This window comes from Epinephelus fuscoguttatus, linkage group LG14, assembly GCF_011397635.1.
Source record: "Epinephelus fuscoguttatus linkage group LG14, E.fuscoguttatus.final_Chr_v1".
NCBI classification, from domain to species: domain Eukaryota; kingdom Metazoa; phylum Chordata; class Actinopteri; order Perciformes; family Serranidae; genus Epinephelus; species Epinephelus fuscoguttatus.
The window spans coordinates 7,985,022-8,273,379 of record NC_064765.1 but is presented as its reverse complement, the minus strand read 5'-3'; the positions used below and the strand labels follow the sequence as shown (position 1 = coordinate 8,273,379).

The 288,358-nt window shown below is 41.4% G+C and overlaps 8 protein-coding genes and 1 gene segment (V, D, J or C); 4 read left to right on the top strand and 5 right to left on the bottom strand.

Moving 5' to 3' along the window:
• Positions 1-29,241, top strand: part of LOC125901233 (M1-specific T cell receptor beta chain-like) — a 115,401-nt gene extending 86,160 nt beyond the window's left edge. Inside the window, exons 3-7 of the mRNA XM_049596796.1 lie at positions 19,967-20,011; positions 27,478-27,825; positions 27,925-27,948; positions 28,059-28,165; positions 28,272-29,241. Coding sequence (XP_049452753.1) covers positions 19,967-20,011; positions 27,478-27,825; positions 27,925-27,948; positions 28,059-28,165; positions 28,272-28,298 — 551 coding nt within the window. The 3' untranslated portion in view covers positions 28,299-29,241. The remainder of the gene's footprint in view (positions 1-19,966; positions 20,012-27,477; positions 27,826-27,924; positions 27,949-28,058; positions 28,166-28,271) is intronic.
• LOC125901238 (T cell receptor beta variable 29-1-like) lies at positions 10,453-11,347 on the top strand. The segment is given in 2 exon segments: positions 10,453-10,605; positions 10,779-11,347. Coding segments are annotated over 2 exon segments (363 nt in total).
• Positions 29,242-33,616: 4,375 nt separating the features above from the next.
• paplna (papilin a, proteoglycan-like sulfated glycoprotein) lies at positions 33,617-65,583 on the bottom strand. The gene is given in 30 exon segments (XM_049596456.1): positions 33,617-36,079; positions 36,500-36,675; positions 37,715-37,823; positions 38,038-38,165; positions 38,559-38,705; positions 38,866-38,920; positions 40,026-40,153; positions 40,250-40,408; positions 41,854-42,328; positions 43,720-43,846; positions 43,963-44,047; positions 44,288-44,483; positions 45,223-45,303; positions 45,931-46,081; positions 46,232-46,408; positions 47,148-47,352; positions 50,544-50,670; positions 50,771-50,894; positions 51,188-51,360; positions 51,458-51,538; positions 51,697-51,820; positions 53,331-53,461; positions 53,603-53,705; positions 53,952-54,012; positions 58,022-58,125; positions 59,824-59,886; positions 65,272-65,407; positions 65,409-65,501; positions 65,503-65,537; positions 65,539-65,583. Coding segments are annotated over 30 exon segments (3,954 nt in total). The 5' UTR covers positions 65,578-65,583; the 3' UTR covers positions 33,617-35,918.
• An 11,341-nt stretch (positions 65,584-76,924) lies between these two features.
• Positions 76,925-94,295, bottom strand: psen1 (presenilin 1). 2 transcript variants are annotated; one of them, XM_049596205.1, is made up of 11 exons: positions 94,163-94,295; positions 92,524-92,609; positions 89,164-89,522; positions 88,669-88,810; positions 85,994-86,061; positions 85,653-85,873; positions 83,329-83,427; positions 82,037-82,129; positions 81,749-81,922; positions 79,782-79,894; positions 76,925-79,571 (listed from the first exon to the last, which is right to left on the bottom strand). In XM_049596205.1, exons 2-11 carry the CDS (start codon positions 92,557-92,559, stop codon positions 79,416-79,418), a joined length of 1,461 nt encoding a protein of 486 aa, XP_049452162.1. In that variant the 5' UTR covers positions 92,560-92,609; positions 94,163-94,295; the 3' UTR covers positions 76,925-79,415. The 2 variants fall into 2 exon arrangements, with proteins under 2 accessions (XP_049452162.1, XP_049452161.1); XM_049596204.1 differs by having other exon boundaries at positions 94,159-94,280.
• A 1,541-nt stretch (positions 94,296-95,836) lies between these two features.
• LOC125901421 (enhancer of rudimentary homolog) lies at positions 95,837-100,834 on the top strand. The gene is made up of 4 exons (XM_049597130.1): positions 95,837-95,942; positions 96,731-96,818; positions 98,382-98,502; positions 100,520-100,834. The coding sequence occupies exons 1-4, from the start codon at positions 95,940-95,942 to the stop codon at positions 100,620-100,622; spliced, it is 315 nt and encodes a 104-aa protein (XP_049453087.1). The 5' UTR covers positions 95,837-95,939; the 3' UTR covers positions 100,623-100,834.
• A 2,876-nt stretch (positions 100,835-103,710) lies between these two features.
• Positions 103,711-122,882, top strand: si:ch211-168d23.3 (BRD4-interacting chromatin-remodeling complex-associated protein). Of its 3 annotated transcripts, none has more exons than XM_049597142.1 (14): positions 103,711-103,790; positions 104,773-104,973; positions 107,384-107,429; positions 107,632-107,674; positions 107,890-107,955; positions 108,158-109,708; positions 111,948-112,181; positions 112,359-112,986; positions 113,113-113,261; positions 116,586-116,647; positions 116,880-117,028; positions 118,116-118,210; positions 118,434-118,536; positions 120,532-122,882. In XM_049597142.1, exons 3-14 carry the CDS (start codon positions 107,389-107,391, stop codon positions 121,251-121,253), a joined length of 3,843 nt encoding a protein of 1,280 aa, XP_049453099.1. In that variant the 5' UTR covers positions 103,711-103,790; positions 104,773-104,973; positions 107,384-107,388; the 3' UTR covers positions 121,254-122,882. The 3 variants fall into 3 exon arrangements, with proteins under 3 accessions (XP_049453099.1, XP_049453101.1, XP_049453102.1); XM_049597144.1 differs by lacking the exon at positions 103,711-103,790 and adding an exon at positions 104,136-104,333; XM_049597145.1 differs by lacking the exon at positions 103,711-103,790 and having other exon boundaries at positions 104,342-104,973.
• A 3,326-nt stretch (positions 122,883-126,208) lies between these two features.
• Positions 126,209-137,412, bottom strand: exd2 (exonuclease 3'-5' domain containing 2). Of its 2 annotated transcripts, none has more exons than XM_049596780.1 (10): positions 137,330-137,412; positions 133,976-134,046; positions 133,437-133,888; positions 131,734-131,990; positions 131,492-131,618; positions 130,784-131,091; positions 130,461-130,567; positions 130,181-130,316; positions 129,209-129,577; positions 126,209-127,649 (listed from the first exon to the last, which is right to left on the bottom strand). In XM_049596780.1, the coding sequence occupies exons 3-10, from the start codon at positions 133,845-133,847 to the stop codon at positions 127,433-127,435; spliced, it is 1,932 nt and encodes a 643-aa protein (XP_049452737.1). In that variant the 5' UTR covers positions 133,848-133,888; positions 133,976-134,046; positions 137,330-137,412; the 3' UTR covers positions 126,209-127,432. The 2 variants fall into 2 exon arrangements, with proteins under 2 accessions (XP_049452737.1, XP_049452738.1); XM_049596781.1 differs by having other exon boundaries at positions 133,452-133,888.
• An 834-nt stretch (positions 137,413-138,246) lies between these two features.
• On the bottom strand, positions 138,247-198,729 carry numb (NUMB endocytic adaptor protein). Of its 4 annotated transcripts, XM_049596696.1 has the most exons (11): positions 198,564-198,729; positions 164,783-164,919; positions 155,620-155,694; positions 146,829-146,861; positions 146,033-146,107; positions 143,663-143,803; positions 143,225-143,429; positions 142,778-143,077; positions 141,891-142,034; positions 141,083-141,232; positions 138,247-140,533 (listed from the first exon to the last, which is right to left on the bottom strand). In XM_049596696.1, the coding sequence occupies exons 2-11, from the start codon at positions 164,906-164,908 to the stop codon at positions 139,776-139,778; spliced, it is 2,007 nt and encodes a 668-aa protein (XP_049452653.1). In that variant the 5' UTR covers positions 164,909-164,919; positions 198,564-198,729; the 3' UTR covers positions 138,247-139,775. The 4 variants fall into 4 exon arrangements, with proteins under 4 accessions (XP_049452653.1, XP_049452654.1, XP_049452655.1 ...); XM_049596697.1 differs by lacking the exon at positions 146,829-146,861; XM_049596698.1 differs by lacking the exon at positions 141,083-141,232 and having other exon boundaries at positions 198,564-198,728.
• Positions 198,730-204,574: 5,845 nt separating this feature from the next.
• galnt16 (UDP-N-acetyl-alpha-D-galactosamine:polypeptide N-acetylgalactosaminyltransferase 16) lies at positions 204,575-269,278 on the bottom strand. The gene is made up of 15 exons (XM_049596713.1): positions 268,890-269,278; positions 253,299-253,480; positions 250,372-250,470; positions 250,213-250,280; positions 243,694-243,759; positions 234,847-234,968; positions 224,453-224,540; positions 224,046-224,130; positions 223,397-223,500; positions 219,720-219,846; positions 217,558-217,650; positions 216,679-216,762; positions 214,562-214,688; positions 210,673-210,789; positions 204,575-205,459 (listed from the first exon to the last, which is right to left on the bottom strand). Exons 1-15 carry the CDS (start codon positions 269,088-269,090, stop codon positions 205,316-205,318), a joined length of 1,707 nt encoding a protein of 568 aa, XP_049452670.1. The 5' UTR covers positions 269,091-269,278; the 3' UTR covers positions 204,575-205,315.
• Between the last annotated feature and the right edge of the window lie 19,080 nt (positions 269,279-288,358).

Below are 288,358 nucleotides of genomic sequence, written 5' to 3'. Positions count from 1 at the left end.
ATCAGCTGTGAGCAGAGGAAGAAGGTGGGGAAGAAGAGATGACGTAGAAGGGAAGACAGTCCTCTTTCAGTTCATCTGTAATAAGCTTGTCAGATCGGAGAAACATGTGAATGCACCACCTCTGATACCAGATTTCAGTGAATGCTAACTGTTCATTTGATATGGAAATAATTCTAAATTATTTTTGTTACTTCTCATCATTGCACATTTGTTGATTTAAGTTTCCAGGATGCCTCCAGTTTTATACACATTTGGATTTTTACTGCTCGTCCTTACAAGTAAGCCTGACACAATGTTAAATGATTTTTTTTTCTTTAACATGTGTACCACTGTGTGTTTATGATACAAATTTTTGTTTTAAGTTTCTGAGATTTCAAGATAAATTCCGAAAACTTGTATTGCTTGAATTCAAATTTTACCTCAACAATGACATGAACTGACTTTCTTCAGGAAAAGTGCAAAGTGTTACATTCCAACAGTCCTCTCCTCAAGTTGTAAAGGACGGGACTGTGGAGCTCACGATAAACTGCAGTCATGATGGCAGCAACCTCAACTACATGCTGTGGTACCAACACAAACAGAGCAGTCGCTCTATGAGCCTCATCGGGTACGTATACCCCCCGAGTGATCCAGTCTACGAGGACCAGTTTAAAGACTCCAGATTCAAGATAAAAGGAGAAGACACAGAGAAAGGATCTCTGATCATTCAAACAGTGACTTCACCAGACTCAGCTGTGTATTTCTGCGCTGCCAGCACACAGTGATGTGGTTTAATGTCACCCCCTCACTAAAAACCCTGCTCTGTTTTTTCTCTCTTGTTTTCATGCTCAAGATCCTGAGAGGAAGGCTGGTAGAATCAGCCTCAACACAGCTTCATTATTGTTCTGACATCAACACTGGCTGTGATTTGAAACAGATTAAACATAATGAGCTTCTTCACAGTCACACAGTCTCAAAAAATAATGTATATATGAAAGCATTCAAGTCATGTTGCTTGTACGCAAAACACACATTGGAATGGGGTGGTATTTATGGCTGCAATGTGAGGGCAACAACTGAATGTTCATCAAATAAATTTCAGATTTCCAAAATGTGTACAAATAAAGCGCTGCCATTTACAGGAAAGCTGACAGACCAATACATAAGTCTGCAAAAAAAGTAAACTATGATTTTTTTGAGTGTAATTACAAACATAAAATGTACATTCAGTTAGTCACAAAGACCAGACCTATGATGTAGGGTTGCAGTGATATGCCTGTTTTGAGGTATACCGTGATATTAGACTTTTTACACATACTTTCATGAACAAAATGGTTTCAGGTTTGTATTATAATGATAAACATTTATACAACCAAAAATGACCCTTCCATTTTCATTTCTTTAAGGGTCATTCTGACTGATAATAATATAAATTATGTGATACCGTGAAGCTGCAATATTTTCTGCGATGGTTATTGTACTGTAAGAGTCTCATACTGTTGCAACTCTACTATGATGTCAAGGAATATACTTTAACCGCCACTCCCCACAAGCAAAAGCCATGCTCGGCACACAAACGATATTTCACCAAATCAACAGCATGAAAGGGTCATATGAGTGCCAAAAGACCAAAAGAAAAAGCTCAGCCACTCAAAAAACTGATTCACAATCCCAACACTTTGCATAGGAAGATGATTAAAGTGTAACAGCAAAAAACAGCAGCAAAGAAGATCCAGCCCACAGCAAAACTATTGTTCAGTCATTAAACACAAGACAGCAGGAGAGCAGAAACGTTACAGCCAACTGTAGCTTAACCAAGCAGGCAAACAGTGACTAACAAAGTCAAAACTGGTGATATAACTGTAATGTTAGCTGTATCCTAGTACAAGCAATAACATGCTAACCTTAGTGTGATGAAGCTGTAACTGTAATTCCCAGAGTCAAGAAAAATAAAACCTTTCAAAGAGTCCCAAGGAGCCAAAAGCAGAACAGGGAAGTTTCAGATGACCGTTGATGGATGGAGTCATAATAACCCAAACAGTGACATTAGCTTACTTAGATAACAGTACATTATTAGCTAGACACCTAGGCTGCTGTCATTTATCCCTACTTCTGTGAGCAAAAACATTAAGCCAGCATCAAGATATCAAACACAAGACAGGAGAAGAGCAAAGGCAGCCAGCCTGGCAGAGTCTTCACTGTTAGCTATCCAAATACTTGCCCCAGTGTTACCAACTTCTCATCATAACCGTTAGCTAGCTTAGCCAAATGTAGCTAGCTTAGCTAAAACATCAACTTATGATGTAACGTCACATGTCAGAACAGGCAGCTAATTCTTACCTTGCTGAGGTGAAGCTATGATTCCTGGTGATTCCTACAAGAATGAAATTCCCAAGCAGAGTCCAAAGCAGCCAAAAGGTGGGCAGGAAAACTCCGGTTCAGACATGAAGTGTGCGTTAGCAACAGCCACTGGGCGGGGCATTGTAGGTTTAAAAAGACTGCTTAATTGTATGGTGACCAATCAGGTTCCATCGAGGTCCAATTTGTCAGCAGGTTTTCATCCAATCACATCAGCTGGTGAGAACATACTTATAGCAGCCCAAAATATATTGATTTGTCATCAGGAAAAAAGCGCAGCAAAGAAGCAGGCAGGAGAGAAAGTCTTTGTGACAGGATCAGCTGTGAGCAGAGGAAGAAGGTGGGGAAGAGGAGGTGACGTAGAAGGGAAGACAGTCCTCTTTCAGTTCATCTGTAATAAGCTTGTCAGATCAGAGAAACATGTGAATGCACCACCTCTGATACCAGATTTCAGTGAATGCTCACTGTTAATTTGATATGGAAATAATTCTAAATTATTTCTCACCGTTGCACATTTGTTGATTTAAGTTTCCAGGATGCCTCCAGTTTTATACACATTTGGATTTTTACTGCTCGTCCTTACAAGTAAGCCTGACACAGTGTTATATGATTTTTTTTCTTTAACATGTAAACCACTGTGTGTTTATGGTTCAAATCTGTTTAGATTTCTCTAAGATTTCAAGATACATTCTTAAAACTTTTATTGCAAAAATTCAAATTTTACCTCAACAATGACATGAACTGACTTTCTTCACAGGAAAAGTGCAAAGTGTTACATTCCAACAGTCCTCTCCTCAAGTTGTAAAGGAAGGGACTGTGGAGCTCACGATAAACTGCAATCACGATGACAGCAGCCTCAGCACTATGTTATGGTACCAACACAAACAGAGCAGTCGCTCTATGAGCCTCATCGGGTACGTATACCCCCCGAATGATCCAGACTACGAGGACCAGTTTAAAGACTCCAGATTCAAGATAAAAGGAGAAGACACAGGGAAAGGATCTCTGATCATTCAAACAGTGACTTCAACAGACTCAGCTGTGTATTTCTGCGCTGCCAGCACACAGTGATGTGGTTTAATGTCACCCCCTCACTAAAAACCCTGCTCTCTTTTTTCTCTCTTGTTTTCATGCTCAAGATCCTGAGAGGAAGGCTGGTAGAATCAGCCTCAACACAGCTTCATTATTGTTCTGACATTAACACTGGCTGTGATTTGAAACAGATTAAACATAATGAGCTTCTTCACAGTCACAAAGTCTCAAAAAATAATGTATATATGAAAGCATTCAAGTAATTTTGTGTATACGCAAAACATACATTGGAATGGGGTGGTATTTATGGCTGCAATGTGAGGGCAACAACTGAATGTAACTACACACTCATTTTACACGTGATACCGTGAAACTGCAATATTTTCTGGGGCGATTTTTGTCCCATGAACATTTCATACCTTGCCATTGCCACTATATGCGCTTGCCCATACTGAAATAGAGAGTATGTTTTTCTCGCCACTCCCCACAAGCAAAAGCCATGCTTGGCACAGAAAGATAAGTCATGACAAGAATATGACAAGGCAAAACAGCAACAACCAACAACCTAGGGGGAAGCAATTATCAATATAACCATGAGTATTCATATTTCACCGAATAAACAGCCTGAAAGGATCAGACCAGTTAACAACCAAAAGAAAAAGCTCAGCCACTTAAAGAAATGATTCACAATTAATCTCCATACTGTGCATGGGTAGATGATTAAAGTATAACAGCAGAAAAACAGCAGCAAAGAAGATCCAGCCCACAGCACAACTACTGTTCAGTCATTAAACACAAGACAGCAGGAGAGCAGAAACGTTACAGCCAACTGTAGCTTAACCAAGCAGCCAAACAGTGACTGAAAAAGTCAAAACATTAACTGGTAATATAACTATAATGTTAGCTGTATGCTAGTACAAGCAATAAAATGCTTACTTAGTGAAATGAAGATGTAAATATAATTCACAGATTAAAAAACGACCGCTGATGACTCATAATAACCCAAACAGTGACATTAGCTTACTTAGATAACAGTACATTATTAGCTAGACACCTAGGCTGCTGTCATCTATCCCTACTTCTGAGAGCAAAATAATTAAGCCAGCATCAAGATATCAAACACAAGACAGGAGAAGAGCAAAGGCAGCCAGCCTGGCAGAGTCTTCACTGTTAGCTACCCAAACATTAGCCTCAGTGTTACCAACTGCTCATCATGACCGTTAGCTAGCTTAGCCAAACGTAGCTAGCTTAGCCAAAACATCAATTTATGATGTAACCGTGAGATGTCAGAACAGGCAGCTAATTCTTACCTTGCTGAGGTGAAGCTATGATTCCTGGAGATTCCTCAAAGAGGAAATTTCCCAAGCAGAGTCCAAAGCAGCCAAAAGGTGGGCAGGAAAACTCCGGTTCAGACATGAACATACACTAACTAAATTAGTTCTTGGGTCCCATGGGGAAGTTTCAGCGCAAGTTTTGTTACTTTCCAAAGGGTGTAATGAGTGGACAGGGCCTTATAAGTTTAAAGAGACCACCCACTAATATGGTGACCAATCAGGTTCCACCGAGGTCCAATTTGTCTGCAGGTTTTCATCCAATCACATCAGCTGGTGAGAACATACTTACAGTAGACCTACAAGTAATCAGACTGTGAACAATAAATAATAAAAAATCATATTGTCAACATTTAAGTAATATAAAGAAATCAGAAATCATAAAATAATAATAAATGATAATAATAATTCCATACACCTTTGTTTTTAGTTTCCCACATTCTTTAAAAGTCTCCCAGAATCACTCTCGCATTAGAGACATTTCTGGTGTCTTTAAGACTTGAAACCACCACACCAAAAAAAGTCCATCACAAAATATATGTACTTCCCAAGCCGAGTCCAAAGCAGCCGAAAGCTGGTCAGGAAAACTCCGGTTCAGACATGAAGTGTGCGTTAGCAACAGCCGTTGGTGTGAGGAACAATCACCGATGGACTCTATCGGCATATTGGAGCACTGAGAAAACATTCCTTGTAACTGCAGTCCTGAGGAAACACTGTTACAGTTTTTCTCAATTGTTTACACGCAATTTTGAAAACAGGGCTCCTTTTTTCAAAATATTCACACAGTTATCCAAACGCCACACTCAATTTGCATAACTCCTAGATTGTTTGCAAAATGACACACTTCAGTCAAAACATACACACATATTTATAAAAATGCTGTTTTGTTTTCATCTCACTAACAGAGTCTTCAAATGATCAGACACTATTGCAGTCAGTTACACACTACAGTGATCAATACAAAATACATTTGCAAAAACCCCTATTTTAGGAAATAGCTGGTCTAGTGCTAGACTTTTTTGCCAGACATTTTTATGTAAGGGATAATTTAGATGACAAAAGGATATTGTCAAACCCACAACATTCTTCATGATTACTCTGAGGTATGCAGAGAAAGTACACAAATACAACAAACAAACACAACACTGATTGCAGACTGAAAATATTTATTTCTTACCATACTCAGTTACAGTAACAGATCAACAATGAAAATCAGAACAAAATAGTAGTTTTTCTTACTATAAGACTGCAAATTCAGGGTGCTCATGGAACCAACTGTGGACCAGAGCAGATTGATGGAAAGATACATTGTCCCAAACGACAATGTACTGCATGTGGTCCACTTGGTTGACAGTAAGCACCTGTGTGCTTCCACACCAGGTGGATGTGATTATACAATTCGTTCATTAGTGTGGTCGTTGGCAAGCAGGGGCTTTGTAATGAGAAGGAAGTAACCTCACAATCCTTATCTGTGTCTAAGGTGTGATAATGCGTGTAGAGTTTTGCAAATCACTGTGTGTAATGTTTTGCAAAAAGTGTGAAGCTGAGTCTGTGCTTATTGTTGTGCAACTATGGACAGGTGTTTTGCTTCTTGAGTGTAAAGAGCTGTTAACTGTGTGAAAATTTTCATTTTAGTGCGTAAACAACTGGAAAAAACTAAACTGTTGGTACTAAACTTGCTCTTTAAATGGACAGTTATTCTCTAGTTTGACTGACTAAATTAATTCTTGTGTCCGAGTGGGAGTTTCAGTGTCAGTTACGTTACTTTCCAAACGATTTAACGAGTGGGCGGAGCACTGTAGGTTTATAAAGACCGCCCAATTATGTGATAACCTATCAGGTTCCATCGAGGTCCAATTTGTCAGCAGGTTTTATCCAATCACATCAGCTGGTGAGAACATACTTACAGTAGCCTTACAAGTGATCAGACAACTGAACTACACATAACAGTTAAATTATTTCCATAAATCTTTGTTTTTAGTTTCCCACATTCTTTAAAAGTCTCCCAAAATCACTCTTACAGCATTACAGACATTTCTGGTGTCTTTGATTTAAAACCACCACACCAAGAAAATCCATCACAAAATATTTGCATTAATTTGTCATCAGGAATAAAAGTGCAGCAAATGGGGCGTCGGTGGCTTAGTGGTAGAGCAGGTGTCCAATGTACAAGGCTGTTGCCGCAGTGGCCCGGGTTCAAATCCAGCTTGTGGCCTTTTGCTGCATGTCTCTCTCCCCCTCTCTCTCCCCCTCTCTCTCCCCCTTTCACACTTACCTGTCCTGTCCATTAAAGGCAAAATGGCCAAAAAAATATCTTTAAAAAAAAACTGCAGCAAAGAAGCAGGCAGGAGAGAAAGTCTTTGTGACAGGATCAGCTGTGAGCAGAGGAAGAAGGTGGGGAAGAGGAGGTGACGTAGAAGGGAAGACAGTCCTCTTTCAGTTCATCTGTAATAAGCTTGTCAGATCAGACAAACATGTGAATGCACCACCTCTGATACCACATTGCAGTGTATGCTAATTGTTCATTTGATATGGAAATAATTCTAAATTATTTTTGTTACTTCTCATCGTTGCACATTTGTTGATTTAAGTTTCCAGGATGCCTCCAGTTTCATACACATTTGGATTTTTACTGCTCGTCCTTACAAGTAAGCCTGACACAGTGTCATATGATTTTTTTTCTTTAACATGTGTACCACTGTGTGTTTATGGTACAAATTTCAAATTTCACCTCAACAATGACATGAACTGACTTTCTTCACAGGAAAAGTGCAAAGTGTTACATTCCAACAGTCCTCTCCTCAAGTTGTAAAGGAAGGGACTGTGGAGCTCACGATAAACTGCAATCATGATGGCAGCAACCTCGACACTATGCTGTGGTACCAACAGAAACAGAGCAGTCGCTCTATGAGCCTCATCGGGTACGCGGTCCTCCAGAATGATCCAGTCTACGAGGACCAGTTTAAAGACTCCAGATTCAAGATAAAAGGAGAAGACACAGGGAAAGGATCTCTGATCATTCAAACAGTGACTCCATCAGACTCAGCTGTGTATTTCTGCGCTGCCAGCACACAGTGATGTGGTTTAATGTCACCCCCTCACTAAAAACCCTGCTCTCTTTTTTTGTCTTGTTTTCATGCTCAAGATCCTGAGAGGAAGGCTGGTAGAACCAGCCTCAACACAGCTTGACTGTCATGACATCTCAGCTTCATTAAAAGTATAGCTGCAAATTAAAAGCAACAATAGATGTAAAACCACACAGACAATACATCTGTGATCAGCCCCCTAATTTAATTTTAACAATTTTTTCAATCTTCTCCAATTTCTCGTTTTATTTTATGGAAGTGATCAATGTAAGTGCACTTGTCCTAGAGCCGCCATGACGGTTTTTATAATGCAAATTACTCTGTTTAGATAAAACCTACAAGCTTCTCTTCCTATGACTTTTACTAAAAATGTGTCTTGTATGTTTTCTGAAGCCTTTAAGTTACAAAAATGAAACACACTACACTGAGCATTTATACCTCCGACCGCGGCAGAGCGCTGCTGAAAGTTATACATTTTGATACATACAGGTAGGCTATAAACATATTGCAAAATTCTGTAACACCAAAGCATCTATCCCTACTTCTGTGAGCAAAAAAAATAGAAGCTAGCACCAAGATATCAAACACAAGACAGGAGAAGAGCAAAGGCAGCCAGCCTGGCAGCCTCTTCACTGTTAGCTATCCAAATGTTAGCCTCAAGCTGCGTTCACACCAAACGTGAATTCGCAAATTCGCGCTTCAAGATTACATACAAAGTCAATGCAAAGACACGATTAGACGTGAATTCGCACCGGGCGACGCGATGGATGCATCTAGCGCGATACGATGGACACGATAGAGGTGTTCAGCGCGGCGCGATAGACGTGAAATTCGCGTCCAACGCCTCATCGCTCGAGTTGAAAATATTGAACTTTTGAGGCGAATTCGCGTGACTCTGTGCCCCGAAAGCCAATCAGCGTTGAGATTCTCCCGACGTCACTGGCGTGTGTCAACAACAATAAACTGCTACTCACCGGAGACAGATAGACAGATGCTCCGCAGCTGAAATGGAGCAGCTGTAGTTGGTGTCCTGCCAGGAGATCCTGGCGCCAACCCTCGCCAACAGGTCCTCAAACTGGGCCCCAGTCAGCCTGAAGTACTGCTGAAAGCGGCTATCATCCAGACGGAGTTCCTGGAGGAGGTGGTGAAACTCGCCGAGCTGGATGCGCTTCTGCAGGATAGGGTGAACCCAAAAACGACAGCGTTTGGCCCTCCGACGCATCTGGGACTTCCAAAGGAGGTAAACAACAAAGCAGCGATGGTGGTTATCTTGCCATGGTCGTCAGTGACGTCTTGACGCCCCGACGTCCAGTTGTTGATGCTGAGATGAAGGAGAAACTTATCATTGCGGTGTGCGGCTACCCGGAGCTATATGATACTACGTGTCTACTCTGCAGAGACCGCAACAAAAAGGAGCAGGTTTGGGTGAAAGTTGCCGAGGAGACTGGTCTACTTGGTAAGTTCTGTAAATATTTGTGTTTAATTAGTTTGCAGAATGGTTGTACTATGAACGTTAGCCCTAGTTTAGCTCCGGTTAGCACAGCCGGCTTCCCCGCTACTCGTGCAAATGACGCGATGACGCAAATGGACAAAATGGTCAGGCGTCCAAACTCGGGCGTTATGGTCGGCGCATTACTTGCGTCACGCGCGTGCAATTCACTTCACTCGCGTCTGGTGTGAACACTCAGTGTTACCAACTGTGTGTCATAACCGTTAGCTAGCTTAGCCAAACGTAGCGAGCTTAGCCAAAACATCAACTTATGATGTAACGTCACATGTCAGAACAGGCAGCTAATTCTTACCTTGCTAAGGTGAAGCTATGATTCCTGGTGATTCCTGAAAGAATGAAATTCCCAAGCAGAGTCCAAAGCAGCCAAAAGCTGGTCAGGAAAACTCCGGTTCAGACATGAAGCGTGCGTTAGCAACAGCCGTTGGTGTGAGGAACAATCACAGATGAACTCTATCAGCATATTGGAGCACTGAGAAAACATTCATTGTAACTGAGGTCCTGAGGAAACACTGTTAAACTGTCGGTACTAAACTTGCTCTTTAAATGGACAGTTATTCTCTAGTTTTATTGACTAAATGAGTTCTTGTGTCCGAGTGGGAGTTTCAGCGCGAGTTACAGTACTTTCCAAACGGTTTAACGAGTGGGCGGAGCACTGTAGGTTTAAAAAGACCGCCCAATTATGTGGTGACCAATCAGGTTCCATCGAGGTCCAATTTGTCAGCAGATTTTCATCCAATCACATCAGCTGGTGAGAACATATTTACAGTAGACCTACGAGTGATCAAACAGTAAACTATTAAACACTATAATTACACATAACAGTTCATTTAATTCCATAAACCTTTGTTTTTCGTTTCCCACATTTAAAAGTCTCCCAGAATCACTCTCACAGCATTACAGACATCTCTGGTGTCTTTAAGACTTAAAACCACCACACCAAGAAAATCCATCACAAAACATATGTATTAATTTGTCATCAGGAATAAAAGTGCAGCAAAGAAGCAGGCAGGAGAGAAAGTCTTTGTGACAGGATCAGCTGTGAGCAGAGGAAGAAGGTGGGGAAGAGGAGGTGACGTAGAAGGGAAGACAGTCCTCTTTCAGTTCATCTGTAATAAGCTTGTCAGATCAGACAAACATGTGAATGCACCACCTCTGATACCAGATTGCAGTGTATGCTAATTGTTCATTTGATATGGAAATAATTCTAAATTATTTTTGTTATTTCTCATCGATGCACATTTGTTGATTTAAGTTTCCAGGATGCCTCCAGTTTTATACACATTTGGATTTTTACTACTCGGTCTTACAAGTAAGCCTGACACAATGTTAGATGATTTTTTTTTCTTTAACATGTGGACCACTGTGTGTTTATGGTACAAATTTGTTTAGATTTCTCTAAGATTTCAAGATAAATTCTTAAAACTTTTATTGCTTGAATTCAAATTTTACCTCAACAATGACATGAACTGACTTTCTTCACAGGAAAAGTGCAAAGTGTTACATTCCAACAGTCCTCTCCTCAAGTTGTAAAGGAAGGGACTGTGGAGCTCACGATAAACTGCAATCATGATGGCAGCAGCCTCAACACTATGCTGTGGTACCAACACAAACAGAGCAGTCGCTCTATGAGCCTCATCGGGTACGTAGTCCGCCAGGGTGATCCAGTCTACGAGGACCAGTTTAAAGACTCCAGATTCAAGATGAAAGGAGAAGACACAGGGAAAGGATCTCTGATCATTCAAACAGTGACTCCATCAGACTCAGCTGTGTATTTCTGCGCTGCCAGCACACAGTGATGTGGTTTAATGTCACCCCCTCACTAAAAACCCTGCTGCGTCTTTTAACAGCTGCTGTTCAGGAGTTCAGTTATTTGAGAACTGAAGATATGATGCTGTTTTATTCTATTTTCATTATATGATGATGTAACTGAACAGGTTCTGCTAATGTAAATGTATTCAGTGCAAACAATACACATATTGATTATGTTTATATTATAATCAGTAATCAAAATGTAATCATGTAGGCCTATGAGCAGTGTTGGACTCAGCACATTCGGTGCCCTCTAGGCAAGCTTCCCCTGCAGCCACCCTCACTTCCCCCACCCCAAAAAATATAATATTATCTTTTAAGTTTTTGTTTTAATTCCATACAAGAATAAGAGCCAATGGGAAGTCAACACAAATAAACACTTCACTAACAACCAGTATAAAAATACTGTGCGTACAAACGTGCAGATTTCCTCCTTTTTTGCCTTTTAATTTTCTCTTACACCAATGCTCTCCACATATGCTCCAGCCATCCATACCTATTAATGCTCCTGCATGTTCTGACTGTGTTGATCACTTACTGATAAACACATTAAGGTGAACTGCATGGCCAGGAATAGAGGCGGTACCCCTACTAGAGACTCACTGTTAGCACGGGAGCTTTGGATTTTCTAATTTTTTAACATAAGTTCCACAACAACCCTGTTTTAATGTGTAATGTATTTGTACATGTTAGATGATCCAGTATTTTTAAAATAGGTTGGTTGTCATTTGCTTAAAAAGACAAATATAGAGCTTTAATTTGACGGAGTGCATTGACTGTAAGGAACAAAATTATCTGTGGGAACAAGTCTTCTAGGGTCATATTCACAAAGCTTCACAGTTCTGAGAGTCGCTTCCAGTGACGAAATTCTAAGGAAAGTCTTAGAATTGTGACATTTTCCTAGAATTCCCCTTAAAGTTAAGACTAGGTCCTTGTAAAGATAAGTTATTCACAGAGCATCTTAGACCTTAAAAGAACTCCTAAAGTGAAAGACTGTCAGGAGCAGAGAGGAGGACTTTAAGAGGCTTAAGAGTTTCTTAATCAGAGGAGAAAATGATGGAAACACAAAGAGGTCGGAGAAATACTCTCCAAATGCTGGATGACAGTGAGGAAATTAAATACTACAGATTAGATCGTGCAGGGATAATATGTGTGGTTGATCTCACCAGGGATATACGCACACATTTCCCACCTAGTGTTATGACGCCAGAAATAAAATGATCACAACACTATGATATTTGGAAAACTGGAAACATGCAGCAGTGGTGAGTTGAGTCTGTCTCAACCTTCCATCAGCAGAGTGATCACACTAACAATGACAACACTTTTACAGTCAGCAGTTCATTTCATTTCCACTGGGTGTCCACACCTTGCATGCTCACACAAGGGCGTGTCTGTGACAACCAATCACATCTGTTAAAAGAAAGCATCACACCTAACAACAGGGTCAACCACACCTCCTCAGTAAAGTAAAGTTTTTGTCCCTTCCTCATTCAGAGTTGCTCTGAGAACTTTCCCAAATCACTCCTAAGCTGGGACTCCTTACTAAAAGTTTTTATACTACGTTAGGAGCTCTCTGAGAGTGTTCTCAGAATGTGCCTGAGGACAGAGTTGTTTTTACTCTGAACTGTTTCTGAACGTCAAAATGAAGCTGCTCTTGGTTGCTGTTCTCATCTTCAGCAGTAAGAACATTTTAATTCAGTAGAAAAGCGTTTTCTTCATCGTCCTCCTTGAAATTGTTATTTTAATAGTTGTCTTTTTCTGATTCTCCAGGTTCCTCCTTCTGTGTAAAAATCACCCAGCCTCCATTTATATTTAGCCGTGAAGGAGACTCGGCTGTGACTCTGCAGTGTGAACATGATGACAGTACCCATTTCTACATGTACTGGTACATACAGAGTGGCAGTGCTAACATGCAGCTGGTAGCATATTCAACTGGTAAAGATACTGCGAGCACTGAAGCTCCTTTCAACAAGTCAAGGTACACCATGTTACGGCCTGAAGTGCTTCAGTCGTCTCTGCAGATCAAGTCTGTGGAGGCTGGAGACTCAACTGTGTATTACTGCGCCTCCAGTAGAGCACAGTGATTCAGAAAGCCTCAGCAGCTTAACAACAACATCAGGACACCAAGGAGAGATGACAGAGAGGAGGGATGAGTGAGGAGGGTTAATGTGTTGAGCTCTGAGGGGCCCTGAGCAGGATTTTGCTGACATGACAACAGGCTGACATCAATATCACATGAAAATATATAAAATAAAACTTGTTTAAAAATCTGTTCATTCATTAAAAAGTGCGAGACTGCTGCTCTAATGATGTTCCTGCACCAACACCACAAAGCTGATGAGCTCAGATAAGTGAGCAGGTGTTAACGTGGGAGAGATTACATGACACATTCAATATTACTGTCCTACGCAGTTTCTCTAATATGTGCCACTCTGTGTTTTAGTCTCTTATTTTATTTCACTTTAATTCTGTGTGCAGCCTGACAAGATAAGAATATATCAAATTTAAGAGGCTGTCATACACTGCCCTCTGCAGGGTTCATGTGGGATTACACTGAAAAAATAAATAAATAAAAAAAAATCCCTGAGTGCACAGTTGGATTAATTACTGGGCCTACCAGGCACTGGCTTTCACTGCAAGCGTCATACATTAACAAGTACTGACGACAGAGAGACTCACAGTACAGCTACAAAGAGACACAAAATGACCAAAAAAGATGCAAAATGACTTAAGAGAGACACAAAATAACTACTTAAAGAGGCAAAACATCTGCAAAGTGACACAAAAAGACTAAAAAGACACAAAATTACCCCCAAAGAGACACAAAATGACATCATAGAGACACAAAATAACTACATGAAGAGGCCACGAAGTGACACAAAACGAGTAAAAAAAAAAAAAGACAAAATTATCTAACAGATACACAATATAACTATGTAAAGAGGCAGAACAGCTACAAAGAGATACAAAATGACCAAACAAGATGCAAAACTACTTAAGGCCACACAAAACAACTGTCTAAAAAGGCAGAACAGTGACAAAGCCACACAAAACGCCCAAAAAAGACACAAATAACCCCAAAGAGACACAACATGACCAACAAGAGACACAAAATAACCCCAAAGAGACACAAAATGACCCCCCCCCCAAAAAAGACACAGAATTACCTCATAGAGACACAAAACAACGACCTAAAAAGGCAGTACAGCTACAAAGCCACACAAAATGACCCAAAAAAGACACAAAATAACCCCAAAGAGACACAACATGACCAACAAGAGACACAAAATAACCCCAAAGAGACACAATTAAGTAGATATAAAATTAACTTGAAAAAATATTTTTAATATGAGCTCACAACCAATCATTTGGTTAAATACTAATTTTAATAAAAGAAAATTGAATTGTACAGTGTTCAGAATTCAACGTGTTTAACTTAACATGTTTATCTATAGGAGCATATGTATATAAGCATTGAATATTAATTGAATACACTAATATCATCAAAAGACAACATTTATAGCTGAAGATAATTTGCAGCGCTGCAATGCAACTAAGTACATTTATTCATACTTAAATTCATACTTCTACTCAGATTTTAAATGGAAATATTGTACTTTTTCTCCATTATTTATTAATTTTGCATCTTTACTTTGCAGATTTAATTCAATTCAATAGAACTTTATTTATCCTGAAGTATTAAATATCTGGAAAAAAATATACAGATATGCAAGAATATAGGCTAATCTACAAATAAAACAAAATAAAAATGTCTATCATAGACTGATCTTTTAAAGTAGTTAGCTCCACATTTACCAGCTGCAACATTAAAGTGATACCTACATGTTGATGCATCATTAAATTATGGTCGAATAATAACATATATATCATTCTGAAATGGGCCAAAAGTATGCATGTGTATGTTTGGTACTTTATTTTATAGCCATTTTGAATGCAGGACTTCTATTTCTAACTTTGGCACTTAAAAACTATGTCTTATAAATATAATGGAATTTATTATTTTTATGCAATTTTTGAATGATTTAGTATGGATATTTAATGTATTGTCTGTTTTAAAGACTTACGTTGAAGTAAAACATTATTTATTACATTTATTATTATCATTTATGGTAATTATTATCTATTAAAATGTTCAGTAAAAAAATAACAATTTAAGGATCGCCATCATCTGATGAATATTTTATGTTTCATTGATATTTCATACTTGTAGATGAATTATTGGTCATATGTGAAAATATAATTTGTATCCTACAATGGTAATTTTTTTGCAAGTTCAATCCATGTCTACTAAATTTATATTATTCACATTTTCATATTCTTCATTTCTGGATTAAATTATTATTATTATTATTATTATTATTATTATTATAAGGTTAAAATCACATTGATGAAAAACAAGTTTGTATGAATGTGTAGCTCAGCATCTCAGTACAGGCTTGATTCATACATGCAGATTAATTTGTCTGCATATGAGGTTGTGTCTCGTCAGTGCTGCACCCTGTTTTGACTCATTTAAAAACAGTGATCTGTCAGTGTCACTCAGTAAACATGTCTCCTCCTCAGCTGGCTGATAACTGGGAGGATGAAGAGGTGTGACCAGCAGAGATGTCCCTCCCTCTGAACTTCTACAAACACAAACAAAGACCAGTTTCCTTTTCCTCCCCTCTGTTCTCACTTCTTTTCTTAGCTGTCACAGAAATAGCAGCAGTCAGGTCTGAGCTCGTTCATCCGTCAGTCAGCCCGACCTGCACAGCTGCTCTCTCACACACACACAGAGATGGAGGCTGAGATATGGAGGAGCTGGGTGGGGGAGGGAGAGAGGAGAGAAGCGAAGAGACGGCAGGTTTTTGTGTGATGCTTTTTCACCGTGGGGACAGGGGGCCACGGTGATACAACCCCATAGAGCCGCCGTACAAAAACCTCCTTCCATTAACACCCATTGTGTAGACGGCTACAAGCTGCCTGACACACTGAGGAGAGCAGAAATATCAATAATATGAAGGTGTAGATGACAGCAGCACACTCTGGTGTCAAACTGTTCATTTATATGTAGAAAATCTGCAGGAAAAATAGTTTTTAAAATGACTTTCAAATCATATGTGAAGCATCAGGATGCTTCTTTGACTCATCTTGACATAAAGGATATATTTGGACATTATAAAGCTCGTCCTGCGTGTTTGAACCTTCTTCATCCTCTGGATCATCACACTGTGTCTCTACATGCTGATTATGGAAAGTTTAGAGACTTTTTGGTGGAGGAGACACTCAGTGTGACACTGGAGCTGAAGCTCACTTTGGAAAGGGGACAAAACTCACTGTTTTGGGTAAGTAGGATCTGTCACTGCTTCAGTTCACTGAGACAAACTCAGAACAGTCAAAAATGTTGGTTTGACAGTGAAGGAAAAAGAGTTTGTTATGAAAAAGCTGAAATATTGAGCTGAAGTGAGAACACTGTGACCTACAACGACCCTGCTTACTTTGGCCAAGGAACCAAACTGACTGTTTTAGGTAAATATTCCAGTTTAATACTGTGTTTCTATAAATGTCATGTTGCTTTAGAGTCTCAGTATTAACAGATGTATCAGTAAAAAGTTTCTAAAGTTAAATCTGGTGGAGAAAAACTCAAGAGTTTCATGCTCAGTATTTCTGCACTGTGACAATGCAAACGAAGTTTACTTTGGAAAAGGAACCAAACTGACTGTTTTAGGTAAGTCAAGAATGATTCACATTTAACTAACTGTAACTGGAACATTCATATAAGAAACATAACTGGTCTTTATAGTTGAAACTCAGCTTTGAGCTTTTTAGTGTTACGCTTAAGCGCTGTGCCAATTACGAAGCCTATTTCGGCCAGGGAACTAAACTGACTGTTCTCGGTAAGTAAGACACCAAACCGTCTGATTAATTCACCTGTAACAGAAGTAAAACATACAAGCAGGATGGTTGTTGAAAGAAACAGTTTCTGTTACATTAAACTTGTAAAAAACAGACGGCAGTGCAGCATATGTTATCTTGGAATTTAAAGGAAAGTGACATTTAATACATTAAAAACAACCAAAATGTAAAGATTCAAAGTAAAAGCAGCATCTTGGGCTGTTTTGAGCACTGATCACATTCACTGTGACACTGGTGCTAATGAAGCTTACTTTGGTGGAGGAACAAAGTTAACTGTTTTAGGTAAGAAATCAAAACTAATGAAAAAACGTTGTTATTGTGACTTTAAGAAACTAACTGTACTCACGTCCAGTTTAACTTCTGCTCAGGAGGTTTTTATTTTTAAGCTTAAACGTTCCGTCCGTTTGAAACCTGTTTGAGCCAGGAAACAAAACTGACTGAAGTTAACATGAAGTCTAACAAAGTGATAGTAACTGTACACGTTTTTGGAGAAAACACGCTGTAGCTGTTGGTTTTAAAGGGAATGTGATATTTATAACAAAACTAAAATGTAAAGATTCAAAGTAAAAGCAGCATCTTGGGCTGTTTTAGCACTGATTAAGTTCACTGTGACCCAGGGCACAGAAGTTTTCTTCGGTGGAGGAACAAAGTTAACTGTTTTAGGTAAGAAATCAAAACTAATGGCAATAAAAGCATTGTAACTGGCATGTTTCTTTAAGAAACTCATGGCAGAACTTAGAAAAACTTAAGCTCTGCTAAGAGGTTTTTGTCGTTAAGCTTAAACGCTGTGTCAGTTTGAAGCTCATTTCGGCCAGGGGACAAAACTGACTGTTCTTGGTAAGTTGAAACAAAGTCTAACAGGGAGTAAATTGGGAGTTTTTTATTGCACACAGGTTTTAATAAAACAGGAAAGCTGCATTCATTCGTAAACTAAAATGTAAAGAAACAAAATAAAAGCAGCATCTTGGGCTGTTTTAGCACTGATTAAGTTCACTGTGACCCAGAGCTCAGAAGCTTTCTTTGGTGGAGGAACAAAGTTAACTGTTTTAGGTAAGAAATCAAAACTAATGGCGAAAAAAGCATTGTAATTGGCGTGTTTCTTTAAGAAACTTACGGCAGAACTTACAGAAACGTAAGTTCTGCTAAGAGGTTTTTGTCGTTAAGCTTAAACGCTGTGTCAGTACGAAGCTTATTTCGGCCAGGGGACAAAACTGACTGTTCTTGGTAAGTTGAAATAAAGCCTAACCTCAGTTTATTGAGAGGTCTGTATTGCATACAACTGTAAAAAACAGGAAAGCTGCATTTATTCGTAAACTAAAATGTAAAGAAAGCAAAGTAAAAGCAGCGTCCTGGGCTGTTTTGAGCACTGATCCAGTGCACTGTGAACCAGGGATATGAAGCTTTCTTCGGTGGAGGAACAAAGTTAACTGTTTTAGGTGAGAAATCAAAACTAATAATGAAAAAAAAAGTATTGTTATTGGCGTGTTTCTTCAAGAAACTTACGGCAGGACTTACAAAAACTTACGCTCTGCGAAGAGGTTTTTGTTGTTAAGCTCAGTCGCTGTGTCAGAACGAAGCTTATTTCGGCCAGGGAACAAAACTGACTGTTCTTGGTGAGTTGAAACAAAGCCTAACATGTTGTTTATTGAGAGGTTTGTATTGCATACAACTGTAAAAAGCAGGAAAGTTGTGTTTATTCTTAAACTTAAATGTAAAGATTCAAAGTAAAAGCAGCATGCTGGGCTGTTTTGAGCACTGATCACATTCACTGTGACTCTGGTAACGAAGTTTTCTTCGGTGGAGGAACAAAGTTAACTGTTTTAGGTAAGAAATCAAAACTAATGGCATGAAAAGCAGTGTAACTGGCGTGTCTCTTTAAGAAACTTACAGCAGGACTTACAAAAACTCACAAAAACTAAAAGCAGCATCCTGGGCTGTTTGAGCACTGATCACATTCACTGTGACTCTGGTGGTACTTATGAAGCTTTCTTCGGTGGAGGAACAAAGTTAACTGTTTTAGGTAAGAAACCAAAACAAAGAAAGAAATTGTGTTGTAATAAGTTTCTCTTACTTAAACTAGACCTGGGTGCAGTAAGTTTAAGTTCTGCTCAAAGCTTTCTGTTCTTAGGCTTGAATCCTGGGTCAGTACGAAGACTCAAAGTAGGGCCTGGGCTGTTTTGAGCACTGATCACATTCACTGTGACCAACAATGTAGAAGCTTTCTTCGGTGGAGGAACAAAGTTAACTGTTTTAGGTAAGAAATCAAAACTAATGGCGTAAAAAGCATTGTAATTGGTGTGTTTCTTTAAGTAACTTACAGCACATAAGTTCAGAGCTTTTTGTTGTTAAGCTTAAATGTTGCGGCAGTTTGAAGCTTATATCAGCCAGGGAACGAAACTGACTGTTCTTGGTAAGTTCACATAAAGTCTAAAAAGGGAGTAAATTGTGAGGTTTGTGTTGCATACGACTTTTAAAGAACAGGAAAGTTGCATTTATTTGTAAACTCAAATGTAAAGCACCAAAGTAAAAGCAGCATCCTGGGCTGTTTTGAGCTCTGATCACATTCACTGTGACTCTGGTGGTTATGAAGCTTTCTTTGGTGGAGGAACAAAGTTAACTGTTTTAGGTAAGAAAATAGCATTGTAATGATTTTCTCTTAGTTAAAACGTACTGCACCCAAGTCTAGTTTAAGTTCTGCTCAAAGCTTTTTGTTGTTAAGATTAAATGTGTGTCAGTATGAAGCTTATTTCAGCCAGGGGACAAAACCTACTGTTCTTGGTAAGTTAAAACAAAGTCTAACAGGGTGTTGATTGAGCAATTTGAGTTGCATATAACTTTTAAAAAATCAGGAAACTTGCGTTTATTACAAAACTAGAATCTAAAGCAAAGTAAAAGCAGCATCTTGGGCTGTTTGAGCACCGATCACATTCACTGTGACTCAGACCGCGAGGCTTACTTCGGTGGAGGAACAAAGTTAACTGTTTTAGGTAAGAAATCAAAAAATAGCGCTGTAATTGACCTGAATTTTTCTTCTCAGACTGCACTCAGGTCTAGTTGAAATGTAGCTGACTGCTTTTGTTTCTAAAGCTTAAAGAATTCGCTGTTCAAAGCCTACTTTGGCCAAGGAGGAAAAACTGACTGTTCTTGGTTCGTTAAGATAAAGTCTAACAGGGTGGTGATAAAACCACGAGGAAAGGAAAAAGGACATTTTGCAGTAATACGACACTAAAAAGCAAAGATTCAAAGTAAAAGCAGCATCTTGAGCTGTTTTGAGCACTGATCACATTCACTGTGACTCTGGTGCTGGTGCTGCAGGAGCTTTCTTTGGTGGAGGAACAAAGTTAACTGTTTTAGGTAAGAAATCAAAACTAATCTTAAAAAGCATTGTAATGATTACTTGCAGAAACTTACAACACTTAAGTCTAGTTTAAAGTTTAAAGTCTGCTCAAAGCTTTTTGTTGTTAAGCTAAAATGTGTTCGCTCTAAGCTTATTTCAGTCAGGGGACAAAACCTACTGTTCTTGGTAAGTTAACATGAAGTCTAACATGGTGGTGACTGAGAGGTTTGAGTTGCACTCAACTTTTAAAACACAGGAAAGTTCCATTTACCCCAAAACTAGAACCTAGAAAAGCAAAGTAAAAGCAGCATCTCTGCCAGTTTTGAGCACTGATCCAGAGCACTGTGACTCAAACCAAGAAGCTTACTTCGGTGGAGGAACAAAGTTAACTGTTTTAGGTAAGAAATCAAAACTAATCTTAAAAGCACTGTCATGGTTATGTTAAGAAACTTACAGCACTCAAGTCTGGTTTAAATTCTGCTCAGAGCTTTTTATTGTTAAGCTTATACGTGTCAGTACGACGTCTTTTTCAGCCAGGGAACAAAACCTACTGTTGCTGGTGAGTTAATATAAAATCTAACAGGGAGTTTACTGAGAGGGTTGTGTTGTGAAAAAAACAGGGAAGCTACATTTATTCGTAAACTTAAATGTAAAGATTCAAAGTAAAAGCAGCATCTTGGGCTGGTTTGAGCACTGATCCAGTGCACTGTGAACAACGCTGCTGAAGCTTTCTTCGGTGGAGGAACAAAGTTAACTGTGTTAGGTAAGAAATCAAAACTAATTAAAAAAATATGTTATTGTGTCTTTAGGAAACTTACTGTACTCAAGTCTAGTTTAATTTCTGCACAGAGTTTGTGTCCTAAGGCTTTAAACTGAGACAGTGTTTGAGCTTATTTCAACAAAGGGAACAAAACCTACTGTTCTTGGTTTGTTAAGATAAAGTCTAACAGGGTGGTGATTGAAAGCATTGTCTTCCATAAAACTAGTAAAAACAGGAGGGAAGGAAAAAGGAAATCTGCTTTGATACACAGCTACAGAGTGCTGTTTGAGCACTGATCATGTTCACTGTGACTCTGGTGGTAGAGAAGCTTTCTTTGGTGGAGGAACAAAGTTAACTGTTTTAGGTAAGAAATCAAAACTAATTTAAAATAATCTTATTGTGCCTCATGTCTAGTTCAAGTTCTGCTTAGAGTTTGTGCTCTTAGGCTTCAAACTGAGACAGCGTGGAAGCTTATTTCAGCCAGGGAACAAAACTGACTGTTCATAGTTGTTAAAATAAAGTTTAACTGAGAGGGTTGTAAAATATTCTTGTAGAAAACAGACTGTAGTTGTTGGTTTTAAAGAAAAGTTATATTTATTACATAACTAAAATGTAAAGAAGCAAAGTAAAAGCAAGATGTTGGGCTGTTTGAGCACTGATCACATTCACTGTGACTCCGGTGGTGCTGGTGCAGAGGCTCACTTTGGAGGAGGAACAAAGTTAACTGTGTTAGGTAAGAAATCAAAAACTAATTGTAAAATCTTTAAGAAACTTAGTGTTCTCATGTCTAGTTTAAGTTCTGCTCAGAGTGTGTCCTTAGGCTTTAAACTGAGACAGAGTTTCAGCTTATTTCAGCCAGGGAACAAAAACTACTGGTTTTGGTTTGTAAAATGAAGTCTAACAGGGTGATTGAAAACATTGTCTTGCGAACAACTAGTAAAAACAGGAGGAAAGGAAAAGGGAAATCTGCTTTGATGCACAACTACAGAGCAATAATTCTAAGTAAAAGCTATCTATAGCTGGTTTGAGCACTGATCAGGTGCACTGTGACTCTGGTGGTGGTGGTGAAGTTTTCTTTGGTGGAGGAACAAAGTTAACTGTTTTAGGTAAGAAATCAAAGCTAATTTTCTTTTTAAAATGCCCATGTCTTTAAGCAACTCACTGTATTTAAGTCTAGTTCAAGTTCTGCTTAGAGTTTGTGTTCTTAGGCTTCAAACTGAGACAGTGTGGAAGCTTATTTCAGCCAGGGAACAATACTGACTGTTCATAGTTGTTAAAATAAACTCTAACAGGGTGGTGACTGAGAGGGTTGTAAAATATTCTTGTAGAAAACAGGCTGTACTTATTGGTTTAAAGAAAAGTTATATTTATTACATAACTCAAATGTAAAGATTCAAAGTAAAAGCAGCATCTTGGGCTGTTTGAGCACTGATCACATTCACTGTGACTCTGGTACTGGTGAAGCTTTCTTTGGTGGAGGAACAAAGTTAACTGTTTTAGGTAAGAAATCAAAACTAATGAAAATCACATTGTTATGTCTTCAATAAGATAATGTACTCTAAGTCTGGTTTAAATTCTCCTCAGAGCTTTTGTTCTTCATCTTAAATGTTAGTATGAAGCCTCCTTGTAAGTCAACATAAAGTCTAAGAGGATAGTAACAGAGAGTTTTAAAAGATTTTTGTAAAAACAGGCTGTAGATATTGGTTGTAAAGGGAAGTTATATTTATAAAGACTAAGGAAGCAAAGTAAAAGCTGCATCGTGGCTGGTTTGAGCACTGATCACATTCACTGTGAACCAGAATGCAGAGGCTTACTTTGGTGGAGGAACAAAGTTAACTGTTCTAGGTAAGAAATCAAAACTAATTGAAAAAGTGTTCTCGTGTCTCTCGAAAACTCACTGTACTAAAATCAAGTGTAAGTTCTGCAGAGAGTTTGTGTCCTTAGGCTTCAAACTGAGACAGAGTTTAAGTTTATTTCAGGGAACAAAACTGTTCTTGGTAAGTTAACATAAAGTCTAACAGGGTGGTAACTGAGAGTACTGTCTTTCATGCAAGTTGTAAAAACAGGAGGAAAGGAAAAAGGAAATTTGCAGTTATAGAAAACTCAAATGTAAAGAAGCAAAGTAAAAGCAGCATCTTGGGATGTTTTGAGCACTGATCCAGTGCACTGTGAACTTCAATACAGAGGCTTTCTTTGGTGGAGGAACAAAGTTAACTGTTCTAGGTAAGAAATCAAAACAAATTCAAAAATTGTCCCTCTGTCTGTAAGAAACTCACTGCACTCATGTCTAGTTTAAGTTCATGTTTTAAGGCTTTAAACTCAGACAGTGTTTGAGCCTATTTGATTCAGGGAACAAAACCTACTGTTCTTTGTTTGTTAAAATAAAGTCTAACAGGGTGGTGACTGAGAGGGTTTTAAAAGCTTCTTGTACAAAACAGTCTTAAGTCGTTTGTTGTGTAGGGAAGTTATGTTTATTACGAGTAAAGAAGCAAAGTAAAGGCAGCATCCTGGCTGTTTAAAGCACTGATCAAGTTCACTGTGACTCTGATGCTGATGGGGCTTTCTTTGGTGGAGGAACAAAGTTAACTGTTTTAGGTAAGAAATCAAAACTAATTTAAAATAAAAAATATTCTCATTCAAGTCCTGTTTAGAGTTTGTGTTCTTAGGCTTCAAACTCAGACAGCTTATTTCAGCCAGGCAACAAAACTGACTGTTTAGTTTGTTAAAATAAACTCTAACAGGATGGCAACTGAGAGGGTTGTAAAATATTATTGTAAAAACAGGCTGTAGTTGTTGGTTTAAAGAAAAGTTAAGATTCAAAGTAAAAGCAGCATCCTGGGCTGTTTTGAGCACTGATCACATTCACTGTGACTGACGCTAAGGAAGCTTACTTCGGTGGAGGAACAAAGTTAACTGTTTTAGGTAAGAAATCAAATCAAATTATGTCTTCAAGAAAGATAATGTACTCAAGTCTAGTTTAAGTTCTGCCCAGATATTTTTGTTCCTAATCCTAAATGTTGTGTCAGTATGAAGTCTGTTTCATTCAGGGAACAAAACTGAGTGTTCTTGGTAAGTTAACATAAAGTTGAACAGGGTGGTGATTGAGAGGGTTGTTAAAGACTCTTGTGTTAAGTTGTTCGTTGTAAAGGGAAGTTATATTTAATACGACTAAGGAAGCAAAGTAAAAGCTGCATCCTGGGATGTTTTGAGCACTGATCACATTCACTGTGACCACCACTGAAGAGGCTTACTTTGGTGGAGGAACAAAGTTAACTGTTCTAGGTAAGAAATCAAAACTAATTCAGAAAGTGTTCCTGTGTCTCTCGAAAACTCACTGTACTAAAATCAAGTGTAAGTTCTGCAGAGAGTTTGTGTCCTTAGGCTTCAAACTGAGACAGAGTTTAAGTTTATTTCAGGGAACAAAACTGTTCTTGGTAAGTTAACATAAAGTCTAACAGGGTGGCAGCTGAGAGGGCTGTCTTGCAAAAAAACTAGTAAAAACAGGAGGAAAGGAAAATGGAAATTTGCAGTTATAGAAAACTCAAATGTAAAGAAGCAAAGTAAAAGCAGCATCTTGGGATGTTTTGAGCACTGATCCAGTGCACTGTGAACACCAATACAGAGGCTTTCTTTGGTGGAGGAACAAAGTTAACTGTTCTAGGTAAGAAATCAAAACAAATTCAAAAATTGTCCCTCTGTCTGTAAGAAACTCACTGCACTCGTGTCTAGTTTAAGTTCTGCTTAGAGTTTTTGTTTTAAGGTTTTAAACTCAGACAGTGTTTGAGCCTATTTCAGCAAAGAAAACAAAACCTACTGTTCTTGGTTTGTTAAAATAAAGTCTAACAGGGTGGTGACTGAGAGGTTTGTAAAAGCGTCTTGTACAAAACAGTCTTAAGTCGTTTGTTGTAAAGTGAAGTTATATTTATTACGAGTAAAGAAGCAAAGTAAAGGCAGCATCCTGGCTGTTTAAAGCACTGATCACATTCACTGTGACTCTGGTACTGGTGCAGAAGCTTTCTTTGGTGGAGGAACAAAGTTAACTGTTTTAGGTAAGAAATCAAACTAATTTAAAATAAAAAATATTCTCATTCAAGTCCTGTTTAGAGTTCATGTTTTAAGGCTTCAAACTGAGACAGTGTTGAAGCTTATTTCAGCCAGGCAACAAAACTGACTGTTCTTGATAGGTTAAAATAAAGCCTAAAAGGGTGGTGACTGAGAGGGTTGTAAAATATTATTGTAAAAACAGGCTGTAGTTGTTGGTTTAAAGAAAAGTTAAGATTCAAAGTAAAAGCAGCATCCTGGGATGTTTTTAGCACTGATCACATTCACTGTGACTGACACTAGGGAAGCTTACTTCGGTGGAGGAACAAAGTTAACTGTTTTAGGTAAGAAATCAAATCAAATTATGTCTTCAAGAAAGATAATGTACTCAAGTCTAGTTTAAGTTCTGCCCAGATATTTTTGTTCCTAATCCTAAATGTTGTCTCAAGTCTATTTCGGCCAGGGAACAAAACTGACTGTTCTTGGTAAGTGAACATAAAGTCTAACAGGGAGGCAACAGAGGTTTGGAAAAACTTCTTGCAAAAAACAGTCTTAAGTTGTTCATTGTAAAGGGAAGTTATATTTAATACGACTAAGGAAGCAAAGTAAAAGCTGCATCCTGGGCTGTTTTGAGCACTGATCACATTCACTGTGACCACCACTGCAGAGGCTTACTTTGGTGGAGGAACAAAGTTAACTGTTTTAGGTAAGAAATCAAAATCTCGTACAAACAGGCTGTAGTTGTTGGTTTTAAAGGAAAGTCACATTCATTACAAAACTAGAAACTAAAGCACTTAAGTAAAAGCAGCATCTTGAGCTGTTTTGAGCACTGATCACATTCACTGTGACTCTGGTGGTGCTGTAGAGGCTTTCTTTGGCAAAGGAACAAAGTTAACAGTTTTGGGTAAGAACACATTTTAACTGTTCAGGTAGGATTTTGTGAAGATATTTCTGACACTGTTAAGATACTCAAAGGCTCGAAAGACTGCTGATTCGTAGTGAATAAGCTGTACTTAGAGTCCTTACATGTCAACGAGCGACAAAGCTGTGATAATCTCAAAGAGGCAGAGATAAAGAGAGGCAGCAGGAAGAGTTTTTGTAACTGTCAAAAGTCTCTGTGTTCCTACACCGAGGCTTACTTTGGAGCTGGGACTAAACTCACTGTTTTAGGTAAGAAAACCTGCGACAGAAACATCTCACAGAGCATGACTCACAGGTTAATACTAAGGATATGTTTAATAGACAGTTAATTTGATGGTAGTGAACAAAGTGGACTGATGATTGAGCTTCTGCAGGAGTTAGTTTGTGTCAGTGAAAACAAGCCTCGTCTGTGTTCTCCTGTAAAAGTGCTGCAGCGATAAAACATTTGGCTCTGAGCCCAGATTATTAATGTCACAGCGAGTTCTTATCAGCTCTGTGAAACACTGTGAGCTCACAGTCAGAGGCTTACTTTGGAGCTGGAACTAAACTCACCGTCTTAGGTAAGGCAATCACAAAACTTAAATCATAATGTTCCATGAGACTAGTTGGTAACTACCAGATTAGAGCTGAGGGCTGTTTTTAATCTCCTGCTCTTAAATGCACCTTAAATCAGAATTAATGCTGTTAGCAGCTGGTTTAATTTGAGGTTGTTTCTACAAATGTTTAAGTTATCTAAAAAGACGAGCACAGAGACAGTCGACAGCTTCGGGGCTGAGAGCTCACATAGTTTTTCTGTAGCCTTGTATCAGTGTGACCAACTACGAGCCTGCTTACTTTGGCAGTGGCACCAGACTGACAGTGTTGGGTAAGAAAATTAGAAAAATCATACACAGAAATGTTTGTTTTGTGACTCTCTCTTGACTCCAATCTGAGGATTATTGTTGAGTAAAATTGTTTTAATGTCTTGTTAGGTGACTTGCTTCAGCAGCAGTGTGTTGCTTCCTTTCAAAACTGTAAAAGAAAACGTAAAATTGGCGATAACTGCGTTAAATCTCTCTGTTCAATGGCAAATATGCTGTGTTTGGTCTCGGCACCAGACTTAAAGCATTATATGTTCAAGCTGTAAATATCAGCATTCACAGGATGTCATCGTAAACCTTTTCTCAGTTGCTATCAGATGGTAAAACTGAATGAAAAATGTGTATTTAAATCACATTAATGAGGCTATAAATGGGATCCATTACATATAGAGATACTTCATATGAGCTGTTGGTGAAAAAGTCTTTCAATACCCTGACGTTCATGTCTAAACTGGTATTAAGATGTCACATGTACATTAGCCGTTGATCTATAGGCAGCTTTAATTTAGTGATTTCTGTGCTTTGTCCTTGCAGAAAAAGACAGCACGATCACCCCACCGAAAGTGGAAGTGCTTCGTCCTTCAGAAAAAGAGTGTAAAAACAAGAGAGGCAATGCGGAGAAGACCATTGTATGTTTGGCCACTGGATTCTACCCAGACCATGTCAGTGTGTCCTGGCGGGTCGGTGGAGACGACGTCACCACTGGTGTGGCGACTGACAACGCTGCCCTGCAGGGGGAGGACAAGTATTACACCATCACCAGCAGGCTGAGGGTCTCTGCCAAAGAGTGGTACAACCCCAACACTGAATTCAATTGCACTGTCAGCTTCTACGATGGGACAGATACAAAATCTTACTCATATTCAATTTTTGGAGACAAAGGTATGTTTCATTTGGACCTCAGAAATTACTAAACGTGACTGACAATACATGTGAACAGCCATCTGCCCTCGTCTAATCCTCTTCTTCTTTTTCTGTCAGCTAAAGAAGGTGTCCTGACAAGAGGTAAATATATTGTGGTTCACCCCTGCTACTGTTTAGTGTCCTTGGTGTCAGTAAAGTGCACTGGATGATTCCTCTTTGGCTCATGTTCCCTCATCTGTATGTTTGTGCAGAGAAATATCTGAAGATCGCACAGACTGCCAAACTCTCCTACGGTGTTTTCATCGTCAAGAGCATGGTCTACGGAGTCTTTGTGGCATTCCTGGTGTGGAAGCTTCAGGTTTGTCCCCACACATAATCTCTGTCCTTCACCTAAAAACTGGCTCTGTACATTTTTATGTGTGAATGAACGAGTGAGAAAATTGTGTCCTTTCTGTGTGTTGCAGAATTCGAGTGGAAAGCGAAACCACTGAGAGCTGAGCTGAGCGGATGCATTCTGGGAAGTTGAAAATGTTTCTGTAAATAAGCGCTGAACTTTGTATGTTATAGTGTATTTGCATTCTGCTAAAATAGATGAACAGTCATGTGCTTATTCTTGTTAAAGGGTATTTTTTTGACAGGCTCAGATTATGATTAGAAGTGTCTGACAACATTATAGAAAGGATCCCTGCAGAGATAGACCTTTTTGTTAGAGAGTAAGATCATTTTTATCTAACTAAAAACAGCCTCAAAATCGCTATCGTCAAAACCAGCCAGACTCCATTCAAATAAATAGTAATTTTAGCATGTACACAGGCAGCATATATTCATATATAACTCTGTGAATTGAAGGTTGGTTTCTACCAAACTAGAGTTGGTGATTGCAGAACAGTGGAAAGACGAACCACAATAAATTTTCTGAGTTTGATTTGATTTCTGTTGGCTTTGAATAAAGTCCGTTGTAGTTTATTTAAATGGAGTCTGGTGGGTGTGACGATGGCGGTGTTTCTGTTTAAACAAAAGGGATTTTACTCTAATCTCTGTAGGGAACCTTTCCATAAGTTGTCAGACACCTATACTACCAATCTGAGCCTGTCAGTGGCAAAAACAAGCACTTTAAATAGACTCAAATTGCTGGTGCACAATTGCCCAATACTGTTACATTGCAGCCTGTTTCGTCGCTGCTGGTTGCGCACTCTTGCTCAATATTAAACCAATTTCAAGAATTGTTGTTCCCATCAGTCACTTAGACTCAAAAGCATGGATATATAAAGTCCAGGTTGGAAAATACTGAATTTGCCTTTAAGTTATAACTGACATGTAGATATGTTGACATCACATTTTCATAAATACTTCTGATAATAATTTGTGGTTTGTGGTTGCAAATTGCTTGTTTGCTTAATTTGCTTCTCAATAAAAGTGTTTCAGAGGATCTAATCAATTGTGTACTGTAATTTTAATATTTAAAAGAAAGGTTTTTATGATTCTCATGACACCTCCAGGCAGAAATACTAGTAGCAAATAGTCTCTCGAAACAGGCATGGGTTAATGTTTATATTAGAGACTCCTCATATTTTAATGGTTGATTGAAATGAAAGATTAAGCCATTTTGTCCTACACTGAGCATCACCTTTTCCACAGAGAGTGTGAGGTATTTTTGGCTGCTCTCTTATCTGCATCTTTTCTACGAAATTACTTATTCCTCACCTACATGATGTTGAAACATCAGCTTAGGGAAACTTCACGAGTAGGTTTATTTAGGTCTTAATAAGTTTTTCCAGCGAGCAAACTGAGAGGTGACTAAATCTGATTTGATTATTTTCCACTGACTGTTCTGTATCATAAAGAAATCATTGATTAAGGTGGATTTATTTAAGTCAGAACTAGTTTTTCCATTTTACACAAGTGAGAGAAGTGTATGACGGTTAACATTCTCTACATGAATAAAGATGCGACTCCTTTAGTTCACACACTGTCAGTAGGAAAGTAAGTGTAGGAGTGTGAGTCTGCCACATAACAACAGGAAATCAACACTCATCTGAAGAAGGTCGGAGCTGTTGCTGGTTGAAACCCTGCAGAGGAGCAGAGAGCGGCAGCAGAAGAGAGGATGTGGTCACAGAGCAGCCTGCACATCGCTCTCTGTGCTGAGAAATGACGAAGGCGAAACCCTCCACTTCACCACAACCTCCGGCTCTCAGAGTGCACCTGCACCTCTGCACCGACACCCCCGCACTGCTCTGCAGGTCTCTGAGCAAACAGCTGGAAAACTTCCATTTCTGTGTCAACTGAAGCTCCAGAGTGAACATACATGTGTGTTATATGTCACACACCAGCTGTTTTCTGTCATCTGGTGCACAGACATGCACTGGAATGTTTTTTTAGGTTGAGCATGAGAGTGGTAAATATAGCTGCAGTCAGAGAGATGAAACGTTATCAGGTAGACTCAAGATCCCCATCAGCAGTTCATATTAAGAGTTTGTATGAGTGTTGCATTTAACTGGAGCTTCATCATTTTCATACCAAAAATTCATTCAAGGCTTCAGGTCTCATTTTAATATTTTAAGGGGGGGGACATATTAAATAGGAGCCTACGGGACCACGTTTTGAGATATTATAATTTTTTTATTTATTTTTTTATTTTATATACTTTATTAATCCCCGAGGGGAAACTCAATTTTACACTATGTTGTCAATTACACACAGGTCCGGACACACACATGCACAAACTGGACCTATACATGCACTAAATGGAGAGATGTCAGAGTGGGGGGTTCAGTGCCTTGCTCAGGGACACCTCGGCAGTGCCCAGGAGGTGAACTGGCACCTCTCCAGCTACCAGTCCACGCTCCACATTTTTGGTCCGGACGGGACCGGTTGGTTTCCAACCCAAGTCCCTATGGACTGAGCTACTGCCGCCCCCAAATATACAGACTGTATTACATACGACTTGGTCATTTACTAGATGTGTCTGTTTTCAGTACCTCATAAACAGTAGTGGAGGAAGTACTCAGAGTGTTCACTTAGTAAAAGACGCACTATATCAGTGTACTACAGCGCATTCAAATTTAAAGCACAGTATTAGTGTCAGAATATACTTAAAGAACCAAAAGTGAGAGCACACTATATGCAGAATAGACCATTTCAGAGACATACATATTTATTATATTATTGGATTACTGATGCATTGATGTATACATTGCCTTAATGTTGCAGCTGATAAAGGTGGAGCTATTTTTTTTTAAACTTAATTGCCCTTAACAGCAATGAACAGGCAAATATCATTGCAGAACAAAATTGCCTTGAGAGTGAGAGAATTAGTCTCAAAATAACAGCTGAAGCTAATTTTAATTACTTTAAATACTGCAAGCATGTGAATTGCTCACAAATCTTATTCTAATCTATCATAAAAAGTCATTAATTTGTTGATCATATGTTGTATTGTTCATGTGAACCTGCAAAGTCACTGAAGTTATTAAATAAATGCAGTGCAGTAAAAACTTAGATATATGCCTCTGAGGTGTGGAGTAGAGGTATAAAGTAGCAAATAATGTAAGGTACAAAGTACAAAAATGTAATTTAGTACAGTAGTTGAGTTACTTTGCACCACTTCTAATCAAACTAAAAATGTGTTTTTTGATCCGGGATTCAGACTACTTCAACACAAACGTACCTACAAACACCACAACTATTTTCTCCATTTGTTTCATGTAAAGACATGTTTTCACTCGCTGGAGTCACAAACAGGAAACAGCGTGTGTGAGACCGCAACAGAAACATGGTGTGTGACACATCTGTGAGCTAGATATAGTTATATCTCCTCCTGTGAACCCTGATCTTTACGTTAATTTACAAGCTGCTTATTTTATCTCTGTTTGTTGGGAAACAGGAAACACAATTTATTACTGTCTGAAATTTGATGACTAAAGCTCATGTGGTTTAAAACTGCCAGACGAAGCAGCATCTGTGCCGAGCAATACTGAAACTTAAAACTGTTTGATGACTTCTCTATCACATTATCAGTTTATACTAACGAGAGTATGTGCAGTACAAAAAGTGTGCATTATTTTCCACAAACATTATTACAGGATGTAGAGCCAGTGTACGATATGCAAGTTCAGACACAGTAAATCCCCCCTAATAAATCTTATATTTTTATTTGGGAGTTTTATATTGGAGCAGGGCTAAAACTGACTGTAGTTCTGTACTTGTTGGGACAATATTAACTCCACTGAGCTGAAACATTAAATGACTCTGAATGTTCAGTCACAGCCAAACGACAACAAACCTCATGTTTCCAGCACAGATCAGCCCTGTCATGGAAAACTGTCTCTTCTCACTGATATTCAACAACAAAACAAGACAAGTAAAGTGTCTCCAAACTCAGCGGCCTCTCAGGGATCATCAGGTGCAACTGTCTGTTCTGCTTTTACTATTTTACATCCTCCTGAGACCTCAACTTTTGTTTGGTATGCATTTTAAATTTCTCCTAGCTAACTGGAATCAATAGGACCTGATAAGTTAAAATAAAAAACTAAACATTATCGATGATTATGAAGTCTTGATGTCCTCAAATCACACGGTAATAACGTCCTAACATCTTCAAACGAGTGCTTCCTAATTAATGTCTTATCTTTTTACTGTCACTAAAATTGGTTAAATTTGTTGTCATATCAAACTACAAACGCTATCAATCATAAATAAACAGGTTCTTTCTATCTATTCTCAAATTAAGGAAACACATTACAAGCAATTTATTTAATTAAATGTAACTATGTTTGGTGTTGAGTAAATTATCCATTTTATATGAGTTGATACTAATGGAAAAGAAAATGGGATTAATTGAAACCTTAACAAAAATATTGAGTTAAAATAAGAAAACCAAAATTTGTAAAAATAAGCATTTTGCTGAAGTACACACGTCTCTAATGTAAACTTTTTGGGATATGTTTATGATCGTCACTAGGGAGTTTTTAATTTTACCTTCTTGATTCCTTTATCTTTTTAAGTTAGACAGTGTGTGGGAGTTTTTTCTACAGGTTGCGTTCTGCTCGTCCCCCTCCTACGCACCTGTTTGGAAACAGATCTGCAAACTATTGCTTCCTTTGTGTGTTATAAAATTACAAACTGGGTGTAAAGCAGAAAACGTGCATTAAGTTTGGCACACTTGGTAAATGCACTAGCTGTGTTAATGGTTTCAGAAATGGTGCTTCAACAAACACTGTTAGTGTGTAAGCATTCAGAAAATGGTTACTTATCTGTTTCCTACCTGTCTTCCTTTGTTCCTTGTGCTGTTGTAACATGGATCTGGCCTCCAGGCATCAGTGAAGTTGTAATAAAATATATAATATTTGACTATAATCTTCCTGAGGAGGTATTTTCCATCAACATATCTGAAATAAGGGCCTAAAACCTTTAAAAGAAATGAAGTTGTTCATATAATCATGAGTGTTACAAAGTACCTGCAACACCTGCGGCCTAATGAGAGGTCATCTGACACACCTGGTTTTAATTAAACAACCACAGAGTGAAATAAAATATCAGCCAAGTGTTGCTATAATAAGATAGGAAACAGTAACTTTAGGAATATTATGTAATCTAAGAGATATTGCTGATTAATTTGCAGTTAACAGACTTCATACAAAGAAAAAGAATCAAGCCTCTGGATGAGATGTTTAATTTGTCATGTCGGGCGCCCCCATGTGGCAGAAAGTGGAACATCAAGTCACACAGAAGAAGCTCAAACCACCAGCTTTTATCAAAATATTATTTTTATTATCAAATAATTACATAAAAATAAACATTATGAGGAGAAAATACAACCCTTTATCAGTGAGATGCCAAAAAATATTGATTTAAAAAAAGAGCAGTGGTCAAAACAGCACAGCAGAGACGGGACCGTTTCACTGGATTTACATGTTAAATCCTTTTCATGACCTGACAGTAAGATAATCCTCTAGAAAACAGAGAACATGTACAGGAGGTCCAGAGAGTAAATAACTTATATTAAAGATGTGGCAGAGGGAAAACAACAAAGAAACTTTTGCTTCATCACATTTAAAGGACTTTACAGGTTTACATGTATAATTTTAAGGTCTGTTTTAAAGGTTCTGTATGTAACGTTCCCTAAATCCTTGTTTTTCGTGACACTGCTCTCTGAGGCTGTTAAGCGAACTGTGTCAGCAACCTGTTGCCTGAGCATTGACCAAAACAATGACATCACAAACAAGAGACTGAACCTGATTGAGATCATCATGTTGACAGAGGGCTGGAAAATAAACATTTAGGGTTTGTTCGTAAATCTAATTTGACGCTCTACATTAAAATGAGAGCCCTGTTGGTTGAAGAAACAGAGCATTCTATTTCTACATAAATAAATGAACGGTTAAGTTAATCACACATTGACTTTGCTTGGCGCTCTGAGAGTGTGGTGCTCTGAATAACCAAACAGTACATTCCAACAGTGCTCCGAATTTCAAGCGGTCCGGCTTTCGCCTGAGTACGCTACGGTGTTTGGAGTGAGCATTTCCAAATGTGGACCAAATCAGGACCACTGACTCCCTGATACTAAGTAGCTTCAACCCCAACGTCAGTGTTTCCTCTAGGATATTTATTGTTTGTTAATGTTAGGGGACATCGTTTCTGAGCTAACGTTAATTGGACACTATTGGTGCTGTAGGGGAGCTGAAGAAAAGTAAGGCACTCAGGAGCGCACGTAAAGGTCACATCGTTTGGATTTTCACGGAAAAATTCTCCAGAATTCTTGCTTTGTAGGCTACAAATTACTTTATCAGCTGACGTTAGGATGCCTCCTGTTAGAGGTGTTCTGGGCACGTCCCACTGCAGGAGGCCCCGGGGCAGACCCAGAACACGCTGGAGGGATTACATATCTCATATGGCCTGGGAACACCCTGGGGTCCCCCAGGAGGAGCTGGAAAGTGTCACTCAGGAGAGGGTCATGTGGGTTGCTTTGCTTGGCCTGCTGCCCAAGCGACCCAGCCCCGGATATGTGGATGGATGGAAATGGATGGAAATGGATGGATGGATGGATGGAAATAGATGGATGGATGGAAATGGATGGAGCTGACATTTTGAGGCAACCAATGGCTTATCCTTGCCTCCCTGCTCATTTACGGCTAGCCGGCTAACCTTAGCTTTGGTTATGGTTAGCTCGTTCGACAGCCCAGCTAGCTGCAACTTAGCTGCACTGGATCTGCCATTGGTTGCTTCATAACATTGGCTAATAAAGTAATTTGAAAACCAGCCCTGGGAGTTTGGATGAATAAGCTGAGTTTATCTACTCAGTACAGCACTGTGCTACGTTAGCTAGCTCGCAAATCGCCTTCCTTAGCGAGCAAGGTAATGTTAGCTAACATTAGCTAGCTAAAACCACAATATCACAATATATTTCACGTCAGTGTTTCCTCGAGGATTTATGGTGTTTGTCGACACCAATTTTAATCTAACATTAGCTACTGCTGCACACTGTTAGAGCTGTAGAGACAAGACACTTTGGAGCGCACACAATGCTGCGTTCACAGCCTGCGTCCTGCCATTTCGACAGACTGTTTGTTTTTCCCATGCCATCCAAAAGCTGTTCAGTCTTCCGTCTGCCTGACTGGTGTGAACGCAGCATAAACGTCACATCTTTTGGATTTTCCAGGAAAATTCTTCTTAAGACTTTTACATAGAAATCAGTCCACAGGTGGTCAGAGGCAACCAAGAAAGTTGGGGAAGGTCTCAGTTTCTAAGTTCTAAGTTAATGTTAACGTTCATTATCCAATGAGCAATAAAATGTGATTAATACGTGTCACAAGTTACATACAGAACCTTTAAAGTATTCATATATTCAGTGTTTAATGCAGCAGTGTTCAAACAGACTCCCTGAACTCAGATTTACCTACATCTACTGTAATCGACCCCTTATTTCAGTCTTGAATTGTGATTCTGCACAACCTGGTCAGATTTAAGTGTTTCGAGTCCTTTTGGCAAAAGTTCAGTGTTGGAAGGTTTTCAAAATGCAGTCCTCCGAAAACAGCTTCAATGTTTCAATCACTATCCCTCCCTCCTGTATCCCTCTCCCTCCCGTCCCACAGTTTTTAAAACCCTCTGCGGCCTCAGCCTAGCCGACCAAACCTGTCGTTCCTCTGTGAATGCCTGGTACAGCTGGCACAGCAGAAGCTGGAGTAGTACGAGTTGGAGCAAAGTCGGGCGTAAACGATTAGCTCGCAGTTGGCAAGCTCGGGCTGGTCCACACATTCTGGAGGAACATCAACACCTGCAGCAGAGTTGAAAGACATTGTGTTTCCTTTTCTGTGCCTCATAAAATCAGTTCAATACACAGAACATCGTGCAGTGTTCGGTTTTTGGTTTTTGTTCCAACATCATAGAAAATGTTGGCCTTATTGGTCTGGTTCCAGATCTCTAAATAGTCGCCTACATCGCCAAATTTTTTCAGTGATTCAAATAGTAGAAGTTAGAATAATGAAGTGAAATGAAATGGCTGTTCAGTCAGGTTTTTTCTCTTTTCTGGACAACCAGAAAACTGATTCTCATCTAGATCTGAAAACTCAAAAACACAGTCAAAGAGAAACTGGTGGATCTTATTCAAACAATTATTTTTTCACATGTATGTCGTTGTACAAATGGGTACATAAACACCTCAGATGTCTGTGTTAGGTCACATTATTATCCTCACCTTGATGCGTGTCTTTAGTGATTTTAACTTCAGCCGTTGCGCTCACAGAGTAGATGCCTGTGTAAGCGTTACAGGTATATGTTCCCTCGTCTGAAGGCTTTACGTTATTCAGGATCAGGCTGCCGTCAGAGGACAATAGGATGTCACGACCGTCTGGACGCACTGGTACACCATTCCTGGAGTAAAAGAGGATAAAAGCCCATGAGCGACTTCCTCCTTATTTGCTCATTTTCCCAAGTCGCTTATCCTGTTGGGGGTCACAGGGGGCTGGAGTACGAAAGTAAGTGCAGTTCCTTCTTGTGCTGATTATTCCTGGGCCCAAAATTAAAGGAATAGTTCAGATTTTTTTCAAGTGGGGTTGTATGAATTACTTACTGATAGACAGTATATTACAAACAGTAGATGTCAGTCGGCATGCCCCCAGTTTGGAGAAGCAGGCTGGAGTCTGACATGGAAGCTAAGCAATCTACTGCTGTGGATGGGTCAGCAACAAAATATATTTTAGCCACCCGAAAAAGTCCCACTTGAAAAAAATCTATATCAGTTTAAGTGTATGCTATCTGGAGAGTATTTTCACTGCTTTACCTTAATGACACACAGTGATTTCCAGTTGTAAAATGAAGCCGTTATATTGCTCTCTTCAAAGCCAGACTCCATTGAGAAAAACAGTGATTTAACATTACTGAACACAGGAGCTGCTGGTCTACTGCTGCCTTGATCTGTTCGTTGGTTTGTGTTATTGTGTGACTTTGACATTTAAAAGGTTTAGTTCGGATTCACCAAAGTCACACAATAACACAAACTGACTCACTGATCGAAGCAGCGGTCAACCAGCAGCTTTTGTGTTTAGTGAGTTAAAATTACAGTTTTTCTCAATGGAGTCTGGTGGGTTTGACATAGAAGGGGAACTGAAGATGTTAACGGCTTCTCTGTCAAAACAGGCTGTCTGACAAAAAGGTAAAGTGGTGAAAATACTCTCAATATAGCGTACCCTTGAACTGATACTGATTTTTTAGATGGGATTTAAGATAGGAAGTTGGCTAAAATAGGTCTTGTTGCTGACTCCTGTCAACAGCAGCTTCTGTGTTGGACTCCAGCCTGCCTTTTCCAAACTGGGGGCATGCTGAATGACATCAAAAATTCCTTGCTATCCCTTTAAGCATCAACCTGTCATCAGGTCTAAAAAGATAGATAAATAGTTGCTTAGATGATTACCTGGACCAGCGTATGTTGACGTTGTCTCCTGACACCACACAGGGGAGCAGAGCTGTGCTGCCTTCAGCCACCTGGATGTTATTAGGAGCTGTGGTGATCTTCAGGTCGGCTGGATGATAAAACCAGAAGCAAAGATCAGACAAAAAGCTGATTTTATCAACCCAAAAATGATCTTGATATCCACTTTATCACTGTCAACTTTAGTGACACTCAGACATACTGACCTCTGCTGGTGCTTAAGTAAAACTACAACATCTACAAACTTCCGAACAGCACTGATGATCATCTTATATGTTAAGCTTGATGGCTAATGATAACCTCACCTTGGACTCTGAGCTGCAGCTGCCTCTGCTCCAGCTGTTGCTGACTGGAGGCTGTGCACGTGTAAACACCAGAGTCGGCAGACGTCAGGGAGCCGATGGTCAGCGCGCCATCTGAGTTCTGGGTAAACCTACAACACAGCAACACCTGTTCACACTGCTGACCAGAACGTGAAGGGTAAAATGTTTTATTGAAAAATAGATGATGTTCTTACGTCCTCCATTTCCACACAAAAAAATTATAATAAAAATATGATTAAAAAATATAATAAAATAATGTAAAAATAAAAAATATAATAAAATAATAAAAAATAATTATAATAAATAATTTAAAAGAGAGGGAAAGGAAAAAGACAAATGCATGTACAAATAACTGTAAATGTACTTCTTCATCATCATCATCATCATCATCATCATCAAAAAGATCCACTTTTTCTTTTATTTAGACTTTGACAATAACAGTCATATATACTCTCCATAAATGAATAAAGCAGCATGATGATGATGATGATGATGATGATTACCTGGGGTCACTGAGGATCTGTCCGTCTTTAGTCCACTGAATGCTGACAGACTGAAGAGCTGATGGAGGGACGATCGTGCAGGACAGTCTGGCAGTTTGTCCGGCTCGCATTTCCAGCAAAGAGGAGCTCGACCGCTCGATACTGAACCTGAGAGGAACAGAAACACAAAGTCAGTGACTGCGTCATCATTTACAGCTTCACAGAATTCACAGATTTTGGTGTTTCGTTTCTATAATCTTCAATTTCTCTTCGTTACATTTCATGGAAGAAACTTTTCTCGTACAGAGAAAAGAGAGATTGTTCTTACCGAGGGAAAGGACCATCTCTGGGCAGTGAGGTAGGAACCGGCTGAGATGATCCCTCTATGACACACACACACACACACACACACACACACACACGCTCTGGGTCAGTGCTCCTGTCATAATTCACTTACATAATGTCACATTAACACATCATGCATAAAGACCGGCTAACTTTTCAAGGTCAGCGTGTTCTGACACAACCTCTGACATCATCTATGACATCAGAGCTTCACCCCAATCTTCGGGATTTTCGTGTGACGGACTAATTAGGGGTAAAGTCGGTCAAATTAAGGTTTTGACCGAATCTGGCCCCAATTAGCTGATTGCACACTGGATGGAAGGTTTTCATAGAGTGCTCCAGGGATGACATTTTCTGTAGGCTGACACAGAAGTTCGCATTGCACTGGTTCCCTTGTCAAAAAGCCTGTCGGATTTTTCCATTGGATTGTGGATTACTGCAGAAAATAAGCTCCGATGCGAAATGAATTTGGGCCCAAAGAGACCTTTCCAAAGGCTTACTTTTTTAGAGAGACGTCTGGAAATCAGTCGATACATTACAACCGCCGCAAAATGGCTGTTTCACTACCTGGATTTGATCCATTCAGCCCAATATTTCGAAAGTCTAGAAAAGCTACTCGATTAAATCATTTTATCCCCATGCAAGTCAACGGAGCATTAAAAAGGAAGTAGCTGGCTCGGCTGGCGGAAGTCTGTTGTGCTCTTGCTCTATGGGCCCAGTGATGCAAAAGATCAGGGTTATTTCATACAGCAGAAATCACGTTTTTTTTTGGCTTTATGCCCCACTGAGCAACTTTGATAGGAATGAACGGTACCCAGTGTCCAATGCTGCATCGTCTTTATACATGCATGGAATGTCTGAACATAATTTCATGATGATCCATCTTTGCAAGATATTGAACCAAGGTTCAACCAACAGACAAAACGACTATTCCTAAAAATTCCAACATTAATTTCACAGGAAAAAGTCTTAAAATCACCAAAATTAAACAAAATTAGTAAAGCAGTGAGGGCTCTTTTAGAAAATGTCTTCCATTCTGCAGGTCCAAACAGCTTATTTTTGCTCACACTGTCGATGAATTCTTGCACAATGAATCAACTGTGGTTCTATTGCACATGTGAAATTATTTTGTCTCTGCATTACCTGTGACAGACAGGTAAATGTAGCGGTGATCTCTCTCCTGTTCCCGAGTCGCCACGCACAAGAACCACCCAGAATCCAGCTTAGTGAGAGGACCGACCAACAGAGAACCGTTGGGCTGCTGGTGATGCCTAAATAAAACGTATAAATAAAGAAGTAGAGAATGACTGCAAACATTGGCAGAAAGCAAAGTTAAATAAAATAAATGTGTGATTGTTTCTGCCGACCTGTGAGTAGACAAAGGGATGCCATCTCTTCTCCACTCCACGATGACAGTGGAGGACGGCGGCGGGCTGACTCTGCAGGGCAGCACAACTGTCTGGCCCACTAAAGCCTCCACCATGGACGGGTCGGTCTTATCAATGGTCACTCCTCCTAAGGTCAGACTGAGGAAACAGGAGGAGGATACAAGGGCAGAAGGAAGAACAGAAAGGATGGAAAGGAAGGACGAAGGATCAGGAGGAAGTTTGAAGATTGAAAGGGAGGAAGAGAACGAAAGAATCACTTTATGCTCCACTGTTGGTACTTTTATTAGTCACCACCAAAGCAAGCATAAAGATCGCCCGCAACCTGGCTTCAGAGGATCATCAGAGAGAGAAGACAGAGAGGAGCTTTGGCACACAGATGGCCCATGCAACATGAAGAGTGACGAGACATAACAAGGCAACCTTCACCCACAAACAACAAAGTCTGTGCACTACAAGACAAAGACAAAAGATAATTTCCTTCCACCAGAGTAAAACCAAAGCAATTTTCCCACAACATGTTGACTTGCAACAGCCTCCCAACCCAACTACACAAATAAAAGGTGAGACAAGACAGAGCTTAGTGACCACACACAAACAACGACGGATAAAGCATCACAGCAGAACCTTTATTAGTTTGATCTAATGACATCAAGGTGACAACACAAAGCACAAAGGTGGTGGACACGGTGAGGTAGCAGCAGGTACAGATAAGCACAGGACGACTAACATGAACTCCAGACAGACAGAGAAAAGTCCCAGAAACACTAAACGAAGAAAGCTGTCCATTTTAGGGTCGCTGTGAGGTTTGTCGGCTTCTCCAGACATTTTGTCGAGGTTAGAGGAAGAAACAAGCGTGGGCAAGAGTCTGTGGAGCTAGCGGTACAGTGGCGTAGCTGTGGTTGTGTTTTACAAAGCAAGGGTGTGGATTATATTTGCATCGCAAGATTTATGTGCGTTGCGTAGTGAGAAAGAGCAAGTTGCATAAAATAAAGCACATATATAAACATGATATAAAATCGTTAAAGAGTAACTTAACACCAGGCTGGTGTTAACACCCGTCAGTGATGTCATGATGTACTGATACACCCTGAAGTACACTTCTACATCACCGCAGCAAAAACAAAGACTTTTAAGAGGTGTTAAGTTGCTCTTTAAGTTTGCTGATTTAGTCTTGAAAGCTTAAAAAAGAATGCATGATTGACCTTTATTTTAGTTTTGCTTGCATTTACAGTTAAGATGCTTCATTAGTAATTAAATAATGTTACAGAAGACATTCAAAAATGAAATTGTCTTCATTATGCAGACTGTTAGCCTTCATTTTTTGACTTTTTGTTGCATTGTTGAAAATGCTAGAGCTTAATTCTGAATTTAGTTTATATAAATTTGTTGTGCATACACACGAGGGATGTCTGTGGATGGTGTTTCCTTTAGCTCACTCTTTGGCCTGACACACACTTAAAGCACGGCTGAGTGGATTGGGGCTCTTTCAGCAGGGGTAAGAAGGCTGTTACCAGCATTATGAGAACAGTGGGGGCATGGCCGGGGCAGGTAGTGAGCTTTCCGCCAGGTCTTCAGGGTCTTACCTCGCTGCTGGGCCTGTGTGCTGTGCAGCAGTACCAGAGGCAGGCCGGCGTGTGTGGAGGTACACTCTAGCTCTGTGTGCGTGTGTGGCGGCGCTTGTGGCCTGTCTGCCTGTGCCGCTGTTCGAGCCTCCCTGGACTGTGAAAATCCTCCCCATGTTGCGTGACCCTCCACCTGTCGACCCTCCAGAGGTGGATCCACCTGCTCTGGATCCTCCTCCAGATGAGGTCCGTCTGGAGGTGGGTTCTCTTCTAGGAGTTGGCTGTGCGGCAGGAGCGACGGGTGCAGGGCCCTGCTGGCTCCCCTGCCTGCACGCCCTCTGGCACTCAGCCCGGTTCATGAAGTTGTTGCTGTTGCCGTGGCAACTTCCGTACCAGAAGTGCACGCACTTGGAGGTGATGACATCGTAGTGGTAGCGTGATATCCAGATGCTGCAGGAGCCGGCGGCACGAGGCAGGGAGCAGATGGAGCGCTCAACTACAGCACAGAAACAGAAGAGGTGAAGTTACAAACATAAAGTCTACAGGATATGAAGCCCTAGCTTCTCCTGCACTTTCAACTGTATCACATGGTCTTCATCAATAGTTGGAGTCTGCTTACTTCACATCAGCGTCTAATGAAGGTCATGTGATACAATTTAAAACTCCTGAAAAAGCTAGAAAGAGGACCTTGACTTTGGATTGTTTTTTCATTTCTCTCATCAAGCTTTTAAAGGAATACATTTCAGGTGAATACATTCACACCGTGTTCCATTGAATTCATAAACAAAACTTTGTTTTTCTCGATTGCCGCTACGATCAACGAAGAATCCAAAAACAGAAAATTCTTGATGAATTAAAGTAAAAGAAGTTCGCTTTGAACAAAGTTGTGACTTTGGTGAATCTGAACTAACCCTTTAAAACACCCAAATCACACCATAACACAAACAAACTTATGGATGGTTATGGAGTTTGGCTTTGAAGACAGCATCAACAATTTCCCTTTTCATTTGTTACCCTGTCAGAAAGGGCCATCTGATGGGAAGTACTGAGCATACGACTGGATAAATGAGACTTGGATTAACACACAACAAGGTAAGGCTTTATGTCAACACATATTTTGATACAGTTTTGCTGTTGTTAAACGAGGTACCCTATGATTTCAAGTATTTTCTCCATTTTTGGATTCTTCGTTCATTGTGGAGGCATGTGAGAAAAGCAAAGATTTCTTCAAAAATTCAATGTAATAGGGTTGTGTAATTTACAGCACTTTGATGTAATCAGTTTTTTGGTACGATTGGTAAGACTATAACGCCAAAGACTACATTGATCACAACCAAAATGTGCATCTCTGGGTCAGCACGGGATATTCAGTCAGGACAATTAAAAAATGTATATTTTCCCCAGTTTATTAATATTACTTAGTTCTTATTTCCTCACTGGTAGTAGAGCTCCTCAGTGACCAAAAGACAAAAGGGTGTAGCTGGACTGGATGATACATGCATGTGAATTAATGTTAACTGATGACCAAGAAGTAAAAAAACCTTCTCTTCACACATGAGTTTAAAGATTTAAAAAAAAAAAGTCTGTAGACTCATACAGAAGTAATTCCTCTCAATCTTAACTTATGACGCACTCCCAGTATGTGGTGAGGTATTTTTCTGCAAAGACGCTGCCTATATCTTCTTATTTCCTGTGTCTGTGTTGGGGACTTTTACGGTCTTGTACCCCGACAGCGCTCAGGTGATGTTCGGACTTCAGAAAAAAGGTAGCGACCAATTGCTAGACTGTTAGCAGCGTCTTTACAAACAGTAACCAACAATCCTGCATAGTATACCTTTAAGAACGGGATAAAGCAAAACAAAACAGAGATTAATGTGTGTCTCTTACTGTTGTTGGGTGGGTCAGGGCAGCCCTCCCCATTGGGTCCATCTGCAGGTGTGGTGCGGTCATAACAGCACCCGTAGGTGGTGAGTTTGCACTGTGCTGCATTCTCAGTGGGAAGAGAAGAAGCAGCCTGAGGACATGAGACATGATGGAGGAGTAGAGGAAAGGTTTAATGGTCTGTCTGATCATCACTGTAGTGAAGAGGTGGTGAAATGAACTGGAAGAATTTCATGTATGTTTGCTCACAGTGGGTGCAGGGGCCACATACTCCACGCAGCCCTCCCTGTTGGGGCCCTGAGCAGCCGTCACTCCGTCTCGGCAGCAGCCATAACTGTCACACAGAACAAGAAGGTACAAGTAGTAAAACACTATGTACTGAACATTTGTGCCAAATATAACACATATGTGACATTTCTATGAAAACCTCAGCCTTCGGTCACTTAGTGGTTACTGCTGAAGTCACACGTAACGCCACACAGTCTCTGCCATGAAAGTGACACCCCCACAAAGGCTCTAACAGACTCCATATGTAACCTCAACCGCAGTGTAATGACAGCTTGGAGCTGGATACCTGGTCTGGACGCATTGTGGCCGGACAGGAGTGGGAGCTGGGGCATATGGGCAGCCCAGACCCTGGGGGCCCCCGGCTGAAGTGCGTCCATCTGGGCAGCAGCCATAATAGGACTGGCTGCAGTGGAGGGCAGGGGCGGAGCCGTGAGGGTCGTAGACTGTGTTCGTCTGGGTCAGATCCGTCTCAGGCCTGCGGGCTGCGATGAAACCAAGTGAGGGGGGAGAATTAGCACATTACACATGCAGCCTAGACCCACAGTTCACGGTGTTTTATATAGACAAGACGTACAATAGAGTCTACGCTATTGTGCTTGAGGCCACACAGGAAGTGAAACACAAAATAATGCAAAACGAAGAAGAACGGCAACAAAACGGCTACAATTAACTAAAAAACATTTGTTTATGGAAGGATAGAACAGGGAACAGTGGAGAATGAATTGGAACAAGGAGTTCCAGCAATGAGAATAAACAATCTCACAGGAAATGAACCCCAAACTTAAAATTCCTGACCACTGGGACAGTGCTGCAGAATGCCAGAACATGCCAAAAACACCACAGCCAGCACTTGCACACTTCAGTGCTTCTGAAATATTTTAATCAGGCCAACAATGCCCATGGACCCCTGAAAACATGTCAATCAGGCGGCCGGGATAATTAGTGCTGGGACAGGGAGGGGGGGTGCTGATGGGGACAAAGTGACAGGAGTTATATCAGCAGAGAGGAGGGCGGGGGTGCAGGGAAACTGAGGGGTAGCAATTATTAGGGTGCAATCACACCTACAGTTTGTTGGGTATAAACCATAAATGCTTTATAAATGATCAATTAGCCAATAAAATGTTGAAATCTCGTTTCGTCTCCAGAGAGTGAGTGGTGTCACTGTCATCGGAGGGGTTTTACTGATGAATTAAAGGGAAACTGATGAAATTTGAGTCAAACCTGTTGAGTGGTCCGGCACGTAGGGCTGGAAAACAGTATGTGTGTTGTCGTATCCTCGTGTGTCCTGGACGCTGGGAACCGCTGCACAAAGAGGAACACAAAACAATGGGAGCTCATTATACAATGTAAGTGAGTGTTTAAATTATCTTATGACGTTGACAGAAGTTATGATACTGTAATGTGTGCTGACTAATTCGTATTGATTCAGTCATTTACAAACAGAAAACTTGAATGTCTGTGTTTCCGTTAATAAATGACATGTTGCATTAAATCTGCTTATGATTTGTCCTGAGGGCAACAAATATAAGGAGAATATCAGAGGCCCCAGAAGTGAGCTCTGTGGGACACCGCAGGACAGTGGAGAGGAATCAGACACAAAAGCCCCGTTTCCACCAAACAGTTTCAGTATGGTACATTTTGAATCAAAAATAACCCTTCAGACATGGTACCTAGACCCTAGCTTAGCACTTCCACCGCTAACACCTGTCTGTCATGTGGGCGGTGTTGTTGTCAGTGCTCAATCCAGCACTCACTGCATTTCCTCCGTTATCAGTCTGCACCTTGTTTATTGTCCACAGAACAAGGTTGCACGCCGACATACTCAGAACAAATCACAACAGGCTGCAAGGACTACTCATTACTAAAAGTCTGTGTCATCCAAGAGAGACAATAAAAACTAATTTAGGAGCTCATGTTGCCTGTGCTCACATTGTGGGCTGTAGCAGGACTGGGTGTTGCAGCGCTCCGTGGTGGAGGGTTTAGGATTGACATTACACTCTCTCGCAGGGTACAGGTTCCTGTCTTGGTCTGAGCAGATCACCTGCCGCTCTCGTGTGCCGGAGCCACAGCTCTTAGTGCACTGGAGGAAAAACAGACAGAGATTATAGCCAGTTCAAAACAGTTGCACTGAGAGACAGAAACGATGACATGATACTTCACATTCAGCCACAATAACTGCACATTAAGTGTCCCGGCATTGTTCGTGTTTGCTGTTCCGTGTCCCGCTCACCAGTCCCCAGTCTCCAACGTGCCAGCTGATCTGTCTCAGGCAGGCTGCCATCTCACAGGAGCGGGTGGCAGTGGGGCGGACCAGATTGCTGCAGGAAGTTTCCTCCAGCCTCATTCCTCCTGTACCGACACAGGTGACGTCCCTGGTCTGCTGGCCTGTACCGCAGGTCACTGAGCACTGCAGACACATTAGCACAGATTCTATAACACAGATCTCTTTGATGTTGCCTTAATGTTATACTGTTTGATAATAAAATTCAGCATAATAAAACCCTGAAAAGTGTAGGGTTAGCTAGCTAGCTACTGAAGATATAGCCTACTGAATGTATGCACATGCTGCTTTTGCTTTTTAATTATTATAACAGCGAAACAAAGACCGACCCTGCTGTACAGGAACCAGTGAAGGGAAGCAGGGAAACTTTGCTGATATTCAACCAGCTCTGTGTCATCGCATTGTGCACAGATTAACAGTGTTTGACTTCCCCTGGAGATCCCTGCTCGTCCGGCGGTGGAGGTCAGGGTGCTGGCAGCAGCACGGGGGCGAAGCCAAACGCTGTTCATCTGCACACACTGCGATGCCACACAGCTGGTTCAATATCAGCAGAGTTTCCCTTTATATTCATTGTCTTGTGTGGCGATCAGCAGTGATGTGGTGATTCACTTTTACACTGTGATCTGTAGCCTATAGTTCGGCTTTAGCTTCTAACTATCTTTGTCTTTTTAACCTGTTGTTGCTGCTGAGTCAGTTTGACATCCTGGATATATCCTTCAAACACAGACTGTAGACCCCTAAGTGTGGGCTCCATGCTTAACCCAGCAGCTTGTCGAACCATCACAAAGGGGCGGGGCATCGTGAAAAGTCAACTGTTTGTTTACTTTCATTTGATTCAGTTTCACCTTCAGTCTGGATCACTCACCGCGCTCCACCTAGACACTTGATACTCTGCACACATTTGCATGTTGCAGGTCTGCAGTGAGGGTGGTGCTTCTGTGTAGGCAGCACACATGGCATCCTCCACCACGCGGGGGCCAGCAGCATCGTGGGAGATGCACTGCACGCTGCGCACCTGAGAGCCTCCACCACAGGTCACCGAGCAGGTGTTCCACTCTCCGGTTTTCCAGCTGGGAAATCCACCGGGAGGAGAAGGGAGACAGGAAACAGCAGTCAGAGAGATGAAAGAGACTTCATCGTTATCCGTCTATATACATTGCAACACACAGAGAAATTAGTATTTTCCGAGTCCCAGTGCAAAACTAAAAATGAATGAATGAACATAAGATGCAAACAACAAAATACAGGTACAGAACAAGATACAAGACAAGATACAAGGATATATTATAATATATGTATAATATTAGAAACATACAAATACAAGTAGTGAAATGTAAATACAGGTAGTGTGAATAAACGTAAAGCTGCAACATAGTGCAGAGAAAATGAAGAGTTTCATTCCAAACTAATTTTAAAAAGCCTGTCTGAAATTATGTGGGCTTTTTAAAATATCAGAAATCCATCCAAAATAGTAGAGAAGGTTTTCTGATAAAGCCTGACTTCATATTTTTGGCCAGAGACGTGGGAACTTTGACATTAAAATTCTTGGCAAAGTGCAGCGTTAAGGAACAACTTCACAGCTGCTGGAAATCTTGTTTTGACTGACATCCAGTGGTTTAACTCTCAATCTGCTGCAGTGAGGTGGAAGTGTTCTCCAGGATCGCATAACATGTCTGTCTGGAGTGCTAACAGAGACACAACCAACCACACCCAGCAGTAATGCTCAATTTTTAATCAGAGAGGGCAGTGACACAGTGTTCTGCCCTGGATATATGCAAGTCATTTCTATTAGTTGATCTATGCAACAGCAAATAATAGCGAAAAATGCCTGTCACAATTTTCAGAACTGACAGATTACTTATTCATTTTGTCTGACCAACAATCAAGAACCTAAAGACATTTCATTCACAATAACATAAAACAAAGAAAAGCAGCAGCTCCTGAAATTTGATAATGTTTGGCATACTTGCTTTATAAACAACTTTAAATCATAAATTGATCACCAAAGTGTGTCGGCTTATTTTCCATCCATCAGAAAATCAAGTAATTGACTGATGTTTTCAGCAGCAATTGAATATTAGCCTTCGATAATCATTCTTTAGTTCAGATACATTTCAGTGTTTTGGAATGAAACCCTTCAAATGAAATGCAAGTGTACAAAAGGATGCATCACTTTAACAAAGCCACTAAAATACTACAAAATTACTAAATATGATGATGTTAAAAACAACACATCCTTTTGGCGATTGCAGTGTTAAAGGGCAAGTTTGGTATTTTTGAACCTGGACCCTATTTTCCCATGTTTATGTCTCTAAGAGACTGATAGCAGCAACAATTCTTTAAAGCGGTCCAGAGTTGTGTGAGAGCGCTGCAGCTGGCAGCAGCAAAACAGGCTGCAATGTAACCACTCAAGGCACATTTGCATCGTTAATTTACGTCAAGGTAAAGTGTTTCTTTTTGTCACTGACAGGCTCAGATTGTTATTATAAGTGTCCGACAACAAGGATCCCTACAGAGACAGACCTTGTTGTTGAAGAGTAAGATTTTTTTGTTTAATGAGGAACAGCTCTGAAATGGCTATAGCCAAACCCACCAGACTCTCATTTAAAAAAACAGTAATTTTAGCGCGTAGAGAGGCAACATATTTTCACATCTAACTGGTTGAATTAATGGTTTATTTCAACCAAACCAAACCAAACCAAAGTTAGTAATGGTTGGAACAGTAGAAAGATGACCCAAGATGGCTTTTGTGAGTTTTATTTTGTTTTTGTCAACTCTGAATAAAGTGTGTTTAATGATGATAAAATTACTGTTTTTTTTAAAATGGAGTTTGGTGGGTTTGGTGTTAGCGAATTTGGGGCTGTTTCTAGTGAAATATAAAGGTTCTTACTCTTCAGCAAAAAGGTCTATCTCTGTAGGGATCCTTTCTATAAACTGTCAGACACTTGAAATAATAATCTGAGCCTGTCAGTAGCAAAACAGACACTTTAAGTGGATGTAGATTGATGGTGTACACACACCCCAGTGGGTTAAATTGCAGCCTGTCTTGCTTAAAATACTAGACCAATTTCAAAAATTGTTGTTAGCATTTGTCACTTAGACACAAAAACAGAGGAAGATAGGGTCCAGGCTGCAAAATACCAAACTTATCCTTTAAAGAAAATCCAGAAACCTGCCACCAGTCAGTCACAGCTGAAGGACAGGAAGTATTTTTCATGTCCTGGTTAGTTTGGACACTGATTACAAGAAGCATTAATGCAGAAAGACTGGACACAAAATTACGACCAGCAAGCTCACACTTGATCTCTGCCCAACTTCAGCACACATACATGAACATCGACTGTTTCTGGTCCATATCTTTCAATTTGAGGATAATGAGGCGCAGGCAACGTCACCCGAGCTTCATAAACATCTCAGGTTTCTGAGCAGCAGCAGCATCAAAGAAAAGAAGCAGGAAATACCAGAGAGTCACTCACTGAAGCCCCAGCTGTTTACTACCACTCGCTGCTGCTGTGTCCCATTCAGACGTACACAATCCCCACAACACCGCTGCATGACCACCTTTAACCTTAAACAAACACCTCACAACACACCGGCTACGCTAATGCACAGCGACAGAGAGTTTAACAGTTTGCTGAAACAGTCAGGCAGCAGCCCGGCTCAGGGATCAGGTACAGGGGCCACAGGTTGGGAGGTTAAAAAGGAGGAGGAGGTGTCTGATGGAAATGTGGCGTCAAATCAGGGTTTGGCCTCCCTGGAGAGAAGCGTTAAGTGCATCCGAGACAAATGAGGATCATTAGAGGTTGAAAGGAGATCTCTGAGCTGGACAGTTGCCTTCGTTCTCACCCCAAACGGAGGAACAAGTGAGTGCACTAAACACAGATACTAAAGTCAAACACATCTAAAGGGTATTCCAGGAGTCACTGTGAAGGATTACTAACGATTAAGATCTCCCCCTGTGTTTGCAGTCATCTAAAACTCTACCACTACGATTACAGACCCTGAGTTACCTGAACACATAGGCTCTGGGTCTTTTTGAGGATCTCCACAACTGTGGTGGATACAGGTACGCCATCCTTTCAGACAGTCATAATAACACCAACAACAGTCAAGAAGCTGCTCTGAAAGTTACTGTTTGGACTACTATGAGCACAAACACACTCGCAATGGAATAAAAATGAACTCTAGATTTTGTTGGCTTTAGAAAATTCTGCTTAAATCTACTGAATAATCACATTTGTGCCAGAGGACTGTAATTTACCTGCGGGTCTGTGGGCATGCCTGGGGGTTGCATGTACGGTTGGTCTGTGGTCTCGCCAGAGATGCACACAGATAGTCGGGGTAAGCCTCGTTATCAATGGTGCAGAAGACCAGACGAGACTGGTAGCCTAACAAAGGAGCAGAATAAGAAGGGAGTTGTTTCATTTTCTGTTAAACCAGCACTCGTCTGCACTCAGGTTTAAATTATTGTGTTGTTCTGAGACTGACCTGATCCACACTCTCTGCTGCAGACAGACCAGGATCCAGAACTCCAGAAGTAGCCCTGTCTGGAGCGTCCATTGGGAAGATAGAATTCGTAGTCCACACCTTGGTTTGGCTCCTGGCTGATCAGCTGAGAGAGGGTTGGATGTAACAATTAAAGTCCATTTATATTCACTAAAATGTTTGTCAGTCTGTCCAAGACTTTGGTCCAAAGCAACTAAAAGCCGGATTCCTGCTCATTGAAGGATGAAATCTGACTCCTCAACCTTTCCTCTAACACCATCAAAGCTGTAAAAATTCTCCCTGACTTATTGTGAGACTCAGTTTTCCCTGAAGTGTGCTGTCCTTTTATTCATGGTCGAATTCTATTGGTTTGGGAGTTAAATATTTGAAATACAAATAAATAAAAGTATGAAATCTTACCTCAACAACGAGGGGTTCAGTGGTGGGGCCTCTGCCGATGATGGTTTCAGGGACGTTGTCGCCCTCAGCTCCTCTCTGGTAGTACAGCATCGTTCCAGCGATGGGTGTCGCCCTGGAAAACTCAATTACCCAGTGGCCATTGAGGTAGTATTCCCCACGCAGGTTCTTGATAGCTGTACAGAGAGGTTACAGTCATCACATGTTCACAATACAATCAAACATACTACAGACACAAGCACAACTATTTCTCCTCATTCAAAAAGTTCGTACCCAGGTAGTTGCGTGTGGCCACTGTTTCTCTGATGCTGATAGTTGTGGCTCCAACGGGGATGATGAACATCTGGTTGTAGCCTGAGATGAAAATGAAACAGAACTCCTTTCACACATACAAACTACAAACCAAAGAAGTCTACATCTGACGTTACCCTCAGCGACAGGCAATTAACGTGCACATGTGATGAATGTGATGACAGAAAACATCTGTTGGTTAAAAACGTGCAGCAGCGTACCAGTTGGCAGATCGCGGAGAGAGAAGCTGTTCTTGACCTGGTAGCACGACTGTCCGTTCCCCCCACACTGCAGGCAGGGGTCCTCCTGCTGAGGGGACTCCAGCATGTTGTCACAGCCCAGACGCTGGAGAAGAAGAGGAAACAGCAGAATATTTCATATGTGGAAAGTTGATTGGTGCCAGAATTTTGTAGAGATATGGGGCTGATATCGGCCTTTCTGAGAGTGTCATTTTTGTTGTCTGCTGCAGATACACCAAACTTTCTAAACAGCTTGTGTCTCCTAAGAGTTTAAGTAGTCTTTTGTTCCACTTTAGAGCCAAAGACAACAGAGTTTTATTGTGATTTTAGTGTGCAGTGATGACCTAAAGGCTGTCTGCAGTCACATCAATGCAAATATTTTAAGAAATTCAGACTAGATGTGCTGTCTTTGAAACCCAACAGCTGTGGCCTTATATGCATGGTAATGATAGTATACACATAATGTTTTTTAAAGTCAAAGGTGGCTGAGCAAAAAATATAAACACAAAAATAAAATTTGCACGTAAAAAATGTGCTGCGTCAACTTCACTACATAAACCCTGAAAAAGTCCAGTCACAGAATTGCTGCTTCAGCATCCAAACCAAACCAAAACGAGACCTGATTTAACAAGGTGTGAGAGCAGAGAACATCTGTGGGAACACAATTATTCTGTGAAAGCAGGAATCTAGGAACCAATCTGCTGGAAGTGGAGGTTATATAAGTGAAGGTTTAGAAAGTTAAGGCCCAAAAATAAGAACTAAGAAGAGAGTGGAGGTTTGGATGGCCGCTCCCCATAGACGAGGCGATAAAGACATGATGTCAGAGGTTAAATAGAGGAGGTGTTTCATGAGGAAAAGGTCGCTGCGATAATTACATGAGAACAGAATGAGAGCAGAACAAGTGTTTGATATTACCACATAGTGAAACTAATCTTTCCTCCTGCTGCTCACTGTGTCCACTCTGATTAACGGAGTGATGCTGTAAAACAAATGAACCTCGGAGGTGTTTTATTCCTCTGGCTTTGATTTATTTACAGAAAAAAGGTGGGAGGACATAGTAATTATGTCATGAGATCAAATCTGCACCTACGATTAGAAAACTGGTTGTATTTCTTTTTTTTTTCCTCAAACAAAGCTCTACTGTCACGTCATAATTTAACATGCTTTACTTCATCTCAGCATTTGATAAATGTTGCAGTACAAACAGTTTTATCTGAGCAGCTACCTGCAGGGCAGAGGGCAGCATCAGACACAGAGCAGAGCATTATACATGTAATCAAAGTTATGTACATTATAGGCCTAATATTCAATAATTTTAAGAAAAAAAAGAAAAACTTGCAAATTTGCTGATTTGCTGATTTAATAATTATATCACTGATCATGGGTCATGCAAAAGAAACCCCCAATGGCAATGCGTGCTGCGCAATGGTGGAGGAAGTAAAGTAGGAAAGATATTTTTTCCCAGATTGAGTAGATTTGATTTTGGAAAGCACACATGTAAAAACTTCCTCTCTGCTTCGCTGACTTTTATCACCTCTCTTAATGTATAATTTCATCTGAACTTGTGTGTGTATTTATGTGTGTGTGTGAGTGTGTTCATTTCCTGTGCAGCCCACCTTGCAGACTCCCTCCACACAAACGTCCCTGCGTCCTGGGTGACAGGGCGTACCATCGACCACAGAGCTGCGGTGACGATAGAAAAAGTTTTCTCCTCTTGGAATGCAGTTCAGCTCACAGGGGTTCTCAGCTGTCAGAGACATAAAAGTCATTTTACGATAAAGGTGATTTGACCTTAGAACTTTAGTATGTTTATATGTATTTCAGCAGGTTTAATGACAATTAAATGTTCCTGCAAATCCTAAACCAGTGCTTTAACTTTGCTCCTGACCTCCATAATAAGGGAGCCACTTGTAGAGTTTTCCCTGGAAGTCAGTCCCATCAAACGCGGAGCACTGCTCCTCACGGAAATCCTTGGATCCCTCGGGACAGTCCTGAGTGGAACAACGGGACACAGTGGAAACTTATAAATATTCACAAAGTGAAACATCCTATTAACAAATACAGTCTAAATATTGCAAACTTCAATTTGATGGTAGTTGACATTCATCCCTGTTACAGCTAGTTTAGAGATTTATCAAAGGCATAAATGTGTTTTTGTACATTGTACATTTTAAAATGTTGAAGACAAAGAGCTTAAAGTTTTGAAAACTGAAGTTGATTCAGGTCTGTTTGTTCACCTGGATGTTGCAGGTGCGGTAAGACTTCTCTGGTCCAACACAGTTGTGTCCTCCGTCAGCCCTATATAGAGAAGATGAAGCATCAATATGAGACAACTATTTTCTTTCAGAAGGAAGTGTGCATCTACTCATGGACAAGAGGCTCATGCTCATGACAGTGCAAGATGTAAACATTGATGGCGTCCTTCTTGGCTGAGCTGTAATGTTAGCTAGCTCAGTGGTGCTAGGTGAGCTAGCAGCAGATGCACGTCTTCACCTGCGTGGTGATTCAGTTGACGGGTGTCGTTTGGTAGAAAGGAAATAGTTTCTACACGAAACTGCTCACAACAAGGTCTGTGGATTATGTTACGAAAGCTGGGTGCCATCTAGTTCTGTTACATTGGAGAGAAGACAGACATCTCTACAGCTGATATCTCCAACACTCTGCAACTCACACCAAAACAATCTAGACTGATAAATAGCACTACAGGTAAGCGGGAAAATATGTGTTTTTTATTTGGGAGTGAACTGTCCCTTTAAATCACAGGGATGAAGTTGTTTATTTCAAGGCTGAACAGGGGCAACATGTGATGTATCTGCTTTATCTTCATGAAGCTACAGGAGCTGACTCTCTGCATCAAATACGTTTTATATGATGTATTAATCCACTCAGTTTTACAGGGGGACTCCAGTGATGTCATATTGCACTTAAATAAAGTTCATTTTTAGGCCCAGACACACCAAACAGGTATCAAAGAACAAGTGGCAACACAGACTGACTGTTGCATCGCCTCATGTCGCCTGTGTCTCGGCCTTAAGTGCGCTTAAACACAACACAAGACTACAGCCGACAGCCAACTATTGGTGGCATCTTTGACACTGTTTCAAAATGCTGAATCTGCCAAAAATCAGGCAACAAGGGCCATCAAGGGCTAACAGTGTGGGATACCTTACAAAACCTAAGGCAACAGATGCCGACCAATGGCCCACTGTCAGCTTGGTGTGTCAAAGCCCTGAGGGATTTTCTTTAAAAGGATGGTCAAAAGTTAAGAAGAATTATTGGGACTTCTATTCTCTACTATGGGAAAAGCTCTAAAAATGCTGGACCCTACATTTCCCATATGCATAAGCACATGCAGTGAACAGCAGCAGCGACCCACCGTCCAACACCGGCACACTGTGAGGACAGAAACAGAGGGCTCAACGGGGATGGAGCACCTGCAAGCGAACATGCCGTCTGCAGTCATTATGACTTGACCAGAAGACTTCACCACAAGCTGACTGGCTGTATAAACAGGTGGCGAGCTTTATGTTCTAAAACCAGCCGCCGGCGATTTGACCATCTGAGTTGCAGGTGACACCATCAGCCAGCTTTCGTCAAGCTCAGACGGTCAGTTCACACCGCTGCAACTTTTCTCTGCAACGCTCTAAAACAGTTTTGTCTTGCTGCGAATCTTTGGTCTGAACTGGGCTCTATATATGCAACAGGATAGTAGCTTTCATTTTAGAGCATCTGCCTCCTAAACCTCAACACCTTATAACTCAAACTTTCTATGTTGTTGTTGCTTTAAATGTCTTTAATTCTAAGTCCAAACTGAGACAACCTTGGTGACATGAGCAGGGTTATTTTTTTTAAGACTTCAAGACGAGTGAACTTAACGTCATGTGTAAAATCTGGGGAGTGCCCCTTTAAGTTAAATATATGTTCTTTTCTTTAGATTTATCGGTGCTGTAAAAAATCCCCTTTTGCATGTTTTCTGACTGAAGTTCCATTAAAACTTTAACAGTCATCATTGTGACACAGAAACAGTTAATGACTAGGTAAAGCTGCGGCACACGTATGCAAATACAGTTCAGACTGTCTTAATAATAAGTTCCAGCTCTGACATTAAGCAGCATTCCTCTTTAATCTGCGCCTGTAATAAAAAAACGAGGTCTCAGCAGCTGGAGCAGCCTTGACATCGTCGCTGCTCAGCCCAAATCTCAAAAACATCCGTCGGTGAACCGTGAGACAGCAGAACGTTTCGCCACCCTCCCTCCCTTCCAGCCATGCTGATAACTCATGATTAAGTCACCTCCAAAAGTACCTGCCCTTAAGCTTCAAAAACAAGACACGCTCCTGTCAGCACGCCAAAACTGAAACTAAAACATGTCCGAACACTCAGTCACAACATCCAGCCTTCAACTTTTCACCTGGGAGTGGAAAATAAATATTTGGATCATCAAACACTGCTTTTGACTTATATATTATTGATCGCAGAAAGGTAAAATAGATTATAGCCCATGAGGTCAGGTAATTTCATACTGAAATAAATGATGGGCAAACGGGGAGTTCCTGCAAAGCACCCAATGAGTCAACAGCACTCTAATCATAGTATTTAAAGGTGTGATTCTGGCAGACAAGATATGACAGAGTTCATCCAACGCGGCAGCAGTGGGCAGGACGTCTTCCCTGTTATTCATTACTCAGCTGAGGAGGGGAAACAGACTCATTTACAGACAATCTGACTCACTGACTGACTGCACGGACATGTTGGAAACAGCATCTCAGACGGATCAATGGGAAAATGCCAAATATCACAAATCAGGACAAAACTAACCTTTCCTGAAGTTCACCTTCCCGTGAATGTAACAAAATATCAAACGAGGTGAATCAGAAAACTGTTCGGACATGTTAACGTTAACGCTCATCACTGACATGTTCTGCCTGGTGGGCATTAAAAATCGAACTCGTCCTTTTTATCAAGTTATTGCTCAATAACTGAGACACACCTTCACTCCGCAGTAACTGTAAACACAGCTCATGAATGACAGATTAATTGTTTTGAATATTGCAGATCACATGCTGCGGTATATTGAGTTAGACTGAAAGTTCAGGAGGAAATTACAGCAGCAGTGAAATTTGATGGGAGGTTGCGTTCTGCACTTGTACTTGGAGGTAGAAAAACAGCTCAGACGTATTATCAACTTTAAACTCCTATTATTTCATAAGGAAATATTATCCTCTTTACCATTACATTTACCTGATATATATAGTTAGTGCTGACTTTACAGAGTCAGATTAAACCTTTAAAACACAACACATTTTTAAAGAATAAACCATAAGCTCCAAACCTTTTTGGCTTGTGACCTCTACCTAAGAGATAAGGGTCTTGTTTGAGTCTCCTGTCACATGTCAGGTGTTTATTAGTTGTAAGCAGCTCCATAAAATGGAGACTCACCCTTTAATCTTCTCTAATTGTTTCATATGAAGAGGTTAAAATGTGCAACAAAAGCACAAAAAAAAAATTAAAGAAAAATCCCAAAAACGAACTTTTTTTTCTAAATCTTTTCAGTCCAATCAATCAACTTTGATCCCTCAGATTTAATTTCAATCCGTCCCATCTGACACAGTTTTTTTCTGCAGAATAAGTCCTTATACTTCTGATACTTTAAGTAGATTTGTCTCCTTATACTTTCATCCTTTTAGTTAAGCAGGATTTTGAACGACACGACTTCGCACCTGATGAATGGAGTTCACTTTATGAGTTACATGAGGCAACATGCCGGCTGGATTCCAGCAATACGAAGTCATTTACAGTGAAAGCTGGCACCAACACTCTGTCATGTTTAGTCAGATGCTCAGTGAGAGAAGCAGCTTTACAAACCAGACTAAAAATGGACAGAAAACCATAAAGACATGTGCAGCAGAGTGAACTGATGTTGTTTTTTTAAACCACCTCTGAAGTCTTTTTAGCCAAAAAAGGGCAGCTAGAAATATTCGTTTTCATCCGCTCCTCTTCAGCAGCCAACACCCAGGAAAGAGAAGTCCTTTTAATGTTAACGGACCCCTCCCTGCAGTCTGTTTGGATGTAAGACAAGCCCACGTCCTCGTGACTTCAAGGCATTCTTTTACAATCAAGATATAGTCTGTGCCCATGAACCTCACAATTAGCTTTATTCATACAGGAGGGAGAAAAAAAGACCTGTGTGTGTATTCAGGGCCTCACAATGAGCTGAGCGTGACAAAGACACGCTGACTGTGACTTCATGTGTTTATACAGGCTTGTTTAAGCATTAAAGATAGATACATATGCAGACAGGTGACGTACCTGTGTGTGATACAGCGTCTGGTTCTCATGGTCACACCGCCACCACAGCTCCGGCTGCATTCTCCGTAAGGACCCCACGTGTCCCAGCGATCCACACTGGGCACCTGAACACAACACAGCAGTTTGTACATGTAATGCAGTGTGATAAAACAACAACATTCACCTTTGTTAGAATGGTTTTTCTTTGCTTTCAGACCAAATCTCATTAAATTTCAAAGTTAATTCTTGGCCAGTGTTTGTTGTCACGTTCAAGAATGAAGTTTGAAACTAGCCAACATGGATGAAAAATCATTAAAGTGGTCAGAAGTCTAAACATCTACTGGGCAAACTCAATTTGTTGAAAGTCTTGAGGTGAAACAGTTTTGCCGACCAAATCTAACAAATTATATTATTATACATATGTTCTGTGACTGTTGCGCAGAAAGATTAAAAGGAATCCTTGTTTTTTTCAACCCAAATCTATTTTTCCATGTTTTTGTGTCTAAGCGACAAATGAAGACCATAATCTTTTAAATTAGTCCAGTACTGACAACGCAGTCTCACTCTTTAGTCGTCCAAATCTGGCACTTGGGCAGTGACTTCGCCGTGTCAGACACCAACGATAAAATGCAGCGGGTTGCAGTTATACTTTAACAGCCCCTGGTGCCATTAGAGGGAAACGCAGGGGACAAGAACAATAGTTAAGGCAGCAAACTCCAAGTGGGGCAGAGGGGAGGGGTGGTGGATGGGTCCAACAAATACCGACTTTCACCCGAGAGAGCGGTATTCCTGTCCTTTAGCATCGACATGATACGTGGCTGGCTGCCGTTATAGGTTAATGGCACTCTGTGTGTCAGAAGGAAATGCAGTGGGACAAGGACGAAAGTTAAGGCGGCGAAAGTTCAGAGTTTAAGACTCTAAAGCCAAACCCTGTTCTTTTGTCCTGAACTTAACCACGTGTTTTTGTTGTTGAAGGAAAAAAAACTGCAATTTGTAGTGCTTTTATTTTGAAAAAACTGTATGTAAACGTTAAATTTCCTGTGAAAACAGAAGTGTATTTTGAAAGAAGAAATTGCATGTTGCAGGCAGAACTTGACAAGGCGTGCCAGAATGTCAACAACCAACGAACACACAAATGTATCTGTATGTGAGAAAGTCCATGACCGAATGTCGATATGTGACGAGGTCGGAGTGACAGTGTGTTGGTATGGAGAGAGTGCTGCAGCCAGGAGTGGCGGAACGGTCTGCGATGTAACTAAGTGTTTGTTTTTGCCACTGACATATTATGAGTATCTGACAACATTATGGAGAGGATCCCTACAGAGAAACAAAACGTTTTTCTTTACCTTTTACTGATCCGGTCAGTTCGTTGAATGTGTATTTGTGAATTTGTAACCAAGTCTCGCTCAAGGAGAAGTCTCATTCTGAAATCTCGCGGACTTTTCAACATTGTTGAATCAAATAAATTCTTTGAAATCTACTGATTAATGCTGCTAAAATCAATCAAAATCAAGATATTGCTGGAAAACAATGTGTTGTTTCATTCACACACAAAAAAATATTCAGTTTACAATAATATTCATCAGTATACGTCTTCATTTTTGGCATTTCTGCTTGAACAAAAGATTTAATCAGTTATCAAAATAGTTAATCATATTTTGATCAACTATCGATTATTTCACTAATTGTTGCAGCTCTACATAACACCAAAAACAGTGTATAAACTGCACCGCTTTATGTTTCCAAAAACAGTTGGGTGTCTTAGGTTTTGGCTGTCGATGTTAGTGCATTTTCGTTTTCAGTTTGATCCAGTGGGAGTTTACCATGAGCGCTGGAGCCAAGAGCAGCTGAAGGATTACCAGAGGCAGGAGCATCTTCATTGTTCCCTGGAAGAGGAAAAAAAAGAGGAGAGTTAGTCACTGTGACTAATGGAGATCATTACACATTGAGCAACTTTTTCGGAAACAAGCCAGGGCAGCGAGAGTGCAGGCTGTGACTGATGTGTGAAACATGCCAACCACACATTTGCACACACACACACACACACACACACACACACACACACACGCTCAACAGGATGCATGAGGGCAGAAAGGCACTTCGTCTTATCAGATCCAACAACAGTAAATACAAAATAATAAAAGACAAAGATCAGCTTCAGTTTTTGGCCGCCAGTCTGCACAGATCCCTTCTGTTGCCCCGCAGTGCTTCCTGAAATATTTCCAAGTAAATAAATCAGCTATAAATCAGTGTGTGGTAATGATTTTGTTTAAGCAGATCATCACACTGAACCTACACGCTGATAAATGATGCGGCAGCGTGTTCTGTGGTTTGGTTTGCAGCCGCCAACCACAGCTGATTATCGGCATCTGCATCTGTGGGTCTGGTTTATGTCTGACGAAAAACCTCGAAGTTTTGGGAGGGGGAATGTACATTTGGCTGTTTCTCTTTTCAATCAACAGTGGAGAAAGTAATTTAGAGGTGACATAATCAGTCAAATAAGCAATTAGATGATCAACATATATTCATCAGGAGCTATTTTGAACATTTATTCACAATTTTTCCTCTTCTTAGTAATGCTTTTGAACAAAAACGCCAAACAATGACCAGCCTCAGTGTCTTAAACTTTAATGTATGTTGGTTTTCTCAGTCTTCTGTCACCATGCACTTAAAGAGAAGGTAATTTTTAATAATTTAGCATCACATTTTCAGTATTTTCTGGCATTTTGTCAACTAAATGATTAATCGATAATGAAAAGTAATTAGTTAGTTAGCTGCAGCCTTAAAAGTCACTAAAATTGAAGATATGTGGATTTCATCTTCCTTCGAAGATAACACAGCATGTATGATAAGGCCTAATGACAGGGTGGAGCAGGGCTACAGCCTGAATATTTTCTCAACAGCCCCAAATCTTTTAGGTTTTTAAAATACCTTCAACATTCAGATAATCTCAGTCCCTCCACAATTTTGCGGCTGTTTTGGGGATTACTGCATCCTGAAATACCTGATTTCATGCAGGTTTTTTTAAAAATAGCGATGCATGTTACAATGCTTTAAGGTTTTGCTGACGATCAGCTGTTGATGCTGTTCAATACAGCGCTGAAGGACCATTTCCGTGTGCCGCTTTCCTTCTGCTATCTCTGCCCGCTTAGCGCAAGCTAACACAGCACGACGTGATCTCATCGCTACTTGTCGGGTAGCCCCTGCGTTCGAGGATAACCTCTGACACCTAGTAGTTAATCTCACACCAACACTGAAAAAGCTTGACTCTGTTATTAATCCTGTTAATAACCATTCTGTAACGTTAGCTGTGTGATGCTAACAGTTAGCTCTGTCACTGTGTGTTTGCGACTGTGTGTGGAGCTCACACTTCTGCAGCAGTGGTCTCACGATAAACAGAGAGAGAGAGAGCGGGGCAAAGAGGCTCTGAGCAAATCAATACACTGCACACAGACCTACAATGAAATGAGATTTAAATGGTCAAATGTGGAGTAAAGCTGCGGTGATTGGAAAATTACAAGGTCATGCAGGGATCGGTGTTAATTGTTGTGATCACAACATCCTGGAGGGGCTGTAGGAGCCATAATGTGTATTTAACCCTTGCTGTTTATTATTTGTGAGGCTGCAAACATTCTTTTGGTCACTTTCATTTCCAGTTGTAATTGGCACAGGTGTGGTTACACATTATTTTACCCGTTCATTCACAGCCATGGTGGTTTTAAGACAAAGAGGGTGAGTTTTGGCTCTGATACTTTCTATTGACCGTTATCACATAACGTTACTGCAGTCACATAATCACATCAGTGATAGTTCATCTCATTTTGCCTTAGTGGTTCAATTGTCATGAAACACATTGTTGGACTTAAGCATGGACTTCTTTCAACGAGTCACACTCAGACTCTTGGTGGCTTTTTTCATTGATAGTAGTCACTACAGGGCACTGACATATGACCATGATGTTTATCCTACTGTGTTACTCCCCAAAGAAATCTCATATAATCAAGCAAATATTCATCTTTTGGCCTGATGTTCAAATCAGAGTGTTGAAGGCCACATTGACTCTGCATTGTCGGGGATCCTTGATTTACAGTGTCACAAAAACAGGTTTTAACATTAGTAATGCTGCTTACTTCAAACTCCCACGCTACCTGTGTTATGTAACTTAAAAACAGTAACATCAGACAGTTTCTGACTTGAAAATAAGTCATCCTCAATATTTCTAATGTTCCAGTTTCAGAGTGATGAAGACAGTTGGACAATGATTAGATAGAAAATAGGATGTGGGCGCTACAGGATGATTTTCTTCCTTGGCAACTATCATGTTTTCCTTGATTGATGCACAGATAAGTAGGTGTTCTATAATCTCAAATGCCTTGAAATATAGCGCACATAGCTGGCATAAATGAGAAAAAAAAAATCTTCCTGTGGGAGCATGCCCCCTCGGTTTGGGCTGAGCTTCGAATGTTTACAGTGTCTGACTCCTCCTCTGCTTCTATGGTGCTGACAGGTATCTTCATCAGTACTTTTTAAAGCCTCAAGCTGTGAGACCTCTAGCACTTTAAACAGCAGCCTTATCATTTCCCGCTGCTGTCTCATCACTTAATTGCTTAACTGAGCTAAAAATGTCTCCTTTGTTGCTTGTGGAGGGGCTGTTTGTTTGTTTTTTCCAGGGCAAACGGAGGGTTTCTTGCCCCCCTGAGAGAGAGGGAGAGAGAAGGGGGGGGGGGGGGTGTTGGCTGGAGCTGCCAAGCCACCTCTGACCCCGTCTGCCATGACGACCAAGTGCCCCGGCAGTGAGGGCATCCTCCATGAACGCCCCACAGGCGACAAGTCAGAGGGATGGTTATGTCAGAGCGCAGAGGAGACAGGCAGTCAGCATGTCTGATGTGTCTCAAACACAAAATCTCACTGAAACAAACACCCGAAATTGAGCAACAATGGTGTCATCGGCCCTGGGCAGTGGTGGTGGTAATCTACTGTCTGGGCCAACAGCATTCATTTACATCTCATTAACACTGCACAGTAAACCCACATCTAATGACCAGAGCTGCCTCAAACATTAATTCCATTACTAATGAATCTGCTGGCTGGTTTTTAACATTATAAATGAATCCTTAAGTCTATAAAATATTGGAAAATTGGGATAAATGTCTTAACAGGTTTCCAGAACTCTCTTCAAACTGCTTTTTTTGTGTGAACAAAATGAAAAGATATTAAATACACAATTATATAGAACAGCAAATCCTTAAGTTTGAGAAACTGGAATCATTTTCAGAAACATTTTTGCTTGATAAAGGACTTTAAATAATAAACTGAATGCACAAATTGTTTATTTAATGTCCATCAACAAATCCATTAATTGTCTGATCTATCAGCAGCACTGTAGCCTTATTGAATTACCTTAAAGCAGTAGTGAGTAAGATTTCTGAGGGATTTAGTGGCATCTAGTGGTGAGGACTGCAGTTTGCAACTAGCTGAAACTTCTCCCAGTTAGAATTTCTACAGTGCTGAGAGGTTTTTCCCTGGAGAATTATTCGTAGAGGTCTCTTCCTCTCCAAAATAATTGCACCAGGTGATTTAAAACAGTAAAAACACTGAATAAAGCAGTTTCACATTACAAATCAGTGTTTCTCCAATGTTTTAGCCCATCACCTGCAAATGTTTGTTCACCTTTTCTCTCTGATAATTTAAGAATCAGACGTTCAGGAGGCTTTTACCAGGAGACAAATTATTCTTAGAGTACCCTTCCTCTCCAAAAGAAATTGATTCAGTAATTCAAACCAGTAAAAATACTGAATAAAGCAGTTTCACATTACAACTCAATGTTTCTCTAACTTTGTTCTAGCATAACACGTGCAAATGTGCGCTCACCTTTTTCCTCCGATAACTTAAGATCCAGATGTTCGGGAGGTTTTTAGTGGGAACTGATTTATCTGCAAAGGTCTCTTCTTACCCAAAACAAAAAAACAGTGATTTAAACTGTAAAAAATACTGAATAAAACAGTTTCATGTTGAAAAAAAAACAAACCGTTTTTCTGATGCTCTCATCACGGAGGGGCTGCTAGCTACAGTGTCCGATGTAAAAAAGCAAAAATGCAAAAAGGCAAATGGCCCTATCCAGAGCCAGTGTTTGGTTTGTCTGTTCTGGGCCACTGTAGAAACATGGCAGTGCAACATGGCGATCCCTATAGACAAGGACCTGCTCCCTATGTAGGTATAAACTGCTCATTCTAAGGTAATGAAAACACAGCGATTCTTATTTTTTGGTGATTCTACACTAAAGAAAACATTGTTATCATATCATATTCCATTTCTGCCAATATATCCCTCTAAATCGCACTGGATCTTTAAATGTAATGAATAATAAAATGGAGGTGACGATTCTTTAGTTGAGATAAAAATCAATGAAAGTCTTCAACTAAAGTGATGTTAAAAAGACACTAAAAATCGACTGAGCTCATACTGCAGTCATGTTAAAGTCAGCGTATACCCAGAATACTTCAAGGAAACATTTTCAAAGCATCACCCTGAGCAATAAACCCCAATCAAAGCCACCAGCACATCATATCTGAAACCAACAAATGTTTGCCTTATTTTGCCAGATAAATGACTTAAATTAATAACCACCTTTAACAATGAATCCATCCTTTCAGTTCACATGATACTCTTCATCCTGAGTACAATCAACCATTAAAAACGTTCTTTGTGAGACTCCTGCATTAGTCACTTTTTATTGTACCAACTCATAAAGCCTTTAGCCTCAGGCTGTAAACTTTAATCCAGCCAAATTAACAATTATTATTAGGCTGTCAGAGAGGGCAAGCAGTGTCTTGTGTTCTGTACACTGGCACCTGGTCAGTCCAGGAAATCGTCATTTAAAAATATATTAAATTTATACAAAGATTCAGTAATAAATCGACTGTATTGTCTGATTTATTGTCTCTATGGGCTCCACATTTTGGTTTATTGTGACTTCATTAAACTTGGAGACCTTCGTTGGCATCACTGTTTGCGTTGTATCCCTTTATTTACACTATTACTTTTGTTATTTCTTGTAAAATAAATTAAAATCTGAACTATAAGGCAGTAAATCTATTTAAAAATCTTTCTTTTTGACCCTTCTCCCTGATTGAAACTTATTTTTCATCCCCTCTGATGAATATTTCTGTCCTCCAACGTGCCAAAACATATGACTCTTCCTTCCAAAAATCTGTCAATTAAAGTAAATCTGACATGAGGGTAATCCGTGATGAAACCATAAGGCTACTCACCCTGATCAGTGGCTTTAAACGCGGTTTCTTTGGGTCCCAAACCGCCGGTGGATCCTCTCGGAGGACCGTGCAGGGCGCAGCGGGACTGACAGCTGTTTTCTCTCCGCGAGCTTTGACTTGAAGTTGCGTCTGAAAAGAGCTGCGGTGTCCTGGATATATGAGGAGGGCTATCTGGCTGGAGCCCTTTGTCTGTCTCTCTCCCTGTCTGTCTCACTCTCTCTGTCTGTCTGTCCAACAGGAGACCGAGTAGAAGAAGGAGAAGAAGAAGAGAAAGTCCTGTCTGTTGAACCTCCTCCGCGGCGTCATCAGCGCGCTTTTTAACCCGCAGCTCCTCCACCTCCTCCTCCACCTCCTCCTCCTGACACAGATGAGGATCCTTTTTGCTCAGTCTGTAATTTCATCCTGTAAAAATAACAGTTAATCAACGTGTTCGTTTGTTGTATAGGTCCCTATAAGCAGAGCTATATCCTCCATGGGGTTTTCTTCCCACTTTGCTACATGTCATTATCATGCGCAATACCATATATGTAATACCAGGGTACTCATCCAAGTCATCTCCCTAAATGTTTGGGGTTCAATGTGAAAGGAAGGGTTATAATTTTTTTGCTGAAAATGGCCCCCAAATGTTACCTTTGTTAAAAGAGAACTTGACCGGATTGTATGTTGGGTGGGACTCAATATGATGATTTGACCTCTGAGCTTTTGTTGACACAGGGCTTTTTGTCCTTGTTGTTTCCTGGTTGTTCTGGTGGTGAAGAAAGTTGTTCGTTCGTTTGGCCGTAAACCAAAGTATTGGACAAAATGAAATCTTTACCTAATGATGGTGCTTCACGAAATGTTGGAGTAGCAACGTTTTTACAGTTCATCATGAGGGGACCATGAACATCTGTATCAAATTACACACCAAACCACCCACTAATTGTTGAGATATTTCATGAAAACCCAACACATTCTCACTCCGACTTCGTCACATATTGACGTTTGGTCATGGACCTTCCACATCCAGATACAATGTGCAAGGTACCCTGGGTGTGTTGGATGCTGACGTTCTGGGACACCGTGTCAAGTTCTGCCTGTTACATGCATTGTCTTTCAAAATACACTTCTGTTTTCATAGTAAATTTAATGTTTACATACAGTCTCTTTCAAAATAAAAGCACTACGTTGGTACAACACTGTAAATTGACGTTTTTCTTCCTTTAACATCAAAAACACATGGTTACATTTAGGGAAAAAGAACAAGGTTTGGCTTTATAATCTTATGGGACACAAACACCGCTCTCTCAGGTGAAAGTCGATATTTGTTGGACCCTTCCACCACAAGTCGGATCTCACCACCTTAACTTTCATCCTTGTCCCGCTGTATTTCCTCCTGATGCCACCGAGTGCCATTAAACTATAATGGCAACCGGCTATGTATCATGCCGACAATAAATGGCTCCGTTTTTTTGTTGGTTTCTGACGCCGCAAATCACTGCCAAAGCACTGGATTTCATCAAATACGGAGTGACACTGGGCTTGAAAACCAGAGATGTCAGCCTCATGGTTGGAGTCAGATGATCATCAAAGTCAGTAGGAGTCATCCTTTGGGGGCCATTAATGTTTGTACCAAATTTTATGACAATCAGTCCAATAGTTGTTGAGATATTTCAGTCTGAACCACAGTGGTGGACCAACAGTCAGGCACTGCAATCCCTGGAGCTATGCTGCTAACATAGCTAAAAATAATAATAACTTGGATTATCTTGAGTAACCAGGTTATGATTTCTGTAAAAAGGCATTGCTGTTGAATTTTGGGTGGTTTTTTTTTTTTGAGATTTTGGGGTGAACTGTCTCTTTATGTTAAGGCATCCACGTTTTTACAATTCATCATGAGGAGACCATGAACATGTGTACCAAATTTTATAGTAATCAATCCACTAGTTGCTGAAATATTTCATTGAAAACCAAAGATGTCAACTTCATGGTGGGATAACAGAAAAAGTTGGAAAGTCTGCAGGATTCATCCTCTGTGGACCATTAATATTTGTCCCAAAGTTTCATGCCAAAGTATCCACTAGTTCTTGAGATAATTCAGTCTGAAACAAAGTGGTCCACCAACATTCAGACGTTGCCATCCCTAGCGCCATGCTGTTAGCATGGCTACACATAACAATAACCTGGATCATCAAAGTTTCATCATGAAAGCATCAAAGTTTGTACAATTCATCATGAGGGGACCATGAATGTATGTACCAAATTTCACAGCAATCTATCTACTCGTGAGATATTTTGATCCCTAAAGGGAGAGTTGGCGGATCATCAACATCTATGGGATTCATCCTCTTCAGTTAAAAGCCCGGGCTTTTATTTGCTTAAATCACTGAAATCAACAGGCCTGTATTTGGGACAGGCATTTAATTTCTTTCACACAGAAGTGTTTTTCAGCAAAGACCAGGCAATACAATCAAAATGTTTATTTAAGTCGTATGAATATTACTTGTGTAACATATTACTAATGAATCATTCATTTGATCTAGCTCCAACAGACTGCAGCACTCGAGGATTACAACACTAGGCATACCGACACAACAAGACTTTATCCTGTTAAAACAATACTCACAACTTGGATTAATTTTCATGAAAAACTCTTTTGTCTTATTCGACCTGAGGACCCTTACGGACCAAAAAAATAGAATTATCTTAGAGAGTAATCAAATAATTGACACATAATTTGAGGTAGCCAGTAACTCGCTTTTACACATCTGAAGAACTTCTATAAAAAAAGAAGTGCTTGGGAACCAGACCAGGCATCTAATTAAGACAGGTGTTGATTTGTCAAAATGCGCAGCCACACTGGGCTTGTAAAAGGGACTGGGTGTTTAATTAGGACTAGGCTTTTAATTGAAGTTTTATGATGCCTAAATCAGATTCTGAATCTTTTTTTTTATCCTGAATTACAGCTATACTCTGAATATTGCACACAGTTTCTTTAAATGAATCCTTGAAGTTGATCTTTGATTTTGTGTTCTCAATATTTCAAAGACTAATCTCAAATACACAATGACTCTTTGATGACTCTGACAATTTGATTGCTATAGAATCCTAAATATGTGACAATTGCATGAGAACATCACAGAGAAGTGATTATATTTTAGGCTTTAAAGAGGAAACCACCATGGCCACTGCCAGAGCTGTGTTTAAACATCTGTCAGGACATGTTTACCCCTCCTCTCTCCTCTCTTTTGGGGGTGAGGTTTTTCTTAACAACCCAACTAGATTCTAAAAACAAAACTCCCAAAACTACTGAGATTGTGCAGCATTATGTAATTGTGGGTTCATATTTAAAACAGCACATCTTGGGTGTAATGTGTATTTGTCTTGAGCCAGCTCTCTACTGTTTCAGTCATTCATTCAGAAGAGGGCATGTGAAGCAGCTGGAGAGTCATGGTGGCTCCAAGATTTTTTTTTTCTTCACGTGAATAAACCAAAGAAAAACAGTTTTAATGCCAAATATGCCATCAAGTCCCACTCAAGCCACATGTTTGTTTATCTGGTTACACTGCAGGATCGTTCGTCATGTTTAGGCTAGACTGAATGACTCAGTCAGTGTACAGTAAATGTTTAAAGTCACATCACAGGTAACCAAAACCTTTCTACAGGGACGGAAAGTCCAAACTAGAATGCAGACTGGGAATCCACTCAGGCTTATATGAGTCTGAACACCACTTAAGTTCAATGGACCATCAAACACAAACTGATCTACCTCAAGCGGTACCATCTTAACCTTCCTATAGAAGGAATCAACTATTCATAGCTCCCAAAAACCAAAATGTCCATCCAGTGTATCTAAACAGCCTGTGCAGCATGATCCAAGTGGTTTGCAACACGTGCAGTTTATACCATTCTATATTTTCTGTGCAGTACACAGCGTTGCCTTTATTTAGCTGAGTTGTGAGAATAAAATGTTGGCAATTTACGATTATGCAAACCCTGCATATTACATTTCTACATTTCATATGTACTATGACGTAGCAAAGTTCTCATCAGGATGCAGACGGGTGGTGGATGGAGTGACTTGTTGAGACGGTGAAGAAGTGTGTTCCAGCTGTGTTTGTAGTGACTAAAGTGTCTATTTTTTTCATTTAGAGTTAGTGACATTTCTAGCTGTTTTTGTAGCGATAAAAGTGGATATTTTTAACTAAGAGTTTGGGACATTTCCAGCCATGTTTCTGGTGGTAAAAGCGGGTATTTTTTATTGAAAGTTTGGGACATTTCCAGCCATGTTTGTAGCACCAAAAGCAGCTTTTTTAACTACAGTTTGGGACATTTCCAACTGCGTTTGCAGGTATTTTTTAGTAACTTCTCAGGAATAATCTAATATGAATTTGGGACATTTCCAGCTGTGTGTGTCGCAACAAAAGCAGGTACTTTTTTAATAAGAGTTTGGGACATTTCCAGCTATGTTTGTAGCGATAAAAGGGGGTATTTTTTTAGCGAGAGTTTGGGACATTTCCAGCCATGTTTGTAGCAACAAAATTAGCTTTTTTAACTACAGTTTGGGACATTTCCAACTGTGTTTGCAGGTATTTTGTAGCAACTGCTCAGGACATATCCAGTCATGTTCATATTAACAAAAGCAGGTATTTTTTAAAAACAATTTGGGACATTTCCAGCTGTGTTTGAAGCGATAAAAGGGGATATTTTTTTAGTGAGAGTCTGGGACATTTCCAGCTGTGTGTGTAGTGACAATAGCAGGTATTTTTAGTGACAGTTTGGGACAATTCTAGCTGTGTTTGTGACAATAAAAACGGGTATTTTTTTATTGAAAGTTTGGGACATTTCCAGCCATGTTTGTAGCAACAAAGGTAGCTTTTTTAACTACAGTTTGGGACATTTCCAACTGTGTTTGCAGGTATTTTTTAGCAGCTGCTCAGGACATATCCAGTCATGTTCATATTAACAAAAGCAGGTATTTTTTAACAACAGTTTGGGACATTTCCAGCTGTGTTTGTAGGGACAAAAGCAGGTATAATTTAATATGAATTTGGGACATTTCCAGCTGTGTGTGTAGCAACAAAAGTGGGTACTTTTTTAATAAGAGTTTGAGACATTTCCAGCTGTGTTTGTAGCGATAAAAGCGAATATTTTTTAGTGAGAGTTTGGGACATTTCCAGCTGTTTGTGTAGTGCCAAAAGCAGGTAATTCAAGTCAAAGCATGATCTTTTTGTAAAACAACTGAGTAGTTCATGTTCCTAAACCTTACCATATGTTAACCACAGTGCTGTCACAACATAAAATTGAAAATCAAAAGGTAAAGTTTCAACACATCGGCTATGACACTTCCAGACGTACCATGGCTGTGTTTTGCAGAAATGTAGAGTGCCAATATTTATTCTTACAACTCAATTCACTACCATTGTGAGGCAGTGTAAGGGGAAGTACTCCAATCCTTTACTTTAGTAAAAGTAGCAATACCACACTGTAAAATTATACTTAAACAATCACAGTCTGACATTGAAAATGTTGTTAAATCACAGTATGTCAGCAAAAAAAAAAAAAAAAACGTATCAAAAGTACTTATGTGGATGCATTTTAATGTTGTAGCTGGTCAAAATGAGATACTTTTTTTTAAAAGATATTTTTATGGGAATTTTTGCCTTTATAGATAGGACAGTTAAGTGTGAAGGGGGTAGAGAGAGAGGGGTCTGGACATGCAGCAAAGGGCCACAGGCTGGAGTCGAACCCGGGCCACTGCAACAACAGCCTTGTAAATGGGGCGCCTGCTCTATCCACTAAGCCACCGACGCCCCAAAATGAGATACTTTTTAAATATTTTATATACTGTTTGGTAGTTGAATCTGAAACAAGGCATCATATTTTATTACGTTTTGTGTATAAAATCTTAACTTGTAAAGCAGATAAATGTAGTGCAGTAAAAAGTACCATATTCATATATAACCTCTAGGGAAGTAAAGTGGCTATAAAATGTAAACATTCAATTAAAGTATTCTTCTTGGACCTTAAAAAAAAACTTGACTTGCCTGGCTGACTGTAGCTGTGTGTGTGTGTTTGATGGTACAACAAACTTCCTCTTCACTTCATTTTCTGGCTCCTGTTGGTGAGTCGACAGCTGACAGCTGAACTTGAGAGGAGATTTGATTTGTGAAGTGCTGTTTCCAAGGTCAAAAATAAACTTTGGACCTTGAACTTTAAAGTCAAAACGGACACAAAAATAAAAAACGAAATAAATGACTGAAAGATCAGGAGCAGCTACTAAATGGACTTTGAGGTGTGTTTTTTTCAGTTATTTATAACATGTGTTTATAAAGTAGAGCAACGTATATTTGAAAAGGCATTCAAGGGGACTCAGTTTCACTCAGCACATTTAATAATGGGTTCAGCTTCAATAAACATCAAACTGCACAACCGCAGCCTCAGTCGTCTTCACGTCGTACATGATGTAAAAAGCCTTCAACACAAGAGTTTGCCAGCTCCAGAAATCTGCGGAGGATTTGCAGGGTTTAACTTTATTGGAGTACATGAATAACACAGTATGAACTGTGACCAAGAGTGGAGGGAGGCACCTTGAAGTCTCACAAGGTTGAGGTTTGCAGGGGATAATCAGGTATTTTTAGCACTTTGACTCTACAAACACCAAAAATAGGTGACCACCCACTTCTCCTAGGGGCCGGACACCTAAATATAATATCGTCAAATAAAATCTTTACAGGGGCAGTGCAGCCTGGCTTTAAGGCGTGCTGTTGTTTTAATTATAGAAACCTAATGAGCACAATGCCTTACGCACAATCATCGCCCACTTTTGAAAAACCCCTCTTTTCAACCAGAGTCCACAGTTTCCACATCCACATTTCTGAGGGACCTCTAGTTTTGATTCCTGGTCATTAAGTCTAGCCATAGCTTTAAAAGGAGCCCTAAGCCACAGGATATAAGTTAACATTCAAATTACTAAGCTTTACATCCATTCCCTCGGGACCTAAAATGTACACATATGCAGACAGAAAAAAAACACACTTTCTCTATGTTAAAGAAAACAGCTGTGCCCAGTTTAGCCTCCATGCCCACCCAGTATTTAGACATCTTCTGCATCAAGCTGTTCTTTCCATCTGCCTTGTCCAGTGTTGTTTTCCTCCAGTTCACCCAGGACGCATCCACATACAGTACAGTCACGTTTCCATCGTCCTGGAGGGGCCTTCAGAGCTGCCGGCTGAGTTTCTGCGCCTGTCTCTCCTTCGCATTGAAGGCGTATTTAGTGTCCTGTAGCTGTTCTATGATCTCCTTGGCCTCCTTCATCTCCACAGCCAGCTGGTTGTACTTCTCCACCAGCTCCTGGTTCTCTCTCCGGAGCTCCACCACCAGCTGGCTCAGCTCCTCGCTCTGCTTCCCGCAGTGCATCTTCAACTGCTCCATCTCAGAGAGCGTCTCCTCCATGCGCTTCACCAGGCTCTCCAGCTTGTCCTTAGACATTTCTCAGAAGTTTTTATTCACCTTTACAGGGGTTTTTTGCTCTTCGTGTTCAAGCTGTAGCTCCTTTCTCCTGTGCTGTTGAGTGTGTTTGCTTGTTGCCAGCGATTATTGAAGCCTAATCCTCAATTCCTTACCTGTCTCACATGGAGCAGACATCCCTCCCTGCGCTGTAATCCCCTTAGCAGAGCTATCCTGGGAAACCTCTAACGCACATAGGTGTGACACACAGCCACATCGTCTCCTGCTTAAGTCCACTCCATGCAGAGGATGACAGTGATTGACAGGCTACCTTGGTTTACTCTGTAGTCTCATGCACTTGTCAACAAACCAGCTTAAAGGCCTTCAAAGAAATATGATGTCTAATTTAATATCTGCAGGGAAACACAAACAGAAGATTCAAATGTCTCTCACTGGGGATTCCTCCCCATTGAGAAAGTCCTGAAAAAGGGTTAATCTGTTCTGGGAAAGACGCCCAAATGGCTTCAAGTGCATGGTGTAACCTAATCTGAGCAGAACAGGTGCCTGGAGTCGATGCAGGAGAAGTCTTATGGAATTAACTCTGTAGTCGTTCACCAGCCGAGCCGCAGCGCTCACATGCCAGAATGAGGCCTTCGCTGAGGGCTTGTTAGGTAAGTCACAGTATGAGGCTAAACATTCTGGGTAAACTGCCATACTGTGCCACTGTCCCGGCCAGCGAGGCCAAACGGTCCCCATGGTGACAGCTAATGCGTCCAGCCAGCGCTCTAGGCAGCGTGCCAACAGCGCCCATCGGCCAGTTGGCATCGGGGGACGGCGAGCGCGGGATACCAGTGCATCAGCACGCCGAGGAATTTCCACAATGTTCCCACCGTCTGCAGAAGATTCTTTGCGTCAATTCATGAGGGGGGTTTGGAGCGCATGATGCAGGAGGGACGACAGTAACAGTTTTGTGACTGTGTTCGAGTAAAAAGCAGCAGCCAGGCATGTCGGCCTTGACCTTTGACCTCTGTGTGGAGGGGGGGGTGAGGAGAGAGATCAGAAATCTCACCTCATAAAGCTTCATGTTGTTTGGTTTGTTTATCAGCTCTGCAGTGGTGGAATGCAACTAAATGCAAATACTCAGGTACTGTACGTAAGCACAGACAAGTTACCTACAATTTTGAGGTAGTTCAGTTCAGTATTTCCATTTTTTCTGCTTTATACTTCTACTCAACCACAATTCAGAGAGAGATATTGTACTTTTTACTCAGCAAAAATTATCTGCCAGCTACTTACTTTGCAGATTTGAATTCAAAACATGTGATCAGATCATAAAACACTATCAATTATTATATATTAAACGAATTTAACATGAGCCCACCTCTAAAACCATCATGCTGTTCATGAGTTTCTGCATCAGTGATAATATAACACAATAATCCCACTCTAGCAGGCCCCACTCAGCAGCACAATGAGACTTTTACTTTTGATACCAACCTAATTTACAACTAATATTTATGTCCATACTCCAGAACTCTGAAGCAGGCAGGGAGGATTGTGGCCGACCCCTCCGACCCTGGGCACATGAGCTTTGAAACACTCCCCTCTAGTAGGAGGCTGCGGTCTGTCACGACCAAAGCCGCAAACACAAAAACACTTCCTTCCCAACTGCAGTGGCCCCCCAAGTTTTGCATTTCTGTTCCAAGGGCTTAGTCATTCATGTCAATAACAAACTCCCTCCCTGATAAAAAGCCTTTTAAAAATTGATGGGCTAGCCTAAACATTTACTTTTAAGATGTCACAAGAAAGAAACCATCTTGATACATATTAAGTGAGTGTTTCCATCCCCTTAGTTTATCTATGGGACTTTAGATGGGATGAGCCTTTCAACTCAAGTACATGATGTATCTGCCTGCCTTCCATGCATCTGATCCCAGAGGCCCACTGTGTCATAACCTACCTATACTTAAAAGGATCTAAATACTTCTTCTACCACCACTGAATGAGAAATAGTTAGGATGGACATGTATGTACTACCTCTGCATTTTCTGCGTCTTGATCAGCATCTTGTCAAGGTTTACAGCATTTAGTTGACCACATAGTTTGTGAAAACTCTCTTGCAGCGTCCTCCTCCATGCTCTCTAAACGCCACTTTAGATGCCCTGTGGATGCAGACATAACAAGTGTTATCTTTCATGTTTTTTGGCTTGCTTTACTCACGGTTGCGGTGACATGCTTGGCTCTTCAAGCTGGCTTCAGGTCCAGTGACACATGCAGTTAATCAAAATAAATGAATGTTGCACGAACACATGTTCAACAAAGGAAAAAATGATTTAACAACAATCCAAAAGAGGCAAACTCAAATAAAATGATACACAAAGTTAAATTATCTGGAGGTTTAACAGCTGAGAACTGTCTTTTGTCCGTGTCTTCCAGCTTCAAACTGCACACACCTGTCTCTATTGATTGGCTGAAGCAGTTGGGGGGAGGGAGTTGTAGTCCTGTAGTTTTCTGTGGCCTACAGAGGCCATCACTGAGTGGCAGTATTCCTTTACTATTGACACAAAACAAAACAAAACAGGCTTTAACACGGTTGTGTAGGATTTAGGTGGATCTATTGGGAAAAACGGAATATAACATTCACAACTATGTTTTTATCAGTTTTTGATCACCTGCAAAAGTGCCTTCGTTTCCATTCATTTACATTTATATCCACAGGTTTCAGTTCAATCTGCTGGATGCCACTAAATCCTACACACTAAAACAGGGATACTCAACTTGCTTTGCTCGGGGGCCACTTCTGCAAAATGACAGGAGGCTAGGGGCCAGTCACATCAGTCCAACACAGGTCAGATGAACACAGGGGCGTTTCTAAGAATTGAGGACATTCAGGGCATGGTACAGACCTGTAGGAGGCTCAGGGGATCCTCTCTTGGCACTTTTTGATAAACAAGCTCAGTGTGCATCAATTTATTTGCATTGTGAATTAAAAAATAGTTGGGGGGCCTCCCAGCTGCCGTAAGATGAGTATCACTGCACAAGCTGGTTACAGTTAAACGATATTTCATTTGTGTGTGTAATAACAGCGAGCTGCTGAGAGTTAGACTGTGTGGACACTTGCCAAAGAAACCATCAGCGTGTCGCAGTCAGCCATGTTTTTTTGTTTCTGTTTGGCATCGTGCAGCTGCAACGCTTTGAAGTCATAAGTTGGAAACTTCTAAAGGGAAATTCCAAAGTCCAGCTTTGCATGAAACGAAGCATAGAACCACCTCAGATAACCTTGAATGCATCACAATACATCCTCAGGGTTATTTTTCAGACTTCAGAAAACTCCCTTGGGAACTGCAAAGATGTTATACAACTGATTTACTTTGAAGCCTAAAAATCAGTGGAGTGCTTCTTTAGATTTGTTCATGTAGAAGATTCTTTGTCTTTTAGCCGTTTGTGTTCTGTTGATTCGTCTAAAACAAATCAGATAAACTGGAAATTTATTAATGTGCAGCCTGTACACTGAATAAAAAAAATGTTTGAACATTTCATCAGCTGTGAACGTCTTATGTCCACAGCCTGGCACCTTTTCCTGAAATTTGTTGAATCTCAATAGCGATGGCTAAACTCAGTGAGGCTAGCTATTGATTACAAATCCAAAAAAGAAAGCGTCAGAATTTTACAGTGAGTGGACAGTATTATTTTGCTTTCAACATTAGAGCTGCAATGTTTAAGCTTCAAATAACCATAAAGAGCTGCACTGTAGAGTAGCTACTTTGTTCTAAAAACAAATTAACGCAGACTTTCCCGACTGGTGGGTCACACTCCAAAACAGGGCCGTGGGTCCACTCTGAATGGGCCGCAAGTGACTTACAAACGTGTCAAGTTTGTAAAAAACACACTTTATTTTTAAGCACAGTAAGTTTGCAACACAGAGCTTTTATTTTGAAGTACTGTGTCCTGCTATAAAGTGAGTTACTAACGGACAGCAGAGACAGCAAACTACCCTGACGACATGGCCAAACACAAGTATGACACTGAATGTATTACACTGTGTGGACCTCAAACTAATGATGTAGGTGAAATTTGGACCCTGTGGCTGCACCAGTTGGGAACCACTGTTTTACTGACTGCTCATTTGGACTGGTTATAGGCTAATTTAGATTAAACAGGCTGTGTTGCCATCACTATAAAGGCACAAATATGTATTGCAGCTCCAGGCAGATTTTTTTTAAAAAAAAATTTTGGGCCACAAATGGCTCTTTTGATAGCATTAATTGCCAACCCCTGGTATATACAGTATAGGTGAGGACTGTTTTTAAACATTTTGACGCAAAGATTGAAACATTTATTGAAAACAATTTGTTGGGGCGCACTGGTAGCTCACCTGGTGAAGTGTGCACCCTATGAACTAAAGGCTGAGTCCGTCCTTGGCAGCGGCTCCGGTACGATTGCTCCCCATGACCCTTCGCTGTATGTTGTTCCCTCTTTCTCCCCTCTCTTTACTGTCTGTCTTGCAATAAAACATCCCAAAAATATTCTTAAAAAAATAAAAAATAAAACAAATTTGTGGATTAGTGTCAGTGGGCGAGCGTTACCGTGACTTCCTGTAGCCTTGAACCTACATGTGATGTACACACAGTATGTACAAGCTGTGCTCTCCTTGTGCTGGGCACACCCATAGCAGCTGACAGTTTAAAGAGTGAAGAGAGCAAAAACAAAAACACCAGCACAGTCACCACTTGGCATCGAAGAAAAAGCCAAAAAATAAACCCTGACTATGACTTCACAGATTACCACTTTAAATGCTGTAAATACGTCCACACGTGCTAAGAGAAATAAAAATTAGAGACTAGAGAAGCTGTGCGTAACAAACACGAGTATTTTTAGTTTCATTATTTATTAAAAAACAAAATCTGAATTCAATAACCTTGCATAACACACATATGCATGTGAAGGACAGAAAAAAGAGCCAGTCACCCAACATATTCCCTAAAACCAAAAAAGAAAAAAAAAAAAAATAGGAAAAGTTTCAGAACAAATATCACTGTATTGTTCCCTCTTGGTTTCTTCTCTGCAAGCATGAAACTCAAGTGCAACAAACAAAGAGCAATCAGTGCAGCTCGTCCTCCTCCGTCAATCTGAGAAGCAACAGAGTTTGGGTTCATACACATCTCAATATATCATACAAGACCTCATTTTCATTATGTTTTAGCTCGATTTTAACTTTTTGGTTTGTTTTTAATTTGATTAAAACAGTCATTTAAGCATATGACGCTAGACAACTGGAGATTATGTTTTCCAAAAATGTTCACAAAGGTTTTTTTTTATTTTTACCTCAAAATACGCACAGAATTTCTGTCATTCCTGATCTGTGTAGGAACCCCGTTAACGTTTACCGTCATGTTTCAAAAAGTACAAAGTTTCTCTTCTGCATATCTTGAAAAACAAAAACACAAATGTATCTGTGTATAGTCGAAATTAATCATAGTGTCTGATGTAGCATAGTTCCAGACAGCACCAGGCGAGCGTCGTGAGGGCAGCTATAGCCTAAAGGTTCAGAGTTTGTGACCAGATGATCACAGGTTACAATCCCTGGACAGGTTGGAAAAAAAAACAAAAAAAAACAAAAAGGAAATTAAATCTCAGTCAGGGTAGAGAATGAAACGCACATTTCTGTCCCACAATAACAACAACGACTACTACTGAAATGCCCTTGAGCAAGGCACTGAACCTCCGATTGCTCCGGCAGAGCCGCTCAGTGACCGACAGTACAAGACTGACATGGCAGGCAAGTCTCAGGTGTGAGTGTGTCAGTGTGTGCGAGCTTTCCTCTGTCTGTGGGCCGTGACTTCAAATGTGATTCTAAAATTTAGGGCAGGAAACACGAGTGAGTGCCACAATTATATGCTTATATCTTAATTCCAGAGACGAGGAATTCTTCCACTTTTTCCCATCAGAAAGATTCACATGCTCAAACTGGGTAAATCTTTCAGGGGGTGAGCTTTGATTTTTTTTGTGTCTCGAGTGGGGAAACAAAATCATTCTTGATAGCGGTGAGGAAAGCACGTCTGGTGACTGACGGCTCGTACACAATCAAACTACACATTTACCAATCTATTATCAATATCATCAGAGTGTCTGTTACTTGGATGAAGGCTTTTTAATCTTGGGTTCAGTCTGCGGGGGGGCGGTGGTGGCTCAGAAGTCGTAAAAATGAAGACGTTTGAGAAAAGTCTTTGAAGGGAGATTTAATGAAACCAACTCCCTTGGCTCAACAGCTACCGGCGAGGTGTCCCTGAGCAAGGCACCTACTGTGGAGGACTGTACTGGGGAAGCTCCCAGGTATGAATGTGTGTGGATGTGAAGCAGGGGCGCTGCTGAGAAGCTTCCCTGGATAAATTAAAATATTCCCACTAACTTCTCTTAGTTTGGATTGAGCCTGAGACCAGTGAGCGGCGATTTGAAGATGAGGTCCCAAGTCGAGTGAGAAATGTCACTTGGTTTGAAACTAAAATATTTAAAGAAGAGTGGGGAATACCCTCCCTTGGCGCCGGAAAGAAAGGCAGAACAAAAACAACTTGTGTCCCGTCATCATGAGTTCTTATGAGGGGACGTGGGGGCGGGAGGGGCCCCTGCATCGCCCTTTTGTTCCCGTGGCTGTGAGGGGACCGCTCTCGTGTTGTTGGCCAGAGGGCTATGTGGGTGAGGGTTATCAGGGCAGCGTCCTGCTAAATGTAGAATTGGTGTAGCGCCAGCCTGTCCATGAAGGGCTGCACCAAGTTGTCCGTGGCGAAGTAGAAGACCAGGCCGAAAAAAATGGAGATGGGCAGAGCCGGGAGGGCTTTCTTGAAGATGGCGAGGAGGAGCAGGGTCAGACACAGGCCCTACGGGGGCAAAGAGAAAATAAAACACGGAGGAAACAGCACATGGAGACACTGTGTACCAAACAAAATCAGCTCTGAGAGGAAGAGAAACTGCCTCTTATACAATCAAGTGGTTCAAGTAAAGTGGGGTTAGATATTGTGCTGAGAGAAACAGATGAGGTTTGCGGCGACTCAGGCTTGACACCAAAATAAGCAGTTGTGGTCACTCACAATGAGGATGGCTACGAAGCAGGCGAGCGTGGTGTTCCAGTCGCCGCTGGCCGAGGCCTTTCCCACCAGCATGCTGTAGAATATGAAGTCTCCAAGTCCCAGCTTGACGCCCCCTGAGAACACAGGAGGACAGTGCGTTCAGGGTGGAGTCAATTCAAACATGAGATTCGCCTCAGCCCCACGCCCTCCAACCCCCATAGAAATTATTTCTCAACTGTAATTACCGTACAAGCAAGAGCACCGACCCCATATTTACCCAACGCTTTAACTTTACAGAGCGGGGCCCCTGAATGGTGCGGACATGAAACCTAGCAATTGACATGAATAATCGCTTCCTAATCTGCTCCGACTGAAAACAGTCTGCAGCCAAACATCTAAGTCACTTTCACATACGCACTAATTTCACAGAAAAGGGAACACATAAAAACATTCCCAAAATGTTTTATGTGCTCGGAGAAGAGGGAACTGAAAGATGATGATTACACACTCAGAGAATTCATGAGTTTGGATTACAGAGCTCAGCTTCGTATTAGGCCTGGGAGGTAAATCTAAAATGATGATACTGTAGTGTTACCCTTGTGTTTGATGGTGAAACAATACATGACACTGGAGACAATGCAGGATTTCTATTGTATAAACACACATATGGAAGGGTTGTATAGGAAAGAAACACATTAGCTTTTATTTAGATGAGTAAAAATTGATGAGTTCATTGACTGAAAATTAATTTTGAATATTTTTATCATCAAATAATTGTTTGAAATTTTTTTAAGAATAAAAAGCCAAGAAAGGAAAGCAGAGGAGATCAGCACACCAATGCAACTGGGCTGGACAGCCACAAAAAAGTTTTATAGGCTGAGATTAATGCACAAAAAATGTCAATTTATTTAGGATACCCATGCACAAGAAAAAAAAGTAAATAAAAAATAAATGTTAGAATGGTATCAATTGAATTGTAACTCGGGAACCAAAAAGAACGTGACTGTGTTGTGGCCGGCAGCTATTTTATTTTATTTTTGTTTATTTTGTTGTTGTTTTAATTTAAGTGCTTTGTAAATTGATTTTTTTGGGATAAAGGGGCAGATTAAATAAGATTATTCTTCTTTCTGCTCCCTTTCATTCAGATTTGGGAATGTTGTGTTTATATTGTATTATTTTTTTTCTTTTTTTCAATGAATGAAATAAAAATAAATAAAAAAACTGGAAAGGAAACTGCAAAGGAAAACTGCTCAAATGCAAAAAGTAATAAAAAGAGTGAATAAAAACAGCAGCAAAAGTTTCAGCCCTTGACTTTCATCAGTGCTTTTTTAAATTATTTTTTGTACTTTTTCATTGCTTTTTAAAAAAAATATTTTTTGCACTTTTTTAGTGATTTTTATTATATATATTTTTATATTATTTCTTGCACTTTGAGCACCTTTCTTTCTGTGCATGGATAAATACATTTGATTTTATTTAAATTAACTGAAATCGTTGATGTCCTAAATGGGGCCCACAAGCAAGTCAAATTAAATTAATTTCCCTTTTTTATGCAATAAAATCTTTAAGCATGTTTTTGTTCATCTACTTTAGATAACACTTTATCAATATGTGAAACAAAATGGTTATATTACTGAGTAAAAATCAAAATCCTTCATGCAGTGAGAGGCCTTGTTCTGTGCCAAGCTATACAAGTCATAAAATGGACAGTATGTAGTACTGAAATAAAGCTTTCATTATCCATTACTCAGTCGAAGTGTTGTAAGAGAGACATGATGTCTTTTAAAGAGCTGACTGAACTCCAGCTTAATGGAAGGCCTGATCATTAAATTATTAAATAAATCAAAGACATCAGATGCCTCTTCATCTGTCAAACTTTAAAATATCAAAGCAGTTTGGTTTCTGCAGACACTGAAGCTTCACTAAAAACAATAACCTCTTGAAAATTACAAAAAATAAAGTTTAAATATTTGTCTCTCGGCACTCACTCTCCTCATCGTCGTCGTCAACAGGAGGACGAGCGGAGGGCATCTGCTGGATCTCCCGTCTGGTCTGGTCGGTGGACTGGAGCGGCCCCAGCTGGTGCTCCTGCTGGCTGACCCAGGAGGAGGTGAAGCCTCCGTCATCCTGTGACGGACTGGACGGAGCCGGGGATGTCACGGCTGCAAACAAGTGAAACCAGTAAACAAAACAACACTGTCTGAAAGGTAACCAATCCAGCACCAGATTAAACATCCCTCCATCAGTCTGACCGAACACTTTGACATCCGGCTCACCTTCTGGAGCCTCTTGTTGAGGTGACGCCGCTTCTGTTGAGTTCCTTTTTGGCCCATCAGTGTCGGCCATGTTGACGAGCCACACCATTGTAGCTGTGGAAGAAGCCAGAGAAGAAGTCAGAAAGTCAAAATACTGAATGTGTTGATGTTTGTGTGACAGGCAGAATCCAAACTAACTAAAAAAAAGGCAATTATCAGAAAAAAAAGTGTGCCTGCTTCCACTGATATTTAACTGACACTTCAGCTTCTTTCAGTGCTTCTGTTTCAACCGCCACTTCAACCCATCCTAGTTCTTCAACTTCATTTTTCCAAGTTCAAACATTTGAAGCAGCTTAAATGTCTTAAAATGAAGCTTCTGATGTGTACTTTTGTGCAGTCATCTTTTAGTTGAAACACTGAAAGCAGCTGAAGTGGCAGTTTAATGTAAGCAACAAAAGTGAAGGGGAGAGAGATGAAGTGAAAGTGCTGAAAAAAGTTTACATTTCAGGTGATGTGTGAGCACTGAAAGGAGAGGAATGTCATTACACGTGAATGTGCTGAAAGAAGATGAAGTGGCAGTTGAAGAGTAGGTGCTGAAAGAGGTTGAAGAGTCACTAAGTGGCAATGGTTCAAGCAGCTGAAGTGAAAGCTCTGAGAGCATTTGAGGTGTCTGAAAGAGGTCGAAGGGTCAGTTAAGGTCTCCCCACTGAAAGCAGTTTAAGCGATAGTTGTGTCAGCTGAAGTGAATGTGCTAAAGAGTCAGTTAATGTGAAACTGCTGAAATAAGTTGAAGTCAAATAACTAACAAGTGATGAAGTGTCATTTTAAATGAAAACACAGATTTCTGAAAGGATTTGTAGCGTTATTTGATGTCTAACCACTTTTGAGTTGAAGTGTAAGCACTTTTTAGCACTCAGAGAAGTTGAAGTGGCAGTTTAATGGAAAGCTCTGAATACTTAAGTGACTGTTAAAGTGGAATTGCTGACGGGAGTTGAGACTGTGTTCGATCTGCCAAGCACTGAATGAGGCTGAAGTGTCATTTGAAGTCAAAATTGCTAACAGGCAATTAAGTCACTTGAACTGAAAAGGCTGAAAGAAGTAGAAGTGTCAGCTGAAGGGAAAGCACAAAAAGCGATGGTTTAGGAAAGGAGTTAAAGCATCAGTTGTGAGAATGTAAGGACTTTTTAGTGCTGACAGAAGTTGAAGTGGCAGTTCTAGTTTCTGTATGTCTTCTTTCTTTGGTGTTTCATTGCCCTTCCTCTGTTCATCACAACAAAATGTTAATGTGTCTATAATCGGTGTCAGTGTCTTACAGGAATAGATGAGAGCAGGAAAGATGGGCTCGTTCCTCTCCTGAGCCGTCTCCACCAGGATCCTCAGAGGCCCTTTGGGACAGAGCACCGCTAACAGATCTGTGAGAGAAGAAAGAGGCCAGACAAGTGATGTTAGTCACCAAACAGAGCGCTCCGTGAGAGCAGAACAAAAACAGTACCCTGAAATGACATCTGCAGCAACAAGAGGCACAGACTTTACACGAGAAAGAGAGCAGGTTCACAGGTTTGATCACTCCAAAGAGAATATTAACAACCATAAACTTTGTCTTTCTTCTGTGAAGAGTTTACTTTCACATACGATGAAAAAAGGGAACTCAATTTCCAAGTTTTCAGGAATCACTCTGTGAGTCACTATGACCTCATGTCTATTTCCACTCCAGTTGCCAATTCAATATGTCTTCTTGGAAAAGAAACAAAAACATGTCAGTGCCTCTCTGACTAGAAACACTTGGTAATCAAACACTGTTTGAATATATTGGAAAACCTTTTTCCCTGATGACCTGTGTGCACTTTTCTTTTGAATGAAACAAGCTGCTGATTGTGCTGCATTCACACACCATGGAAGCATCAAAACCTCTGCAAACCAGACATTTTTATTGTTATTTTTTGGTAAGTATATTATTTATCTACTACTCATTGGCAGGTAAGGACAAACATAAACAAGCCTTTGTAATTAATACCTAATCTATACTATCTGAACCCATTTGTAATGTGTCAGGGGAAAAATCAAAGTATTCTGACAGGTTGAGCAACCACCTCTCGGACAGTGGTTCCCAACTGATGGGTCGCAGTCCAAAAGTGGGTCTTGGGTCCGTTCTGAATGGACAGCAAGTGACTTTCACACATGTCAAGTTTTTAAAGTACGGTGGCTTTACGGTACAAGCTTTTATTTTGAAGTGTTGTGTACTGCTGTAGAGTGAGTGACTAACAACGAGCTACTTGACAGAGACAGAAAACTAACTTGATGACATGGCCAAAGTCTAGTATGACACTAAATATATGTGACTCTGTGGAACATGAACTAACGACTAAGGAGAATCTGGACCCTGTGGCTGGATCAGTTGGGAACCACTGATCTAGAGGTATTCACAGTTCAAAAATGCCAAATCTGAACTCTACTGGACCCAGAAAATTAGTTCTGAGATCTGATCAGATCTGACCCGACATGTTTCTGCCAAGTATCTCATAGACCCCTGCCCCTGTGACCTGACTTTGGATAACTGGTTGAAAATGGATGGAAGGGTGATGGATAGATGTCTGTTTTTATTTTATTTTATTCTCTTGTCACTTCTTGTTGTTGTGATGTGAGCTGCTGTAACACCATAATTTCCCCGGGTCACTGTCCATCTTTCGTCCCCTGGCGCTGCTGCTCAATATTTTTTTCCATTTTTCTTTCACTCATGTAATCTGATCCTAAATCAGCCTAATCATCGCACAGGTTCCACACAGAACACTTATGCATTTCCCTCATGATCAGCGCTGATTATGGGTCTTTCTGGGTCCACTTGGCTATTACACATAATGACAAACAGACCCAGGACCAGCGGTAATAGAACTGGACCCAACTGACCATAATAAAACATAGAACCAACAACTCTCGGTACTTCTGTTCTGATTTCCAGCTTTTCAGGTTAATTTTGTGGCTGAATATAATTTGTAGCTTCTTAAAATATGAATGAGGATATTTTGAAACAGGTGACAAGCTTTACGTTTTAACACCAGCCACCAGCAATTTGACCAGCTGAGTTGCAGGTGACACCATCAGCCAGCCTGAGTCAGCCAGCCAGTTCACACTGCTGCAACTTCTCTCTGCAACGTTCTAAAGCTTTTTGTTTCGTCTCGTCGCAAATCAGTGGTCTGAACTGGGCTTTAGGGTTGAGGTAGACTGGTGAAGAACTGTAACCATCAACCATCAATTTCAGTTTTTTTCTCTCCCAGACTTCCTCTTCTCATAGATTTATCTTTCAACCCACATTTCCTCAAAGTATTTGCATTTTAGGTCTTGAGACACATCCTTCCTTTTCTCACCAGTGATGGCACTTGTTTCATACATAAAGCTGGAAAGAAAAAGAAGTCCTCTTAACAAATAAGACTGAGTATTTGTGTTAAAAGCTTCAGCCTGTTGTTCCACATGTTTTTAAGTTTGGCTTTGGTTCCAAATCCATTCCTTCCCCAGAGTTAGATTACACATTTTTAATTTTTCTTCAAGCACTGACTGAAACCAGATGACTGAACACTGGTGCACAAATACTTGCTTTTTCTTCCTTAGAAGCATACAGAGCAGGAGAGAGGGGAGGATTTACCGTAGACAGATATAACTGCTAATATGAGCCAGGCGGTCCACTCTGGCAGGTACTTGATGAAAACCAGGGCCATGAGGGCGCTGATCATGATGAGGTAGGCCTGCTGGAGCCGCAGCGGTCCCTTCCAGTGAATACACATCATGCCCACCACTCCGAAGTTCCAGATTATTATCGCCAGGGTGAAGTAGTCCATGGCCACGTTGTAGGTCTTGAAAACCTCTCTGTTAGACAGAGCGGAGACATGACAGAACTCCATTCATCATCGTAAAGACTTCGACTACCTGACATTTATGAGAATGTGTGGGAACTTTGGAAAATGAGATAAAATGCGGAGGGCTTACTTGAGGTAGATATAGGAGAAGAAGAACAGCAGGAGGAGGGAGGAGAGGAAGAGCCAGCCTTGGATCACCTGTGAATGGTATTTAATATTTCCACAGAGCAGTGCTTGCAGGTGCGTGTTACTTGTGCTTGTTTTAAAGTACCTGGACAACCAGCCTGGGTGTGGTGATAACAGAGGGCAAATACAAGGAGCACCAGAGAGTTTGGACAAAGTGAAATGCCATTATGTGCTCAGCCCCACCTGTCTGGAGTTCAACCAGTCTGAGATTAACATCATTGAATAGTCAGAGCCAAACTGTCTTTAGTTAAATATATAGGTAATTATGGCTGATTTCACTTATTATCCCTGATTAACCATTTTATATTCTGTGCAAGACAATCCACAGACCTTGATGTTAGCAGTTTCATGTAGGAACTATTTTCTTTCAACCGAACTACACCCACCAACCACATCACCGTGCAGAAGGACACGTGCATCTACTGCTAGCTCACGTAGCACAACTGAGCTAGCTAATGTTAGCTTAGCCAAGGAGGAGGATGCCACTGTTCACATCTGGTGCTGTCACGAGTACAAGACACTCGCTCATGAGTAGATGCACACTTGCTTCTGGGTGGTAAATACACACATGAGCCAAAACATTAAAACCACTGCAGTTGAAGTGAATAACATTAATCATTTTGTTACAGTGCAATGTCCTTCTGAGGGACCTTGGGCCCTGGCATTCATGTCGATGCCACCTGACACACACCACCCACTCAAACATATTAGAGACCAAATACACCCCTCTATTGGCAACTGCACTCTCTGATGGAAATGCGCCCCAGGCAGGACAGTACACCATGCCACACCACAAAAACTGCTCAGGGATGTGACAAAGAGCTCAAGGTGTCAACCTGGCATCCAAAATCCCCAGATCCTAATCCAACTGAACATCGATTGGGCATGCCGGTACTTTTCCTCACAACCCACAGTACTAAAAGGATTCGTCAACAATGCCTTGGTGCAAGACAACACAGGACACCCCCAGAGGTCCTGTTTCCATGCCTCGACAGGACAGATGCCCCAACATAGATCGGGCTTGGCTCTGACCTATCGGCACTGGTTTGTTCCACAGATGCTGGGGGGGCATCCACATGAATGCCAGGACCAATGGTTTCCCTGCAGAACATTGCATTGTAATGAAATGATCGATGTTATTCACTTTACCTGTCAGTGGTTTTAATGTTTTGGCTTATCGGTGTAGCTCATACATTGAACTGCCCACAACAAGGCCTGTGGATTATCTTAAAGACAGACATCTCTACAGCCATTATCTCCAACATTCGGCAACTCACACCAAAATAATTTTGATTGATAAATAGCACTACAGGTCTACACTAATCTGTTAGTTAGTTGCACCTATTACACCTATCTATATATTCTTACAGACTCTTCTTAATGCCGATTTTTTTGTTACGTAAGAGGAAAAGCACAGAAGGCAGTAACAACATCAGTAATGGATCTGTTACAGCTAAGTGTCAGAGTAAGCCATGACAGAGTGCCAACGTGCAGACAGAACAGGAGAGAACAGGGGTGTTGGAACTGGCACACCTAGCTGGAATGAAGCAATTTTAATAGTAGGTACAGGTACGGGTAGGACTAGGTACGGTGAGTCAGAACATCATCAACTGGGAAAACAGTCTATTAGTACATGGAGACCTCCATCAGTCTAATGATTGTGAGGGAAACACCCTGGGTGTGTCTGAAATGACTTGTAATTTACTAGATAGTGCAATATAGTTTAGCTAAGTAGCTCTTAGCTTACAAGGGCACTTAAATACATTGCAGCCGTCTTCCCTGATATTAATAACGCAGGGCTGGGCCATAAAATAATCTTGATAGGGGATTGAGATAAAATCTAAGTTGATAACGCTGATAAGCTCTAGACATTATCACTTCATATGAATAGATCTAACAGCCTGTCACACATCAGAAATAAACACAACAACAGCCAGTCAGGCTGCTGCCTCTCCTCTCTGCCTCTGCTGTGTGTCACTGCCTGTTTACAGGAAAACGTCTGAGCTCCACACACAGCGGAGGCAATAACTCAGACTTTAGGACATAGTTTACTTAAGTCCGCTACGACAATGCTTATTATCCATAAGTATAAGTACAACAAAAGGGAGACAGTATAATCAGTTTATCAGCCCAACGCTGAACAAGCAGAACAAACTTAAACAAATGTGGCATCTTCGGTCCAGACACTGCCTGCAGAAACTTGCTGCCTCCTCTCAATCTGCAGCCATTTGTTTGACAGCAACAGAGCTCGTTATATTATGGTATAGTCAGCTTAACTGTACATCTAAGAATAAACTTTGTAGGATTGTTACATTGGCAAGCAAAATAGCTGCCAAGCCACAAGAGCCCTTGACCCAACTTTTTACAGACAGGACGAGGAAGAAAGTGAGGAGTGTCTTGGCAGATAGCTGCCATCCTCTCTTCAGACAGTTTGAGCTCTTGAGCTCCGGGAGACGCTATAGAGTCCCTCTGGCAACTAAAAATGTATTCAAGAAGCCCTTCATCCCAAGTGCCATCAATATTATATATAACTATATAAACATAATTATTATATTATTCATTACCAGATTTGCAGTGAACTTGACCACAGCATGTGTGATGTGAGGTTTAAGTGTTTACCTTGTAGCAGCGGTACTTGTATAACAGCACCAGCACCAAAGTCATGACGACGATCACAGTGATCATGATGGTGGCGTTCAGGATGGAGTGGAGAGCTCTCTGTCCTACTGTGTCTGTGTCTTCAGGGAACGGTGTGTAGATCCTGGAGGTGACATTAGGAAGGCACATCTCAGTCACAGAGGATAAAGAACAGAATATACAATAAAGAAAATACTGTGGTTTTTTATTACAGCTTTCTGCTATTTCCAGAGGTTTAAACTGGATATAAGATAAAGTTATTAAATGTTATGTTTAAGTGCCTTGAGTCAGATACAGAAAGCTGTAATGATCTAATGCAATTACAGTGCTGAATTGATATTCAAACTATGTAGGTATAATATATGTTGCATTAACTCCACCTAGTGGCACGGTGGTCATATTGCATTTAATTCAAACACCACACCAAATGAGCTTTGGATCTACCACAGTCTGTCAGATAAGAGTCAGAACACTCACAATCTCTGCCCGTCATTCTGCGTGTAGAAGCTGACAGATTTTATGGTCGCCACAACGACCACCATGCAGAGGGTCACGGGAACGAACAGCATCATGACGTGCTTGGCCCCATATTTCAAGGTCAACTCTTCGTCCTCGTCCTCCTCTGTTTCCACCACACGTGGAGGCCGAGCAGCGGGAGGCTGCCCGTTTTGCTCTGGTCCACTGCCACCTCCTCCTCCACCATGGCCACCACCTCCTCCACCATCGCCACCACCTCCTCCAACATCGCCGCCACCTCCTCTGGATCGTGCTCTGGTCACCGCAGCCTCCTGTGGCTGCTGGGGGGGTTCAGAGGCCACATTGGTCTCCTGTTGGTCCTGAATGAGAGAAGAATCATTTTACATTTCTAAATATATTATGGGTTTTTAAGTAGGTCAACTTTAATTCTATAATAACCCCAACACTGTATATGTGCACACAGGCGTGAATACGATCAAAAGAACAACTCAAAACATGCTGACAGTAGACTGAGTGCAGCACACACAACTCAGAGTCAACAAGAACATGACTGTTGATCAAATATTACATCTAGGCATGGTCCAATACAGCCACATTAAGGGATAAAACATTTTGGGATGTCCTAATGGGCCAATGGTTAAAAACATATCGTAAAATACAGAGTACAAAGTAACTATGATGCTCAGTGCTTCAGCCTTTGTCACTTATTACGCCTCACTTCCTCCCAATGTTTCCTGTCACACCCTAATGTCAACCATCTCATAAAAAGAACATCAGATAGGGCTGTATTGAATAATTTGAAGGTTCGTTAGTAATGTTGACATTTGAATTCTAAGTCAACTTGTGAACGCTGTGCAGGCTTTTTTGCATGGCTGTTCATTCTATTTAAACCCAGTGGTTCTGCACAGCTGCAGATAGAGATCAGGCTGCACTCGTGTAACTAGTATTTCATAATTTGTAGAATTAGATTTCAGTGGATTGGAGGATTGTTTCCGACTCATTCAATTCAAATATTTCCGAAACCTCAAGAGAGTTGTTACATCCAAAAATCAAAGTGTACTGGACAAAGATAGACGTGATCTTTTCCAACACTCACAACATGTTTTTAATCGAACAAAATATTCTGCTTCAATCCATATTTGTTGGCGTTTGGCTTTTCAAAAACAACATTTCACTGGGGTCAAAAAACAGTTTGCTCCCCCGTTTGCTGCACACAAAGTGAGGCATGCACCTGTATTAATAGAATGGACTAGCAGCAATCAAACAGCACCATTAATTACACTCAATTATTGAGGAAAGTTGGTTTAGTAAGAATAATACAAACTCACTTAATCCGATTAATCACTTAATTTAAACTGCTGATGTCATAATATATGATAAATGGTAATTGGACTGCACCTGTATTGCGCTTTTCTGGTCTTAAGACCACTCAAAGCACTTTTACACTACATGTCACATTCACAGGCTGATGGCCAAGGCTACTGTACATGGCACCACCTGCTACTCATTAACCATTTACACACACTCACACACTGATGGAGCAGCTACCGGGAGCAATTTGGGGTTTAGTATCTTGCCCACGGATACTTCAACATGCTGACTTGACTAATCTTTTGATTAGTGGACGACCTGCTCTATGATGAAAGATGTTTGAAGCTTCATTCGAAAAACCTCAATAGAAGCTTCAAATGTTAAAAATAAATTTGACATTTGGTACAGCCTTAAAATGCCAGAAAAATAATCAATACTTTTTTGGGTGGGTGCCATTTAATGCTTTCCTTTGAGAGTCAACAATAAGGACATAACAGGAAATTGTAGGTGAGAGATCAGGAATGACGTTCAACAAAAGGTCCCCAGCCACCAAAATTGCACACTGTGACTTGCAAAACAAGATCACTTCTTGTTTCTCTCTTACACAAGTTTCACAATTCAAAACAAAAACCACACTTAATTTAGCAATCAACCTTTGTGAGGCGTGATGCTGCCGAAATTTATGCTCTGCATGTAAGCAGTACTTGGAGTGCTTGCTTTTATGACACATGCCCCAGAATCAAAACAGAGACACAGTGGTTCATGGTTGGTCCCTTAAACCCTTAACTCAATCTTGTCGATAAATTCTATCTTTAGACCATGTGAGCTTGAGAAAATCTGACCTCAGATAAATAGTCCAAATTTAACTCTCCGTACAAGTTATGAATCAACATACAGTGCATGTCAACAAGAAATCCTATTATCAGATCAGATACGCTTAACTCAAGCGTTTAATTTGTTTTTATAGGGAAAATTGCCTAGAAACTGCTCAAACACTACAGCAAAGTGTTATCAGGCCGTACATGTTTGCTGTTCAGATCTTAACTGGAACATTAACACCCACTAGACCAGTTTCTCCAAGGATAACAACGCTGCGCTCGTTCTCACTCCCCCAGCGGATCTGTCCCGTCAGGACAAAATAAAAAGACAAATCAAGGAAACTGTGTGAACTAAAACTGCCGGGCTGAGAGGCGAGTCAAGACATGTGGCGACCCAGACGTGAGGCAATCTCACCAGGTACACAGAAATGAAGACAGGAGGCATCTCTAGAGACTGTGCTGAGCAGTGAAAGCTGCCTCAGCTCTTTAACTGTACAAAATGACCTCACTGAGAGGTACACCACATTGTTTCTCAGTCCTGGGAATAAGGCCAACGCTGGTCCCAAGGACACAAGAGATTCGGACTTCTCTACTGTACCAGTTACTTTGCAGGGTTGTAATACTGTGCCAGTAAATGAAAATGTTTGTTAAAAACTTCCACTAGCCATTCTGGCCTGACTGAGCTGTCTGACCTCATTGATTACATGGCTGACATCACTCTGACTATGATATGCCGTTTAAGACATAAATTAAATGTTTTGTCGTCGAGCCAAAAACAGAGAAATGCTGTTGTAATGTAAATGAACAGCTGTTATGGGCTAAACAAGGCTTATGGTTGCTTGGTTGACTGTGAAAGTAGAGGGGACTTTGACTTCTTACCTGGGCCAGAGAGGCCACACCTTTATTTACTGTAATGCAGTCAGCAAAGTGCCACACTGGCATTTATGTTCCTAATTCAGAGGCTAACATTTTTCCTTATCAAGACATAATCATCCATGATCACCATTTACTGTATGAAAGGCCGGATGAAACCAGGGTAATAAGACTCCTCCACACTGTGTGGCATCACAACCTGACTGGGAAACTGACAACTCTTTCCTCACTGACTCACCAGGGAAACACTACGTTGCACTCAGCTAACACTGTGAGGTAATCATTACCCAATACATTAACACGGACAGAGATCCAGATTGAGTGTTAGAGCTACTGTGACACATTCTTTTATACTGACCATATTGTTTTCAATATCCTCTGCATTGTTCGCCATGGTTGGCTCGGCAGAGGCTTGTCCTCACATGCAAACCAAATTCTTTTGCCCTGGTGACAGAGAACAGGAGACAATATTCAGTTTGTATCACACGAAATAAATGCAATAAAAGGTTAATCAGTGACAACACAAGGGTGTCGTAAGGTGTACAGAGTGTTGATCCCCGGGAGGCAAATTTGAGGTTTGAAAATGACTTGCAAGTGATTTTAAAAAAACCCACAAAACACAGAGAGGGCATCTAATTCTGGAGCTTATCATTGTAAAAGTGGTGTTGTTGTCACAAGAATTTACACTGATGTTAGATACAAAAAAGAGCAGAGGTCTAATTATAATAATCCACCATAACCTGTCAATCACACTGTCATCAATCTGTCTTCAGCAGTCACATAAAAGACAGGTTCACACACCTTAATTCCCTGATATGCTCTTATATTTTAAACATACAAGATTTAAGATCCCCCAAAAAGTACCCGTATGTACATTCAAAGAGTTGTGATCATTCCTCATGTCCATACTGCCTGCAAGGTGATTCATTTCAAGTGTGACAATCCACAGTCCTCATTCTGTGCAGATATGCATTTTAAAGACCCCCCTCTCAGCTGACATTATCAGGTTCCAACAGGGTATTTCCAAAAGTTATTTTCTGATATGAAATTTCCTCTTTGTGTTTTCGCCACACAGCGTTTCCTTGCTGAGCTGCAGCGGACGGACGGGAACACGAGGTGGGAATTTTGTCCTAAAAAGACAATTGCTGCTGGAGACTAACATTAGCTTTGGCTGAACTTTAAAATACATGTTTGCACAGAACAAGAACTGTGGGTCTTGTCTCCCACCTCTAGGAGGAGACCAATTCACAACCAGTATGAACAGGAGCTCTTTCAGTGTACATGTACACTTGTAAGCAGTGGTGTAGTGGAGAGTATACACAGGTATATGGGGTATATCCACCTCTTTTTCTGGCTGTTCACAGAATACCCACCTACTAGCCAAAAAGCCACTGGAATACATAGAAGAGTACACACCCTTCCTCGTCTGTAACCCACCCATCTACCTAGTAGCACCCACCGCATCAACTACCACTATACCACTGGTTCGAAGTAATAGCCTATATCTAAAATACTGACTTAAATATATCGAAATCTGCCCTTTAATAAATATGCAAGCACCTATGGTGATGATATGGTGCATAAAAAGACCCTTATGCATCATCCTGTTAACATTAAAATGACACGCTCTGATCTAAAGTAAGATTTTTCACCATCACCTCCAGTAGGGATGTAACGTTCACGGTACTGATTAAATGCCGGGAAATAATTAATTATTACGTTACCCATTGAACTGCTGACAGCTAAATAAGACTTCTTGCTAACGTTACTTGGTAATTACTTCAAAGCTAACAGGTCATAACGTTAATTATCTGACTGTCTCCACTACTCATAGAGTTATTTCATCATTAGCGGCTAAAACGGCTAGTTAGCCAATAATGCCAAAACGGCAAAGCAGGCAGCGGCCGCGCTGGGAGGCTCAAACGCTCCATAACTTATACAGCTCAAACAAAATATATTTCATGAAAAGCGGGTTTTAAATAATTAAACTCACCTACTGTGAACGACAGCTAATTTCCTTGGTTTTGTGTTCTGGTGTGTTCTCGAGTAGGTTTAAAACCCGGGCGCTTTCTCGTCTTTGTTGTTCCTGTCTCCACACTGAACATCCGGCCGCTGCTGTAAACTACTTCCTGTTCCCAACCTTTTTCTTTTTTTTCTTTTTCTTTTTAAATTCTCATTTTATTAATTATTTAACAAAATCCAAGACCAGCGTCAAATGAGAAAATAATAATAATAATAATAATAATAATAATAATAATAAAATTAAAAAGTAAAAAAATGGTATTTAAAAAAAACGATAACAATGTTTCATGAAAAAATCAATTAATGAAAATAATAACGTTTAAAATCAAAATTAAATTTAGAAATAAAAATAAAATAATAAAATAATTAAATAAAAGAGTGTAATACAGATTCACTATACAGAGGATAATATTGAACAAATACAAAAGAGCTCGGGGTATAATCACACTTGTCAAAAATATTATTAAACATATAGATACAAAGTGCCTTGATTGCTGTTTTTTGTTAGTTGAACTATAGTTTATTTAAACTATAAAATTATTTAATTAAGCAGTGTCACATTTTGCTCAACATCCTTCAAGAATACTACACAAGATACATGTTTTAAATCGCTAAACTCACATTTATCTATTTTTACTTTTTTGGCAAAATCGTTGTCATTTTTTTTTTAAAACAAAAACATGCCTTCATTTTTTGGGGCGTTTTAAGAAACCAGACTTCACATTCCCCTATAATAATTTAAGGTCTTTGAAGATATGATCAATGACAAATCCGCAAGGTTCTTGGCAGAATTTCTTGAGGTGAGAACAACGTAAAAATATGCATAAAATGGTTTCAGTCATCACAGAAAGAGCAGTTTATGTTCATGTTTCTTTTTATATACATGTATTTCTGCATGACCAGCAGGGTAATGTTTGTGAATAATGTTGAATAACACTTACCTTACTTTATTCGTAATTAGTATTTATGAGGAAGCATCGCAGACTGTATAAATCCAATCATCAAATATGGATATAGGCTAACATTTATTATAATTTTGGGATATAGTGAAAAACACTTTATTCGGTCTTGTTGGCAAATATCACATCAATAAGGCCAGAGTGCTTCAGATTACACCAAATGTCCCTCTTTTTGTGTTTAACTACAATATCTCTTTGACGAACAAGGACGCTATTAAGACTTTCTACATAATTGACAAAATTAAACAATTATTTATACAATAATAAGTATTTTAATTATACAAAATACAATTTCATGTTGTTTATAGTAATTTTTGTTGCATGTTCCTTTATTTTGTAATGTTTGATTTTGAAATTATAATTTTCAAATTTCATAAAATGGAGTATAGATCTGTTTGTACAATTAACTGTTATATTTGAAATAAGATTAAAAAATGAAAAAAATAAATGAATAAAACATTAACCGGAAGAAGACTCCTGCTACTGCTCACTGGGGGAGCGTTCAAGATCACAACGTTGTATTTTAATTTGTTTATTTTTCTGTTATGCTGAATAACATTTGTGATTTAAATAAATCTAACTCGTACGCGTTTGATCTTTTCGACTCGAAATTAGTTTTCATATCGACAGCGGACTAAAATTAGCGACAACAAACAGAATAATTAAAAACTCAAACAGCCGATGCTTTGGTTTCAGTAAGCTAGTTGTACTTCCGGTGTCACAGGTCAACTCGTCCGAGAGCAAGCTAGGAGCCAAGAAAACCCACGGACACCTCCAAAAAACTGTTAAAATCATGGTCAGTATGTCGTTATACAATATTCATAGCATATATGTTTGTGTATCTATGAAGAATATTAGTTTTCACAGCAGAGTGTCTGTTTTATTTCAGCAGATCAGATGTTAAATGAGGCTACAAGCTCTGTGCTAACGTTAGCATGAGTGTGGGGGAAGTTTGGCACCTGAGCAGCTGCACTAACACTGAGACGAATAAAGCACAGATTTACTGCTAACCAGCCCCCAATCGTTTGTTAGTTATTTGACTAATTAACTAACTAACTAACTAACTAACTAACTAACTAACTACTTACTTTATTACCACTTAAAGTCAGTGTTGGATAACACATACAATTATTTAAAGATGTAACGATGGGCTCAGGTGTGCGTCTGTTTGCGTAGTCCTTGATTTTTTAAATACATCTATGAATCTTGCAGAAAAAAAACAGTCTTTTGTTGTGTTTTATTTTATGACTACATACTATTGACTTACAGATACTAATATACCGTAGCTACACATTAACAGACCGACAAATCACTACAGAATAAGACTAGTGGTGACCATTGAAGTGCTACTATTAGTTAAACATCATGGCAATCACCTATCATGATTTAGCTAACCACCAGAGCTCAAGCAATGTCTTAAAAAACATATTCAGATTATATTGGTGTAATATGTATGGAACAGAACAAGCAACGCTGCACATGTGAATATGTGTATCATTATTTGATTGCATTATAAATTGGCTGTCACACCTGGAAGTGAGATGAAATTAAACACAGTCTAACAACATGTGTCTGGTTTTTCAGTCCCACACCATCCTGCTGGTGCAGCCCACCAAGAGGCCAGAGGGAAGGACGTACGCTGATTATGAATCTGTCAACGAGTGTATGGAAGGTGAGCTGATGGTGTTTTGGTGCCTTTATACTTAAGCTGCATGTCCCTCCATCGCAGCACAAACAAATAGTCTCTTATAGACATGCACTTTATGTAAATGTAAAAAACGGCGCTGGCAGTCTTACTGGGTTGAGCCTAGTAAATACTCAATAAAACTTTGAATTTAGCTTGAGTTTGTAGCAGTAAATAGTTGAGTTGTATCTATTATCTTCACTGTTAATGTGTATGTATGCAGCTTTTGTATACTCTCGAGGGACTTACGGTGGTCTGGGTGAGAACAGTAACATTTATTTCTCACAATTATTACAAACCTAGTAGTAGTTAAAAGATCTTGGTGTGCAGCTGTAAAATAATCTGTAACGCACATGTAACGTGAAAGATGGACGTAAACAAAAATTCAGTGTCTTATCAAAATTAAGAGACATTGATATGAAACATCCGGGAGATGTCATCATTTATTATACCCAATGTGATGATGTCACTAATATTCTAGATCGTACATTGTTAAGTTGAGTGCCCATTAGTTTACCTTGGTTTGATTTGACCTAGACACAGAATTTAAAGTATGCACTTTTGTGCCCTCTTACACAGCATATCTGTAAGAAATATGGACACGACTCTACTGAACTGAGCTCACTCTTAGTGGACACTGATAAAAGAAGTCATGTCACATGCGTGTGTTGCAGTACTTTAGCACCAGCAGGCCTCTACTGAATGATGGGACTCTGTGTTGTTAGTTGTTTTATCTTTTAATGTTTTTACTAATGGGTTTATCTAATATGTATTTTTTTGTATATTGTTTGGACCCAAATATTTTATTTGTTTGTATCAATAGAATAACTAACTAGGTATAACTGCATTTGTTAGATAGTTAGCTGACAATATACAGTGCAAATGTTTTAACAAATTCCTTCATCAGCAGCAGGGTCTAAAACAGTGTCCAGTCAATAGACAGAATCACAGTCTTTGTTAACAACAACAACTTCATCAGTTAGTACTTAGCAACCTAAAAAGGAACCACTGAAAGAAATATCCATATCACTTTAAGTGCACGGTATATTTAGAATATTTTACTGCTTTAACTTGCCGTCAGACAGCCTTATCCAACAGGGAACTGAAGCCGTTATCTGAAAGCCACCAGACTCTATTGACAAAAAGTACACAGGAGGAACACAGGAGTTAATGGTCTACAGCTGCCTCTGTCAGTTAGTGCCTGGTAAAATGGATAAATTTTTACAAATATAGCATACACTTAAAATGATGTTGCTTTTTTAGGTGGCTGAAATATGTTTTGCTGCGGCGCCGTCCACAGCAGTACATTGCTAAGCTTTAATGCAGGTGGATCAAAGACACTAGCGAAGCAGCGCAATACATTAAATAACTACATCAGAAACCTCAGATAGGCCCGACCACAGTGTTTAACCATATGTCTTTAAACATTACAGTTACAGCTGAAAATGACAATGTAAATAAACAACTTTGCTGATTTCGCGTATCTCTGCAATAGAAATCCATTGCCAGTATTTTTATTTTCTTAACATGTATCTCCTGTCTCCTGCACAGGTGTGTGTAAGATGTACGAGGAGCATTTAAAGAGAATGAACCCCAACAGTCCGTCAATAACATACGACATCAGCCAGCTGTTTGACTTCATCGATGACCTGGCTGACCTCAGCTGTTTGGTGTAAGTTTGACAAACTGACCCTATTACTGCTTAAAATATTGAGTGTCGACAGGCAACTCTCCATGTAATGTGACTGTATAGCATGCACAAACAGATATTAAACACAAAACATTAACTCTTGCAAGTATGGGAACAAAAACACTTACTGTATAGAAGCGTAGTGTTTAGCTGAATTTCATCTTGTCATGTAATTCATCCATGCAGACAACACAGCAATAAGCTCTGAAGAATGATGTCTTACAGATGGTTTGATGTCTCTGCCTTCGTTCGCACTTCCATTTCTGCCTTGAAACATTGGTTAAAAACATTCTGCTTCATCATATTGTTCAAATTTAAGATGTATGAGGCTAAACGTTTGAGTGAGAATGTTTAGCTTTGCATTACAGATGTAGAACAAGTCATGATTCAAACCCACACTGCTGCAGACATCCTGTAAGAGCAGATGAAACCTCTCTGTGCCTGAGGCCCCGTTAATTTAGGACGTTCATTTTTAAATAATTTGTTAATTTGGGTGATTCACCTGGGAGGTTCAAACCCCTGTGTATACAAGCAGCTACTCGGCTAAAGTGCCCTTGAGCACAGCTACGGTGCTTTTCTCTCTCCCAGTAGTTGAACTTGACTTAAAGGAAAACTTCACCCCTCAAATGACCATTTTTATATCAGTTACCCACCGTGTGTTGCGTTGAATTTGTGAAGAAAACTGTCTTTCTCGCATGACTCCATGGTGAACGAAGAATCTAAAACAGAGAAAATCAATTCATAGTTTTCTGCATTTAAGAAGAGCAAAGCTGTATCTGAACATTTGTTTACGGACTCTCACACAACCTGTACAGTATAATCCAAGTTTGATTGAACTCAGTACTTCCTAAACCAACACATTCTCACTCCAACCTCGTCACATATTTACATTTGGTCATGGACTCTCCGTGTCCAAGTACGACGTGCAAGGTACCCTGGGTGTGTGGGATGTTGACATTCTGGGAAACCGTATCATGTTCTGTCTGTTACATGCATTGTCGTCTTTCAAGATACACTTCTGTTTTCACAGGAAATGTAACTTTTACATACAGTCTCCTTCAAAATATACACACTACGTCGGTACAACACTGAGAATTGACTTTTTTTTTTTTACCTTCCACAAGAAACGCATGTGGTTGGGTTAAGGAAAAAAGAACAGGGTTTGTCTTTAGAATCTTATGGGACACGAACACCGCCGAGCGCCATTAAACTATAACGGCAACGGGTTGCGTACCATGCCAACATCAAAAGAGGGCTTTTTCATCAGAGTCTGACGCTGCAAGTCACTGCCCAAGCACCAGATTTTGACGACTTTGGAGTGAGACCGGGTTGCCTAAACAGGCAACCTTTTCCAACGAGGACTTGAACTACAAATGTTCTCTTTTCAAAACCAGACTCCATTGACATGAACAATCATTTAACCCAGTGTTTAGGGTTAGTTCGCATTCACCAAAGTCATAGATACACAAACTAACTGATCAATGCAGTGGAAGACCAGCAGCTCCTGTGTTCAGGGAGGTAAAATTACTGTTTTTGTCAGTGGAGTCTGGCTTTGAAGAGAGCACAAATGAGTGTCTACTTCAGTTCCGTCCCGTGTTTAAAAGGACTGTCTGTCTGTTTGGGAAGTACTGAGCATAAGACTGGATAAATGAGACTTGGATTGTTCTGCATGAGTTGTGCGAGAGTTTATAAACGGATGTTTTGATATAGTTTTGTTGTTGTGAAACGCAGACTACAATGACTTCAGTTCATCAAGGATTTTCTCTGTTTTTGGATTCTCCATTCACCATGGAGGCATGCGAGAAACCAAATGTTTCTCTACAAATTCAACATGAACAAACTGATGTACACATGGTCATTCAGGAGGTGAAGTGTTCGACATGTAAAGTGTCTCATTCAATTGTTTTTTGTCAAATTGTGCATTAGAGAGACTGAGCATCCAGGGCATCCAAGCTTTAAAGCAATCTGAACCTAAATCTGATTTCTCGTGCTGTCTCAGGTATCGTGCCGACACACAGACGTACCAGCCGTACAACAAGGACTGGATCAAAGAGAAGATCTACGTGCTGCTGCGCCGTCAGGCCCAGCAGGCACAGAAGTGAAGCCTCTGACAGGGTGGAGGCTCGCGGGGGGGTGAGGGGGGGCATTGTTATTTTTTCTTTCTGTAACTTGTGTTGAAATGATTTGAGTAACCTGTTTTGAGCAGATTTTGACAGTTTTTACAGAACCTTTTTTTCTCATGAAGGGGAGGTGCATTTTGTATTTTAATGTTTGCTTTATTAATAAAGATTTCATTTAAATAAACTTTTCTGAATTGAGTCTTTCTTATTATGTCTCATTATATCCTTTTTTCTACTTTATCCTTTCTGTGTTTGTCCTTGCCCAGTTTTGTTTTTCCCCATCTTTTTCCAACTGTCATCTGCTATTGACTAAAAAACCATTGTGTTACCAAGGATGAGAGTTTGCTTTGCAGTCTTGCTCAAGGTAATTCCCCCAGTTTTTGCAAAAACATCTCAAAATATATTTTGATTTTACTCCCGCGGGCAAATATTTACAAGTCCCTTGACTTTTCAGGATATAAAAATTAATTAAGGTTTTCTCCTTTCTGTGTTGTCCTTTCTTCTTTTGCTGTCTGTCATTTTTGTCATTCATTTACTGTCTTTAAGTTCTTAATTCTTCGTCCTTTCTTTAAAACTTTTTCCTCGGGGCGCTGGTGGCTTGGTGGCGGAGTGGACGCCCCATGTGCAGGGCTGTTGCCGCGGTGGCCCGGGTTCGACTCCGGCCTGTGGCCCTTTGCTGCATGTCACTCCCTCTCTCTCTTCCCCCTTCACGCTTGTCTGTCCTATACATTAAAGGCTAAAAAGCCCCAAAAAATATCTTTTAAAAAAAAAAACCCTTTTTCCTCCTCACTGTCTTTCTCCCTCTTGGACCGTGTGCCATTGACTGAGGTGCCACAGAGGATGTAAATTTGTTTTGCTGTCGTGCACATTTCCCCATTTTTCACTCAATACAGCAGCAAACAAGCTTGTCTTGAAATATTGATTTTTTTTTTCTTTTAACTGTGCCTTGGAAGAATATCCACAATTTCCTGGACCTTCAAAACACACTGCCTGTGTGGGAAGATTAAAAATGAAATGTTTCCTCTACCTCTGGTTCCTCGCCTTTCTCTTTTTCCTTTTTTTCTGTCAAATTCATGTTTGTGTTACTTTTCTCATTCCTTTTGTGTCTTTGTACGTCTGTTTCTCCCTCTTGAACAGTTAAGTGTTGACTGTGGGAAAGTGACACTAAGGATGTCAGTTTGCTTTGCAGATTTTTAAAAAATTAAGCTTTTCTGTCACTGGTCTAATTTCTTTCTGTCCTGCTTTTTCTCTATTTTATTTTTCTGTCTTTTTCTCCCTCTTGAACGGTTTAGTTTTGACTGTAGGATGTCAATGTGCTCTGCATTTTCTTTTATCTTTGCAAATGTCATTGGTTTCATTTTAGTCCTGTCTTTTCTTCTTTTTGGATTTTTTGTCTTTTACCATTTTATCCCTATTTTCTGTCTTTCCCAATCTATTTCCTTCTCTCTCCCACCTTAACAGTATATAGACAAGTGTTAGTAAGGATGACAATGTGCTTTGCAGTTTTTTTTAATCTTTGTAAATGTCATTGGTTTCATTTTTTTCTGTCCTGTCTTTTCTCTTTTACATTTTTCTGTTTTTTTCTTCATGTTTTCGTGACTTTCCTTATTTTGCATTTCTTTTTCTTTTTTAAGATATTTTTTGGGGCTTTTTAGCCTTCAATGGACACGACAGACAAGTGCGAAAGGGGGGGGGAGAGAGAGGGAGTGACATGCAGCAAAGGGCCACAGGCTGGAGTCGAACCTGGGCCGCCGCAGCAACAGCCTTATACATGGGGCGCCTGCTCTACCACTAAGCCACCGGCGCCCCTTTATTTTGCATTTCTTTATCTTTATTTTTTCTGTCTTTTTCTCCCTCTTGAACAGTTTGGGTTTGACTGTAGGATGTTAATGTGCTCTGCATCTTTTTTTTTCTTTGCAAATTTCATTGGTTTCATTTCAGTACTGTCTTTTATTCTTTTTGGATTTTTCGTCTTTCACTGTTTTATCCCTAATTTTTGTCTTTTCCCAATTTCTTTCCTTCTTTCTCCCACCTTAGTATCTAGACAAGTGTTAGCAAGGATTATAATGTGCTTTGCAGTTTTTTTTAACTCTGTAAATGTCATTGGTTTCAGTTCTTTCTGTCCTGTCTTTACTCTTTTTTTCATTTTCCCCATTTTTTCCCCTTCATGTTTGTGACTTTCCTTATTTCTTTATCTTTATTTTGTCTGTCTTTTCTCCCTCTTGAACAGTTTGGATTTTGACAATAGAGAGGTGACACTAAGGATGTCAATGTGGTTTGCAGTTGTTGTTTTTTATCTTTGCAAATTTAATTGATTTCATTTCTTTTTGTCCTATCTTACTCTTTCCTTTTTTCTTTCAAATGCATGTTCCTAATCATTTTATTGTTATTTTTATTTTTTTCTTCCCTCCCCTCTTGAACTGTTTGGTTATGACTGTAGGATGTCTATGTGCTCTGCGTTTTCTTTTTATCTTTGCAGATTTCATTGGTTGTATGTCTGTCCTCTTTTCTTCTTTTTGGATTTGTCGTCTTTCACTGTTTTATTCCCAATTTCTGTCTCTTTCTAATCTCTTTCCTTCTGTCTCCAACCTTAACAGTACATAGACAAGTGTAGGGATGATTATGTGCTTTGCAGTGCTGCACATAGTGATTTCCTCCTTTAGGCACAGTACAGTGGCACATTAGCGCGTCTCCAAATATTGATTTTTAACCACTCTGCCTGAGAAAGTATTTACAGTTCTCCGGACTCGGGGGAATTAAAGGAAGAAAAATCAATAAAATGTACGAGAAACATCTGTATCGGGGATGAGGGAGCTCCGCGGTGAGGTGCGGGGACATGTGAAGTGTGTGCCGGTGGCTGACGGAGCGCAGGAGGCGGTCAGCTGAAGCTGGATCCTCGCCTCCTCTGTTTTTTCCTCTCCACCTTTGTGTTGTGATCGGCTCTCCCAGTCTGTTTCTCACACCCACCCCGGTACCCCCCTCCACACCCCTCTCCTCCTCCTCCTCCTCCTCCTTCATCCCACCCTACCCTACCCCATCCACCACCCCCTCCACCACCCCCTCTCCTCCTTTTAGCATCTGAAAAGACCACTGAGTGAGAATCGATGGCGCAGAGGCCCGCTTGACAGGACAATAAACCACAAAGAAGGGGTGAGTTTTTTTTACCTCCTCTTGCTTGTGTTTTTCTGAATTGCGGAATTACTCTAATGGCACAACGATAAGGGAATCGCTCGGGGCTGGCAGTGTGGAAATGATATTTAACACAAGGCATCTTTTGTTACCGCGATATGATTTACAGCAGGCGTCAGCTGCCGTGGTCCCACTCAGGAGGAGAAAATCATTTAAAAAAAAAAAAAAAAAAAAAGGAGCAGACAAATACCAGCAGGAGCAAACAGCGGCTCCGCATCCTGCATCGTTTGGGACATTAATTTCACATGAACACACATTCACCTTACGTAACCTACAAATGCATCACTGGATCCTGGTCCTGTTATTGCCAGAGAATAGCATGCACTTGCCGCTGCAGGTTTAGATGAGGGGTCGTTTGCCTGGATTTCATTGGGCGATGCGGTACCTCGAGGGTGTTAATGCGGTTGTCGTGTTGTAAACAAAAATATGTCAGCATCGGCATCGGAGAGGGAGGTTTGTCTTGTTTTATTTAAGGGACCTCCCCTGGAAACTGAGCGCGAGGCAGTGAGTAATGTTATAATTGGCTTGAACTGTGCCGAGCTTTTCCCACATTGCTTTTTTTTCCCTTGCAGCCATGAGGAGAGGACAAGTCACATCCAAGACGCAGGGGGAGCCGTCTATTTACAGCTGAGGCGCTCAGATCTCATGTCTGTCATAGCCACAACAATAGCTTCCATTTTCCTCATCAGCGTCAAGCATGATCGATACACTATGACGCGATTATTGGGAAAGATTTGGTCCGGTCCCTTCAGGTGTCTGATCACACCAAGTGTGCCCACAGCTGAGGAGAAACTGATGAATCATGTATTGATCTTATGTCTCACCGCTGAGATGAGAATGTGTTTTGGCTGGTGGTAACCTCAAGTGACCTGACAGCATGTGGTGGTGTGTGTTTGTGAATCCCTCCTCCTCCTCCCCCTCTCCTCCTCCTCCTCACCTCCAGCCTCCCACCGGCTTCCCGCACCGTGAAGACGCAGCGATGCCCCAGCAGCAGAGGGAGGACCCGTCTCCGTCTCCGTCTCCGTCCCGCCGTCTCGGCCTGGCATCCCTCCGCCTCCAGACACTGAAGCCCGGCCACGACTTCCCATGAGGCCACCACCAGAACTCAGCTCGACCGCTCTGTATGGGGCCTCTCACATATGAAGTAGGTCCATGTTGTGGTCTGTCTCCTTCTGGGAAGTGGACACATGAATCAGACTCATTAGGAGAGAGTGTAACTGGGTGGGATGGTTATCTGTCCAGTGATTCCCATCCTGTGGTGTTGGGACTCTCACATTTAAGGGACTGCAGGAGTCAGTAACACAACATGATCTAGATTTTTCTGATTTTGTTCTTGTGAAATGACTCAAATAAAACAACATGAGGGAGAAAATCACTCTTTGACAGTTCATGTCCACACTGAGGCCAGCAGCTGTGATAAGGAGTCACACAGTTTATTTTAAAGGGTCACAAGTCAAAAGGTTGGAGAACACCAGCCAAGCTGCCTGAATAAAATGTTGGCGTTGTACATTTCTGCAAACCAAGGATACACTAACTGATGGCATGATATGTAGGCAAGACCGCTGCCCAAGACCAACATACAACAAACCTGGTCGGTAGTTTTCCAGTCGTGTTTGCATCGATAAAAGCAGGTATTGTTTTAGTGTATCAGGACATGGTTGTAGAGACAAAGCCGGGCATATTTTAATGAGAGTTTGGGACACACTTAGCCATGCTTGTAGCGACAAAAGCAGGTGTTTATTAAACAACAGTTAGGACATTCCCAGCTGTGTCTGTGGCAACAAAACCAAACATTTTTTAACAAGAGTTTGGGACATTCACAGCCATGTTTGTAGCGATAAAAGCTGGTGTTTTTTAAACCACATGTCGGGACATTACCAGCTGTTTTTAGAGTGACAAAAGCAAACATTTTTAATGAGATTTTGGGACATTTTCAGCCATGCTTGTAGCAACATAGCTGTGATTTTTTTTAACGAGAGTTCAGGTATGTCTTAGGTCTCAGGTATGCTTTTTTTTTTTTTTGACACAGTTTGGGACATTTCCAGCCATGGTGATAGCAACAAAAGCTTGCATTTCTTAACAACATGAGAAGGCATTTTAAGCCATATTTGTAGCAACAAGAGCAGCTGTTTTTAATAACATGTCAGGATATGTCCAGCCATGCTTGTAGCATCAAAACCAGGTATTTTTTAATGACAGTTCGGGACATTTCCAGCCATGCTTGTGCAAGTTCAGGTTTTTCCAGCCATGTTTACAGCACCAAAAGTGGGCATTTTTGACTGAAAGATTTGGACATTTTCAGTCGTGTTTGTAGCAACAAAAGCAAGTATTTTTTAACAATACATTAGGACGTTTCCATACGTGTTTGAAGCATCAAAACCGAGCATTTTTTAACAAAAATTAGGGACATTTCCAGACATGTTAGCAACAAAAGCGGATATTCTTTAATGAGAGTTTGGGACAATTTCTGCCATGCTTGTAGCAACAAAAACAAGTATATTCTGACAAGAGTTTGGGACCTTTCTAGCCATCTTTGTAGCGACAAAAGCTGGTGTGTTTTCATGAGACTTTGGGACATTTCCAGCTGTGCTCGTAACGACTGAAGCCAAGTGTTTTTTGTGTCTAAACCTAGCCACATTAACCACAGCCTTGTCACAACATGAAATTCAAAATTGAATTGTAAAGTTTCAACTTATCTGCTACATAAGAAAAGTACAAGTGTGACATACATGTGGTTTGCGGAAACATACAATGCCGACATCTGTTCTGGTGACTGGGTTGGAGACAATGGTCTGGACAACAGTTAATTCTGAAGCGACTGGTTTGGTTTGGTTTTGAACAGTTATCCAAGTAATTTATCAAGCAAAAATGCCAATTAGTCACTTCTTCAAGCCTCTCAAATGTGAGGATTTTCCACTTTTCTCTGTTTTACATCACTGTAAGTTGCATTTCTTTGGATTTTGGACAGTTGATCCAACACGAAAACAATTTAAACTTGGTGTTTTGTGCTCCATGAACTAGCGATTTTTCACAAATTTCACAAATTTCTGGCTTTTTATAAATTAAACAATTAATCCATTCACAAGAAGTTCACACACAAGTTCACACAAAAGCAGTTGGAGGTGCCTTACTGGATAATAGAACAATAGAGAGAGAATAAGTACAAAGTGCATACACCCATGCACGTACATTAATAAGGCACACGTAGATTTGCATTACGAGACCAGTGAATTTCTAAATCTATAAATGCTGTAAAAAATGATGAAGGCTGATTACTTGTGACCTGAGATTTGCTGGATATTAACTGAGAGCATGTCTGATGTGCACTGTGGAGGAAGGCCATTATGAGCTCATATACCAAGATGAGAATCTTAAATTTAGGAAGCAATGTCATTGAGATTGTAAAAATTAAAATCACCATCTAGAATAACCTCTAATTTAATCGATAATGAAAGCAAAAATGTGTGTGATGCAGTGGTTTCTAGTCAGTGATTTATACTTCCTTCCAATAAATGTTGTTCATGTGATTTTATTTTTCCTCCTCTTCCTTTTAGTTGACATGGAGGATGAAGATGGGACTTGTCTACTTGATGTTTTGTGGTGAGTCTGTCTGATTCATACTTTCATCCAACGGAATAAAAATGATCCTGTAGATGATCGAAAGTAAACTGGGCAGGGTTTTGTTATACCGGTATATGATTTAACGTTAAAACTGGTAGTTTGTTCGAATGTGCAGAATCCTTGACTTGCACCAGATATTCAATAAGACTGAACTGACTGTGATTCCTCTCCGTCTTTGCAGTGACCCCCAAGCCCTGAACGACTTCCTTCATGGGACCAATGAGGTAACAAAGGAGTGTTAAATAGAGAGGGACTCAAATAAAAAAATCAATAGTGCAAATGATAAATTTGAGATGGGAATATTTCTTGGCTCACGGTCGTGCGAGATGTGTGGAGGAGGGCTGACAGTGTGAAAGAGAGTCGTAATGTAATACTGCGTGCATTTCTCACCACGACTTTGCGAGCCCTGCCTAAAAATCGACTCATTTCATCCCACCAGCTGCAGACTGAAGACCTGCTCATTAACTCCTCCTCTGGGGAGCCCTCCCTCTTCACAGATGCCCCGGTGAGTGTCTGGATCCACAGCCAGCAGCGTCACAACAACCAGCATTTTCCCCAGGAGAACGATTTTTTTTCTCTCCTTCTGTGCCTGAAAGTGCTTCCTCTTAACTCCTGCTAACCACACTATTCTCCCCTCCTTTTCACTCTCTCTCTTCTATCCTGTTGTGTGCACCTCTCTTTCTGTCTCCCACTGTTTCCTCCCCCAGAGTCCAGTCTCTCTGCTGGGAGATGGCAGGGATTCCCCAGACACACCTCCACCTGGGTGTGTGGATCTGTCCTTCCTGGAGGAGGCCCTCCTGTCATCGCCGGAGGGCGGAGAAGACCCACAGGTGGTGCAGGGTGGGACACCTGTGGAGGCTGGATTTGAGGCAAAGAAGGGAGAGGTGGAGGAAGCGGAGGAGGCAGAGGTGGCGTGTGATATCCTCCAGCAGAGCCTGCAGGAGGCTGAGATCACAGAGCAGACCATGGCTCTGGAGGCAGGTCTGGCCCAACCTGGGGACAGCCTGTCGCTGTACTCACCTGCCCCTCTCCTCTCTACACCCACCGTACCATTCATACCCAAGTCTGTGACCTTGCCCATCACCCAGGCATTGCCCAGGGACACCCAAGCAGCAGTGGAGCCCCCGCAGCCCTCCCTCCTGGCTGTCGGGCCAGGCTGCCCTTCTCTAAAACCTGCTGCCCCTCCTCAGCTGATGGGGCTCCTGCCTGGAAACGTGTTCCCTGCTGCTTCTCCAGAGACCTCCTTCTCTCTGAGTCCTGCCCAGGCGTCCAGTATGATCATCCACAAGGCTGTTCCCAGTATGACCAGTCGCCCTCTTATCACCCCAACCCTGAGAGCAACAGCAGCAGCAGCAGCAGCACCGGGCATCGTCCTGCAGCGTGCCCCTCTTCCCATTCAACCCAAACTGCCTATCAGCATTCAGCCCAGACTTGTTCAAATTAGCCCCAAGCCTTCTGGGCCAAAACACACTCCAGGTCTTACATTTGTCCCTGGGACTGCCTCACCAAATATTTTACTCTCCCAACCTCCGGGCCAAAAGCCCGCAGCTCCTCCGCAGCAGCCCACCCAGCAGCTCCCCAAACCAGTCAGCCTGCAGCTGGTCAACCAGGGCGGCTCCTTTGTGCTGCAGCCTCAGGGACTCTTCCAAGGCCAAAACCAGTTCCTTCTTCCAGGCCAGTCCCCTGTTACGATCTCCCAGTCTGCCAGTGCAGCTCGACCGCTGCTGACCCCCAGCCACCATGGCCCGTCTCTCCACAGTGTGAATCCCTCCACTGGGCAGCTGGTAGAAGGCTCTCAGATCCTAACTGTGCCCCAAAGACAGCTGAACTTCAGCCCCGTCTTCACCACGCCTTCAGGGCAGCTAGCGCTCCGCCAGGCCACTGTGCTTTCAGGACCTCTGCAGCTACAGTCAGCGCCACCTACTGTCTTCCAGATGCCAGCGCAGCTGGCTGGAACCTACACTCCAGGAGGGCAGGGGCAGCGTACCACCCTGGTCCACAGTCCTGCTCTTGGAAACCACATTACCTTGATCAACAGTTCAGGGGTGCTTCCCCCGGATCTCACTTCCATCTCGATTGTCAACGGCCCCTCAGTAGTTCAGGGGCTGCCTTTTGCTGCACAGGCCCCTGCTCCTCAGACAGGAGGAGTGACAGAAGGACAGCTGAGCCTCCAGCAGGCCTCCGTGGTACTGCTGCCAGAAAGAGCCATTCAAGAGGAGAGGAGCAGCTCAGAGGAGACGTTCCACCAGCTACCGCAGGTGAACCGCCATTTCTGTCTCAGAGGTTGGCAATTAATGCTGCTGTGTTTTAGTCATTTGAATTTATTTCAGCTTAATGTTGCTGTTGTACCTTGGTTCAGTAAGCAGACGCTCAACACTTGCTTGGATGATGTAATCCATCACAGTGAAAATGAAGTCTGAATCAATTTTTGTCAGTGTGATATTATCTTAGTATGATGATCAGTTTACTCATCCCAAGGAGTCCTACTCAGCCTGTGAAACAGTTGTATAGTGTCAACTGTGGCTCTAGAGGGAGCAATCCAAAATCGAATAAAATATAAATAACCTGCCTTGGCTTAGGCTTGAAGGAAAACACTTAACAGAAAGCTTGTGTTACAAACTGAGAACGTGGAGTTAAAATACGTGGGCATCTACCAGTGAGAAAGGGTTTAACAAAAAGATGTTACATTTTGGGAAATGTGTTTTTAAAGCTTGACCCATACAAGGAGCTGAAAGCCAAGATATCTCTGCCTGTGCAGCTTTGATTTTGACGATACAAGTCTTAATCCGCTGCTTGCAACTTTGTGAAACTGTGTCACTAAATAGCTGGAGTTCTCCTGTGAAATCCGTCTGCACCTGAACTGCATTCCCACGTAATGATAATTGTAACATTAACAAATAAATCATGCAGACTTGATGTTCACTATGATGGATTACACAAGTTTCAACAAAGTGATTTTCATACATAAGACAAAAAAGTACTGCTATACAAGTTTTAAGATATTTGGGATCGTTCAGGTTGAGTTTGGAGAAGCAGGCAGGAGTACCGCCACATAAACTAAGCAATGTACTGCTGTGAACAGGGACAGCAGCAAAATGTACATTAGCCACCTAAAAAAATATGATCAGTTTAAGTCTACGCTATATTTACAGTATTTTCTCCACTTCACCTTGCTGTCAGACAGCAGTTGTCGACAAGGAATGGAAGCTGTTATATCACTTCTTTTAATGCCAGCCTCCATTGACAAAAACAGTAATTTTACCTCGCCGAACACAAGAGTTGCTGGTCTACTGCTGCCTCTTTCACTTAGTTTGTTTATATTATTATGGGACTTAAGGGTTTTAAAGGGTTAGTTCAGATTCACCAAAGTCACAAAATAACACAAAGTAACTGACTGTGGCAGTGGAAGACCAGAACTCCTGTGTTCTGCGAGGTAAAATCACTGTTTTTGTCAATTGAGTGTGGCTTTGAAGAGAGCATAGATTGCTATGATAGCTTTAGGTCCCTGTCTGAAAGAGCTATGTGACGGAAAGGCAAAGTGGTTAAAATATTCTAAATATAGAGTAACCCATAAACCCGTGGGTCAAAGCAAGTGCCAACCTCGTGCGCTAAGGGTCCAATCAACCCACAAAAAGAAGAGTGTGAATCCCCCCATGTAATCTATCTGTCCAAATCTAACTCACACGAAACTCATCCCTAGTCTTCATGCAGTGCCAATGATGGGTGCTTATGCACTGAATACCAGTATTGTGGAAAAGGTGACCAAACATTTGGCAACCCCCCAGTACTATGGTGTGCTTCTGAGCAATAATTGCTCCACCCTTGTTCACTGCAACACTATAAGGAAAAGAAACTAACCCGATGAACCAAAGGGGTACCAACGCTTTACCTGTCATGGATTGTGCTCTTAAACAAACACTTCATCACACCCCACAAGCTCATTCATTCATTAAGCCAAGTCAGTGACTTACCTCTTGCGCACTGGCCTGGGCGAGCCCCTAATTAGTCATGACCTGGCTCATAGGCCATGACAAAAATGGGAGACACACACGGTATCAACTAAAAAGTGCACCAATTTTTTATTTACAGAACATAATTGTAAAAAACGTAGTTAAGTTATGAGGTGTGTAAATGAGCGTGGTGCCAGATGAGGGGAAGAGAGCCAACTGATTGCACAGCCAGGCTCAAGTAAGCTGCCACTGGGAGACTGGCCAGGTGCTCCCTGTTGCCACTTAGCTCCGCCCACCAGGACCTGCAAGACACAGCGAACAGACAGACAGACCAGGGGAAACACACACAAAGCTGGCCCTGATGAAACAGGGGGCTGACACAATGTGAACTGTCCACAGCAGTACATTGCTTAGCTTCTGTGGCAGTAGTCCAGTCTGCTTCTCCAAACTGGAGACACAGCCCACACTGTAATGTTAAAATAGGTATTTTGCAGTTAAATTCAGCTTTAATAACCAGCTCTGATGTCTTTATTTTCTCCTGCTGCAGCCCTACGGACATGTCCTCCAGCACGTCTCGGTGCAGCCCACCTCTGCAGGGCTGCAGTCCTCCTCTCCTCCTGTAGTCACAGTCCTGCAGCCTCCCCCTGAACCTCCTCTGGCCCCCGATCCAGCTGTGGAGATCCCTAAACTTTTGATGCCCCCAGCAGACATGACCCAAGTAATGGAGGAGGTGACGCAGTCGATGAGTCAGAACGAGGCCTTTATGCAACATCTGCAACAGGTCAGAGCTGCAACAGATTCCTCCTGACTCAGTGATGAATGTCTTGTGCTGGTTTACGTTTATATGTTGGTTACAGTGCTCAGTGATGAGGTTTCATGCGCCATGGAACTATGAGCTTCAAATTCAATCTAAAAAGATTTATCTAACTGCAGGTTTTCCATCTTATTTCTACCACAGCAAGCACTTAGTTCTCCTATCACATCTGAACTGTTGGTTGGAGCGCTGCCGGTAGTGCCGATGGAGTCGCTGGCGTCCCCGGTGGCCAATGAAAGAGAGACCCAGCCACAGACCCACACAGTCTCCGGTCAGGACGCCCACACTGTGATGTCTGACCAGTGTGTCGAGGCCTCTCCACTTCACTCAAACCCAGAGGACACACCACTGATCTGCTCCTCCCCTCCCGTTCAGGACTCAGAGAGACCAGCTCCGACGAGTTTCTCCCCTCAAATCACTCTGCCTGGTCCCGAGAGTTCGGTCCCTCAGATCACAGCCCCCCAGCCTCGCATTGAGCCCCAAGTCCAGTACCAGGTTCCTCATCAGCTCCAGGTCTCACAGGCCTTATTCGCCCAGAACCAGGTGCAGATCCAGTCATCTGTCTCCCAGCCTCCGGTCCAGCTCCAGGTCCAGGTCCAGGTCCAGCAGTCGTCTGTCTCCCAGCCTCAGTCCTCGGTCAATCCGTCAGTCCACAGCAGTCCCCCCCCTCTGCGTGTCTCGGTGCCTCAGCAGCAGCCTGATCCCACGGCTGCGTCTGCTAGTCTCTCCAAAGGAGGAGACGACTCCGCTGTCCAACAGCACACACAAAACAGTGAGTTTCATTTAGAATATGACACAGAGCGACTCGCTCTAACCATCATCATTATTATGATCTGCCATACAATCATCATCATCGCCATCGCCTCTGTCATCATTGTCATCATGTCCTCCATTGCAGAGCCAACAGCTGCCTTGGTCGTGGAGAGTAAACCGTTTACTCTCGATGTCCATCCACCCTCTCCTGCAGCCCAGGGTGTCCAGGCTCATGGGCCCCCGGCCCCCAGAGAGTGTGCCCCCATCCAGACGAGTCAGCAAACCAGCACCAAGGTGAGAGACAGCTACTTCTATTTCCACACCAAACTGATGGTCAGCCATTGGTCAATTTTCAGTTGTCAGTGAGCATCTGTCGGCCCTTGTTGTCTTGTCAGCATGTAGAATTGGCGTCAGTGGATGAAATCATTCTGATTGGCAGTTCAGCTCAGTGAACAAGACGAGAAACGGATGTGAGGAAAGCAAGCATTTTAAGTCAAGAAGGCGAAATTAAAACAAACTTGATATATCAGGTATTTTCTTTTTTAGCCATTGAGCTCTTTGGCAGAAACAGTTTGTAACTGTTTGTGTTATTGTTCACTAGTGCACGGTAAACTTAATTTGTTCTTTCAACACCGAGTCATGTTGTAAATGTGCTAACTAGCGACTTGAATCTGTCCTTTCGGTCTTCTGGTTTCCCTTTTCAAGGCACGAATACAGATATCTCTCACCTGCTGGTGTGGAGAGTTAATTCCTCTCACACAAGCGCAAAACGTAGGTGCTAGTTGGCTGTTGTCTGAAGTGTAACTTCTTGGCCGAGACATGGTGCGTGAGGAGATGCAACAGTCAGTCAGTCACCACTAGTTCTTTGATCTTGGTTTGGTGTGTTATGATGTTATGATGTCAAAAATGTGATTAGAATTTTTTTTTTTCTGACAGCAGTTTACGAAAATCATACCAAGTCATCATACAGCATCTCACATAAGTGAGTACACCCCTCCCATTTTTGCAAATATTTCATTATATCTTGTCATGGGACAACACTATAGAAATGACACTTTGATATAACTTAAAGTAGTCAGTGTACAGCTTGTATAGTAGCATAGATTTACCTTCCTCTGAAAATTACTCAAAACACAGCCATCAACATCTAAACAGCTGGCAACATAAGTGAGTACACCCCACAGTGAACATGTCCAAATTGTGCCTAAAGTGTCAATATTTTGTGTGCCATCCATTATTATCTAGCACTGCCTTAACCCTTTGGGCATGGAATTCACCAGAGCTCACAGGTTGCTTCAGGAATCCTCTCCCACTCCTCCATGATGACATCATGGAGCAGATGGATGTGAAGACACCTTGTGCTCCTCCACCTTCAGCTTGAGGATGGCCCACAGGTGCACAGGTGAGTTTAGGGCTGGATACATACTTGGCCAGTCCATCACCTTCACCTTCAGCTTCCTCAGCAAGGCGGTTGTCAGTTCATTTAGGGAAACATGAATTCCAAGCAGAGTATGATCGCTCCTCTTCAGAAACTGAGCCGCAATACAGTTTTCCAACATGATAATGACCCAAAACACACCTAGAAGATGACAACTGCCTTGCTGAGGAAGCTGAAGGTGAAGGTGATGGACTGGCCAAGTATGTATCCAGCCCTAAACTCACCTGTGCACCTGTGGGCCATCCTCAAGCTGAAGGTGGAGGAGCACAAGGTGTCTTCACATCCATCTGCTCCATGATGTCATCATGGAGGAGTGGGACAGGATTCCTGAAGCAACCTGTGAGCTCTGGTGAATTCCATGCCCAAAGGGTTAAGGCAGTGCTAGATAATAATGGCTGGCACACAAAATATTGACACTTTAGGCACAATTTGGACATGTTCACTGTGGGGTGTACTCACTTATGTTGCCAGCTGTTTAGATGCTGATGGCTGTGTTTTGAGTAATTTTCAGAGGAAGGTAAATCTATACTACTATACAAGCTGTACACTGACTACTTTAAGTTATATCAAAGTATTATTTCTATAGTGTTGTCCCATGAAAAGATATAATGAAATATTTGCAAAAATGGGAGGGGTGTACTCACTTATGTGAGATACTGTAAATCCTAATAAACACAATAATTTCCCCTGCTGTTCAGATTTCTTCAAAATTTAAGAACTTTGTACATTTTGGGAGAAATTAAGTGTACATATAAGCACCATGAAATATATGTCACGGAGACTTGAGGAAACAAAACAAAACAGAAAACAGTCAATTGGTGTTTTGTACGATACCTACACAAAATCAGGCCATAAGGGTGTTACGTATTTCTTTTTTTAAAACACATGTTTCTAAAGATGAAGAGAAAAACAATCTTTTCCATAACATGAATATAATTTATGGTATCTATCTACTCCCCTAATGTGGGGTGTTCAGGAAGCAACCAGCACCTTGTGAGGGCTTTCTTGCAAGTAGATATCAAAATACCAAACATGTATTTGTCAGAACGTTTTGCCTTAAAATTAATACATCCGAAAAATAATGTGGAAAACTGCAAAGGAAGATCAGTGTAAAGTATGTTTTTTAGTGCTTTATACTGTACAGAAATGCCTATACATTAAAGGTTTTGATGGTTATTGTTTTATGTTGATGTTGGAAAAATCCCAAATACTTAAATTTAATCCAAACATAACCGAATGTAAAATATGTTGCATATAAAGACAAATTATCTTATATATTATCTTAAGGGCTGCAGCTAAAGGTTATTTTCATTGTCAATTAATCTGTCAGTTATTTTTTTTGATCAAATGATAAATCATTCGGTCAAGAAAATGTCAGAAAATTGTCCATCACAACTTCCCAAAGCCCAAGCTGACATATTTTAGTGTCTCGTTTCATCTGACCAAAAGTTTAAAACCCAAAGATATTAAGTTCACTATTATTGACAATTGAGAAACCCAGCAAATATTCTATTATTGGAAGATGAAACCTGAACACTTTGGGCTATTTTTACCCCTAAAAAATATGACGATTATCAAAAAAGTTGCCCGACTAGAGCTGCACAATTTATCAAAATATTTTTCGAATTTGCAATATGACCAAGTGCAATATCCACATTGCAGGAGTTTTTTGATAAAGGTGAAATGTGTCACAAGTTACCAGTACAATAAATGAAGCACTGTGGTGCTACAGAAAGGCCCTGACCTAGAAATCATATCCCAAACATAAGGGAACATGTTTGGTACAGACCCAAGAAAAATCACATCATCTGATTTTTATAAATATATTTTTTCAGTGAAAACACTATATCGCAATTGAAATCTCTGTCAAAATAATCACAACATGATTTTTTTATGCATACTATGCAGCCCTGCTGTCAAACCACTAACTGTTTGATTAATCATTTCAACTCTAATTATATTATATAATCTATGTAATTTATTTTCGGGTTATTTAAATTTCTGTAATGATTTAAATAAGTTCCCCTCTGGGTGAAAATGAATTGGCTCCGGTCTTGAAACAGAGACAGGAAGCTTTGAAATGATTATTTGTTAAATGCGGCAAACTTATTATTAATGACCTGAAAGTGCTCCCCTGTCTCCGTCCTTTGATCTCATCCAAAATGTTTTCTGGCTGCCAGCTGGCAGGTCCTCTGGAGCAGCAGAGAGAGGAGAGGCTCACACCAGCAATGCGCAGGCACAGGTAAGAAGTTCTGTGATGTCGGATGAAACCATGAAATAGAAAATGTCACTAAAGTTCACTCTCAGACTGACATCAGCTTATTTTATGTATTTAATTTTTGTATGTACTGAATAACTGTTACATTACATCACTCAGTACGAGAGAGTAAATATTAAAAAGTACAACGCCGTGTTTTATTACCTTACCAGTCTGCAGCAGCTTGGGTTAACACAGTTGTCGTCGTGTCCTTCAGGTTCCAGCAGCAGATCTGTTTGGACCACGCAGCGGTTCAGACCCCCTTCACCGGCCCGGCCTTTTCCACACTGAAGGACGCTGTTAGGCGCCTGCTGCCGTACCACACCTGCGCCGGTCACCTGCCCACTCAGGATGACTTCAATTTAGGTTAGTGAGCTCTAATATAATAAAGAATTATTCTAAAACACAGTGTTAAGAAGTAATTCCACTCAGTCATCAATTATGACCTACTGGAAGTGTGTGGCGGTGTATTTTTCTGAAGAGGCATACATTTTAAAATGCCATAACACAACAAATATACAACACAAGCACACTAAAAAAGAAAAAAAACCACAATATAACAAACAGAACAAATCCCAAATGTTCAGCTATCCATCTTTGTGCCATTCAGCTCTATAAAGTCTGACTGCAGCAGACAGGTTTCTGCTTTCAGCCTGTTTGTTCTGCACTGGACGTGTGAGCTTGTTGCTGCTCCGAAGCTGTCTGTTTGTGCTGTCTGTGGGAGCAAATGATGGTGTAGATGTGTCATCTCTTTGACTAGCTGAGTGGCTGCCTGTTCCCTCCTGCTCTAAAGGGATAGGAGTTGAAGTGGAGGGGTGCACTCTTAAGAGATGACACTGAGGACCCATCCTCTCCAGAAGGACACTGTCATTCTCCAGACATGGCCTGACCTCAGCAGTGTAGATGGTGACAAGTAAGGCTGTGTATCGATACTAAATACCTTTAAGGTATCGAGCTAAATAACCCAGTACCAAGCAGTACTGAAACATCTCCAGTCAAACGATACCTGCCTTTGACCTGCATGTAGTGGGGTCTGATCCTAGACCATCTCAACTCCTTGCAGGATCACCACACTTTCTGTTGCTCCCATCTGCAGAGCTACTCTTCTCCTCGAATGGTCAATTCAACGTCTACCGCAGAGATGCCACCAAAACATTTAGAAGTATACACACCACTCCACTGGTATTGAATTAACGACTCTATTGGTATTGGCATCACTTTAAGAGTACTGGCATTGGTACTGGTATTTCCCTGGTCAGAGTCCAGGGAAAAACCTTACTTGACCGATCAGTCCAGCTCCACATCCTCCAACAATACAAACTGGTGTAAGGTAAACAGCGGTGTAGAACTTGGTACATACTTGATGTCTGTTGATGACTCTGTAAGTTCTTCAGGTCCCACAATCTTTTTGTCAACAGCTGATCTCACTCTGATAATGTTTCTGTGCTCACAGTGGACCAGGAGTTTGACACTGTGTCTGGTTTCCTGTTGAAACGCACCAAGGACATGGTCAACAAATACAGGCAGCTACTAGTTAGAGAAGCCCAGGTAAGATTCAACACACTGCGTCAGTAACTGTTGAGTAAGTGAGCTCCTTCTGAGACCGGCCATCTTTGGTTTGTAATTGTTTTTATGTGGGCTGAGTCATTATCACGGGGCAGTGAGAAAATTAAATGCACCAAATCAAAGATCCCACAGAGTTGTTTTCCCAGTCCTGGAGCAGACAGATGATGCTTTGTGTGTCTGACGGAGTATGAACTGGTTTCCACAGCAGGAGAGTCCGTCAGCAGAGATGGTGATGCTGGAGCGTCTCTTCCTCCAGGCTGAGCGATGCGCTTTAGCGGAGGACAGACGGAGAGTCCGCAGAGACCCAGGTCAGTGCCAACCATCATCACCATCTACCTTATTACACACCTACGTAAATGTGTTATTTTTCTTGGCTGAGAACGATTCAAATCCCAAGACTGAGACAGAAAATATGGACGGGAAAAGTGAATCAGTGACACTTCCCAATTTATTCTCATAAACTAATTTATCCGTGCCTTGGAGCGCGGCACTTAACCTCCATATTTGCTCCAGAGCAGCTCCCAGGTGTGAATGTGTAATTAAGCTGTGTAAATGTGGAGCAGGGTCGTGCTGAGAAAGACTCGGCGTGATGACGAGAAAATTACATGTGAGAGGTTAAGAGCAAATTAAAGCAGGGTTGTTATGTTAATTAAAAAAGTTGGGAAAGGGGGAAGGAAGCACTTGAAAAGTCTTAAATGTCAGGCTCGGCTGCTGTTGGACTTCTGAAGGAATAATAATACAAAAATGATACAACTCACAAGTGATAGTTAACTTTAGCTAAAACAAAAACCCTTACGTTTATTTATTTAATGTGAAGCGCACGTTAATGCAAACGTGTTTTTCATCCATAGTCCCAAACAGATGCTCCGTGGTCACCTTTAAGGGATTGTTTGGATCTTTTGAAGTGGGGTTGGGATGAGGTACTTATCCACAGTCTGTGTGTTGCATGAAGTAGATGTCTGTCTGCATGGCCCCAGTTTGGAGGAGCAGACAGAAGTACCACCACAGAAGCTAAGCGATATACTACATATTTTATACACGCAAAAAGAAACAGCTTTACCTCGCTCGCAGACAGCCCTTTCTGATAGGTAACTAAAGCTGTTCTATTGCTTTTGCTTTTAAGAAATCCAATAATTTTACCTGGGTTGAGAGAGTGTTATTGCCCCAAACGAAGGAGTTCAAGTATCTCAGGGTCTTGTTCATGAGTGAGGGTAAAATGGAGTGTGAGATAAATAAGCGGGTTGATGCGACATCAGCAGTGATGCTAGTATTGCGCTGGGCTGTGATGATAAAGAGGGAGCTGAGCCAGAAGGCAAAGCTTTCGATTTACTGGTCCGTCTACGTCCCAACCCTCACCTATGGTCATGAGCTTTGGGTTGCGACCAAAAGAATGAGGTCGCAGATACAAGCAGCTGTTTCCTCTGTGGGGTGGCTGGGCTCAGCCTTAGAGATGGGGTGAGGAGTTCGGACATCCAGAGGGAGCTCGGAGTAGAGCCGCTGCTTCTTCGCATTGAAAGGAGTCAGTTGAGGTGGTTCAGGCATCTGATCAGGATCCTCCTGGGCGCCTCCTGTTAGAGGTGTTCTGGGCACATCCCACTGGTAGGAGGCCCTGGTGCAGACCCAGAACACACTGGAGGGATTACATATCTCATCTGGCCTGGGAACGTCTCAGGGTCCCCCAGGAGGAGCTGGGGAGAGGGACGTGTTGACTTCTTTGCTCAGCCTGCCTCTCCAAACTGGGTGGGTACCGACCAACATCTTCCATAGGTAATAAAATGACTATGGATAAGTCAATCATACAACCTAACCTAAAAAGATAGAACTATCCCTTTAATAAGGCACATGAAGAGATATTTATTGCAAAGATTCACAGGATTTGACATCAGAAAGCTACAAGAACAGCACCTGACATATAGAGGAAAGTTAATCCTCCTCAGCAGGATAAAGAGGGTAATAGGTTTGAGGAGATTTAGAATTAAGCCTTTATCTTCCCCAAATACCCCTTAAATGTTCCCTTAAGTAGCTTCAGCCTTGAATAAAAGATTTTTCAAGTAGTGAAATCGCTCAGGTACTATATATTCTTGGAAATATCTTCTGTCTGAGTCTTTTTAAACTCATTTTTCTGTAACTCAGCCTGACATCTGAGATTTTGAATAATATCAAAAAACCAAAGCAACTGAAACCAAAATTAGCTGCATAGCTGTATGAGATGATTTGGGTCATTTGGGTGAACTGACCCTTTAAAGCTGTTTGCATGATGACAGCTTGTTGTTCAATCTTCTGCTCTTTTCTCTCGACTCCAGAATCATTCATGACGGCCTTGGCTACATCAGCGTCTTCCCCCCACGGTGCCCACTCCTCCGGCCCCTCCCAGCTGTGCTCCTCCGGCAGCCCCTCCTCCCCACCAGCCTGGACCAGACTGTCCGACCGGCCCCCGGGACTGAAGACATACCGCTCCAGCTCCCGCGGGGCTCTCAGGCTCACCATCAAGCAGGAGTCCGGCTCCCGTAAGGTTGTCCACAACTCGGCCTGCGACCCTGGACTCAAGAGGGACCACATGGGGCAGCTGACCAACGGCGGCGGAGCTGTGAATGAACGCCACTCTCAGGCACCCAACGGAGCACCCCAGTGTCCTCAGCGTGATGAGGAGATCTCCAACGGAGCTCTGCCTTGTAACACCGCAGAGGAGGTCCCACAGACAGCACCCATTTCCAAAATAAAAGCCCCAAACCCTCTTTCTATGCCAGAGCCACAGGTTGGATGCTTCGAGTTGCCTCCCAGAGATGTCAGTGCCCCGAAACTGAAATGCTACAGGTTGGATGCATCATCCCGGCCGGAGCAGCGGTTCAGCCCGCCGCCTCCCCCCCTCCAAGAGGACAACATGCTCAGTGAACATCTACAGAGTGCCATCGACAGCATCCTGGAGCTTCAGCGCCTGCAGGGCCCCTCTGCAGCCCCGACCAGGGCCACGTCAGGCCCTTCACTGGACCAGGCTGTCACCAGCATCCTGGAGGGACACCTGTGAGGTAATCTGCACCAACAGACATCCACACAGATGCAGAAACATCTGTCTGAGGTGGGATAACACAAAGGAAGATGACTTCTTATCTGTTCCCAGAACTTACAGAGATTTTGTTTCTGGGTTTCAGAGATTACGTTTAAGGAACTGATTGTTTGAAAGAAGAGGGAGCAGGAAAAAAATTAAGAGGCACTATAAAGAGATGCATACCAGACAACAGCACTATCTATAGTCCGATAGATGTTAGATACTTCATTTTGATGTACGTTTGTGGAAAAAAAAATCTATTTGAATAGGAGCTATATTGTTTCAGTGGTAGTTAAGTCATTCAGAGGTTTACGACACTGGTGTAACCTTCATCAGCATATAGTATATAAGTAATAGTGAGGATAAACGAAAACGTGGAGTAGACTGAGATTATTCAATAGTTTTTTATAAGATTTCTTTCAAAAAAAAATGTGAAGTTTCTTTTGCATAGTGCCAAGCTTCCAGGGTATTTATTTTGATAATCTGTGCCAATTGTGTTTTGCATTGAGAAAGGCAGCGTGTGTATGTGCGAGTGCGCGTGTGTGACAAGTGTGTGTGTGTGCGTCTTTATTTGGATCTAAAGAGAGTGTGTGAAAACATTGCATCCTGCGACGGGACAGTACACGAGAAGCCCCGCAGGCTCCATCATCTCGGCTTATCGAATGAAACTCCAAAGAATTTGTGACTTGCTACATCCTGAATACACCAGCAAACGTCCATGTTGTCTCTTCCCACAAACTGGAGTCTGTCCTTGTTAAAGCAGAAAGAAACCAGAGAGGAACACAGAGAGAAAAAAAAAAAAGAAACAGGCAGAGTTGTGCTTTTTCTGTTGTCTTTAAGTTTGGACCCTTGTCATTCACGCTGGAGTCTGACTGTGAAATATTTCTAGTTTTCAGAGACGAGAATGGTTTCTCATACTTTATGTATTAACATGCAAGCAATAATGAGTTTGGGTTGTTAGGAGCAGTGGTGGTGCAGCGAGGAGGAGGAGATCTTTGCCTGTCTTGCTTAGCGTCGGGACGATCGTTTATCAGGAATGAGGGATGATCGTTTTCTCATCGAAGCCCGTGTAGTGTAGAATCTGTGTCTGAGGGTCACTTAATGGCATAAACGTTCACACAAACATCCAGTTTGAGAAATAAAAACACCAAATCTGCAGTTGTTTTCCACGACAGACACTGTACAGCCTCTCTGCATCATCAAACAGCCTTTGACCAAAAAGCTAGAGAAATCATCACATGTTCACATTTAAAACTCTCTTTATTTATTTATTAACGTCTTGGTTTGAAGCCCGCTGTACTAAGCCGAAGATTTATTATTTTCATGCAGCCATCGTGGAGCAATATGATTTTAGCAGCATCTTATGTTAATGTGACAATCTTATCGGTCTGTGTGAAGATGTGAAATCTGTTCATATGAAAATACACAAGAGAGTTGAGATCATCTGTATCGGTCGTACGACTCTCCCTCATGAAACTCGTGCAAAATGTTCTTTGTAGATGGATTTTACCTTAAGGGTCAAAATGTTACAGCTGCAAAATGTCTTTGATTTTTGTAATATAAATTGAAAAATGTGCTTCAAATTTTAGCTCTTGAAGATGCAGTTAGTGGTCGAGGTTTGACCTGCGAATTGGGAAAACGTTTAGAATATGCCTTATTGTAAATTCAGTGTACCTTTAAGGAAATGGAATCTGCAGAGAAAAGATCATTAATGTGGTGTTTTAAATACTGTAACATCTGGTGTTCTGAAATGTGAAAGTAACTCGTCCCTTCGAAAAGAAAGAAAGAAAAAAAAAAAAAACTTCCAGAGATTTGGGGCTAAATCAAACAGGCCTTCTCATTTCTTTGAATTGCATTGTCATGTTTTTTTTTTTTTTTAATATGTAAAATTGTCTTTTGTTGGAATGAACAAAAGGAGTTATAATATGCAGTAATTTAGTGTTGAAATCCTCTGCAGTAGTACAGGGTGGGCACACACTGGAAGATTCATAAAACACTAGTTTGATATTTTGGGGAATACACTTTGATGCCGCTCTCATGTCTGCATGCTTAACACAAAGCTAGGAGCTAGTTCGCTTAGCTTAGCTTAGCATAAAGACTGGAAACATGGGGAAACCGCTAGCCTAGCTCTGTCCAAACATGGCTACAACATGATGTAGTGTTACAGCGAATTATATTTCAAACTATTTTTTTTTTTTTTTATCAGTTGTTGCCTAGCAACAGCATGGCGACCACAACATTTCAGTAAATAGTGCATACTTTGTTTATTGTATGGATTATAGACTGTGTCAAAGAAGTGGACGTAGCCCCCGGTTCTTGAAAGTGAAGCTAATGTGGAAGTGCCTTTAACCTGCATTATTTCTATTGACCAGCAGGAGGCGACTCCAATGGTTGCAGAAAGTCTTATTCTGTAGAAGTCAATGAGAAAATGACCGTTTTTCACTTGATTTTTTACCTCAGTAAACCATTCCCTCGCGTGTTTATGGTCTCAATCACTAGCTTCTCTTCTTTCTTCTTCATTACAACATGATGTTATTCAGTAAATTATAGTCCCATGTAGAAAAAAAAAACAGCTGTGCTCCTTTGTGATTGACAAGTTGCCATCAGGGCGACCTGTCAGTCACGATAGAGGCATAGCAATGTGTATCCTCCATAGCTACACCCAATCATCCAAATATGGTCACTTCTAGCTCCAATAAAAGACAAGATGGTGACGGCCAAAATGTCAAACTCGAGGCTTCAAACACTGCACCCATTTTGAATGTCCTACTGAAGCTACTAGTAGCTTTGTAACACTGTTATCAGCCCATTAAATGGCCAGTATCAGTTGCCATTAGGAGCAGTTTCATTAGGTTTCACTTTTGTTAGATTTAGGTGCTCAAACAATGTGGTAAGGGTTAGAAAAACAGATCAGGGTTTGGGTATAAATAAATACTTTTCTAAAGTAGGGTAACAAACCTGTATCTCGCTATAGAGAGGAAAATGCCCAATGGACCAATGTGGGACCTCATTTCTAAAAAAATATGTACGCTAGTTAATGGCGAGAGACTTGTTTTTTCTTTTTGATCCTGTTTAAATTGTGCCATGAATTACAGGTATGATATTTTCCACCCAAGATGAAAAGATAATTTGCAAGTAGAAAAAGTCAGTTTGTCGTAAAACTGCTTCAGTATAAGATTGTAAAAAAACGTAATTAGAGACTACAGAAGTCCTGTAAGTGAGGCCATAACTTTGTCTCTTGCTGACGCTATAATGCCTTTGTTTTTCATATGGGTTTTGCATATTCTTTCACTTCCTAGGTGATACAAAGCCAGGGGTATCATTTATAAAAATTGCTCACAAAACAAGGCCTGAAAGAGGCGTGCGCCACTTCCCATGCAAAAGTTGTGATCTATAAAAACGGATTTGATGGGAGCAATTTTCACCCATGCTTACGAACATTTTAGAGACTGGAAATTAGTGATGTAGTTGATGAGGTGGAAGCCTGATTGTAGAAACTGTAGATCCTAGGTATTGTTTTATAAATGAGACCCTAGGAATGTATGTTGTGCGTGACGAGAAATGTCGTTTGCCGTTTCACACAAAAATATATGGTACCATGACAAACTGCGAGTTCCTTGACTTGCAAAATTATCTTTTAGATGGATAAATGTGTAATTTATGGCACAAGTTATTTATCTCGTCGTTAACTACCATACATTGCTTCCATCAACATTACCTTGACAACTAGATGCTGCCTGACAATAAACACGGCCATTTAATGGGCTGATAATGGCATTATGAGCCTACTAGTAGCTGTAGCAGGATCCTTCTGACTCATATGTGGCTACTAACGCCATTCAATTGAGTGATAGCTTCAAAACGGTAGCTTACGAACCAATGGGTGATGTCATGGTTGCCATGTCCACTTCTTTTACACAGTCTGGATTAAATAAATGGGACGTAACTTGTAAATGAGTTAAATGGCAGCGGGATTTTGTTACCTGTCAACAGTGGTGTTCTGGCTGCCTCCTGTCTCTATGCTAAGCTAACCAGCTAACCACTGGCAGTACCGTTAGCTTCATGCGGGACAAACGGACATGAGAGCTCTAGCAGTCTTAGTAACTAACACCAGTGTGAGTTAGCATGTTTCCCAAACTGTCTATTCCTTTAACCGACTTTAATCTTCAGGTGTGTGTCCGCCCTCAGAGGTTTCACTGTAATGCAGTAAAGATGTCAGAGTGTCTTTCACAACACAGGATTGCACTCCTTGTCACCTGAACTTCTTAAAAGGGGAATTCCACCAAAATGTTTATTTTTCAGGAATCATTTCCCATCGTTTGCCCGCATTTATCCTCTTTCATACTTTCAAAGGACTGAAGGAGATGAAGGAAGAATAATTTCTCCCGTTGATGGAATCCCCTTCGATGAAGCAGCCTCATGTGCCATTGTTACTGTTGCATCATGTCTGCAGTGTCAAACACTGACCATTAGAAATGTGTTTAGTTTCGTCAGCATCTTAGGACAAAGGGATGACATCTGCATGTTGAGCCATTTTGGTATTTATTTGTAAATGTGTATTTTTTAATTTATTTATTTTATGACTGAACTGTGAAACCAGGGGAGCTCATAACTCTACACTAATTCAGATACAAAACATTTGACTGACAGATTGTTCTGATGCCAAAATCAAGAGGCCTTAATTCAGCAAAACTAGATTGTAAAAAAAAGAAAATGTCATTCCTGACAAAAAAAATCCAACTAAAGACTCCTTTGACCTGAAAGTCACGAGTGATTCATATATGAAATGTTAAGAAAACCGCTTTTGTACTCATTTTTACAGACTATTTATTAAACTGTGATTTTGTAAGAAATAAAAAAACAAACAAACAGTGAACGTGGTCGTGTGTTTTTAACTGTGAAGATGTGTGCTCACCAAAACAAGTCACAGAAGATTAATACAAACAAGACTTTATTTTTTTGAATCATTCACAATTCAGGAAAACAAAAACAGCTTCAGGGCTTACATCCAGGAAAATATGAATAAAGACAAAGCAGCTGTATTGTAAATAAATCCATCACGCTCGCAATAATTAATCTGCCTCGCAAAAGAAGGGCGGGGGTGGGGGGTGGGGGGGTTTAGTTTTAAGGTAATTTTCTAAATCACATTAGAGTTGGCACCTTTTCTTCACTGTGCAGTTTGGATTCTGTGTAAAGACGTCGCTGTAAACTGAGACGAGGTCGCGTCCTGACACTGCGACGAGGCTCCGGTCAGGTGTGGGGATTAAGAGGCACATTAAAACACGAGCCAGGAGGGTGTCCCAACCATCAGGAGCATCGGCAGCAGGACGTAAACATCAGGCGTTTAAATGATCAACTAAATGAGCCAACTTCACTGCGTTTAGCATTCGTCTCCCCCTGCAGAAAACTGAGATGGAGCACATTCAGGCACCTCAAGGCCAAACTCGTCTTTAAAGGAGCAAAGATGAAGTCCGATTTCAAGATGCTTCTCAGAAACTTTCATCTATTGACTTAAAACAGACAACAGACTGAAACAAAAGCAGGGTGGAGCGCCGAATAATTAAAGGTCATGTTAAAATGGACCTCTCTCTGCAAAGCATTTATTCCCAGACTGATAGCTGCGAACCTGCAGGGGGGGGGGGGGGGGCAGGGTGGTAACTAAATTTAGGGGGAATTAAGAGCAGGCTGCAGCTTCTTCTAAAAATCAGTTTATAAATTTCAATAGTTTTAACTTTTTCCATAAATAATGATACATTTTCCATGATTAAAAAAGTGTCCATATGCAATCACATGATGTTCGTGTTTCAGATTCAGTGCTGGATTTTCGTTCCACTCGTGGAGTCTCTGTTTAAGTTGCAGGTGGAAACCTAGCAGCGTCTCACTGGCGCTCAGGTACGCGTCACCAGAGAACGTCGTCAAATGTCCATCGCAGATCGAGTGGGTTCACTCACAATCTCGTCGTGGAAACATGAACATGCTGGTAACATTTCGGTCCCGGCTAGTAGATGCGTTCAGTCATCCGCTCACTACAAAAAAGCGATTTGGCGTGTGAAATTGAGTGGCTGTGGAAAGTTTCAAATCCACCCGGCATGTTAACCGGCAGATGAGAAGATTCAGTTTCCTGTTCTGGTTTGGTAGCTGCTCGTGGTCCACGAAGGTCAGTTGAGTTTGATGGGCAGGTCCTCTCCGTATTTGCGGAGGAACTTGCTGTGGTTGTGGTCGACGGACCAGAGAGGAGGGAGGTGGCGAGGCTGCATGGTGGTGAGGAAGTGCTGCCTCCAGCGGCGCTCCAGGTCCATCAGGCCCCGCAGGCCCTGCTCGGCGCTGGCTCGCACCACCTTCAGACCGTGAGGCACGTACGCCTCGTTGAAGATCCTTCAGAGGAGAGAGGAGCAGTCAGAGGGCGGAGCACACTCACTGTCTGAGAGGGCTTTTTAAAGGCTGCATGCAACGCCACAGATGACAATAAGAGCTTGGCTGATATTGACATCCAGCTTTAGCTTAGACATATTTATGTGGGCATATATGTCAGACAACATGCAACAAAAAATGTGGTACAGACATGTTTAAAGATATATTTGGAGGTGGTTTAGAATGTTGGTCATCTCTTTAATAACCACAGTTAAAGCTACAGCTGGTAACTTATGAAAACAACTGTCATATTCACTGTATTCTGAAAGACGTACGAGACAGGCGGTCTTAAAAAAAAAAAAAAAAAAAAAAAGTTCCTTGCCTTCCTACTGCTTCTGTTGGCATTTGATGGATTCTACCACGGCCCACCAAAAACAAACAATCAGAGTCGAGGAGTCTCAAAAGCAGCTGTCAATTATGTCAGTCACTGTTTGTGAGGTGCTGTCAAACTAGGCAGCACTCATCAAATATGAATCAAGTGTTTTCAGAAGCATATTTTAGTGTAAAATGAAAAAGTTTGTGACCCGGTCACCATGTTTACAACAGCGGAGCCTAAACGAAGCACCGCCTGCCAGCCAGAGCAAACTCACATTTTACAGCTAATCATTCATTTTCTGTAATGGCTTATCCAGTTATGGGCTGTGGGGGGGGCTGGAGCCTATCCCAGCTGAGAGGCAGGGTTCACCCTGGACAGGTCACCAGACTATCACAGGGCTGACACATAGAGACAGACAACCATTCACACTCACATTCACACCTACGGACAATTTAGAGTCACCAATTAACCTGCATGTCTTTGGACTGTGGGAGGAAGCTGGAGCACCTGGAGGACACCCACGCTGACACAGGGAGAACATGCAAACTCTGCACCCCAGGGTTCAAACCAGGAACGCTCTTGCTGTGAGGCTACAATGCTACCCACTGCACCAGTATGAATGAATGAATGCGATACTTCTCTGTATCAATAGCCAGGAAAAATAAACCACAGTATGTTAATAATCAGCCCCATAAAGTAAATGATCGTGGAGCTTTTATTGCCACAAGCAATTCATTTTGTTTCCTCACGGATGTTTGAACTGTGTTTATTACCAGTTTAATTATTTGTCTGAAGTGAAGGGCGACTAACCCTCTGCTGTTATCTGTTCATATCCCTCATGACAAAACATAATTCAAGCTAAATCAAATATTCTTCAGAGAACGTCCTCAATGTAACTGTATGAAGAATATTAGAACTGAGGACTTTTGTGTGCCATGCGGTCACTTGTAGCTCATTTTCTTGTGACTATTAATACAAGAAACGGAGCTTGAGACTATTTCAGTTTTGTCCCACACCCATTTACAGAGTTAAGTTAAGACAAACAAGATTTTATTCCCAGTTTAATCTCTAAAGTTTCTTAAGTGTTTAGTTAGTCTGGTTCAGGTTAGAAAATATTTGTTTAAAACTCATGTAACAGATAAATGAAAATATTGATGTTATTATTTGTTTCAGTGTAAATCTTAAAATCACACAAGTCAAAGCTCACCTCGTCTCCAAACTGCCGGCCTGCTGCACCACCTCCTCCGTCAGCTCCTGCTCCTCGTTCATGTCGAGGAAGCTCTTGATCAAAGCCTGCAGCTCCTCTCGCCGCTGCTCCGGCAGTTCCTCCCTGGCGGTGAGCAGAGCCCGAGCCGCCGAGCGCACTCGCCGCCGGTCCGAGTCCTCCAGCAGGCGAACTCCCTCCTCGCAGCCCTGAGGGGCAGAGAACTCTTCAGCCAGATGCTGCTTCAGGAAGCTGTCGTGCACGTTTGAGGCGGCGTGGCAGCTGGTGCAGAGAAGCAGGATGTCGTGGGAGTTGTGGTCCTTCATCTCGGTGGGGAAATGCCGTCTGTACTCATGTGGCACGATGTTTTTCCTGCGGGACGAAGGCAAATATGAGTTAATCAGATCTGTCATGCAATTAAGATCATAATTAAATAGTCACCTTTGGAAAACATCAGTCTTAGTATAACATTTAAAGAGTCCCCATGTTTGGTCCCCCCTCTGTTGGGGTACCCAGCACACAGATCTGGCACTAAAAAGGTGGAGCTGTGAACACTGCAGTCTGATTGGTCAGTAGAGGACGGTCACTCTGCTCAGGGCTGAGTTGTGTCTGGTTTTGAGGCTCATGTAACCACTGTTCATACTGTGGAGAGTTTTATTAGTATAACTTTATTCACTGGGCCGACTGCCGGCAACTTTTAAGGTGGAACGTTTTAACTTGTAATGTTACTCAATGCATGAGCTGACGACATGAATCCATCAACACACCTTAAATATTTCATGTGACAACTTTGACCAACACTTTAGTTTTTATGTGACATACACTTTTTGCTGGACGGAGCAGTGAGTGACAACAACCCCGCCCATAGAGGTCTGTTTGCAGTGGAAACACTAAGGTCTAGGTACCATGTCTGAAGGGTACTGTTGGTTCCAAAGGCACCATACTGAAAGTGTTTGCAAGTAAAACGTGTCACACCTGATGTAGGAATCAGCTTTCCCGCAGACGACGCAGAGATTCTCCTTTGCAGTGAGATAATAGTCCTGTTGGGAGTCGGGACGTCCTGACGGCTCAAACAGCAGCCTCACTACAAAAGGCTCTTCACTCTGGAGCACTGCGTCAGAAACAGAGATATTGTAAGTTATATCTTCAGAGGTATTAACGCAGAAAAGAGAGTAACATCCTGTCAACTTGAGAGATATTTCAGAAATGGAAAAAGTTGACTTTAATGTTCACACATTGGAGTTATCCAGTGTACCTCCTATTCCTTTATCTAGGTACCATTTGGCTTTCTTCTTGTCGCAGGTACACAGAGGCTGGCCATCTGGAGCATGGAGGAAGCAGTTATCATAGAGAGGAGACTTCCTGTAACACACAGAGAGGGGTTGTGTACCAAAAGTATTCAGTCTCTGCAATCTAAACTTTATCTTCAGCTGGTCTCTGAAATCATTATTCTGCAGCCCCCTTTGTGCCCATCTGCAGGGCCATAACTTCTTACAGACAACAGTAAATTTAAGATGATAATTTGTAGCTGTTGCTGCTAACTGTCTTTAGCTCTGATAGCGTGTGGTCGTTCCTCACCTGGCAGAGTAACCCACACCCAGCGGTTTCCTCTTGTTCTTTCGAGGGTCTGGGACTTGCTGATCTCCAGACTCCGGGCTTTCATAAGTGGGCGTTTTCCGCGTCCTCCGCCTCCTCTCTCCGTCAGGAGTTCTGTCTTCTCCGTCTCCTCGGCCCCTGAAGGGCACGTCCACCAGACCCTGGCAGCGGGAGGCCAACTCAGAGTAGGAGCTCCCACTGGGAGATTCGGGACTGGCTTCAGAGTGGAGGCCGAGGAGATGAAGGAAGAGAGCGATGGAGACTTGGGCATCTCTGGCAGCATAAGTCATCTAAAGCAAAGAGATGAGAATAAAAATTTAGAGGAACACAGGAGCACCACTAAGGTGTGTGTCGCTGCTAGAAATGTGGGACTCTCAGATAATGACATGATCCTCTAGGGTTATCAAATATGTAATTATTTCAACTTCACTTGGCAATTAAGTACACAAGCTGGTAACCTTTGACTTTTTATGAAAGAAAATATTTCGTCACACAGCGAGAGTATCATGTCTATCCAAGGCTTAGATATACTGCAGCTGTCAGTCCTGTAGAATCAGGGGCATCTAAAACAGCTTGACGACTCTATATATACGACTATATCTTAAAGTGCTGATTTATTCGCTGAAGCAGATGTGAAAAATAAGAGATATAAAAATATGTGAGGCTCGCTATAACAAAATGAATCACCACCTGCTGCAGCGTCAGTTGATCTGCCTCCCAGTCACTGCAGCGCAGCTCCAGGGATTTATCTAGAGACACATTCAACAGATCTTCTGCCAGAGACTTCAGACTGAGGCCGTTATTCACTGTAGCCTGCCTGAAAATGGAGACAGAATTTAAGAGGATCATCAATGTGACAACGATGAAATGAACAAAAGGACAAAGTCTTCTTGTTTTTAAGAGCCCATCAATCAGCAACAACCAAACTGTACCTTTGTCTTAAGGCAAGATAGCGCAGGTCAACTGTACACGTCAGAGACAGACCGTAGTCGCGCGTCAGACGCTTTCCGTCTTCGTAGCAGCCGACGCCGACTTTCAGAACATGTGGGTCTCGGAGGACTTCCATTAAGCTGAGAGGGAACGGCTGCTGGCCGCTGCGAAATGCCAGCAGCCTCACCAGGACACACAGACCTGAATATGTGGCCATCTGCAGCAGGGACACCGCAGAGGTTCGGCCCTTCACAGACACCTGCAACAGGAAGCAGCAAAGCAGCAGCCAGGTCAGACACAACCATGAGACTGTTGGAGGAGGGTGTTTAAAGGAAAAGTCCACCCTTTTGAGAATCTCACACTAGTACCGCTCTACAAATTGGATCTTAAATGCATTTCAGGAGTTGATTATAATTTGATTTTTGCAGCAGGCAGTGCAACTTTACTTTTTGAGTGTATGGTTTTCTGTTTTTTTAGGGTAGCTGTCACTGGAGGCACTGGGATGACTCCCACTTTAATTGATTTTTTTTTATTTCCCCTGTAGGACTATTAACATTAGTGTAAAGTTAGGGTAAGCAGAAATCCCCAGCAGAATTTGAAAACACCTTCCACCAGACGACCACGAGCACAAGCAAGCGCTTTAAAGAGTCACCCATGTTTCCTACACATCAATTCATTTCACTTTATTTCACTGGAGAGATGCTTGCAGCGCATTCGCTCAGCCCCTCCTTGCCCCGTTCTCTTTCTCGCTCTCTGTTCATCAGACCACAAATAAAACAAGAATTAGCTAGCTAACCTCATCACAGACCTGCTGCCTTGCTCCCCACTGCCATAGACTGCCCCATGGGGAAGAGAGCGGGTAGTAGCTACAGAGACGACTTTGGCCAACGGAGTGCCATGTCTAACCTGTGTAACTGCAGCAACAGAAAGTTTGCTGATGCAGCAGGAGTCCGGGCTGTCCGGTCCCCTGGCGTTGGGGTTTGGGCTCACTGCGGCCACTGTCTCCAGAGCTGCTGCCTGCTGTCCTCCCAGCAAGGTGGTCTGTAGCAGCGGGGTGTGAGGCGGAGGATACACAGTGACCCAAGGCTCTTGCTAACGTTAGCTACATAATCGTGAACCTGAAGCCACAGCTGTGACCCTTTGGCTCTGGTTGGCAGAGGGCTAAACTATTAGCACGTTTTCCCTCCATCTCTAAAGCACTTTGCAATACTAACATGTTTTATTTTGTTTATTCTCAGATTGTCTTTTAGACTCTTTTTGATATGCCCGTCTTCCTTTGTTGGGGGTGCTTTGCAGTGTAGGCAGTTGTTGTCAATGCTGGAATAGCATCTTTTTCTGCAGGGTTTTCCGCCACTGAATCAGGCTTTCACTGAAGGGACATGCATGCACATCTGCATTTGAAGAACAGCCAATAGGAACGCCCTCTCTGTTAATTCTCCAACATCTGCCTAATCCCTTATTGACTATTCACTTTAGCTCTACTTCAAATTGTTTGTTTTGTCCAACCAACCAACATCCAAAATCTAGACTATATCTACTCTGTCAGAGCTGATTCTTCCCTAGCTGAGAGTGTCTGTATGATCTTGTATCATCTATATGAGGCCAATTACCTACACAAATAAGCAAAGAATATCAAACAACAATAAGTTATTCAGGGTGGATTTTTCCTCTTTGTATTTAAAAACATGCAAAAGGTATTTCTTACGCCTTTTATCTTTACCCATTCACAGTCGAGCCCCAGCACAGGGAACACTGACAGCTCCTTTTCCATCAGGGGCCACAGCTGCTGCCACTCCTCCTCAGAGCTCACCATCACTGGTTTCACTCCCAGCAGCTGTTCATAAGACGGGATCTGTACAGGCGGGGGCTGCTGTGTGGTCTGACACTCCACTGCCTTAAACTCCTTCTCCTGCACATTTGGCGGTTTGGTGTATTGGCACTCCACAGCTGTAAAATCCTTGTTCACAGGACACGGAGCCTTCACAGGATCAGCCACCTTCTGGACGGAAGGCAGCCTCTTCCTCTTTGTTCGGTAAACTCGCCATATGAGCAGCCCTCCTAAGGTCGCCCCGAGCACTGTTGTTATGACAGCGGTTAAAGGTCCTCGATGAGACATGGTGACGTGTAGTGATCCTCAGCTGGCTGACAAGTGCAAAGCTAGAGCCAAAACACACAAGCCCAGGTCAGTGGTCAGGTGTGCATGACCATAACAGTCTGTTGTTGAAAAGGTGAGTGATGTTTTACCTTTCCTGTGTCAGTGGGATCCCATATACACCTGGCTCTGTTTCTGTGACCTGGACAGGCACCGCATCTCTCTGGAAGAAACACACCACAGGTCCTCCATTCATAAACAAACAAATCAATACATAGCGTAGTGAAATTCTTAGATGCCTAGCTTGGGTGGTATCAAGGTATTATGGTGTACCACTGGGGTATTTAGAAACCCTTAAGATCTGATTTAATACTGTTAAAAATACAGATTCTGCTCTTTTTATTAAACTGATAGAGATGCTGTGTTAAGGCGCTGTGGTGCACCACCAGAGGTCAGTCTCTGCTGGGTGATCAGGCAGGAGTGCTGCTACATTATCTTAGATGACTTCTTCCAAATACAAACCAGTTAATAAGCCACATGATTTTATTCAACGCCCACTGATGTGTCTGTACCTGTCCTCCAGCAAGATGGGCGCTTATTTCCTATCTATTTATTCTTCTATGGGCCATAAGTTATCAGATCCAACAAAACTTGTTGCATTTTTAAAACACAGCATTGTAGGTTAGACAGTGACATATATTCTGCAATGACTTCTATCACCAGTAGCTCAGCTGTTATGCTTTTTGTTTTATTTTTAAACCTGAATATCGTTATGTACTGTATATCTCAGTAAAACATCAGGAAGGTATGACAAAAAAAAAAGAAAAAAAAAAAAGATATTGCCTAACCCTGTTAATCCAACAAATAGATAAATAAAATAGAAAATCAATCTAACAAATAGACATGGTAATGTGCGATAAAACTATCATTAAATAAATGAGATTTTAAAATAAAATGTTGTCACTAGGACACAATAATACGTATATATGGGATCAGTATGACAATAAATTATCAGGACCTGAACAGCCGATGGAAGAAACTTCCTCGTCCTCTCTGCAGTAACATTAAAGCTTTATCTATGTTCTGAGGATCTATAAATGCTTTTCTTGTGTTTGATATTTCCCAACTGCAAAATGTGTTAATATTGGGGTAGAATGCTTCTTTAAATCCTACATTGTTTAATAAATGAAAAACATTTCTTATCAATCCATCATCATCCAGGAGTTATCATGGAAGGCCTGGATACTCTCAGAGACCTTCACCTTAATCATACCAGTGTTTGACTTCCGGCTGTATTGCCACTGCAGGCATTTTTAGGTCATACTTTTATTGCACAATTAATATTGATAGCTGTTATGAAACATAGTACATTTATAGATATGCTCTGATCACTTTGATTTCTATGCAGCCAAAGCTGTGACCTGTCAGACTATGTAAGATTAGAGGATTAATTAGGGACACACAATATTGGATTATTCGGCCAACGTGTAACAACTCGTTTGACTGATAACCGATAGATATATCCAAATGATATAAACAGATATGTATACCAACACTGATGACGTGCCGACTTTATCATGCATGCCATCCCTAGGATTAATTACATGAGGAAAAGAAAACCACATACACATCCCGCAAAAACAAGCAAACAAAACAATTGACAGGTGAGGTGTTCGTGTTGTGCACAGGTAAACCCAGAGACTACAAATTGATCTACACACTACCAATGGTGTTAAGTATCTAAGTACATTACTCATGTACTGTACTTGGTACTTGACAGAGTATTTCCATTTTCTCCTACTTCACACGTCTACTTCCATGCATTTAAGAGCTAAATCTTGTACTTTTTACTCAACTTCTTCTGATAACTTTAGTTACTTTGCAGATTCAGATTAATAATAAACCATAAATCAACAAATACATTATTATAATGATACCAGGGATGCACGATAATAGTAACGGCCAGTATCTGCTTTAAAATGAACTATCAGAATCAGCCAACATGCTTTTTCTTATTTTGCACAATGAATGAATTTTACATACATTGAAAAGTATTGTATGTCATGTCTCCATCTGCTGGTGGGCCATCACAATAAAAGTATGCATGTATAATATGATGTTCATTCAACTACAGAAGAGACTTGGGGCGTCGGTGGCTTAGTGGTAGAGCAGGTGCCCCATGTACAAGGCTGTTGCCGCAGCGGCCCAGGTTTGAATCCAGCCTGTGGCCCTTTCCTGCATGTCATTCTCTCTCTCTCTCTCTGTCTCTGTCTCTGTCTCTGTCCTGTCCTGTCCTGTCCTGTCCTGTCCTGTCCATTAAATGGCCAAAAAATATCTTAAAAAAAAAAAACTACAGAAGAGACTTGATGATCACTAAAATTAGGTGAGGAATATATCTATATCGGTATCAGTTATAAGCCAAATGAGCTGTTGAATATCGGCATATGGGATATCTGCAAAAAATCCAATATCATGCATCCCCATTTCAAAGCCAACAATTGTACTTTTCACAACTTTAGTTACTAGTTACTTTACAGATTCAGAATAATACAAAATATAAATCAACAAATGATAGTTTTATTGATCCCTGAGGAGAAATTTACAAGCAACCCACAAGATAAAGTATGGTAGTCATATTATGATCTATAAATATATAATATTCATAGATGGGCCATTGTGCATTATTTTCACTTTTGGTACTTTTAGTCAAGCCGAAATGTAAATGCAGGACTTTTACTTTCTTCACTGTGGTATAGCCACTTTCACTGAAGTACAAGATGTGAGCACTTCTTCCACCTCTGCTTACTACAGCTGTCAAGTTGTATCTTAACAATCTGAGGGCACCGTGTTTGCAAGTGTGCAAGTAAAGTTTGTTTTAAAGAATTATTGAATAAAAAAAGTATTCAGTGGCATAACTCGCATTCCTAATTAGGTCACAGAATTCAATGTAACACCTGGTCACAGGTCAAGGTGTGTCACGTTAGCTTCTTCGTTAGCTGTCTTGCTAATTATCAGTTTCCCCAACGCCATACACGTTAAGCTAAAAGCAAAACAATGACAGCAGCGCTGGTTACACCGAGGACTTGGCTGCTGCAGGGCTAAGTTGTCGGGTTAATTCATACGAGTTAAACCAGTTCATATAACGGTGCAACACCGAGTGAACGTTACACAGCTAGCTAACATTAGCAGTGCAACTTCTGCTAGCCTTTGACCGTTAGCTGTCAAACAACAGCGTAAAACAACACCAACTACCTTTTCATCTCATAAGGAAATTAGTATAAGGCAAGACTGACCAACATTAGTTTTTGACATCATTCTGGTTTGCTTTTCTCGTTAAAGCAAAGTTAAACCAACGTTAGCCTGCTTAGCCACTATGGCTAGCCGGTTAACTTGCTAGCTTGTTAACTCTCCTGTTCGTCCAGCTATGCGTCCTGATGCCAAACCGGAAACGCAGTTACCAAACAGCAGCGCTATGCTTCTGTGTACTAATAAAGTTTGAGTCTTACCTTTACGTTTCTAACCAACACAACGCTAGTTTCACACACATGTATTCTTGCTTCTCTTTCCTAAACTGATCCATGTCTTCCGGGCTGTATTTATACGCTGCTGCACCGGGACGCGACTCTGCAGCCAGCGCCCCCTGCTGGAGGGAAGGAATTACAACAGAGAACACCAATGCAACAGACTCACCTCTGCACCCACACAAGGGACAACTGGGTCCACTGGGAAAGTTAAAGCAGTGTCTATATGATCTCGTTTGTCAAAAATTGGTCTAATATAAATGCACCCGAAATGCTTTGTCTATATTCATCGTTTAATGCAAAGAGAATGTCAATAATGTTAGCAGTCTATTCAAATTTACATCTGGACCCTGCTGTTCATTATCTTCCTTGATATTATGCTTGTGCTTGTACTTTGGCTGCATCTAACCGTTATTTTTATCATGTATTATTTGACAAATTATTCCTAAATTAATTTCAAGTCTATGAAATGCTAATAAATATTGAAAAAATGGCCATCAAAGTTACCAAAAGTCCAAGGCGACATTTTCAAATGTAAAACAGTCCAAACCCTAAGGATATTCAATGTTTAATCATATAAAACCAAAAAAAGGAGACAATTATAATGTTTAAGAGGCTGGAACAAGTGAATGTTTGTCATTTTAGTTCGATAAATATATAGAAATAGTTGCTGAAGTTGGAAGTGTTCCGGGCACGTCCCACTGGCAGACCCATTACATGCTGGAGGGATTACATATCTCATCTGGCCTGGGAACGCCTGGGGTCCCCCAGGAGGAGCTGGAAAGTCTTGCTGGGGAGAGGGACATCTGGCCTGCTGCCCCCACGACCCGGCCCTGGATAAGCCAATGAAAATGGATGGATGGATGGACTATACCTTATTCATTCAAGAACACAGACCACTGTTTTTCCTTTACCACCATCAATTTATTCAATCTTTTAGCTTCAATGTTTCTCCGAAGTGGAATAAAGTAATGAAATAATTACAAAATGGAAAAATAGATCAGATAATAGATCATATTCACAGGTTTGATTTAAAAAAATAAAAACATGACAGAGAAATCAGACAGTGAGAGATGAAACCGTTTTTTTTTTTATATCTCCCTGTAGTTTTCTGCTGACCGTCAGACCGTCACAGCAGGCTAACGGAGGTCAGGGCAGGTCAGCACGCAGCTTCTCGGCTACTGCAGCACCACAACTGACTAAACCCATGTTGATCAAGGTCACCTGTGAGGTCAAATCATCTACTTTAGTGCTTGTGCAAAATAAAAATTTAGAAATCAACTACTTTAAAAAAAACTAATGTAAGAAGTGGAGAAACAGGAGATGACACATCCTACTGTGTTAAATAAAAAAAAATCATTACCACACACAAAAAAAAGAATGACAGCGAAGACAGAAGAAGTAAAATGTTAAGTACTGATGTGTACTAAACTATTAAAAACTGAGCACAGGTAAGAGAGGCAACCAGTTGGGCACCACCACCATTGCTAGGTCCACATTGATTGTTGCTGCAATGATACCCTATTTACAGTGAGATGCTTCACATCCAATCACAGGATGCAACAGACGGCAATAAAGAGATTTTTCTTCAAAAATAAAACAGAACAAAAATAACACAAAAGTAAAGCAGCTGTCCCTTCACAAAATCTCTTTACATCACATTAAAAATTAGCACTGCTGTGAGCTGTGTGTACAGTATAGATTCTTTATAGATATATATTTATGTATAATATATACGGTCATTTCTTGTATACACGAACATAAACTCGTCTCATTGTAGCTAGCCTGTGCCTTTGGCACGATTACTTACAACTCTTCTGTTAGATTCCAAAGCTATTTAAAATATACTTAATGCATAAAAATAAAGATTTTGGCATTGTCTCACTTTACTCTTCTGATTGGGAAGTTATTAATGAGAACTTCTCATCTGGAAGCTGAGTTCTCTCAGTGCTGCAGTTCTTCTGCCAGGTGAGGGAGGGAGATCTCGTCCTGTCAACAGTGAGCGCTGGGAGCTGGACCAAGCAAAGGTGAGCTGGGGATGGGAGCCGCCACACCTGTGTGGGTGGCAGGGGGCTTACAGGGGGGCTGGGAGTGGCTCGGTACAGATATTCCACAGGGTAATGACGACCTTGCGCTGCACAGCACAAACAAAACAATACAGACAATGCTAATGAAATGCCTGGGGAGCTGCGCCCTTGTTAACAGCAACCTGTTTTGTTTTTTCCTCCCCTCACTGCTGTGCAGAGTTCTGCTCCCTGTTGATTCACCCGTTGCTCTCCACTGTCTTCGGTCCTGCTGAGCTTGTCCACTGAAACCGAGATGAAGAGAGGCAGGAGGACATTCCCCTCTCTTCTTTAGTCATCATCCATCTGCTCCTCCAACTAAAATGGCCTCTTTATTGTCCAGTACTTTCTAATCTCACACACAGTCTTCAGAGCTGGATCTCAAAGGTCTTGTGCAGCTCAGTAGAGAAGGGATTTGTCGGGGAGGGTGTGGTGCGCTGGCGCGAGCGGCTCTCCAAGGCTGCCCACTGGGCCTCAAAGGCATCTTCCTGCGGCTGTGGGGGCGGCTGGGTGGCTGGGGAGGATGGAGCGAGTTGGGATGGAGCAGCCCAGCTGTCTGCCCCGTTAAAGGTCACACTACCATTGGATGGCTGGAGGGGGGGAGGGTGCACTGTGTGTGATTGAGGGGGTTTCATGAACGGGCTGATGTTGCCGACAGCCTGGGCATCATGCTGGGGTGTTGTGGAGGCCGGGACGGGGAACGGCTGGGGTTGCGTGGCTGAGCCGAACACATTAGCCACCATCTGCGAAGGAGTGATGCCGACCACAGGCACGCTGGGCTGAGGGAACGGCAGCCCGTTGGGCATCGGGTAGGAGGCTGGAGCCTGAGCGTGGAAGGCAGGCTGGCGAGGGGGCAACATGGGCACAGCGGAGGGCAGAGGGGACATGAAGGCCACCGGGGCAACAGAGGGAACGGACGCCACAGGCATCGGTACAGGGGCAGGGAACGGCTGGGTGGGAGGCGAGGCTGCTGCCATGATTGGATTAGGCTGAGGACCTCGGACAGACTTTGTGACTTCTTCTAACCACCGGTCTGCTTCTGATGGTGTGCGTTTGTGGGTGGACGTGGGCGGGGAGGATGTGGGGGGGACCACTATCACTGGAGTCGGAGATGACCAGTTACTTCCTGTTGGCAGAAAGTACACAGAAAGGCAAAACAATGTCAGCGGATACACATCAAACATTTAACTGTGAGAACAACAGAAGCAGTGCATCACTGAGACAGAAAGAAATACTGGTGAAGTCTTCCCAGTTATAGCTGTAGCTGGTTTAAAGGAACAGTTCCACATTTTAGGAAAATTTCTTTTTGTTTTTTTTTTTCTATCTTGTTTGTTTAATTCACACAAAACCGAGGTGTTGGACAGATCTGTAGCGTCACATTTACCGGATACATAAACGGTATCGATCTTCTCATCTAAATCTCCGTAATGTAGTAAAAAAGCATAGTTCCCAAAACGTCGAACGACTGCTATGAAAAAGTCTGACTACAACTCATTAATTTTTTAACGTACAGTGATGGTACAGGTTCAACTTAATGACACACAGTTATCGCACCCCCATCTTCAAAAAATGATGCAGGGATAAGTAGACATCAAAGGTACACTCATTAGTAAACTCTCAGTGCATCCTGTGACGTGCCAACTTATCAGTTTAGCCTCTCTGAGGTGCTTCTTACCTGGCTGTGCTGAGGCCGGGGCACCTGCTGGGGTCTTAGCCCAGGGGTTAGTGTCTCGGGCAGGCAGAGCGGGGGGCAGAACTGGGGGGTTAGCAGCAACAGCAGCAGCAGCAGCAACAGCAACAGAGAAGGCAGGGGCTGTGCCGTTCACTACAGCAGATAAGAGACAGAAGCTAGTACGAGCAAGCATGTGTGTCAGCTGACGTGACGTGGACCGATCTTTTGTTAGACATGCACAATATGACCGTGCAGTTAATCACACATACAAAATAAATGCTACAAATGCAGTTATGACAAAATGAAATTCAAACTGCAGGCAGCACAATCATCACTGGAGGTCTGTTTATTTTCTGCAGAGCTGAATAACCAGGACATTCAGCCAAATGTGGGCAAAGATTGTGGCCAGGAAAGTTGGCCGTTATCTGCAGCAAACAACCAAATAATAAGTGTGTGCTTCCTTTTTTAATTCTGCCTGGCAAGTGTAAAATTGACAATACATTCATTAGTTTTTCTGGGCTAATGTCCCTGAATTTTTATTATCACTCAAATAAAAGAAGCTATAAAGCGCTGCTATAATTGTTTGCATGCGATTTGTTACTGGCACTGTGGAATAATTGGACAAAACCTCATGATAGTTAACACGGGAAAAACAGAAGTATGTGCTTCATCTATTAAAAACGTTGTAGTTTAATCATGCCATTACACAGATTCAATCACAAACTATCACACACAGCTAGGTTATCAGTGTAAGTTCCCTGTAGCACATGTTAGGTGTTAAGGGACTGAGAGGAGGTTTATCTGGTGTTACCTGGTGCTACAGGCGACTGTGGAGATGAAGCTGGTTTGGGCATTGGTGCTGACGAGAAGGGATCCTCTGGGGGTCCACTGAACGCTGAGGTGATCTGAGTGCACAGCGAGCTGATGCTGTCACTTTCTCCTTCTACCTCAGGGACTGGAAACACCAGAGAGTAAACAGAGGTTCATACAAAAGACACAGAAGACAGGACAGAATTCATCTCTGGGTACGGCTGCTCCCGACTAAGAATTTTCCTAGTCGACCAATAATCATCATTTAGGGCCATTAGTCGACTAGTCACCCGCATGTTTACGATATTAATGTAATGATTAAATGATATATTTTGGTGGTTTGAGTTGAAGGTGTGAGAAAGAATAGTATCAGTAACATTGTTAACACTGTGCTACATTACAGAGAAATACAAAACCGTACTAATGAACCTTCATTAATATAGGCCTATATTTTATCTCCAAGTGCACGTCACACACTGAGCGAGCCGCCTGTTAATGACGCTGCGGGCTAATGGGCATGTAGCTACTTCCATGTTTCAGATGATACGTCATGTTTGTAGTCGACCAATGAAGATGAGTTTACATATCACCTTGGGTTCATCCTTCACCTTCTCAAAATGATCCCACACTTTGGATTTCCTGCCCGACATGTTATTAACTAGCCTGTGGAATAACCGCTGGTACCAGCCCTGGGAATTAGGGGCCGTACACATGCTGCGTCTTTAACTGCATGGAAAACACAAGGTCGGGCGCTGGGTGCTACTCTTGTTCCTGATTTTCTTTTCATCCTTGCAAATACAGACTGTTGCGCTTTAAGTTTTTTATCAGGTTGTGTATACCAACAAACGAGCTGAGGACACGGACAGCTGCTCAGGATCCCAATCTCACCTGTATTCTTCATGGGGAAGTCAGACTTGCGCTGCATGGTGGAGGGCAGCTCGTTCATGCGCAGCGACATCTGCCGTTTGAAGGGAGAAGTCTTCTGACTGAGGGCCGGGAAGCCTCTGAAGGAGCCCTGCCTGGCGAGAACCTCAGCCGGTGCGTGTCTGCGTGGTATCACCTGGGGTCCCAGGCTTGCCACGGAGAGAGGAGGGGAGGACGACGGGGATGGTGAGCCTCCCGTCGGGTGTGCTGAGGAGTTTGTCACGCTGGTGGCTGAGTTCCCAGCAGTCTTCACATCTGTCTCAGCTGTAAAAGAGGAGCAACATTCAAGCAATGAGACAACAGCATAGCTGGAAGTGAAGTTTGAATCAAAAGACAAGTTTGAACTTGTGTGTAACTAAACCCCACAACCTATGTCCACGTCAGGGAATTACAAGGACTACAGATACAGACCGTTCTTAGCATCCTGTAGCTGCCTCATGACTTCCTCCCGCTCTGCCGCCTCTGTTGCCGTAGTAACACGAAACGAGCCCTCACGGGTGAAAGTGGTTCTGTTGGCGTCAAAGGTTGCTGTGACCCCACACTCCTTCTCCCGTTTCTGTTTTCGCTCCAGACAGGCAGCAAATGCACAACCTACAGCATGACTGAGACGCTCCCCCTGAAAGATGACGCAAAAACCATGAACCTTGTTTAAACAAACCTCTGAGCACAGCGCTGGTATATAGAAATTAAGGTTTTTCCTCCCATAAACATGATATAGAAAACATTATTAAAATAGTATAAACACCCTCACATAAACTACATTGTTTAAGTGACTCATAAAACACTGAATGATGTTGAAGATCATAACTTCTGAATGAAGACGACTTAATAAGACTGAGTTTGACTTACTGAGTCTTTAATGGCCATAAAACAATGGCAGATCCAGCGTCGCGTGGTACCGTCCCTGCAGATGTAGGAGAACGCCCTCTCAAAGTTACGGTCCGGTGCGCAGAACGACACCTTCTCTATTGTCTGGTCCAGAATCAGGTCCTGCCAAACACATTTTCACCTCATCATTGTGAGCTTAAAAACTATAGTCAGAATCAAGTGACTCTCAATTGAGTCAATTTAAAATGTGGGCTGAATGACTGCACAGTGAACAGTACTTCAGAGTGAAGGCCTGGCTTCAAGAGCGCTCGAGTAAGATTGAACCACTATCAGCTGGAGAAGTACTAGTCTTCACCTGACACTGCTCTCTGACCAAACCAGAACCCAAACCATAACCCTGACCCACAGGGAAATAACACTGAAAATAATGGCTCACTCAAACTAGAACTGCCACCCTGTGGTTGTACGGCTCTACAAGCCGGCCAGGTTACAGTTACATCCATGTCCAGATTCAAATGTAACCATCACAGGAGACGACGTTTTCAAATATAGATTTTGCTGCAAAAGAGGATACATATTTTAAAACGTGGATGCTTCACACACATCTTCCCCCGGCAGCACAGATGATCTAAATAATCAGCACAGTTTCAAGATGGACACCCAAGACTAGTGTCACCGATTCAGCGTCTGACCAAATGTCTCCCCTTCTGTTCCTGAGTTATGGCATTGACTAATGGCCAGAAAAGTGTTTTTGCAGAACATTACGTCACAGTGAAGCTGACCACTTTGGATATTAAATGTCATCACTTCCTCAATTTGTTTTATCAGACATTTGTGTGAAGTTTTGTCATAAGTAGTGTATGAATTCTTGAGTTATGGCCAAAAACATGTTTGTGAGGGCACAGTGACTTTTGCCCACTACAATTTCACCAGTTCCTTTAAATTTGAAAATATCCCCTCATGGTGTTCCTGAGATATCACGTTCACAAGAATGGGACAGATGTACAACCTGAAAACTTAATGCCTCTAGCTGTGGCTGTCACTGGAGTGGAGGCATCCCATGACTGTCTATCTAAAATTCCTCAAAAATTTCTTTTGATAAATAATATGTTAGACATTTTTCCTTGCTTGTCAGAGCTTGGTATCTATTGAACCTGGAATCTACTGGAGCCACTCTCTGTACCACTGGCACCACTGTTGCCTTTACTCCCCACATCTTTTCTAGCTCCTCTTTCAGCCCTTGGTATTTTTCGAGTTTCTTGTTCTCTGTACTGATGTTGCTGTCGCGCGGGATTGCTACATCTATCACAACTGCCTTCTTCGTCTTCCGGTTGGTTAGCCATCACCAGTTTGTCAGTCTGGATCTGGAAGTCCCACAGGATCATTCTCAACCACCTTAGGAGGAGTCTTCCTTTGTGACCTTGGGACCTCCAGCCTATACTCAGTGCAGATGTTCCTGTACACCAGGGCTATTCAATTGCAAATTCAATTGGGCTGGACTGTAAAACCTTAAAATGTCTATGGGCCAGACTTTTTCAGCAGTGAGCAACCTATCGAAAACTTGGTTACAATAAAAGAGCTGATAATGTCAGAGCTTTTTATTATTACGTTCGTGATTAATTGTACTCCAGGCCGTTTCATACCAGGTCTCAGCACCAATCCCTGCCCGGGCCACTCAGAGCTTGCTTCTGGGCTGCATGTGGCCCGTGGGCTGCCAATTAAATAGGCCTGCTGTACACTATGCCCGCCACTTGGTTATGGCATCCCATGTACACTGTTCCTGCCTCCATCTTACACCCTTCTGTTACATGCAGATTTATTCTTGACAATAAAACTCACAATTTCACATTCAAACATTCTGTGAATTGAAATTTGTGTGGTTGTCCGCCTGGTCTTGTTCGTAAAGTTAACTTATTAATAGTAATCAATGCCAAGAGAAAATACAAAAAAAAACCTTTAATAGCTAATAGTAGAAAGAAGGCAAATTAAAAAAAAAATTGCCTTCATTTTTCTCTTTTTGTCGTTGATTTTTTATGTTAAACTATTTGCGTCTATCTACAACTGTTATAAAATGTAAACGTGTGTATAAAGGCACATAAACCAGGTCTGGTGTAGTACCGTCACTTTCCAGCAGGTGTCAATATAACCTTTCCTGTTTACTCTTCTCATATCTACTCCTGCAGGTGCACTGAGTACATATTTACAAAGAGGGCCTCTAAGAGGTCACTTCAGCAGAACTATGGCAGCCTCACTACCATTATCAGCTGCTGCAGCTCAGCAGCTTCCACCTGTAAAGCTACTAAAGCCACGTGTACTTCCTCTGGCAGCTCTGTCTCTCTGATCAAGGTGTTTCCGAGCCTGTGATGGAACGCTGAAGGGACTTATCATTACCTTTGTTTTGTCGTCTACGACGCGAAGACCATCTGCCGACACCCACAACACAGCGCGCACTGGCTTCTTCCCAGCCTGCAAATGAAACACAACAGGGACATGTACGAGTAAGAAACGAGGAAACTTTTCCATTTCATCTCTCCGTGCCCCAATAAAATAGCTTTGTACCATTCCTTGGTACCAAATCATAAAACTTCCAACACACACACAAAGCACACCTGTAAATAAAGAGAAAGCACCAGGTAAGAGACAAAGGAGAAGACACAAGTCTGGAGTTGTGCCCAAATTTTAATAAAAGAATTAAGAGGGTTGGTATGAGAACTGGTGCTCTGATGCAGTCGACAGTGGTGGCCCCATTGGTTAGAATAACAACAATAAAATATTTGTGTGTGCACAAAGGTAAATGTCCATTCACACAAACTGTTCATTGTTCCATTCTTGATTCATGGAAGAAGGCTGAAGGGAGAGAAGGCACGCCTGTTAATACAAAACACACACACACACGCACGCACACACGCGCACACACACACACACACACACACACACACACACACACACACACACACACACACAGGTGCCCCGCCCCAGCCTAAACCACCCCACCTGCTCAAAGACACATGCATCATTGTGTTTGTCTCTCTCCAGACAGATTCCCCCCCCCCTCGTGTGTGTGAGTGTTTGTTTCTTCCAGCCTTCAGATGTGATCAAAGGGTGAAGTGTTACATGAAGAGGAGGGAAAATAATAATAATGCTCATAATAAAGAGACACACTCAGACACACAGAGCAATAACTTACTTTTGCAAAGAATCCTTTGAAGAATTTCCTGTCCTGGAAGTGGATGTGGTAAAAGGGGAGGGCGGGTGAGAGGGGTGGAGGAGACGGGAGGAGGAACAAGGCATGAAAATGTTACCTAGGAAGTCTAAAAATTGTCTGGAGCCCACAGGAGGGGGATTTCATTTGGGGTTTTGTTTTTCAGTGGAGGTGAAGCTGGGTTATGAGTCAGTGAGTCAGTGAGTGAGTGAAGCAATGGATCAGGTAGCTCCACATGATTCCATACTGACAGGGGTGTAACGATACCAAAAAGTCACGGTGCGATATAACCACGATAAAAAGCCCACGATACCATATTTATCATGACATTAAAAAACGAAGACATATTTATTTTAGAATGTCCCAAAGTTGTATAATTGCCTAGAGTTGGTTCTTGTTCTCACGGCAGCATTTACAAGCGGACCAGATCAAATGCCTTGTGTAAGAAAGCTGCTCTTGATTGGTCAGAATTTCCACGTGGGAAAAATCCAGGAAGTAAAGCAAACGTTGAAGAAGAGTACACTTGCAAGATAAATGTGACACTTTCTAATGTCACAATGGAGGGACAACTACGCAGGTTGATTTTAGCGCTGCTCATCGTGGACTATATTGCTGTCATTGTTCATTTTAGTCAAACCACACAGTTTGAAAACGAGGCGCGGCTCCAACTAGAAAACAATGTTTTGATGCATTGGATGTGCTGAATGTGCATATTAAGGCAGTACAGGAGGAGGTGCACATTAATAATCCTCCAGGACTGTAACATGCTCATGTTTAACTCAAACAATGTGTCATGTGACTGCAGTTGCTTCAGATCCAGGTCGGAACACCTTCTCACCACAAACCGCACCAGAGTTCGTTGGTAACCGGACTGAGACCACCTCTTCAAGAAGGTCTTGGACTGGTTGTTTTGGTGCGCACCTGAGTGTGATTGCTGTGTTCACAAACGATCCGCACTTAGGGGGTAAATGAACTTGAGTTTGATTGAACTGAACCGAACAGGGCAGGTGTGAAAGCACCGGGTGTCGGATTTAAAGATATGGCAGTCCAAGTTTCTCACAGGCAACGTTCCAGAGATATTTAACATTAGTAACGTATCCTCTATATGACATCATCAACCCCAGAAATAACTTCCATGCTGTCCAGTACGTCAGGTTTTTCTCATCAGTCCTGTTCAACACTTGTGGTGAGACAGACTTGAGCACACAGCTCAGCTCGAAAAACTCTTCAGTGATACAGTGCACAGGTAATGTTGAATTAGACCTTATATTTGACGAGGAGAGATTGTAGAGAGCAGCTAAAATAACCATGTAACATCGTTTCATCACAGTTCCATCATGGTATCAAACTACGTTTTTATCGTGATATCGCAAAATTTGATATATCATTACACCCCTTCATAGTGACAGATGTTTTGATGGGTGATACTGTGGTTGTTATTGTCGATATGATGGTATCTGTTAGTACTACCACACTGGAAGCTAGTAAACCTCCCCAAAACAGGAAGTGACACCCCTGGGTTATTTTTTTTGTGACTGAAATAAACAACAACCCTTCGAAGCCTGCAACAGTCCCACAGCTCAGACAGCATATCAGTCTGCCTGGACAGAGGAGATAAAGAGGGCAGACCTTCAGGTGTGTGTCTGTGCAAGTATGTGGAGGAGATAATCCCAAATCCCATTTTATTCTTTCTCCTATGATTCTTAGACTGTGGCTCCATGGTTGTTCAGCAGACAGAAACAGATTCCCACAGACGGCAGTTTGACCCCTGAGTCAAGCCTGTGACTATTCACCACCAGTCAGACGGAGTCAGGGGTCAAGTTTAGGCCGCCGTAACCACATAAAGAAACCACAACCACCAGACCCGGCCTGGCCTTAATCCTTCCTTCTTCCCCCGCACCCTCAGAGTTCCTCTCCTCCCCATAAGCTGTGAAAAGGAGTGCCACTCTGCTCCTGTTACACAGCCATGGTGGAGACAGCACTCCGAGCACCATGTTAATGCATGATTTAACGTGTTAACCAGCACTGGAGATTCATTTGGAATGAGCTAAGCGTTTGTTAGTGTGTGTATGTGTGAACCACACAGACATGCAGATGGTGGTAGAGCCTGCACAGCTAGTATTAGTAAGCTATGGTTAGGGGAGGAAAAAATCTCTATGAGGTTGAGACAACTAGAATGGGAGGCGGTGTGGGGGAGGGGATTTGGAGGTATTTCTCTGCAACACCACATTAAAAACCTGCTTAAAAAGACAAAAAAATTGTATAACACAAACAAAAAGGTAATACAATATTCAGGTATTCAATGTGTGAGCTGGGATGAAACTACAGCAGGGGAAAAGCTTTCTGGACAGAAAGGACAGCTGAGTTTTGAAAGATCAAGGTGAAGCCAACAAGGCAAAAATTAAACAACTGAAGCAGGAAACTTTTAAGCCAACACGCCATACTTCTGATGCTGAAAAATATTGTGCATACTTTACTACTTGTAGCCACAGCAAAAACCTTTCAGCGGTACTACCAGCTGGTGGCACACAGTCATTTCTGCCCCTCAAATCAACACTAACCACCAGCAGGATGTGCAACAACAAATAACACATCTTGTGTAACGTTTGTCACTGGCCTACTTTGTGCAACAACTCACTCTTTCCAACGTTTGCTACCAATGCAACTACATGAGTGAGTGTACTTTATGGTGGATGGCAGAGATGTCTAATCTAATGTCTAATCTAAAACCACCACCCTGCAGAGCACCTATAGCAAGGATGGTTGCCTATAAAACACAATTCTCACTGCAAAATGTGTTTATTTTTTGTCCACTGTTTTCAGTTAAGGCGAGATTTTAGGACATGATTGGAAAGGTTTCTTCAGGCCTTAGTAAGATTGCCAGTCCAAATCCATTTTTTTTGGCATATCCACATTGTGTCCAGATTGAGTTTATTAAGTCTGGACAGCAAAAATACACATGAAGTGTGATTCTTACAATCCAAACCACATTTGGAGGTGGTGTGAGATGCGATTCCAATTGGATTTGTCCAGATGTGTATTAGTCCAGCTGCTCTGGCTGCTCAAACCGGATTTCAAAGTGTCTTTGAATGCAACACACGACGACAATGTCAAATCTAGACTGAAAAAGAATTTTAAATAAAGAACCACAGGGCAAAACATTGCTATATAGTTAACTGATGTCTACATCGTTACCACGACAATCCATGCAGATAAGTTTGTCATATCTGGACTCACAAATCTGATCTGATCACTTCAAAATAACAGTGTAGACAATCTGTTTTCAACATCTGACTTCAGAAACAAATCTGATTTGCCTGCAGTCAGCAGATGCAGCTCTGGATTGGGTGAGGATTTAGTTTGTAGTTTCCCACATTTGGTGTTTACTCAGGAAATATCTCTAGTGGGGGTGGAAAGTCATCTAAGGCAGCTTTTCATACCTTGTCTCACTAAACGTCTTAACAGAAAGCACCGGCTAAAATACACACAGTCTGATGGACTTAGACACAATCTCAACGATGCACCCTGAAGCTACTGGGTGAAATTCTTTCAGCACGTCAGCATCTCCTGGTGGTGAGGTGCCCCACCCAGTGTACACAGACAAAACACTCCAGGTGACTGGGAGCTTCTGAGTAACAGCAAAAACATTTCCCACTGCGAGAACACAGAATACACCTCCAACCCTGGGCCGCTAGCCAACGGCACCAGGAAGTGATGTCATGGTGACAACGCAAAAGGGCAGCTTGGAGGTTGACGGTGCCGCAGTGCAGCCTCCTCCTCCACCCGCCTCCATCCTCCCCTCTGAGTCACGGGTCGCGGAGCTGTGAGAAAACTCTCATTACAGTCCCAAAGGCTGCTGGGAAAACAATGGAGTCGGCTCAGAGCTGTAGCTGTCACACACACACACACACACACACAGTTTGACAGCTGGACCACCAACACGCGCCCTCCAGGCACAAATCTAGTCACACATACATTTTCATGTTCTTCCTCTTCATTCATCAAAGCGCGTCAGCTCGCTCTTCATCTCTCTTGCCCTGCTCAAAAACATTAAAGGGATACTTCGCCAATTTTCAACCACCTTTGTGTCATAACAATATGGGTAGTGTTTGTAAATGAACTCTGGTAAACTTGCCGCCATCTCGCCAGCACCCAGATCTCCATGCTCATCTCTGAGCTCAGATCTGTTGGATGACTGCCTACTTCCTCATTTCTGTGTGCCAGCCACCACCACAGACACTATAGCCCCTTTTCCACCAACATTTCCAAGAACTTTCATTACCAGGAATTTATTTACCAGGGTAAAATAATTCCTGTTAATCTGTGTGGTTTGCATTTCCACCACACCTCGAAGTTCCGGAAATTTAATCAAAATAGTGTGAAGACGTAGATGATTCGGCGTGTGCCCTGTATTTGGCTCCGCCAGCTTGGCTGGTTACATGTCGGTGTGGGGAGGAGAGGGGCTGTTTGTCTCAGCCAGCAGCTAAGTTTAAAAGTATTTTAAGATAAGTGTCAAACTAAGTTAGTCTACATACAGACAGCTATCATTTGAGCTTATTAGTAACAATTCACTATCAGCTGAACTAGCGTGCTGTCCTTGTGTAAGACATAACGTTAGTGATGGTGGATGAGTGATGACTAAGGGTTAATGTCACTTACAGTAACGAGTGTAGCTGTCGCCACTGAGTAATTTTCGAGTTATCTTCACTTTGTTTCCACCGGGGCCGCTCGGCTGTTCACCGGTTACCGTGTCGTATAGGCGTGTGTGTGTGTGTGTGTGTGTGTGTATGTGGAGGAGTTCAGCGCCAACAGAGAAGATCAATACTATTAGTGCTTATGAATACTTCGGTCTCTGATAATTTAGCCCCAGGGCTAATTTAGCACTGGTTGTCGGTGCCCATCCTTAATCAAAACCCAAACGAAGTGGAGCTTGGAGAAATGAAATAAAGTTTGTGTTGTGCTGATGCTACCAAAGTGTGTTAGTGTTTTGGCTGCAGTCTGGCTGGTGGTTTTCAGGAAACAGCCCTCATCAGATATATTAAGTGTCTACAGGTGTGGGCCTGGCTCCTGACCAATTTATTTATTAGCTCCTGCAAACTGAGTTTACTGCTGAGCAATATCAACTGTCTCCACTGGTAGGGACTGTAATTGTTGCCTGGCAACAGTTAGCTTATTAAAGAGTCAGCGAGGATGAACCGGGATCCATCAGGGCCTCGTTAATTGTATATCTGCTTAAAGGCTGGTCCTTGTCTCGTCTGGACAATCTAGCTTTGACGAGGATAACTGGCACCAAGGGGCAGTCACACTGTATACCATCACTATGCTCTGCTCTGCTCTGCTCCAGGCAGCAGAGTCAGCCTTGCTGTCAGCTCCCTCTGTTTTTCCCACAGTCCGCCACTACAATAAAGATGTCTGTAAAACTGTTTACAGAGACCTCAGATGGCATCAGGGCTGCCCCCTAAACGTCCATGATTCAAATCATCAGCAGAGAACCCCCGAGTCAGACCTCATTTTGTCAGTCAAATCATTTATTTAAGCTGCGTCATTGTCGACAGAGCAACACAGGAATACGCTATACAATCCTACTCTTGTCTGAAAATCACCACAAAGCTAATCAGATATGAAGGTCAGCTCGACTCGTCTGATTACTTCTCAACTGCTCCGAGCTCCGGTGCTGAATGTTAATACTCCTGTATTATGAATTTTTAAATTGTGAAGGTTTAGTATTTGTAAAGCTTTCCCTGAGCCCAGAAATGCTATTGTTCCTGTGTGATGGCATCTCATAATGACCTGGGAGACAATAATAATCGTGTGTAGAGGGCTGCACGACAAGGAAACAAACCTGGAGGAGAATAAAAAAAATGTGCAGTGTAAAAGCTCCTTTCATCAGAATGAATGGGCAGTAGTTATTGTTTCCTGGCATGTCCTGTAAGCCGAGCCTCTCAGGTACACAGCTGAACCCACAGGTCCAGACCAGGGCTCAACTGGATGAAAGCCACTAAGCAGGAATGTAATGGCAGCAGTTACATCACAAAAAAATCAGCTGCCAATGTTGCCATTTTTTCCAAAATAATAGTGTGGAGAAGAAGACCTTGAAATGATGCCAGCCTGACTCGCATTCTGAATGTGGCAGTTAATTTCCCACCCCGCTTACAAAAGAGGATCAATAAAGCCATCTCTGTGCTGGCTGACAATAAGTTCTCTGGGTGGTGAGAAAGCAGCGGAGGAGACGGAGGAGGGAATGTCATGAGGTTGAGAGGGGTCAGATAGTTGCGGCCCGCAGGACGACAGGAGGCAGAAGCGCCCGCTTCTCCTTTTGAGTTGGCTCCATTTTGTCCGCCCTGTTAAAATGACTGTAACTCAATAAGGCCTCGCAGCCTCGGGCTCTGTGTACACCATGTGACCTCATCAAGCACCAGTGTGTTTGTGCTGCTGCTGTGTGTGTTCATCGGGCTTGTATGTGTGTGCTCGGGTATTGAGTATTCACTGTAGGAGTACGTACAGTACGTCTCTGTGTGTGTACAGTATGTTTGTCTGCTGTGCCTCTGGGTTCACTTCTTCCTATGTGGGTTTTTGTATGTCGCGTCTTTGTTACACAAGTGATGTACGTACCAGTGCAGTGTGTTTTGTGAGTGGATGCCTTTTACCAGAATGTGTCAACACGTGTTGAAGTGTGAGGAAACGCACTTCTGTATAAATGTAAGACTGTGTGTTAAATAGCTTCTGTTTTATTACACTGCTCTGTTTTAACCCCATGAGACCTGCTGGCCCGCTGGCAATCTCTGCTGACATTAGGCGGGCTGAGAGGAAAGCTAGAGGGAAGATACTGATATCATACAAGACTAGAATACCTAAAGAATCAATTGGTACCATCTCATGCTAACTTTTCTGGAAGACAGGTAAAGAATGCTCCAAAGTTAGGCTAAACTTTATTGAGGGAAAAACTGGCATGGCCATTTTCAGCTATTTGTATGCAGTACAGATGTTATTTTTGTATCTACTGTATTTGAATATTTCTGCACACTGGGGTTTCTAAACAGTCTTGGAATTGTATAAAAAAAAAAGGATGTGACTGGAAAGCTGAGACTCTTGTGGATTCAGTGACCCCAGTTTTATTCCCGTGAAATGATTTCAAGCCCCATAGTAGCCATTTCATTGTTGTGAGACCATCTTTTTTAAAACAAACATCACTGTATAAAATCACCTGTTGTGACCTTGAGGATAATGACAGCCTCATTAAACTTTACAAGCACAAACCAGAGACCTTTGGTATTCAGAAGATGGATGGCTTTCATGGGTATATTGACAATAAGGGGATGTCTCAACAATTTCTAGAACAGAAGTGCTCCCATCCAATTGCCAAAAAATGCAATCCTTATGGAAATCTTTAAAGGTCAAAAGTTCGTTAGATTTTTCTATGGTGTATCTCTCAGTCTTGCAGTATTTTGGAGGGACTGATAATGCTTAAATTTAGCACCAAATCTGTATAACAAATGGTTTCAACCCAAAAATTGCTGCAACAACTCATGAGACATAATTGTGCATGGGAATGAGCGTCATATACCTTCATCATAATGTTCTCAGCCCTTACACACCCTTAACTTTCAAAGTTTGAATAGGAGCCTAAACAAAACACACTGTTTATTACATATTTAGAACTAGAAAAACTTGAGCTAACAGCTCATTTTAATCTTCAGGTTCCCAGCTTTCAGATGATGTACACCACTTTTATGTTGCATATACTGTTGACCTGCTATCATCCCCCAAAGAGCCCCTGCCCCCTCTAAAATAGACAAAAAAGGGTCTATGGCAGGTGTCAGAGGGTTAACTGGTTTGAAAATGTAAGCGTTTTACTGTCCATTAAATTGTACTCATAAAATATGAAAATTAATCTGGAGCATGTTCTTCAGTATAATCAAACTAACAAATGGCTCTCAATAGCTCAAGTAGCCTTCAACAGCTCATTGAGTCGAACATGCAAAATGACTAAAAGGCCCTCAACACAATTTTATGAAGCAGGAAGAATAGGTACTGATGACAGAGTAAACAGGGTGTGAATTCTCGATTAGTCGGAGTCATTTAAACTGAAACTGAAAGCTAATCCCAGACACTTTGGTGAGAGTTTCGTAACCTTTGTTGGCACTGAAAACAAAGTTACACCTCAGACTTATGACGTGCCAATCCGCCTGAGTGGCCTTGTGTACTCGCGACTCAGGTTTGGCCCTGACTACAGAGAATCAGCCTCATTTACCAACAGGGGTTTGACCTGGGTGGGGCCTTTGCAAACAACTGACAACATGGAAAAGCAATTGCTTCCCCCTCCCCTGCTCCCCAAACTGGAATTTGTTCCTTTTGCGCAACCCTGCCGGAATCTCCTGCAGCAGGAAGTACATGCTGGCCTATCTCCTCAGGCTGAGACAGTGCACGAGAAAACTGAGAGAGAGGAAGAGTCATTCAGAGCAGATCCTGACACCCCCGGAGGTTTTCACAGGGTCACAATGGGTGGAGACCCTCACTGACAAATGGCAACTATCAGCCACACTCAGGCCTCGATGTACAGAGTAAACTGTGACACAGTAAAAAGAACTAAACTGCTTGGTGACAGATGGAGGAGAGCTGCCATGAAATAAAGGAAATGTTAGAAGGAGTCAGTAGGATGTCGATAGTAGCTCTGTGAAGGAAACTACTGGGAGAAAAGATAATAAAGGAAGTGGGACGGGTGGTATGTAGCAGCCTCGTTCCTGGAAGTACGGAGCAGCTTTCTAGTGAGACCTACCGTCTTCAGCCGCTTCACTGCATCCTCGCAGATGTGCATGCCTCGGGACTCCTCCACCTCCACATGTCCCAGGTACTGCGGGGAATAGAGACAGAGAGAGAGAGAGTGAGTAATGTGGTGACAAACCTGTCCCGTGGCTATCTCTACTGAAGTTTAACTACGGATACATTAATAAACTCTGCAATGAGATGGGGTATTTAAATGAGTCCAGGCTGTCTAATATTCCCTGGTAGGCTGGCGCTGGTGATTTATACACCTAATTAATTACCATTTTGAGGTCAATCGCAGTTCAATCGCGCCCTAGTTGATCCCTAATTTTGTCCATGGAGAAAACACTTCCTGAGAAATATAAATAGGCAAGTTCCTAAATCTAGCAGCAAGTGTGTGGTTTTATGAGAAGAGGACTACATGAGGAAAACAAAATAAACACACAGAGGGGCAAAAACAAGCTGCTCTTTCCTCATACACTGAGCACGGTCAACATGCAACCAGCTCCTTTGTGTTCCTGTGGACTTAGACCTCATTAAAACACAATATTTATTATTTTGGCCTTCACAATATTCCAGCTTTGAGTTGCCAGTAGTGATGCGTGGGTCGACCCACAGCCCACAAGGGCTAGGAGTTGACCCATGGGTCGGGCGGTTCAGGTAAGCTTGTTAGAAAATACTGCAGGTTTCAGGCAGGCGGGTCATTAAGCAACAAAGCAGTGTCTTGACAAAGTTATTAATAACCTACAGAAACATTGTGCAATTGTTCACCTTCGAGCTTCTCTTTCCCTCTCTCTGTCTCTCACACAGCATAGGCCAACGTAGGCCTAACCCCATGTCCTAACAGCAAGCGTCTCTGTGTCCACACTGAATCCATTAAATATAGATTTCTGTAACCCCATGTAAACAAACCACTGTACCTGTCAGCTCTGCGGTCGTGTAAACAAAGCAAACAAAGGATACTGGCTGTGCACTTCAGATCATACTTAATGTCTTCCTACTCTATTTGTATAGCATACTTAAAAACAACCACAGTAGACCCAAGAGCTGAAAAGGTTCAAAATACCAAAACAGATTAATTCATAAGCCAACAACAAATAAAAACAAAAGAAAACGAAGAAGAATTGCAGCAGAACAGGAGATGACGTCAAGGTGTTAAACTCAACTTGAATCGAGCACCGACGAGAAGAGGTAGATCTCCAGCAGTGACTTAAAGGTTAGTAGAGTCTGAGAAGTTTTTCTCAGTCAGTGGAGGGAGGCTAATACTGACGCTATGTGACCATGCTTTCCTTTTCCAGTTAGAAGACGAGTGGTTGCATTTTGTCCTAACTGCAAGATGAGCAAGAGCCAATTGTTCTTGACTTTTACACGAAGACAGAGAGGTAATAAATGCATGAATACCTCTCTTGAGATCTTTGGGTGAGAGACAGGCCTAAGTCTGAGCTAGAAAATGCTAGTTTTGACAAATGAACTAATAAAGGAGCTGTCAGAAATAACACGAGAATCTTAACCAAACATTGACGGTAAGAGGCTTAATATAAGGGCCAAGAATACCAATGGAGTCGTCCATTAGGTCAGCTCATCCAAACATAACAATCTCAGTCTTTATTAAGATTAGTAAAGCGCTGTGCAACATGGAAAGTCCCCACAATATAGAACTCCACGGCCTCCTGCAGTAAATCATGCCGAGGGCAGGCTGCCTGACATGAAATAAAACACTTGCATAAAGAAGTGTAAAGAACAACTTCATTGTGAGACTGACATTTCTGCTTGTGACCTTCATCAGGGTGGAGAACTGAGCGGGTCACATTTTCAAAATCCGCTCCTGAGTCAGAACTGCAATGTGCAACACAGAATCTGCCCTGCCACCTGCACATTTGACCAATTCTTCCATGACCCCCTACCGCCGACACAAGATCTGTAACCTGACCTGAAAGTGCAAATTCTTTAACAGCAATGTGCTGCTAATTTGGTCAGGTAGCACATTTAAAGTGATAATTTTGGGACATTTCATGCATGTGAAAGTAAGATTAAACATTTTAAACAAAGGTAATATAGGAAACCTGATTTGAAGTATTCTCATTTTATTAAGCAGCACGTCTCCACAGTTATTTAGCCTGTCAGCAGCTCTCATATTCCTGGTGTCGCAGAGGACAGAGCTGACACACAAAGTCAGCAGTCAGAGGCTTAAAACCTTAAATTATCATTATTCTTATTTCACTTTTATATATTTATCATCCAAAACCTGCAATCCGACCTGCATGCTCTTTTTTCACCCACTAGATGCAGGGTCACCCTCATCATAAAAGCCACAAGTCGAAACATGTTGGTCTCACAGGTCGTCCTTTATACTACAAGTGTTGCTTTCGTTCCGACAGACTTTCTCCTTCGACATACACCTTGGAAGCGTGTAAAGCTGTGCCAGAATTAACTGCACTGCCTCCACTGATGTCAGAAAGAAAATCAGTCCCACAGTATATAACACGAACCTTCAAGGATAAAGAGCGTAGGCCCTTTAACACTATATACGCCACACACACAATGAGAGATAATCGTTAAGAGTGTCGTCTAGTAACTAATTAATCAAGAGACTGTCAGGCTCAGCTCAGGGGGTGGCGGGACCCTGTGCTCCGACCATCAGGCCTTTCTACGTGAGTGGGATTAACTGCGACTGAATGAACGGAAAAGGCTGTGTCCTCCAGCTCCCTCCCTCCCTCCTCCTGGACCTGAAGCAACATCACACCCTGCTGTGTGTCACTCCAGAGTCACAACCCTGACCGCCCCAGAAGCCATTGTGCGTGCCGGCCCGGAGAGGAAGTCCTTACCCTTTCCTTATAGACACACACACACACACACGGAGTGACGCTGACCCACGCCTGTCACCCCGCCCACCCTCCGGCCCTGCTATTTTCAGAGTGTGACGCTACAGCTGTGAGTCACACTGTCGGTGTATGTACACATGTGTATGCACACATAGATGCAACCCCCCAAAAAACGCATGTGTGCTGAGGACAATGCTGATGCGAGGAGGCAGCTAGGGTAGTGAAGACAGTGAAAGCAGCAGCGTTGCTAATAGGGGATCAGCCAGGAGATGGGGCTGAGGTGAGATGAGTAAACGCAGGGGAGGCACCAAGTGTCACAACAGATGCTTCATTGTACCATCACACTCTGTCCTGTTAGGACGTAGCTGGCAGCAACATCCAACAGATGCGGTCAACCACAGCAAGAAAAACATTAATTCCTTATTTATTAATAATAATTAATATCTGGTGAACAGTGTGTTGTACACGTGTAGGGTAATTTGATTTTGTTTGTGGGCCCACTGTGGGATTAGTTCCACTTGGCACTAATCCCACAGTGGGCTCGGATTAGATGCAGTTTATATATCATGATATTTTTATTATGTGCTGTCACTGACACGGCACTGTTTGTGTTTGTTTGATGAGGAGAAACACAGGATGAGATAGTGTTTTTACATTTTCCTGCCCCCGAGGTTGATTTTCCAGCTGGAGAGGGCCAGCAGAGGTAATACCATGTGCAACTGTGGGATGAGCTGAAATCTAAATTCTGTAAGCATTTGTAGCAGCCGATGATAAGGAGGACAAGGTCAAGACAACAGACTGACAGTAACAAAGAACAGTCCTCCGTTGTTTAGATACTCAGGTTTTAGCTTGAGCTATTACTTAACACTTTGCGAAATACTCTTTTTCGCTTTCTTGCCAAGAGATTGATGAAAAGTTTGATACTGGTCATAAGTCTGTACAATAAAAGTGAAGCTGAAGCCAGTAGCCCGTTAGCTTATGCCAAGGCCTTATACCAAACGACCTTCTACTGATTTCATTGTCGCAGACAAATTTCCAATGTTGGAATAAAATCATGAGTTTCGTTTGGTCTCATTATAGTATGGTGGCCATGAAACCCAATCCAAGCTGTCTTAAGGCAGTCATTCTTTTGCGTTGGCGTTACAACAATTCAAATATGTTTAATATTACTGCAAGTTCAGTGATGCGAACACTGTCAACAACCAATAGATGTGCTCTCTCAAGCGGCAAACAGGAAGTAGCAAACCAGGTAGACAGTGGACATAGAGCGGACACTGGGATAGTGCAAGAACATGAACAAGTCTCAGTTCTCTCGGACTGTGGAAAAGCAGGAGAAACTGGTGGTGTTGTGGAGTGAACAAGAGTCTGTGTTTAATTCGGCAAGCATCTGATCCACCAACCAGCACTTATTCTACAGAGAAATCAATTTTTTGAAACAGTGGGCCTCTCATTCCCACGGTCTCCTCCCACTGAAATAGCGCAGCTAACCAACAGAGAATGGTGGTGAGTTAAGGCGACAAAATACAAAATGTAAAGTTTGTATGCACATACAGTTTCTGTTTTTGGCGCCACACAAAAAAAATGTTAACATGTCAGGGAGTTTGGGGAAGTATTTCCAACCAGGAGCAATTTTCCGGGATGGAAAATAATCTCAAAATCTCAAAAATAATCTCAAAATGAATCTAGTTGTTGTCTTGCAAAGAGTGACCCCGGTCTTTGCAAAATCTTACAATGTCTGACTAAAACCTCAAACTGGGTCCGTTTACATGTACACCAGTATTCCCCTATTATTCTGAATTTGACACGAGTCTTGTTAACAGCATACTCCATTTGTTTTTCCAAATTACGCCATATTCCAAATTTAGCATTTTCCAATTAAGACATATTGGAAATGTCAGTATTACTCAGGTTTTAATAGCATTATTTGGGCATGTATACAGACCATCTGAAAATCTCATTTGGGCTTTTTACTGGAGTTTGTGACACATGGCCTCTTGTCTGTTTATGGTCAACTGTGTGCGTTGTCATGGAGACATAACCAGCAACCCTATTATGCCCCTAATAAAGAAGTAAAGCTGTCCTACATTAGTTAACTTTCATTTAAACCATACAAATGATCTAAAACACACATTACCTTGTATTTGTATGCTGGGTACTCTGTGGAAGAGCCTTACAGCCGTACCCCTGTGACAAGCAGATATTACAGCTATTGGCCATTATCGGAGCTCCATTTGCCATTGATGATAGTTTATATAAAGTCGAATCAGATGATGAATCAGTCAACCTCTTACACAAACCAACTTGCCAACTGTTTGCAAGGCTGCAGATGTACGCCCAAGACGAAAGCCCATATTTCTGGTCAGAAGAAGAAACACGACTACTTTCAAACACGATGAAAGACTTGGATATCAATGGATTTTTGGATATACACAAATGTTGCAGCACCAACCTTGTGTTTGCACGGTCAAACAAGTCCACCACCAGTAAGAAAACTTTTAAAACATCATATTTTGATGCAAAAAAGCAAAATGACAAGCGGTTCCAGCTGTTCCACTTTTCTATATTTTGCTGTGAAAATGACATGTTTACAGCACTTTAATTGAAGTATGAGCAGCTGCATGTAAATGGGAGTGGAATATTCATTTGCATTGCCCATGTTAAAGCCTTTTAGCAATATTGTCTTTTTCAGCATAAGGGCAAAAAACCCAGAATGTTTAGTGCATGTATATGTGGTGACCGTCTTTAGATGTGAGAGGGTGTCAGACATCAGCGTTTTAAAAGCCTTTTCAAAGCCTTCTAGAATATGGTCGGCATTAGTTAAGCAATAAAACTAGAAACATGGGGAAACATCTTGCCTGGCTCAGTCAGAAAGTAACGAAACACCTACCAGCACCTCTTCCTTGAAAGCTCTGAAGGTGGCAGGGGTACAAGGTGGCATTACACGTACGTCAATATCAATTAACTGGAGTTGGTTTTGTTAGCATACAACCTCTGGATGTTATCCACGTGAATTCCAGAAATTAATTCAAGGTATTGGCCATAAATCAGCTTGAGTGAAAATCCTGTCAGGTATCAATAGAAAGTCAAAACTGTACACCACCGTACAAACTCCTCCTTTCCAATGTGTAAATAACTGCAGACAACAAGCTGCACACATTGATTTCCATATGAATATGTCTACATAGATTAAACCTACCAAGGATGTTTAAATGTGTTTCCCTCTCCTCTGTTATACTTGATAAGCAACACACATAAGCAATTTAATCTAATCTCACATCCGTCTCCAGCCTTCAGCAGTCTCAGTAGACTGACACTTCCATACAAAGAAGCAAATCTACATTTTTATGCCTTTGACAATCACCTTGAATCATGAATAATTGTCTGTCACTGCAATTTCAGTTAGAAAACAACAGACACAAGCACAAACGTACTCAGACGTGATAATCAGTGGAGACCTGGGCTTTTACTACGCTTGTCAAATGGCCTGCTATGTCATGGCGGAAGCCCCGAGCCACAACTTTAAAGGCTCATTTCACCCCATCCTAACCCCCCCGGATCATCTATTTTTTCCTCGACACCACTTTGAAACAGACTTTCTTCTTCTCCTTCCCCATCTCCTCTCCTCCCCTCTATCGGCTATTCTTTAGTGCGGCAGTCAGTGATCATTTCACTGCAACTATTCCAACCCACACTCAACCGGGCTCCTCTGAGGCACCTAGAGCGGGAGCAAGGGAGCAGGAGGGGGAGGAGGGACACCGAGAGGTAGCATGGTAGGTTGCACCGGCACGATGAAAGCCAGCACATAGGGGAAAAAAAAAAAGCTGGAGGAGAAGTGTGTGTGGCTGCAGAAGTACGAGAAGGAAAGCATGACAATGAGAGATAAGCTAATTTTCCTTTTGCCCACAGCTGATGTGTAATTTACTGATTGCTTTTATTACTTTAACAGCTTACCAGAAGGTATTTAGAGTTGGACAAGCGCCTGCAACAACAGGCACTTACCTGAGTTTTGGCAAAGTGTGCATACCGACTGGTTACAGTTACAGAGAACGGGTTTGTCTTTGGTCTTTTGTTGCTTTTTGTGGGCAGAGCATTTTAAGAAAAGAAAGAAATCTGTAGTACTTTAATGAAACCTCTTTACTTTGACAAGACAATGTGTTTCTTTACAGAGAAGGCTCAAAGACGATGTGCTTACTTAAAGAAAGTGGTGAATAAAAGCAAAATGTGAAGAGATGTAGTCCATTACAAGAAGTGTGAGGAAAGAGTAGAGTAATTGCTAATCGACAAATTTAGCTTTGAGTACAGCTAAGGGAGACAATTTATGGGGAGCAGCAGGTGGGGGAGGGAAGGTGTGTGTGTGTGTGTGTGTGTGTGTGTGTGTGTGTGTGTGTGTGTGTGTGTGGCCAGTGAACATTTGGAAGACAGCTTAAGGGAGATCTTAAATCTGGGGCGTTTCACACGCTGGCTTAGATGTACAAACGACTTAGAGCCATGACAGGACACACATGCACACCCGTTCCACATCAAGGCCCAATCCGATCTCATTTTTGAGTCTCCTTTCTGCCTTGGAACAGAGTTACAAGGGTTAGCTGATGAAATATTACCATATGAAATGGGACAACCTTTCAGCAACACCCTGACACTTCATCTGTAGTCACTGATGACGTTTATGTAAACAGAAGCAACAAGGTTGTTGCCAGATATTTTGAACATGCCATATTCAGGTGCGGTGATTTCCCCTGCGTGGGCTACAGGCATCCATTTGTGACTGTCTGCAGCAAATTGGAGAAATGTGAGAAAAAGAAGACATCTTCAATGCCTGGGAATGGTGGTGGATTGGTTTGTGGTATGTAGGATAGACTGCAAATGTGTTTTACTGTAGTTAGCCTAGCTACACAACATGCTAGCAGGCTAGTATAATGTTGGTGACTTAACTAACATGAATGTTGGATCAACCTATTTGAGATTCACACGTTATGTCGAATAAATGATCATTTACTTTATTTATTTGTGTGTTGATTATCAGAATCCTCTCTGTGCCTCTGACAAAACTTCTGTTTGGAGGGTCATGTAGCCCCAACACTTCACCCTACCCCTCTGCCACAACAAGATACTGGGACATCATGGATGGATCACTGAATGGGCCTACCAGGCACCAGGCACCAGGCATGTGTCAGGGTCCCCTCTTGCCCTCACGTACAAAATGTCATTCAAATTAACATATACTGACTAAAAAGAGAATGAAAATGACCACAAAGAGATGCAAATGAACTGCAAAGAGACCCAACATAACCAGAAAAGACAGAAAAACAACTAAAAAAGACACAAAATGACCCCAAAGAGACACATTAACTCTAAGAGACAAAAAACGACCACTAAGACAGGCAAAACCACCTTAAAGTCTGTGTATCTTGCCCCTTTGTAGGAGAGATGGTGGGGCCTTTTGCATAGGCCCTACCCCTATGCGAGAACGCGCACAACAGAGGGGTACTTTGAGCCCAAGTCTCTATCTGTCGAACTTCCCAACACAAACCATGACGTAGTCTTAAACCCTGTTTGCTACCTTCCTTTACTTTCTCACCACTGTCACCTCCACCTCCCTTCATTTACCATATTTTCAATTCCTGTTTCTTACTCAAAGGAAGCAGGGTTAAGTTAAAACACATGTGGCATCACACCCATAACCTGTACACTTTTAATGTAATGTACAATCCATACCCATGGACCAGCCACAAAGATTTCTGACTACTATGACTATCTACTCTGACGACAACTTTCTCCACTCTGAAGTTTTCAATTCTTCTTTATTCTGCCTGAGGTGAGCATTCGGTCCCATGTGATGAGAGGAAGCGTACCGTTGCACTTCTGTTTGCAAAAGTGGAAGGTTTTGTTGCCAAAATAGAGCGAACTCTCCACTCCATCAGCTGCAGACCACTGAAGGCTGTGTGTAGAGAGATGCTGCATCGCCTATGGAGTCGTGTGTCTTTCTCTGCCCCGTCGCAGTGCCCCTGACTTTGTTATTCGTCAGCTATAATGCTTTAATTTCAGTATATTTCACTTGATGATTCAAGTGGTTCCGATTACTCTTGGGAGGCCAGAAATCAATTTTGCACACACTTCCCACAGGTTTGGAGGGCTGCAGCAGATAATCTTGCAACCCAGATAAAAGCTGTGCTCAGTTTCTGAATGCTTATGATTAATCACAAGCAGTGTCCTTGGGGAGCCCGGCAGCATGCAAGTTTCTCAGAGGTATGCGCATGCCACAGTCAGGTCAGCACTGCACTCTGCGTGAGTGAGTGAGTGTGTGTGTCTGTGAGGTTTTACGTTCAGGTGTGTCTGTGTGTGAGTGAGAGTCACCTTGACTGCAAAGCTACATTTTCCGCTGCGGACCGCCTCCTCGTCTGTCTGCCACTGGTGCGGCCGACTCGACTCCGGCACGTAGACGTCTTTCTTCCGGCGGAAGCTCTGCCGTAGCTTATTCATCGCTGAGCTCCCTGTGAATGGTGAGAGACACTTCATTAATCCCAGGGTGAAAATTGGGCTGTCAGCTGGAGCAAAATAAAAACTTGCAGCACTGGCTGGAAGCAAAGAAGCAACAGTTAAGGAAACAGTTTTACATATTAAGCAATAATAAAAGATTGTAAGTACAGGAAATGTACCAATTCACGTGCAGTCAATAGTGTATGTCAACACAGAAATGAGTCAACTTCCTGCGCTTGATAACGGATAGGAGCTGGTGATTATGCAGAATCACACTGCTGCCAGACTACCACTTCCATGTGTCCTGCATAGTGACTTTAAATAGGAGTGCTTTAAATACGGACATCAGTGCACAACACAATAGGCTGTTGTCTCTGTGACTCACAGGGAGGAACAAAAGAGTTGGAGCCTGACTCTCTGTAGCATTAGGAGTCAAGGGACCAAAAAAAGCGAACAGAGGACACTGAGGACAGTCTGCTGCTCTTACTGAGGCCACATCCACACTCATACATTAACCATCTCTGTACACACAAGCATTTGAGCACCCCTTTAGAAACAACCTCCGCCCATACTAGCATGCATGTGCTGTTGTGAACAGGAAGCAAACAGTCACTGAAAGTAACACATGAGTATGAGGCAGTGAAGGCGGCAAAAGACAGATTGGGAGCTGTAACAAAGCAAATATGGTAAAATATTAAAACCACAGATGTATAAAGACAGCTGGATACAGCGCTACAGGTGGGGCCCCCTTCATTCCTATGAAAGTCTCTCAGTGATGCATGAAGCCAAAAAAGGCTCCATTTCCGCAGCATGAAATTACCCAAATCTTCTGCATTGTGGGGCCCATAGAAAAAGCACATTTGAGATTTACGGAGGCTAAAGCCCTTTTTAGATAGGAATTATGCAAATTTGCAGCAAAGCCCAATCAGTCTTTTTTCAGCATTGGCAGTATAAAAACAAAATCGGGGAGTGCGGCATTTTGTTGATACAGAATGCACTTTTTTGGGGGGCAATGGGGGGCGTGAGCAAGTAACAAAACGTGCAGCTCAGCGTGTGACGTAAACAGTGATGGGGGAGGGAAGCCGCGGCTAGTCAGGCGGCGATTCTCTCGTAAATCGGCCCATTCTTCACCGTCCCCATCATCTGACCTTTAATGGCCTCTTCGTTTGTGAGGACAAGGAGGGCGCGCAATTCCTTGTCTCCTCAGAAACTCATCTTTACAGTGTCTGTCAGGTTTGTGTTTCCCTCTTGCTACTAGCTGCTCGCTAATTCCTGCTATCAGCTGTTTCCTGTTTATCCACCGCCAGTGGCCCGTACGTGTGGCGTCATCAACAGCCCCACCCGTTGCGGAAAGCCGCCGCGGTCTGTTTAAATTAAAAGGGTTCCGCCAATATGACTACCCTACGAGGCAGAAAATTGGGCGCAATTCCACGTCTGTGTGTATAAACGCTCGCAGCTGGCCAGCAAAACGGCCCAACATTCGCGGAAAATCTGGCAGTGTAAAAGGGGCTAATGTGACTAACTTTTCCTGACTAACTTCAGGTTTAGCCATCTGCTAACTTGAACGGGGATGGAACAATTTAATCGGTGAATGCCTCAAATCCCAATAATGAAACGAATTCCATGGGGGGTGTGAAGCTCAAACGAAATATGCATTGATTAACAATGTAAATCTATGGGGAAAACCTCTTTTTGGGCTCCATGGCATTACGTGACAGATCCGAAGACGTAATTTAACATTTGGCTGCTATGTAAAATTGGCTTCAAAGCCCAGTGCTGTTTCTGGAGAATTGATTGGAGCCATACCAGGAACATTACCCATCACCCGACAAAGCCATGACAATGCAAAAGGAGTAGCCACACAAGAAGGGTAAAAATCACAAAAGGTGTGTAGACCTATCTAAAATGTTTTGGCTTGACATGTCGTGACTGATGAGACCCAATCAGAAAGCAAACACAGGTGCCTGCGCCATCTGTTGTCCAGACTAAACGCAACCCTGGATATTTCAAACTAAAACAGAGTTAGCAGCATTTTAAAAAGTCTCTGTTTTAGGAGTTCCGAAATGCCCACATAGTAAGGCGTAAACTTCGTAATAGGTATGCATTTTAAAAGGAAAACATATTAGTATGGGTGTAGCCTAAAAGAACCAAGGATACAATATTACAGTTAAATCACAATCACAACTTTTGGTTTCACCCCCTAAAAAGTATTAGCTTAGTTGGTAGTTGTATGATCACTCTTTTTTTGCCCCCAACTTCTTCAGTGATCTCGCTGTACTCTGAGATTTGGGTGCAGTGATGAAAATAAAATTCAAGTTATAATAACCTGTAGTTTTCCTTGAAAATGTTGTCTTGCTGTTTTGACTCCAGGTCTCACTTTAGTGCAGTTAAAACACTGAAAGTCCCTGAGAACCCTGAAACAGCACAATTAATTAGGCTAAAAGCTCTACTTTAAACGCTGCATGCATGTCTTCTTGGCTTTGGGAGGAGATTAGGAGGCACAAAAACGCAGAGACCCAATTAAAAGTTGCTGATCCAAACTAGAACTGAGAGGTGCATCCATCATCCAAAGGCTGGCTCACGTCTCCCTTAGCAACTCATAACCGGGGACCGGGAGTCATTCAGCCGTGCAGTGCTGACTTTTAACACGTGAGCAGAGCGTACTCCTTGACTAACAAGTTGCACTAACTTCTGAGCTGATGAGGATCGGGCGGGATTAAAGGTCCTTAATCCAGGAGAACTGACTGTCCGTACACACACAAGAACAAGCAGCAACATAGCAACGTTCACTCGCACACAAATGCTCGCAGCGACCACACACATATGCACCTACTTAACTACACACACACGCACGCACACTCGCAGGACTGAGCTGTCTGTTTGCATAATGAAACCTGTCCTGTGAGCCGGTACTGGCTGGGGGTAGAAAGTGTGTTTGAGGTGAGGCTCTCTTATCTGTCTGTGCCAGGCTGCAGCTCTGTGGGCAGCACACAATGAAGCTTTCAGCCTTGACCAGGCCACAGAAACACGCATAAACACATCAGACTTCCTACTGTCATGAAAGGGCGACCTGGAGTGGACCATGGACTCAGGAAACGTCTCATGAGCCTGAATCTGCGCTTTAAATAGCCTGAGTGTAGCAACAAAAGACAAGTTAAATCTGATTATTTTACAATACAACTACATTTTGTGAACTGAATACAACTTCTAAATGATAGCTAGTCACTTTGGCAGCACAGCCAACCCTGCAAGCCAAATAGATTTTGGCTGATTGGTGGAGTTTTGTCTCCATTTTCCCACGTTCTGTAATGGAAACTCTGGTGATAAAGCACAGCTAATGCCTTTTTCTTTGCCATCGTTCGTTCTCTATGGCATCACTCATAAAAAGACAATCAAGACCCCTGAGCCATACCGTAGGCAGAGACACAAATTCACAGTTTAAGCTGTCTGAAAAAGGGGCGGGATGTCGACTAACGAGGTGTAAAGCAGGTGCTTAGATATGTGAAAGCACCTGTTTTTTAGTAAGAGCCAAATACCTCCGCAGGTGTCATGATATAAAGGCATCAGGTCTGACTCCAGTGTGTATGAAAATGTGTGTACGCGTTTGACAGTGCACATACACAAGTTGTAGCCTGCAGTAGAAGTGTTTGAAAACAAGACGACTGGGTGAGAGGGAAAAAATATTGCTTCATCCCTCACTCCCGCTCTCTCTCCCAACGCACTGGTTTATTTAGGTCATATCATGTTTGGGCTCACTGCAGTGCCAGTGACAGGCTGCATGCTTCCAGCCTGCAGAGTGAAGAGGAGGAGCAGGCGGAGAACAGATTTGTCTACACTTGAGCACCTCGTCTTTGGTGCGACAAATGACAGTGTTTGTGTCCGATGTGTTATGCAATGTGTGCACATTTTCAGTAAATGCTGTCACCTTCAATTCTTGTCATATTGTCACCAGACACAAGACACCACTCGGTGACGCATCTTATGACGTACCACGTAAGCAGGGCTTGTTTTTTTTTTTTTCCACACATCTCTAAGAAAACCAGCTTGTTTGTGATCCTTGTTTGTAGGTAATCATTCCTATTTCTTATAGCTTTACCAGAATTTATAACAGCCATGTTTGGTGCTTGCAGACAAGTTTGCCAACTTGACAACCACACATTTTCTGCAAATAACTACCAGGTGGAGGTTACTTTTAGAGAGGAAAAAATCTATTATGTATCTATTGATTTGCCTATTCCTTCACTAAGTCAGTGTCTTAAAGCTGCAGCTGGTAACTTTAGTAACAGTAAGTTTTTGTCATATTTGACGAAGCTGTCACATCCTGATGGTACCACGTGAGACAAATCAACTGTGAAAAAAAATAATGTTCTCCTCCTCGTAGTGCTCCCAATGGCATTTGCAAGAGTCCACCATGACTAAATGAAAACAAACAACCAGAGTCGAGATGACGGTCATCCAGGTCATGATAATTCTAAGTGCTATATCATAGGCAGCTAAACTTGCTTGACTTGCTTGATGTTTCACCTCTTATGCAAGATGCCTCTTCAGTTCTAACTAACTGGTGGGGAGTCGCAGGGTTTGAACCTACCCACACAGGGTTTAAAGCCTGCGCCTCACCAGTCAGTTAGAAATGAAGAAGCCTCCTGGATGAGAGGTGAAACTTCTTCAAGAAACTCAAGCAAGTCAAGCTGCCTATGATATAGCTGAGGAGTCTCTAACGCAGCTGTCAATCACTGCTCGAGAACTGCGGTCAAACTGTCAACTAGACAGCTCTGATCTCATATGAATCAAGATTCTGTTACTGCATTGGTTATTTCTCACTTAAATGTTTTCGGAATTTCAGTGTCAGTTTAGCTGTAAATGGAGAAAGTTTGTGACCGGGCCGCCCTGTTGGAAACAGTTGAGCCAAAACCAAGCAATGTTATGTTTATGAAAAGGTACTAACTGTAGCTTTAAGTCCATTAAATGTCAGGAACACAATGCCATCTCCTTCATCTCCAAATTGCTCATTTTGCCCAACCAATGGTCCAAAATCCACAGATATTCAATTTGTGATATAAAATGCAGCAAATCCTCACACTTGAGAAGAAAACACCCAGAAAACCCAGAGAACATTTGGCCTTCTTGCTTGATAAATTCAGCTACACTGATCAATACCTCTGTATAAACAATGGATCAGATAACTGCTTGTATGTGAAAGGGGTCGCTCGTAGAGATAAACCTGCAGGAATTATTGCCAACTCTGTAGTTCTTAACAGCTCTACAGAGGGCTTTAGCTTCTTTTAGTTCACTGTTTTCTGACTTTGCTCTCATCATGCTTGTTTCTAGTAGAGGTAGGGGGGAAAATCGACACAGCATAGTATTGTGATATTTTGGATGGCAATATTGTATTAATACATGGATGCCAAGTATTGATTTTTATTATTATATAATTTATTATTATTGCAAAAACAAATCAAACTTTTGGTCGTCTACTAGAGTTATAAAATCAATTGCTTTTTCAGGCCACTAGATATATTTTGCTGCAATAAAAAGGACTAGGATGATGAGATGAACAGACAGAAACTTTATCTTGTTAGATGAAAATAGAAGTCGATGTAATAAATTGCAGTGTCCCATTGCAATACTCAGCAGACTGCAAAACATTTAAAATTGCAATAATATTATATTGTGACTTCATTTTCTTAATATTATTGTATCATGGGGCCTCGGTTGATTCCCACCCCTAGTTTTCAGCTGCAAAAAAGCTCTGATAAACCAACGGTACACTACCTAACCACCACTAAAAGGTAGGCAAACAAAGTAGGTGACTAACATATAGGCATCTATTTGCTAACATGGTCACCAAAACTTTAAAAAGGCGATAATGTGATGTGTTAAATATGTGTTTACAGCTTGTATCTAAAACGTTTTTGACAAAAGGGGTTGTTGAGAAGAGCCACTACAATAGTTGATGGCAAATTCTGGGATGAAGAAGCCACCAGCCCAGACTAAAGTGCAGAACAAACGACATTTCCTGCTAGGAAATCTCATTTTGGGACACACAGAGGCAGAACACTATTAGTCTGGAAAATAGCTTTTTTTTTTTGTCCCACAGCCTGATGTCGGTGCATGCCCCTAAAGTTTCTATGCCTCTTCTCACAGCACTTCACTAAACTCACCTTCTAAATCACTTAACACTTATGCTACTGCCAGCTTACAACCCACACACCTTCTCTCTCCGGCGTACTGCAGAGCCTAAGAGACACACATAAGCAGAGAGCAGAAATGTAAGTGAAAGCACATATACTCATGTGCGTGGGAAAGAGAGCGTACGCTTGCTGTATTTGTGTATAAATGTGTATGGATGTTTGTGCTCAGCCGAGCATATGCACCTGCAGCGTGAGTGTACAACATGTGTAACCGATTGCAGGAATGTAATATGAATACGCCAACAAGATGTTAATATTTAAAGGCCTGCATCCAACTCAGGGAATCCTATTCCTACTCTCTTAGTGCTTTTAGCCCCATTCAAGCCCCTTTCCGACTGACACAGTGGCCTTATATAGATCCACATTTCCTACCTATTTGAGCCAGACATATTCAACCCTTGTGAAACTCTGAAGTATTTACACTATATTTATGTAAAATGTCAAAGTGCACTGAGCTGCAGTTGCAGAGGGAGGTGTGTATCAACAATACAACCAGGGATTAAGCTGTAAAAGCAAACTGACGGCTCAACACGGGCTGAACACATGTTCATTATCCCATGTCAAACATGGAGTTTGTGTATGAAATCTGCATTAGCAGCAGTGCCACCAGCAGCATTAGGTAACTCTTTTGTGGTGTTGGCAGGAAGGTGAGCAGTGATAGGGATGGAGGCCAGGCAGAATGGTCCAGAGGGAGCAGCGGGGGGGAAAGTCTGGCTGTGTTCACCTGCTGCAGAGTGCGGGGGTGGGTGGGGGTCATGTGAGTTGGGTTTAGCCCCTTGGTTTGGCCATGAGCCAGAAGACAGAAGGCAAGGAGGGAGGAAAGGTGAGAGGCAAGGAGGGAGCTGCAAATCCAGACAAGAAGAAGTGAAAAGGAAGTTAAGGAAGGGAAAAGTTGAGATAAGTGGCGGGAAGGAAGTCGAATAATTCAGGATGGAAAAGAGTGAGAAGTTAAAATAGAGGTATGGCTGAGAGGTATGGTGGAGGATGTAGCATTAAAAATTGCATTAGCACAGTTTCCCTTAGGTTTGTATTTATTCCAGATTCATTAAAAATAAGTGCACTATTCCTCACAGCAACAGAAGGTCTTCAAAAGTTGTTTTTAATGGGATTAAAAAAAAATCAAATCAATGCAACCTCATGACCTCGAGCAGGTAAATCAAACCTCCAGTATAACAGACGACTAGCTTCTGACTCTGGCAGATACTTCACAGAGTTTATGATCTTTGTAGGCATTACTGGCACTAGTGTTATCCTTTTAAGTGAAGCAGACAAGTACAGCTAAATATAAATGGAGTGACTACTAAATTTTGCTGTTTGTACATCTACAAAGCAAGAGCAAAAGCCGTAGCAGTGCACAGATTCCCCCACTGAGAAAAGCGAGTAGCGCTCTTAATGCAACATGCAATGCTGTGAGTCTGCACAGCATTTTGGTTTATTGAAGTTAAGTTCTGCCTCTTAAACAATTGACCTCTCTCTTTACAGTAATCTATTGTTATAAAAGCAAGACAAATATCCCAGCATAACATGAGTGTACCTTTGGACCAAAAACAAAGAGCCAGAAATGAAGGGTACGTTTTACTTAAAGCTAAAGATGCATGACAGGTTTAACCATCACAGACTTTACTCTCCAGTCCTGTTTTTAAAAGAGATGCCACCATGGGGCCACAACGAAGACTCTTATGCCACCTTTCTTTTTTAACAGAACCAAACAACACCGATATCATGCTGCCCCAGCTTTTGGTTTAAGATAGCATGCCGGGGCTCTGCAAGCTAAGGAGGCGTAATGGGCATAGCGTGCAACACAACAGCATCAGTCTCTAATGTGACATATAACATATGCGTTAGCAAGCTTTCTAATCAATACCAATGGCATAAAATGGAACTAACAATTATTTATCATCCCTGTTTCATGGCTGTTGATCTCGTCCTCTTGTCTCCCCAATTTGCAAACAATTTTGGTTGCTGTTCTTCTTTGAGTTAGCCGCTAACTGCTTCTAGCTGCTATTTAAATCTCCCAGTGATGAGTCACACGCATAAGTCCTCAAAACATCACACTCATCCTGTCCTGCTGGCTGTCCCCTTTACACAGATGTCAATTTGGCACTGTTCGTATCTCCGCTGCGAGTTTATAGGCAAGACAACTCTGTCCCCTAGTCCTCTCTCGTACCATTTATACAGAATGGTGAGGCGAAAAAAACACACAACTTTCCATACGTCAACAGGAAACAACAGCTTTCAGAGCATCAAAAATAAAACAATACTTGGACAGTTTTTAATTAACTTTTTTACAACTACAAAGGGAGTGAATGGAGGATACAGGGACATGGAGGGGGATTGGGAAAGAGGGGGATCACTGGAGAGAAAAGGCGAGTGGGAGGGGGCAAAGGCTTTGGAGTAGGAAAGCAGGATCTGAACCCTGCTGGAGCTGTCACAGCTCCTATAGTCTGGTGCCGTGAGGATCTCTGGCTGTTCTCCTACCAGCACTAATGAGGACAATTACACAAGGACCATTTATACTCTCTCTGTGTGCATGTACACAGAAACAAGCAACAGTGAATGACCAAAAAAAAAAAAAAAAAGCATGGAGCTCTCTGAAGACTCTAACATGCAATATCATTAACGTACTCAGTGGACAATTATGGACGTAAGCGCACACACAGTGAACAATGATGGCACAGTGTAAAGACAGAAATACACAGAAGAGACACACAGGACGGATAGAAAACAAAAGTAAACAGATAAAGGAAAAAAGAGAGAGAAAGTGAAGGACTTTCCCTCCGTCAGTGCTGTGCTTCTGCCCCGGGAAGGAGGGAGGGAGGGAGTGCTGCTGCTGGCTGTAGATGTAACAGTATTTGAATAATCTCTCCAGGAATGGAAAACTGATTAATCCTTGCAGAAGGATCCTAGGGATGAGTACAGCGGTTGGGTTTCAAAGAAGAGATAGGGAGGGAGGGAGGGAGAGGCTAGGAGAGCGAGGGAGTGTGAGAGAAAAAGAGAGAATGGCCAGCAATTCAAGACAAAAAGGCCCCACTGTCTCCTTTCATGACTTGCCCCACCGCTGTGCCAGCCGATACTCTTCATCCTATTTTATACTTCTCTGCTTAGGGAATTCCATGTTCTCTGTGTTCAGACTGAGTTTATGGTTTGGAGAGCAACATAGATAGGATAGCTTCGATCAATAAGGCCAGCCATCCGTGATGCAAAGCATGCCCGACCAGCCTATCTGCTGAGGCCTGTTATCAGAGAGCCGGCCGACTTGAGGTGATAGTGCCTCCGTTCTGCTCCCAAACGGCCATATGAAGGGAGAATCTGAAAAATGCTGTTACTGTGGTAATTCAATTTTCCGGGCCTCGCTTTGTGGCGTGGCATGCTTATGTAAAAAAGAGGGGCAGCAGAAAAAAAACAAGGAGAAAATTGGGAAGAAAGTGTGCAGTGCATCAAAGGGGACACCAAGCTAGTAGGCACATAAGGGAAAGGCTGCGTAAACAGGACAAACTGTGGGACCAGGATCAGGGGCAAAGGTCAGGGCAATCTGCTTTCTGGCATCCTGATAGGCACGTTGATGATGGCAAATCGCTGTATTTTTATTACAAATAATTGTACAACAGATACAATCAAATGGGCTGTCACGATGACCGCAATATTGCAAAACCATGCTACTGACAAGCCAACCACAGGAGATAACAACCAACCAACCAACCAACCAACACTACGCCCGTGTTTTTCTTTTTCAATAGAAACACACCCTTTTTACACTATAATACATATGCCAGCAGCGTTACAAGGTGCTGAGTGTCTCTTCTGTGCTGAACACTGCGCGTTTGACCTTTTTTCTGGTTGCTCAGAGTTAACAAATATTCAACTTTAGGTAAAACACTGCAGCTGCTCGTCACTGTCACTTTTTTATTTAGCTATCCAAACACAGTGGAGGAGGAGCAGGATAAATAGCCAACCACAAAGACCAACCATCTTCCACAAAGACTGGTGGGTCTGTCCTCCCTTCCTAGGTGCTTCAACCTTCCTTTCATCCAGAACAAGTATTCTACCTTGTGCTGACATTTTTACTTCAGTGGATATTCTGTATCACAGCAACCAAAGCATCTCAGCTGAATAAACAGATCTGTTCATGCATCCTTTGTTGCACTTTATTGCCCTTCTGTGTTCTGCATTTAACAATGAAGAACTGTTTTTATATATTTAAACTCTGTCATGGTGCCTAGTAGCTCAGTGGGTGGAGTGGGCACCCCGTGTACAAAGGCATTATCCTGGCTGCAGCAGCCATGGGTTTGACCCCAGCCCCGCCCATGTCCTTTGCTGCATGTCGTCCATCTCTCCCCTCTTCACACTTCAGTCTTTCCTGTCATTGAAGGCAAAAAGCCCCCCAAAAACCAACAACATATCTAATTATAGTCTAACAACGACGCTTGTTTACAAAGCACTAAAATCAGGATAAATAAACTAATTTCCAAAAACGACAAAAAGGCAGTAACACCGCATACTGCGCTGTTAAACCACCCGTTAATCACTGCAGGGGAAATTCCTTCACTGCGACAGCCACACAATAAAACTGTCCATGTCTAGAGTTGAAAAATTCACAACAGAAATATAACGTTACTGCTCAGGGCTGCGACAGATTTAATGACAGTCTGATATTGACATTCAACGTTCAAGTTCAAAAGAACAATGTGAGATGGGGTGTGCAGCTGATTCCCTTCATTAATGCTAATCGTTAATGCTAACCCCTATATGTGATATTCTGGGTCAACAGAATTAATTACTGTATCACAGTTTGAAACTCAGAGACAGTTTGACCTAAATACAGTCTCCTCAGGGTCATTATATACATTCACTAGTGGCACACTGTCGATACTCACATACACAATATGAAATCTGATCCTTTGCTCTACTGCCTTCTCATACTTTTCATATAGTAGACAATATTTATAGTAGTCAAGTGTTATATTCACCTTGTAAAGCTTTGCTGTACTTGTTCTTAGCTGTATATCTGTCCTGTGTATGCACACAGAGAGCAACAAAGGACTGGAGTCAACTATGTGCACACATACTTGGCCAGAAAAGCTGATAATTTGTATCACTGCTAAAAATGTGCAGACTTTTCCCCTCTACCAGAGTGTAGCCTATTTCCCTAGCACTACCCTATCTGTGCTGAGTATTTTCTGTTCAAAAAGATAGCTTTCCCCGGAGAATGCAACTTTTGGAATAACCAAAAATAGAGTTAGGTTTGTTTTTCTCAAGAGAGCCACATTTGGTCCAGATGTCTCATATGAGCTGTGCATGCATGGCACAGTTAGCATTGCTGATGTGAGAGATCACTTCAGTGACTGAGCTCAATCAAATCCACACAGAAACTTGCATATAAACTTGTTGGTAATCAAGTGATCCGAGTTTTGTTCCAATAAAATGATTGTTTCATGTGCTACAATGTGAAACGAATTGCCGACACAATGATTTGAGTCTGACTAGGAATTTAAATATTTGTTTAGGAATAAGTGTTGTTTCTTTTTATGTGTTTTGTGAAAGGTTCCTCATCAGTTATGCATAATATTACAGGCTGCATTACGTGATTTAATGAACGTAATAGCATTTAAAGAGGTTTACACAATCCTAATCGTATCTTTTTTTGAGTTACATTTTCCAACCTAGCAAAACAGATTTGTGATACAGCTGCATGACCCCAAAATTAGGATCGCTCCTGCCTTCATCATAGCCAATTACCATAATTGGCTTCAAAAGTCAGAACATAAAACAAGCAGCGCAAAACGAAAACAACCCAACAATAAAACAGCAGTACTCACAGTATGTCCAAGCCAGTGGAAAGAGAGACTGTCGGTAAACAAGTGTAACTCATCGCCAGCTGCTCCGACTCGGCCTGCCGTTCTCTGCTTCAATGATCTGCTCACTTTACACCATCAGTGTCTCAGCAATAATCAGAGGCACTTTATTTACCAGGTACAGCATGTGTCTCTGCACAGTGATCCAAAGAGACAACCTGACACCCGCGATGAAAAGACAGATTTAAGGGACAAGTGCAAAACAAACTTGTCTTGTTCTGTAAACATTATCCAAATGCTCAAAGCATCAAACATTAATAAGCATAAAACTACTAAAACGTGTCTAAGTCAGCAGGAAAATGTGTCATTTTTATTCCTGAAAAGCATCTATTTTGGGAGGTTCAAGATGTCCAAGGGACAGAACAAGAGCCAGAGTGAGAGTGATGAGGACTTAAATGGGTGGTACTCCGCAGAGGAAGGAAATGGAGGGAATAGGAGTGCTGGCTACTGTTCGCATGGCTCACTTGCTCCCCGTCTGCCGCTGAATCATTTTGGAGTCCTTCAATCTGTTCCCTGCCCCCAGCAAGACACCATGACCTCCCTTTCCTGAGTTCACATGACTGACTGGGGTTAGGGTTGAGACAGAGAAGAAAAATAGGGCCCAGACTGCTGCACCGGGGATATCGAGTTGCGTTTCTCTCCTGCCACCTTTAATTGTGTGTGTATGTGTGTCTCTGTGTGTGTGTGTACATCAGTATCTCTGCATCTGGCTTTTTGTGTGTGCTCGTGCTGGTGTTTGTGTGTATCTAGGAGCGGCCAGGCGTGGCATTAAGGGGGCCAGCAGTAAGTCGACCAGTCAGCCAGAGAGCCACACATCACTTTGGGCAACAGCTGAGGCCACATTTAAACGACCAGGGCAGTACCCTGGCACCAGGGAGTGGCAAATCACTGTCACTGTATCGTGTCCCCTCAGGCATGCCCCGACAATGATTCACAGACTGAATCAATGGGCAGGGTCTGGCCTGGTTTCCACTGTAACACCACATGGGGCATAGCGAAGGCATCCCTAAGATTTACGTCCCATGCGTTTGCCCCAAAACAACATCTTTCTGATTGTTTTTCAAATGTTCTTGCCAGGGGAGATGGTATGCCAAATGGAGTGGAGTTTCAATTAAATGAAGAGAGCTGTAAACACTATAGTCACGCTGTGGAGAGGGACTGCTGACTGAAAGCCTGCTAGGAGGGGTTTGATGTAGTGGTCTGAGTGCCCCAGCTCCATCAATCCTGGTCCCTCTTTATGGCAGACTGCTATTGAGAGCATAATAGGTATGTGGGAAGATGCCTTTATGAGGGGGCTGTGAGTTTGTTCACCAGCTGACCTGAAAGCAGCCTTAAAGGAACAGTGTGTAAGATTTAGAGATTTAATGGCATCTAGTGGTGAGGATTACAGACTGCAACCAGCTGAAACTTCTCCTTACTAGAGTTCCTTCAGTGTTCATCATTCAGGAGGTCTTTATCAGGAGTCAGATTACCCACAAAGCTCGCTTCCTCTCAAAAACAAACGGACCAGGTGATTCAAACTGATAAAAACACTGAACAAAGCAGTTTCACTTTACAGATCAGTGTTTTCTCCTACGCTGTTTTGCACATTGCAGACGTTGCCCAGCACTTGCTACGTGTGCTCACCTTATTTCTGATCAAGACATTCAGGAGGTTTCTACCTGATAGATAGCTGAACTATCCACAGAGGTCTCCTCCTTTCCAAAACAAACAAACCCGATAATCTAAACTGGTAAAAACACTGAATAAAACAGTTTCATGTTACAAATCGGTGCTTCTGTGATGCTGTAAGGCAGTTTGGCGACGGGCTGTTAGCCTAGCACCTGCTAATGTGTGCTCAACTTTTGTCTCTGATAACTCAAGATCCAGACGTTTAGGAAGTTTTAACAGGGAGCTGAATTATCTGCAGGGGTCTCTTCCTCTCTAAAACAAAGGGACCTGGTTTTAAACTGGTAAAAAGACTTGTTATTTCAACGTTCTTGTCACGATGGTACTGTAGAAACATGGCGGTGCAACATGGCAATCTCCATAGATGAGGACCTGCTCCCTATGTAGATATAAACAACTTATTTTAAGGTAACCAAAAAAAAAAAAAAAAAATCTTATTTTTAGTAGATTATACTTGAAAGAAAACATACTTATTATATTTTATTGCATGTCTGCCAATATATGCCCCTAAATCCTACACTGGACCTTAAAACTGAAAGAATCACTATCCTCCCTTTTTGTTATGAAGACGTCAGTGTTGTGCAAACTGTAGGACAGAAGCTTAACCTCCTCACAGGCTATCACTCAGAGTGAACCACAACACTCTGTCCCTGAATCTAGAAATGACCTCTGCTGGGAAACTTTGAGTAAACCTCGGAGCGAAAAAACTACTCATGGAAACCATGTTTACTTTTTCCCCTTGACATCACTGCATTACACATACAGCAGCAGCAGCAGCAGCAGCAGCAGAGAACACACAAGCAGAAGTGGAAACACACTTGCATAAACCCGAACCTGCCTTGCACCCACAAATGTAAACACAATTCACACTTTCAAAAGCACAAAGCTCATGAAAACACATGTGAGACAGATGACTGCAGCGCCTCAAGGCCCTGAAGCTAAAATGGCTCCATTATTAAAAGTTCTGTTCTTGAGAAGTGCCATTCGAGGAGCTGCAGCAAGGTGGAGAAATCAGGCCAAATACTACACACTGAGTTTTCTGCCAAAGGAAACACAGACGATGTTACATATTTACCAGGCCTCAGTAAAGTGCTGTTAATACATGATCTATTCATCCTACTTATGGCTGACTCACAACAAAAAAAAAGAGAGCATTAGCACATTTATAGAGTCTCAGAGGAGGACTGCTGATCTAAGATTGCAGTTTATACCCCCGGGCTGTTGCCTATACTCATATATAACAGCAAATTAATCCAACAACACCCCTACTGACCACACACTGATAGCTGATCATCCTTGGATCAGTATTCTTTCTGTGAACTTTGTGCAACCTGAGCCCAGAGGGTCTACATAGATTAGTAGGCACGGACTGACACAATCTTTGCTTAAACTCCCATGTGTCAACATCCACTTTACAACCAACTGCATTAAATGTCAAGCTGAAATCCTGTTATGGTCAACAAGCGGAGGATTTAATCATGAACTGACAGACCATTTCCCTGAGAAGAATAGCTCAGACTGCGTCACATCAGGCTCACTCTCCCTGTCAAGTTAAACAGGTCTGTTTGTCCCAGTGTGAGCGCGTTAGCATGCAGCGCACAGACATGAAAACAGACAGGCACCAGAGCGCACTTCCTGCAGAGCTGCTGACTCAAAAGAGGAAAATAAAATATCAAAAGATGGGGTTATCAATAGTTGAGCGATGTGTTTACGGCAGTCTGTAACAAACTTCATTCACGGTTTCTGGTTGGGCGATCATTCAGCTCTTCCTGTGCTCCAGCAGCACCGTCATTTCGGATTCAACCACATCAGAGCAAATGATAGTCTATAGCTGGGTTTTTGAAACACAGTCATTACTGCTGACATGCACAGCCTGCTACCACGTCCATGCTCATAACTGTAAAAATGCTTTCAATCTAACCACCAATCCAAAGTACAGTTTAATTATCAAGGAAGTGATCAAGATCACTTTAAGCAAAGCCCTAATAAAGTCTCTGAACAAGGCTGAGTGAAAGCTTCTTCTTAGATTACTTTGTTTAAGCTTCATTAAAAGGAAACCTGTATTTTTTGACCTGTAACCTACATTATCATGTTTTTTGTGACTAATGGAGACATTTTTTTTTAAACTGATACAGTATTGAGCAACAGCACTGCAACCAGCAGCAGCAAAACAAGCTGTAGAGTGACTACTTGGGACATTTGGCATAGTTAATTTACATCCATTAGAGTGTGTTTTTGCCACTGACATGCTCAGATTGTTATTGTGAGTGTGTAACAATGTTGACTCACTCTGAAATCTCCGACATTTTCAAATTGCCAAAGTAGCTAAATATTCAGCCTTGACGTTGAAAATCTTCAAGATAACACTACGCAAAATTAAATACTCTGTGGGGTCGTACCCTCATGTCAGACACTTATAATAAAAATCTGAGCTGGTCAGTGGCAAAAAGAAGCCCCTTCAGTAGATGGAACTTGACAGTGCAAAATCCCCCGGGCTGCTATACTGGACCAGTTGCTAAAATTGTTGCCTCCATCAGTCGCTAAGACACGAAAACAAGGGAAAACAGGGTCCACGTTGAAAAATACAGAGCAGGGATACCATTTAACTGTTAACCGACAAGAAGAAATTTGACTGATTAATACTATCAGATAAACAGCTAAAAATATGCTACTGGGGGAGACGATGAGACAGTGGAGCCTGCTGCCCAGGCTGGAGTCGTACAAACGCCACCAGGACAATGCCATAATGTTGGTCCTGGGAGACGACTACAGCACACCTTAACAAGTATTACCCAGAGGCAGAGGTGGACACAAATGGACATTAATCCTCTGCACTGGTGGAAAGGATAATAAAACTTTCTGTTGCTGCCATTACACAGAACAGTCAGTTCAGCATCTGCCCAGTTAGCACAAACTAACACAGCAACGGCTAACATCCAGCATGTGAGTTTGTCGGGACCTTTAACGGCTCGTTAAAGGTCCCGACACACTCACACTGATACCAAAACGGCTCTACTCTGTCATAAACCCATTAAAAGGTAACACTCCTACAGCAGTAGTGTCATAATAAACAGAGAGAGAGAGCAGGGCGTGGAGGTGCAGAGCAAAGCTACATGCAGGTCTACAAAGACATGACAGTGAAATAAAGATTACCCCCTCCCCCTGCAACTTGTTGGTTAATGGTTAAATAACAGGTTAATGAGTGTCAGCTATCAGTCACAATATAAATTCTTAATTAGCCTCCCTCTGTCAGAGACAATCTGAGTATGTCAGTGGCAAAAACAAGCATTTTTAGCTGTCGTGAACTGACAGTGCCAAATGCCCTGAGTAGTTACACTGCAGCCTGTGCGCTCTCACTCACTCCTGGACCAATTTCAAAAACTGTTACCTATATTAGTCACCTAAACACAAAGATATGGGACATGGGAAAATAGGATCCCATTTAAATGAGCAGACTTAAAAAGAAACAACAGTGAGGTTCAAATCCCATTTTATTTTACTTGTTGCCACATGTTGGTCTGTAAACCAAATGGTTACTTTCCTGTTATATATCAAGTGTTTCTTTAACAGTAAGAAGTCATAGGCTCCTGTTTGCCCCACTCTGCTTATCCTCCTCCGTGTAGCCCTCTCATCCAACCCACAGGAGATGTCTGCCCTGCAGCTGCCAAAGGACTTTGCCGCTTTAAAGAAGCTATGATTATAGGGCACTGACTCACAGTGGTGTAACTGGCCCAACATGGCCACAGGCAAATACTCAGTTAATATCAACATTTATCGATTAAACGGGGTGACTGTTGCGTGATTACCACGTTCACATATAAGCATCAAAGAAAAACTACAAAGGGAGAAAAACGATGCCGTGATCACAGCCAATTAACTTGCTCCCAAAATGAGCTTCAGAGCCGATCCAGGAGGAATTAAACTGCATAGGGATCATTTTCCTATCCAATGTGTGGTGCTAATGAATAGAGGGAAAGTTAAATCGGGCTGTCAGTGGTGGTTTGCAGACCCTTTACAATATGCTTTTATGTGACAGCTATCCTGGCAACCGCTGCTATTGCCATTATCATAATTACTATCACCCTTCATGGCAAATAGAGATTATAGAGCACACACACTCATTTTGCAGCAGCAGTAGGTTAGCCACAGGACCACTACACATGATACAAATGAGTCTGTAACTGTATGCTAATATGTAAACAAAGCTAGGAGAAAATGTGGATGCAAAATGGCAAAAGGAAACCAAAAATTACTCCGTCCTTACATAATCAAGATTAATAATCATAATTGGCAGTCCCATGATGCTAAATAATTAGGATAATTTCAGCCGTGGTCACAGGAGCAGAAATATCCAAACTAATTATAAACAAAAACTATAGAAGTTTTATTTATGGAGCCAGGGAAATCATTACAGCAGGCTATCTGAGCATACAAGAGGGGAGGAAAGCCCCGCAGTGAGGGATGGTGTCAGTATGTGTGTTCACAGTGTTCACTGAGTGATGAAGGCCTGTCACTCTTCACCGCTCTCCCAATCAACATCTACAGATCGCTGCGGGGTGAATGAATTCTGCTGGGACTTAAAATGCTGCACCGCTGGCTTCTGACATTCACACACACTTTTGACACTCTGCGATACGTCACGATATACACGTGCATCACTTTGATACACCTAAACACAGGCACACAAGAGACTGCGAGGACAACGCGCACACACAAGTGACAGAGAGAGTTAAAGGCAGACGGAGCTGAGACAAAGACATACAAAGAGGTGACAGTGTGAAAAGGATTTTAAAGAGTGAATGAAATACTGAAAGGGAATAAGAGACGGAGATGAGCGAAGAGGACGCAGAGAGACAGAAAACAGATTACATGGAAAAATACTCAGAAGAATCAATACGACACACTGCATGGTTCCAGCTGCTGAGTCAGTGTGTTGTCAATAATACAGCTTTTCATCCCAACAACACTATTGGTAAATGGCAACACTGTGCCCATTGGTTAGCAGCATTTACTGCGTGTGTGCGTGTGCTTGTGTGTGTGTCAGTAGCTGTGTTTGTCCAGCAGCAGGAGTGATGAGAGGATGGAGTGGAAAAGGAACTTCCTGCTGAGTGAACAGACATGCAATCTCTACGCAGCCCCTCTGACCAGGCCAACAGACACAGAAACACACTATCACTACACACACACTTCAGGTCAGGTGAACTGATCTTAAAACATGCTGAATTACAAATAAGTAAGAATAAAAACAGACGTCTTTAACCACATTCTCTTCAAAGGGGAAAAAGGAAACTGACTCAAACAGTAATTGGAGTCCACATGATGCAAATTGGGCTGTACTGATGTCAGGAATCATCCAGCCAAACTGGTCTTTTGAGCATGAATGTAAATAGACCTATAGTATTCAGCTGCAGCTGCTGAGCCACCGCTCACTCATTTCAGGAATTCTTTCCACGTACCTGAGCGCCGCTCTTCGTATCCTAGTTGGGCCATTTGTCTATCCGAGGATGACTGCAGAATACCAAGTCACACAGTGGATTAAGTGAGTGCTACCTGGCTATTTATTGTACCCAGCAGATTTGTAGTGCGGCTCAGGCAGGGGTGGAACACGACTTCCACTGCTACTTTAAACCTATGGGAAGTCTTAATGGCTGGAATTGTGTTAGCCGTGTGGTTAAATTAGATTAGTGAACACAGCACTGCCTCTAGGAGTTCAGGGGACATTCCAAAAGGTATACAAGAGTCTATACTCTCCTATAAATGCTTTTCTGGTGTGTAAAACTAGCCCAGAAAACACTATTGAAGGTGTGAGGCTGGACTGTTAACCCATAGATACTGGGTATTATTTATAAAGTTACAATACCAGTACCCTTAACGTGATACCAATACCAATAGAGTAATTTATTTTATACCTTTTTCCCCCACTTCATTCAATACCTATTGTGTGAACGGTAACATTCAGTTGTGTAAAATGCCTCCAGATGCCACAGGTGTGTATTATAGCCATACTTTCAAACATTTTGGTGGCATCTTGACACTGATGCAACGATATACCAGTCTTAACATACACCGTGATATAAAAGTTGAAGGTTATCATACTGTGTACATGTGCTTTATTTGAGTTAATTTCAAAAGGGGAGACTTTTTACACGTACTTCCAGTAAGAAAATGGTGTCAATTACAGTAATAAAACGTTCGTTCAACCAACAATAACTTACAACAATAATTCTATAATACCATGATATCGTGAAACTGCAATGTTTTCTGAGACAGTTATTGTACCATGAAAATCTCATACCATCACAACCCTACTTGACATGTTGAACTGCCAACTGCTGCGGTAGTGGGCCACACGTCACATTAAATCAAAGTACGATTGCGGTGACTGGCTGCAAGCAAAACTAGAGATGTTCAGATATCATCTTTTCCTTCCATATACCAGTTTACATTCCTGATCTTACGAATCGGCCGATACCAAATTCTGACCCACTATTATTGCTTTTAAAAATAAAAAACAAATTGAACAGCTGTATACTATGAACAATGTATGGATGTGAAATGATTGCTGTCATTGTAATATGTTCATGGTTCATGGTTAAACCCTTTGTAAATCATGAACAAATACATACAGAGAATAAATGCCATAGGAATCACCAAATGTTGGACATTTTGCTGAAAGCTAACATTACACTATTAACCAAAAATCAATTCTTCTTCACTGTGCTTAAACAGTAGTTTGCTGTTTAGGCTGGCATGTTAGAGTGAATGAGAGGAATTTATCCAGGTGTGAAACTACTCAAAAGTTAATTTATAAACTACACATAAATTATACGACTGCACAACCAGAAACCAGTGGACTCGGATAATCACTGAAACCCGATCCAGCATTTTAGGCAGTATTGGAAGCATTTCTGATACTGCTGTCAGTATCTGAACACCTGTGAGCAAAACCATACAAACAATCATATTCTTTAGGTACAAGAAGGATTAAATGCAGGTATTGTTCGACTGGAGAAGTTACGATACTACTCTGCAATAAAACCTTAAAAGTATTGAGCACCGATACCAAACCATAGAACTCGTCAGTCAGATTGAGATTATATCAAGCTTCACTTTAAAAACACCACAGTTCTAACCTCACATACTGTTTATGTAAGCACTTCTCTCTAAATGGCAAGCAACTTATTCCATGGTGTGCTTTTATTCCAGTGCCAGAAATGATTCAGCAGTCATGGTAGACGCCTACTTTTTCCAAAAATGTTGGACAACTCTTTTGTAAAAGAGTCCAAAAGTAGAAGGCTGTAATATGAACACAAGAAGTGATTTCACCATGTCCATTCACACAGCCAAGGAGCTGGCCAATCACGCTCTCTTTCTCTCCACAGCCAAAGATGGAGCTCAGGCAGGCAGTGAAATCATTTTACATTTTAGGGCTTGGGTAACCTTTAATGAGCAAGCGTGTAAGGCAGTATCATTTAATTATGCTTGAGCTGGTATGAGGGTTATGAGTATGCAGGTTTTCATTCCCACTAAGAGCTAAACCTAATGATGTCACTAACCACCACACCTTTGGGCAGAGATCAGAAACTAATCAGTGAGTTCAGATGAACAGGATGGCACATGGCCGAGGTGTAGGTGTCTGACTCAAGGAAGCTTTGCCAAGTCACATGGCTATAGGACACACGCTGGCTCCAGGGTTTCAACTTGTGACCTTAGCATTATCTATTGATTGTAAGGAAACTGATATTGAGTTCTACCCATACAGTATTTCCACATCAGCTAACTTAATTAAACAAGTAAGGTTTTTCTTTGAAAGGGCAAGGGAAGGACAGCCCTGCTCTGTCATGTCTTATGAGAAAAGCAGGTATAATAAAGCCAACAGACGTCAAGCTTTTCCCTCCTTGGCCAAAGACGGGGTCTGGGCAGGCAGGCAGGAAGACAGATGAATAGGCAAGGACTGCAGAGCATCAGAGAATGGAAAATTACCAGGGCTCTACAGTCAGCTGGGCACCTTTGATCAGCCAGATCCCAGGCGCCAATTACTGTGGGATAATCGGCAGCCCTCAGAGGCCTGACGAGCTGCAGGCACTGTGGGCACAACGGGTCAGTGACCAGCAGGCAAAGGCCTGGTCAACACGGCTCACAGAGCCAAAAGCCGACGGTGCCCCTCGCTGAAATGCTGCACGAAGGCGGCCAAACGGACAAGCAGCACAGCGAGGCAATTGTTCCCCTCCTGTCGACTCAGCACAGTGGCACTCTCACAAGCCAGACATCCCTCTCCGCAGACCGCTTGGTGCTGGAGGAATGGTGCAATGGTGGGCAGTGTGTAAACCTGCTACTGCACATGTCTCAGATTGTTCACACACTCTATCCCTCTCTCTCTCTGCTATGAAACATACGCAACATACGTAGAGCAAATGTGCACACACATGCTGCTCACACACCTGTCCCTGTAATTCTGTGGTAAACAAAAAGCTGCAGCGCCCAAGGCAGTACTTGCTGCACAGTGATGCAACACACAGGAAACACACTCCACGCCGCCCCCCTCTCCTCTGATAACCCCTTCCTGCCCAGGAAAACAGGGCTTAACTACCTGTCCAAATTTACTTCACATTATCTGAGAGGAATGTGGACTGACAAAGTAAACCCAACTGCGTGACCTCTTTAACAACACATTTTTTCCCTCACACTTATCTCTCACTCACAGTCAGCCATGTGACACAAAGGCAAGTTGGCAGCAATGATTAATAAACAAAAACTTTGCCTCTCTACTTGAGGCAGAACACGATATTCAGCTCATTAATAATTGACGTCTTTCTGGTGCTAGGGACCGCTCATCATCGATTAGGCTACAATGTTGGCTGCTGTGTTGCTCCTCCCTCCACTGTCAACAACACAGTGATCCCAAACAGTTCACACACTTCTGCAACAATTTCTCTTTCGTCACTGCTGCAATAACAAAATAACTCATCACTGAATCCTTAGCTTGCTCATACCATACGGTTATCTAACAGAAACACAGTAGCCAGTGGACTTTGGATCAGTCACACTGCAGTTACACAACAGTCAGTGCCGGTCCAAGTTAGACCCATATGGGCCAGCATACAGCTTCCCTGTACACCAAGAGTCAGCAGAAGTGTCTGGTCTTTAAGCTGTGAGACCTGGAGACACCAGACATCTAACACTGTGGTGAGGGAGCTTGTTTATGAGGCCATTTTGATTAAAGATGGATATCAATTAAATATTTTTACGACTTGTGTTTTGGTCTTGATACCACTGCGGAGTCTCCTTCGATGCCTTATTAAGATAAAACAGAGTCTCAACAAAACCTTTTAAAACGTTAAACAAATCAAGCCAAACATCTCAAATGCACTAGCATAAGGGGGAAAACAATGCAATTGCAATGCAGAATCACAATCTATGTGTAGTGGGAGCAGACAGGGGGTAGAGGAACAGCTGCTGCAGAGGCAAAGTTATAGAGCTAGCACAATCAACGGTTAAATTTAACTTTCACTGCCCTTGACGTTCTGCTGCTCCATCTGTGCCCAGATAACACTCTGTACTGCAAAGTGTGTTGCAATAAATAACCAAACGGTATATATTTATACTCCAACACTTTATCCAAACAGTGTCAGATTGTTAAGCCACTAGTAAAAAAAAGTTGTGAGCCTCCAAGGACCTGTAGTGCTTAAGGTTGCAAATCTCTGCATGATAACCTTATAGCACATCCTATATGCAATGCCAATGGCACTGAGTAACGTTACTGCTGTTATAACGTCTCAAAACGTGCATGGAATTCACTAAAGCTTGCTAGTCTATTACAACATAGTGTTAAAACCAAGGTTTCCTAGCATTTACCGGCTGACTCCTGCCTTACCATGCCCCAGACTATGACTAGACACCAACTATAAAAAGCCAAAATTTTGATTATAATTCCCAGAGTGTGGCTCCATGGTAAATTTTGATCTTTATCAGTTTGATGTCACTGCACATCAATGATGTAGAGATGTAAACCGTTTCTATGCATTCCACCGAACTAACGTTGCATGTGTGAAAAATAAGACAGTGACCCTACTTTACTTTGTAGTTATACTTCTTTTCACCTGTCTGAATCCAAAATGGTAGCCACAAGTGGTGTCAGTGAATTCCTAAACACAGCCTGTTCAGCAGAGCGGAGATGTCTAGTGGGATTGAGAATTCATGTCAAACATCGTGAGACAAATGGTAGCTTCCAAACACACCCGGGGAGAAACAACAAAGATTACAAGCTGCTTTCTTGCAAAAGTGCAAATAATTAAAGATTCTGAATCACATAAAAGACACAGAGTGTTTCAAGCTTAGACAGCACGCTGCCTGAAGATGAGCTCGAAACGTGCACTTATCTGCATGTTTTGGTGCAAACGCTCTGATGTCACGCTGCGTGTGCTTTTGTTAATGTATGCGCATCAGAATCTTTCATAAACAGTTTCACATTTTGCAAACAGGACATTTGGTGTTTTTGACACGGGAGCCAACTCTGAACATTTTGTTGGGTCATAATGTTATATCGCTGCATCACCCAGCAACCGCCGTGGTGGTTACCAGGGAACCGGTGCCACGGCAACGTTGATGCACGTCCAGAGTGATGACAGTAGGTGAGGCTAAGGAAGTCCAGGAAGAAGCAACATACAGGCTATCTGCTGAGCAAAGTAAATGGAAACTGTGCACAATATGTCACTGTCACCCATGACATGAACAGGGAGTCATTAGACAAACACAGACAGACACGTCACTTAGATGTGAGACGGAGTTATTACACCAACAACACACTGAGACGTTCACATTAGTGCACACAGGAGAACTGAAAAGTGAGATGCACAAAGCAAATATCAAAATCTGATGCTGTGTTACCACATTAGACAAAGGTTTCAGTCATACAACAAATGCAGCTGCAGGTTAAACCATGTACATTTGTCTATGTTTTTACAGGTAACTAACATTTGATCATATAACACGACAAATCTTTAGAAAGATCACAAATATCTCAATTGTATAGCCAGATATTGGTTGTAAACATAATATTGGTTGACACGAGAAGCCAGACAGAGAAGGACCAAGAGAACAAGACGGGGTGGGGGAACTTTTTACCCACAAGCCAAAATCCTCAAATCCCAAACTGAAACCATTGCCAGTGGCAAATGACCAACATAAAAGAGAGTAAAAAGACCTAATTTTGTAGTTTTCATTCAGTTAATTTGTGGGTCAATTTTAAAGTGTCTTCTTGAGGTGATAAACACATCTCAGCCAAGAGGCTCATGAGTCTAACTAACACAGTGGCTGGCACTGTTAGGTGGTAAAAAGTTCCCATCCTGTGAGATACACCACCGGTCAGTCCGTCCTAGGTCACTCGTAATTAAAGCAGAGATCAGAGGGCTGAATAAAGCATGAGCTGTTCCAGCACAGGAGGCTCAGGTATCACTCTGTATAGGGGCCCAGGGAAACAAAAGGAGTCCCTGAGTCCCCATACCATAGCCAGGGAGGAGTGATACCAGCGCAAACCCGAAAGGCAACTCCTTGCATACACTTGCACTCCCCCCCCCCGCCACCTTCCCAGCTCTAATCCACAGTTCCACAGTTGAAAGCCAGGGCAAAATGAGAAGCCCAATGCCCCTTGGACCCAATTAAGAGCTAAAGATATTGTCCCAAATGGGGACACTCAAAGAACAGCGTTCAAAGCAGTAAAACATCATGCAACACCCACTGTTGTTTTTCATTCTTAAAATGAGTGCTGACAAAGCCAAATACTGCAACTAAGACACAGCCTACAGATACAAATACTGCATGCTTTGTATAAAACAGAGATATTAAATACACTGCAATTTCGCCAGTCTTCACTGACAGCAGAAGCAGGACTTCAAAAACACTACAGCAGTTTCTGTAGAGATAGGAACTCTTGCCAGTATACCCCATAAAGATTTCTCACAGGTTGTATTTATGTGATTCAGCAATAAAAAAAAATACCTTAGATAAAGAATGTAAAGTGCTTTTAAGTAATGTGTGTGTGTGGTGTGTGTGTGTGTGGGGGGGGGGGTGTTAATACTGCAGCTATGGATATGGCTTCTGTTGTCTAATAGTGTGAGTAGTTTTTCTTTTGAAGGACTGTCATTTGCAGTCATTTGCAGTCCACGTTTGATGACAAGAGTGTGCTAAACAATGACATGAGATCTATTTTTGGCAGTTGGTTGTCATATTAACACCACACTATAGAAACTGGGAATTAAAGGGATACTTTGCCAATTTTCAACCGGAAAATCCCTTCGCTCCATCTTGCCAGCGCCCAGCTCATTTGCCAGCGAAAATCCATGACATGACGTAAGCGCGTCATTGAGTGGCTTTTCAACGGTTCTTGGGCTGTTGCTCAAACTACAGCTCATACGTCCTCATTTTTGTAAGCCCGCTGCAACCATGGACACAAAAGAAGGGGATTGACAGAGATGCCCTTCGATCAAACTGTAAAACTGAGCAAATACAAACCAAGATTCTGTTACTGCCTCTATCTCAAGTCAAATGTCTTCAGAAACATATTTTAGTGCACTGTGTAATACAAGAGTTTGTAAACAGGAGGTGGGGACCATACTGTTTCCTGTATTGTGATAATGGAAGCTGGACAACCCACCACCACAGACACTATAGCCCCTTTTCCACAAAGATTTCCAGGAACTTTTATTACCAGGAATTTATTTACCTGGGTAAAAGAATTCCTGGATTTACGTGTTCATGCTTGCAGAACACATGTATTGATAAAGTATTGGCTTCTTACTCGCTAAGGGTTAATGTCACTTACAGTAATGAGTATAGCTGCCGTCAACTCACCGTCATTTTCGAGTTATCTTCACTTTGTTTCCATCGGGCCGCTCAGCTGTTCACCGGTTACTGTGTCGCATCGGTGTATGTGAGGATGTGTGTGTGTGTGGAGTTGTTCAGCGCTGGCACAGAGCGCAGAGGAGAACCGATACCGTAAGGCCCGGGGTAATTTAATACCAGGTTTCGGTACCCATCCTTTATCAATAAGGATAATATGTAATCTGAAAAGTCCTACCCCCCTACTAGGTACTTTTTTCAGGGAAAGTTTGGGGTTGAGGAAAAGTTTTTTACCCAGGTAATTTCGGTGGAAACGCGCCAAGGTTTTTCAAAATCCTGGGTAACTGATAAAAGTTCCTGCGGTGGAAAAGGGGCTAATGAGTATAGAAGCAAATCAAGAGGCAATCTCAGACAAAACTCAGATCAAATGGTAAAACTAAGCAGTGCTGATCCAATATGAACCAGGATTCTGTTATTGCGTTGCCTATTTCTTGCCTCAAATGTTTGCAGTAACATATTTCAGCTCGCTGTTTAACTGTACTACAAGATCATTTGTTCCCTGCCTACTGCCTTATTGTTTTCAGACAGGCAACACGCATTACGCCATCCATCAGCGGAGGTGTTTATTGGTCTGGTGCAGCACAGTGCATTCTAGTAGTTGCAGGTTTTCTACCACATGTGGAAAAACAAGTGCCACAGCCCGTTTATTTGTATTCTCTGGTCATGTTGCACCAATTTCAGAAGTATTTGCATCCTTCTACTGCATGAACAGCCCAGTTTTACTAATATGTTTTAGCAGGTAAATACTTCTTTAAGAGCAGTCAGAAATATGCAACTAACATGTCTGGTTTTCAACTTTGCTTACGTTTAACATAGAAAAGATGTTCTTTAGTCTACATCTTGTGTATGTCTGGGTTTGTGTACAATCAGTTTTTGAAACAGACATCCCATTATGGGAAAAGGTCATGACCAACAACGAGAATCTCCCTCAGAGGTAGAGGATGACACTGCTTACCAACAAACACATCAAACACACAAGTTCAATCCAACTCTGCGGTGCCACAGAACCTATTTTAGGCTACTTATGTTGAAATGGGGTCAGCTGCACATTTGAGATCCTGATTCTAAAACCTCCCCTCTGGTTGAATCTTCTCAGAGTGTCTCTGCTGGATCCGGTCCCAATCAGCTCAGAACATGGAGCTCTTACAAGTACAGACAGTGTGCCTCCGTTCTAATGATACAAAGGTACTAATTCCCACATGGAACTGGATGCTAATGATGCTCACATGAACACTTGTCTTCTGAAGGGAATAACTATAATTTTACATCTATTGTCTCTGCACTTAGCCATCGCAGATAAGTTTATATTGGCACATTTTTGTAAACAACTCATCTTGAGTCATAATGTGCACTATGGCTTGCAAGGAAAAACCTCCAGACTGCAAACAGCTATTTTTCTGAGCAGTGTTTTGATGACTTATTATCCCAAAAGGTTAGAGTTTTTGGCAGAGTAGAGTGTCAAAACAAATCCCACTCTGGTTCCTGTAACTTGTCTGCATTCTTTGTCTTAATCTCCGACACTGACGCCATCAAAAACACACTAATCTGGACCACATTCTCACTCCTAATGAACGAAAACACTCTCAGCTTGGACGAGAACTGGATTTTCAGGCATCTCGGTGCACCTGAGTTTACGTGTCCTTATTCTCACCCCCCCACACTAAGCAAAATGAGTAAGCAAACATCTGAGCGTTTTACTAGATGACTCCAAATATGCTTAATGTGCCCACACCTCTGTTGAGCTGTGATGTTGACAAAAAATGTAAGTTATGGATGACAACATCAGCCAGCACATTCAATGGCCCGCATCAACACTGCAGCCAAAAGCAGTGGTGGAATGTAACTAAGCACATTTATTCATACTTTTTGACAAATTTGACATACTTGTATTTAGCTTGAGTATTTCTAGTTTATCTGTTTTTATACTTCCACTCCAGTACATCTCAGAGGCAAATAGTGTATATGTCATTCCACTACTTGTATTTAACAGCTTCAGTCACTTCAGATTACCATTTCGTACACTTTCTGTCTAGTGGAAACCATATATGTCCAAATTTGGTGATTTTAAATTAGATTTTTTTCCTGATAAACTGAAGGATGAAGTGTTCCGTCAGAGGTTGAGAAAATTTCCCCACTTCTTGAGCTAAATAAACTCTTTTAAACCCCTCTTGGATCAGCCGGAAAACGCATTGTCTCAAAGCAGATAACAGGGCTGTTTTTCTGACACCGTAAAAACTGACTTTTAAGAGATGCATGGTTCTCACAGGCCAGCCATGCTACAAACATATGATGATGTCATAGAATATAATGCATTGCTATAGATTAGAGTACCCAACAGTATATAAAGGAGGTAAAATTAGCAAAATCTGCAGCAGTAAAATGCAATAAGTATGATTCTCCCCTACAATATGGCATGAATTTGCCATTTTTTAAGACAAGGAAAACTCTGCAGCTTTACCAGATATATCATTTGAACCTCATTGTCATGTTGCACAATATAACCACTTCATGTACTAATGATAGTTACTAAATGTAAAGGGACAATTCACCCTAAAATCCCGGAGCTATCATGACGTCACTAATTGGTTTCTGGACTCCTGTACTGAAGCATCAAGTCTGACATTACAGCCGTCACCATCTTAGTTTTTTGGAGCTAGAAGTGGCCATATTTGGGCGAGAGGCTGGCGCTGCTGAGGAGCAAGGGGTGGTTTTAACTGCGAAGCCGAGGACAGCATGTCAATCAAAGCACCCCGCCCTTAATTATGTGTAACTTTAAGCCTTAATAAATGTAAACGGGTGAGTTATATGAAAATGTGTCCCCCGTACAGTTGTCATGAGTGTTGAAATTAGCTACCAGGCTGTAAACTAGGGCTGCCACAATTAGTCGACTAATCGATGACTAATCGACTATTAAAATAATCAGTGACTATTTTAGTAGTCGACTAATCGGTTTGAGTCATTTTTCATAGAAAAGTACTATAAAAGTATCCCAAAATACTCTTACTGCATTTTCTCACGTTCAGATATTAGCAGCTTTACACACTCTCTCGTGACAGTGAACTAAAACCCTTTGGCGTGAGTAAGAAACAAGACATTAGATGACGTAATTTTGGGGTTTGGGCGAGACAGACCGACATTTTTCAACATTTTAACACATTTTTCGATAAAATGATTAGTCGACTAATCGAAGAAATAATCGACAGATTAGTCGACAATGAAAATAATCGTTAGTGGCAGCCCTACTGTAAACATGTTTATTTTAGCTGTAAAGTTGTGCATTTTAACATGAGGTTCCATGGGGACTGACTGGCTTGATGGCATTTGCTTGTGATGCTCAAAGTGCCAAAATTACATTTGAAAAACTCAACAGCAATGCATCTTCCCAGATACCATGACCCTGTCACTCAAGCTAATCCACAGACCTTGTTGTGACCAGTTTCACATAGGAACCATTTTCTACCAACCGAACTACACCCACCAAGTGTCAACACACAGAGGGAATCGTGCATCATGAGCGAAAGGCTCGTGCTCCTAACAGCGCGAGATGTTAACATTAATGGTGCCCTCCTCGGCTGAGCTGTAACATTAGCTAGCTCGGTGGTGAGCTAGCAGTAGATGCATGCTTCCTTCTACAGGTAAGAGGAAATACTTATGTTTAATTTTGGGGTGAACTGCCCCTTTAATGCAGCTAAATTTTAATCCAAAAATATCATATATACTGGTAGTAGTAAAACAGGGACAGGTACCATTTTACTGCTGATAATACTTGCATACTTTCACTTAAGGAAGGTTTTGAATGCAAGCCTTTTACTTTTAGTGGTGGTGTATTTTTTTACAGTGTGGTATTGCTACTCTTGCTTAAGAAAAGGATCCTAATACTTCTTCCACCTCTGGCCAAACGTTAAGGATTAACATGACAAATAGATAGGATAGGTGAGGAGTCAAGAGATGGACACAGACAAACTGTCCTGATCCAGACCCTTTGATGTTGTAAAAGAGGAACAGAGGCACAGCAGCATATCTCCCATCCTTGTCATCTCATATCTATTCAATTACCGCTGGACTGAAAGCTAAGCTGACATCGACGCTCACTCTGCTTTCACCATAAGTGCCAAGACTATCTCGCTGCTATGAGGGGGACAAAAGTGAAGCCCTGTGGTTGCGTCGTCATCACGCAGCAACTTTATCTACCCATGTTGCATCACTGCTCAGCATTCACATGTACAGCTCACTGCCAACAAAGGGCCTCTCCTCTGGGAACAGAACGAACTGCGGAGAGTAACGCCGGTTTCTCCCACAGAGTGAATCACAAAGCTTTGGATAGAGACTCTTGCTCTTGCATTTTCCTCCTCTCTCAAACAGCTGACAGACTTGCACAGTGGGCTTTGGTGGCAGATAGCCAATCTCGCCTCCCTCGTTCTGTGAGATGAGCTAAGCCATGAGTTACTTACAGAATTTGGGGGAGAGAAAAAAAAAATCACTTTTATCTCTTCTTATGGGAGAGACATCAAATTCCCATCCAGCAGACACGCACAGGGTTGGAAATTAGCACCAGCCACCAGCCAAGTGCTGGTAAAATATGCAAGTAGTGCTAGCTTTGCTTTAGCCAAAAAACAATAGCAATCTACTGAGTGGCTGATAGATTTTGGAATCCACCAGCTACAGTGACAGCCCTGCATATATCCAAATGGTTAAAAACCCCTTGGATCATCTCACAAAAAATACTGTGCAACTTTAGAGCCGAAGTAACTACTTATTCAATTGAGTTTCAATGATTTTATAAGCAAAAACGCCAACATTTGCTGGGCTGAGGCTCTAAAATGTGTGGATTTTGTGCTTTTCTTTTACACATATGATAGAAAATTGAATACATTTGGGTTTTTGAGTGTTGGTAAGATAAAACAAGCAATGAGCACGTAATCTTAGGGACTGGGACAATATCTTGAGCATTTTCTGACATGTACAAGCCCAAACAATTCAGGAACAAATCAGCAGATTACGCTATAAGATATTTAGTCCACCAGCTACAGTGGCAGGTGGACAAAAAAATAATCTCCAACCCTGGGTATATTCAGATGATTAGAAACCCTTTGGACCACCTTACTATAGATACCGTGCAACTTTAGAGTTGAAGTAACTACTTATTTAATTGATTAGTGGATCAACAAAAATAAATCTGCAACTAGTTTAATAACCATGTTAAAGTTTCAGTGATTTACAAGCAGAAATGCCAAACATTTGCTGGGCTGAGGCTCTGAGATGTGTGTATTTCATGCTTTTCTTTTATACATATGCTAGAAAATTAAATATATTTGGGTTTTAGAGTGTTGGTAAGATAAAACATGCTATATGAGCACGTAATCTCAGAGTCTGGGACAATATCTTGAGCATTTTCTGCTATTTTCTCACATGCACAAACCGAACATATTTGTCTATAATAAAAATAATCCACTTTCTGACATGTAGGCCTACAAGCCAAAACAATTTGGGAACAAATCAGCAGATTATGCTATAAGATTTTTTGTCCACCTAAACATTAATCACCAACCCTGCGTATATTCAGATGTTTAGAAACCCTTTGGACCACCTTACTATAGATACTGTGAAACTTTAGAGCTGAAGTAAATGCTGATTTACTTGATAAGGGGATCAACAAAAATAAATCTGCAACTATTGTAATAACTGAGTCATCGTTTCAGTGATTTTAAAAGCAAAACATTTGCAGGGCTGAGGCTCTGAGATGGATGGATTTCATGCTTTTCTTTTACACATATGTTAGATAATTGAATATATATTTGGTTTTTGAGTGTTGGTAGGACAAAACCAGCAGTACAAGCATGTAATCTTAGGGTCTGGGACAATATCTTGAGCATTTTCTGCTATTTTCTCACATGCACAAGCCGAACATAGTTGTCTACAATAAACATAATCATTAGTTGCAGTCTACATAACATACAAGTAGAATCAGAAAATTAAACTGCCTGTTTCTAGCTTCACAATAGAAATAAAACAGTGAAATACACCAATGTTTTCCACGCCTTATGCTGCTGAATAATCCAGCATGTGCTATTCAAGTCACAAACCTCATCACCACCCCATTAACAAAACAGTAATGACTCAACAATTATGGCTAATGAGGGCATCCAAATGTGGTTACTGCCCAATAAGCCGGATGCTTCAGTCCAATAGGCGTGTTGCTATGGATAAAACACCATCCATCATGGGGGCTATCTCTGTAAAAGTCTGCATGTGTTAGATAATCTAACCACTGATGTGTATCTGATCATAGGGCGGCAGATAAGAATGGAAATCTCCTGCTCTGTGGCAGTGGAGAAGCAAACTCCCATTCAAGCTATGATATCATTACCATATAAGAGAATCTAGGGCACATTATCACACTTCACAAAAATTCAGAGTGTGTTAAGAGGGTGAGTCACAGTTTATATCTTGAGGGCAATCAACCTGTCTGATGGCTGAGTGCTGAACGTCTGAGCAGCTGGGTTTTTTTAACCTTATGTCTCGATTGTAACTGCGTTGTGTCACATTTTTTACAAACTTGCCAAGTCACTAAACTTAACTGCAAATGAATACACCCTGTTAATGCCAGCCTGTATTAGCAACAGTGATATAACACAAGTGTGACTCTGAAAATGATATTACGAATTATGAGGTAGCTTTGCCATAATTTTACACCGAGTTGGTTTTGTTATTTTGCTGAGTAACGTTCACCTCAAAGTTAACCAGGTAAGTTGAGGTAAGTTAACGTTAGCTAGCTAAAACACCTCTTAGCTCGCTCGGTAGCGCTGAAGCAGACCCTTTTTAACACAAATAAAATATGGTAAACACCCTCACAGCTTATATTTTGCTTTTCTGTCTTCAGGTCAGGTTAGCAAGCAAGCTAAAAGCCGTGTAACTGTGTGTACGGGGCGCTATGAGCCGCGGAGCTAACGTAGCTGCGTGTGCCGCATCCGAAAATCCCAAGCTAGTGCAGCTTAGCTCCGCGGGCTAACAAGCGTCACCGGGCGGGCTAATTACAACACACCGACCTACCTGTGATCACCGCTGCGACCCAGAAGATGCCCCGTTAAAGCCGTCGCCCCGTGTACCACGAACCGTGCAGTGCCGAAATAATTCAAATTCCACAGAAAGTGTCGGGAGAGACGCTCGCAGTCCAATCGCTTCAGCCACCGCCGCTGAATGGCTGCTACTCGGAGACTCAACCAAACTTCCTCCTTAGCAACGGACCGCCCCCGCGCGACCTCATTGGCCGGCGCGTGCAGAGTGGAGGTGATCGATAGACGGCAGCGCAGCCTGTGTCACACCGGACTGTTACTGCATGTTCAAACCAGGAGACTTTTCACTGTGAGGGAAACATCAGATGCTACAAATACTTTAAATAGCTTAAATAACTAAGCTGTGACCTGCTCACAGAGTCCAGCTTGAAAACCTTTATGGTTGTCCTATTTTGGAATTAGGACAAATGCCACTGTGTTCCCGTGATAAAAAGATGTCAGGATGGAAGTTGTCCTCTCTGTCCCACCTCCATGCACACTTTAAAGCACATATATATGATCCCATGCAATATGTATCTGAGTCTCCAGCAGTAGCAGGAGAAGCACAGGTGTAGATTTCAGGGGGGACACAGGGGACACGACCCCCTCTTACTATTTAGAGAATTTGTCCCAGCCCCGATAAAACTATGAAAGCAGCAGAGAACTTTTATTTTGACAAACTTAAAGATATTTTTATCATAAATTGACGCAGACAAGGATACACTAAAACAGAGGACCCACAAACCTTTGTCTCTCAGGGTCCAAACATTTGTCTCTTTTACTATTTATATAACTTATTGGTCCTATCTGCCTTTTTCACACTATCTTGTTTCTTTATACTGTGTGTTCATGTAACCGGTGGACTCTAGTGTTGTCTCAGTGGTGTTGATATGAAGAGGCCCAGAATGTGGATATCTTTGGAGGCGATCTTAGCTTACTCCTGACAACAGACGACAAGCGCTAAAAACAAAATCCTCCATCAAATTCGAGCATATAAACTCGAGCCCCTGTCCCATGGAGTAGAGACACCTCTTTATAGGTGGGGTACCTCCAAAGGTGAGCGTAGGGGGACAGAAACTGAGTATCGAGGCCTGAGTGTGTCAGGTAATAACGAATGAAACAAATTTTGTGTAATTATAATACTTAATATTACAAATGTACATTTGACTTTGTTACACATTTTACTGCTGTATAATTGACCCTGTTACATGTATGCCTTTGTAATGATGTATTGTGTCTTTGTTTGAGAGAAGCCGAAGACAAATTTCCACTGAGGCTGACAATAAAGTTTGTCTATCTATCTGTCGATCTATCTATCTACAGAGGTTAAAGAAATACTCACATTTTTTACTTTATATACTGCAAGGACAGGGTTAGGCTTTACCTAAAATAATACATCATAATTTATTAGTTGATTTATATTGTGTATTAATAATATTAACCTACAAATTAATGTGTGTCTACAGTCAAATAAATATAGTGGAGTCAAAAGTAGAATATTTCCCTCTGCAATGTGGTGCAGCTGAAGTAAATTGGAAATATAAGATCCTTAAGTATAGTACAAGTACCTCAAAACTGTACTTAAGTACAGTACATGAGTAAATGTACTTAGTTACATTTCACCACTGGATCTTAATACATAGGTATTGAAACAAATAATTGTTTACCAGTCAAAGTCTGGCATTTAAAAGTATAATAATAGAAAGTCCAACAGCTAAATGTACATGAAGTATCGAAAGTAAAAGTACTCCACGCCCCCCATGAGTGTTGACGTTATTTATATCATTTAAAAATATATCATTATTACTGCTGCATCAGTGTGCTCTGAAAACAACATGGTACTTTTGTATTTGGTTGAGATGGAACTAGATTTAACGTTAGTTGTAATCTAAAACAATAAAAATGCATCAACATTTATGTTTAAGTCGACATTAAGTTGATCTTTGTGTGTAAAAATCAAAATGCACAGAGTAACTTGTGACTAACACTGTGAATTTAAGCGTAAAAAATAGGATTTCTCCTCTCTGAAATCCCTCTAGAGTTTTAGAAGTATAACGTAGCATAACTACTCATCGTAATGCCCAGCTTAAGTAAGAGGAGTGGGTGAGTTAATATACTTCTTTACATGTTGCCTCTGCTGTGAAGCACCTGACCCATTTTTCATTATATATTTGTCTGATACGCAAATACACCCGGTCAGAGAGGGAACTCTTTAAACCACACAGTTTAAAGGCTCATTTGGATGACACCACAGTCTCATTTATATCCTTCCTGTTTTACATGAAGTCATTAAAGTCGTCTTCTTCTTGTATCTTGGTTAGTTTTGATCTGTGGCCATGTTTCACTGACCGACACTCGCGGTGCTGTGTTTAAAAACTGATTTTTTAACAAAAATATTCATTGTCATTTACCCTTTTGTTCTCCTCCACCCCCCTCTCCTCCCCTGATGATGAAACCTCGGCCCCCTTTAAAGGCCACAAGTTTATCAGCATTAACCTGCATTCCTCACATAGCTGTGGAGCTTACTGGGCTGCAGCGGGGAAGGTTACAAAACCACCAGAGAGAAAAAACTAACAAAGTTGTCAAGCCGGTTATGCTGACAAATGTCATGCCAATGTATTTCATTGCAGCCACACACACACACACACACACACACACACACACACACACACACACACACACACACACACACACACACACACACAGAGTCTATATCTTCCTTTTACAACCACTCTCCTTTATTCTTAACTATCTTAAGTCCAATCTTCTTTATGACTCGTCTTTTACACCAGGTCTTCATCCATCAACCCGTCAAGGTCAGAGGCTCTAAATGTTGCTGAGGAGCCTCTCATGTATCTGTGAGGACATTCTGCCCCCCTGTGGTCAATATGTGTAAACTCAGCTACACAGCTGGTGCACACACACACACACACACACACACACACACACACACACACACACACACACACACACCTGTTTTCACTCACTGTGCTTAATTACACCTCACTTATTTCCCTGCATTGATTTTGTCACTTCATCATATGTTACCCATTTAAAATCTGTTCTCATGACATGATTGAACTCGTCAGTGTTAGAAGACGTACTGAGTTCTGTCACTTTCGTAATAGTACTAATAAAACAGTGTAGAAACACTTCGCCACATGTTAAAGTCCTGGAACTCAAAATTTTACCTGAGTAGAAGAACAAAAGTGTTGGTAGGATGCTAACATAGTATGCTGAGACTTCATTGAGCAGGGGTGTCAAACTCATTTAAGTTCATGGGCCACACACAGCCCAGTTTAATCTCAAGTGGGCCACACACCAGTAAAACCATTTTATAATAATCCATAACCAACAATCTCTCCCCTCTTCTAGTGTAAATAAGTGCGTTCTGTAAATGTTTGCTCATTTATGAAACAGACGATGAACAGCCTGAGATGTCTAAAAGAAAATTAAGTGCAGTTTTAACAATGTGTATCAGTTTTTCCATTTAGTCAGCTTCTACTCACTGTCACTACTACAAACTATAGTGGAAGCTATTGAGGGAGCATGTTAAGTTATCTCCTGCCTTACAAACCATTTACAAATCTGAAGTTTTGGCAGTGCCTTAGCAGCAGGGTTCCACCAACATTGTTTAAAGACAGAAGCGTGATTTAGATTATTTTGTACTGTGACAACAAGGTGTTTTGCAGGGTCCTTCTCAACAGGATGGAGGCAGACATTGACACCAGACTTACACAGGAACAAGCAGGCTTAGGGACTTCAGGCTTCACCCATTCTTGTGAACGGGGAACCACTTGAGTCTGTGGAAGACTTCACCTGCCAAATCAGGACAGCGGGACCCAAAAAGACATCAAAGCAAGGCCGGGATGACTCAGGGTGCTTTCTCCCAGTTCCGGTCCATCTGGAGATCCAAGCAATACAGCCTTAAAACGAAGATGCTCTTGTATAACAGCAATGTCAAATGTGTTCTGCTGTACGGATCAGAGAGTTGGCGAGTGCTCAAAACAGATATGATGAGAGTGGAAGCCTTTCACACTGGACGCCTCAGACGAATATGCCAGATCTTCTGACCAAACAAAATCTCCTTCAACTGTACAAAAAAACAGGTAGCCGGAGCATCACCAAGGAAATCACACAGAGACGTTTGAGATGTCTAGGACGTGCTAAGAATGGAACAGAGCTGGATCATGAGAGTTGCCTTAAGATGGACACCACCAGACAAAAGAAAACCTGGAAGACCCAAAACCACCTGGCGCAGAACTGTGACACTGGAGTTGGAAATTATGAACATGTCATACAATGGAAAGAGTTAACTGAAACCCATAGAAGATGAAGAGGAGTAAGTAAGTACTGAAGCTGCTGATAGACGATATTCTTCAGTGTTAAATATCTAGTTCAATATGACCAGAATGAGTAATCATTGTTTTCTGGTCAGGGTGGAAAAGCCTCTGAGCAGCATTTTACATGAAGTATGATTCTCACTTTTTAACTTGCTCCTGAAACAGGGGTGCAAAGTAATCCTGTGGATCATATTGGACCCTTTGGCAGGCTGGTTTCTGGCCCGCAAATGATAAGGTTGACACCATGCTTTTAGAGTTATCCTGCAATAAACAGAAGTTCAGAATAGGTGAAGAGTCTGACCTGTTGGTAGCACTGAATTCAAAGTCAGTAAACTAAAGTTTGTGCCACTTTTAATGGCGATTCATAGAATAGACGAGGTAGACGGAGAGTTGAAATATGTGTCAGACCAACAGACTAACCTTTCGACACCACCAGCATTTCAAACACAAAGCTAAAATATTTATAATGTTCTTTGTTAGACTGTTGAAATACTAAAATAAATGTCTCCAAGTGGATGGGGTGGTAGTACCTCAGTCTATAGGGACTTGGATTAGGAACCACAGGGTTGCTGGTTCAAGTTCCTGTATGGACCAAGTATGGAGCATGGACTGGTGGCTGCAGAGGTGCCAGTTTATCCTTGAGGGTGCTGCCGAGGTGCCCCTCAGTAAAGCACTGCATCCCCAACTGTTCCATGAGCAGCCCCCCCTCACTCTGACATCTCTCCATTTAATGCACATGTAGGTCCTGTTTGTGCTTGTGTGTGTATTTCAGGCCTGTGTGTAAATAACAGCAGAGTGAGAAATTGAATTTCCCCTCAGGATTAATAAAGTATATCCTCTTCTTCTTAAATATTTAGCTGCCAATTGTATTTGTAATGAATCAGGATTTCTGTACATTCCGATTGTTAACAAGTGTGTTTGTTGTTTAAAAACATAAAATTTAATATTGATTTTTATTTTGTTTTAATTTTTGTTTTCTGTTCAGTTAGTTTTCAGTTTATTTTTTGTTGTTTAAAAACGTTTAGTATTCGTTCAGTTTGAATCAGTTTTAGTATTATTATTTTAAATGGACCTGCACTTGTACGCCACCTTTCTAGTCTTACGACCACTCAAAGTGCTTTTTACACGAGTCACTACCGTACAAGGTGCCACCTGCTCCTCAGTTTTTAACACACTCACACAACAATGGAACAGCCACTGGGTGCATTTTGAGGTTCAGTATCTTGTTCAAGGACACTTTGAGATGCAGACTGGAGGAGCCGGGGATTGAACTACCTATCATCCGATTAATGGACGACCCGCTCTACCTTCTGAGCCACAGCTGCCAAAATAATATGGGCAGTATTTGTAAGGGGCAAGATTTAATAAATTCAGAATAAGTATAACATATAAAACACAACATTGTGAAAAGGTAACTGACTCACAGTCATGTAGACGTCCCAGTCTCAATACATAATCGCACCAGTGCTTCCTTGCGCATGTTGTGTTGACAAAGTGGCCGAAGACATTTCCTATATTTACATTTTATTTTAGTTATATTTGTAAGTCTACAATATTGTTTAGCTTAGTTTTATTTTGGTAACACCTAGTCTTTAGTTCATGTATAGTTTACTTTTATAACCTTGACTCCATCTCATTTTGTAAATAACTGGAGCGATAATTCCTTTGTTACCACATTTTATTTCTCAAACAACATATAGAGTACTTGACACAAAAACCAGGCCATTATCTGCTTCAAATATTTACATAAAACTTTGTAGAGAGACAGAAAATAAAACATTCTTTGGGTCTGACCATGCAAAACAATAAATAATGTTCCTGACGGTGCTTTGCATGGTGCTTTCAAGACTGCTGTTCTGCCATTAAAGAGACAAAAAATAAAAGCTCAGGTTTTAGTTGGCTATACATAAAGCTGCCCCGGTCCACACGGTCACCAGACATGCCTCAACCTAAGACTAGGCAACAAGACAAGCAGTGACTCTGACTCAGAGTAGCTGCGGCCCACCTCAACACAGCTGCTGCAGTGTGAGCTCACTTGTGTTGAGGCGATCCGCACTACTCTGATTTTAAGGAATTGTTGACCAGGATAGATACAGAAATGAAAAAGTGAAATGTGCAACAGTTTTCAGTGAAAAGCTTAGATTACGTAGAAGAACTGCAGCATCCTCGGAGGATGGAGCACTGTACACGAAGGACCTCGGATGTTTCACGCAACAAGGCCTTAAAATGTTTTCTCCTGTCGCCAGTGAGCAGGAGCTTGAAGTTGACATCACAAAAGTACAGTTCTCACTCCATTCATCCCTCAGCAAGGCGACAGACAGTGTGCAGACGTGATCCCCATGAGTCCCTCTGCAGGTCGGGTCCAGAATCCGCTCCTCCCTCTGCCTCGTCCCCATCACGCCGTGGCTCAGGTGATAATCTGTGGCTCCCAGGTCTGGCTGGCCACCTGGGCGCGACACTGCGTGATGACCGGAGGGCCCGATGGGGCCTGGCTGTCCAGGCACAGGCCGCTGACCATGTGCTGCAGAGCCGTGCCTTTAGGCTTCCACTTCTGCAGAGGGAGGAAACAAAAAAAAAGAGAGACATGAATTCATCTCTGTTAGTTAGTTCGACAGAGCGCGCAGATGTTTCTTCTCTGGTCTGTGTTTTTCTCTGATCATAAATGATATGTATCAGCACAGGAGGTTCATGTTAGTGGTGAGTAATGGACTGAATCAGACCTGGATAACAGTAATCACATGAATGATTGACTCGCTGCTCTCACAGTGGAAAAATCACAGTAGAGCCAGCTGTAGTCAGCCTGAAGAAACTATTTGTTGTCACTGATGAAATATTCTGTACGCCATTTATTACTCATCTTAACGATGATGGAAGTAACTCTGTTTATAGTATCTGTAGTACTTTACTTTTCATACTCCTTCATACTTATATCACTAAAAAGGAAAAATTCTTCTTACTCCTTTACAGTTAACAGTTTTAGTCATTAATTACTGTACAAATTAAGATTTATTGTTACAAAATATAAATAATGTGCAAATACACAAAATAATCATACAGTGGTAGACAGACATAAAAAACAGGTAACTAAAGGAAGCATGAAAACTGAAATATTATATGATTTAATTTACACGTCCAAAAAGGACTGAGAGGAAGTACAAACTTATTTATTCCCACCTCTTCTCCACATATCAATTATAGTCAATTATATATCTCCCCATCAGTATAAAGCTGTACAATAATTAATTCTCAGAGACCTACTTTAATATATTTAATTAATTACCAATAATATTTGTCTTACAGCAAGAAGTAAAATAGTTACAAAAATACTTAGGAAATAAATATAAATATATACCATATTCAAAAAATAATCTCATCTTTATATCCTTATCCAATAGGAACAGTGTGAGAACTACACGTGGGTGTAGGTGCGTTAGAGTTATAGCCCGACTGTTACCAGAGTTTTTTAAGCAGATACTGATATCCATATACAAACAGAGACATTTTACAGCTGAAAAATTGACTGTACTTGTTGATGCTCTCTGTTGGACAAACTCTAACTGTTTCTAAATGACCTCAAAGCAGTGTGGCCTTTATGTAACTGCATTTTCATGTTACTTATTGACAAACTTTCACGCTGATACAAATTAGGGTTACAACAGTATGAGTTGCAACGCTTTTCTTAAAAAAACCTATAAAATCAATCAGTCTTCGTCGTCTCTGTGCAGCGCTTTGCATCAGTGCAACAGTGATGTCATCGCTAAAATATGATAACAAATGACTCTCTCTGTCCCAGCTACACATATAAATAATTAAAACTGACACCATAAAAGCGGAGTCAAACGGTTTCTAATAATCAGATTTTTGCAGCTGAGCCCTCTGTCCTTTGGATTCTTCATCGTTGGTTCAGAAACACAAACAGACCCTGAAGAGTTCACTGGGGAGACCGGATCAATAACTGTTTAATTTATTCATCTCATGTGTTAACATTTATTTTTGCTAAAACTGTCATCTCAATATTGACCAAAAATAATTGTGACAATGATTTTTGCCACAATCTCATCATATAATTCAATATCTGACAGACTGGCTGTACGTGTGTGTGTGTGTGTGTGTGTGTGTGTGTGTGTGTGAATATTTGTGTGTACATCTCATTAACACTTGTTTTTTTAATGTGCAGGCCAATAAATATATTCATTAATAACTGTAATGGAATATTTTTACACTTAGTTGCCAGTTTATTAGGGACAGCTAAGCAGAACTAAAGCCCTCTGAATGTCAACTTTATGATGATTTTGGCTGCAGTTTGTGGTGCTGTTGAATTGTATTAGTTGTCAGTTTATTAGGCACACACTGAGTGTGTCCTGCAGTACGTCTACTTACAGAAGGACCTGTAAAGGCCCCAGGCTCATGTGATCACCCTCTCTGGAAAAAACATGGTGTTGTATCTCTTTTTTATTGTTGTACTTTCTCCTAATACGTATTTACGCTCATCAGTAAATCACTTACACTCCTTCAGCCTCCTACAAATCCCTCACAGGACACTGATGAGGACACAAATGTAGCATTCCTGCTTACAAACACATCACTTTATGATTTTGTTTGTAACATGATTTACTCTGAGTAACAGAGTCAGCTGGATTCCTTTGATTCTCCATAAATCTAATATTCTTTTCAACAGAGCGTCCCCAGGGTCCAGTCGCTGTGTGTTAGAGTGCCGCGGCAAGTTCGACAGGAAACTTGAGACTGAAGTAAAGAGAGGGAGAAAGTGAGCTCCTCATAAACAGACTGTCCATAAATCAGCAGCTATAAGTGATTCCCTTTTTAACTTGCTGATTAAATAGTCAGAGCTGAACTTAAGGGAACAGCAGAGAGCGAGAGTGCCAAGTACAGATTCCTGGAGCCATATGGAGGCTTATCAAAGTGGTGAGAGGTGAATGAGAGGTTAATCTTAAAATCCCAGAGGAGAGCAAGTGTGTCTGTGTATACATGTGTGTGTGTGTGTGTGTGTGTGTGTGACATAGTGTAAACATGAACTGTTATATGTGCCTGGTGTGTATTTAATTGTGTGTGCATGTTTGTGCAACAGAGACGAAGAGGGAATGAAATATCAGAGTTAAAACATTAAAGGGACAGCCTCTTACCTGTAGTGCTATTTATTGATCTAGATAGTTTTGGTGTGAGTTGTTGAGTGTTGGAGATATCAGCCGTAGAGATGTCTGCCTTCTCTCCAATATAATGGAACTAGATGGCACTCAGCTTGTGGTGCTCAAAGCGACAAAAAAATAAATTTGAAAAACTCAACAGCAATGTCTGTTTCCAGAAATCATGATCCTGGAGGAGCCCTTCTGTGGAGAGTTTGCATGTTCTCCCCGTGTCAGCGTGGGTTTCCTCCAGGTGCTCCAGCTTCCTCCCACAGTCCAAAGACATGCAGGTTAACTGGTGACTCTAAATTGTCCGTAGGTGTGAATGTGAGTGTGAATGTTGTGTGTCTCTATGTGTCAGCCCTGTGATAGTCTGGTGACCTGTCCAGAGTGTACCCTGCCTCTCACCCAATGTCAGCTGGGATAGGCTCCAGCTTAGGATGAGCGGTTACAGAAAATGAATGAATGAATGAACTACACCCACCAACTAAACCACTGCACAGAAGGAAGCGTGCATTTACTGCAAGCTCACCTAGCTCCACTGAGCTAGCTAACGTTACAGCTCAGTAAAGGAGGTTTAGATCCGTTACAGCTCAACTTCGATGTTTAGATCTATAATCATACCTAGATACTGAACCCTAAGGTGGTGCATATTCAGTCCAATGGAATTGCATGCCTAGGTTACCTCTGCGGTATCTCACACTGGCTTCACATGTGAGTTCCCGCTCAGCCCATAGACTTTAAATTTTGATGATGTCACCGCTTTTTAAATTACTTTTCTCAGCTTCAGGCAAGTGTTATAAATATAAAACCCCCATGGATGAAAAATTCGCAAAAAAAAAGATTCATAACTGACCTTGTTTTTTTATTTTTATTTTATTTTTTTTTACAATGGTGGTCTATGGGAAAAATGCTTTTGAGGCCACTAAAAAACAAACTGGAATCAAGGCTGAGCGGTGTTCCTGGAGGCCTGGCTGTCATGAGCACGAACCTCTTGACCATGAGTTGACTGATGCTTCTGTCTGTGCGATGATACGGGTGTAGTTCGGTAGAAATAAAATAGTTCCTACATGAAACTGCTCACAACAGGGTCTGTGGATTATCTTGAGTAACTGGTTCATGATTTCTCAAAAAGGATATTGCTGTTTATATTTTTCAGGCACTTTAAGCACCAGTGCTATCCGGCTCCAAAATATTGGAGAGGAGGCAGACATCTCTGCGGCTGATATCTCTGGAACTCACACCGAAACTATCTAGATTGATTAATAGCACTGCAGACAAGAGGAAAAATGTGTAGTTTTAATTTTGGGCTGAGAGGTCCCTTTAGTAACAGTAATTTGTACATTAAGTGTTCATGTTATGTGACATGAACTTGAGGTTCGACTGGTATTTGTGGTGAAGCTGCAGAGTTTTTTAGTGTTTTTAAATATGGCCAATTCATGCCAAGTATTTCATTACATTGATCCTTATTGGCCAGACTTCTGAAGCAACGTTTAGACCGGCGACGGGGAATACACTCTGCAGCGAAACCCAAACTAATGAAATTCTTTGAGGATTAGATTAAGAATTTATATATATATATAAAAAACTGAGAATTTCAATAAAACATTAATGCTGAGACAATAAAATGTTGTAAAGCCGTTCCAGGCTGTTTCATGCAGCAGTGATCAGGGGAAAGCCTCTGTTATATTGGTGATGGATAACCTGACTGAAAAATATCCAACACTGAATAATGAGGATGACATCATCGTTCTTTGGTTTTACATATTTCCCTTTTTTCTTTAAAAAAAAAAAAAAAAAAAAAAAGGGGCCATCAGCACTTGTCGCTCCAAGAGTTAATCACTCCAGTACTCTAAGAGTAAAGTCAAAAACACAAGTATTTTTTCCTTTCTTGGGGATTAAAGCGTCAGGACAAAGAGGCCAAACGTCTCCCACAGCAAGAACGGGCTGCTTGTTGATGGGCAGGTCTCCAGAGAACTCTCAAAGGATTGCGATGGGCCTGCAGAGAGACGAGAGGATGGCCTGGCAAGGGTCCCGCACGCTCACACACATGGTTCCAGTTAATAACTCCCTCTTCGATGCCATAAATCAACCGTGAAGCCAAAGCGGGTCCACATGGGACGTGCATGTTTGACATTCACAAAGGGGAAAACGAGGAAGGAAAAGGGTGTGGTCTGAAGTTATGGGAGCGCTTGTTCTACTGCACCTATAAAATCAACTGCTCTTCTTTGGCCCGAGCCCCAGTAAGGTCACTCAGATCATCTCCTGGCATCATCATCGTCACTATCATCATCAGCAGGAAGGCTGCTCTGCATCTGTCCTGGAACCACCTCTTACTTCTGAATCTTTCGTGTCTGCGTTCGACACTGTGAGTGGCACTTTGAGGACAAATGAACTGCTACATTCCAAAATGAGATAACCATTTGGAAAAACTGAGACCTGCTGTTGAAATGACTGATAGTGCGAGATTAAAGCAAATTCCACTTTCTTTTGTTAACCCTTCGTTAACACAGTAACTTCACAGATTAAAATCTTGTTGATCAAAGAAACTAAATGACACTTTCTTTGTCTTTAGATCCACTGTGGAACTTAAAAACACTTAAAATCCCACAGTTACTTTTACCTGTCTGGGCTCTTTTGCATTGCAGGACTCCATCTTGACCTTTGACCCTGCTGTGAAGGCTGAGATGGCCAGGCAGAGGTCCTGCTGCCGGAGCAGTGGCTCTATTAGCTCCCATCTCTGCAAAACACAGAAAAAAATATAACTGTAGTGACTGCTATCATCGTAATGAAAACATAAAGAGGTTCCTGCAGCTTAAGGCAAATAAGATTCAGGACTTTTTTAATGCCACACGGAATGAAGACCAATTTTACAATAACCAAAATTAAAAACAACCAAAAAACCCCCAAAACATGAACTGACATCAATGACTTAGGGTTAGGGACATTTTCCCCCAAATGTTCATTGTAATATAAAACACATTTATTTTGTTCCAGTTAAAGAGTTGGGTGATCTGCTTTAAATGTTGGAAAAAGACAAAACAGAAACGCTTTCTAGGCATGGTGGAGACGAGGGTGGGACAGCACTGGGAAACACTCGGCACATGTTGGCAGGTTTTCTTGGTTATTTTGTGTTTCTCACTCTGCATGTTGGATTCCACTCCCTTGACTCTCATCATGAAGGGTTTGAAAAACTTGTGAAATCTTGGTTAAATATCCAATTTTTGTTTAATCTGCACTTCCCATGTCGACCAGGGTACAGTGACAACCATCGACCAGAGAGTGGATCCTCTGCTCTGAAGTCCAGTTCAGACCAAAGATTCGCAGTGAGACAAAACCGTTTCAGAATCTTACAGAGAAAAGTTGCAGCGTTGTGAACTGGCTGTCTGAGCTCAACTCAGGCTGGCTGATGGTGTCACCTGAAACTCAGCTGGTCAAAATGCTGGCGGCTGGTTTTAGAAAAAGATGACGTAAAGCTCGTCACCTGTTTCTACAGCCCATCAGTATTTATTATGAATACAGTCCATCTGATGCTAGCTTTGTTTTTCACCGTTTCATCACTACTACAAATGCAGCCGTAGCCAGTATTTCACTATCCTCATTCAGATTTTAAGAAGCTACAAATTATATTCAGGCACAAAATAAACCTGAAAAGCTGCAAATCAGAACAGAGGTACAGAAAGTTGTTGCATAGAGATGATACACCGTCTCATCTAGTTGCACTGGTGTGACTCAGCAGGTTTTTAGGACGTTGCAGAACGGTGCAGTGCAAGTAGTTGTCTGTTTCAACTCGCCTCATCGCAAATCTTTGGTCTGAACTGGGCTTATTATGAGTGTTGTTGGTTTTACTATCATGATCTGCCTGACATTAATGCAAGAAGCATTCGGTAAATTAATTAAAAAATAAAATAAATAAAAGACGTTACCAATTATTTTGAGTCTACAATGCAAAATCAGAAAAAGACGATTCATAAAATCCTACTTCCCATGTCCCAAACAGTTTTGAGACTTTCTAAAGATTGATTTTAGACATTTTAATACCAATTATGGCCTTATTTTTAGATCGTTAAATTCAATGCTCTTTCAAGACTTGAAGGTTTCACAGGAACCCTGAGACATGTTTGTGTTCACGTGATTTTCAGGGGTACATTTGGTTTCATTTATTCTCTTATAAAGTATAAATATGACTTTATTGACTAAATCCATTCAATCTTTGTCTTTAAAAGTTTCCAGCTATGTGGGGCGTCGGTGGCTTAGTGGATAGAGCGGGCGCCCCATGTGCGGGGCTGTTGCCCAGGTTCGGCCTGTGTTCCTTTGCTGCATGTCATTACCCCCCACCCCCACCCCCCACCTTCACGCTTAACTGTCCAAAAATGCCCAAAAATTTAAAAAAAAAAAAAAAAAAGGTTTAAAAGTTTCCAGTTACGTGCTACTCAGAGGTTACAACTGCAGACATTTAACCTTACTCGCTTACAGATTTCTGCAGCTATCATTCACAAACCACAACTGATTTAAAGACATGTGGCCTCAAAGTGACAACCTTGGCTGAGAGTACTTCCTGGAGAGGGGAGAACTGTTCCAAGTCTTTCTCACAATCAGTGGAACCATATTTCTTTGTCAGCAACGTACTCTTGGATCTTTTTGTATCACCACTAAACTTTGATGTGAGCCACAGGCTGCCGGCTACAAACACAACACCTGATATTACCTGTAATGTGCAGCTGAGTTCTTCATCATTAATATAACTGTAAAATCTCAGCAGTGACTAATGCTGACTGAACTTAAATCAGATTAAGGTTTGGCATGTATTTCCTCATGTGTTGATTGATAACATCTGTTTATCAGCTCTGTAACCTAGCAACAGAGGGATGTTTTTTGTTTTTTTTATTTAGGCTACATGTTTACATTCTTTGGTAAAAAAAAAAGAAAAGAAAGACTTTGTCTGATACTGTTTTTGCTGGAACACCTGTATTCACCCTCTGTCTGAGACACTCCGATTTAGCACCTGCCTGAAAAAGCCCAGTCTGCACTGATTGGTCAGTGTTTCTGGGTCCTTCTTATCTTGGCATCTCTGCACCGTCATTGCAGGCAGGGAATGAATGTAACGCAGAATAGCAGCACTTTCTTTATCTTTAGATCTTTTTTACGTTTCTGCTTTATTTGATAATAAGATAAAGAAAAGGCAAGAGAAAGAGAGGGGATGTCCAAGCTGGACTTGAACCCAGGCTGCTGCAGTAGGGACTTAGTCATAATGATGACAAAGTCCCTACTGCAGCACTTTCTAATTAAAAAAAATCCCCAATAAAAGCTTCTAAACCCAAACCTTCATAACTGGACATGTTCCAGCAGGAATACAATCCAAAATCAGGAAGAAATTAACAAGACCAGCAACAAAGATGACATGTTCCCCTGATGTTAGCACATAGCCACATGTAGCAGTGTACCTGCAGCTGGGAAATGTCTGTAATAGAGTATACTTTCAACTGTACAAAAAACAAAAAAACAAAAACAAAAAAAAACACACACACCAATAAAAATTTCCTCAAAATCTTCATAACTGGACATATTCCTGCTAGAATATGATCAGAAATTGGGTAGAAATGAACAACTGCAACCAAGATTAAATGTTTCCCTGACTTTGGTCTTTAGCCACATGTAGCACTGTACTTGCATCCAGGAAATGACTGCAATGGAGTAAAGCGGCAATTTCAGCTGTCAAAAAAAATCACCAGTAAATACCTTCAAATCAAAATCTTTGTAACTGGACATGTTCCCCCAGTAATATGAACCAAAAATGGGAAGAAATTAACAGCAACTGCATCCAAGATTACATGCTTCCCTGACGTTAGCATGTAGCCACATGTAGCAGTGTACTTGCAGCTGGGAAATGACTGTTTCGGAGTAGAGTGGCAATTTCAACTATGAAAAAAATCACCAATAAAAGCTTCTAAACCAAAATCTCCATAACCGGACATGGTACCTAAAGGAATATGATCCAAAATAGGGGAGAAATTAAAACAACCATACCAAAGATTAAATGTTTCCCTGATGTTAGCATGTAGCTACATGTAGTAGGGTATGTTGTAAACACTTGCAATAAGATGCCTGGAGCAGATGACCATATGGACGGTTTCAAACTTGGCAACATAAACATTTTAAATAGGTCCAAGTGTATTTCCTGTTGGAATGTTTCTTAATGCCGTTGCTGACAATAAGTAAAGCTGTTGCCCCTGGCAACAGAAGAGCAATGAAACGGTCTACAAAGAAATATTTCATGAGCTGACGTCAGCTTGTCTTGAAAGTAGAAAAAAAAACGTAGGATTAAGAACGCTCCAGAGATTTTTGCTCACAGGAATTACTTTCACATACCTTTACCTCATTATCTGAAACTTGGGCCACGTTTAATATGAACATCTGTCATTTCAACATTATATTTAGAAAATTAGAAAAAGCATAATAGGTCCCCTTTAAGTGTACAACCCACAGTCTCCCCCTGGTGGCAGAGTCCTGACCTGCGACTGTGGCCTGTTGGCTCCAATGCCCCTGCACTCTGCCAGGCTGAGGCCGTCTGTCCCACGGGTCTCCAGACACAAACCTCCTTGTTTCAGCACACTGGACACTGCTTCCTGCTCAGGGACCCTGAGGGAGCCATTGACAGAGCAGAGAGGGAGAGAGGCCAATGAAAGGTCTTATTACGACAATAAAGAACAGATGGATTGTATTGACTGGCTTCCCCGTTGAGTAATTGAATCGCACCACTAAGTAATGCGCCCTATTACAACACGTTCTTATGAAAATATACAATTACGATTTGAGAAACCACAGTTGTTTGGAAGCATGACACGAAGCAGATAGAGCCTGAGAGGTGGTGGCTGAGGTGGTGGGATACACGCTGATACCACACTCAGCTTTTCCCATCCAAATCAGATATATTTAGATTACTGGTTCTGAACTTGGGGGTCATAACAGCCCCAAGGACTCAGAGATTATTTCAGATTTACATGTGTGGGAAGAGGAAATTTTGACCACAATAATTTTAGTCTTTTTTTTTTCTCAGAACCTTTTTTTCTTTTGAAATGAAGGCTGAAAATCATTTCTACCCCATTTCAGCCTCAAATAATCAATCAAAGAAACACAGCCAAACACAATAGTATTTTCCATTTGTTGGTTTCTAATGGTGTTTGGAAGGAAACATTGGCCCTTTTTAGCGTTAAATAACAGACACACAAAATAATAAATAATAACCGTTTTATAATAGTCATGGGTCAGGCATTTCCACTCAAAAATTTAACTTGGATGTTTGAGGTTCAATATGTAGAGGGTTGTTTTCACGCTCATCTGGTGAAGAGGGAAAGTGTCTCTATGATCACCTTAGTTTAAGACAGTGGTTTCCAACTGGTGGGCTGCGGGTCTATTCTGAATGGACCGCAAGTGACTTGCAAACTTGTCAAATTTGGAAAAACACATTTGATTCTGAAGTACAGTAAATTTCCAGCGCAGATCTTTCATTTTGAAGTGCCATTTCCTGCTGTAGAGTGAGGGACCAATGGACAGATACTTAACAGAGATAGTAATCTAACTCTCTGACATGGCCAAACGTAAGTATGATGCTGATGTATTACACTGTGTGGACCTTGAATAAATGACTAAGAAGAAATTAGGACCCCGTTGCTGGACCACTTGGGAACCAGTGATTTAAAATGTGTATGTATGAGCACGAGTTTGTGACATCACAAGTAGTTTTTGAAGCAATCGTGGTTCAGTATGCAGCTTTCACAAGTGTGGTGTCGACACTCGAAGCCTCCAGCACACACAAATAGAATGGACTTTGTGGAGAAGTGGGATATATCTGAAATTCATCAGTTCAAAATGAAAATTATTTAAGGGTTTTGGAGTTTTTAATGAGATGAAGAAGTAAATGTAATTTTAAGAACTTTAAACAAGATAATAAAAGGAGTTGCAGATGACATTCAGAGCATTAATACAATGGCAAACACCTATATGCTATGTAAAGATTTGGCTGAGTAATGCTGTCCTGACCTGAGAATGAAGTCATGCTACCTCTGTGTGTGTGGTAATCCGAGCTTCTCTGTCTGATGTTGTGGTAGACGGTCATGTGGCTCGTGCATGTTATGTGAGACCCTGTGTGTGTATCCCGCTGGCTAGCTAATCGCAGCCACTCTGCACAGCACTCCTATGATGGTTACTGCTGATAACTCTGTCGTCACCCATGGTGGTGTCAATGAAGCATAGCACCACCACCCATCTCCAGTTGCCCCTCCAGATATCAATGGCAGCTCTGTCAACACTGGTTATGGAGTTAGCACTGTTAGCTGATAGCCACCTCCAGGTTGAGAACCGTGTGCAGACAATCTGAATCAGACTCTGAATCAAAGTTGCACTCTAAATATCACATACAACTCCTTTGAACTTTATTGTGTGGAAAAACATTGTACACAAATCATCATTCAAAGCTTTCAAAGCTTGTATAAACTTGTATACATCCTAAAATATGTCTCCAGGGAGTCTTTAACATTTCATACCTCCATATAACAAGCTTTGTCATATAGCATGAATCAACCTGTTCGACATGACTGACAGTGACAGCAGCTCAGTTTGAGTGTCGTACCTCAGCTCAGGATAAACGTTCTCCATGTACCAGCGGAAAGGTTTGCAGTTCAGCTTCCGCCGCAGTGTCAGACGGTCTGCAATGCTACAAGAAAACACAGAATGTAGAGACAGATCGAGAGAGAATGGAGAGGAAACGATGGGGAGACGAGAAAGTGAGATCCTGATGCAGAGAACTCAACTGAACCTGCAGACTCAACTAATGTGGATCTTATTAATAGAGCTGAACCAGAAATAACTTAACTGCTAATACCAGAGAGGGATTTCTGTAATCCACAACCACAGCACTGAGGGCTCTCTTGAGTTTATCTGCTGTTGGACTTTTGATACAAGTAGAATTTAGTCCAGTAATCTATTAGACAATCAACCCAACAACAACTGGCAATAATTGTGCTCCTCAGTTTATCATTTCATTTATTTTTTTTTGTAAAAATGTCGATTGTTTTCTGGTTCCACTGCTGCTTGTCTTCGTCATATATGACAGTAAATTGAATGTTTATGGCTGTGCTAACCCACCTCGGGCTGTGGGAAGTTAAAATACACACTTTACACTGTTTTCTGATATTTTATAGATCAAAAGATTACTGATAAATTAAGAACAAAAACCCAAAATGAATTGACAATGAAAATGCTTGTTAGTTTCAGCACTACATACAACTGTCCTTAAAACAGTGCACATAAGAAAATGGCAAATCAAAGAGCTCTTGCTTTATCACAAGAGTTTTTATGGCAACAAACATCTGTAAATGAAATTACTGAACAGCTCTTTTATTGATCGCCTGACTGAAACATTAAAGAATGAGTATAAAACATGGTATTTGAGATAAACACTGACTGCACTGTACAATGAGAGAAGAAGGTGACAGAATAATGGACAAACCTGCCAAAGGCCTTGCCCTGGGCTGATGGCCTTGCAGAGTAGTAGTACTGTTTATATTCGTCCATCCACACCTCAGCAGCCCGCCGGGTGTTCCTGCGCGGACACAGACACACAACAGCTGCTCAGACACAGTAATGACAGTGCTGCTGGCATTCCTGTAGGCAGCTCTAATGCCAGTGTCACACACACACAAGAGCCGTCAGACACCAAAAAAATCCCCACATCTCCATCAGGGATTGCATCATGCCAAAAAGTGTATTTTCAAGTGAAGAAAAAAAGGCGCTATGTTTCAGAGCACTCCGACTTGCAGCAGTATCTTTCAGAGCAGATATTTACACAGAACTACAGCAGTGTTTACAGCATAAGATGATATTTGTACAGTATACTGGTGTTAAACACTGTCAGGAGGGAAGAGAACAAAACTAAAGAGGGAAACAAACACAGCATAAAGCCTCTAATCCAGCGATTCACAAGATTGTTATCATTTTTATTAACACTGTACTGTTGGGAACCAGCCAAGAAAACAAAACTTAAAGGAATACTTCACTCCAACATGATCATTTGTATATAAATTACTCATTTAGTGTTACACTGAATTCATGAAGAACACATTTTTCTTGCATGTGTCCATGATGAACAAAGAATTCAAAAACAGAAAATTCTCTGTTGATGAATTGAAGTCATAAGGGTCCACCTTAAAGAAAACCAATCAAAAGATCTGTTTACTAACTCTCACACAACTCATGCAGTATAATCCGAGTCTCATTTATCTACTCATATGCCCAAACAGACAGCCCTTTCCTACAGGGAACTGAACCAACAGTGAAACTTATCTATGTTCTCCTCAAAGCCAGACTCCATTGACAAAAACAGTAATTTTACCTCACTGAACACAGGAGCTGCTGTTCTACCACTGCCTCTTTCAGATAGTTTGTTTGTGTTATTGTGTGACTTTGGTGTTTAAAAGGGTTAGTTCGGATTCACCAAAGACACACAGTAACACAAACACACTAACTGATCGATTACTGTTTTAGTCAATGGAGTCTGGCTATAAAGAGAGCATCGATAAGTTTCACTTTTAATTAATGTTTTAGCAAAAATGATTGGTTTTGGGATGTACTGAGCATGCGACCTGATAAATGAGGCTTTGATTATATTGCACGAGTTGTGTGAGAGTTTATAAACGGAGATTTTGATATAGTTTTGCTGTTGTTAAACGCAAACCCCATGAAAACAACTTGTTCTTCACAAATTCAGTGTAACACAGGGTGAGTAACTGATATACAACTGGTCATTTCAGGGGTGAAGTGTTCCTTTAACGTTATTTGTTCTGTACTTCATAGTAGTTAGTTACTAGGTTAAAAATACAAATACAAAAACTCATCCTTTTCAAATAGCCTATTCAGTTTGACCTCATTTTTGCTGATTTTTATGTTACTTTATCTCGTTGACTTAATTAACCTTTTGTTATTTTCTCTGTCCTTGCCTGGAAGGTGACCTTGAGTGTCTTGAAAGGCGCCTCTAAATGAAATGTATTATTAATATAATTAAAAATACAAAAAAAGAGAAAAAACACTTGGGGGTCGGCCTGACAGTTTTTATGTACTTCTAAATGCTGACAGGTGGTGATGGCAGACTTGTTGCCTGACCAACTGTAAACTCAACTGCTGTTAAAAGTCAGTCTGATGTCTCTGGCAGGTGTGACAGTGAGTGATGAACAAAAATGCTGCTCAGATTACACCTCGAAAGCCTTAAGCCTAGAATTATTATTCAGTTTTTGTTCCTAAATCATACTGTTTCCTTTAGAGCTGGAAATCTTTGTTGTCAGTGTCCTGGACAGTAAGGAGAACAATTTGAAGATGAGGAGTGAGTTCAATATTTAATGCTACATGACGCCTGGGTGAAGATGTTCTGCAAACTTCTCAAAGTTCAGTTACTCATCTCTCATTGCCGCTTGAGTCAAAACGTGTGAGAGGTGTGAAGTTTGCCTGGTGAGGCTCTTCACTTCACACTGACTGAACTTCACTGAATCATGTGACACCTGAGATTTTTGACAGCTGACTGAAAGATTAACCGTCTTGGCAGTTGGTGAATTGTTTTGCGGTGTAACAACGCCATGCAGCAGACTTCATGTCAGGTTTCTTACATATCAACCCACTCACTTGATGTAGGTGAGAGCGTTGCCTTCTGGGAAGTCGTACGGGTGCCGTTTCCTGAACACGTGACCCACACGGCTGCAGGGAAGAATCTCCAGGCTTCCTCCGCACATCCACACCCGGAAAGAAAGCTCTGCGGGAGGAGAGACACAGAGGGTGAGGTCAAGTATGTGGGCAGGTAGTTGTCTGTCTGTCTGATCTGCATCAGACATCATTCCATGTTCACCTGATACATTTTTCCGACGCAGCAGATGGCTATAAGCTGTAAATCAGCAATATGAAAGCTGTTGTAGCGGATAATTTAATGCTCTGCTGCCTTGCATATTCCAAGGACACAATTGGTATTTCTGAGAGCGGGCTGCGGAGCCTCTGCAGCATCCAGAAGCATCTGCACTGGGCCAGAGCCAACACCATTAAATACAATGAAGACATTAAAACCTCCAGTTTCATCAGTTAAATTTGAGCTTTTCATCATTATTTCCAAGTATAGTAACATGTCATTAGAAACAGCAAGAATAAGCACTGCTTTCTTCATTCCTTTTTGTTCCTTACTCGTGATAGTGAGTTCAGAGAATGGAAAAAACATTGTTCTTGTAATTACTGTAAGTAAACTAATGCTCAGCTGCACGTGTGCTGATGAGGACCAGAAAGCGAGGGCAACATGTTAACAAGCTCTCAAACATCTAAACACAACAATGAGTGATTTCAACTTTTCTTTGAACCTGTAACACACAACTTGCCAGACGTAAACTGGACATCTGAACTTACTCATACTTTGTATCACATCATCAATAATCTCACATCCCATCATTATTCAACTGGCTACTTCAGGCTGTGGCCAACAGTAACGTTACACATGATGTAATGCCTGTTTGTGAGAATCTTAATATTGATTCTGGGACAATGACATGGTCAGATAGCTAGCCTTGATCTTAAATAGACTTTCATGTTATATTTACTGCTTGTCAGCCGTACACAGTGTTACTGACTTTGAATCTTGCTGGCATGATGTTAGCTTTCTGCCTCTATGAGCTGAGTGGACTTGAAATATCTCCTACAGGGGCCCCCAGTAGCTCAGTGTACAAAGACCATGTCCTTGCCACAGCAGCAGTGGGTTCCAGTCCGACCCACGGCCCTTTGCTGCATGTCATCCACCCCCCTCCCTCCTTCAAGCCTAACCAGTCCTGTCTTATAAAGGCAAAAGCCACAAAAAATAATCTTGTAAGTATCTCTCATTGCCAACTCTGAGGTTCATGATATGTACTGGAATAATGAGAAACATTTCATTGCATAAGAACCTTACAGGGTGGTGATTGTTCCAAGTTATTAGTCAAAACCTCAGGTGTTAGATCTTCAAGGGTCTTAATTTTTTTCCTTCACCATGTGGCCCTGGTATAACCAGGATGATACCCTTCCAGATGTCCATAATTAGGAACTAATGAATCCCACAGAGGCAACTGTCCTGCACTGCACATCATCCATTAATTCCTGATGATGGACACCTTCTTGGGCATTAATGCTTTCCTTGTTTGAACTTTTAAAATTAGTGACTTGTGAGATGTTTAAAGTAGAATTTCACTGCTGGAACAAAAAAATCTCAAATTACAGTTTAACAGTCAAGTAAAACATGTTTCTGAGAACATCTTAGGCGAGAAATAGGCAACAAACCTTATCATATTTGATCAGTGCTGCTTAGTTTTACTGTTTGATCTAAGTTTTTTCAGCCAGTTTTTTCATGATGCAGGAAACAGTATGGCACCCACTTCCTGTTCACAAGTTGTAGTGTTACAGCCGAACAGTGCACCAAAATATCTTGAGTTTGGTCTGAGTTTGAGAGAGACAGAGAGGAGTGTCTACCTCCACAGTTAATTTACACATACTACCTACACCGTTATGATACAAAGCTGGTGTAAAAAATGGCAAAGTATCCCTTTAAGTCTAGAGACAGCTTGTATAAAGATTTGGTTAAATAATCCAATTCAGTACGCTTTTTATTTTGTAAAGTGTATAATCTCCTGCCCACCGACTTATTCTCTTCTTACCACCTCTGTGAAAGTCCACATATTAAAATGTAAATATCTTTTCGAAAAGCAAAGTTTAAGAAAATGAAATAGAGTAGCAGTAACAGTAAAAGGTGTGAGCTTTGCCAGCGGGGCAGAGACAAGCTTAGTTTTGTGTGCTTATTAAAGACATTGGGTCTCATTCATGAAACGTGAGCAGAAGGAATTTGTGTGTCAACTGTTCGCAGACGGAAATTTACGTGCATGTCTGCATTCATCAATATTTTAGTAGCTCCGATCTTTACGTAGCTACTAACAAAATCTACTCCTGCTCCTGACCACTCGTAGTACTTGTGTAAATTTAGTAAAGCACATAAATATTGCTTGTCACTATTGGAAATTACAATTTTAATTCGTATTGCACTCTGTTATGTACACAATACACAGATGCCTTTGAAACACGTAATCTAAACATGACAAAAATATTAAAAATATAACACATTAAGTTAAATTAGTTGGCAATTAGCAGGTTTAAGATCCAGATTAGGTTCATGATTGTGAATTATCTATGTAAATTGACTCAATAGATTACATGTTCTTTCTACATGTTGAATGATGATAATAAAAATATCCGTAAGGATGACAGCCGGATCACAGCTTCTTTGGCCTCGGTGCCTGGGTTCAGCAGGGGCAGCAGGAGCAGGTGGTGGAGCACGAAGGAGCACGCGCCAGCTCAAAGAATTATTTGAGACAACACGTTTTTGGGTTTTTTTGTGGCTTTTTGATCATTTGAATGAATAAATCTGATTTGAAAAATGTTTAATCTACGTTGTATTAAACAGAGCTTTAAGCTATTAAGATTCAAATAATTTGAAGACGATGCATACAAACTGCTGTAGGCTATATGTTATCCGTATCATTTGTTAAAATAAATGTTAAATAGCTCTACATTCCGACAGCCATCACTGATTTAGAGTTTATCCATTACACACAAAACATCTCTGGTTTCCCGTTCCCACTTCATTCAAAACCCCACAAATGAATCTTCTGTTTGTTTGGTGTCCGCTGTAGTTTTTGTGTGTGTGCTTATGCGTTTCTTTGCCTCCAGTTTCATATCAAACCATTTACGCTTCACCTCTGACATGGTTCTTTGTACCACGGAGACAACATTAACAGCATCTGTTACCTCCCTCCAGGCCTTCGCTTGCCTGTCCCTGTCACACCACTACTAACTGAAAAAAATAAAATGTTTTTTCTTAAGTCCACTTCACCCAAAATTATTTCGATCTCCGCTTCGGAAAAATTCTTTTTTTTTCTCTCTCTTTCTTTCTTTGCGCCATGACTGACAGGTCGACAGGATGCATCTACACCTTCTTATATGGTGGTCATTGGCTATTCATGGGCGGGGATTTATGCTAATTGCTGATTACCAGGAGCGCGCTGTCACTTTACGATGGATTGGCATTCATGATCATACACACGTGTTTACGATCAAATCTGAGTTTCCCGCGGCGTTCCTGAATCCAGAGTAGGTTTTTAGTAGAGTAGGCTTTTATGTGCAAATCTACACACAGATTTAGTCACTTTTCATGAATGAGACCCATTGTGAGTAGGCTGCCTGGGGATGATGAAAAACAAAATGTCATTCTTCAAATAAAAGTTAAAACTCATCAGTGAGCTCACCAAAGTTCTCTCCTCCCCAGATGTCCATGTGGGTGTCGTACTGGCCCAGGTGGTTAAACCAACTCTTGTCCATGACGAAAATACCACCTGCGATGACAGGAGTCCTGCGGAGCAGAGAGAAGAGGAGTCATTTACATCTTTTACTTACTGTCACTCTTTGATTCAGAGAGATGTTTTTAGTGCAGCCAGAGGAGTTTGGAAAGATTTTACAAGCCTGAAGACAGCATAATGATCATGATGATGATGAGAAGATTGTCAAACTTCAGTTACGTTACAAATATAAACAAACTTAGAGTTACAACCATAACCCTGGGAAGACAACAAATCAAAGTAAATAAATGAGCTTGAATTCCCACACTGCCATCATAATCAGTCATATAATAAGATGTTCAAGGGTGCAACTCTTGAACATCAGGCTTACTGTGTGTTCACTGCTTTGTGAATTGAACATTTGTCTGGGAATAAAGCACAACATCAGCTGACAGAAAAAGACCTTAAAGTGGTTTTTTGGAGGGTGCTTGCGTCATGAATCTACTTCTTTGATGTTAATATTTCAGTTTTGTGCGAGCATGTTATGTATCCCTCAATTTAGTTGTGTTAAATCACTTTTCCATGAAAAGAGGGATGATGATGAGCGCTGCACACAGACCTGATTGCCTGTGTGGGGTCGCTCCTCGCCATTTTCTGCTCGATGGGAATTTGCTCCCATTTGAAGTGGAGACTCCAGTCAAATCCTGAGGAGAAGGAGCACAAAACAGAGACGGATCCAGCAGTTAAATTTAAAACCACTTTGCCTGGACATCAGACAAGAGTGCTTTTCTGATTTTGGCTGAACTAACTTGCGCAATTTCACTTTTTAAATGGGCGGCTGTTGAATGAAAACTTCACAAACTTTACTTCCAGACTGACTTGAGAAATGTCTGACCTGAGTTTCAAATTATTTTGGCAGGGATCATGATGTCATATAATGAGAGCATGTGAAACAGGGGTTTTTCCTTGACAGCAGCTGTTTGTTATCAGCTGTTACTGTATGAGATTTGTTTGTTGTGTCCTGACCTCCTCTCAAGTCAGCTGAGGCTGCCAAGTAAGCGAAGTTATCCAGGCTGATGACGTCAATGATGGGGCTGACCACTCGCGTATGATCCTGCATGGGAGGAGAAGGACACACAGACACGTCATCATTAGACCAGAATGAACAATTTATAATCAAGCTCTTGTGGTGGAGAGACTGTTAACTAGAGCTGCAATAATAATAAAGTAATTGATTAGTTGTAAACTATTAAACTAATCACCAACTATATATTTATCTATCAGTTTGAGTATTTTTTTTTAAGGAAAAAAAGTCGAAAATGTGAATATTTTCTGGTGTCTTTGCTCCTCTGTGACGGTGAAGTGAATATATTTGGGTTGTGTATAAAAAAAGTAATTTAAGGGCAACATCTTGGCACTGATCGACATCTTATAGACCAAAAAAATAACCAGGAAAATAATCAACAAATGAATCGACAGTGAAAATAATCGTTAGTTGCAGCCCTGGTATAAACATCAAACAGTCTCATTTATCCTGTAATTTTCCCTTTATTAACCAGATTGTCGATTAAACACCTTGACAGCTTTATGTTTCTGAATAATTAGGACGGGAACTTGCAGCTCTTTTTAATAACAAATGAATTACAGAGAAGGGATTTATGGCACGACGTTAATTACTACCAAGGTGCATGGAGACGGGAAACAGTCTGAAGAGGTCAAAACTGTTTTATCAAGAGGAATGATGTAACTAATCCTGCAGGAAGACGTTTAAGTGAACTGAAGCACTGCATTTCATTTAGTTTTAATTAAGCATAGATATGATAAAGCCCAGCCAAAGAGGTGGTAATGTTGGAAGAAAGAAAAGCATTTGGGATTTTTATCCCAAGAGGCACAAAAATGAACCTGAATGAAAAAGTATATTTTTTTTATTTTGTTTGAAATTGTCGCACATCTAAAAAGGAATTACAACCTCATCATGCGTTGGTCACGTTTACACACAGACTCTGAAACATTTACTCATCATTTAAGTTTTCAGAACAGGTTCAATTTTCTGCATTTTTTTCTGAAACCAGCAATCTTGGTCATGTGTGTCACTGCTGGCACACGGTAACTTAACCGATGGCACACTAGCAATAAGTGTGGTAATAAGTGAGAACATTACAGTGCATCAGTGTGTAAATGTAAATGACATACCATCTTTGGCAGACATGGCAAGACACTGCGACTGTACTGTAAGGGAGGAGCTCTGCTGCTTAGAATCAATGTCTCAAATAAACAAAGGTAACGACATCACCAAAGTTTTCATGGAGCATTTTGGGGAGCAAGAGATTGACTTTGCTCTGATTAACAAGAAAATTTAAAAACGGCACTTCATATCAGAAAGGTTGCCAACCCATGATTTAGAGCAGAGATACTGAACTTGCTTTGCCTGGGGGCCACTGTTGCAAAATGACAGGTGTTGCTGAAGTCAGAGAAGCCCCGCACAGGTCAGGTTTACACAGGACCGTTTCTCAGATTTGAGAACATGCGGGGCACTTTTTTGATACAGTAAATAAGCTCTATTCTGATGCTATTTATGCACCCTGGCACCTTTATCACATTCAAAGTAAGAAAAAAATCCCATTGTGAACCAACTTATTTTCATTGAGATTTAGAAAATGGTTGGGGGGCACATGGCACCATGCCGCAGGCCAGATTTGGCTGAGTATCACTGCTTTAGAGAACTGTTTGACCAAGAAGCAGTAAAGTAAATGTGGCATACACCTGCAACAAGAGTGAGGAACAGTACAGAAGAGGACGGGGACCAGCGGGAATAAGAGGGGGAAATATATGGAGGCAATGTCCTTCCTGAAATCTTCCATGACAAAGAGACGTTAACGTTTGCCCATCCAGTAATGCGCAACAGCAATGATGGTGCTTACAGCAGAGTGCAATTTAAAAGCCACACATCATTTCATAACTCAGGCAGCCGCAGTGCCAAATGGAAGAGGCAGGCAGGGAGTGTTGACAGCCAGGGAGGGAACTCTAGTGGAGGGTGGAGAGAAGCAAGGAAGCAAATGTGTCTTCTATTGTGTCTCATATTGGGAATTTTCTTAATGAACAGAACAATAAAAGGCACTAAAAGGCGGACGATGAATTGGGGAAAAAAAGCACACAAAAATAAAGACTTGGTGTGCAAAGGCTTTAACACTGTGATTTACCCCCTTTGTTTGGAATTAATTTACACTTTATAGATGTTGACAACACTATAATGAAGATTAAAGCAAATGCAATGACTGTAATTGTCAACAACTATAACTTTTCTTATGATGCATCCGTAACTTATGTTTAAACAGATGATTAATGTTTGGTATTACAGTCGAACACAGTTTTAATCTTAGATAACATGTCCTCACAAGTCATTTCAACACATTAAAAAACTCTTCTGTCAATGATTTGTACAAATTTATTTATAAATAAATTAATAAACACTTAGAACGTCCTAAAATCGGCAGAAAACTACATTATAATGTGCTCAAAAACAATAATTAAGGGTGTATGTACTGCTTATAAAAGCTAAACAGTAGTGGGTTAGCCAACTTCCTGTTCCTCTTTATCTGATTAACACTTTAATTTTCTGTGCTTTAATGTTTCTTAGTGCTAGTCTCTCCTTTTATCTCTATAATGTGTTGTATGACAAAGAGCACAAAACTAAACCTGCTGTTATCACAATAAAGTTGTTCTTAATACTCCTTAAGTGTCCAGACAAATAAGTAACCCAATCTTATTCAAACAACTGTCAGTGTAGCCAACAAATGGTACAATATCCCACTCTGATCCAAGTCCTCTTGCTGTTTTTTGAACTAGATAAGAATTATAATACATTAGAGATTCTGTCCTTTTGTCAAAAGATTAAAAAAAGGCGCCACAGACTGAAACTTTTTATCGAGCAGCGTTTCAGTCAGACAAGAATCTTTTTCAGGATCACAAGAAAGTTCAGCAAAGTAATTAAGTTTTTCTTTGTGTGTGTCAAGAAAATAAATCAATATGTATCACTGTAATGAGTATTAAATGTCAGATTGTGCTCTGGGGGCATTGAATTAGTCTCCTGCTGGAGTAAGAGACTAAAAGCAGGTTTGGTGATTGATTAATTGCCCATCCTGATGAGGAGGGATGATTACTGGTAACAGCCCTCCTCCCTGTTTCCAGTGAACTGGAACAGAACACAAATACACGTAAGCTCAAAGCGGACTTTAACCTTTCTCTTTTTGACCTGTGTGGTGTTGAAAGTTAAATCTTTAGTGTATGAGTGAAGAACTGAAAAGTAAAAACCCGTTATTTGCTGCTTGTATTGTGCCGAACATGAGCATCACTGCCAAACCTCCCCTTTCTTCCCACGGCTCATAGTGGACATTAATTCATGACAAACACACTCCTGCTGGAGATGTAACATGAAGCTTAGAGTAAAAACACAGTACAGCAGAGAACTGTTGACTGCTGATAGCGTGCTGCATCTGTCCGCCAGTGTGCGTCTGTGCCAGCACTGCTGTTTGCCCATGAGGCATGTGTATGTGTTTGTGTAGTCCAACAGCTTAGCATCGGGACAATCCAACTGACTGTTTCCAATTAGAGCCGTCCCTCTCTCTTTGCTCAGAGGTTGAACCCGCCATGAACTTTGTGTTCATTGCACCAAAAAGCAGAGGGGGTGTAGAGCGGGTGTGAAATGCCACTCTGCCAGAGAGCAATTTGGAAAGTGATGCTCTCAACAGCTTTGAGCAATAGACATTTATGGGGCTTTTAATGAGCCTCTATGATTTGATAATGCATGAGGAGGCTTCCACTTCCAAAATGGATGTCAACGATGATCTCTCAATATCTCCTTCCCTCTTTTTGTTCTCCCTTTCTCCGTCTGAATTTATCATGGTGTCAGAGTGCTGTCATTTTGTCCCTCACATCTGGCTGCTTTTAATGTCGCTGACAAAGGAATTTAAGCGCATTCTTCTACAGTATGTCAGAAAAAAGTATGATAATTCACCAGAAACAAAGGAAAGGAAAATTAGCTGTAGGACAGAATAAAAAGCTTTACATTCTGTCAATGGAAATGTGTTTTGCGCACACTGATTTTCACAGCTGGTGTGTGGAGATCTTTGTTCCTTTGCCTCATCGTCCAGTAATGTCATATCAGTCTCTGAGTTAGAGACACACAGAGGACGCACTGTCCAGTTTGGGCTAAAAGGTCAACGGCCAGAATTTTGTTTTTCTGCCTTGATTCATGTTCTCTTCTCCACATACTTGTTGCTCATACACTGTGGGGAGATATTCTGTTGTTTGTGGTACTAGACTCACAGACTGGATAATGTTTAATCTCAGCATGTTGTCTTGAGTGATTAAGAAGGAAATCTGGTCAAACAATACAGGAAATTAAAAATGTAACACTGGCATTGAAAGCATTAGTACAATGTTGATTTATTTGTACTGAGCTTGGCTATTTTTTTTTCATTTCAGGGTGAAATATTATACTTTCCCTCTGAAAAACTTTATACAGTCATATCATTTCATGCATCTTACTCAATACAAACCTCATGTACTGATGACACTTTTTCTGTTTTTTGAAGTGAGAAATTATGTGAATAGGTGTTAGTTATAAAGCAGTTATATATAGTTATAAAACAAAAAGACAACAATGCAGACAGTAACGCTGTCTCTGTTGATTTTGGACTAGTTTACTCCTGCAGGCTCTGTTCATCTTATGCTCATCTCATTTTGTGTTTACAGTGAAGCATTTTCTGCTGAAAATCCTTTAGATTTCACACCTATGTGAGATATTCTCCAGAAACAACTCTAAAAATTACTGAAGCACAGGGAGGAAAGAAAATAGAACCCATAGGATAAAGTGAATCACAGCCAGGACAATATATTTGTCTTAATTACTGAAAATTGCATTTGTTTCCTATATATAATTTGTGTCATCCTGGAGAAGAGGCAAAGTGGTTGGACCTGACCAGTTTTTACCTTTGCTTGATTCATGCTACTGGAGTTTTGGTTTCAATATGTGTTTATTGAGGACTCTAGTGAGGAAGCATAACAGGTGACTGAATAAAAATTTGGTAGTGTAACGACGGACTGATTGGGATTTGTTTCTATGTAAGATTGTATTTTATTCTGTGGACAAATCAATAAAAAGGATGTCTGTCAGACCTGATACAAAGACCAACATTCCAGGAACTTCTATTCATTCATCTTTTCCCATATGACTGTGATATCTGACCACTTCTTTTTTCAAACAGTTTCAGAGTCCCCCTCATTTTATAAGTGAAGTAATCCATCTGATATATTTTGCTGAACCGTGTCTCTCCACTTGTTTATCAAGCGGCATGAATCTTGAAGCCAGTTTCTTGTCATCTGTTTCATTACTGTAACACGCAGTACCACAAGTATTTATCATTTTCATTTCGTATTTTGTCTGACATTTTGCCTAATAGCACAATGTCCGCCTTCAAGTGGATAAATATTAAGATTTTACTCTATTTACACAACATAAAAAGAGCTCACAGCTCCAGCTTGACCAGACGAAACATTTAAGTACTTTAATGCATCAGTATTAATGATTTAAAACTATAACAGTAACAGGCTTCGTTCTATATGGTGATATGGTTGGTGGGTGTGGTTCGGTGGAGAGAAAATAGTTCCTTCATGAAACTGCTCACAACAAGGTCTGTGGATTATCCTGAGTATCCGGGTTTATGATTTCTGGAAAGAGACATTGCTGAGTGCCATCTAGTTCCATTATATTGGAGAGAAGGCAGACATCTCTACTTCAATGCTTGGCAACTCACACCAAAACAATCTAAATTGATAAACAGCACTACAGATAAGAGGAAAAATATGTGTTTTTGTGGTGAACTGTGCCTTTAAGAAACCAGCTGACCAAGAAATAGTCATTGCTTCCATGAAATTTACTTCTTCTCTCGATTCTTTAAAATAGTAATTCATGCTAATGTCAGGCTAACAAAATTCTGGCACCAGCTTTCACTTAATCAATGGGACTGTCTCTGTGTTGAGAGCAGTTGTGTTTCTGGGAAACGTCTCTGTGCTAAAATGCCAACTGTTTCTGGTCTATTAGACAAATGGTTCCAAATCTGGGGTCGGGTCCCAAGATAAATATGAGGGGGCTGAAGGATTGCATGGAGATTAATGGGATAGGAAAGAATAAGACAACATATTTCTGAACTTAAAACATATTTCTGCTACAGAATTAAGCGTATTTCATATTTTTTCAGACTTTCTTCAGGGCAGCTGTGACTCAGGAGGTAGAATGGCTGTTTACTGATTGTGAGGTCTGTGGTTTGATTCCTGGACCTTGTAGTCTACATATCTAGGTATCCTTGGGTAATATACTGAACCCTAAATTGCTTGAGAGTTTATTTGATGAGCAGGTGGCACCTTGTGTGGCAACCTTGGCCACCAGTGTTCGAATATGTGTGTGAATGGCTGAGTTTGAATGGTCGCTAAGACTAGAAAAGCACAATATAAATGCAGTTCATTTTACTATTCTGATCTTTGTATTTTCGTGTGAATTACTGGATAATTTTACTTCTCCAGGACTCTGAAATTACTGAAATTAAACCCACAAACAGCATCTTGAGCTGGTGATAGAAGTAGAAGCTTCAAAAAGTTTGCGGGCCACTGCATTAGTTATGATCAGTGAAGAGAGATCAGAAAAAAAGAGGGGAGCGGAGCATCATACAACCATTAATGCTAAATTATCAGCTACTTGTTAATTGTATTACTGCAGCAGCTAATTTATTTTGCACATTTCAATTAGTCCCCATGATCTAAAAAAGGCAATGCATTGTAAGAAGGTATTAAATGACCCCCCAGCCTGGAGAGAGTGCATTTGATAAGGCTATACCATTCATTAAACTTAAATCTCTAATCCCTCAACATCTGCCACTGCAGAGCTCATTATTTGTACTTAATTACTAATTAAATTCAAGTGGTTTCATTTGCTGCTTTAAATTAACAAGTGAAAAGTGTCATTATGTTGCATTAAAGAATAGACAGTGATCCTTCATCAGTATTCCTGCTCCCAGAGGCCTGTCTGAACCCCGGATCGAGGTCTCAGGCAAGCTAATGAATCCAGGACCGGGTGCAGCCGGGCCGAGGAGCTGGTGGATTAACACTGAGCCCGGCGCTCTCATGAACGCCAGACTGAGAGATTGTAATGCAAGCTGGATGAGTCAGAGCTGCCCAGAGCCAAGGATGAGTGTACAGAAACACAAACACGACGTGCACACACTCACGATGGATGTGTAGAGTCTTGTGAATAAAACATGGAGGGGTTTTTGTACAGTAGAGATTTCTGAATATATCGAGTCGTGTTGCATGCAGAGTTTTTGAATGAGGGTTTTAGTTTGGGTTATTGTCTGGTGTACTTTCCGAGCAAACACAAGACTTTTGTCCTTCAGCAAAGAACACATATATTATTTATTGTTCTTTTGAGGGAATAGTGCTACATTTTTGAAGAAATACTGGCTTTTTCGCTGAAAGTTAGATGAGAACATTGCTACCACTCTAATGTCTGTATACTGAACTTTAACTTAGCATAAAGACTGGAAAGTGGGGGGTACAGTTCACCTGGCTCTGTCCAAAGTGAACAAAAAAAGACCTACAAGCACATTATATGTCCTTTCTTTATCTGTACAAAAATCAAAGTTTAACAACAGCAATTTCGGACAAACAATACTCTCACATATAAAACTGCAAGGTTTTGTAACAACAGAGATATAATGTGTTAATAGTGAGCTTTAAAGGAAAATTTCAGTTTATTTCAACCTGTCTCCTGTCGTCCTAAATTTGTTTCAAGTGACCAGTGACATAGAAATAATAGTTAGCATGTTAGCCGTTAGCCTAGATACAGCTGGGGTGCATAGTAGCGTCAGACCTGTTAAAACATAAGTGAACGGGCAACCTTCAAGTGCAAAGTTAGTCCACTAAACAAGCTTTTTTTTCCACAAAGACCGCCTCATATCGTTAGGATAAATGTCAGAGAACATACAGAAAACGACATGTAAACGTGTTGTCTTACCTTACCGGTGTGGTGCCATGTTTGTTTACCATTTAGCTCTGCTTTCCAAAGCGTGGCCGGAATATCGCGAGAACAAGCAGCGATCTCATACCGTGCCACTGATTCATGTTATTACAAAACTCAGCTGCACTTGTGTGGACAAGGACCAGAAAGAGAAAACACATTACACCAATTTTAAAGTCTCTGACTTCCTGTGTGCTTCAGAGTTAATTTTAAGATGCTTTTATTGGTTTATGAAGCTCTTAATGGTCTTAGTTCTACCTATTTATCAGATTTGCATTTATAGTATAAACCCGATGTTTTATTGTTTTTAACTGTGTGTGTGGAGCACTTTGTGTTGCATTCTGTTTGTATGGAAAGTGCAACATAAATAAAGATTGATTGATTGATTGAAATGACTCTGCAGTAAGTCAAGGGTATTTATTGGCTCCAGCTCTGATCGGCCGTGATAGAAATACAAGCCTTTATGGACACACTAAATGTAGCCCCTTTTTCCAGTGCCATACAATGACATGCTGCCACAAAATGCCATCCAAGCAGAGGTCAAACATAATTTAAAATCTAGTTGGTGCCAAGTTTGAAAGAGAGACTGAATAAGTAAGCGATACAAAAAAAAAGTACATTTTACACAAACATGTTCACTGTCCTTGATACTGCTTTCTACTGTTTACTTTCCCTGTTGTCCAGCCCGTCCATGACGACAAGCATGACACACCAGAAAAAACAAAACAAAACAACAACTTTTTTGTTTAAAGAACCTGCACACACGTGCTAATTTGGGTGGGTAAAGGGCAGCGTGCTATCACTTGTCCTGGGAATGAATGCCATTTGTAAGCGTTCCCAGATGAGCCAGATGTTAGTGGGTGTTCGGGAGTTTTTTTGTCCAGTGGGAAAGGGACTAAACACTCCAAGGCAAGCCGTTTCCTCTCATCTCCAGTCTATATGCTAAGCTAAGTGGCTGCTGGTTCCAGCTCAGATATACTGTACACACATGAGAGAAGTATCAATCTTGAAGGCAAACTCTCAGCAAAAAAGTCAATAAACGTATTTCTCAAAATCAAACTTTTTGAGCTGTTCCTTTAATTAAATGTCCACGATGTGTCTCGTAATTTCTGTGCTTTGACAGGACTGGAGAAGCTGATAAAAAGCAAAGGAGGAGGAGGAACAGTAGAAAGGAGAGCTGAGAGAGTCTTATGAACAAAAAGTTCAGTGGATCGAGGCGGTTGACACAGACACAGCACTTCCTCTAAACCAAGGGAGTGGATGAAATAAGGTGACACACTGGAAGCAGCTCTGTCTGAGTGTCTGACTTCAGTGCGAGCACACATGAGGGAAGAAGTGATTACTGAGAAAAACCTGAAATGAAACAGCTCCTGCTGCAGTCAGTGGGAATGTGTGCCTGTGATGGGGGATGGCAGAGGATTTTGGGGGAGCAGCTGTGCTAGTTTGAGTCCAGTCGCAGTTTTGTAATGTCAGGGGAGGATAGAGACAGCCAACAAACAGCCTATAACTCATTACTGAGCTACAGCTACATGTCTCTTTATCAAAATACCAGACACTCGTGTCTCGGTGAGTGCACACACTCATCTCTGCAGACACTTGTGTCTCTAAATCATGCATCTACATGCTGCATGTGCTTTGCCCGTGTGACTTTGTGAAATTGATACAGAAAAGGAGACAGAAACAATGAGGGCTCACAGCCAAAGTGCCCTTGAAGGTTCACATGAAAATCCAGTGAAATTAAAAACGACGGAGAGAAAAAATCCCCCTGATAATGAAAAGTGGCTGGTTTTGCATTTAATTCTGGTCACATTCTGAATTCCGAAACACTGACACGTGAATGTGATGGCAGTGTCCCTGGTGGACTGCATGATTAAATTTGTAGGATGCGGTGAAAGCGGGAGAATCTTCCCACTACATCACAAAAAGAGACTGTTTTTGATTGGAAATTAAAACAGTATGCAGCCTGAAGCAGGAAGATGTCACCAACACAAGCCACAACAGCAAAACACAAAACAGACCAACTCATGTAGTAAAACATTTCAGAGTCAAGTGGAAATCGGATCAGTTGGGAAATGCATGACTCTTTCCAGCAGTGGCAAAGTGCAGTGTGATTTCTGGTACAGTGTGACTTCAATGTCAGCTGAACAAATTGTTTATTTAACAATAAGCAATGCCAAGGTATTACATCACAGCCAGTAAAATCTACCATGAAAAGGAGCAAAATCCCCAGAAGCGTTACGTCACAGGGCAACTGTTCCACCTCTGAGTGTGTGTGTGTGTGAGCTGCGTGTATTAAGTGTCTAATTGGAGAGTGTGAATGACGGCAGACTGTGTGCCTGTGGGTCTGTACCTCCTTGACTCTCTGGATCATCGGCTGCAGCCAATCAGTGTTGACCTCGCAGTGGCTGTCCAGGAAGGTCAAGATGGAGGCCGAGGCCGTGTTGGCTCCTCGCACACGTGATCGGATCAGACCTGCGGGAAGAGTACAAGGAGGAGGAAATGACACTGACATCTAAAACCAGTCAAATATCTAAGAGTTGATCACATTAGATGCTGCTTCACTGCAAGTAGGGATGTCAACTTTTTTGATGCCTAATGTTGCAAAGGGACGGCTGGAACATTGTGGGGTAGAGTATTAAAGGTGCACTCTACTGATTTAACATGTCCAAGTCAATATACTCGTCACAATGTCGACTCCCCTACTCTTATTGAGTTGCTGAGTCTTTATAATGCAGGATGTTCTCTAGTATTGTATGGATATTTGGTCTTCTTGACCGTTCTTTTTAGAAACTGTACCTTGCAAGTCCCTAACTTCATGGAAGTCCAATAACATATGTCTGGAGTCAGTTTTAAAGGTCCAGTGTGAAGGATTTAGGGGAATATATATATTGGCAGAAATTTAATGTAGTATAATTAGTATGTTTTCTTTAGTGCACAATCACCTTAAAATGAGAACTGTTGTGTTTTGTTACCTTAAAATGAGATGTTTATATCTACATAGGGAGTGATTACTCGTCCAGAGTCCACCATGTTGGACTGCCATGTTTCTACAGCAGCCCAGAGGGGACAAACCAAACACTGGCTCTAGGTGGGCCCATTCACATTTTTGCATCGCCCACCATAGTTAGCAGCTGCTCTGCAACGAGAGTGTTGGAATAAACACTGATTTTCTAACATGAAACTGCTTTATTCAGTGTCTCGACAGGTTTAAATCACTGGGTCCATTGTTTTAAAAAGGAAATAATCCAGCTCCCAGTAAAAACCTCCTGAACATCTGGATCTTAAGTTATCAGAGGAAAAGATGAGCAGACATTAACCGGTGATGGGCTAACAGCCATCTCTGACATGCCAAACATCGTCAGAGAAACACAGATTTGTACCTTGAAACTGCTTTATTATGTGGAATTAATTGGAGAGGAAGAGACCTCTGTGGATGATTCAGCTCCCGTTAAAAACCTCCTGAACAATGAGCACTAAGCGGGAGTTCACACTTGGCACACAGGAAAAGTTTAAAGCGGTTGCAATCTGCAATAATTACTGCTAGATGCCACTAAATCCTATGAATCTTACACACATTTTTTATATATGGCCATCTGCTCCAGGCACGCTACTCCAAGTGTTTACATTATGTAGCCTACACTGCTACATGTAGCTACATGCTAACATCAGATAAACATGTAATCGTGATTGCTGATTTATAAATTTCTCCCCAAGTTTGGATCATATTCCTGAGAGACCATGTCCAACTGTGTTAAGAAGCTTTTATTGGCGATTTCTGACAGGAGAAAGTGCAGCTACTCTGCATTACAGTCATTCCCAGGCTGCAAGTACACTGCTATATGTAGCTTCATGCTAATGTCAGGGAAGCATGTAATCTTGGTTGCTGATGTTAATTTCTACCAATTTAAGATTATATTCTCGCTGGAACATGCCCAACAGTCGTTTTATTTTGAAAAAATCGATTTTTTAATGCGACAATTACTATTCGCCGTCTTATTTCCCCCCTTTATTTGACATGCAATTCAGCTCCTAACCGCACGAGGGCAGTATAGGATTGCTACAGCGGTGTGAGATGGGCTACCAGCTAGTTTGATGCTCTTCTACAAACAGGAGAAACATGCAGAGACTACTACAGTCATCAAAAAGTTCCGTGTGGAACAACTTTGACAAAATAAACGAAAATGAGGTGCAGTGCAAACTCTGTGAGGCCACGCTTGTATCACAAGTCTACAACAAGTATCCACAGTCATTTGAGAGCGAGGCACGCAGGAGGCGACAAGGGACCGTACGGCCGGGCTCAGCGGCGTGACACATCTGCAGCGCGAGTCCCGTAGCAGCTCGCCCCCGTTAATCAATTACAGAGGCTCCACCAGCAACTGGAGCAGCGCGACAACCCCCGTCTGTCGTGCAACAACTCTCTATTTTACGTGGCTCTTCTATTTTTGTCGCGCTACGCTCCCCTACACAACCCTGCAGCAGATAAAAACTACATGAAATAGTGTGCTCAATGTGCACAATGTGTTTTTAAATGAATAAACCATTATCAGAGGTGATATGTGATGGTTTTTTTTTCATGCATTTACCCATGTTTATCCGTGACATTGTGTAAATGTCCGTGGCGGACATTTGAAAGCGAGTAGATGACAAACAGTACAGTAAACTTGTAGGTAACTCAAATACATGTAATAACTTAGGTGGAAAATGCTTTAACATTTCATGCAGCCTACATGCAGCCTCTCGGCTCAGCAAACAGTAAACAACCCCGCTGGCTTCTCTACGTGTCGCTTCCATATGCAGTCAGTGGAGCCCAAATGAATAAGCCATGATGCTACGCTGACATGACGCTTTGCAGCCAGTGGAGCCCGGCTGTAATGATGAATGGATCTCTGTGTGTGTGGGTCCGGGGGGGTTATTCGAAAAATAATTGAATAGTTGCCATGATTTTCGAATAGTGTTTTTGCTTGTGCTGCCCATCCCTAGTAGAAACCAAAAATACAAGTACAGTATGAACCTGAAAATAAGCATACTAAGTCTTTTTTAAAGGACAAAAAACTGCTGCCAAGTATTGATTAATGCACCTACTCTCTCTGTCGCGCCCTGTCTACTTTTACTACAGTAAATTTATTGTTCCTCCTTTGTTTGCCTTGAAATAGCTACAAGCGAGCAGGTGTGCTTCAGGTATGGATTGTATGAAAAGGTGGAGAGAATGATGCCAAAAGTAAAATTCTTCCAGATGGCTGCGCTGCATTTTAGTCTACGGAGGCAACTGTTGACAGAAAAAATGTGTCTCTGCCTCCTTACAATGGATTTCTCTGTTTTATTAACGGACATCAGAAAGCTGTTAATTACAAGTGACTCACAGCACGATAAGAAGTGATTCTGTTTGACGGACAAAGACTTTCCTGCCATCAAACTCCAAAACATTTTCACAGGTCACACTGTCTCTGTTTGATCTGTTGTCTGCCTGAAATTAAAAACATACACTTCAAAACAACAGGAGGTCTAAAGGTAAGGTTTTTATCAGCGTCCCATTTCCTTTTAAGTTCTTAACAACTGAAGACTGCTACTCATTAAATAATTGTTTTTCATTTAGGAGGGAATTATCTGTGGTTTTGGGATATTTACATTTGACTGTTAAAGGCTGCTTCAGGTTAAAAATCCTTTTGAAATGAAGCCAGTTAATTGGATTAGTTTAAAGCAGATACCAGATTGTGTTTTGCTTTTTGCCCTGCCAACCAATGCTTGTGGAAAAAAGTGTAAATTTGAAGTGAAGAGTTAAATCTATTTTTAATAGACACAAAGAATCACTACAGGCGGAGCAGGAAGAGCAATAAAGGTGTCTTTGCTCATCAGAAGTGTGTCTGCAATCACAGTAATTTGCATTTAACATGGCATGTGGAGAAGGTTAATTGTCTTTTGCAGCATCTAAAGTTAATTAAACAGATGCATCTAATCATTAAAAGAGTTTTGTTCTCAAGTCAAGATCATTTAAATAGGACAAACTTGTGAAGATGTTTGTGAAGATAACAGCTGTTTTTTTAAAGAGCACAAACAGCAGCCTTCAAGTCGAACTTTCAGGTGATTATTTGTACCTGTTAGGTTTATCCGTGTTAAAACTTGATGCAGAGGTCACGTTTCTCAGATGCACTTAGCTTTTACTTTTCCCAACCTGAGCAGCTTGAAGCATCAGCAGGGATGAAAAAGATGGATTTCTTTGTGCGATATGAGTCATAAGAAAGGGGCGATTATTTTCTACCTCTTTCTGAAGGCTGTTCTGTCTCAAACAGCCTCAAACAATGAGTTCATACAGATAAACAGGATTTAACAGAAACTGGAATCAAGTGGCGTGACTCAGTGCTGCTCACTGCAGTTTGCTAGAACAGTGTTTATACAAACACAAAAAGGCCTGATAAATAACAAGCAGTCCAGAACAATGAAAACCATCCAACTATAAACACAGTGCCTCTTTCTAAGCCTTTACTTTGAGGGTGAGACCTGCAACCTTCTGTGTTTTTGTCAATAAATCCCATTAAGGACCGAAACCAACAATGTGTGAGTCTGCCTCTCAGTATTTTCTCACTTCCCCGTCTGTGTTGCTCTCAGCTCAAAGCTCATTGGTTCCTACTGAAGACTTAAATCTTTAAAAACAGGTCAAGAATACAGTTTTATTTTTAGAAAGCGATCAGCAATTTTCTAAACACAACTGGGCACTGCAGTGTTTGACAAATGTTACTCTACCACCCTCTTTGAATGTTATTGCTCTATTAAACAGGTGTTAGTGGTGGTTATTGCTGTTACAGATAAAAATAAGAAGGTTTCTGCTACACCGACTGTAGGTTTGGAGTGCAATTATCAGCTACTAAGCAGCCTTTCTGCCCCCATACATGGGTGTTGTTTACCAACCTGTCACTGCGTTCTAGTGGTGTTTCTGCTCCCAAAACTGGGTGTTTTTTAAGCGACACATTGCTGCATTTCCAGTGGCATTTCTGTGCTAAAAGCGTTTATTGATCGAATGCTGTGTTTCCAGCTGTGTCTCTGCCCCAAATATTGGAGGTATTTTCAGCAGCATTTTTGCGCCAAAACACAGGTGTTCTATTGATCCGTTGCTGCATTTTCAGCAGCAATTGTGTCCCCAAACATGGATGGTTTTTTGTGACCTGTTGCTGCGTTTCCAGCAGTATTTCTGCCCCCAAACATGGGTGTTTTAGCGACCTATTTCCAGCGGTTTTGTGCCACTAAACACTGGTGTCTTAAGCCAAAACATGATCTTTCCCTATCCGTATCGAAGTGGTTTTTGTGCCTAAACTCAACACATTAATCACAGCGTTGTTGAAACTTACAGAAAGGGGAACTTTCGCCACAGGCCGTTTAATAAAGTGATAACATACTAATCAGTGTAGCAGGAGCCCTCTCACGTATATCTGTAACGCTGATAATGTCTACAAACTACTAAAGTAACAGTAATTTCCTAACACAACTGGGCACTGTAGTTTCTGATAGATGTTACTCAACCACTCAGTTCAAGTACTACAGGTGTTAGTAGTGGTTATCAGAGTTATAGATCTAGGTTAGAAGACTCCTGCTCCACCAACTAGTATGTTTAGGATGCTGTTATCAGCTATCGAGCTACATCTTTGCCACCAACCGTGGATATTTTTTAGCGAGCTGTTTCTGTGTTTCCAGCTGCATCTCTACCCCCAAATATGGGAATTTTTTTGTGACCCATTGCTGCATTTCCAGTGGAATTTCTGCACCAAAATGTGGGTGTTTTAGCAACCCTTTGCTGCATTTTCAGCAGTTATTGTGCCCCCAAACATGGATGTGTTTTTAGGGACCCATTTACAGCAGCTTTTTGCCACTTAACACTGGTGTCTTAAGCCATAGCATGATCTTCCCTAACCATAACCAAGTGATTTTTGTGCCTATTCTCAACCACACATTAACCACAGCATTGTTAAAACATACAGAAATGGGAACTTCTGCCAAATGCCGCATAATGAAGGGTTAACATACTCATCAGTGTAGCAGAAGCCTTCTAACCTATATCTATAATGCTGATAACGACTACTAACTACTACTACTACTTTAGAAAACTAACAGTAATTTCCCAACACAACTGGGCACTGTAGATTTTGATAAATGTTACTTAACAACCCGGTTCAAGCCCTGTCACTTTATTAAACAGGTGTCAGTAGTGGTTATCAGGATTATAGACTCCTGCTACACCAACTAGTATGTTCAGGATGCTGTTGTCAGCTATTAAGCTACATTTATGCCACCAAATGTGGAACTATTTCTGTGTTTCCAGCTGCATCTCTGCCCCCAGTTTTGGGTGTTTTTTTAGTGGCCTGTCACTGCATTTCCAGTTGTGTTTTTAGCAAGTTGTTATTTTTGTGGGTGCTGCTTCCAGTGGCTTTTGTGCCACTAAATGTTGGTGTCGTTTTCCTACCTATAATCAAATGATTTTTGCGCCTAAACAAAACCACATATTTACCGCAGCGTTTTTGAAACATACAGACATGAAGTTTTGTCACAGGCTGTTTATTAAGGTGATAACATTAGTGTAGCAGAAGCCTTCTAACTTACATCTTTAATGTTGATAACCACTACTAACACCTATTTAATGGAGGGATAACAGTGTGTCTAATTGTATATGGTTGGGTTTTGTCCTGTAGGTCTGAGAGATCAACATTTGAAGACTTCACGTTGGTCTCTGGGACACTGTGATAGGCATTTTTTTTACAACCTTACAGACCAAACAATGAATCTACTAACTGCAAAGAATGACAATATTTGCACTATTTCCTCTTGAAAAACAATAATTCTAGAATGACTTTAAACTGCAAGTTGCAAGCTGTTTTTAGAGGAGTTAACAAATGTTGCATATTTAATATTTATTGGTTGTCTATTCCACAGTTTTTCTCTGTAACAACTATAACAACAGCTCCAGCACTTCATGACCTCAGGCACCAGTCTGACACATCAAAGGAGGAAATGTAAATGATGCCCTGCAGGTATGAAACCATTAAGAGCTGCATAAAGTAGGAGTAAAATCTTAAAAATCAATTCTTAAAATAACAAGCACAGTTCTTTTGTACGTGTATTGATTACATCTCTGTATTTCTTGGGTCATCCAGTTTAAAACACGACTGATTATTGTATATTTTCACAGAACAAAAGCTAACAAAAGGATTCAAAAAATTCTGACATCATGACATGGATTTGGAGGCAACTTTTAAGTAAACCTGAGCTCGCTCCGGCTCCTGTACCTCGGATGCCTGTTGAGAACTGTTGGCCTAAATTCAATATGCTTATGTTTTGTCAGCATGTGGTTCGTAAGCCCAACAAAGTCTTCAGTCTGCACAGAGAGAGAGAGAGAGCAGCAACACAGGCAGAAACCTGAGTAAGAAGGATTATCGTTAAGACGTCCACACCAATCAGCAACACTCGTTCTTTTGGCTTCTAGTTTGGCTGAACTCTCTTGTTTTGTGGTTCGAGGATTTAATCTAATTCAGGGATTAACTGAATTCAATTCAGGTGAAATGATACGCATGATGAAACAAACAGTGCTTTTATGTTTTTCAACAGTTTTTTTACGCTCTGGTTTTTAATGCAGGGATGACATTTCTTGGAGTTGATATCCAAATACATTTCTCAGGTCAGGTTTATGCACATGTACACAGAAAATGACAGGTGCACAAAGAACATTTGGTTCTTTAGTGCTGATTGAGGCTCTGTAAAGGCTAATCCATCTAGCTCAGTGATGTTTTTGTTACTGTCTATTTTAGAGTCATCTTGTATGAACCATTTTATTAGAGGCCAAGCTATCTTTTTGGCTCGATTTCTTATTTATTAGCTTCTTTATATTTGTACAAGACATTTTTCTGTCTAATCCTGTGTCCCCTTTTACTTGTTTAGAGACAGATTTAATGAGACAGTGTTTTCAAGCTCATCTGTATATTATATATTTCTATCTGTGTATGACAGTCTCTCTCTTCTATTACTATGTGCATTTTAGCCAATATATAGTCTATTTTTGTATAGTTACATTATGGATATATGGTGTACTATGATACTTGACTGTAGATGTAGCTCTGCAGTGGGACCTGATTGAGCTACATAGGACACTGAATCTTTGTAAGATGGTCTCTCCCACTGTCTTGTAAGATAACCTGCTTAAGGTCTCGGTGCCAAAATGTTGTCCTCGATCCCAATAAATGTCCTATTATTGTAAGTGTAGCAGACAGTGTGCAGGAGTTCTTTGTTCTATGACTGGTAGATGGCGCATTTTGCATCAAATCAGATTCATTAGCCTCTTTTCCACCGCAGAAACTTTTTTCATTCACACAGGATTTTGAAAAGCCTCGGCGCGTTTCCACCGATGTTACCCGGGGAAAAACTTTCCCTCAACCCCAAACATTCCCTGAAAAAGGTACCTAGTAGGGGGGTAGGACTTTTCAGATAACCCGGAAATCTTGGGGGGCGGGGCTGTGTGCTGAAGAACGCTGAGGTGGAAACAGGTAAATAATTTGCTGGTAATAAAAGTTCCTGGAAATGTTGGTGGAAAAGTGGCTATAGTGTGGCGGTGGCTGATGCCGGTATATTGTATCAATCTGTGTCCCCTCTCTAAATTTGTAGGCTTTTGTAGGTCCATGAACGCAGCACAGGCGAGTTCTTCATGAGTTCATTTTTCTTCCTCAGCAGTTACTTGGTGAGTGCGCATCTTAAGCCGGATAATTAATCAGTCTATCAGATCAGAGCTAATCAGATCAGATTGATGGATGGGAGGAGCAGCTACTGCAGAGAAAGGTGTATGCAAACTTTTTGACCTGGCGCAATTAAAGTTTAAGGGTGCTTTCACACTTGCCTTGTTTGGTTTGGTTCAATCAAACTCAAACTTGTTTGCCCCCTAAGTGCATGTCATTTGGGCAGGTGTGAACACAGCAATCACACTCACACACCGTCTTGAAGAGGTGGTCTCAGTCCGGTTACAAATGAACTCTGGTGCAGTTCGTTGGTGGTGAGAACGTGTTCTGACCTCGATCTGAACCAACTGCAGTCACATTTCCTTGCCTCCCATAAAGCAGTTTGAGATTTTAGAGAGTTTAAGATACTATGAAAAACCATTATGATGTTGGACCAGTCTCTTTTCCATGCAGCCAATTTGCCCCACCTCCCCCCGTCCCCCCACACTCACCCTCTCTCCTGCCGTTCCTCAGGCAACGCACTTTGGGGATCTGAGAGAGCAGCTGGCAGTCCTCAGCTGGAGGAGGAGAGCAGAGGAGATGGGATGTTATGGTGGAAGCAGAACACACACAGTGAAACACATACCTCCTCATCGCCTTGTATCACACTCTGTCACTCACAAATTCGCCACAGGGCCACACATATGTGAATTTAGGGCACTTAAACACACATAAACACAGTGACGATAGGAGATGGTTACACAGAAACACACTCACACCACAGTATACATCCATTACAGCTCCATCACAGTCCTGCAAATAATGAGAAACACATCAAGGCAAAAAGCAGTTCAGAGTGACTGAGTGCTCGAACAAAAGGGCTTCATTTCACTGGATAATTAAATTCAAAATCCTTTTTCCATAAACAAATCCAGCGAGCAGCTCATTCCCATCATCCACTCCCTTTTTCTACATGAGCGATCTCTGGCGCAGACCCTTCTGCTGATGCGCAGGGATGGACATCATTACAAACAAAACACAAACACAGGTAAACACACACACAAACACATCCTTGAGAGGATTAGCATTAGCCGCAGAGAGAGTGAGTCTGACCTTGCCGAGGGATTGTGGGTAGATCAAGCAGAGACCCCCAACACCTCCCTCCCCTCCCCAGCAGTGATATAGCCGTATGCTGGCAGAAACAAGCATGACAAGTTGTAATCCTCTCTGATTAAATTTGCTGTGTGTACAAACCTGTTTGTTTGCATTTCAGCTGTGTTATCACAGGGGACGAGTGTGTGAGCGCAGAAGCGTATTAGTGCTGTAGTGGTGCTCAGAAGGAGAGGGGACAGCTGGTGTGTGTGTGTGTGTGTGTGTGTGTGTGTGTGTGTGTGTGTGTGTGTGTGTGTGTGTGTGTGTGGAGTGAAGAGGAGGGGGGCTTTAAGCACTCAGGGAAGAAGAGCAGAAAGTCATAGATCACACCCACTGAGCAGATGTTGTGTACTTGTAGCCAGATTGCGTATGTGTGTGTTGTGTGTGTGCTCTTGCATGCATTATACAGTTACATGCACACAACTGTACACTGTGCGCTGCTTTTATCCATGTCTCAAATATGAAATGTGTTCACACAGGACAAATAGCTAAATGAAGTATAATTTCAAAGACCAGACTCCATATGAAAATGTACAGATTTATCTTTTATATATCGTTCATTAATCATAATTGAGGTAAAATGTTCAATTTATTGTGATACTGATTTGAGGTCATACCGCCCAGCCCCAGCACAATGGAAATAAAAGAGCCTCTCCCTGCTGATGAAAACTAAAAAACGGCAAGAAACAAATAAAGTAACAAAAACATGAGGAAATCTAATTTTTTAAACAAGCTGTTGGAGTGTAACTGGGGTAATTCGTGCCACGCTGTGCGTGATTTTCTGTCAGTGCAGCAGAGTAAAGGCTGTTCTTTTCTTGTACGGTAACAGCCAAAATAGTGCACATTAACACCAGCACATAGAGTTTACTGCAGTGTATTCTTGTCTCGCCACTATTGGAGTCACATGCTGTCGTCTGGACTCACAGTAAAGATCACTGTCCTTAACTGAGGACGGTGTCCTGATGATTAGGGCGAGACTTAATAGGATTACACTCAGGCAGGACGATCCTTCCCCTGCCTGCTGACCGACATCCCCCACCACTATCTCCTTCACCGTCTGTCTGCCGGGTCACGTCTACTGACCAATCAGGCCACACTCTCACTGCCTGTCGGACTCCCTGACTTACACACTCTAACTGTTCTGTTGTGTCTTGCAAGCTTTTTGTGATTATACATGATTATTCTTAATAAGAGGGGAACAGAAAAGAAATCTATTACAAAATTTATTGTGTTAAGGTTGTTCAGAAAATGTTTGTTTTTGTAATTTGAGTGAACTGATGCTATTACTCTGTCAACACTAAGATGTACTGGATGTTCCTTGTCAGCTTGTCAGCCGTGTCTGTGATTGTTGCTCACACAGAGGAACACTTTTAAACTGAAAAAAAAAAAAAAAAAACAACTGAAAGATAGAAGCTGTAATTAGGAAACACACTGGTGACTCTGTGTGTTATCAAGGTGACAAAAACAAGGACCCTTGTGTAAGTGAGATCAGTACTTTACAGTAAAAACAACCCACATTAAAAATCTGACTTTCAAATGAGTCATTTAGAATTAAATGTTGTAGAAGTAACATTTGTTTACAGATTAAAGGGCTGTACACATGCTGCATTTTTTGCACCCTCAAATTCATTATATTCAATGAGGACATACGGCAGGTGCGCTCAAACACCAGAGCAAGACCGTAGTGGCACGCACGCATTCCCGAGTTCAACTTTTGGAACACAGCAGCGCGTAATGCATGTCATGTGACAACTAACCAATCACAGCCGACAGATATCTTTCCCTTCTTCTGTAAATATTCAATCTGATAAATACGGAAAAGTTATTTTAGTGCAGAGCTACCCAGAGCTTTACATCTGTCCCATAGACGATAGGCCCACACACTTATAAACAGCACCTGAAAGAAGATCAGCTCTGCACTCAGGATTTCAGGTAAATAGGCTGCGAAACAGTACTTGTTAAGGCTGATTAGCAACCTCAGACGCAACCTACCGCTGCTCTCTTGAAAGCTGCCACAAAAAGGCTAAAACAGCAGCAGCAGGAGGCACCTGGCAGGACCACGGCAGCAGCACAACCACACATGTCACACTATCCAGGCACCAGGTGTGAGAATGCATTTTTATTTAAACCTAAATCTCCCATCCAGCATACCATGTTGTATTTCTCAAATTATTTTAGGTCTTTTTCTTCTTCATCAGTATCGGATGTTATTTTTGTATCTTGACATATCCAATCCATTGACAAATCATGTGACTTAAAAATCATTATAAGAATGTTTGGTTTTATCTTACCCATGTATTCTGGCTCTGTCCTGAAATTGTAGTTTTGGGTAAATGCTCATATAGTTATCATCAAAATTTTGGGCTATGATCGTGTATGGTATTTATTTTACATTTACATTTTAAGGGTGTTAAGAGAAGACGGATAGCAACTGAAAATCTTGTTGGTAGCCTGTAAAGGGGCCATCATGAAGAGATGACTGGCTGAAAATTGTGAATGAAATATATGATATGAAACTCAGGATAAAGATGAAAGAAGAGCGATGGTGAGAGAAATGGGAGAAATGGACAATGTTTGCATGTCAACGACAAGATGAGAGATTGAGTCACAGGGCAATCCAGACCTTTTTATGTATTCATTTACTTATTTTTGTTTGTTTGTGTTTTGTTTTTTTCTCTTTTTTTCTGCATTTTTATAACATTTTGTAAAAACAACAAAACTAGAGGGTTAGAAAAGAATGTTTGGTTTACGGAGTAATTTGTAAGAACAACCCAACAAACCCAGTCACCAGAAAAAATGTTGGCCTTGTGTTGAACTGTATTGTTTCTGCAAACCACTGACAAGTTACACTTGTATGTTATTATGTAGCGGATACACTGAAACTTTATGTTTCAACAACACTGCGGTGAGTGTGTGGTTAAGCTTGGGCACAAAATCCACTTAGTTATGGTTAGAAGAAGGTCATGTTTGGGCTTAAAATACTCCGTTTTGGGGCGGCAGGTTAACCCTGCAGGGAAAGCAACGATGTCTCTGTCAAAAAACAACAGTCGTTTGTGGCACTATCCCAATTGAAGGGTCTCTACAAAACAACCACATTCGGTGCCCAAAAAGCTGATGGAATCACAGCAATGACTCACAAGAAAACAACCAGTTTTGTTGTGTGTTGGTCTTGAACAGCTGCCTGCAATAGTCAGCAGTGTGGCTGACGTTTCTCCCATGTGACACACCATCCACCATCCCCTCAGCTTGAATATTACGTCACTTTTGAGATGTTGATATGAGACGTATGAAATGTGGAAATGTAAATCATTTGTGGTTTGCAAAAACATCCAACACCAACATTTTCTTCTAGTGACAGGGCTGAAAACAAAAGAAAACACCCTAATAAAGGCAGAATAGTCAGAATGGTTTGGGATGTAAAGCCTGTGGGAGCAGAGCTCACACCTCACTGTGTGTGCAGTCTCAAAGAAAAACATCAGTAATGACCGGCCTCCCGCCTTCAAACCGCAACTTAAACAGCGGTTTTATTTGACTTTTCTTAGCAAGGATTACTTTGACTTTAAATAAAACACAGCATTAGAAAGTGGCAACACGAGGAGACCGCAGAGGAGAGCTGGAGGAGACGGAACAGTCGGCTAATGGGAGGCTTATTTTGTTCACAGTCAGACTGAGTCAAAACTAAAAGCCACAAACTGGAACCAAAGTCTGCTTCAAACTGTTTCATGTGATAATGAATGCTAAAAAATTGACATCCAAAACAGGGATGAGGTTAAAAGGACAGGAAACAGACAGCCATGTTGGCTCTAGCGCCGTGAGTTCAACGTGTGTGTGTGTGCAGGTGAACCGACTGCAGCAGAAGGACATAAACAAGGCATTAGTGAGCTAATAGAGCTCTCACTGCTACTGCCGCTGAGACACTGCTGTTAAGATGTCTGGCCAGCCCTGACACCTCCGAGTGTGTCTCCATGGGTGTGTGTGTGTGTGCATTTAGCGTGTGTGTGTCAGTGGCTGAGTACACAGTGAATGTAGGTCACTGTGCTGTTCCCACAGACAGAAGATGCATGTGGTGGTAATTACAGAAAGCGCTGTGGACAGTGTAAAGCATGAGCTCATGTAAGTCTTGACAAAGGGGGATAATTACCGAAAATGTGGTTATCCTCTAATTCCACAGTTATGGTCAGCTACATAAAAACACACCCCGCACATTACGGTGCTATTAACTGATTTGTGTTCTAAATGTCAAGGTCAATTAAACCACTTATTTGCTTTGTACATAAAACCTAAGCAGCATCTCATGGTGGTGGCAGCTCCAGCTCATTTCTGCTGTTGCTGTGTTGCTGGTGTGTTTTCATCCCTCAGCAGCATCACTGATCAGTTACATAACGAGTGAGCAAATCCTCAGGATGCTCTCACCTCCCGATTCAGTTTCTGTGGTATCAGACATCAGTGTGACACATCTTCAAAGCCACCCCTGTCTCCTGACATTATACTCCTTGCCCCACATTCTCCTTTCATTTGGCCTTCTCATGTGCTGGAACGTTCCTTTCATATTTACATCACACATATTCAAGACAAAATGAAAAGGGTTGAACATCTGGTACCCACAGTGTTAATCCAGATTTGAGAAATACAGCAGTTCATATCATGGTATAGAGAGGACTGTATATAGTGTTGGAGATGTGGCCTGGTTTAATCCTGTGAAAGTTGCTAAGCGGTGCATGAAGCCAAAAAGCTTCGACGTCCTCTGTATAAAATTACCTGAATCTTCCGCATCATTGCGCCCATAGAGGAAGCGCACTACGGACTTTCATGAGCTGAGCGGCTAACCTCAAGTTTAACCCTCTGCTAACTTGAATGGGAATACAGTGATTTAATCATGCAGCTCTTCTAGACTTTTGAAATCCTGAGAGTGAAACAAGTCATTTTGCAGGGTTGTGACACTCAAAACATGTATCTTCTCATTTACAGACATGTCTTTGACAATGTAAGACTATGGGAAAAAGTCTCTTTGGACTCGAAAGTTGTAATTTCACTGGCCACAATGTCAAACTGGTGTCAAAGCCCAGTGCTGTTCCTGAAGGCCTAGTCCAAATTTCCTTCGTATACCCAAATCATTTTTTTGATAATCCATATGTATTAATTTTTTTCACATTTAATGTATTAATTTTCTATCCTATTTTGTTATACTTTGTGGAAATGTATCTTTATTAAGGTAAATAGTAATTAATACTGTTTTAAAACCTTCGCCATACTATTATTTAGCATTGTCTTGGGGCCTGGAAGTGTGATTTATTTTTTGTCTTGCCCTACCCTTTTATGTAATTATTCTTTATATATCACTATTCATTTTAAATTTGAATAATAATAATTATAATAACTTGGATTTATATAGAGCCTTTCAAGGTACTCAAGGCCACTTTACAAAGTAGGAAAACCAAAATAAATAAAATCCAAACAATGTTTAATTTAACTATAAATAGTAAAATTTCAAGATATCACATATAAAAAATCTGAATGAGCCCAACACCTACAATAACAAACAAGCCTCGGAGACAACACTGACATACAGTATGATCAGCTTTCAACTTGATATATCTTCAGCCAGTCTGAAACATTTTGAAAATGACTCCAGATTTGTCTCCAAATACTTCCACCTAAGGAAATGCAACGTTTAAGTTGTAGACACAAATGGGTGTAAAAATACAGATTTTAGCCCCTTTAAAGAGTTATCTAAATCAGCCATACAAGAAACTACTATGTAATTTGTGCTGTAAACTCCACCAATTCCCAGAGACACAGAACACTAAACCTCAGTGTGCACAGTGGCAGCTACACCATTCACCACAGCTTTCACCAGCAATAACAAAACAGAAACTCACGGTCAGAGCTGAAGTCATCGATCAAGATTATTTCTTGAATCAGAGATGGAGGACTTCTCATCAGGACACTGAGAGGGACAAAGGAGAGATGAGATCAGAAAACACTTGTCATTGTCATCGCTCCTGACTAATCGAGCCATTTGCGTTCGACGTCATTACCTTTTGATGGTGCGAAGGAGAGTGGAGCGAGCCTCATTGTGGAAAGTGATGATGATACTCGTGGAGGAAAGGTCTGTGTCATAGTTCAGAGACGCACACCTGCAGAGAGGAGAGTTTATCACATTCATCATCACACAGAAAGAGCAAGTTTGACATCTGTCTCTTCAAAAATCACATGTACGGTACAAACACGCTGGGCAGCTGTGATTAGCCACGGAGCCCTGCGGTGGAGTCGCCTCAGCATTGTTGCCTTAGTGACATGGAAATATATGGTTGCCAGGCAACAATTGCACAGATTTCTGGCCTTCTGCTTTAATCTGCTACCTGTTGCTGGGAGCTTTAAGACCAGGTCAGGAGACATGGAGATGAATTCATTACACACCACTGAATCTGTTGTTGTAAAACATTTCACTGCGACAAAATAATAACATAAGTGTTCCTTTGTTTCTCGCCCTCGAGTAAAGAAGAAAACATAAGGCTACAAAAAATATACACATCTATTTTATTGTTTTGATTATGAGTAACTTATATTTGTTCTTGTTATTTTATTTCTCAGGCAGTTACTGTGAAAGAGCGTGCACACTCAGTCAACCTACCCAGTCTGTTTAAATAAATACAGTTTACATTAGTCAGCGACAGTATAAATGAAGTCTCTTAATCTTTCATATGTGAGTTTTCAAATGCAATAAGAAACTGCTGATCCAAAAGCCAAAGAGGCTAAATATTCTGACACAGGTGCATCTGAATTGTTTTCTACAGAAAGAGGAACAGTCTCAAAAAATCATGACAATATTGTGCCAAACAGACAAACTGCATCAACAGAGAGGAACACGGAACACAAGCCAACCAACAAAGGCCCTGTCCTGGGTGACTTAGCTGTAAGTGGACAGCTCTAATGCACCTGATGTGTTCTCAATGCGTCTTGAAATCCAACTGCTTTGCAGGCTGCATGTGTCCGCATGCTTTCAGCAGTGTGCACTGACGGTGCGCCGATCCATCGATCTGGACTGATACATCGATTCAGTGATCAACGATCCAGTATCATCGATGCAAAGTGAAAACATCGATCTATATTGTCATCTCTAGGATTTTATTTTGAGTCACCATCACACAGCAGCAGGTAGATGGCAAGCAGCCGAGAGAAAGACGATGAGGATAATGTTATTTACTCAGGAATAAATCAGCAGCGTGGAAATATTTTCAATTTCGAAAAAATGGGTCAGCAGACAAAGCAAATGCTGTTATGAGATGAAACATGACGAAACATTACCTGCCGCGATGGGCATCTCATTCTGCTAACTTCTCACTACAGTAACATTAGCTGCTCTGTGTCAACAACGTTCGGCTGAAAAAATGTGCATGCAGGCTGAAATTCAACCGAGCTGTTCTGTCGGGAAATGCAGTGACTTAAACCAACAGTGAGTAAGAAAAAGTAAATAATGAAATGTCATTTGTTAAGTTATGAATGAATAGAAGTCCGCTAGCCCCGAGGCTAATTTATGCAACGGAACCATGCTTAAGCTAATAACGTGTGACAAGCCAAAAACAACCGACATGTCTGTGAACCTTGAGAGTTGACAGTTATCCAACTGAATTTTATACTTCTGTTAAATTATGTTGCTGTTAATCCATGTTTTATGGCTGCTGGGAGAAGTTTGCCTTAAGTACTTTAAACCAGATAGACCTGACGTTTTAGGAAACAGATGATGGTTTGAGCTCAAATGAAAAGATTTTTTACCGAAAGAACTTTCTTGCTGGAACCCCTGAAGGTTGACTTATTCCAAGTGCTGTGTAATATGTGTTAGTGAAGTCAGTATAAAGTAAACTTAACTGCACTAAAGGGGTTACAATTATTTATGAGTTGTTAAATCTTTTACGTCCAAAAGCAAAAAAGAAAGGGGTTGGCAGCTTCCTTTGTATTCAGCTGTGTTCAAGGTGCAGATAATCCGTCTTGTGTCAATTGCAAACCCCTGAATCGCACTGAATCGAAATCGTATCATGGCAGACTTTGTAACGTCGGCAAATATCGTATTGTTGTCCAAAGATATTGATATTGTATTGTGATGAAACTGGTGATTTAAACCCCTAGTGTGCACGCGTATGTGTCCTGGGCCACACTGAAAGACCTCCTAATGTCTGAACTTATCCAACTCCCCACTGGATATCAATTATCTCTTGGTGCTGCACAGGTGAGACTCAGCGCTGAAGGACCGTCTCTAGAGCCGCTCTCCTCCCAGTAGGTGAGTTTAGTGTCTGCCCAGTTGGCACAAGCTTCCCCAGCAGCAGCAGAAGCAGCTGTTAAACAGTCCCAGCAATCTCACACCAACAGTGAAACAAGTTGACTGTGTTGTTAACTCTGTTAATAATCGTCTCCATGTGATGCTAATAGTGTCACCATGTGTGTGCAGGCAGACTCTTACCAAATGTACCCACGAAGCACCGCAGGGTGCGCTTGTCTCATGATAAACAGATACAGAGAAAGACGGAGCGGGGCAAGAAGGGGGGCTAAGTGAATCAATTACCTGCACACAGCTCCACAGTGAAATAAGGTACACCACAACGCATGTGGTCTCTGCCAACAGACATGATGTAGGCGTGTATTTGCATATAGAGCCGGCCAGGTGCGAACAGAGACGTAGAGCTGCAACTGCATTACGACATATTTTCTCAACATGTGGCGAGGAACTCAACTCATCGTACAGTGTTTGAAACTGAGAGAAGCAGATCCTTCAACATCTACCGTAGCTGACCCCTGGCCTGGAGTACACCCAACAGTGAGGTCAACTACCTTTAAGTGTACAAGACAGATTTATTCCAAACAACTCCAAACCCATGTGCAGCTCACGCAAGATTAGTCCTCAATCTATTTGTGCAGATCAAAGCAGATGGACAGACAGTACCTGGGCGGAGGCATTAACCCTGCTCACCTGTAGTGTCGGGTGTCTCTGATGGCTCGCTCACTGCCCAGGCGGTCGCTCTCCTGCAGGTTAAACGCATGATCTCTATATGGGTCGTCCCCTGGTTTCAGCTGCTTCCCCGCCAGATAGGCCTTCTCATCGAAGCCGCCCAGCAGCTGGCCCTGCTGCTCTGCCCGCGGGGGCTGGGTCACCTGCGGGGGACATAACAAGATGTTTACATATTCACATCAGCCAGAACAACAAGGTACTAACATCTAAACAGTGTCTCAGCAGAAACAAACTACAAAAAGTCAGGTCAAGAAAAGAATAAATTATTAAAAATTAAAAATGTCACCTCATTTAAAAGTCAAACAAAAACAACTTTACTCCCTGTCACTCATGTAAACACACAGAAGTGCAAACAGCAGTTTAAGTTGTTTTTGGTGTCAACATTCCACTCCTTCACTGTCAACACACTATTCTGCTGCCACATCTATTATTACCATGAAATGGCTGCATGCCACACGCAACATAATCATAAAGGGAAGGTTGTTTTTTAACTGTCTGTCTTAATTAGTTGCTCAGAAAACAAAACAGCACTTCATTTTGAAAATTTCCCTCTTGGCTCTGAATACATTTCACAGACTTTCAGGTCAAAAATCTTTCTCAGCAAAGACCAATTAAACGTTTAACGGAGGCAGGGACAAAAATATTGACCAGATACGATGGCTTATATAGTATTTTTTATTAGAACTGCATCTAACACATATTTTATTTTCACCAGTGATGAATCTTCTCTTTTTTTATTTTTTAAATTAAATGTTTGATTGACAAAATTCTGTGAAAAGTCCATCAGCTATTCCAAGAGCTCAAGGTTCAAATTTCTTAAGTTGTTTGATGAACAATCCAATATCTAATGATACTAGACATTGGGTTGAAAGACCTGAAAAATGCTAGGAAGTTTTTTGTGTCTGTCAAACTGCTAAAGCTGAAACAATTCATTCAAGGGAAAATTAATCTTAAAACTATTTTGATAATTGATTACAAGCAAAAACATTGAACATTCTCCAGTTCTAGCCCCATTCTCAGAACCCATCAGCTGTATTCGGCGTCTGACTTCCAGCAGACGGCGATACAGCCTCTGGGGGTAGATCCCCGATTTTTTGGAATTCTGGTTTGATTTGGGCCAAGGAGGTGAATGTCCGTTTCCGACTTCCGTTTACATATAAGTAAATATGCTGAAACATTGCGATGGATTCAGAGTTTGTAGTGACGTCAATTATGTTCCGCCCCGTTAGTTCACCGCACGGACTGTTTAACCTAGCAACAACTGCAGCCAGCTCAAACGTGATTGATCAATATCACGCGGACTACAAACAGCCTAGCACTGGAAACCAGGGCTCTTCCGCTCTTCTTCCAGACGCAAGATCTCCGGGGTTTGCCTACAGACTCTACATTCACTGAATGTAGAGTTTGTATATAGAGACTATAGCTTCCCAAACAGGAAATTTAGTTGCGCTTCATTGTTTTATATCAGTGTAAACTGAATATCTTTAAATTTTGGACTTCTGGTTGGACCAAACAAGAAGTGAAGACGTCACCTTGTTGGCATTGTACATTTCTGCAAATCACGGATATGTTACATTTGTAGGGCTGCCCCCTAATAGTCAACCAAACGTTAGTCGACCAGAAAGGTCACTGGTTGGCAAGATTTCATTGGTCACTTAGTTGCAGAAAAAAAAACAAAAACAAAACATATGACTGGACCATGTGGGAATTTAATTTGAAAGGACAGACAGAGGAAGTGTCCACGCTCAGCAGTCAGACAGGAGTCAGGTTAATTTCCAGGGCTGGTAACAGGAGGCTCACTCAGTGTGTGACGTGCACTTGGAGATAAAATATAGGCCTATATTAATGAAGGTTCATTAGTATGGTTTTGTATTTCTCTGTAATGTAGCACAGTGTTAACAATGTTACTGATACAATTCTTTCTCACACCTTCAACTCAAACCACCAAAATATATCATTTAATCATTACATTCATATCAGAAACATGCAGGAGACTAGCCGACTAATGGACCTAAATGATTACTATTGGTCGACTAGGAAAATTACATTGGCACATTATTATACAGCAGATACACTGAAATGTTACAGGTCAATAATGCTGTGTGTGGTTAGGTTTAGACACAAAAAACACTTGGCCATGGTCAGGAAACATGTTATGGCTTAAAATACCTGCTATTGGTGCAGTTAAATTCCTTTGCTTTTTGGCACAATCCCCGCTAAAAAAGCAGCAATATCTCAGTTAAACACAACTGCTTTTCATGGCACTATCTGCGCTGGAAACACATCAACAGGTCACCACAATACACCCACATTTGTTGCCTCAAAATGATGGGTTGCTAAATCACATATATTTTTTTTTTTGTTTATTGGTCTTTATTGTCTGCAGTTTAGGTGTCACACCATCCCCTCCCCTCCTTTTGATGATGAAGTCAGCTCATATACCACATCACAATGACAATAATTATTAGCTGAAACCAACAAACAGCTGTTTTTATGGTTAAAAATGATATTGCATGCTCCACAAAGACATTTGCTTTAAACTGATGTAAGACAGTGGAACAAAACTGATTAAATTCCTGTTGATCAACTAATGGTAAAAAGACTTAGCATTTTCCTGCCTTAGTGAACAAAGCCCTTTACAATTTGTGTCGCTCTTACACCCACTCACACACCATGGCTTTGCCACTGGGAGCAATTTAGGGCTCAATGTCTTGCTCAAGGACACTTTGACATGTGAAGACAAGGAGCTGCCTGGGAATCAAAAAAACAACCCTGAGATTAATGAACAACTCGCTCAGCCTCCTGAGCCTCGGCAGCCTGGATTAAAGTGTCCTACCTCTATATTCATGCAATGTCTGAAAAGTCTAAAAGCCGTGTACACCACCACTCTGCTGTGCTGCTGCACTGTAATCCTGCTGCAACGCTGCTCATCTGAGAATTAAACTGTGTTCTTCCATTGCACTCACGTTTAAGCCAGTCTGAAGAAAACTATCAGCCAAATGATTAAAATGTAAATGCTACTTTCTTATTCAGTTCACCGTGTCAGTGCTAACAGTGCAAAATGGGATGGGCACTCATCAAAACAAAATACAGTCTATAAAATCCTCAGTAATTAATGGGTTTCCCCCGCAAGGAGCTTTAACACTGCCGAGTGGGAGGTAAAAACAGCCCGTGAATACATAAAAGCAGATGACAGTGGCTGTCATCAAAGAGGAGCAACAGCAAGATGGACAGATGAGAGAATGGCGAAAAGAGAAAAATGAAATAGAGGGATGACGCTTTATTCTGTGCCGCTTTATTAAAGGTCGGTGTAGCTGGAGGATTTATAAAAAGCTTCTGACCAGGTTCAGGTGAGAGTGACCTCATTTTCAGCCTCTCCAGGGGAGCAGCATGAACGTTTCAAGGATTCACACACAAACATGTCCGCAGTGCACCGCTACAGAGGAAGTACGATAGATGAACGATGATATCACTGTGTTATCTTCACAGACTACAGCTACCAAACAGTAGACAGGCAGTGCTAACATCCAGCAGGGCAACACAGTGGAGCATTTAGCAGCTAAACTGACAGATATTTTCCTCAGGAGTCGCTGAAGTGCAAAACAGAAATAAAATAAAGTGAATATTAGACCTAAATTCATCCAATGGACAGAAACACAACTCCTAACGAATGCTAATGTTGTTCTGTGTCTGATGGATGCTTAAATAGCCTGTGGTGGAAAGTAACTAAGTGCATTTTCTTAATACTAAGATGTACTTTATACATCTTGAAGATCACAATGACACATTTCACTATTGGGAACATTTCTTTCATCATTTTATCACCATTCAAGTTAGTGGAGGGCTAAACTGGAAGTAGCTGACTCAGCTGGCGGAAGTCAAATGCTCAACCACAAAGTCTCTCGAGAGCTTGCTTCCTTGGCCCAGTGATGTGGAAGATTTGGGTAATTTTTCATGCAGGAAATGCAGGTCATGATTTCTGGAAAGAGACATTGCTGTTGAGTTTTTCAAATGTATTTTTTTTTGCCACTTTGAGCATCACAAGCTGAGTGCCATCTAGTTCTGTTATATATGAGAGAAGGTAGACATCTCTACAGCTGATTTCTCCAACAGTCAGCAACTCACACAAAAACTATCTAGACTGATAAATAGTGCTATAAGGGGAAAAATATGTTTTTGATTTTGTGGTGAACAGTCCCTGTAAGTACAAGATCTGAGCACTCCTCCTTTAAGGCTGAAGACTTTTCTCTTTGCTGATGCCTTTTATTAAATCAAATATTTATTCATTCCTTACACTACACTGTAACTTTTATTCTTCTATTTTATACCTGTAACTTTCATCCCTGTATTTTACAGCTGTCTTGTATTCTTCTACTTTATACCTGGCTATAAACCTGTAAGTTTTATTCTTATATTTTATAGCTGGCTTTACACCTGTCGGTATCATTCCTATATTTAATAGCTGTCTTGTATTCTAAAAAATTCATACCTAGCTTTACACCTGTAGCTTTTATTCTTGTATATTATATCTGTCTTAGTATATTTTAATTTTTTATATTCTATTCACTGATTCTTTCATGAATTGTTTTTAAATATCATTTTATAATGCGTTTGTTTTGCACCCTGTCTTGATGCTTTTGATGTTTTATGTGGAGCACTTTGGATTGCCTTGTTGCTAAAGTGTGCTATATAAATAAACTTGACTTTCCTTCCACCTGTGTAAATAGCTAACATTAACTGTTTGCTAACGTTCCCAACATCAAAACACACACTGACAGCAAATCTGTAAACTGGATAAAATTAAAATTGACCTGGCCTGTAGCTGATAAACATTTACTGTCTATTGACGTGATGAGGAGGTTAAAGGACGCTTTTACTCACGAACAAAAAGGTCATTTTACCTCAGTGTAAGCAAATATAAAGCTAACGTTAGCTAGATACGCACATTGGCGCTTCAATCTGAGCGCCCAGAGACATGCTAAGAGCACATTAAAACAAAGGAACATACCTTGTTTCGGTAAGTTAAACCATCCTACCGCAGTGACGTCGACCAATTTTTCACAGGAGGGTAGAAACCATGCATTTATCTTGTCAAAAGCATAACAAAATGTATGCTAATATCGTTTTTAGCTTACAGAGATAGCGTTCAATGAGCTAGCTTGACAACAGCATAGCAACAGTCCACCCACAATGTGACGTCCTCTTAAAGGGACAGGCACACAGCTTTATTAGATTCTTTACAAAGGGTTACTGAAGCACATCATATTTCTCTTTGATGGTCTGGAATCTGATTTATCAACATGAATTAAAACATATCTTTTCACTTATGTCATATAATATAAAAATATATTTTATTATAAATATTATATATTACATATATCTACCATACCAACACATTCCAGCTCCTCCTGGGGGATCCTGAGGCATTCCCAGGCCAGATGAGATATATAATCCCTTCAGTGGGTCTGCCCGGGGGCCTTTCACCAGTTGGATGTGCCCGGAACACCTCTAACAAGAGACGCCCAGGAGGCATCCTAATCAGCTCCCCAAACCACCTCAACTGACCCCTTTAGATGCTAAGGCTGAGCCCAGACACCCTTCAGCTGCACTACTCATGAACAAGACCCTGAGATACTTGACCTCCTTCACTTAATATACATATATGGGTTTTTGGTGGATGCCTGAAATAAGGTCTGTGGCTAACACAAGCTTAAGAGACTTCAGTAAATACCCCACTCCTGAATTTTGAAGCCTTCAGGTGTTTAAAAAACAGCGGTTGCTAACAAGTGGCTGAATGAGACTACAGAATGTCACTGTGCTTGTGGTAGCAATGTTAAGTCATGTGTTCGTAGTGTACTTCATTTATAGCCTAACTTAACTTTACTTCTGGCGATTGCAATTATGTTCAAAAACTGTGAAGATTAATTTGCTAAACAAAATGTGTATCATAAACTTGTTTACCACAGAGCTTATTTCTGCAATAATCCAAAATCCAATTGAAAAATCACACTGGCTTTTGACAAGTCAACCAGGGCAATGCCAACTTTCAAGTCAACTTAAAAGAAACGTCATCCCTACAGCACTCTATAACCACTACTCTGTAAATAGCTGCTGATCTTAGGCACACTGCTGTGGAACAAAGTCTCTTTTTCCCAGCCCTGGCAGTCTTTCACATTCCATGTTCATGTTAGATATCTGGTCAGACATTTGCTAAAATGGAGGCGCAAGGTGCTCACAAGCAGCAGATGTCAACACATTCCCATGTCTGGTGTTGACAGGAAGTTAAAATACACAGTAAAACGTATTACTCCTGTGGTTTATAAGTTTTACTTCTACCTGCTCCTTTTCGGACACTGTTCTTTTTTGCTTGTATTCTTTTTTCTGTCTTTAACTTTTATTTTTTTTATGTTCGAAATAAAATAAATTCATTCATTCATTCATTCATTCAGAAATCTGGTCAGACATTTGCTAAAATGGAGGCGCAAGGTGCTCACAAGCAGCAGATGTCAACACATTCCCATGTCTGGTGTTGACAGGAGGTTAAAATGCACAGTAAAACGTATTACTCCTGTGGTTTCATGTTGTTCTTGTCATATTTCTTTCTATTTTTTTGCCTATTTCCTGAAATTCTTATTGTATTTTATGATAGGCCCATTGTATTTGATATCCACCTGTCAAGCACCTTTAGGTTCACGTATTTACTCACATACTCTCTGCTAACCGGTTGAGCAGCAACTGCTTATTCCACCACTTAAAGTTTGTGTTTCAAATATTAAAGTTACTGTAAATAAAGTTATATTATAATTACTTTATTATACCGTTTGCACATAAAGCTGCCACGAACTAAAACATCTTCCTCACATCATTATTTGACTGTGTGTTTGCGTACAGCCTACAGTTAACAAGTACAGAAAGGCCTTGAGTATATGTGAAGTTCTATAAGCATGCCGACTTCAGTGCATAATTGTCAACTCTTCTCTGCTGTCCATCAAATCTTCTGTAAAATTATGTCTGACCTCACCGCCCACTTCAAGAGCATCTCCACTTAACTGCAATTAAGAAACATAATTTTCCATCCTCTCTGCATCTAATTAGGCTGCTAATTAGATGTCTAACTGCCTAACTCCTCTGCATGCAAGAAATTGTTAATTATACTGTTTAATTACCAAAAACACAACTCATTTCACAAGCAATTTACTGCCTGCGCAAGTCATCTGTGTACAAATTACACAAGTATGGAGATAATGGATATATGAGACACCACTCGACTGAATCTAACCTGTATGGTGTGACGGGACACAGAGGGACTTGGAGACAAATTTCAAAATTCTATCCTCTAAGTTTATGAAACATTCAATGAAAACATTACAGACATTCAAGAAACACAAAACATGCTGGAATTGTGTTTTGTTTTGTTTTTTAGAGCAAAGATGCACGTTTCTCCGCTGTGCAAGACACTTACAGGACTACAAGCTTATATTTATCACTTCTGTTAATCAATGCGGCTGTCAATGTCTTTTCTGACAGGAGCACAGAGAACTTAGACGACAGAGTCCGGCCATGAACTCAAAAGGAAGTGTTGGATTAGTTACTCTCATCTAGCTTCAAAATTAAACAAGCACTGTAGTTTCTTCTACCGTAACCTAAATTTCCCCCAAGCCTCTCACCCTAGCCACACTACACATCAAAGAGGTTTTACTACTATTCATAGTTAAGACCTCATTCCTAAATCATGTATCCCTTGGTAATCTCCGAGTATCATCATTGACTTAATATTAAAAGCTACAAGAAAAAAAAAGGTTACTCAGAGGATAATAAGACAAAAATAACAGACGGCACTTCGAGGCTCGGCCCACTGAATTAAATATGAAGCTCGTCTGGGAGATGAACACGTCTGCTGGCTGCTTCAAGCCGAATTACAAGACAAATCACATACAAGTCAAATCTGCCTGAGAGATGAAGCCCTGCTGGTGATGGTGTCCCACAGAAGACACACAGTATCGTGTAGTGGTGATGTAGAGTCTTATTCATGATCTTTTTACAGACGCTATATATCCTATCATAGCTAGTGTCCACATAGACACATCTATTAGCAAGTCTCTACATTTTTTGTTTGGCAAAAAAACAGCTAACAGGGAAATATTGTATGTTACTGTAGCCTCATTAACCTACAATGACCTGCCAATGGGTCAGTCATTACAAACTCATGCTGTGCAGCTAGATTATGTTCAAACCCACAACACTTTATTTTAAATTGTGCAGGAGTGGAGACTGGTTTTAAATATTTCCCTCTCTGTAAACATATAAAACCTTACAGTTACTTAAGTGGAAATAAATGGGAAAAACTAGATGTTAAGTGGCTAAATTCAGGGGCTTCCACTGTCTACTTTCATTCCACTGAACTTCCGGATAACAGTATTTACAGTTACTGTGAAAATAACTCCTCCCTGACACATGTTAATACATAACTTATGATAATATGTAACAGTATACCACTCGAAATAAGCCGTTCTAAGATATAAAAAGCTAGATTAACAAAGACAATCTTAGATATGAGTACCAGACTACACCTGCCAACCGCATCACTGCACAGTAGGAAGTGTGCATCTACTGCTAGCTCACCTAGCACCACTGAGCTAGCTAACGTTACAGCTAAACCGAAGAGGATGCCATTTAGTGTTTACGAGTGTTTAGGCTTTTACGAGCGTAATTTTCTCATCCATGAGTAGACCAAAACCAAATATCAACGCCATTAGACAGTGATATTTGGTTTACTTTAGGTTGTGACCAAGATTCAATGCCTGGGCAACATATAATGCTAACGTCAATTTGATGTAGAATACTGACGACAAATGACGACAATACTTTGTTGGTTGATGTAGTGTTATTAAGTAACGTAAGTAAGTATCCAACGTCTTCCAAGTGTCTAATGCCAACGTCTTTGTGACATTAAATGGTGATTGTATCGCACTTCTCTGGTTTTCCAACCATTCAAAGCGCCATTCACTCACACACAGTCATACAGAGGTAGCCGAGGCTATCATACATGGTGCCACCTGCTACTCAGTAACCATTCACACACACTCACACACAGATGGAACAGCCATCTGGAGCAATTTGGGGTTCAGTATCTTGCCCAAGGATACTTCGACATGCAGAGTGGAGAAGCCAAGATCAAACCACCGATCTTCCAATTCGTGGACGACTCCCTTTAAGCCACATTTGCCTTCATACCTTACAACATTCATTTGTCAGGTATGAAGAACAAAACCCTATCATCTGCCAAACATCCTAATGTTAACATCCACACAATGTGAAATTCTCCTCAGTCCAATTTTCATTTCAACCAAAATTTAATGTCTGTCTGAAGCAAGAGTCCAGCGTCTCACTGATCTCATATTACGTCCGGTGCAGTTGGAGATGCACACTTCCTTCTGCGCAGTGATACAGTTGGCGGCTGTAGCTAGGTAGAAAGAAAATAGTTCGTAAATGCAAGTGCTCACAACAAGGTCTGTGGATTATTTTGAGTAACCTGATCATGATTTCTGGAAAGAGACATTGCTGTTGAGTTTTTCTCATGTATTTTTTTTTTTTTTTTTTTTTGGTGCTTTGAGTACTACGAGCTGGTGAGAAGTCAGACATCAGCAAAACTCCAAATATGTATTTCTCATTTTTGGGTGTACTGCCCAAAGGTATATTTACTTATCATGTTTTCATAAAGGGCTTATACTTTCTGGAGTATGTGTTACATTGTGATATTGCTTATTTTCCGCGTGTTGAAGGATTTAAATAATTCTTCCAGCAATGCTTCTGTTTTCTAACTAAGTGGACATTAATAGGCTAGTTTGTGCAAAGTTAAGGTATATTTGCCAGACTGAAAACTGACTTGAATCAAAGCTGAATTGACAAAAAAGAGACAATGTGAAGAAAGTTACCAGACAGTTACCAAGCACTGGCAGAGGCTTAACACAGTCAGCGTTTGTATGGATTACAGAAATGGAAAATATAGCTAATCCTGGTTCAGACAAGATCGTTAACGGCACATTTAACCTAATTCTCTTGTGACGTGTTTATATGGTCACATGTCGAATCATTGTTGCCGGGCGGGTTAGTCAGAAAGAAAGTACCAAACGATCTGAAGTCTGAGTAATAAAACCAGCAGCCGCCGCCTGATCCGAGGACACTCTGACGACTTCATACCAAACAACTGATAAAAACTTAATGTTGGGAGTTGTATCTGTGCTGGAGAAACACATGGGAGGATTATGACAAGCTGATTAGCTGGATGTGGATCTGTGGTCAGATGTTTACAACATGTCTCCTGCTGCATGTCGAGAGCCCTGACAGCAGATGTGCAGGTCAGAGAGACAGCTGATTGCTGCGAATGTTAGAGCGGAGGTCGCCTGACAACAGTGTTCACACACACTGGTGCTGGAGAAAAGAGACACAAGAGTGGTGCTGGGAAATTAGACCACTCAACGCAGGAAATGAGAGGAAAAAAAGTGGAGCCAGTGCAAACAGATTTCACAGATGATGTCATTAGTGAATCAAATGCTACTAATGAACAGGCTTATAGGGAAAGAAAGAGAGAGAGGGGGAACTGGGGGAGTTAGGGCAGGGCACTCTGTAAGCTAAGTAATGAATGAAAAAAGAGAGAGAGAAAGGAGGGGCACGACAATAAAAGAAAGAAAGGAATCAATGATGGAAGAAAGTAATGAAGGAAGTGAAGAAGTTAGGAAGACGTAAGGAGGAAAGACAGATGGGAAATAATGAGGAAAAGACAGAATGATAAAAGAAAGAAAATAAGGAAACAGAGATTGGTGGAAGAGAAGGAAAAAGGACAGAAAAGGGTAGAAGAGTAGAGATAGAGGGAAGGACAGAACAACAAGACAATAAGGAATGAGGAGAATAAAGGGAAGAGAAAATGAAATACAGAAGGAAAGAGAGAAAAAGGGGATTGATGGAGAAGGAAGGAAGAAAATAAATACAGAAAAAGATGAGGATTGAAGAAATGGGGGAAAGGAATAAACAAAGAAGGAGGGGGGATGATGGAGAAAGGGTAAAAGAAAAAAGGGAAAGACAAAAGTAATAAAGAAAGAGAGGAAGGTAGAGGGAACAGACAGAATAAAGGAAGGGAGCAAAGACTGATGGATAAAGGAAAGAAAAAAACAGACAAGGCAAAGAAGATGGACAGAAGGGAAGATGAAAGAAAGGGTAAAGAGAGGAAAATAGGGAAGGACAGACAGGTTACAAGACATAAAAGAGGGAAAGAAGGAAGATAGAAGGACAGACCAGCTCTGTCTCTTTAGAAGAAAATGTTATGTACATTTCTGCAAACGATAAATACGACAAATTTAAACATGTCATACACATCATTTCAACGTTTCTGAAGTGACGTAGCAAAGTGAGACGCCTGCCAAGCCAAAGACCACTGTTAGAGATCAACAAAACACAACAGCGGTTGTAATTTTGTGAGTCATTACTGTGTTTAGGCACCAAATGTGTGTGTTTTGTAGCAACCTGTCACTGTTCTTCCTGTGGGAAAAATACCATGACAAGCAGATGTTTTTTCGCAAGACACTGATGTGTTTCCAGCCGGGCTTGTGCCCCCAAAAGTGGGTACTTTAAACCAAATCGTCACAACTTTTCCCATCCACAACCAAGTGGTGTTTGTGCCTAAACCCAACCACGTGAACCACAGGCTTGTTGAAGCGTAAGTTTCAACATATCATCTAATTGTAATGTATTCAGGGTTTGTGAGGTCACAATGACCTTTGACCTTCTGATCAGTTCGTCCTTGAGTCTAAGTGGGCGTTTGTGCCAAATTTTAAAAAATGCCCTAAAGTGGTTCTTGAGATAATGTGTTCACTAGATTGGGACGGACATACCAGGATGTATGGGCAGACGAACACAAGTAATGACAGACAGACAACCTGACAAAATAAAGCCTCTGGCTGTTGCTGCCACAAAGGCGTAAAGATAAAGGACGGATTAAAGAAAGCAAGAAATGAAGGAAGGATGGGAGGAGGGAAAGAAGGGAAAGTATGAGGGAAGGACAGAAGGACAAAATTGAGAAACAGACAAACGAAGGACAGGATGATGGACAAAAGGAAAGAACAAAGAAAAAAGGTAAACGATTCAATGAAGGACAGAAAGTAAAAATGAAGGAAGGGAGGAGGGAAGGAAAGGACGGAGTGAAAAAAGTGAGAAACAAACAAAGGACAGGACGATGGACAAAAGGAAATAAAGAAGTAGAATGAAGGACAGAAAGTAAGAATGAAGGAAGGAAGGAAGGAAGGAAGGAAGGAAGGAAAGAATTAGGGGAAGGACAGATCGACAGAAGAAAGAAGGGCAAAGTGGAGAGGATGATGAAAGAAAGAAAGAAAGAAAGAAAGAAAGAGGAGAGACCCTTCAGTGCAGCCCTTCTCTCTAGTCTTTGTGTAGCAGCCTCCTCCTGTTGAACTGCTGGACTGTGTCGTGCAGAGCTGGCAGCCTGAGCGCTTCAGGTCAGGTTACCAGAACAAACTACAGCGAGGAAATCTCAGTTTGGTGACGAAGGTGAACGACCCTGCTGAGCAAATCAAAGATCACTAACGAAAAAAAGCTCGACTCAGAAACCCTTGGATCCAAAGCACACAGTTCAAAGAACGATCTGATTAGATGTGTGTTTGCGGTTCACCAGCAGAGATGATGTATCTCTCTTTTTACAACTATCAAACACTCAACGATTATTCAGAGTGTTTCTATATTTGTTTGCATGCATCTTCTGATCTTCACCATATTCTTGGCCTGCGTTCACACACACCGCTGCAGACCACAGTTTCCTCTTTTTATTCATGCATGAGGCGACTCCTTAAGTAGGCCTGCAAGCTTAAATGCCACAACAGCTCCACCGTTTGGCATTTGCCCTTGAATTATTAAATCCTGTGAACAGCGTTTTAATGAATCTGCCGCTGCTGGAGCGAAACATCCTGACATGTTGGCACACATCCTTGGCCACAGCTGAGACGATTTTATTGGCCTAGTAAATTGTGAAAGAGGCTCCAGTGTGTTGTATTTCCACAACAGTCTCTGTCTCCTAAAAGTACAGTTGGATATTTAATTGATTTGTCTGTCAGCTCTGTGACAGCAGTGAGTAGCTGCAGAGAGGAAACAGCAACATTCAGCAAGAACTGATTTATGTTTTCACCCAAACAAATCTCATATTCTGGGAGAATGTTAACAGGAGTTACTCTCACTTTTACATCACATGAATCCATCTGTCTCACAGTTTTATATCAAGCTGAAAACGTTGAGTACACTGGATTTAAAAAGTGAAATTAGACTCTCGTTCACGCTTCTCATATGTGAGGACTTGATGCTTTGTTTGTCATATATAACAATAAATTGATCATATATTTGCGTTTTGTACCAGTAAATCTGAGGCACAAAACGATTTATCGAAATTAAAAATAGTCAATAGTTGCCATAAGCGTAGATTTCAAGGGGCACAGGGGTCACACCTCCCTCAATATTTACACCATGTGCATGTGTCCCCTTTAATAAAATCATGAAAGTAGCAGAGGACTTTCCTTTTGACAATATTAAAGACATTTACACCCTAAATTGATACAGAAAATGCACATATGGGTGCATAAAGATTCATCACAATGCAGGAAATTAGGTGTTTGAAGCTAAGAATTTCTTGCCAGAGGACCCCCTAACCCTCCGTGTGTCCCCCTAAATGTTAAAACGAAACCGACACCCTTGTTACTTAAAGGTAAAAACCAAACTCGCCAGCTTACTCAGTGTAAAAGTCCATGGTACAGGCAGTCTGAGGCACTAGAAATCCTACATACATGGATGACCAACACGTTTCGACCAGAGTCTCCATCATTTATCATTCCATCAGTCTCCATAATTTTTAGTTTCTGCCACTTTATGTGCAGGTTTGTCACAATATATAACAATTCTTATTTATTTCACTGCTGTTTCCTTTCTGTTTATTTGGCATTTAACCTGTTTTCTTATTCAAAGTATACATTTATGTCATTTTCATTTTCAATTTCTGTCAATGTGTTGTTTTTTTTTTGTCTAGTAGGGCTATACCAATATGTCATAACCTGTGTCACATGACCCTCACATGAGCTCTTAAACTGCACACCTGTTTCCAGTGCATTTTACACCCTGATGAAGACTCTCTTGTCGAAACGTGTTTGTTATCCATGTATTAATAGAAGATTTTTAGCTACAGTGGGAGTGCCTCAGATGCATTTTTGGACTGCCTGTCTGTACTAGGAACTTTTACACTGAGTGAGCTAAGTGACTCTTTGCCCCGTCCTTGAAGAACACCTGATTTTTTTTTTTTAACAACTAACTACACAGAGCCTTAACCCACTGCAGTACTCCCTAATTTTTGCCTCTGCACCCGTGTTATTTGCATCATTAGTTTATGCAACGGCTCCAACTAAGTGGTTTTAGCGCAGTCAAATTGGCATTTGGATCTTTAACTCAAGAAAATGTCAATCTTAAGTTTCCAAAGCACAAGTCCAACATCTAAACCAAAATATATTCAGCTAACAATGATACAAAACAGCAGAAAAGCAGCAAATCCTCACATCTGAGGAGGTGCAACCACAAAAAAACTTGTATTTCTGCCTGATAAATGACTTAAATCACTGCTCATCAGTTGTCTGCCTACAGACAGATCAATTATCCTGCAGCACCAGAGTCCTTTTCACCTCACCCCTGTTTAAAAGGAACTAAAAGCACCAGCCACAGGTCTTGTATCTCTCTCCACTTAATGCATCAGAAAACCCTGCAACCAAGTAGATCAGATCTCCTAATCTGAGCTGGCGCGGACCCAGCCACAGTCTGTGCCCGTGTGTTGCAACCTAGAGAGGTTACTGCAAGCAGAGACCGACGACCACCACACCTACAGTTTAACTGCATTTAGCAGAGCTTGTTTTCACTACTCCGCCCTGGCAGCAGGCAACAACAGGCGGATACAGACCTGACCTGACAGAAACAGGCCTTTAATGACAGACTGGAGGAGCGCAGAGGCGATTGAGCAAGGATGTCTCCTCCTGTGCCCTGTCCGAGCTGAAAAACCTCTCATGTGCGATGCAAGAAAAGGTCTCAGCATAATGTGGTTTACGAGGTGTTTGCGCACGACGCACAGGGTTTATGGAAAGCCTCTTACGTGTGCTTGAGGTACTCACAGGCTCGGGGAAGGCACGGAGAGGCAGGGAAACACTGACAAACATGAGCAGCCTGTAGAATAATGGTATATGGCTGCACGGGTGGAGGAGGAGGAGGTTGGAGATGGATTAAGATGCGTTAAAGCCGTACGTGTCCATCAGAGCAACATACACATTCCTGCTGTGACACCCAGCTGTGCATCACCACCACCACCACCACCACCACCATCCTCATCACCCCAGGTTCCACACACACACATGCACATCAACATGCAGCACACACTCTCCTGCAGCTCGGCGCCTCCAGCGACAGTGCGCTGCTCTCCTCTCTCCCCTTCCTCTCTTTCTCCCCCCACAAGCCGCGCTCACTCACTATCAGCGGGATGGTCCTGTCGTCCCGGTGGATCTCCAGCCGACCGGAGACCCCCTTCTGCCCGTGGCCCCTGCCGCGGGTCTGCGACGCCGACGACGACGGCGACGACTGGGGCTTGTTGTCCTGCCACAGGTAATAAAACGTCCCCAGGATCCACGCAACGGTCAGAATCGCGATGGCGTTGGCCCGTATCCTGCGCATGGTGAGCCCATATGGAGGGCTCCGGAGGCGAGCCCGGCTGGTTCAGGTCCGTCCTCGGCAGAAGGTGCAGCCTCCCCGCCGGTGTGATGCGTTGAGTCGCAGCGCAGACAGACAGCCTCTATCTCTCCGCGAACAGCCGCTTCTGCCGGAGCGCTGCCTCTCTGCTGGGATTTGCGCACTGACAGAGCCACGGTCCTAGCGCCGAGTCATATCATCCCCCTACACACACACACACACACACACACACACACACACACACACACACACACTATCCATCCACACACTACAATGAGGAGAGGATGTCCAATCTGCATCCAGCAGCTGAGGTCCTACTTTCAGCCCTTAGAGGTGCAGATCAGAGGGGAAATGTTGAGATGTACATTTCTACACGTCCTCTGGTCATTTTAATCCCTGATGCACGTGATCCCTCTGCGTGTCACTGAAGGCTGGGGCTGGTTTTAGTTACAAGAACATCACCTCTTTCCCTTTAAAACACAAAGACCTTCCCATTGTACAAACCGCCCTGTGCAATAACTGCATTAAAAGCTGTGGTGAGGAACACTTACTTAAGTATTTACTTACTTATACTTTGAGTAAAGTACTTAAATTTTCTTACTACATTGAAGAGGGAAACAAATTGTACTTTTTGCTCTATACACTCAAAATTACACATACAACACATATGTTCAGTGTATAAATTATGATGCAGTGTTACAGATTAAAATATATAAGGGACTGTTTATTATTTGTATCTGATTGCTTCTTCCACCAGTGATTAAGAGTCAACTTGACCTCCTCATTAGCTGTTTTATATTTTGAGTTGCCCTTTAGATCAGGCTCAGTTTGACCATTAATCAAGAAAAGTGAGAGTTGTGGTGTTTTGCTCGAGTCCTGTAGAAGAACTGATGGAAAACAGAGAATAAGGTGGCAACTAAAATGTGCTTTTATTATTGTTTAATGTAAATATCTAGTCATATAATTAAGTATTTAGTCTGATAAACATCAGACAGTAGTGAAAACCCCAATGTGTTTTACTTTTCTATCTTATAAAGCAAAGCAAGAAGCAAATTATAGGATTTATTTTCTTTAAAATGACTTCAGAGATCATTAAAATAAATACTTAATTTTCTGTAAGTAGTAAATCAATTAATAGAGTAATAAAAATTGCATTTTGGTTTCCATACACCCATAAGTATGTGTGACTTTATGTTTTTTAAAGGGTATGTTCACTCAGATTACACAAAATCATACTACCTGCTGTAGTATGCACATAGCTTTAGATTTATTTGCCCAATTGTTTTACATACTTTATCTTTTTAAAATTTCGGCTGCCACCTTACGACATTGACAACACATTCTCTCTCCGGCCTCGTCACATATCAACGTTTGGTCATGGACTTTCCACGTCCACATAAGACATGAAAGGTACCCTGGCTTTGTTGGTTGTTGACGTTCTGCCTGTTACATGCTTTGTCTTCTTTCAAAATACACTTCCGTTTACAGAGGAAATTTACCATTTACATATAGTCGCTTTCAAAATAAAAGCACCACATCAGTACAGCACAGCAAGTTAATGTTTGGGTTTTTTTTGTCTGCAAAAACAAAAGCACATGGTTGGGTTTAGGAAAAAAGAACAGGGTTTGGCTTTATAATCTTACAGGATGGACCTGCTCTCCCAGGTGTCTCCCACGACCTCTCCAAGGTCGGTCTTTGTTGGACTGATCCACCAGCCTCCTACAAGCCCCACTCTGACTTTTGTTGGCTCAACTTTCATTCTTATAATGGAAACTATAATGGAAACCAGCCGCATATCATGTGGATGTTAAAGGATGACTTTTTGCATCAGTGTCTGATGCCACAAGTCACTGCCAAAGTGCCGGATTTCAACGACTTCAGAGTGAGACCGGGTTGACACTAAAAGTGAATGGAATTTCATTTGTGGTGCTCAAGGTTTACAAAAACGACATTTAAAAATTAAACAACAGCATCTCTCTCTTCCAGGAACAAGTACTCTGGGTGATCCTCAGGCCTCACTATGAACAGTTTTAATAAGGTCTGTTTCTTCTGTATAAAGTATTTTCAGTAAAAACTGAAATTAAAATCTGGATAAAACAACCTGTATGTTACAAACCACTGAATGAGAAAATATTCTAATTTCAGTGAACTGACCCCTTAATTCCTTCCATACTGCTCCCCCTGCGACCAGAATCAAAAGGAAACCTGCAACTTATTTATCCTCCCTGTATAAGAAGACTCATTATTCTGCCTATGCATTTTAAATTATACATTTGAATTAAGAGCCTGCAGCTCACCCAGAGCATATTAAGCAGCTGAATTGATCATGAGGAGGAAAAAGAAGCCCTTGCAGTCTTTGAACAGCAGCGTCATGAATATTCAACTCCTCCTGAGTTAATTCTGGATTTGCACAGATGACCTCTGCAACTATGACTTATTCAGTGTACGAATAAATCAGAGGCGTTAAAAAAATGTCAGAATACATTAGACTGAGAGGACCCCTCTCCCAAATCCATAACGGCCTTTAAACTGCTGCACAGACCAGCAAAGAAATCAGAGCAGAGCAGTAACACCCCCGAGGCATAACAGAGCTGAGGAGGCTGAAATATTTTCATCTTATTCTGGTAGAAGAAATATAAAAACAGCCCACAGTATGAGCTCATCTGACCCCACCTAACAGCCATACACTCTGTGTGTGTGAGAGGCGTCCACACAGCTGGGCCCACCACCACCACAACATCAGGAATTAGGAATGCCAAATTTTCCCTCATCAGACACACAAAGAAACCTGATCCAGAGTCAACGGGGAAGAGGCAACACTGAGTACAATGAGATCAATACACACAGAGACAGAGTCCATCTGCAGCTGTTCACTGTTATGTCATTCATCTGTGATACATTCATAAGTTTTCATTTAAATCATAATGGGCTTCTATTTCTCTTACATTCATTTTTTTCTACTATACTTCTTTTTTTTCTTGTACATATTGTTTTTTCCCCTAATTTTGTCAAACATTAAATTTTCCCGGTACATTTAGTTTTTTCCCCCTGCATTTGGTTTTGTCTCCTACATTTAGTTTTTTATACATTTAATTTTTTTCTCCTGCATGTAGTTTTTTATACATTTAGTTTTTTCCCTCCTACATTTAGTTTTTTCATACATTTAGTTTCTCTCCTACATTTAGTGTTTTTCTCCTACATTTAGCCCCCCCCCACATTTATTTTTTTTCTCCTACATTTAGTTTCCCTCCTACATTTAGTGTTTTTCTCCTACATTTAGTTTCTCTCCTACATTTAACTTTGTCTCCTACATTTAGTTTTTCCTCCTACATTTAGTGTTTTTCTCCTACATTTAGCCCCCCCACATTTATTTTTTTTCTCCTACATTTAGTTTCCCTCCTACATTTAGTGTTTTTCTCCTACATTTAGTTTCTCTCCTACATTTAGTGTTTTTCTCCTACATTTAGCCCCCCCACATTTATTTTTTTTCTCCTACATTTAGTTTCCCCCCTGCATTAAGTGTTTTTCTCTCGTATTTTGTTTTTCCTCCTGCATTTACCTTCGTCTCCTACATTTAGTTTGTCTCATACATTTAGTTTCCCCCTACATTAAGTTTTTCTCCCACATATAGTTTTCTCCTAAATTTTGTTTTTCCCTGGCATTAAGAGTTTTTCTCCTATATTTACTTATCTTTAAACAGTTACTTTTTTTTATATATTTAATTTTGTCTCCTACATTTGGTTTCTCTCCTACATTTAGTTTTTCCTCATACATTTAGTATTTTCTCCTACATTTAGTGTTTTCCTTCTATATTTATTTTTTCCCCCTACATTTGTTTCCCCCCAACATTAAGTTTTTTCTCCTACATTTAGTTTCCCCCCTGCATTAAGTTTTTTCTCCTACATTTAGTTTCCCCCCTGCATTAAGTTTTTTCTCCTACATTTAGTTTCCCCCCTGCATTAAGTGTTTTTCTCCCATATTTTGTTTTTCCTCCTGCATTAACCTTCGTCTCCTACATTTAGTTTTTGACATACATTTAGTTTTTCTCCCACATATAGTTTTTATCATACAGTGAGTTTTTTCCGCTGCATTAAGTGTTTTTTTCCCACATTTAGTTTTTTCACGATTTGAAAAAAGCAAAAGCCTGTATTATGAACTGGGAGTGTGGGGTTTGACAGAAGTTAACACTGATGATGCGGGGAGATCTAATGAAAGACCTGTGCATTATGGGAAATGTAGCATCCAGCTTTTTTGGAGTTCAAGGACTAAAAGTCAGGATATCTCAGGCTCTGCTGATTTAATTTCAACCACTCTTTTTTTTTTTTTTTTTTTTTTTTAAATCTGTCTCTTGTGACTCCCCCAACTTTATTGAAGTGCAATACTAAGTTTCTGGAGTTCCACTTCAACTTTGTTATACACACTCCCTTCATATTGCCTCATGCACTTCTCTTTTCTATTGGGTTAAAACCTTTCAGTAGAAAAGTCTGGCAGTGAAGAGTCAAACCCAGGCATTTATTCATATATAGAATACTGTAAAAATATGTATTGTTTTATAATGTATGAATGTGTCAGTGGTATGTTGTGTTTTGTATCTTATGTTGTTTCAACCCAGTAGAGCTGTGTTTTCTGTTTTCTTACCTCTTAAAAACAGAATAAAAATCTATATTATGTGTTAGAGCCAGTAAATAAAACACAGCATCTCAGGTTGCAGCACTGCCTCCTGGTCTTTTATGGCTGCTGTCCATGTTGAAAGTGTTCCCTATGTTTCCTCTCCGATTGATTTCTACTTCTGTGATGTTGGTGCAGAAGATTGAATCCAGAAGAAAGCCTCTCCTCTTCAGTTCTAAATTTGTTTAAAAAACAAAGGGAGAAATCTTAGCCAAAAAAGAACAACACATGAAAATCAAAGGAAAGCAAGCAAGTAAGAAGGTCTATACCAGGGGTAGGCAACCTCGAGCCTGGAGGGTCTAAAGAGCCGCATGCTCTTGGAAAATGGTTATTTTTCAACGTTCAGATTTTCATTTGTCATTGTTGTAGGCCTTAAGTGATTATTGCATTCTACAACTGTGAAAATGTGTACATTAGACAATGAATATAAAGGGAAACTTTGCTGATATTGAACCAGCTGTGTGGCATCACAGTGTGTGCAGATGAACGATGTTTCTGTGCTACTGCCAGCACCCTGACCACCACCACCGGACGGCTAAGGATCTCATCTGCACACAATGTGATGACACCGAGCTGGTTGAATATCAGCAAAGTTTCCCTGCTTCCCTTCACTGGTTCCTGTACAGCAGGGTCGGTCTTTGCTTCACTGTTATAATCATTACAAAGCAAAAGCAGCACGTGTATACATTCAGTAGGCTATATCTTCAGTAGCTAGCTAGCTAACCCTACACTTTTCAGGGTCTGATTTTGGTTTTGGAACAGGGAAGAAACGTATATCTTTTTCCAACCTCTCCAGGTAACGAGTATCATTAATACACGACGTGGCCCAGGCACAACATTTAGCTCCAAATCCACAAAACCAGCCTGAAAATGAAGGAAATCTTAGAGTCAATGGAGCACAGCTGAGTTGTTGGGCTGCCCGGTGCTACGTTATGATTGGCCAGTCTGCGTCCAGGGACAGGACTTAGTGAAGGGTAAATCTGGGACATGACAGTGCAGGACAAAATGTGAAAATGGACATTGTGTGATCAGAATGAGGTAATGTAATAATGGGATGGAGGTGGTCACAAATCTATTAGAAACCTGACATTTACTGTACTGTTGATGTTTAGGTTGCTGAAAAAAATCTTCTCTATCAAATTACTTTGCTGCTGTAAACATACTGATGTGACAGCTGCTGCATATATGTCACCAGTTATCTTCAGGAATAAGAATAATTCAACATCAAAGCAACAAACCACGCCCAGAAATGAAAGCTCCATAACCAGTAACAATGCTAAAAAGCTTCTGGTTGAATTTTATATCAAACAAATCAGTCATCTGTTTGGAGAGAGCCTCTTAATTTAATCCGCACATATAAATGCACTGTCGAAATCAAAGAGTCTAACAAGCTGCAGGCAGAGGTCTATCCACTGTGTCTGCTGTCTCTCTGAAGCCTCGCACTCGGAGGTTAATCTCATTATACATGTAAGCCGCTATTCCCTCTCCTCCATCCCATCATGGAGAGACCTGTCAGCATCCAGCTTGTGTATACAGAGAGGGGGAGGTCACAGGGGTCAGAGCCACATCTGGCTTGAGGCTGGGAGATATTTGTCTTCATTCGTACGGACAGAGCTGCGCCTCTCGCGGCGCTGCTGTCACTGTTATCTTTGGGAAAGACAGTGACGCCCTAAAGCTGGAAGGAAAAGTCTCTGCGCATTCAGACAAGGGAAGGATAAAAGCACACAGCAGTCATGGCGAGGTGTTGGTACTGGCAGCTCTGTGGGGAATCCTGTGTACTCACAGGCCCCTGGACCTGGAGCCCTTAACTGGCTTGGTAATGTCAAGATTACTGGGTGCAAGAGAGGAAACCAAGGCTGCATGTAACGTTTCCAGCAAGCCTCGTGTCAACAATCTCTCTCCAGAGACTCATGGAAAGACAAAGCTCCACATTCCCATGTCTGACATGAAAAAAGGGGGAAAAACTAGGAGACTTTCCACAGTTAAATATACTGGGTGGGAACTGGGACTAAAGCGTTGGCCTGTTTTAATTCAGATGTAATCAGAAAGCAGCACAGTAATCGCAACAAGCCAATGAAACAGAACAACACTGTATTTTCTTGAAGATATTCACATACTTAGTGCAAACAGAAAGGGCACAACTCTATAATAATCAGCCCAGCCCTTTATAAAGAGGTCTAACTAATGAATTTATATTAATGGTGATAAAATAATTTACTACTGCCACATAGAGCAATTAAAAGAACCAGTTATAAGATCAAGAATGAGAGCACATTATGGGTGGTCAGGCTGTAAAAAAAACTCAGTTATAGTCTGTTGGGTTATTAAGCCACTTTCTCAGTGAACCAAGAACCCACTAACACCAGCTAACATCTGGCTTTTCTATGAATAGGAAAGGTTATATCCACATTCACACTCAGGTCAAATGACTCTGCAGTAGTTTCGGCATTAATAGAAACACAACTCATTTTAGCCCCTTTACCAGCAAGATGCAATGATGCACCATCACAAAGTACCGTCCATCTCTGCCTAAGCGGCACTCAAACATTAACTGAGTTTGAAATATCCCTTTTCCACCAAAATTAGCAGGTGTACGCATTTTTTGAACACCGCAAAATCCACTAAAAATAGACAATAGATTCCTTTCCCATTGCCAGTGGAGGAGTATGCCTGTCTTTGTGTATGTGGGTTTTCTGGTGTGTCAAGTTTGATGTCACGGACAGGCCTGAGAACAGGTTAGTAAACAGCAGAAAGCAGTTTGAAAGGCCAGTGAAAACTTTACCTCTCTTAGGGTGCCTTCAGACTTAGAGTTATCTTGCTTTGGTCTGAATCAACCACACAGTTTGAAAACGAGGCGCGGCTCCAACTAGAAAACAATGTTTTGATGCATTGGATGTGCTGAATGTGCATATTAAGGCAGTACAGGAGGAGGTGCACATTAATGTTTCATGATGTTTCAACATCATGTTTAACCCAAACAATGTGTCATGTGACTGCAGTTGCTTCAGATCCAGGTCGGAACACGTTCTCACCACAAACGAACCGCACCAGAGTTCGTTTGTAACCGGACTGAGACCACCTCTTCAAGAAGGTCTCAGTCTGGTTGTTTTGGTGCACACCTGAGTGTGATTGCTGTGTTCACACCTGCCCAAACGAACTTGAGTTTGATTGAACCAAACCACACAGGGCAGGGCAGGGTAGATTAATTTGGATTGATGTTTGAGCGCTGCTTGGGTGGAGACGGATGTTATTTTGTGGCGGTGCATCATTGCATCTCACTGGTAAAGGGGCTAAAATTAGCACATTCACCTGGGTGCTGTATTTCTATCACTGCTGATCAGATCTGGAGCTGATAAATACCCATGATGACTGCAGAGTCATTTTACCCCGTTGTGAATACCGGTTGTAGCCTTTCCCATAACATTAAAAGGCCACGTTAGCTGGTGTTAATGCGTATTTCATGCAGTGGAAAAGGGGCTATAGAGAGACTGAATATGTAAAAGATACTGTACATAAAAAGAAGTAACCACTGTCACATTTTCACTGGCCTTCATGCTGCTTTCTTTGTTTACAAACCTGTTATCTGGCGTGTCTGTGGCGTAGAACATGTCACACAGACATGCTCGTCTGCTGCACAGCTGTGTACACGGCTCCAGTCTACCGGCAAAGTAGACTAAAGCTGTAGAGGACTGGGAAAGGAGTCCAGAGTCTTTTTGTAGCAGTTTTTCCGAGTGAAATTATCCGTGTACATGCGCTAATTTTGGTGGAACAGGGGTATTAAAAAGTTAATGTTAATGTTGCTAATTAAAAATAAACATTTATAAACAATAATATATGTTAACAAGTCATTAATAAAGGCTCGTGAGTTTCCCCATTTTCTAATAAGCCAAAAGCAAATGTCAGTAAATCATCTGTAGCTGCTGATAATTTATGAATAAAGGCTTCTTAAAATAATCCAAGTGTTTTATATGTTAATAAGCTGTCAATAAATTAACTTTGGTTCGTGTGAACAAAAATCTCAAACCATCTCAAGGGTCTTTGAGGAGGTAATCAAAAATCAGCATACTAATCACAACAAGCTGAAAATACAGAACAGTATAATTATTTTGTTGTCTTGAAGAAACTGACATATTTAGCACAAACAGACTGAAAAAGAGCTTCACTATAAAAAAGTCAGTTCACAAAGAGGTGTAACTAATTAATCATTAATTTATGGCTTATAGAGCAATTGTAAGAACATGTTATACATTATAAGAATATAAGATCAAGAACATATTACGGGTTGTTGGGTTGTAAAAAATTAGTCTGTTGACTTGTCGGTGAAGATTCTCAGTCATCCATGTCATGGTAATCATAAGTGCTATATCGTAGGTAACTGGACTTGCGTTCTTGAAGATGTTTCACCTCTCATCCAAGAGGCTTCTTCAGTTCTATATGACTGGTAAGGAGTTGCAGGCTTTAAACTCTGTGTGGGTGTTATCATTGTGACCTTAACAACTCTGAAACTAAGCTCACATGTGACCCCAACGACTCTGCAAGGGCTCCCACCCACACAGGGTTTAAAGCCTGCAACTTAGAACTGAAGAAGCTTCTTGGATGAGAGGTGAAATGCCTTCAAGAAACGCAAGCAAGTCCAGTTGCCTACGATATAGCACTTATGAAGTCTGTTGGCTTCCTTTAAAGTAACTGTGAATGCAATTTATTAAAAGTAACAATCGTGTATGGTAACAAGACATTAATAAATGCTTCTGAGTGCTCCACTTTATAATAGGCCAAAAACAAATGTCACTAAGTCATCTGTAGCTGCTGATCTTAAAAGTCTTAAAATAATCCAAGTGTTAATAAACTGTAAATAAATTTATTTTGGTTTGCGTGAGCAAAGTCTACACCATCTTCAGGGTCAAAGGAAGAAAAAAATGCTCTGTATTTTCTTGTGGTGGTGGTGGTGGTGGTGTGTGTGTGTGTGTGAGTGTGTGTGTGTGTTTGCTGCAGAGAGTCCCACAAGCCGTCACCAGCGTTTTAGTTCCACCGAGAATCACTTCTGGCATTTCAGAGAACTGTGCCAAAATGGTGAATTCAGAAAAGCGAACAAAGACAGACACACACACCCACACACCCACACACACACACACACACACACACACACACACACACACACACACACAACCCTGTAAGCTTCTATGGAATTCCTCTATGATAATAGTGGAAACTCAGCCAATTGCCTGGCGGCTGTAACCAGTGATCATCGAGCTCTGCCATGTACAAGTTCAGTCTTGTTTGTGTGTGTGTGTGTGTTATGTGTGCATGTTATGCAAACAGAGAGCACACATACACAGACACACACAAACACACAGCAAGCAGGAATTCATCTGAGCTTCTGTCCTCATGTGGAGCGAGCACAGGTCTCCCATCAAAGGGAGCTGTTAACAATAAGCAGCTCCAGTGAGTCAGCTTAAGTCTTCTCACATCAGACCGTGTTCTTTTCAGTACGACGCCCTCCCTGTACGTTACAGAGGGGGGCTGTAAAACTTTATTATTCCCTCACTGACAGAGACTGTACACTTACAGCTGAGTCGATGATCAAAAGTTTTTACAGCCGGAAAAAAGAAACACAGAAACTTCTTGAACCGCTCTTGTAGTGACGCTGAGTTTGTTGCCAACACACACAGCTGTCGGGCAAGTCACAAGACTTCATGAGCAAACTGCAAGTTAAGATGTCTTATGCATCTCTGAAGGCTCAGTCTTTTCAATGCAGAGGCCTCAGGGTGCAAAATACAGTGCAGCAAGGCAGCTTGCCTCATTTGGGAAACTTAAGGGGTCTCTGGAATATTGTAAACATGCTATGCATCTTTTTTCTTCATCTTTGGCTATTATTGATGTATGATTCATGCACGAGGATGATTCATCACTTAACTTCAATAAAGATAGTGGTGTGCATGTTATTCTTGCCATCGCCATTGGAGCGTGGCAGCGCAATATAATAAACTCCACTCACTTTAACTCAAAGATCAGAACGAAACTTTTTTTATCTCCATTGTGCGGACATAAAACAAGTGGGCCTACATGCTCACAGCTTTGAATGTTTCTTACAGACAGTCCTCTGTTTGAGTTCTCTGAGTTTGCATGCTGATAGGCCTGGCCAACAAATCTTCATGGTGCATTGGGATTTTTGCTTTGAAGTCTAAATGCAAGTCACGTCTTCAAGGGAAAAGTTTGGCATTTGGGGAATTACACTTATTTGCTGACAGTTAGCTCTGTGTGTGTGTGTGTGTCAGGTAGAGTCAGCTGGAACTAGAGCTAGGTGTTTCTTAGCTTAGTTTAACATAAAGACTGGAACACTATAGCTAGCCTGGCTCGGTCCAAAAGTAAGAATATCTTTCTACCAGCACCTTAAAAGCTGTCCATCCAGTCCATCCAGTCCATCCAGTCAATGTTGAGATCAAGCAGTAACCTCTGGGGCTGAAAAATGAAGTCAACAGGAAGTGCCAAAAACTGCAGTTCTTCAAATGACCACTAGAGGCTGGCGAGTTAATCCCCCTCCAACCCCCATGTTAAATTGCCCAACTTTACAGCAGGAAAAACCCGTTTACAGCCTGATACAAAAAACAGTTTTGGTCTCTAAAGCTTATGACAACTGTTCGAAGGTGATTTTTATAGTCTTGGGCAGCCAGACCTCTCTCCAAGCACTCTGTCAATGCTTGACAGTGCCCTTGCAAAAGAGTGTCGGGGGGAAACACACAGTCACAGGGCAAACTGTTGACCCAAGGTCAATAATGGGTTTAATGATAGACTCGGACAGTTTCAGTATCGGTGTGAGTTTGTTGGGACCGTTTAATGGCTCATTGTTCGGTGTTAGTGCTGCTGCCATGAAGTCATGCTAAAAGGGCAAACTCAGGAGGTGAGCTGCTCTAGAGACAGTGACAACAGAAGTTTTGCTGATCCAGCAGGAAGGTGGGATGGTCTGGAATCAGACCCTGGTGCAAAAAGGATTATATTCAGGTATCATTTGATTGGTGACATTTCAAAAGATGTGACAAATCAACTTCGACTGGCTGTGTCAGAAAACGGAGCAACATCGGGCATTAGAGTCCTAAGAGATGGAGTCTAGGCTTTCCAGAGGTGCATTCACAAGTTGTTTTATTTGTTGTAGATTTTTACAACAATTTGCTGAAAAAACAAAGCAGGCATGCCTCACTGCATGATCCAAACCTTTGTCTACACTTGCCATTTTCAGTGTGTGGGTTGTCAGTTTGAAGATTATTGTTGTTGTTGTTTCCTGTAGCCAAGGAGATTTTGCAAATGGTACCATGCACATAGCAGAAGGGAGTGAGAATGCTGGCCAAAATAGGCGGTCAATGGCTGGCTTATAGCCACGGTCTACATCTGGTGAGTCAAACTATGGCTTCTGTAGTCCCAAATAAAGGGTACTATAGTTGAGTTCAATTTAAGAAAATCTTTAGAGAGAAATGCTGGAATACTCTGGAACAGATATAGAATTTGTGGGACAAAAATCATTTTATGGCACTGACTCTACCTGACAAAGAAATGGACAACAAGTAAAATTTGCACCCAGTAATTAGGAGTATTTCTTGGTAACCTTAATTTCCAAATACATAAACCTCCCCAACCTGATCTTAAAGGGAAACCACTCAAGCCATGTGGGGTTTAAAAGCATCACTTCACTCTTGTTCCAGTTTATATGATATCCAAACAATGAGCCGAGTTCATTTATTAGAGATAAGATGTAAGGCAGGCTTGTATGAGGCTTAGTGATGTAAAGCAGAATGTCATCTGCATACAAAGAAATTTAATTTAAATTATTTGTGAATCCCTGGATGGGTTTGGATTCTTCCAGCCACAGGTTTAAGGAACAAAGTGAACAACAATGTTGAGAGCACTGTCTATTTCCTCCTTAAAGTCTAAGCTCTTTAAAAAGACAGACACATACTTGCTCAAAGGCTTTTTACTCATTGAGTGAGATAGTGATCAAAGCTTCTTGAAGCAGTCTGGGTGTGTACTTTATATATATATAAAAAAACATATGAGGTTGTGGAAAAAGTTACGCCCTGGTATAAAAACCGGTTTGGTCTGGGTAGACTAGCTTTGCAAGACACTGCTGAGTCTGCCGGCAAGGCTTTTGACAAGACTTTTTTGATCACTGCTGAGCAACGCAATAGCTCTGTATGTATGATCCCACCTCTTCCACATCTTTACCCTTTTAATGGATCAAACGGATGATTCTTCCAGTGAAGGAGGTTGCAGGTTTTACCAAATTTTGAAGTTCTGATCAAGCAGCAACCTCCAACTGTGAAAAATGAAGCCAAAAAACACACACTCTTCCTATAACTAGAAAGATTCATGGCCTGTTATCAGATGGCCACAATATTTTTTCCCTACTATGTTGAAGGCATGGCCCTGCCCTACCTTACTTCTGATTGGTTTACCATGATATTCTCACCCTAACCCTGATCAACCTTACTCCTCAACCTAACCAATAAAGGCTACAGGTTCGATGAACTGTTTGGGCAACCCAGTCTCACTCCAAAGTCATTGAAATCTGGCCCTTGAGCAGTGGCTTGCGGCGTCAGACACTGACAAAAAAGCCGTCCTGTAACGATGGCATAATACGCATCTGGTCGCCGTTATAGTTTAACAGCACTTGGCGACATCAGGGGGTAGCTTGGCGGGACGAGAATGAAAGTTAGGGTGGCAAAAGTCCAAGTGAAGTGGATGGTAGGGATGGTCAGTGGGTCCTACAAACACTGAGTTTCACCCAGGAGAGTGCTGTTCATGTCTCATAAGATTATAAAGCCAAACCCTGTTCTTTTTTTTTTCCCCTAAACACAACCATGTGCATTGTTTGCTGGAGGAAACCGACATCGTGCACTTATTTTGAAAGAGACTGTATGTCAACAGCAAATTTCCTGTGAAAATGGAAGTGTATTTTGAAAGAAGACAATAACTTCAACAACCACCGCACCCAGGGTACCTTTCATGCCGTATCTGGACGTGGAATGTCCATAAGCAAATGTCGATATATAACAACAATGGGTAGTCCCCGGTCTGATGGCAGGGGGGTTATGTGCCAGAATACTTCCTTACTGGATGCAGTAACATCCTTTAGAGGTGTCTTTTTTGGGTCAAAGTATTAAATTGTCCAGGACTTTGCTTTATTACCAAATACCAGTAAATCTAATGACATTCCCATCAACCTTGTCTGTACTTCAGGTTTAGCAAATGTTATCATGCTAACACTAAAATAAGTTTAGTGGAGGGGAGAGAACAGTAGATGGGAGCTTGTTTGATGAAGCTAGTGAGGGTTTAAAACATTGGCATATTAGTCTCTTCTATGATGGATTAGATCTGTGTGTGATTGTCGAATATTTGTGCAGAATACTGTGTCACGCAAGAAGTTTTGGTTGTTGATTCTGAGAAGCTTAACAAGAAAATCTGACACACAGCCTCTGTGCTGTAGATCTGATACCAAGCTCCAGTGTATCTGTGCTGGAAATAACTCCATACGACCTTCTAACACCTTCTACTTTTGGACACTTACCAGCAAGAAAAATATCACACAAAAATGGATCTCCCAAAAACAAAACTCAAACCACATCACTACCAGCTGCTTTCCTTGTGCTGGATTCTCTCTATAAGTTACTGTACCACCTTAAATATGTGCAAGTGTTTTCTTAATCAGTCTGCAGATACAGCTTTTTTCCAAGTGACGTGTGATGGAACAAAGCATCATTTGTGGTTTGTTTAATGCAAGTCATACCACCAGATGGGTGGAGCTACAGGATGCAGACACTTGTGAGCAGGAGAGTACACTAACTACACACAGTCCAATGCTGCCACTGGCCTTTGTGTCTGTTTTGAACCCCTCCCACCTCTCACCTGAGCTGCTGAACACACAAAGCATGGACAAATATTTACCAAAATAATGAGAAACCCTGTTTGTTTTGAGAGATAAACACACTCTTCGCCGGCGTTAAGAGCACTAAACTCTCACTCTATCTTGACATTCACGTCAAGATGCAGAAAGAGCCAACAATACCAGGTAGATTATTGTCGTCAACAGAGGCGACACATCCGCATTGCTGGCGGCAAGCTGTCAGGGCCGACTGGGAGCCAGCGAGGGCCGTGTTGTCACAAGGCACATGGGGGATTAGGAGGACAGAAAAGAGGCAGGCGCTGTGTTTACACTACACACACACACCTACTAAACTCACATCTCTAACATAATAAAACATAAGAAACACAATCATATCTTGGTCAGATAATATAAAAAACAGATGCATGTGAAGGCATTCTTTATAAACCAATGACAAACAGAGAAATAGATTCCCAGGGGAATGTATTTTTGCTCCGATTCAAAGCTCTTACTTTCTATGAATTGTGTTTCAATACACTTCTACCCCTGCTGTGGCTTAGCAGGCAGCCAGCTGTCAGTGTGTGTGTTATAGTAAGTCTGTGATTGTATAAGCTGCAGTCAGCGAAAAAATAACTTCAGGAAAACAAGATTTTCTACAATCCTCAAACTGTGAAAATCACAAAGTGCAGCCGAGGCTGATGGGAAAGTCTTTTTTTTTTATTTTTCTTGCTGGTAACTGTCCAAAAGTGGAGGATGTAAAGTCCCTCTGAGTTTAAAGGTCTAGTGTGGAGGATTTAGTGACAGCTAGCAGAGAGGTTGCAGATTGAAACCAACTGAAACTTCTCCTGTGTGCCGGGCGTGTAGGAGAACTACAGTGGCCGACACGAAAACATGATTAACCCTATGTAAAGCCAGTGTTTGGTTTGTCCATTCTGGGCTACTGTGGAAACAATATGACGGACTTTGTGGGAGAGGATCTGCTCCGTATGTGTAAGATAGTTTGGGTCAAATAACATAATCACTACTGGTCAAAAGGTAGGTTCAGTTCACAGAAGGACAATCTGTGGAGGCAAACAAATCAATAGGGATGAGTCAGAGGCAGAATCAATCAACAGGCAACATCCAAAAAACTAAGCAAAGGACACAGGGGAACAAAAAGCTGGAACCATACATACACACACACACACACACACACATACAAGGAACTAAGACGAACTATAAGACACACACTAAATAAAGTGGTGAGGGGAAGGATAATGAAATACAGGTGAGGCTAATCAGGGCGGGACAGACAATCAGACACAGGTGGAAAACACACAAGGGCAGGAAGTGAAGTGATCTAAAACGAGAGGAGATATGAGTTTCAAAGTAAAACTGGAAACAACACGAATGAATGAAATAAAAAACATAACCTCAGAAACTTGAGCTGTGACAGTATGCAGACATAAACGACTCATTCGAAGGTAACGAGACACAATGATTCTTAGTTTCACGTCATTATACACTAATGAAAAAAGTTATCAATAATATATTCCATTTCTGCCAATATACACACCTTAAATTTCATATTATACTGAGCTGTATAATGGCTCAGTGACCAGGAAAGCCACCCTGTTCACAGAGGACCCTTCTCAGCCCCTACACCACTCCTTCCAGTTATTGCCATTGGGCAGACGGTACAAAGTCCCACTGGCCTGGAAAAACGTCTACAAGAAATCCTTTGTTCCCTCTGCAATAACCACCCTGAACAGACACTGCACTTTAATCTGCTTTTCTCAAACTGGCTCAATGAATGTGACAAGTACGGAGTCCACACAAAGGATTCAGTTCAAACAAGCATAATCTATTTAACTAAGATGAACTTAAATGGATGTGTGTCAGGTGTGCTGTGGAGGTGTTGAAGGTACAAACCAAAAGCAATGATGTTGGATGGATGTCTGCTGCAGGAAGTGAGTGAAAACGTGAGGCAGCTTTTACAGCCTTGAAGGCCCAGGTGAGCCCAATGAAGGCAACGACCCTCCCACGTCAGCTGACTGACTGATGAGGTCGGCTGGAACGTCCTCAAAGACAGTAGGAGGTGCGTCACAGTCCCCTTTTTTAATATTTGTTTTAAATGTGTTTTAAATGTGAGTCGTCTGTTTTGTTGAGGCTTGTCAAAGGAAAATTTCTGTCACTGTTGGGACAGAGAATAAAGATTAATTATCTTTATCGTCACTTAAGTAACACTGAGATGATACATATCTTTCTGAGACGATAATAAAGTCCCAATGTCCTCCACCAAGACAACGATATAGTCTCAATGTCTTCAAATGAGTACTCTCTAATTAACAGCGTCTTAGATTATTACTGTTGCTAAAGTTGGTCAAATTTGTTGCCATATCAAACTACAAACTTTATTAATCATAAATAAACATGTTTCAACCATTAAATGTGATCAGGTTTCAGACCTTGTCCACTTTTGTGTCGGGTTCAGCTGCAGCCTGATTTGGCAGAGATGGCCGCCGTCTAGTTTGTGGTCTTACTACCACTAGATGGCATCAAAAAGTGTCCACGAACGAGGACAACAGGCCTAAATTGAGCAGAATTAAGTAGAAGGTCCAGTAAACCCCAACTGCAATGCCCTCATATGAGGACACAGGGTCTCAGGAGGACATGAAGTGTCCAAATGTGACGTATTCGTAGTTTACGCACAATGCCAACATTGTCTTCTGGCGATTGCGCTGCTCTGAGTCAGAACCACCTCTTGCTCCTCCACAGCTCCACCCTCTCGTCAAAATATGGTCACTTCTGCTCCAAAAAACAGAGACAGTGACGGCCAAAATGCCAGACTTGAGGCTTCAAAATGGGACTCCCCAAACCAAAAGGTCACAGTGGCCACGTCCGATATTTTTAAGCATTCGATGATTGAGATATTTCACTCAAATAGTGCAAACTTTTACCTGCTGGTGGCGCTACAGGAGAAGTCAGAGGAGCACCAAGGTGATTAAGATTAATCCTCGAGGCACCATGAGTGTCTGCACAAAATTTCACAGCAATCCATCTTCTAACTGTCAAGAAATGTCACTGAAAACCAGAGTGATGGACTAGCGTTGCCAAGCATGGAGCCACAGCCAGCACAGCTACAAACAAACAAAACAAAAACCAGATGGAAGTTTCAGCATCTTAAAATCACTCATCACATCGTCACCGCCGTCATAATTTGCAAAGTATTTACTCAAACGAGTGCTCCATAAAAACCCAGGAGGTATTTTCTCCCTGCCAGCTCTGCTGAACATAAAGCCGAGGTGGGCAAGAGTTAAAACTGGGCAAACTCCTGCCTGCTGGCCTCACAGCATCCAACTGGAACATCTTTTCCATTTGCACACTGGTGCACCATTCCAAGACATTACAGCATCCCAGTAAAAACACACACACTCATTCATTCACACACTCAGACGGAGAGCTACAATAATTCAGAGCGTGATGAATTATTCAGTGTTTCTCTCAGCCTCATGGACACTGCTTTCTCAAAGTCACAGGGGACGTTGGTACGATCATGTCGGAGCTCTCCGTATGCTCCAGTGATGCGTCTGTTACATATTCTGCTGGTCCTGGTTCTCAGGCTCGATCCAGCCCAGACGACGGAGTCATCAGGATCCAGCCAAGGCCCCGATGTGGAGGGCAGCTGGCAGGCGTCTCTCTCAGGGTGTGTGTGTGTGACTAACTGCGTTGCTGAGCAGTCGGGCTGTTGTGATTCTGTTACTCCAGCTGGCTCGGCTCAGTGTAGGAAGTCCATTAGCAGGACGAGTTACAGTGTGTGTGTGTTCTCTGGTACCTCAGCCCCGAGGATAATGGGCCTATCTGGGGGAGAGGACTTCAGGATGAGAGATGGGGATGCTGGCTGTCCATGAATAGATAACTGGAGTGGAGCCACTCTTCCTTACTTATGGGAACAAGAAGAAGTAGTGCTTTAATCTAAAATGTCTCACACACACACACACACACACACACACACACACACACACACACAAAAAAAAAAAAATTTGACAAGAAAAAAACAACAACTTCAATATCTAATGAGTTCATAATTCAGTTTGCACATATGCACAGGGTCTAGATATGGGTAGGGTGTATTTAATTTCCGACAGTGTAAATAGATTTTTTTTTTAAAGTGGCTTATGTCTCATTGTATGGAAGTTTATTACTGCCCAAAAAATAAAAATTGTTAATTGTAATATATTCAGGAACAACTAGAAGGCACAGAGTGAACTGTAGACCAATGACAAATTAAGAAAAAATAATTGAAATTAAGATAAAAAGATTTTAAAAAAATTAAATAAAATATAAAATTAAGAGACACTGCAAAAAAATTTAACTCAACATGGAAAAACTATAAAATAATGTGGAATAATTATGTCAAAATTATAAGTAAAAACGTTGGCTTACTTGTAAAAAAATAATTATTGCTTCAGAATTGAGATATGTCAAATAATAACTTTTTAAAAAATGTAGTAATTTTAAAAGATTTTAATAATGAAATATTAAATAAATAAGTCAAAATTAAGATATTAGAAGGCAAATTCATGACATGAAAACTTAGATTTACCGGAGTCAATATTTTTAAATAATTAATAAATATGTAAATAAGATTTTATCAAGTTAAAAGATAATTAAAAAAATCTATTTAGTATATATATTGAAAGTTGTATTTGTTTGACGCAGTATCTTTTTATTT

Excerpts from the sequence above, each read along its gene's own strand:
- psen1 (XM_049596205.1), bottom strand. The coding sequence starts at position 92,559 with ATGGCGAACAATGCAGAGGATATTGAAAACAATATG. Across the intron at positions 89,523-92,523 it reads AGGATATTGAAAACAATATG|GACCAACAGGAGACCAATGT; the intron begins GTCAGTATAAAA and ends TCTCTCATTCAG. Across the intron at positions 83,428-85,652 it reads AGCAGTTATATCTGTCTACG|ATCTGTTAGCGGTGCTCTGT; the intron begins GTAAATCCTCCC and ends CTTCTCTCACAG.
- LOC125901421 (XM_049597130.1), top strand. Across the intron at positions 96,819-98,381 it reads TGTCAACGAGTGTATGGAAG|GTGTGTGTAAGATGTACGAG; the intron begins GTGAGCTGATGG and ends TCTCCTGCACAG. Across the intron at positions 98,503-100,519 it reads GCTGACCTCAGCTGTTTGGT|GTATCGTGCCGACACACAGA; the intron begins GTAAGTTTGACA and ends GTGCTGTCTCAG.
- si:ch211-168d23.3 (XM_049597142.1), top strand. The coding sequence starts at position 107,389 with ATGGAGGATGAAGATGGGACTTGTCTACTTGATGTTTTGTG. Across the intron at positions 107,675-107,889 it reads TCCTTCATGGGACCAATGAG|CTGCAGACTGAAGACCTGCT; the intron begins GTAACAAAGGAG and ends TCATCCCACCAG. Across the intron at positions 118,211-118,433 it reads TACTAGTTAGAGAAGCCCAG|CAGGAGAGTCCGTCAGCAGA; the intron begins GTAAGATTCAAC and ends TGGTTTCCACAG.
- exd2 (XM_049596780.1), bottom strand. The coding sequence starts at position 133,847 with ATGTCTCATCGAGGACCTTTAACCGCTGTCATAACAACAGTGCTCGGG. Across the intron at positions 130,568-130,783 it reads GGTGTGGGTTACTCTGCCAG|GAAGTCTCCTCTCTATGATA; the intron begins GTGAGGAACGAC and ends TGTGTGTTACAG. Across the intron at positions 127,650-129,208 it reads GCCGGCAGTTTGGAGACGAG|GATCTTCAACGAGGCGTACG; the intron begins GTGAGCTTTGAC and ends TCTCCTCTGAAG.
- numb (XM_049596696.1), bottom strand. The coding sequence starts at position 164,908 with ATGAATAAGCTACGGCAGAGCTTCCGCCGGAAGAAAGACGTCTACGTG. Across the intron at positions 146,108-146,828 it reads TCAAAGGATTCTTTGCAAAA|GCTGGGAAGAAGCCAGTGCG; the intron begins GTAAGTTATTGC and ends TTTCATTTGCAG. Across the intron at positions 143,430-143,662 it reads TTATGGCCATTAAAGACTCA|GGGGAGCGTCTCAGTCATGC; the intron begins GTAAGTCAAACT and ends GTCATCTTTCAG.
- galnt16 (XM_049596713.1), bottom strand. The coding sequence starts at position 269,090 with ATGCGCAGGATACGGGCCAACGCCATCGCGATTCTGACCGTTGCGTGG. Across the intron at positions 223,501-224,045 it reads GACCCCACACAGGCAATCAG|GACTCCTGTCATCGCAGGTG; the intron begins GTCTGTGTGCAG and ends TCTGCTCCGCAG. Across the intron at positions 216,763-217,557 it reads CAGGGCAAGGCCTTTGGCAG|CATTGCAGACCGTCTGACAC; the intron begins GTTTGTCCATTA and ends GTTTTCTTGTAG.